At 48.3% G+C, this 288,358-nt stretch overlaps 1 protein-coding gene across 1 annotated transcript; it reads right to left on the bottom strand.

Annotated features, from left to right (window-relative positions):
• Window positions 1–76,862: 76,862 nt before the first annotated feature.
• On the bottom strand, window positions 76,863–278,608 carry LOC147105498 (dynein axonemal heavy chain 3-like). Its single transcript, XM_086009911.1, has 39 exons — window positions 278,363–278,608; window positions 271,258–271,407; window positions 266,267–266,486; window positions 265,477–265,590; window positions 265,203–265,352; window positions 264,526–264,708; window positions 264,286–264,424; window positions 255,509–255,699; window positions 254,761–254,856; window positions 250,257–250,448; window positions 240,383–240,516; window positions 236,607–236,769; window positions 234,468–234,650; window positions 217,076–217,234; window positions 196,141–196,248; window positions 192,616–192,780; window positions 191,312–191,496; window positions 190,358–190,529; window positions 188,314–188,447; window positions 188,058–188,229; window positions 184,288–184,491; window positions 171,729–171,859; window positions 149,745–149,937; window positions 144,027–144,205; window positions 141,556–141,814; window positions 135,952–136,077; window positions 129,366–129,543; window positions 123,486–123,562; window positions 122,288–122,581; window positions 119,814–119,951; window positions 117,484–117,744; window positions 115,242–115,334; window positions 114,504–114,602; window positions 107,066–107,248; window positions 98,345–98,437; window positions 97,971–98,144; window positions 86,501–86,611; window positions 81,895–81,955; window positions 76,863–77,675 (listed from the first exon to the last, which is right to left on the bottom strand). The coding sequence occupies exons 1-39, from the start codon at window positions 278,563–278,565 to the stop codon at window positions 77,530–77,532; spliced, it is 6,213 nt and encodes a 2,070-aa protein (XP_085866037.1). The 5' UTR covers window positions 278,566–278,608; the 3' UTR covers window positions 76,863–77,529.
• Between the last annotated feature and the right edge of the window lie 9,750 nt (window positions 278,609–288,358).

Below are 288,358 nucleotides of genomic sequence, written 5' to 3'. Positions count from 1 at the left end.
TGTGGGTACTGATTTCCCCTCAGTTCCCGCCTGCTGGTATTAAGTAAAGACCTACGTTGAATCTTCCAAGCTGTCTCTTCATTATTGGATTAAGTATAGACACATACTTTATACTCAGTACCCAAAACTCCTTCACACAGCGTTGAATCTCTCCAGAAGTCTCTCTCTCTCTCTCAGAATGCGTGGTGCAAAAATGTCACCAACAAAAAAAGGCAGGAAGCGGTCGCCTTTAAATAGCGCTCCCCCAGTCCCTTCCTGACTGCAAAACGCTCCCCTCAACCTGTCGTTGCTAACGGCAGGCGGTAAGGCAGGGGGCGCCACTCAATATTCGGCCCGGGGCGCTACTGGGGCGTTGCGCACTCGACTGACGTCATGATCTGCCGGCGCAGGAGATTGCAGCGGTAGTGTTTAGCGCCACCGCAAAATGTCTAGTTAATTTCGTGAGCGGCGCACACATCGCCGCGCCCGGGCACTAGTTGCTTTGCGCCCCAATTGGCGCCCTCTTAAGGCGCTAACGGGAGGCGCAAACCAACTGAATTTTTCCCCCTATATATTTAAAAACAGGGAGTGAGCTCAAGGGCTGAGTAAAGAATAAAAGTGAGGGAGCTGAGAGTGGGGCCCAGTAACCATCAGTAACCAGGCTCCAGGCCCCAGACTACCTAAGAGCAATGCCATGGAAGATCTACTAATGACATTAAATTGAACTATTCCACCCGACTGTGCATCAATATTACTGGGTCTGTTAAACTGCTCATATTGCTCATTATGACTTTCACAAATTATGAATCACGATGAACAGGTTGAGACAAACCTTTCAATGTCCTCAACCTTCTGTCTAATCTGCTGGCTGATGATATTTCCATTGTTCATGCTCCTTTCACAAAGTAAACCTGTTCCGATCTTCTACCCGACCACATTCACTCCTAGATAGATCAGCCAGTTAGTCAGAGCCAGTGCAGCTCCCTTTCCTTCACTTAAACTGGTTGTACAGCCTCCTGCCTCAAATTTACCCAGTTTACAAACCTATTGTGATGTCTGTTCTCACTGTGATGCGCAGGGTGAGGGTGAGGTTTGCCCTGTGATGTCACGCTTTGGCCCGTCCAGTTAAATGACACAACGTTTGATGAAACAGTGTTGGGGAAACCCTTGGGCTTCATTTAGGTTGCGATGACTTGATGCGCTAGAATGCAACAACAGGTTTCCATGTGGTTATGACCCAGAGAACAGGGTGTGTGGGTGAGGGGCAGTGATGGGATTGACTGCCTCCCACCAATGAATTTAATTCATTGTATACATTTACAGCAACAGGTGGAGGTCATTCAGCCCCTGAAGTCCATTCCGTCATTTAATTAGATCAGGCTGATCTGTAGCTCCGCTCCATTTACCTACCGTGGTTCCATATCCCTGTGTGGGTGAAGGGTAGTGATGGGATTGTTTGCCTCCTAGAGGCACAGCAGGGTCGAGTGCTTCACCTGTTGTCACTGCCAGATCTCCTGTGACTTTACCCACAGGTAGGCCGAGGCCTGGAGTGCGGTTATTGATATTTACTGGGCCCCCAAATGGACCCAGGCGGCTGACAGTAATCCCACTGGTGCCGTGTTGACCGAGCGTGGTACCTGCCCACACGGCTCCTGACAGCAACCCAGGCGTTAACTTTCAAAAGGGAATTGAATATATACTTGTTAAAGAGACATTGTCCAGGCTGTGGGGAAAGAGTATAGGAATGGGATTAATTGGATAGCTATTTCAGAGCCGGCACAGGCACGATGGGCTGAATGGCCTTTTTCTGTGCTGTGTGATTCCATGACTCTAGTGGTATACAGCAACAGATGGATGGCATTCCGTCATTCAATTAGATGGTGGCTGATCTGCACCTTAACTCCAGTTACCCACCTTGGCTCCATAGCCCTTGATAAACATAAGAACATAGCAACAGGAGTAGGCCATTCAGCCGCTTGAGTCTTTTCCGACATTCAGTTAGATCATATGTGATCTGCATATTAACTTTCCTGCCTTGGTTCCATTCATACCCTTAACTAACTCAAATCTATCAATCAGTTTTGACATTTTCAGTTGACCCTCAGCCTCAACAGCTTTTTGGGGGGAGAGAGTTCCAGATTTCCACCAGCCTTTGTGTGAAGAAGTGCTTCCTGACCTCACCCCTGAACGGCCTGGCTCTGATTTTAAGGTTATGCCCCCTTGTTCTGGACTCCCCCCACCAGAGGAATTGGTTTCTCTCTATCAACCCTATCTTCCTGCTTCTTTGATCATCTGAAACTCCTCAATTAGTTCACCCCTTAATCTTCCATACCTCCATCTTCTGTACCATAGCTTAGTCTATGCAACCTGTCCCCATAATTTAACTCTCTAATATGAATTTGTGCTGCACTCCCTCCAAGGCCATTATTTCCTTCCTGAGGTGCTGGGCCCAGAGCTGAACGCTGTGCTCCAGGTGGGGTCTGACCGGAGCTGGGGCTGTGATGATTGATCTCCAACCACCAAAACCATTTTCCAGCCAGTGGAGAGTTTTCCCCCTGATTCCCATTGACTTCAATTTTACTAGGGCTCCTTGATGCCAGACTCGGTCAAATGCTGCCTTGATGTCAAGGGCAGTCACTCTCACCTCACCTCTGGAATTCAGCTCCTTTGTCCATGCTTGGACCGAGGCTGTAATGAGGTCGGAAGGCAAGTGGTCTTGGAGGAACCCAAACTGAGCATCGATGAGCAGGTTATTCGTGAGTAAGTGCCACTTGATAGCACTGTCAATGACACATTCTATCACTTTGCTGATGATTGAGAGTAGACTGATGGGACGGTAATTGGCCGGATTGTATTTGTCCTGTTTTTTGTGGACAGGACATACCTGGGCAGTTTTCCACATTGTCGGATAGATGCCAGTGTTGTAGCTGTACTGGAACAGCTTGGCTAGATGCGCGGCTAGTTCTGGAGCACAGGTCTTCAGCACGATAGCTGGGATGTTGTCGGGGCCCATAGCCTTTGCTGTATCCAGTGCGCATAGCCATTTCTTGATATCACGTGGAGTGAATCGAATTGGCTGAAGACTGGTTTCTGTGGTGGTGGGGACCTCGGGAGTAGGCCAATTTGGATCATCCACTCGGCACTTCTGGCTGAAGATGGTTGCAAATGCTTCAGCCTTGTCTTTTGCACTCACGTGCTGGGCTCCACCATCATTGAGGATGGGGATATTCATGGAGCCTCCTCCTTCCGTTAGTTGTTTAATGGTCCACCACCATTCACGACTGGATGTGGCGGGACTGCAGTGCCCCCCCCCCCCCGAGTGTTTTAAAAGGAAGTCAGGGATTTCCCCAAACCCAAGCACTCCAGTGTAAGCTGAATCTCTCCCCATTTGCCTATTTGGTACCTGGGTGATTTTCTAGCTGAGTGTAGGTGCTGTCAGACAGGTGGTAGGGACACTGGGTTGTGTATTTGCCAGTGCAAATGTCTTCCTTGTTTCCAACGTTCCTCATTGCACAAGTGGCATCTTCTGTAATGAGATCGCTGAGCTTCCCTGTTACTGTAATGAGGGAGATAAGATGTTTGATGTGAAAATAAAGTCACAGAACATAGGCTTAGCACATTGCAACAACAACAGCAACAACTTGCATTTATATAGCACCTTTAACATAGTAAAACGTCCCAAGGTGCAATTTCCCAATGTAAAGATATTTTGGAGCATTACCTTTGTGTTCTTGAGGGAAGGGTTAAAGGTCACTCTTGGACAGCTGTCGATTCGTTCTGCCATGGTAGTCCAGAGGCTGCGGGATTTGAGTTTTCACATTCATTTTCAAACGAGCACCTTTAAAAGATGGACCCTTTTTACAAATAGTATTGAGTGGAGTTATATACTGATACCGTTCTTAGCTTAAAGTCTTACTGTAATGTCTAAAACAAAATCAAAGAGGAATATTGGGTAAATTCTTAAATTGTCTACTTTTTTGTATATTAACATTTCTGTCGAGAAGCTGTTGTACATTGTTTGTATTTTAACATGTGGCACATCGCAGGTGGGTTTACTCCTCCAGATATAACTGAGCTTTGGAGGTCAACACCAAGGTTACTCTCCGAGTTTGACATCTGTGTGTCACCTCAGACTTTGTGTTTGCAATGTGCTGTAAAACTGCCCTTAGAGCTGGTTTATTGGGCAGTGAGAGTCCAATGTTTTGGAACACAGCCAAAGTGGACAATGGGAGCCCACGAGGAAGAAGAAAATGTTTAAAGCATTGGCCTAGAAATTAGTCTGTGCCCGTTTACAGGCCCGGGCTCGGCGCTGTGCGACCAGTGCATGCCTGAACCGAGAGGCTGGAGGATCAATAGAAATTGGTCGTCGGGCCTTATCAATGTACTCAGCTCGAGCTGTCGTCGCTGATCGCACTCCACAGGCAGCTGGCCCGAGGTATGACCCGGGAGAGGGTGTTGGAGCGGACTATGACAAGTGGCGATCACTCCTGTAGAGTCGGACGAGCACACCTGCTCCTCCTGGCTCCACAGGCAGCTGGCCCGAGGTATGACCCGGGAGAGGGTGTTGGAGCGGACTATGACAAGAGGCGATCACTCCTGTAGAGTCGGACGAGCACACCTGCTCCTCCTGGCTCCACAGGCAGCTGGCCCGAGGTATGACCCGGGAGAGGGTGTTGGAGCAGACTATGACAAGAGGCGATCACTCCTGTAGAGTCGGACGAGCACGCCTGCTCCTCCTGGCTCCACAGGAAGGGTTAAAATAAAAATTATTGTTGTAAAAACCCAACTGGGTCACAAATGTCCTTCAAGGAAAGGAACCTGCCATTCTTACCCAGTCTGGCCTATTACATTGTAAGAGTCGGACAGTTTGATTGGTAACCAGCTATGTTGCATAAACAGGCCTTTTCTCGAGAGTGCACCAACCACAGTACAGATCCTGTGTGGACAAGCAACTGGTGCACGAACTGTATTGGGCACAGGACACCACCTTCACCCTTCTCACCTACAGACACAAGAACAAGAAGACTTTAGGATACACCTCACTCACACAGAGATTCCATTCACCTGCACGTGTCACATAATTCAGCCATGTTGTAACAGAGGAAATGTTGTAGCAGGATAGAAAGTTGGTTGACGGACAGGGTAATGGGCGTTTCTTGGATTGGAGAAGGGTTGGAAGTGGTGTTGCCCATGAGTCAATCCTGGATCTGTTTTTGCCCTTGGTGTATAGATGATTGGGTTGACAAAGGATTGGGGTTAATGGACGTTGCTTAGATTGGAGAAGGGTTGGGAGTGGGGTAACCCAGGGGTCAGTGCTGGATCTTGCTGTGTACCAAGATCATGGCAATAAATAAGGAATGGGAAGATACAATAAATGGAAAGACACTGAAAGTTTCTAAAAACATCATTCTTGGGCTGTGGGCATCACTGGCAAGGTTGGCATTCTTTGCCCATCCTTAGTTGCCCTTGAGAAGGTGGTGGTGGGCTGTCTCCTTGAAAAACAGTTCATGTGGATAAAGTGCTCCCACATTGCTGTTAGGTAGGGATTTCCAGGATATTGACCCCTCAGTCATGAAGGAATGGCGATATGTGTCCAAGTCAGGATGGTGCGTGACCTGGAGGGTAACTCGGAGGTGGTGGTGTTCCCGCAACTTTGATACTTAAAAAAAAACTCTTTTTGAACTGAAATAAATGAATACACAGACTGCTGTAGGCAATTAATAAATCCACTGGGGGTGAAATTGGTTTTGGGCGATAGGCCAAAACGGAGTGATAGTAAATCGAGAGCATGTTCTACAAAATAATAGAATTCCAAGTCAATGTTAATGAAAATCGGGCTGAGTGTAAAATGGACTGCTGATTCCCTATCACCCGTTTTGCCCAACATATATACGGCTGAAACCCTGTCTCACCAAACACAAGGCCCTCTTACACCATCAAGGTAAAAAGTTCCCTAACCATGGTGGAGTCAAGACAAGCTTCCGATACGGCAGCCAACAGATGGACAATCTGTTTGGTGAATCACGGAACAGTTCTTGAAGCTTCTTTAAATTAAATTTTCACCCGCCAAAACTCTCAAAGAAATTGGATCCAAACAAGGAATCATAGGGCTAGATTTTCAGTTGCTTGCGCCAGCAGTTAGCGCCTTAAGAGAAGTGATTTTCGGGCGCTATGCGTGTAGCGCCTGGGCGCAGCGCAGTTTGCGCCCCGCCCCAAATTAAGTTGCCCGTTAGCGCCGGCGCAAAGTTTAGCGGTCGCCCGGATGCGCGCGCAGAAAATGACGTCACATCCTCGTGCAACGCCCTTTGGCCGCCCCGATTGCAAACTTCAGTCGGACCGCCCCATTGTGCGCCTGGCGTCCAGAGCGTTTGTAAAATGGAACGCAACACACCCTGGGGAGCGCAGATTAAAGGGCACTCGTACAAAAGGCACTCTGCATGTGTTGTGTGGAAGTAAGCTGTGTGTTGTTCTGAACGGTCTATTTATGTTTCCGGGCACCAATCATCATCATTATTATTATTATTATTATTATTCTTCTTCTTCTTCTTCTTCTTCTTCTTCTTCTTCTTCTTCTTCTTCTTCTTCTTCTTCTTCTTCTTCTTCTTCTTCTTCTTCTTCTTCTTCTTCTTCTTCTTCTTCTTCTTCTTCTTCTTCTTCTTCTTCTTCTTCTTCTTCTTCTTCTTCTTCTTCTTCTTCTTCTTCTTCTTCTTCTTCTTCTTCTTCTTCTTCTTCCTCCTCCTCCTCCTCCTCCTCCTCCTCCTCCTCCTCCTCCTCCTCCTCCTCCTCCTCCTCCTCCTCCTCCTCCTCCTCCCCCCAGACACATGCACCCTTCCCCTTTAAGAGCTCACTGGCACCAGAGTGTCTGCCGTGTGCTGCGCCCGAGCTCGGGTGTTGCGCTCTCCACCGCCGGCTTAGCGCCTAAAGATACTAGTGGAACGCCTCTTTTAGCGCTCCACCAACCTCTTAGGGCGAAGCCACTGAATTTCCGGCAACGGGGCGCTACTTTGGGGCGGGCGATAACTTCGGGCGGGCGCTAAGCTTAGCGCCCCAAAACTGTCTATACTGAAAATCTAGCCCATAGAGTTTAGGACTGAGTCAATGGATGGGGAAGATCTGTAACTAACCACACAATTCACCAGTCCTGCACTGAAAGCAGTCAAAGTGACTCCTGTGAGAAGGAGTTCGTTAAAAAAGAAACTGCAATGCTCCTCTCCTCCCAAGAAATTATATAAAAAAATAATACCCTTTGAAGAATTGAATATGGATAATCAAGCCAAATATATTTATTCTATGAAAGGTCACCGACCTGAAATGTTGAAAGGTTTGCGTCACTGCAGCCTGGTCCTCCTGACCACATCCCTGCTTGTGCCCTCCTCTGCAATGTGCAACAAGGCTGTGTTGGTGTCCTGTGGAGGTCTCCTCCGGCCATGGGAAGGGAAGTGAACCTCCCTGCGTGCTGTGACTCCCTCCATAAGCATATGGAGGGAGTTATGGGAGAGCCTGGGTGCAACCGTGCTCCTCTGTGCAGTGCTTGTCAGTGTTTGCAGCACCTCAATGCTGTAGAACACTGACAGCAGAACCGTCAAACTAAATTTGCACATGGTCCCTTTAAGGAAACCAGCTAATGACGCATCATCGAATGACATCACCAGACCCGCTTCCTTCAATTGGCCTGGGAAACGTGCTGGGCGGACTTAACAAGCCCCATCAATGTAAAATCATTTTGGACTGGAGCCAGCAGCGGGGTCAGGATTTGCCACCGACTTCGCCCGCCGAGGTAGGGGAAACCGCGGCCGTTAACTCTGTTTCTCTCTCCCAGATGCTGCCTGACCTGCCGACTGTTTCCAGCATTTGCTGTTTTTGTTTCAGATTTCCAGCACCCGCAGTATTTTGCTTATCTATTTACTCTAATGCTGACTTTGATCTGAGCTTGGGTATGTGAGACTGTGCGAGACTGTGCCAGATTGTATCTGATGTGCCTCAATGAATCCGAGACCCAACGTTAACGGAGCAAAGCAAGGCTTTTATTAACTCAGAAAGTAATACACAGTGGAGAAGTGTCTCTCATCCAGAGATCTGCTGTACTGCCTGTGAGACACGCTGGGGCCTGCTTAAGTAGGGGCCAGGTATGGGCGGAGCCCTACACACAATACAAGTAAGGAAATGGAACTGAAACTAAACTCCCCTGCTTGTCACAGTCACAGGCACAATCAAACACAGAGAATACAGCGTGCCTGATGAATGGCATATTTCATCACATTCACCCCTTCTACAGATTTAGTCTGTTCGGGGGTTTGGTAGTCCTCTGTGACTGACGTAGCTGTTGTGGTGCCGCGGGTGTCGGCTGGGTGTCCCCGGTGGCCTCCTGGGTCTCTGCCGGGGGCGCCGCCAGGGTTGTTGAAGGGGTAGTTGGTGGGGGCACCGTTGGTCTATGTTCTTCCGGGGGTGATGAAAGAATAGTGGGTGGGTAAGAGTTGCTGTGATCGCTGTTGCTGTTGTTGTCATGGTTGTTGTCGTTACCGGCTGGGGCGACGTCTTTTATGAACACGGTGTCCTCCCTTCCGTCGGCGTGCCGGACATACGCGTATTGGGGGTTGGCGTGGAGTAGGTGCACTGACTCCACGAGAGGGTCCGTCTTGTGGCCCCTCACATGCCTTCGTACAAATACCGGACCTGGGGTGGAGAGCCATGACGGCATGGATACGCCTGAGGTGGATTTCCGGTAAGTAGGGTGAAGCGTTTGCCGGCTAGGTAGTGGCGCCAGTGGCGCACTGCCTCCACAATGGCTTGGGCCTCCTTTTCCATGGAGGAGTGTCTGATCTCGGGCCCTTGGAGGGTCCTCGAGAAGAAAGCTATGGGCCGCCCCGCCTGGTTGAGGGTGGCCACCAAGGCAAAGTCAGATGCATCACTTTCCACTTGAAAGGGAGTGTTCTCGTCCACTGCCTGTAGCGTGGCCCGCTCAATATCCCGCTTAATGCTTTTGAAGGCGGCGTGGGCCTCAGCAGAGAGTGGAAAAGAGGATGCTTTCAAGAGGGGGCGGGCTTTGTCGGAGTAGTTGGGGACCCATTGGGCATAATAAGAAAATAACCCCAGGCACCTTTTCAGGGCTTTGGGAGTGTTGGGCAGGGGCAGCTCCCGTAGGGGGCGCAATCGGTCGGGGTCTGGTCCGATTTCCCCATTCTCCACCACGCTGCCTAGTATGCAGAGGCGCGTGGTGTTGAAAACGCACTTGTCCTCGTTGTAAGTGAGGTTGAGTTTTTGTGCGGTTTTCAGGAACCTCTCGAGGTTCGAGTCGTGATCCTGCTGGTTGTGACCGCAGATGGTGACGTTGTCGAGGCAGGGGAAGGTTGCCTGCAAGTGGTGGTCATCGACCATGCGGTCCATCTCCCTCTGGAAGACCGAGACCCCATCCGTCACCCCAAAGGGGACTCTGGGGAATTGGTAGAGGCGTCCGTTCACCTTGAAGGCGGTGTACGGGCGGTCCTCTGGTCTGATAGGGAGCTGGTGGTACGTTGACTTGAGGTCGATGGTGGAGAACACCCGGTATTGGGCAATTTGGTTCACCATTTCTGATATGCGGGGTAGCGGGTAGGCATCTAGTTGGGTGTACATGTTGATCGTTTGGCTATAGTCGATCACCATCCGTTTCTTCTCGCTACCCCTCACCACCACCACTTGGGCGCGCCACGGGCTGTTGCTGCGTTCAATAACGCGCTCCCTCAGCAGCCTGTCCACCTCGGTCGCGATCAACCGCCTGTCCTCCCAGCTGTACCTCCTGCTTTTGGTCACTATTGGCCAGCAGTTGGGAGTAAGGTTCGCGAATAGCGAAGGCGGCTTTACCTTCAGGGTAGCCAGACCGCACACTGTGAGGGGCGGCTGGGACCCACCGTAATTGAGTGTGATGCTTTGGTGGTGGCACTGGAAGTCCAGGCCCAAGATCACGCTCGCACATAGACTCTTCATGATTAGTAATTTAAAATTATCGTACACAGTTCCGTTAACGGACAATTGTACCGCGCAGTAACCCATAATGGTCGATGTCTGGGTTTTATCAGCCATAGAGATGGTGCCCCGAGCAGGGACCACCGTTAGAGAGAGTTGTTGTACTAGTCCAGGGTGAATAAAACTCTCCATGCTTCCACTGTCAATTAAACATTTAACCCCGCACCCGTTTACCTCGATGTCCACCATTGATTTGGATAGTGGGTGCGATCTGGTCTGGTCCACTGAGACCGATGCCACTGTAGGGCCCTGATCGAGACAAGATGGCGTCCACGCTGTCTGCTCACAAGATGGCAGACCCCACGAGGTCGGGCAAGATGGCGTCCAAGATGGCCGCTCCCACGGCGCACACGCGGCGGTGGCGGGTTTTCCAGCGGGGTTCCCTCTGCACACCTTCCCGAAGTGCCCCTTCTTACCGCACTTAAAGCAGGTGGTGCCTTTCGCCGGGCACAGGTTTCTGGTGTGCTTCGGCTGCCCGCAGAAGTAGCAGTTGGGGCCCCGACGCGTCGCGGCTGTCGTAGTGCTTCTGGGGGGAGAGCGGGGCCCCGATGGTGTCGGGCTGCCGGGCGGGGAAGATGCCTTCCAAGATGGCACAGCCTGTTTCAGGTCCAATCCCGTTTTTTCCAGTAGTCTCTGCCGGATGTAAGTGGAGCTGAGGCCTGTGATAAAGGCATCATGAACAAGCTCGTCAGTGTACACTGCGGCTTTTACATCTTGGCACTTGCAGTCTTTGCCAAGCGTTTTCAGGGTGACTAGGAACTCATCCAGCGATTCCCCAGGTCGCTGTGTGCGAGTAGCGAGCAGATGCCTAGTGTACACCTCGTTCGTAGGCTGCTGGTAATGTGCCTTTAGGATGTCGCAGGCGGCCGGGTACGTGTCGGCATCTTGGATGAGGGGGTAAACCCGGTGGCTTACCCAATTCCGCAGGATTCTGAGTTTCATACTTTCAGCGTCCGTAGTGTCTGTGATGGCTGTGGAATTGTCCAGGAAGAATTCCATACACTTAAACCAGTGTCCGAATCGTGCCGATGCGTCCGAAGCATGCGGGTCCAAATCCAAACGTTCGGGTTTCAAGAGTTGATCCATTGCGTTGAAAATTGAGTTAATAAAATTGATGTGCCTCAATGAATCCGAGGCCCAACGTTAACGGAGCAAAGCAAGGCTTTTATTAACTCAGAAAGTAATACACAGTGGAGAAGTGTCTCTCATCCAGAGATCTGCTGTACTGCCTGTGAGACATGCTGGGGCCTGCTTAAGTAGGGGCCAGGTATGGGTGGAGCCCTACACACAATACAATACAGGTAAGGAAATGGAACTGAAACTAAACTCCCCTGCTTGTCACAGTCACAGGCACAATCAAACACAGAGAATACAGCGTGCCTGATGAATGGCATATTTCATCACAGTATCAACGATATTTCTACGGTCAGACGACAAGAGCACAAGAGAAACAATGGATGAGGAAGGCCGTCCATAGAAACCCCTCGCTGCCACACTGTGGAGACACAAATAATATTCTTGCAATTCCATTGTTCTTCCAACGTCCTTCAATCCCTAGATCGAAAGGATTTATCTTTGCTCATCGACACTGAGCACTGGTGGCTCCTGCCTGCACAGTGTGTCTTTGCTACACACATTGGGCTGCTCATTCTATTCTTTATGTTCCACCTCATCAACACCAGGATCTTCCCAGTCACAGCTGCCTCTCAACTCACTGAACGACCTGCATCATCTAAATCTCTAAATCTGCGGAAACAATATTCAGTGAGCGAGTGGCCAATCTATGGACAGGCACCTGAAGGAGGTGGTGGAAGCTGATAGTATTGATTCATTCAAATGCAAACAAGATAGATTTATTTCAGAAAATACCATTTTAGGATACAGTATATGAGTAATTGAGACATGACATGAGGTAAGTTGCTTGGGACATCCGAGCAAGACAAGCTTGGGAGAAACATGTGACCTTGGACCTATGGGGCTAGAAATTGATTATAGCTCAGGAATGGGCAGTGTTCATTACAAAAGTTGGAGAATTAGCACCAGGCGCTAATGCTTTAGACTGCACGCAAAATTCGTACTCACTGTTCAAATAAATGATTGGAGTCCTAATTCAAGTCTTAAAGCCTAAGCTCATTGGCGCTGCACTCAAAGGGTGGACCAATATTGGGTGCAGTCTAATCGCAAGTCATGATTGCCACAGGTTTTTTTCACTACTTAAAGGGGAGGTTCATTGATGCTGCAGAACCTCATTCTCAGCATTGCTGGCTGTGCAGCTGCCTCAGCAAGCAGCAGCAGCAGGTCAAGGAGAAGGAGCCAGAGGACTGAAGCAGCTGTACTCATGGCAGATCCACGCCAGAGGGAGAGAGCCCACAGATTCTGCGATGAAGCATTGGAAGCGTTGGTGTTCACTGTGGAGAGACGTAGGGCGGTGCTCTACCCAAGTGGCAGGAGGCCCTCACCACAAGTGTTTCACACCATGTGGAGGGAGGTAGCGCAGTATGTCTCTGGCAGCACTGTGGTCCCCATGAACACACACAGTGCAGGAAGAAATTTAACAACCTCACTCGGGTGGTCAGGGTAAGTGAATGCTTCAACAAATGCTACATAACACCATCTGAACCACAATCTTCACACACTCTTCACACACCACACCCCCAGCACTCACCCACCAACAATCTCTACCTACCAACACTCACACCACATCTCACACCTTGCTCACAATGACAGCTATTCAACTATGGCAGGCACATCACCCAAACACATTGCTCCACACTCACTCACGCACAACAGGAGGGAGCAGGAGCGCACAGGCGGGGGACAAGCCGACATCCAACCACTGTCTGCTCTGGAGAATCGAGTGCTGCAGATTTTTGGTGCCAGGTGGTGGGCGCTGTGGCCACCGATGATGTTGACCCCTTGGGGACAACACGGTATGTTCATCCCTACTCCTTCTCATATCCCACTTCCCCCTTTCCCCACAAGCCTTTCCAACTTTCCAGCTAATCATGCTGTATGCATGCCTTTCTCCCTTCCTGTTCCCCTCCCCTCACCTTAACCTGACTCTTGTGCCTTTTATGCTTTCAGATAATCAGCAAGCACCGGAGCAGCCTGTCCCTGAGGGCACAGTAGAGAGCGAGGTGGGAGAAGAGGAGGAGGAAGAAAACACCACGTCACTGCATCTTTCACCCGCAGACACCAGCTCAGATACTGGCACTACGCATTCTTTAGAGGCTGGTATAGTAGCGGGATCTGCACTGGGTGATGCACTAGGGACGAGTGGGCTGCAGCAAGGCCAGGGGGAAAGGGTAGCTCGGGGCCAGCTCCCCAGAGGGCGAGTTCGCGCACGAGTTCTGCTGCACAGGACTCAGATGAGGACCTCGATGGGGTGGCCTTTAGAAGAAGGGTGATGGGCATGCACACTGAAATGATAGGTGCAATGGCAAGGGTGCCTGAGAGCCTCTCGGCAATGGTAAGGAACCTGGAGACGTCCGCCTCCAACATTGCACAAAGCTCTGCGCACACCATGGATCCCATAATTTCCAGTCTGCAAAGGATGGTAGACTCCCAGAGAGACCGTGGCAACCCAGGCCTGATGCCCCGTGTGATGGGCGATCTGGCAGCTTCCATTGCAGCACAGGCGGAAGCGACACAACGTCTTAGTGCTGTAATGCAGTCTATGCTTGGTTGCATCCAATCTCAGACTGCTCTCATGCAGTCTCAGCTTGATGCCATGCAAGCTCTGACTGCTGCCATCGTGGCTGGGTCTACCACCATCAACCGGGGCTTTCACGGTATCACAGCAGGCCAGCAATCTGTGCTCCGACAGATTGCTAGTGATGCTGAGGTACTGCCCCGGGGGAGTGGCAGTGGGTCAGTGGAGCAGGAACCTGCTACCTGTAGTGTATGTACCTTTAAGAGAGAACTACTTTTACAGCTCCTGTATACTGTAGTACCGGCAGTGACCACACCAGTATATAAACCCTGAGCATGCCTCTGTACCCCCAGTCTTGAGACTACCCTACTCCAGTAAACACCTGTTGATTGTTAAGTTACAGCATCCGTGTAGTTATTTGGAAACATCATACTCTCAGAATCACGGATCTAACAGTGGCGACGAGTGTCAATTCAAATCTACCTGCAACTCTGCATTTCCCTTCAAGGATTCGTTCCGGGAGGGCGGTGGAAGAAAGTCGAGGCCAGAAGCACGGGCGTCGAACACGAGCAACCGCCCAGTCGTCTGGCAGAGAGTGAACATCGCAGGGGAGGCTGTTGAGAGCTGGGCTTGGTTCCCCAGCCACGACGATCCAGCAACAGACTGACAACAGGTACAGTGCAGACCCTTCCCGGACAGCGGCGGCTGGAGCCGACCGACGGCAGAGAAAAAGCGGAGCAGCGTCGACGGGGTAAGAGAGAGGGTGAAGCGCACAGGGCGCAGCCGGGGGTTGAAAACCGAGCGGCGTCGAGGAAAAACAAAACAGAGAGAGGGTAAAGCAGCAGCCGGGTTCAGGACCGAGCGGCGGAAACGGGAAAGGCGCACAGAAAACAAAACACGCAGAGCACAGCCAGGGCTCAAGGGCTGAACAGTGTCCACAGGGAGAAGGAGGGAGAGCGCGGGAGACGCCATTGAGCCACGGAGAAGAAGGAAGAGCGCGGGAGATGCCATTTTTAGAAGCCGCAGCGGAGAAGAAGGGCGAGCGCGGGAAGAAAGGAAAGCGCGGGAGACGCCATTTTGTGCCAGCGGAGAAGAAGGGAGAGCGCGGGAGACGCCATTTTTGACAGTTAAATCACACCCAGGGATGCCGAAGAGTGGCAGTACCTCTACGTTCGACAATGAAGTCGAAGATTGGGCGACATATGTGGAACGTATTGAGGTGTACTGCAGGGCGAATGAAGTGCCAGATGCTAGGAAAGCACTGGTTTTGTTAAATTCCATGGGTGCAAAAACTTATGGATTATTGCGAAATCTAATAACCCCAGAGAAGCCTGTGGATAAGAATTTCGAAAGCATAGTAGGAATCCTACAGGACCACTTAAACCCCACACCGCTGCTGATAGCAGAAAGATGTAAGTTCCACAAAAGGAACCAGCATAAAGATGAAAGTAATGCTGAGTACTTAACGGAACTGCGCAAGCTATTGAAACACTGCCAGTTTGGAGTGGGACTAGCAGATACGTTACGGGACAAATTTACGTGTGGGCTTCAAAGTGAGGGAACCCAGAAACGGCTTCTATCAGAAAAGGATCTTACGCTGGACAAGGCTTTCAGCATGGCAGTATCACACGAAGCAGCTGCAAGGGGCGCTGCAGAGATACAACGGAGACCACAAGAATATGGCACCAATGAAATGTCATATGGAACAGGGAAGTGTTATCGCTGCGGCAGAACAACACACGACCAGAAGGATTGTTGGTTCAAGGACCAAGTGTGCAGACAGTGTGGAAAAGCAGGACACATAGCAAGAGTCTGCAGGTCAGGGAAGAAAACCAACAGCAAGAAATCTCCACAGGAGAAGTACAAAAAGGTACATAAGGTGATGGACAGTAGTTCATGTGGTGTATGTAACCTGTTCCACCTTAAGAGAACTACCTTAAGAGATGTACTACTTTCTCTTGGCTGCTGTATACTGTAATGCCGGTGGTGACCACACCGGTATATAAACGTTGTGTAGGGATTTGCTAGGCCGTTTAGCCCTGACCTCCGAATAGTAAAGACCTGTTAAAGTTATTCTTGTGGTCTGTGTCCAGTGATTTATAATAAGCATAACTGGGACACACAGACTTAACTGTGGCGACGAGTCCGATCTTACCCTGCGGCAGTTTTACATCCAAGGCAGCTTCGTCCTCAGAACGGGCGTCGAGAAGAGGCATCCGCCCTCATCATCCTGCTGAGCACCATCGCACGGGAGGCATCGAGAACCCGGGTTAAAAAGAAAAATTCTGACCACGAAGCCCTCCATCAGCGACAGGCAGTGATCATCCCTTCTACCACGGTGGTGGGTAAGCCGATCAGCGACACGAGCAGAAAGTCGGCCGCGTTGACTGTGGAGTGGGGGAGGGAAAACGGAGGAAAAAGGGCGGAGAACTCGACCACGGCCGGTGAAAAGGGCCGGGCTGCAATCGAGGCCGAGAGGCGCAGCGACTGGGGCAGCTTAAGGCACGAGAGCCGCGGAGAACTCAAACGCAGCCGGTGTAAAGGACCGGGCTGCATGCGGGGCTGAGAGGCGCAACAGCAGGGGAAGCGTGAATGCCCACGGGAACCGCGGGGGAGTAAAAGCAGCGTCGGGGAATTGAGAACCGCTGGGGAGGCGAGAACGGCAGCAGCACGGCAATCGCCATTGCAGCCAGTGGGGGAAGAAGACAAGCGCGGGAAGCCGCCATTTTGAGAAAAAGAAAAATTTAAAAATTTGCAAGGATGCCTAAACATGGGAACATTAATACCTTTGATAGCGATATCGAAGATTGGACCACGTATGTAGAACGCATGGAAGTTTATTGTAAAGCAAATAAGGTACCAGATGATGAGAAAGCACTAACCTTATTAAGCTCAATGGGTGCGAAGACATACGGGCTATTGAAGCACCTTCTATCACCAGATAAACCGGTGGATCAGACTTTCGCGAATATTGTTACTGTCCTGAAAAATCATTTAAACCCCACGCCGCTGATGATAGCGGAACGATTTAAATTTTACAGAAGAACGCAGCTGAAAGACGAAAGCAACGCTGAATTTTTAATTGAACTGCGTAAGCTATCAAAGTACTGTCAGTTTGGAACAGGACTAGCAGATGCGCTGAGAGATAAATTTGTGTGTGGATTATTAAAAGAAGGAACACAAAAGCGACTGCTTGAGGAGAATGATCTTATGCTTGATAAAGCTGTCACTATTGCAGCATCGCACGAAGCCGCAGCGAGAGGCACTGCAGAAATGCAGCTACGGTCACCGGAACTCAGCACCAATCAAATGGTCTTGGGTACAGTAAAATGTTATCGTTGTGGAAAGACAACGCACAATCAGAACCAGTGCTGGTTCAAAAATCAGGAATGCAGAAAATGTGGCAGGCTTGGTCACATAGCTAAAGTATGCCGGTCAGGAAAGAAGACCAGCAACAAAAAGTCACCGCAGGAAAAGTACAGAAAGGTACACAAGGTGACAGAGAACAGTTCGAACGAACAGAAGTCAAATTCAAACTCCAGCAGTAATGAACTGGGTAGTCTAAGAGTACACAATGTTGGTAATGAAGCAGACCTCCAAACAATCTGGGTCACACTTCAGATAGCAGGAGTCCAAGTGAAGATGGAATTGGACACTGGATCGGCATTGACGGTCATGAATAAGCAAGATTACAAAAGGTTATTCCCACATATTCCCCTACGGGATACGGAGATTGTATTGAAAACATACACGGGGCAAAGAGTATACCCCATCGGGAAGATAGAGGTAAAGGTGGTCCACAAGGGCAAAGAAAGCCGAGAAATGGACTTATATGTGCTACCTGAGGGAGGTCCACCACTACTGGGACGGGAGTGGATTAGGAAAATAAATATGGACTGGCATTCCTTAAAAGCACTAACGGTAGATTCCGGTAAAAAAGATGTCAAACCTAAACGATTGTCCAGAATATTGGACGATGCTAAAGAGGTGTTCCAACAGGGACTGGGAACACTGAGAGGAATTACGGCAAACATCAAGGTTGAAGAACATGCAAACCTGAAATTTTTCAAAGCCAGACCGGTACCTTATGCGATACGACCTGCTGTGGAAGCTGAGCTGGAAGGGCTAGAACGTTCAGGAGTACTGTCTAAGGTAGACTGGAGTGAGTGGGCCACGCCCATTGTCCCCATCATGAAGCGTTCATCGAGCAACAAGCCGGGGGAACCGGGGAAGGTTCGCATCCGTGGAGATTTCAAGATCACTGTTAATCCGGTGCTTCACACGGTGCAGTATCCGCTTCAGCGGATTGAGGATATCTTCGCTTCGTTGTCTGGCGGGAAACACTTCACCAAGATAGACCTGGCGCAGGCGTACTTACAGATGGAAGTTGAGGAGGAGTCACGCCAGTATCTCACGATCAACACGCATAGAGGCTTGTACCGGTATAATAGACTGGTTTTTGGAGTGGCATCGGCTCCAGCAATTTGGCAGAGGGCCATGGAGCAGGTATTACAGGGAATTCCAGGCACACAATGTTACCTGGACGATATTCTGATTACAGGAGATGATAGAAACATAGAAACATAGAAGATAGGAGCAGGAGTAGGCCATTCGGCCCTTCGAGCCTGCTCCGCCATTCAACGAGATCATGGCTGATCATCCAAACCCTAGCACCCGGTCCCTACACCAACAGCCATCCCACCCAATCCCTATCCCAGTAACCCCATAACCCCGACGAGGAACACCTTGCAAATTTGGAACTGGTGCTCACCAGATTGAAAGAATATGGACTTCGAGTTAATCGCCAGAAATGTGAGTTCTTTCAGAAGCGGATCTCGTACTGTGGTCATGTCATTGACCAGGAGGGGCTTCATAAGTCTCCTGACAAGATCGAAGCTGTCGTGAAGGCTCCCGCTCCGGATAATGTATCCCAGTTGAGGTCGTTCCTAGGGTTGATTAACTATTACCATAAGTTTCTGCCAAATTTATCCACGGTGCTGCACCCGCTGAACGCTCTTTTGCAGAAGGGAGTACCATGGAAGTGGAGCGAGGACTGTAAGAGGGCCTTTCGCAAAAGCAAGGCATTGATCACCTCAGAGGAAGTGTTGGCTCACTTCAACCCAACGCTGCCTATTCGTTTGGCTTGTGATGCTTCTCCATACGGTATTGGGGCAGTACTCTCACACAAGTTGCCAAATGGCCTGGAGAGGCCAGTTGCGTTCGCATCCAGATCATTGACCTCTGCTGAGCGCAACTATGCTCAGATAGATAGGGAGGCTCTCAGCCTTGTGTGGGGAGTAAAGAAGTTTAATCATTACCTGCAGGGCCAAAAGTTTACGCTTCTGACAGACCACCAGCCGTTGGTATCCATTTTTAACCCTAAGAAGGGTGTTTCGGTGATGACAGCACAGAGACTCCAGAGATGGTCCCTTTTCCTAGGGGCACATCAATATCAGATTGAATTCAAAGGTACAAAGCAGCATGGTAATGCTGATGGGCTGTCGCGCCTGCCACTACCTACAGAGGAGGAGGCACCGACGGTTGACCCTGTTGAGTTATTTCACTCGACCATCATCGAATGTTTACCAGTCACCAATGCAAGTATTGAAAGAGAAACCAGGAACGACCCGACACTGTCCCGGGTCTACGAAGTGACAGTGAAGGGATGACCAGCACATGGTGATCCACTGTTACCGGCATTCTCAGCAAGACGAGAACAGCTGTCCGTCTGTCAAGGAACATTGATGTATGGAACAAGGGTGATTATTCCTCCTAAGTTAAGAGAGAGAGTTCTAAAGGAACTGCATGAAGGTCATCTGGGGGGAGTCAAGATGAAAAGCCTTGCTAGGGCTTATGTGTGGTGGCCGGGTATTGACCAACAGATAGAGGATCTGACGAAAAGCTGCTCAGGGTGCCAAAAAGTGCAAAATGCACCTCCGATTGCACCGCTGCATCCATGGGAATGGCCTTCAACCCCATGGCAATGTGTACATATTGACTTTGCTGGTCCATTCATGGACTCCATGTTTTTAATTGCAGTGGACGCACATTCTAAATGGCCAGAAGTGATTAAGATGACTACCACTACCTCGGAAAAGACGATCGCGGTGCTAAGAACGATATTTGCAAGAAATGGATTGCCAGAACAAATATGTTCAGACAACGGACCGCAGTTCGTGTCAGAAGAATTCCAGAAATTCATGAAGAAGAATGAGGTGAAACATTATACCTCTGCCCCATATCATCCGGCTACAAACGGGTTGGCCGAGAGATTTGTACAAACGTTCAAAAAAGCAATAAAGGCCATGAGCGAAGATCAGATTCCACTACAACACAAGGTGGACAAATTCCTACTGGCATATCGAAACGCCACTCATGCAGTGACAAACCAAAGTCATAGAGTCATAGAGTCATAGAGTTTTACAGCACAGAAAGAGGCCCTTCGGCCCATCGTGTCTGCGCCGCCCATCCATCCCTGTCCAGTCTAATCCCATTTTCCAGCATTTGGTCCATAGCCTTGTATGCAATGGCATTTCAAGTGCTCATCCAAATGCTTCTTGAATGTTGTGAGGGTTCCTGCCTCTACCACCCTTTCAGGCATTGAGTTCCACATTCCAACCACCCTCTGGGTGAAAAAGTTCCTCCTCAAATCCCCTCTAAATCTCCTGCCCCTTACCCTGAATCTATGCCCCCTTGTTATTGACCCCCCTACTAAGGGGAAAAGTTCCTTTCTATCTACCCTATCTATGCCCCTCATCATTTTGTACACCTCAATCAGGTCCCCCCTCAGCCTTCTTTGCTCCAAGGAAAACAACCCCAGCCTGTCCAGCCTCTCTTCATAGCTGAGGCGCTCCATCCCAGGTAACATCCTGGTGAATCTTCTCTGCACCCTCTCCAAAGCAATCACATCCTTCCTATAGTGAGGCGACCAGAACTGCACACAGTACTCCAGCTGTGGCCTCACCAGCGTTTTGTACAGCTCCATCATAACCTCCCTGCTCTTATATTCTATGCCTCGGCTAATGAAGGCAAGTATCCCATATGCCTTTTTAACCACCTTATCTACCTGTTCCGCTGCCTTCAGGGATCTAAGTACATGTACACCAAGGTCCCTCTGACCCTCTGTACTTCCTAGGGTCCTACCACTCATTGTGTATTCCCTTGCCTTATTTGTCCGTCCAAAATGCATCACCTCGCACTTTTCAGGGTTAAATTCCATTTGCCACTTTTCCGCCCATCTGACCAACCCGTTTATATCGTCCTGTAGCCTGAGGCTTTCCTCCTCACAATTTACCACCCCACCAATTTTCGTGTCATCTGCGAACTTACTGATCATACCTTTTACATTCTCATCCAAATCATTTATGTAGATCACAAACAACAAGGGACCCAGCACCGATCCCTGAGGTACCCCACTGGACACAGGCTTCCAGTCACAAAAGCAACCTTCGACCATCACCCTCTGCCTCCTGCCACTCAGCCAGTTTAGGATCCAACGCGCCAAGGCACCCTGGATCCCATGGGCTCTTACCTTCTTGACCAGTCTCCTGTGCGGGACTTTGTCAAAAGCTTTACTGAAGTCCATGTAAACCACATCCACAGCATTTCCCTCATCCACCCCCCTAGTCACCCCCTCGAAAAATTCAATCAGATTTGTCAGACATGATTTACCCTTGACAAAGCCATGCTGACTATCCCCGATTAATCCTTGCCTCTCCAAGTGGAGACTAATTTTGTCCCTCAGAATTTTTTCCAATAATTTCCCTACCACAGATGTTAGGCTCACTGGCCTGTAATTCCCTGGTTTATCCCTGCTACCCTTCTTGAATAATGGTACTACGTTAGCTGTTCTCCAGTCCTCTGGTACATCCCCTGTGGCCAGAGAGGTTCTGAAAATTTGTGTCAGAGCCCCTGCAATCTCCTCCTTTGCCTCCCACAGCAGCCTGGGATACATCTCGTCCGGGCCTGGGGATTTATCCACTTTTTGGCCTGCTAAAACCGCTTGCACCTCCTCCCTCTCAATGCTAATATGTTCAAGTATGTCACAGCCCCCTTGCCCGATTTCTATGTCTGCATCGTCTTTCTCCATAGTGAACACAGATGCAAAAAATTCATTTAAAACCCCGCCTACATCATCTGGCTCTACACACAGATTGCCACTTTGGTCCCTAATGGGCCCTACCCTTTCCCTGGTTATCCTCTTGCCCTTAATATACTTATAAAACATCTTAGGATTTTCCTTTATTTTGCTCGCCAGTGTTATTTCATGGCCCCTCCTCGCCCTCCTAATTTCTTTTTTAAGTATGCCCCTGCATTTTTTATACTCCTCTAGGGCTTCTTCCGTCTTTAGTCTTTTGTAACTGCCAAAAGCCCCCCTTTTATTTCTAATGCATTTTTGTATATCCCTTGTCATCCAAGGTTCCCTTTGCTTGTTGGTCCCACCCTTGACCTTTACAGGAACATGTTGGCGTTGTACTCTCTCTATTTCCCTTCTGAAAGTCTCCCACTGTTTTGATGCGGATTTTCCTATAAGTAGCTGCTCCCAGTCCAATTTGGCCAGATCCTGCCTTATCATATTAAAATCGGCCTTCCCCCAATTTAGAACCCTTATTTCCGGGCCGTCTTTGTCTTTTTCCATGACCACCTTAAATCTCACCGAATTGTGGTCACTGTCGCCAAAATGCTCTCCTACTGACACTTCCACCACTTGCCCGGCTACATTCCCCAGAATTAGGTCCAGTACCGCCCCCTCTCTTGTAGGACTTTCTACATGTTGGCTCAAAAAGCTCTCCTGGATGCACTTTAAGAATTCTGCACCCTCTAAGCCTTGAGTCCTGCCATGATGTTCTATAACAGGAGGTTGCGGTCCAGGTTGGACTTGTTAAAACCAAATGTGCGGAGGGAAGTTGAAAACAAACAGTTCCAGCATATAAATAACAAGACCACTCGGAGTTTCGAAATAGGACAACCAGTGTTAGCCCGGGACTATAAAAATGAGAAATGGCAATCTGGAACAATTCGGGCCAGACAAGGACCCCTGATGTACACGGTAGATATTGGTGAAAATGTAATACGGCGTCATGCTGACCAACTGGTAGAATCGAGAACAAGGGTCGAACCCAGGGTTACGGCAGAGACAACCGTGGAAGAAGTTAGTGAACCTGAAGCATCTACCTCAGAAGTGAATGTACCTGAGGATGATGTCCAATCCATAAGAGATCAACTAGATGAGTCACCCCAGCAACGAGAATCAGAGACCCCTGAAAGGCGTTATCCAACTCGGATCAGGAGGCCTCCTCAGAGATTGAATCTTTGAACTGTTTTGCATGAAGTTGTATATATATATATCTATATGTTATTATGTTATGTTAAATGGGGATATAACTGTTAAGCTAAAAAGGGAGGATTGTGGTGTATGTAACCTGTTCCACCTTAAGAGAACTACCTTAAGAGATGTACTACTTTCTCTTGGCTGCTGTATACTGTAATACCGGTGGTGACCACACCGGTATATAAACGTTGTGTAGGGATTTGCTGGGCAGTTCAGCCCTGACCTCCGAATAGTAAAGACCTGTTAAAGTTATTCTTGTGGTCTGTGTCCAGTGATTTATAATAAGCATAACTGGGACACACAGACTTAACAGTTCAGACAAACAGGAAAGTGATACAGACTCTGGAAGCAAGGAGCTGGGTTGTCTGAAACTACATAAGGTAACCAAAATGGAGGATCACCAGACTATCTGGGTCACACTCAAGATAGACGGAGTCCAAGTGAAAATGGAATTGGACACAGGATCAGCCCTAACAGTCATAAACCAAAGGGACAACAAGCGGCTATTTTCACACATACCCTTGAAAGCTACAGAGATTGTCTTGAAGACGTACACGGGGCAAAAAGTCTACCCCAAAGGAAAAATAAGGGTGGAAGTGATATACAAAGGCCAGGAAATACCTAAAATGGACTTTTATGTATTGCCAGATGGAGGACCACCACTACTAGGACGTGAATGGATCCGGAAGATACAATTAGATTGGCATTCCATACAGGTACTGAAGGTTGAGGCCAAAAAGGATGATGATGTCACACCTGGACGACTGTCAAAAATGCTAACTGACGCAAAAGAAGTGTTCCAGGAGGGACTCGGAACACTAAAAGGCATAACAGCAACGATTAAAATAGAGGAAAATGCAAGTCCAAAGTTTCTTAAGGCCAGACCAGTGCCTTATGCGATCAGACCAGCCGTCGAAGCAGAACTGAAAGGGTTGGAACGTTCAGGAGTACTGTCCAAAGTAGAATGGAACGAGTGGGCTACACCCATCGTTCCTGTAATGAAGAGGTCGTTGAGTAATACGCCTGGGGAACCAAAGAAGGTCCGCATCTGTGGGGATTTTAAGGTGACAGTGAACCCAGTCCTTCACACGGTACAATATCAGCTTCCACGAATTGAGGATATTTTCGCCTCGCTATCTGGAGGTAAACGCTTCACCAAAATTGATCGAGCCCAGGCGTACTTGCAAATGGAGGTAGAAGAAGCCTCGAAACAATACCTCACAATCAACACTCATAAAGGTCTCTACCAATACAAACAGCTGGTGTTCGGGGTAGCATCGGCTCCGGCAAAGGGCGATGGATCAAGTCCTGCAAGGGATTCCAGGGACCCAGTGTTATTTGGACGACATCCTGGTCACGGGCGAAAATGACAGTGATCACCTTGCCAACCTGGAGAAGGTGCTCACTAGATTAAAGGAATATGGGCTACGAGCTAATCGCCACAAGTGCGAGTTTTTCCAGAAGCAGATCTCGTATTGTGGCCACGTTATCGATGAAGAGGGGTTACATAAGTCCCCTGAAAAGATTGAGGCAGTAGTCAAGGCTCCAGCACCGGAAAATGTGTCACAACTGAGGTCGTTCCTCGGGCTGGTAAACTACTACCATAAGTTCTTACCAAATTTGTCTACGGTATTACACCCACTGAACACCCTACTGCAAACAGGGGTACCATGGAAGTGGAATGACGAACGTAAATGAGCTTTCCAGAAGTGCAAAGAATTGATCACATCAAAAGAGGTGTTGGCCCATTTCAACTAAGCACTACCAATTCGTTTGGAATGTGATGCATCACCCTATGGTATTGGAGCGGTGCTGTCACACAAATTCCCAGACGGGTTGGAGAGGCCAGTAGCCTTTGCGTCTCGGTCACTAACCTCAGCCGAGCGCAACTACACCCAGATTGACAGGCAGGCCCTCAGCCTAGAATGGGGAGTAAAAAAATTCAACCACTATCTGCATGGGCAGAAGTTCACCTTGCTGACTGACCACCAACCACTTGTCTCCATCTTTAATCCAAAGAAGGGCGTTCCAGTGATGACTGCACAACGGTTACAAAGATGGTCCCTTTTTCTAGGGGCGAACCAATATGAAATAGAACATAAAGGCACGAAACAGCATAGAAACGCTGATGGGCTATCACGCCTGCCACTGCCTACTGTGGAGGAAGCACCAGCAGGGAACCCTATCGAGAAATTTTATTCGTCAATAATTGAATGATTGCCAGTAACTAACGCGGATATAGAGAAGGAGACCCGCAATGATCCGACACTGTCTCGGGTATATGATTTGACGGTGAGGGGATGGCCAACACATGGCGACTCACTGTTGCCAGCATTCTCATCCAGAAGAGAACAGCTGTCAGTATGCCACGGGACAGTGATGTGTGGATCCCGAGTGGTGATTCCACCCAAGTTAAGGGAGAGAGTGCTAAGTGAGCTTCACGAAGGTCATCTGGGAGGGGTGAAAATGAAAAGCCTTGCTAGGGCTTATGTGTGGTGGCCGGGGATCGATCAACAAATCGAGGACCTAACCAAGAGCTGCTCAGGATGCCAGAAGGTCCAAAATGCACCACCACATGCCCCTCTACACCCATGGGAGTGGCACTCCTCTCCATGGCAATGGGTGCATATTGATTTTGCTGGGCCATTCATGGACTCAATTTTCTTAATAGCAGTGGATGCTCACTCGAAATGGCCTGAGGTGATAAAAATGTCCTCAACCACTACTGAGAAAACGATTGCAGTCCTATGGACCATATTTGCCAGGAACGGCTTGCCAGCGCAGATTTGCTCTGATAATGGACCACAGTTTGTGTCCGAAGAGTTTCGGAAATTTATGAGAAGGAATGGGGTAAGGCATTACACATCCGCCCCGTATCATCCAGCCACAAATGGATTGGCTGAGAGGTTCGTACAAACCTTTAAAAAGGCGATAAAGGCCATGTGCGACGATGAAATTCCACTACAGCATAAGGTGGACAATTTCCTATTAGCCTACAGAAATGCGACACATGCAGCTACCAACCAGACCCCGACCATGATGTTCTTTAACCGAAGGTTGAGATCTCGTCTGGATTTGCTCAGACCAAATGTGCGAAGAAATGTTGAGGATAAACAATTCCAGCACATCAATGAGAAGCCGACAAGGAGCTTCAATGTAGGACAACCAGTCTTGGCCCGTGACTACCGAACAGAGAAATGGCAACCAGGAACGATATGCACAAGGCAGGGGCCATTAATGTACACAGTGGATGTCGGGGAGAACCTTGTGAGACGCCACGTCGATCAGATCTTAGCGTCACAGGAACGAGTCAACCCCATGTCTTGAGTACCTGGGGATGAACCCGACATACCGGTAGCATCTAACTCAGAACCAGTAGCAGTGGAAACTGATGAACTAACCGACGAAAAGGGACCAGAATCGCCTCCGCACCAAGAACAAGAACCTCAGGAAAGGCGCTATCCAGAAAGGGTCAGGAAGCCGCCCCAAGGACTGAATCTATAAATGGACTATTTTTGTTTAATGTGCATGTTAAAGTGTTAATTGTTATTTGAATATTATGGGTACTGCTAATCTAAAAGGGGAGGAATTGTAGTGTATGTACCTTTAAGAGAGAACTACTTTTACAGCTCCTGTATACTGTAGTACCGGCAGTGACCACACCTGTATATAAGCCTTGAGCATGCCTCTGTACCCCCAGTCTTGAGACTACCCTACTCCAGTAAACACCTGTTGATTGTTAAGTTACAGCATCCGTGTAGTTATTTGGAAACATCATACTCTCAGAATCACGGATCTAACACTACCCTCTCTCAGGACGACAGCATTCCTGCTCCCACCACTGCCACTCCGCCATTGCCCTTGTTGCTGCCTGTCATCCAGCCAGCCCAGACTGCTGCCGCCCATGCTGAGGTGGTGCAGTCTACAGCCAGGCCTTCCAGGCCCAGAGCTGGTCGAGGGCATCCTGCAAGACCATCTGAAGTCTCCCGCACGGACACTCAGCAGCCTTCCACCAGCCCTGCTGCAGCCACTGGGCCAACACTTCGTAGGAGCACTAGAGTAGGCAAAGGCGCAGTAACGAGAGGCACTAAGGGATTGCACAAAGGTGAATCGTTAATATCTTTGTTGTAAATATGTGTTTCCTGATTTTTGATAAATTTATTAATTCACTTACCATTCCTTTGTGATCAATTTCCAGAGACGGTTACCCGTAACACCGAGGGTCGTTGTAAAATATCAGATTGCGGGATTCAAATTGTGTCAAGCACCAAATCGTAATTTGCAGCATCTTCTGATTAACTGACTGTTGCTCTGTTGCCCACTGAGCCCAGTTACATAAGATTACTGGCATCAATTAACAGCCAATAGTAAAACGGGCTTCTCGCACATGACATCTGTTCAACCAATCGCATGTGGCGTTTCAACTGAGGCCTGTTTTCTGGAGGATCTGTCATGTTTTAGAGAGAGGGGGGGCCAGCGAGAGATAGGGGACATATTTATATGGTGCTTTTCACATCACGAAGTGCTCCACAGCAAAGGAACTGTAGTTTTTGAAGTGTTGCTACTGTGACAAGTGTGGTAGCCAATTTGCACACAGCAAGATCCCACAAGCAGCAATGAGATAAATGACCACATAATCTGTTTCAGTGATGTGGTTGGGGGATAAGTATTGGCCAGGAAATGGGGGAGAACTCCCCTGCTCTTCTCCTGAGAGGGCAGACGGGGGCCTCGGTTTAAAGTCTCTTCCGAAAGGCGGCACCGCCAACAGTGCAGCACTCCCTCAGCACTGCACTGGAGTGTCAGCCTAGATTTTTGAGCTCAAGTTGTTGGAGTGGGACTTGAACCCACGACCTTCTGACTCAGAGGTGATCACTGTCACTGTACGGGTGATCCTACGATGTTGGATCTGAAGCCCGCAGCCTGTGATTTTCCATCTGTTAAAATTATTGTCAGAATGTAACAGGCCATGTGCCTGCGATTGCCTGAGAGGCACTCCACAAGGATCCACAAGGGCCATTCCCTGTGAGGAATGCTGGGTCAAAGAATCCACCCTCCTTTCAATTTCTTTGGCTTTACTGGTTGGGAGAATCACAAATATTATCCAACAAAACACATCTACTCCACACAGGTGGCCATCCTTTCCATGGAAGAGCCTACAGTCACCATCGCCTGCAACACGGTAGTGCTCATGTTGGAAATGGACTCCTCCATTCTCTGCACATTTGCAGACATCGTGGTCGCAAAACCTGTCAAAGCCTCCTGTACTTCTTCCTGCACCTCCAGGATTGCCCTCTTTCCCAATGGCCCCTGAGGCTCAGCGTCTGCATGCAGCTGAGCAGAGCTGGGAGCGTCCTATGCCCTCCAGTGAGGAGTCTCCACTGCTGTCCCTGTCTCCACTATCTGCTCTTCCTCACTTGTGACTTGTGAGACACCAGATGACAACACTACTCTATCTAGCATGGGACCCACTGAGGTGTGCGTATGTTTATTGGTGCTGGGTGCGCTTATGACTGGTGATGGTGCACCCTCAGAGGCTGGAGGCTCCTCTGAGGAGTTGTCTTCTTCTTCCTCCTGGACAGTGGTGAGAGTGGGGGGGGGGGTCTCTTGATGGACCTGTGGGAAAGTAAAGAGATGATGTAGTAATGTCATATCAAGAATGGGTAATGATACCAGTATGCATATGATGAACATTCACTGGCTGCTGACATCAGCCCCCATATGAGTGACTGATGTATGCCATGTGGCTGTATGAGATGTAATTCTGTCACCAGGTTGCTGAGAGGTCCCCCTTTCTCCGTCTATCACCGCCAGCTGCTCTCCGACTCCTAATACTTCCAGGGTGACCTCCTCTGCTGCAGTTAAGGTGGCCAATGATGGAAGGTCACCTCCGGTTCTCTCCCTCTCCCTCTTATTGTGGGCTCTCTTCTCCTGCAAGGAGGGAAAGAAGAGAAGGTTGAGTGAGAATGATGGAATGAGTGCAAGGAATGGATGGGTAACATCTGTAGAGGGAGATTATGAGGGAATGGGGTGGCAGTGCCAAATGGCCTCCTTTTGTGTTGTTAGTTGGTGTGATTGCATTAGGATGAGGGTGAGTGTGAGGGGTGGCTAGTGAGATGGGGATATGATAATGTAGATAGAGAGAGAGGGATGGGTGGAGGTGCAAGGTAAGTTGGTGTGAGTAATGATGTGCAGGAGCAGGCTTGGGAAGGCAGAGTGATGGGGATGTGATGAGAGGCACAGCAGGATGAGGTTGAGTGTGGCTTTGCACTCACCTTTCCTGATCTAATGAGGCCATTGAAACATTTCCTGCACTGCACGCAGGTCCTCCGGACCACATCCCTGATGTTCACCTCCTCTGCACTCTGCAGCCAGGTTCCTTTGCTCTGCTGGGGAGGACTCTTCCGCCCATTGGAAGGGAAGAGAACCTCCCTGCGTGCTCTCACCCCCTCCACAAGCATATGGAGGGAGCCAGCTGCGAACCTGGGTCCAGCCCTCGGCCTCTGTGCAGTTATGTTTCCAAAGGGGAAAAATTCGTGTTCGCCAGCAAAGTTGCTGTTGTCACCGGCAACTGCAGTTAATGGCCACTGGACATGGCTGCAATGCTAACTGAGTGAAAATGGTCCGGGAGTCATGGAGATAGGTAGCGCAGCGCTCACCTTCCGTGCAACGCTGTCCTGGTGGGGTTGCTGGAGGGATCCGGGATGAAGTTCCTGTCCAGGTGCAGCGATGCAGCATCCCACAGCCAATGGGAGCGAAGCTGTGGAGCTCGCAGGGAATTGTGGCCGATGATTTAAAGGGGCCACGCACACTGAGGCAATACAATATAAAATGCAGTGAATCAATACACTTTTCAGCCCTTTCTGTCTTTTAAGAAATATTCAATATTTAAAAGAGATTGCAAATGTGAATTAATGTTAAAGCTGAATTACCTTCCTAACCTCAACAAATGGGAAATCTGCCTCAGCACTAACGCAAATGCTCAGCAAGCCAGGGAAGGGGCACCGACGGTCTCACACACAGCACTCCAGCTTTGTGCAGGCGGTCAACACTGCAAGAGCGGCCCTCTACCCACAGAGGGACCAGGAGGCCCTCCAGAAAGAACGATTTTGGAGTACATCACTAAGGCTGTCACTGCCAGCAGTGTCGTCCCCACCACTTGGCTCCAGTGCCCAAAGAAGCTTCATGACCTCAGACCACTGGTCAAGGTCAGTAAATGCATCTTCAAAAGCCGTCTCCTACCAACTGCACCACTAGCCTCACACATTACTCAATGCAGGACCCCCAGTCACTCACCTACCAACAATCTGCACCAATCACGAGGCACATCTTCCTTTCCTAGCCTCACCTCACCCCCTTGGAGGAGATGGTGCAGGGCATTCTTGGCAGGGGCATGGTTGAGCCCTTGACCAGCGGCGGGGCTGAAAGGATACAAGATGTTGGTATCCTTGTACGTTATCCTCCTTCTCGCATGCATTTCTTGCTTTCCCACCCTCCCGTCAGTACAACTCCATCCTTGTGCCTTCCTCATTTCACACACCCAAGAAGTGCAGCCTGCCCAGCCAGTCGGTCAACAAGAAGAGGCAGCCTGCCCAGCCAGTGGGACTGCAGGCGGATGATTCTATCCCGGTCACAAAGGGGCTGTCTGGGATGTATCCTTCCATCCGAGTCCTCCTCAGGCAAATGGAATGTTGGCCTTTATTGCAAGGGATTGGAGTATAAAAGCAGGGAAGTTCTGCTACAATTGTACAGGGCACTGGTGAGACCACACCTGGAGTACCGTGTACAGTTTTGGTCTCCTTATTTAAGGAAGGATATACTTGCATTGGAGGCAGTTCAGAGATGATTCACTAGGTTAATTCCAGAGATGAGGGGGTTGACGAAAGTTTGAGCAGGTTGGGCCTATACTCATTGAAATTTAGAAGAATGAGAGGGGATCTTATTGAAACATATGATATTGAGGGGGCTCGACAAGGTAGATGCAGAGAGGATGTTTCCCCTCCTGGGGGAATCTAGAACTTGGGGGCATAGTTTCAGAATAAAGGGTCGCCCTTTTAGAACTGAGATGAGGAGGAATTTCTTCTCTCAGAGGGTCGTAAATCTGTGGAATTCTCTGCCCCAGAGAGCCGTGGAGGCTGGGTCATTAAATACATTTAAGGTGGAGATAGATAAATTTTTGCAAAATAAGGAAGTGAAGGATAATGGGGAGTGGGCGGGGAAGTGGATTTGAGCCCACAATCAGCCATGATCTTATTGAATGGTGGAGCAGGCTCGAGGGGCCAAGTGGCCTATTCCTGCTCCTATTTCTTATGTTCTTATGTTCTTCAGTTTCCTCCTTTTCTGCATCTTCCTTTTCCCTCTGCAAGTGGTTGCTGTAAATGTGAAATGACAGCATAAAATGCTGGAAATACTAAGTTGGTCAGCCAGCATGTTGAACTGAGATGTGAACTCTGTTTTTCTCTCCACGGATGTTGCCTGACCTGCTGAGTAATCGCAGCATGTTCTGTCTTCTCAAAAGCCTTCATTTACCATCTGAGCCCTTGCAAGCATCCAGCAGCACTCCCTACACACTGAAAAAACTTTTCACACCTGTTGCAGCAAGCCACCACTTCAATAAAGTAAAAAAAAAAGTCCAAACCCTTAAATTCAAACTTACCTGAATGATGTGTGTGTCCCTTTAAGAGTTGCAGACATCGCCACTGTCAGCCTGCTTGCACACCAGGTGCTGAATTCAGCGCAAGGGTCGAAGTTAGCATTGGTGACGTTAAGACGGCATTGCACAATGCCGCCATTTTTTTTGCAGGGCGCTGCCAGTTACCGGCAGCGTAAAGGAGAAAAAAAATATGGTGGCCGCTGCGGGAACCGCCACCAGCTAGCGAAAGAGCGGTGGCTTCCATTTTATCGCCACTTCATGGCGCTACCAAGTGGTGGTAAGTACAGGAATTTCTAGCCCCAAGTCTTTGCAACACTTTAATGCTCCAGCACAGTGCCTGCACATTCCTAGATGAACCTTCAAATGCAATGTGGCCATGGTTCCTTTAAATATCCCGGCTGAAAATGCATCATCGATGACGCCATCAGACCAACACCATTTAATAGGGCCGGGCATCACGCAGGGTGACCTTAATAGGCGCCATTAAGGGAAAGTCGATCTCAGGAGCGGAATGAAATGAGGAACGGAGTCGCGACCCGCCATGGCGATCACCTGCACCCGACCCGCCCAGGCACAGAAAATGATAGCCTGGGTGTCTGGGATGGGAAAGAAATGTGGCAGAAGGGAGAGACTGGGTTTAAACTGTCTCCAGTCATTGGCTGCGTGTTTAGATGGGTCTGTGGGGGGTTGATTGTTGGTGTCAATAAAAACAAATGGAAAGATGTCGAGCTGGCACTGACAAATGAACGAGACACAGAGGGACGCTGCGAGGAGAGTTTCAGTTGCTCACCTCCCTCCTTTGCGTAACTTTACTGGCATTGATTGGATTTCGGTCGGGACGCGCTCTCGCTTGTATTAGATCCACTTGTTCTTTGTGATTTTGCTGCTCATAACTTTAGCCTGTGGGTAGTTTGATAAAAAGCCCCATTTCCGCTCGCCCATTCTGATACCAACCGAGTACCTGTGGCAGAAGAAGAAATTATACACAAAAATATTGGATTGCAACAAGGACAACAACAGGCATTAATAGCTCCTCTGATAGAGTAAATCATTTAACAACGGGGAGAGGAGGACACCGAGTGAAGACAGGAAAGACTAAGGGGAGGGGGAATACCAAGAACACAGGTTGGATGTGTAATGATCAATAACATGTCATTCTAAAGTGGTACACTAGATGGAGCCGTAGAGCTGTATAGAGCTGTATATTTAGTTGTATGTGTTTAAGGCTACACTATCCATGATGCACTAGGCTACCCACAAGGCAATTGTCAAAATGGCTGCCTGCACACAGAAGTACACATGCTGAATCTCTACAGGTGCTGTACCTAGAGAATGTGTACTGAATAAATGACTAGCTAGAAGCTAGCTGTTCATAGTAAGAATGTCCAGTTATTAATGAACATAACATGGTACCAGGAGTTGTGAAAATCTGTTAAACATTGTGAAACGCGACATGGAGTCTTTGAAGCCACCAGTAGGTTTAAATCTCACGGGAAATGTCGACTACAATTGGCGGGCTTTCAAACACCAATTCAAACTCTACATTGCTGCCATCGGGTTCGGTACAAAGCCAGACGCAAGGAAAGTAGCATTGCTGCTTACGGTTGCAGGCCCACAGGCGATAGAGGTATTTAATACATTTGTATTTAATCCAGAGGAGAACAGAGAAAATTTAGACGATGTGCTAAAGAAATTTGATACACATTGTTCTCCCAAAAAGAATGAGACCTATGAAAGATATGTGTTCTGTTCAAGGACACAGCAGCAAAATGAAACTTTTGATAGCTTTGTGACTGATCTGAAACTGAAAGCACAGACATGTAATTTCTATGAGCTGAAAGCATCCATGATTCGTGACCAAATTGTGTTTGGTATTCATAATAAAAAGGTCAGGGAACGTCTGTTGAGAGAAACCGAACTAACATTGGAAATGCTGTGAAAATATGCCAAGCCAGCGAGCTAGCTCAAAAGCATACGAAGACTTTCAGTGAAATCAATAATGATGCGATTGTAGTCAGTGCTGCTGTCGGTGCTGTGTCCTACAAAGGAAAGAAACGTGGGCAGAACAGAAATGAAAAGCAATCGGAGGATGAAATTTTTAATTGTAAACGCTGTGGTTACAAACACCAGTTAAGACAATGCCCAGCGTTTGGAAAAATGTGCACAAAATGTCATGGAAAGAATCACTTTGCCAAACAATGCTTTTCAAAAGTAAAAACAAAGAAAGGGCAACAAGTCCAAGTTAATGTGATTGAGGACACTGATTTAAGTGAGACATTTTTTGTAGGAATGGTGTCATGTGACAATATCAAAAAGGATACAGAAAATGTGCAGCCCTCAGAAATGGACAATGCTGAACATAAAGTTAATGCAGTAAAAGAGGACAAATGGATGATCCCACAGCAGGTAAATGGAGCATTAGTTACCTTGAAACTAGACACTGGGGCAAAAGCAAACTTAATCAGTATGAGTGACATTAACAATATGAAAGAAAAGCCCAAAATACGGAAAAAGTCAGTACTACTGAAGGACTATAATGGACAGAAAATAGATGACTTAGGTGCATGCAGACTTAAAGTGACAGTCAAAGACAAAGTGCATCATCTCATGTTTTCTGTTGTGGCTGAAAGGCTTGATTCACTACTGGGTGACAAAGCTTGTGAGGACTTAGAACTGGTCAAAAGAGTCTACCGTATAAACTGTGCCATAAGCAGACCAGATGACTCGGTGGATTCTGTAGTGAATAATTTCCAGGATGTGTTCAAAGGACTTGGAGTTCTACCATTCACTTACAAGATCCAGCTAAAGCAGGATGCTCAGCCAGTGGTACATGCTCCACGAAGAGTTCCAGCACCCCTGCGTGACCGACTCAAGAATGAACTGGACAGAATGACCACAATAGGAGTCATCAGGAAAGTCGAAGAGCCAACAGACTGGGTTAACTCCATGGTATGTGTAAAGAAAAAGAACAATGATCTAAGAATATGCATGGATCCAAAGGACTTAAATGCAAACATAAAACGTGAACACTACCAGATTCCCAAGCGAGAAGAAATCACCAGTGAAATGTCAGGTGCCAGATACTTTACAAAGCTCGATGCCTCACAAGGATTTTGGCAACTAAAACTGGATGAAGAGAGCACCAAATACTGTACCTTCAACACACCATTTGGCAGGTATTGTTTCCTCAGAATGCCTTTCGGGATAATATCTGCATCTGAAATCTTTCATAGAGCGATGGAACACATAATTGAAGGTCTGGAAGGAGTCTGGGACATCATCACCTGGGGCTCCACACTGAAAGAACACAATGAGCGACTGACTAAAGTGCTACAGAGCATACGCCGGAATGGACTGAAGCTCAACAAAGCCAAGTGTCAGTTTGATGTCCAGGAAGTCCCTTTCCTAGGAGATATTTTATCTGGTAAAGGAATAGAACCAGATATGGAAAAAGTAAACGCCATACTCAAAATGCCCGACCCACTGACAAAAAAGGAGTACTACGCATCATGGGGATGATAAACTTCATTGGAAAGTTCATTCCTAACTTGTCAGCCAAGACAACCTGTCTGCGAGACCTGCTACATAAAACAAATGAGTTCACATGGACAGAAAGACATGAACAAGAGTGGATGAACCTCAAAACAGTGCTGACAACCACACCTGTACTCACTTTCTTTGACCCAACTAAGAGAATCAAAGTGTCAACGGATGCATCAAAAGATGGCCTAGGCGCGGTCTTGCTACAAGCAGAGGGTGAAGATTGGAAGCCTGTTGCCTATGCCTCCAGGTCTATGACTGATTCTGAGTGTCGATACGCCCAGATTGAAAAGGAATGTCTAGGCTTGGTAGTTGGATTAGAAAAGTTCCATGGCTACATATATGGACTTCCCACCTTCACAGTTGAGACAGACCACAGCCCACTGGTTGCCATCATAAAAAAGAACCTGAATGAGATGTCTCCAAGGATTCAATGACTCATGATGAAGCTGCAAAGATATGACTTTGAACTGATCTACACACCAGGCAAATACATATTGTTAGCAGATGCACTATCCCGAGCACCCACAATGAGTCATGTGAGCTCTACTGAAGAAGACGTGGATGTTCATGTGAGTATGGTCACTGCTGCGCTGCCCGTGTCAGACACAAAATCAAAGCAAATAGCAGAAGAAACAGTAAAAGATACAGTGTTACAAACAGTAATAGAGAACATTCATCAAGGTTGGCCAAAAGGTTCCTGTCCAAAATACTTCCACGGCGGCACGGTGGCATAGTGGTTAGCACTGTTGCCTCACAGCGCCAGGGACCCGGGTTCGAATCCGGCCTCGGGTGACTGTCTGTGTGGAGTTTGCACATTCTCCCCGTGTTTGCGTGGGTTTTCTCCGGGTGCTCCGGTTTCCTCCCACAGTCCAAAGATGTGCAGGTTAGGTTGATTGGCTATGATAAATTGACCCTTAGTGTTAGGGGGATTAAATACGGGGGGGGTTACAGGGATCGGGTGGGATATGTGTCGGTGCAGGCTCGATGGGCCGAAATGGCCTCTATCTGCACTGTGGGGTTTCTGTGATTCTGTGATAAGGTCAGAATTGAGTGTCGCAAGTGGACTATTACTAAAGCAGAACAGAATAGTCATTCCACAGGCTCTACGTCAAGACATGCTCAAAAGGATTCATGAGGGACACCTCGGAATTGAAAAATGCAAAAGGAGAGCAAGAGACACTGTTTATTGGCCTGGCATAAATAAGGACATTGAGAACATGATAGGCAAATGTGAGACTTGTCATTCACCACCAGAACAATCTCATGAAAACACATCAGACTTACCCGTGCTGAGAAGATCCACACGTGTAGTAAAAAAGCCTGATAGACTTAATCTTTGAGTACAAAGAAAAACTATATTGAAAATGTATTGACTGTTGTGAAAATGTTTATGTTTATAGAGCACTAACAAAAGTGTTACTGATATCATCTTTATCGTTTTTCTTGAAAGTTGATTGATATTGATTTTGTTAAACCTCAAAGAAAGGGGGATGTAATGATCAATAACATGTCATTCTAGAGTGGTACACTAGATGGAGCCGTAGAGCTGTATAGAGCTGTATATTTAGTTGTATGTGTTTAAGACTACACTACCCACGATGCACTAGGCTACCCAGAAGGCAGTAGTCAAGATGGCTGCCTGCACACAGAAGTACACATGCTGAATCTCTACAGATGCTGTACCTAGAGAACGTGTACTGAATAAATGACTAGCTAGAAGCTAGCTGTTCATAGTAAGAATGTTTAGTTATTAATGAACATAACAGGATGAGAGGTTTTTGAAGGAAGGGGGAGAGGGGGAACAAGGCTCCATGTTTCTGGGGTGTATTCCAATGAGCTGTGGTTTAGTCACTGAAAGACTGACCTCTGGTGGTGGGGCTGGAGGAGGGCGGTGGATGGGGGGGGGTGAGGGGGTGAGCAGTAAATGCAGAGTCAGGAGAGCAGAGGCTGCACACCAGGGACAAGTGTCCAGAGATGTTGATTCAGCTGGGGTGGAGCAAGACTGTGGGGGGATCTAGATTCCCAGAGCAGGAGCTTGAAGTCAATTTTCTGGAGGACAGGTAGCCAGTGAAACTAGACAAGGACAGGGTGAGGAAATGGCTCTCTGATAGTTACTGATCTGATCCAGTTATTCCCTCAGACATTGCACTGTGACACGAGGTTCCATCAGTATTTTGTACACTGCTCAGGCCCACACTTGCAGCAACATTGGCAAACCCTCAGCTCCACCTGACAACCCAACAGCACTTTCCCAACAGTCGAACATTTCAAACTTGTCCCTGTGGTTTTCTCTCTATCCTTTTTCATTAGTAGTGTCCTTCCTCAGTTAGTATTGTGGAATACTGTTGGTTGTGATATAGATGGAGCTTTATCCTACCGTTAAACCCCCTACAACCTCAACTTAACCTGTAAATGCTTAATGCAGATTCCAGGCAAAACATTTCAATGTGTTTCTTTTCTTGTGACCTTACTGGCCACAGATTCTGATGCCACCTGAATATTAAAGGCAGAAGATTCCACTGAGTTGGACAACTGACACTTTCTTCAGAATCAGAGAGCAGGTCCAGAATGGCTGCAATACCATCAGGTGAACCAGGATCACTGGCACAAGAGGAGCTGTCTGACACTATCGCAGTGCTTTAGATGGCTGTACCTGAGCCAGCTGACCTGGGAGATCCTTGGCAAGGACCCGGGGGTTGGCAAGGCCAGACGACAGCAGTAACGGTAGAATAGTGGTTATATTACTGGACTAGAAATCCAGGGGCCTGGACTAATGATCCAGAGACGTGAGTTCAAATCCCACCACGGCAGCTGGGGAATTTAAATTCAGTTAATTAAATAAATCTGGAACAAAAAGCTAATATCAGTAATGGTGGCCATGAAACTACTGGATTGTCGTAAAAACCCATCTGGTTCACTAATGTCCTTTAGGGAAGGAAATCTGCTGTCCTTACCCGGTCTGGGATATTTGTGACTCCAGACCCTCAGCAATATGGTTGACTCTTAACTGCCCTCTGAAATGTCCCAGCAAGTCACTGAATGGCAGTTAGGGATGGGCAATAAATGCTGGACTTGCCAGCGATGCCCACATCCCGTGAACAAATAAAAATAAAAGCTGTCAAATGACCTAGCAAGCCACTCAGTTGTAAAAAACCGCTACGAAAAACAATAAGACTAAAACCGGATGGACCACCCGGCATCGACCTCGGTACCAGCTACAGACACGGCAATGGCACACCCAGTCCAGTCGACCCTGCAAAGTCCTCCTCACCAACATCTGGGGACTTGTGCCAAAATTGGGAGAGCTGTCCCACAGACTAGTCGAGCAACAGCCTGACATAGTCATACCCACAGAATCATACCTTTCAGCCAATGTCCCAAACTCCTCCAGCACCATCCCTGGGTATGTCCTGTCCCACCGGCAGGACAGACCCACCAGGGGTGGTGGCACAGTGGTATACATCAGGAAGGAGTGGCCCTGGGAGTCCTCAACATTGACTCTGGGCCCCATGAAGTCTCATGGCTTCAGGTCAAGCATGGGCAAGGAAACCTCCTGCTGATTACCACCTACCGCCCTCCCTCAGCTGATGAATCGGTACTCCTCCATGTTGAACACCACTTGGAAGAAGCACTGAGAGTAGCAAAGGCACAGAATGTACTCTGGGTGGGGGACTTCAATGTCTATCACCAAGAGTGGCTCGGTAGCACCACTACTGACCAAGCTGGCCGAGTCCTGAAGGATGTATCTGCCAGTTTTGGCCTACGACAGGTGGTGAGAGAACCAACACGAGGGAAAAACCTACTTGACCTCATCCTCACCAATCTACCTGTCGCAGATGCATCTGTCCATGACAGTATTGGTAGCAGTGACCACCGCACAGTCCTTGCGGAGACGAAGTCCCGTCTTCACACTGAGGACATCCTCCATCATGTTGTGTGACACTACCACCGTGCTAAATGGGATAGATTCAGGACAGATCTAGCAGCTCAAAAATGGGCATCCATGAGGTGTTGTGGGTCATCAGCAGCAGCAGAATTGTATTCCACCACAATCTGTAACCTCATGGCCCGGCATATCCCTCACCCTACCATTACCATCAAGCCAGGGGACCAACCCTGGTTCAATAAGGAGTGTAGAAGAGCATGCCAGGAGTACAATTAAGAATATACAGACACCACAGCTCAAAAGAATGGAACAAAATGGCACTGTACCTACTTGCTGCAATAGCTGCCTCCGAGAGTCTCCGTCTTGTGAGGGATTTCCCACCTCCCTCTCTGAGCTCTCTTCATATTCTCCGTGTCTGTCTCTTTTCTCTTTCTCTGTATCTACTCCCTCTGGAAATGTCTTGTCTCCCTCTCCAGGACTTCTGCTCTCTCCCACTCTGCTGCCTCAGCCTGCTCGATTTACAATACTTGGAATTGGTTTCACAATGAGGAAAATGAATCTGGAGTTTGTAGCTCAGAAAATTGGTTGAGGCTGCCATGTGGCCAGGCTGGGATTGAGTAGCTGTGGAATTGTGATTTCCATTCCCAGTGTCTTTTCCTGCTTGAGTTACAAAGTCCAGTACTGGTCCCACTGTCGCTGAGACCCTGACCTTTACTTCTGTCATCTCAAGCCATCATTTCTCCAACACTCTCGCCACCTCACATATTTAAATTAGCCGAGTGACGAAATCCCACCTGGAATCATAGGCCTAGAAATTCGGTGGGCTGCGTCACCAGTTAGCACCCAAAGAGGGCACTTAGTGGGTTTAGCGCCACTGGCCACGCCTCCCACGAAATTTAGCGGGGCGCCAATGGCGGCGTTAGCCGGTAGCGCTGCGCCGCAACCGATGACGTCATCGGTGTGCACAGCGCCCTGCTACCGCCCCGATCACCAAATCTGGTAGCACCCCCCGCTGTAACGCAGGTTGCAATTTGCGACCGGTTCAGGGGGGCCTACCTGCGGCGGTAGAGGCGCTGAGGTGCGGGGCGGCCATTTATTTTGCTGGCCGCCTGCCAGCACCTCTTCGTGCAGCTGTCCCCGGCCTCCTGAGCTCCCCCCCCCCCAACGGAGTGCCGGCTTTGTCCCAAGAGCCCGGCACTTCTCCTCGGTGCCGGGCTCTTTTGCCGGCACTCACGATCTCAGATCGTGCTGCAGCAGGCCCCTCCCCTTTAAGAAGGGGAGGAAGGCCTGCAGTACCGCAGCGTGCCATGCTGCAGCGTGTGGCGCTGCGGCACGTTGCGCTGCGATTTTCAGTTGCAGTGCCCCAAGACGGATGCGGGGCGCCTCGAGTAGCGCCGCGCTTCTGTTTGGGGCGCTGAAACTGAATTTCCGGCGGGCGTTCGCGACTCCTTCCGGGGTAATACTTCCGGTGCCCTGGTGAGACTGGCACCCCAAACGGGGCACCAGTGAATCTTACAGCACAGAAGGAGGCCATTCGGCCCATCGTGTCTGTGCCAGCTCGTTGTAAGAGCTGACAATTAATCCCATTCCCCTGCTTTTTCCCTATATTTCTCTTTTTCAAGTATATATCCAATTCCCTTTTGAAAGTTAACACCTGGGTCACTGTCAGGAGCCGTGTGGGCAGGTACCAAGCTCAGTCAAAGCAGCTTCAGTGGGATTACTGCAGAGGAGGAACATCCAGTAAATATCTATAACCGCACTCCAGGCCTCGGCCTACCTGTGGGTAAAGTCACAGGAGATCTGGCAGTGACAAGTGAAGCACTCGACCCTACTGTGCCTCAGTGTTACTGGATCTCTTCAAATGTTCACACGGTAGAATCTGCTCGATCTTCCCGCTGAACAAATGCTGCCTGTAGCCCGCTGACCATTCCAACCCATTCCCCATCTACTGCTGCTCAATTACAGCTCTGAACGGCACTATTTGGATTGTCCACCTGTGTCTGTTCATTCCATCTCATAACTGCACTCTGATTTTGACACTGCTCAACACCAATCAGAGGTTTACATAGGGAGACTCTCAACAGTTTATACTGTGGGTCCGAACTGACTCTCCTCACGGTTTAACTTGTGAGTTTGGGCTTACTCTCCCAACTGTTTAAATTGTTGCTTCTGCTGAGCTGTCCCACATACTATCGCAGGGTCCAGGATTTGAGTCTTTACATCTGCACGGTCACTGCAGTGGATTTTACTGTTAGTCACTCTGACTGCGCAGGGAATGATACAAGCTGGAACTACAGGTGTAAACAAACCTTCTACAACAACAAGCTCTCAAGTGTCAACTGGCTAGTGATATTTCCATTGTTCATGCTCCTTTCACAAAGTAAACCTGTTCCGATCTTCTACCCGACCACATTCACCCTTTGATAGATCAGCCAGTTAGTCAGTCAGTGCAGCTCCCTTTCCTTCACTTAAACTGTCCTGCCTCAAGCTTACCCAGTTTACAAACCTATTGTGATGTCTGATCTCACTGTGATGCGCAGTGTTAGGGTGAGGCTTTCTCTATGATGTCATGCTTTGGCCCATCCAGTTAAAGTGGCCTCAGCTTGATCAATGTTTGGCAAACCCTTGGGCTTCATTTAGGTTACAATAACTTGATGCGCGAGAATGCAATAGCAGGTTTCCATGTGGTTATGATCCAGAGAACAGAGTGCGCCGACGATGGACAGCACTGGGATGGTTTACCTCCTAGCAATGACGTTAAGTAGTTGTATACATTTACAGCAACAGGTGGAGGCTGTAATGCGCCTCAAGTCAATCCATCATTTAATTAGATGATGGCTGATCTGTAGCTCAACTCCATTTCCCGTATTTGATTCATATACCTTGATAAACTTAAGAACAAAGGAAGAGGAGGAGGCCATTCAGCCACTCGAGCCTGTACCACCCTTCAATGAGATCATGGCTGATCTGTATCTTAATTCCATCGATCCGCCTTGGATCCCTGCCACTTAATACCCTTGTCTAACAAAAATCTATCAATCTCAGTTTTGAAATTTTCAATTAACCTAGCCACAACAGCTTTTTGGGGGTTAGAGTTGCAGATTTGCACTAATCTTTGAAGAACTGTTCCTGACATCACCACTGAACGGCCTGGCTCTAGTTTTAAGGTTATGCCTGTTGGGTTTGGACTCCCTCACCAGGGGAAATAGTTTCACTCTATCTACCCTATCAACTCCTATGATCATCTTGAACACCTCAATTAGGTCGCCCCTTAATCTTCTAGACACGAGAGAAAACAAGCCTAGTCTTTGCAACCTGTCCTCATAATTTATCAATCTAAACCCTGGTATCATTCTGGTGAATCTGTGCTGCTCCCCCTCCAAGGCCAGAGGTGCGGTGCCTGGAACTGAACACCAAAGTCCCGGTGTAGTCTAACCGGAGCTCTGTAACTGTAACATAACTTCCACCCCTTTCTATTCCAGCCCCTTTGAACTAAAGGCCAACATTCCAGTAGCCTTTTTCATTATTTTTTGTGCCTGTCCACCAGCTTTTAGTGATTTCTGTTCTTGGACCCCTGAATCTCTGCTCCTCCACAGTTCCAAGAAAATACTCTGATTGATCTTTCTCCAGTCCAAAGTGGATGACCTCACACTTCCCCACATTGAACTCCATCTGCCCCAGTTTTGCCCACTCACTTCATCTGTCAATGTCCCTTTGCAATTTTCTGCTCCCATCTACACTGTGTACTGTGCCACCTAACTCAGTGTCATCAGAAAACTTGGATATGTGGCTCTCTATTGCTTCATCTAAGTCACTGATCAATATAATGAAAAGCTGAGGCCCCAGTACAGATCCCTGAGGGACACCACTAGTCACATCTTGCCAATTTGAGTACAGACCCATTGTCCCTACTCTCTCTCTCCTAACTCTTAATTAATTCCCTAGCAAAGCCGATATGTTGCCTCCAATTCCACGCACTCTCATTTTTGTTATCAGTCTCTGATGTGGAACTTTGTCGAATGCCTTCTGAAAGTCCATATAAATAACATCCATAGACATTCCCTTATCTACCACGTTAATTATCTGCTCAAAAAGTTCAACTAGGTTCGTTAGACATGACTTGCCCTTTACAAATCCACGCTGGCTCTCTCTGATCAGCTCATATTTGTCCAAATGCTCAGTCACTCTGTCCCTAATAACAGATTCTAGTAACTTCCCCACAACTGACGTTAGACTAATAGGCCAGTAATTACCCAGCTTATTTCTCCTACCATTCTTAAATAATGACGTGACATTGGCAGGTTTCCAATCCAATGGGACAATTCCTGAATCCAGAGAGTTTTGGAAGATCATGATGAAAGCACCAACAATTTCCTCACCTATTTCCTTTAATCCCTTGGAATGGAACCCATCGGGTCCTGGAGACTTTTCTATCTTTAATCTCATTAGTTTCCCCATCACCATTTAAAAAAATTTATATTGACTTCAGTTAGTTCCTCCCCTTGATATATTTTTAGTTTTCCTTGTATCTCTGCTATTTTATCCTCATCCACTACAGTGAAGACTGATAAAGCTAGAAATTTGTCTCTTTCACGCCTGCCGTTAGCTCCTCCGGTGGGGGGGTGGGCGCTAATGGGGCGCAAAGGGATTATCACCGGGGGGACGCAAGAAAAGCGGCTCCCAAGAAATTCGGCGGGGCGATGCTGAGGCGCTACCCGATAGCGCCGCGCCCCCGCCATTAACACCCCAGGCAGCTGCGCCGCCGGCAATGACATCATCACCATGCATGGCGCCCCCATAGCGCCCTGCCACGGATTCTTACCACCCCGCGGCAGAAACTTGGCTGTGTCCCATGAGGCTGCCGCAGGCGGTGTCAGCGCCAGCCTCACAGGTCGCGAGCTGGGTGACCTCCGCTCACAGGGCGGTAGTTAAAACGGAGGTGCGCCCCGTGCCCCGCGCCACCATTTTCTTTTTTTGGCCGAATTACAGGTCGGCCCTCTGTGGTGGGCCATGGCATGGTCCTGGCCGGCATCGCGCAGCCGGCACTGCGTCTCGGTACCAGCTGCGGCCACGGCACCATGCCGCCGGTTGGCTTAGTGTGGGCCATCGGAGGCCCTGTAGGATGCATAACGGCCCTCCCCTTTGACTGAAGGGGAGGGGCATTGAAAAGAGACAGTGCTCCGTGGAGCGCTGCCACTCGCGCCCCGACATCGCCTCGGTTACCACCTCACCAGAAAGTGGAGCGACCGACATTGCGCTCCAATTCCTGGGTGGGGCGGTAAGCCGAATTTAGCGGCCGGGGCGGCACTTCCGCACCGGGAGCTAAATGTCTGGCCTTAACTCGGTTACCGGCCCCAAACGGGGTATATCCGGATTTTGTGCCCATCCAAAGCAGCTATTTAGTAAACCTGCCATTTCCTGATTCCCAATTACAATATCACCTGCGTCTGTCTTTAAGGGGCCCACATTACTCTTGGCCGCCATCTTTCTGTTAATATATTATTAAAACCCTTTAGTGCTGTCCTTGATATCCCCCGCAAGTTTTTTCTCATTCCTTTTTTGCATCTCTTACCACTTTCCTATCCCTTTGCTGTTATTTGTATCTCTCCCAGTCCAAGGGATCTCTACTGTTCTTTGCCTTCGTATAAGCCTTGTCTCTAGTTTTATACTATCTCTCACATCCCTTGTTGACAAGTAGGGTTCTTTCCATTCAGGTTTTGTATTCTACCAAGTACTTTTTTAAACACGTTCCACTGTTTATTGGTAGTTTTATCCGTTAATAGTTTATCCCAGTCGATTGTGGTCAATTTCTGCCACATCCCTCCCAGTCTGCAATCCCCCATCAGAGAATTCATCTCTTCCCCTTTCTGCTCCTTCCTATGATCCGTGCACAAATCAGAAAACACAGTTAATTCGTTCCCCTTGCAAAAAACCAGGTGAAAACTCAGGCCAATCTGGTTTGGTTGTCCAGGGTGCCAACTCCTGTGTTATTACAGTTTGAACAAAAACTGTCCCCATTTTTTATAAAGTGCCAACTGCAGCATCCTTTAATTCACTGGGATCTGATCCCATTCCTTTAATTCACTGGGATCTGATCCCATTCCTTTAATTCACTGGGATCTGATCCCATTCCTTTAATTCACTGGGATCTGATCCCATTCCTTTAATTCACTGGGATCTGATCCCATTCCTTTAATTCACTGGGATCTGATCTCGTTCCTTTAATTCACTGGGATCTGATCTTGTTCCTTTAATTCACTGGGATCTGATCACATTCCTTTAATTCACTGGGATCTGATCCCATTCCTTTAATTCACTGGGATCTGATCCCATTCCTTTAATTCACTGGGATCAGATCCCGTTCCTTTAATTCACTGGGATCTGGTCCCATTCCTTTAATTCACTGGGATCTGATCTCATTCCTTTAATTCACTGGGATCTGATCACATTCCTTTAATTCACTGGGATCTGATCCCATTCCTTTAATTCACTGGGATCTGATCCCATTCCTTTAATTCACTGGCATCTGATCCCATTCCTTTAATTCACTGGGATCTGATCTCGTTCCTTTAATTCACTGGCATCTGATCCCATTCCTTTAATTCACTGGGATCTGATCTCGTTCCTTTAATTCACTGGGATCTGATCCCATTCCTTTAATTCACTGGGATCAGATCCCGTTCCTTTAATTCACTGGGATCTGGTCCCATTCCTTTAATTCACTGGGATCTGATCTCGTTCCTTTAATTCACTGGGATCTGATCCCATTCCTTTAATTCACTGGGATCTGATCCCATTCCTTTAATTCACTGGGATCTGATCACATTCCTTTAATTCACTGGGATCTGATCCCATTCCTTTAATTCACTGGGATCTGATCCCATTCCTTTAATTCACTGGGATCTGATCCCATTCCTTTAATTCACTGGGATCTGATCCCATTCCTTTAATTCACTGGGATCTGATCCCATTCCTTTAATTCACTGGGATCTGGTCCCATTCCTTTAATTCACTGGGATCTGATCCCATTCCTTTAGGCTGTGCTGTGATCAGTGGATTGGAATTCAGTTACTGGGCCAGCAGTGATTGGATGAAACATCAGCTCCAGTATATTGACGAGCAGGATGGGTCGGAATGTGTATCTAATCAAGGCATCAGCACAAGTTGCCTAGGGGAAATCTCATGAACTCTTCTTAAGACATTGGAACTCCTAACTTCGGACGGCCAATCACATGTTTTCCTCTCCCTCCCCAGCTTTTGGCACAACACAGAAATCAGTTTGTTGACACGCAAAGGCAACCCAGAATGTGAAAAAGAAACATACCAAACAAACCCCTTAAAGCCCAAGAGACATAGAAACATATAAACATAGAAGATAGGAGCAGGAGTAGGCCATTCGGCCCCTCGAGCCCGCTCCGCCATTCAATGAGATCATGGCTGATCATCCAAATTCAGTACCCTGTCCCTGCCTTCTCCCCATATCCCTTGATCCCTTTAGCCTTAAGAAATATATCCAACTCTTTCTTGAATACATTTAACGAACTGGCCTCCACCGCCCTCTGCGGCAGAGAACTCCACAGGTTCACCACTCTCTGGGTGAAGAAATTCCTCCTCATCTCAGTCCCAAATGGCCCACCCCCCATCCCCAGACCATGACCCCTTTCTCTGGACTCCCCGGCCATCAGAAACATCCCTTCTGCATCTAGTCTGTCCAGACCCGACAGAATTTTATAGGTTTCGATGAGATCCCCTCCCAATCCCCTAAACTCCAGTGAGTATAAGCCCAATCGACACAATCTCTCCTCGCACGTCACTCCCGCCACCCCAGGCATCAGCCCGGCGAATCCTCGCCGCACTCCCTCCACGGCAAGAACGTCCCCCCTCAGGCAAGGCGACCAAAACTGCACACAACACTCAAGGTGCGGTCTCACCAAGGCCCTGCACAACTGCAGCAAGACATTCCCGCTCTTGTACTCAAATCCTCTTGCTACAAAGGCCAACATACCATTTGCCTTCTTAACCGCCTGCTGCACCTGCATGCCCACCCCCAGCGACTGGTGCACAAGGACACCCAGGTCTCTCTGCACCTCCCCCCCCCCAATCCACCGCCACTCAAATAACAACCAGGTGGGTAGAAAATGCTGCGTGACTTGGAGAATAAAGAGGAGCTGACAAGGCAGCATCTTACAAGGGAGCATCTTACAAGTGAGTAGGTTACAAAGGAGCCAATCTTCATTCAGGCATTCAAACACACTGCTGGCAACTAACCAAGTAGTACTGAGGACAAGGAGGTTGGAAGGATTGTATGGGAACGGAGACTACGTGACCAGGACAGACTTGATAAAGTCACATGCAAATCAGAGACCATGCCCGTTATCCCAACTCGCTCTCTCCTTTCTCTCAAACAGTTTCCAACTCATGTCACAAGGTTAACTCCAATTCCACGCCCTCTTATTTTCACCATTAATCTCCTGTGTGTAACCTGACCAAATGTCTTCTGGAAGTCCATATAGACAACATCCATAGACATTCCCTGGCCACCGTGTTAGTGACCTCATCAAACATTTACTAGATTAGTCAGACATGACCGGCCCTTCACAAATTCCTGCTGAATCTCTTGGACACCCTATGAGCAATTCCATGTGAGATCTACCAATGTTGTTCAGTGTTTTTATACGTTTAAGAACAGGGAGTGAGCACTAAACTCAAGGGCTGGGTGGGGACAACAGTGCGGGAGCTGAGAGTGGGGCCCAGTAACCATCAGTAACCAGGCTCCAGGCCCCAGACTGCCCATATCAAGGTCATGGAAGATCTATTAATGATATTAAATTGAACTATTCCACCCGACTGTGCATCAATATTACTGGGTCTGTTAAACTGCTCATATTGCTCATTTTGACTTTTACAAATTATGACACAAGATAAACAGGTTGAGACAAACCTTTCAATGTCCACAACCTTCTGTCTAACCTGCTGGGTGATGATATTTCCATTGTTCACGCTCCCCTCACAAAGTAAACCTGTTCCGATCTTCTACCCGACCACATTCACTCCTAGATAGATCAGCCAGTTAGTCAGAGTCAGTGTAGCTCCCTTTCCTTCACTTAAACTGGTTGTTCAGCCTCCTGTCTCAAATTTACCCAGTTTACAAACCTATTGTGATGTCTGATCTCATTGTGATGCGCAGTGTGAGGGTGAGGCTTGCCCTGTGATGTCACGCTTTGGCCCGTCCAGTTAAAGGGGCCTCACCTTGATGACACAGTGTTTGGCAAACCCTTGGGCTTCATTTAGGTTACAATGACTTGATGCGTGAGAATGCAATAACAGGTTTCCACGTGGTTATGACCCAGAGAACAGCGTGTGCTCTTTTGGTGACAACAAAAAACAAATAAACTCTAACATAACAAAAACATAAAAGTAAACTTAACAACTTAAATTAAAATTTTGTTGGCTGGGCTGATAATGCACTCCAGTCCCTGTGGTGCCCACCGGTCTCGGAAGGCCTCGAGCGTGCCGGTGGACACCGCGTGCTCCATCTCCAGGGCCAACCGGGCGCGAATGTGGCTGCGGAAGAGAGGCAGACAGTCGGGCCGAACAACCCCCTCGACCACCCGCAGCCTGGACCAGTTGATGGCCACTTTGGCCAGGCCCAGGAGCAGTCCAACGAGGAGGTCCTCCAATCTGCCCTCTCCCCTCCGCACCGGGAGAGAACAGGGTACGTGGGCGATGGGCAGTGATGAGATTGTTTGACTCCGACCAATGATGTTAATTAGTTGTATACATTTACAGCAGCAGTTGGAGGCCATTCAGCCCCTCAAGTCAATTAGGTTATTTAATTAGATGATGGCTGATCTGTAGCTCAACTCCATTTACCTGCCTTTGATGCATATCCCTTAGGAACATAGGAACAGGAGTACGTCATTCAACCCCTCAAGGCTGTACCACCATTCAAATAGATCATGGCTGATCTGTACGTTAATTCCATCTACACGCATTGTTTCTGTGCCCCTTAATAACCTTGGCCAACAAAAATCTATCAGTCTAATGTTATACCAGTATTGACAAAATAAATTTTCATTTGGAAAGGCATGGGTTAATCAAGGAGAACCAGCATGGATTTGTTAAAGGCAAACCGTGCCTGACTAACTTGATTGAATTCTTTGATGAAGTAACAGGGAAGGAGTGCAGCTCGGAACAGAGTGTAAAGCTGCGAGTTTGGTGAGTGAGGGAGTTCGGGGAGGGAGGTGTTCCTTTCTTTTTCTATCTTTGTCAGCTTCCAGGAGAGCAGGAGTTAAAAAGCTGCACAAGAGGGGACAGAGAATCAATGCGAGTTCGGCTCTGTGACACCCCCCAACCGCATTTGGAGAAAAATAAAAGGGGACATCACAGGGAAAAGGGTAAGTGAGTATTTTGCTCACTTCCCTTATCTTTAAAAGCCCAGAAAATTTATTAGTAATTGTAAGGTTTCATTAGTACTAGTTTACTAGCAGTAATAAATCTTATTAGTTGTAGTAGGGTTTATTAATAAAAATTAATTAATTAAGACTCAATAAAGATGTCAAGGCAGGTGATGTGTTGTGACTGCAGTATGTGGGAGCTCCTGGACGCCAGTGTGAGCCAGGACGAACACGTCTGCGGTAAGTGTCTGCGGCTTGAGGAGCTTCGGCTCAGAGTTGATGATCTGGAGGCCGAGCTGCGAACTCTGCGATGCATCAGGGAGGGGGAAAGTTACCTGGACACTTTATTCCAGGAGGCAGTCACACTCCTTAGGATAGGGTCTTCTGATTTGGTCAGTGGTCAGGGACAGGAGGAGGATGTGACTGCGAGTGAGGCAGGTATGGGGACCCAGGAGGTGGAGGAGCCTCAGCCTTTACAATTGTCCAACATGTTTGAGGTTCTTGCGGCCTGTATGGATGAAAGCGGTGGCTGCAGGGTGGATGAGCAAACTGACCATGGCACCGAGGTACAGGAAGCCATTCAAGCAGGGGGAGTTAATAGGAATGTAGTGGTAATTGGGGACAGCATAGTCAGGGGGATAGATACAGTTCTCTGCGGCCAAGAGCGAGAGTCCAGACAGCTGTGTTGCCTGCCTGGTGCCAGGGTTCGGGACATCTGCTCTGGGCTGGATAGGAATTTGCAGTGGGAGGGGGAGGAGCCATTGGTCATGGTCCATGTAGGTACCAATGACATAGGTAGAACTAGGAAAGAGGTTCTGCTGAGAGAGTATGAGCAGCTAGGGGCTAAATTAAAAAGCAGAACCTCAAGGGTAATAATGTCTGCATTATTACCTGAGCCACGAGCAAATTGGCATAGGGTAAATAAAATTAGAGAGATGAATGCGTGGCTCAAAGACTGGTGTGGGAGAAATGGGTTTCAATTCCTGGGGCACTGGCACTAGTACTGGGGAAAGTGGGATCTGTATCGTTGGGACGGTCTTCACCTGAACTGTGCTGGGACCAGTGTTCTGGTGAGTCATATAACTAGGTCAATAGTGGGGGCAAGGGATCAAATTTGGGAAGATGTGGTAATTCAAAGGTTAGAGACAAGGCAATAGAGAAAGGTATTAATATGGGAAATGATAAACAGACCATGACAGGAAGGGATAGAGAGTACAAATCTAAGAGTAAATCAACAGATAAGGCTAGAGGTTACAAAAATAATAAAAGTACAAAACTAAAGGCTCCGCATCTGAATGCACGTAGCATTCGAAACAAAACAGATGAACAGATAGCGCAAATAAAAATAAATAAATATGATCTGATAGCCATTACAGAAACATGGCTGCAGGGTGACATAGATTGGGACCTGAATATTGAAGAGTACATGACATTTAGGAAGGACAGGAAGGTGGGAAAATGTAGAGGGGTGGCTCTGTTAATTAATGATGGTATTAGCACAATAGAGAGGGATGACCTAAGTTCAGGAAACCAGGATGTAGAAGCGGTTTGGGTAGAGATGAGAAATAATAAATGCAAGAAGTCACTTGTGGGAGTGGTGTACAGGCCCCCTAACAGTAACCACATAGGCGGATGGAGTATAAAGGAAGAAATAATGGGAGCTTGTCAGAGGGGTACGGCAATAATCATGGGGGATTTTAATCTGCATATAGGCTGGAAAAATCAGATGGGCAGAGGTAGCATAGATGAGGAGTTCATGGAATGTTTTTGGGATAGTTTCTTACAACAGCACGTTCTGGAGCCAACCAGAGAGCAGGCTATACTAGACCTGGTATTGTGCAACGAGATAGGATTAATTAATGACCTCATAGTGAAGGCGCCCCTAGATAGCAGCGATCATAAAATGATTGAATTTTACATTCAGTTTGAGAGAGAGAAGAATGGGTCCAAGACTAGTATTTTAAACTTAAATAACATAGAAACATAGAAGATAGGAGCAGGAGTAGGCCATTCGGCCCCTCGAGCCTGCTCCGCCATTCAATGCGATCATGGCTGATCATCCAAGTTCAGTACCCTGTCCCTGCCTTCTCCCCATACCCCTTGATCCCTTTAGTCTTAAGAAATATATCCAACTCCTTCTTGAATATATTTAATGTATTGGCCTCTACTGCCTTCTGTGGTAGAGAATTCCACAGGTTCACCACTCTCTGGGTGAAGAAATTCCTCCTCATTTCTGTCCTAAAAGGCCTACCCCTTATCCTTAGACTGTGACCCCTGGTTCTGGACTTCCCGACCATCGGGAACATCCTCCCTGCATCTAGTCTGTCCAGGCCTGCCAGAATTTTATAAGTTTCAATGAGATCCCCTCTCATTCTTCTAAACTCCAGCGAGTACAAGCCCAATCGACCCAATCTCTCCTCATACGTCATTCCTGCCATCCCAGGTATCAGCCTGGTGAATCTTCGCTGAACTCCTTCCATGGCAAGAATATCCTTCCTCAGATAAGGCGACCAAAACTGCACACAATACTCAAGATGTGGTCTCACCAAGGCCCTGTACAACTGCAGCAAGACATCCTTGTTCCTGTACTCAAACCCTCTCGCTATGAAAGCCAACATGCCATTTGCCTTCTTAACCGCCTGCTGCACCTGCATGCTTACCTTCAGTGACTGGTGCACAAGGACACCCAGGTCTCATTGCACTTCCCCTTCTCCCAATCTATTGCCATTCAAATAATAATCTGCCTTCCTGTTTTTACCACCAAAGTGGATAACCTCACATTTATCCACGTTATATTGCATCTGCCATGCTTCTGCCCAATCACCCAACCTGTCCAAATCATCCTGTAGTTTCTCGGCATCCTCCTCACAGCACACATGCCCACCCAGCTTTGTGTCATCTGCAAATTTGGAGATATTACATCTAGTTCCCTTGTCTAGATCAATATGTATTGTGAATAGCTGGGGTCCAAGGACCGATCCCTGTGGTACCCCACTAGTCACTGCCTGCCACTCGGAAAAAGACCCGTTTATTCCAACTCTTTGCTTTCTATCTGCCAACCAGTTCTCTATCCAAGTCAATACCTTGCCCCCAATCCTATGTGCCTTAACTTTACATGCTAATAAGGGCAATTATGAGGGCATGAAAGCAGAGCTAGCTAAAGTGAACAGGCAAATTAGGTTAAGGGATAGGTCAATAGAGTTGCAGTGGCAGACATTTAAGGAGATATTTCAAAATACACAGAATATATACATTCCAACAAGAAAGAAAAATCCCAAGGAGAGGACCCACCATCCGTGGTTAACTAAAAAAGTTAAAGATAGTATTAAACTTAAAGAAAAAGCATATAATTGCGCAAAGATAGGTGGCAGGTCAGAAGATTGGGCAGAATATAAAAAACAGCAAAGAATGACTAAAAGATTAATAAGGAGAGAAAAAGGAGAGTATGAGAGAAAGCTAGCTAGAAATATAAAAACAGGTAGTAAGAGTTTCTATCGATATTTAAAAAGAAAAGAGTTAAAGTGAGCATTGGTCCTATAAAAAGTGAGTTTGGGGAATTAGTAATGGAAAATAAGGAGATGGCAGTTGAATTGAACAGGTATTTTGCATCGGTCTTCACTATAGAGGATACAAGTAACATCCCAGAAATAGCTGTAAATCAGGAAATGGAGGAACTCAAGAAAATTATAATCACCAGGGAAGTGGTACTGAGCAAATTGTTGGAGCTGCGGGCTGACAAGTCCCTGGGTCCTGATGGACTTCATCCTAGGGTCTTAAAAGAAGTGGCTAGTGAGATAGTTGATGCGTTGGTCTGAGATGCAGAGGGATCTGGGTGTCCTAGTGCATGAATCGCAAAAGGTTACTATGCAGGTACAGCAAGTAATTAGGAAAGCTAATAACCTCCCAGAGATGCCGAGGAACATAGGGCCTGATGAAAGGGTGGAACTGAAAGAAATCAGTATTTGTAGGGAAATGGTGTTAGGAAAATTGATGGGACTGAAGGCCGATAAATCCCCAGGGCCTGATAATCTACATCCCAGGGTACTTAAGGAAGTGGCCCTAGAAATAGTAGATGCATTGCTGGTCATCTTCCAGAACTTGATAGACTCTGGAACAGTACCCATAGATTGGAGGGTAGCTAATGTTACCCCACTATTCAAAAAAGGTGGTAGAGAAAAAGCAGGGAATTATAAGCCTGACATCAGTAGTGGGGAAAATGCTAGAATCTATTATAAAAGATGTAATAGCAGAGCACTTGGTAAGCAGTGACAGGATCGGACAAAGTCAACATGGATTTACAAAAGGTAAATCGTGCTTGACTAATCTACTGGAATTTTTTGAGGATGTAACTGGTAAAATAGATAAGGGAGAACCAGTGGATGTGGTGTATTTGGACTTTCAGAAGGCTTTCGATAAGGTCCCACATAAGAGATTACCGTGCAAAATTAAGGGCACATCAGATTGGGGGCAAGGTATTGACTTGGATAGAGAACTGGTTGGCGGACAGAAGGCAGAGAGTTGGAATAAACGGGTCATTTTCCGAGTGGCAGGCAGTGACTAGTGAGGTACCGCAAGGATCGGTCCTAGGACCCCAGCTGTTCACAATATATATTAATGATCTGGACGAGGGAATTGGATGTAATATCTCCAAATTTACAGACGACACAAAGCTGGGTGGGAGGGTAAGCTGTGAGGAGGATGTCGAGAAACTCCAGTACGATTTGGACAGATTCGGTGATTGGGCAGAAACATGGCAAATGCACTATAATGTGGATAAATGTGAGGTTATCCACTTTGGTGGCTAAAACAGGAAGGCAGATTATTATTTGAATGGCAATAGATTGGGAGAAGGGGAAGTGCAAAGAGACCTGGGTGTTCTTGTGCACCAGTCGCTGAAGGTAAGCATGCAGGTGCAGCAGGCGGTTAAGAAGGCAAATGGTATGTTGGCCTTCATAGCAAGAGGGTTCGAGTACAGGAACAAGGATGTCTTGCTACAGTTGTACAGGGCCTTGGTGAGACCGCACCTTGAGTATTGTGTGCAGTTTTGGTCGCCTTACCTGAGGAAGGACGTTCTTGCCATGGAAGGAGTGCAGCGAAGATTCACCAGGCTGATACCTGGGATGGCAGGAATGACGTATGAGGAGAGATTGTGTCGATTGTGCTTATACTCACTGGAGTTTAGAAGATTGAGAGGGGATCTCATCGAAACCTATAAAATTCTGTCAGGCCTGGACAGACTAGATGCAGGAAGGATGTTTATGATGGCCGGGGAGTCCAGAACCAGGGGTCATAGTCTAAGGATAAGGGGTAAGCCATTTAGGACTGAAATAAGGAGGAATTTCTTCACCCAGAGAGTGGTGAACCTGTGGAATTCTCTGCCACAGAGGGCGGTGGAGGCCAGTTCATTAAATATATTCAAAAAGGAGTTGGATATATTTCTTAAGGCTAAAGGGATCAAGGGATATGGGAGAAGGCAGGGACAGGGTACTGAATTTGGATGATCAGCCATGATCTCATTGAATGGCGGAGCAGGCTCGAAGGGCCGAATGGCCTACTCCTACTCCTATCTTCTATATTTCTATGTATGTTTCTATGTTATCGCTTATTGCGAGGGGAATTGAATACAAAAGTAGGGAGGTTATGCTTCAGTTATACAGGGCATTGGTGAGATCACATCTGGAGTACTTTGTACAGTATTGGTCTCCTTACTTAAGTGTAATACCCACTGGAAATGTTATGTAAGCTAAGTATGGTTATCAATCTTTAACTTAGACACTGTATTATCATTGTTATAAATCCCTGGGTTAAAGTTGCCCATGTGAAGGTACGGCAAGAACTTTTAAGGACACAATGTGACTAAGAGCAGACTTTCCATAATTCTGCACCAGTATCAACTGTTGCAGACAGTGAGGCTGCGCAGTCTCCAGGCAGAAACCCCAGGAGGAAGGGGTGGAGTCGGGTTTTTCGAGCGGGAAACGGGAGCGACTGGAAGAAAAGAGGGCAGGAGCTCTGAAAAGAGGGCTCAGGAGGCAAATGGCTGCCGCATCCCGTCCCGGGCTTCCAAACTCGGCCGCCACCCTTCGTATTAGTAGCTCTGCATCCAGAACTCAAAGTGGGATTCAGTGATCGTGAAGAGAATTCAACGAAGGGGTTCGGAGTCGTAAGTCTTGCAGACATTATACATACCATGAGCTCCAACTTAAGCGCGCCAACGAAAGAGTGCACTCGAATTTGGACACAGGGACTGATTCTCCTTTGAATCCATATGAATGGAGAATGTATGTTTATTATGTCTAGATTCATTCCAATGTATGCAAATGTCTAATTTAGGTCATTGACCCATAATATTCTTACACTGTCTGATGTTAAAACTATAAAGTAAGATAATTAGAATTAAGCCATTGTAGTAGTGATCTCCTTACTGGACTATAGAATACTGTCTACAGCAGAGACCACAGCTCACATATATCTAGAGAACCGTGAAGGGGTTACATTTTGGGGGCTCGTCCGGGATTGTGGTTTATTTATGTCAGTAAACTAACAGTATTGAATGCTCATTGCTAAGAGAGTGGTTTGTGGATTCTACTGGGCTGTTTGAGCATAAAAGATGGATGTTATTGAGGTTGAAGCTTGGTGCAAACGGAAGCAGATAGCTACTACCCATGCCATTGTGCTGAATGGTGTTGCTAACGATGACCCTGATGATGTCTTGCTAAGGGCTCTGAATTGTGTCAAAGCCTTTGGAAAGGTTAGGATAGTTGAGCGCTGCTTGGATACAGCTACCAAGAAGCAATTTGTGTTGATCCAAACATCAGAGAACTTGAGAGGTCATGGTTTACCTGAGGCAGTTGGGCTTTCTGAAGAGGCTGGTCCCTGGCCAGTTCAGTTTGCCCCTATTACTACTAAGGAAGAAGAAGGGTTTCAGACCAAGTTGTTGTCATTCTTGAGACAAGAAGGAAAGACTGTTGCTGATGTCAAAGGTCTGATAGGTCCTTCGGCCCTGGATATGAACACTCAGTTGGTCAGTGCCATTAGTTCTCTGGTGGATAAATGCACCAATCTGCCCTTCGAGGCTCAGGGATACCGTAAGCTCCGTATGTTCTCAGGAGTGAGACCAACTCCCAGTGGGGAAGAGGAGTACGACGCCTGGGCTGAGCAGACCCTGCTTCTGCTAGAGGAATGGCAGTGCAGTGACAATGTGAAGAGGCAGAGAATAGTAGAAAGCCTTAAGGGTCCTGCTGCTGACATTGTAAGATTCTTAAAGGCGCAGAACACCTCTGCTACTTCCTTTGACTACATGCAGGCTCTAGAAACTGCCTTTGGAACTACTGAAACCATTTCAGATTTGATGGTCAGATTCAGAAGCACATTCCAGTGTGAGGGAGAGAAGCTGTCCAGTTATCTGCTGAGAATAGACAAACTGCTGCATTGTATGTTACGGAAAAGAGGGATTGAGTTGCCTGAAATGAATCGGTTCCGCATTGAACAGGTTGTGCGAGGTGCATTGCTCGAAGACGTGACTGCTCTTCGCATACGCATGACCCATAAGTTGCGAGATCCACCTACCTTCACTGAGCTGCTAAGGGAAGTCAGAGAGGAGGAGGATATGCTTCAGGCCCGGAATGTAGCAAAGAGTGCTGTGATGTCCAAGCTTGTGACGCCTGTTACAGTTCCTACTCCTAAGGGTGATGTCAACCCTGAGATGGAACAGCTGAAGAAGGAAATAAATGTCCTGAGAGCCGAGATGGCATATTTTCGGTCTAAGCCCAACACAGAAAGGGATGACGCACGGGTGCAAAAGGTTGAACACCCTGCGAAGTCCAACAGCAAAATGAATTATTCCTCTAAAGGATATCCCCATGAAGGAGATAGACCTGGAGTCTTTTGTTATAACTGTGGAAAGGATGGACATTTCAAGCGAGAATGTAGAGGTGAGGAAAATCTAAAAAAAGTAAATGACCGTCTCATAAAACTTACCAAGAAGTCGGGAAACTACAAAGGGGCACAGTAACGGAACGGCCTGCTGTCCCTGTAGTTAAGACACGTTCTGCTAAATGCAATAATAGACGAGGGGAGAGGAAAGTCATCGCAACAAAGGTTCTTGGAACAGTAAAGTGGTTCAACGTACGAAATGGCTATGGATTCATCAACAGGAATGATACAAAGGAAGATGTATTTGTACATCAGACTGCCATAAAGAAGAATAACCCACGGAAGTATCTACGCAGTGTTGGTGACGATGAAACTGTGGAGTTTGACGTAGTGGAAGGTGAAAAGGGTGCAGAGGCGGCAAACGTCACTGGTCCAGGTGGAGTTCCAGTTCAAGGAAGCCGATATGCCGGGGACCGAAATCGTTACCGTCGCTACAACTCTCGCCGCCGAGGGCCACCACGTAATTACCAACAGAACATTGAAGGTGGAGAGAAAGGAGATGGAGCAGAGACAGCAACAGATGGGGAAAACCAGGAAAACTTTGTTCCAGAAGACAGAAAACCCATGACACAGTGTGTGGATCATGAGGAACCTGATGAGTCGGAAGATGAAGAATGGGATCTATGGTACGACCTCCCAGAAAGACGCATAAGACAGAATCTGGATGAATTGTCTGAACCATTTAGCTCAGACTTGGACATGGTCTGGGAAGAACCAGATGCTTCCGAGCAGGAGATAAAAGAGACTGAAAGGCATGATAACAAAGGAACCAACGCCTCCAACGTAGTTGAAGGAACTGAAGACCGGGTATCCGAAATAAGGAGCTCACAGCGAGTTAAGAAGGTTCCTGAAAGATTGACATACAGTACACTAGGAGTGCCAAGTGTAATGATAGCCCCTACGGTTCGATATGTTACCTCCCTTTATACATGGTTGGGAAGCATGCAACCCCTTATGTGTAAAGTCCATTAGTCATGGGGACATGCCTATATTTGGTAGGGGGGGAGTGTAATACCCACTGGAAATGTTATGTACGCTAAGTATGGTTATCAATCTTTAACTTAGACACTGTATTATCATTGTTATAAATCCCTGGGTTAAAGTTGCCCATGTGAAGGTACGGCAAGAACTTTTAAGGACACAATGTGACTAAGAGCATACTTTCCATAATTCTGCACCAGTACCAACTGTTGCAGACAGTGAGGCTGCGCAGTCTCCAGGCAGAAACCCCAGGAGGAAGGGGTGGAGTCGGGTTTTTCGAGCGGGAAACGGGAGCGACTGGAAGAAAAGAGGGCAGGAGCTCTGAAAAGAGGGCTCAGGAGGCAAATGGCTGCCGCATCCCGTCCCGGGCTTCCAAACTCGGCCGCCACCCTTCGTATTAGTAGCTCTGCATCCAGAACTCAAAGTGGGATTCAGTGATCATGAAGAGAATTCAATGAAGGGGTTCGGAGTCGTAAGTCTTGCAGACATTATACATACCATGAGCTCCAACTTAAGCGCGCCAACGAAAGAGTGCACTCGAATTTGGACACAGGGACAGATTCTCCTTTGAATCCATATGAATGGAGAATGTATGTTTATTATGTCTAGATTCATTCCAATGTATGCAAATGTCTAATTTAGGTCATTGACCCATAATATTCTTACACTGTCTGATGTTAAAACTATAAAGTAAGATAATTAGAATTAAGCCATTGTAGCAGTGATCTCCTTACTGGGCTATAGAATACTGTCTACAACAGAGACCACATCTCACATATATCTAGAGAACCATGAAGGGGTTACATAAGGAAGGATGTAAGTGCGTTGGAAGCAGTTCAGAGAAGGATTACTAGACTAATACCTGGAATGGGCAGGTTGTCTTATGAGGAAAGGTTGGACAGGCTAGGCTTGTATCCGCTGGAGTTTAGAAGAGTAAGAGGTGACTTGATTGAAACATATAAGATCCTGAGGGGTCTGGACAGGGTGGATGTGGAGAGGATGTTTCCTCTTGTGGGAGAATCTAGAACTAGGGGCCACTGTTTAAAAATAAGGGGTCGCCCATTTAAGATAGAGATGAGGAGAATTTTTTTCTCAGAGTGTTGAGTCTTTGGAACTCTCTTCCTCAGAGGGCGGTGGAAGCAGAGTCTTGGAATATTTTTAAGGCAGAGGTAGATAGATTCTTGGCAAGCAAGGGGGTGAAAAGTTATCGGGGGTAGGCGGGAATGTGGAGTAATCGGATCAGCCAAGATCTTATTGAATGGCGGAGCAGGCTTGAAGGGCCGAGTGGCCTACTCCTGCTCCTAATTCGTATGTTCGTATGTTGATCAAGGTAGAGCAGTAGATGTTGTATATGTGGACTTACGGAAGGCAGTCTACAAAGTGCCACACAGGAGGCTTATTAAGAAGATGGAAGCCCATGGAATTAAGGGGAAAGTGGTGGTATGGATATGGAATTGGCTCAGTGACAGGAAGCAGAGGGTGGTGGTGGATGGATGTTTTTCAGACTGGGAGGTGGTTTGCAGTGGTGTTCCCCAAAGGGTCAGTTTTGGGTCCATTACTCTTTGCTATTTTTATGAACGACTTAGACTCAGGTGCAGGGAGCAGCATTATAAAGTTTGCAGATGGTACAAAACTTGGCAAAGCAGTAGATAGAGGATAGTTATAAGCTTCAGGATGACACAGGCAGGCTGGTGAAATGGGCAGAAGCACGGCAGATGGAGTTCAATGTGGAGAAGTGTGAAGTGATGCACTTTGGGAGAACTAATATGGAAAGACAGTGAACTATAAATAGCACGATTCTGAAAAGTGTAGATGAGCAGAGAGACCTTGGTGTCCATGTACACAAATCCTTAAAGGTGGCAGGACACGTTGATAAGGTGGTTAAAAAAGCCTGTGGGTTACTTGGGTTTATAAAGAGGAATAGAATATAAAAACAAAGTGATCAGGCTGGAACTTTACAATTCACGGGTTAGGCCTCAGCTGGAGTATTGTGGACATTCTGGGCCCCACACTTCACAAAGATGTCAAGGCCTTAGAGAGGGTAGAGAGGAGGTTTACCAGGATGTTACCAGGGATCAGGGACTTCAGTTATGAGGAGAGGTTGGAAAAGTTCAGACTGTTCTCCTTGGAACAGAGAAGGTTAAGAGGTGACCTCATAGAGGTTTACAAGATGATGAGAGGTTTTGATGGAGTAGATCGAGAAAAACTATTCCCTCTGGTGAGTGGGTCAATAACCAGAGGTCACAGATTTAAAATCACTGGTGAAAGATCTAGAGGGGAGATGAGGAGAATTTTTTTCACTCAGTGTTGTTGGGATCGGGATCGCTCGTTCTGAACAGGTGGTGGAAGCTGATTCCATCAATAATTTTAAAAGGGAGTTGGACGGTTCTGGAGGACGAGGAACTCACAGGGTTACGGACAAAAAGCGGGGGGTGGGACTGAGCACGATGGCTCTTTCAAAGAGCCAGCACAGGCACGACGGGCCGAACGGCCTCCTTCTGTGCTGTAAGGTTCTATGATTCTATGATATTAGTTTTGAAATTTTCAATTGGCCCCCAGCCTCAGCAGCTTTTTGATTGAGAGTTCAACATTTCCACAACCCTTTGTGTGTAGAAGTACTTTCTGACATCACCCCTGAACAGCCTAACTCTCATTTTAAGGCTATTCCCCCTTGTTCTGGACTCCCCTACCAGAGGAAACAGTTTCTCTATCTATCCTTTGATCATCTTAAACACCTTAATTAGATCACCCTTTAATCTTCTATACTCGAGGGAATACAAGCCTAGTCTAGGCAACCTGTCCCCATAATTTAACCCTCTAAGCCCCGGTATCATTCTGCATATTTTCGCTGCACCCCCTCCAAGATCAATATATTGTTCCTGAGGCGCGGTGCCCAGAACTGAACGCAGTGCTCGAGGTGGGGTCTAACCAGAGCTCCACACAACTGGAGCACAACTTCCACACATTTGTATTCCAGCCCTCTTGAGATGAAAGTTAACATTTCATTAGAGTCACCAAGACCATAAACTTCCACCTCAGTGACAACGCCCAACTCCGCCCCTGCCTCAGCTCATCTGCTGCTGAAACCCTCATCCATGCCTTTGTTACCTCGAGACCTGACTACTCCAACGCTCTCCGGGCCGGCCTACCATCTTCCACCCTCCATAAACTTGAGCTCATGCAATGCTCGGCTGCCCGTGTCCTAACTCGCACCAAGTCCCATTCACCCATCACCCCAGTGCTCGCTGAACTACACTGGCTCCCGGTCTGGCAACATCTCTATTTTAAAATTCTCATCCTTGTATTCAAATCCCTCCATGGCCACACCCTTCCCTATCTCTGTAACCTCCTGCAATCCTACAACTCTCCGAGATCTCCACCCCTCCTCCAATTCTGGCCTCTTGCGCATCCCCGATTTCAATCGCTCAACCATTGGCGGCCGTGCCTTCAGCAGCCTAGGCCTAAGCTCTGGAACACCCTCTATAAACCTCCCCGCCTCTCCACCTCTCTCTCCCTTTTCAAGACGCTTCTTGAAACCTACCTCTTTGACCAAGCATTTGGTTGCCTGTTCTAATATCTCTTTGTGACTCAGTCTCAAATTTTGTTTTATAACCCTCCTGCAAAGCGTCTTGGGACGTTTTACTACTTTGAAGGTGCTATATAAATGCAAGATGTTATTGTTGTAGTAGCTTATTAAATTATTATTTGGATGTGTCCATTAGCTCCTAGTTTCTCACGACTTAGAAAATTATGTTGAGCTAACTTTCTTAGGTCTAAAGTGGATGACATTGCACATCCCTACACCAAACACCACAGTTTTGCCCACTAACTTTATTTATCAATGTCACTTTGCAACTTTCCGCTCCCATCTACACTACTCACTGTGCCACCTAACTCAGTGCCATCAGCAAACTTAAGTATACGACTCTATTGCTTCATCAAGTCATTGATAAATGTAGTGAAAAGCTGAGGCCCCAGTACCGATCTGTGGAGAACACTGCTTCTCACATCCTGTCAATCAGAGAGCTTTCCCTTTATCCCTACTCTTTCTCTCAAGGGTAATACAGTAATCATAGGGGACTTTAATCTTCATATAGATTGGGCAAACCAAATTTGTAGTAATAGTGTGGAGGACAAGTTCTTGGAATGCATTCAAGATAGTTTTCTAGACCAGTATGTCAAGGAACCAACTTGGGAACAGACTATTTTGGATCTAGTATTGTACAATGAGAGAGGGTTAATTGTTAATCTTGTAGTAAAGTAGCCTCTGGGGAAGAGTGATCATAATATAATAGAATTCTATATTGAGTTTGAGAGCTTTTTAAAATTAATTCCTGGGATGTGGACGTTGCTGGCAAGGCCAACATTTATTACTCCTCCCTAATTGCCCTTGAAAAGGTGGTGGTGAGCCACCTTCCTGAACCGTTGCAGTCCGCATGGTGAAAGTACTCCCATAGTGCTGTTAGGGAGGGAGTTCCAACATTTTGACCCAGCGACGATGAAGGAATGGTGATATATTTCCAAGTCAGGATGGTGTGTAACTTGGAGGGGAACTTGCAGGTGATGGCGTTCCCATGCGCCTGCTGCCCTTGTCCTTCTAGGTGGTAGAGGTTGTGGGTTTGGGAGGTGCTGTCAAAGAAGCCTTGGCGAGTTGCTGCAGTGCATTTGTAGATGGTACACACTGCAGCCATGGTGTGCCGGTGGTGGAGGGAGTGAATGTTTAAGGTGGTGGATGGGGAGCCAATCAAGCAGGCTGCTTTGTCCTGGATGGTGTCCTTTGTGCTAGGTATGACTCCAGCCAGTGGAGAGTTTTTCCCCTGATTCGCTTTGACTTCAATTTTAAAAGGGCTCCTTGATGCCACACTCACTCAAATGCTGCCTAGATGCCAAGATCAGTCACTCTCACCTCACCTCTGAAATTCAGCTCTTTTGTCCATGTTTGGACCAAGGCTGTAATGAAATCTGGAGCTGAGTGGTCTTGGCGGAACCCAAACTGGGTATCAGTGAGCAGGTTATTGGTGAGTAAGTGCCACTTGATAGCACTGTCAACAACACCTTCCATCACATTGCTGATGATTGAGACTAGACTGATGGGGCGGTAATTGGCCAGATTGGATTTGTCCTGTTTTTTGTGGACTGGACATACCTGGGCAGTTTTCCACATTATTGGGTAGATGCCAGTGTTGTAGTTTTACTGGAACAGCTTGGCTAGAGGTGCAGCTAGTTCTGGAGCACAAGACTTCAGCACGACAGCTGGGATGTTGTTGGGGCCCATAGTCTTTGCTGTATCCAATGCGCTCAGCCGTTTCTTGATATCACGTGGAGTGAATCGAATTGGCTGAAGACTGGCTTCTGTGGTGGTGGGGATCTCAGGAGGAGGCCGAGATGGATCATCCACTTGCCACTTCTGGCTGAAGAAGGTTGCAAATGTTTCAGCCTAGAATGAGGAACTTAAAGAAATTAGTATTAGTAAAGAAATAGTACTGGAGAAAATAATGGGACTTAAAGCCAACAAATGCCCTGGACCTGATTGCCTACATCCTAGGGTTTTAAAAAGAGGTGGCTGCAGACACAGTGGATGCATTGGTATAAACCTTCCAAAATTCCTTAGATTTTAGAACGGTCCCCGTAGATTGGAAGGTTGCAAACGTAATCGCTATTCAAGAAAGGAGGGAGAGAGAAAACAGGGAACTGCAGGCCAGTTAGCCTGACATCAGTAGTAGGGAAAATGCTAGAATCTATTATTAGGAACACGATAACAGGGCATTTAGAAATCATAATATGATTGGGCAGAGTCAACACAGATTTATGAAAAGGAAATCGTGTTTGACAAATCTGTTAGAGTTTTGTGAGGTTGTAACTAGCATGGTAGATAAGGGGGAGCCAGTGGTGGAATGTATTTTTATTTTCAAAAAGCGTTCGATAAGGTGCCACACAAGAGGTTATTACACAAAATTAGGGCTCATGGGATTGGGGCTAATATATTAGCATGGATTGAGGATTGGTTAATGGACAGAAAACAGAGAGTAGGAATAAATGGGTCATTTTTGGGTTGGCAGGCTGTAACTAATGGGGTATTGCAAGGATCAGTGCTTGGGCCTCACTATTTACAATCTATATCAATGATTTACATGCGGGGACCGAGTGTAACATATCTAAGTTTGCTGATGATACAAAGCTAGGTGGGAAAGTAAGCTGTGTGGTGGATGCAAATAGGCTGCAAAGGGATATAAACAGGTTAAGTGAGTGGGCAAGAACGTGGCAGATGGAATAAAATGTAGAGAAATGTGAATTTATCCACTTTAGTAGGAAAAATAGAAAAGCAGAATATTTTTAAATGGTGAGAGACTGAGAAATGTTGGTATTCAGAGGTACCTAGAATCATAGAATTATTACAGCACAGAAGGAGGCCATTCGGCCCGTCGAGCCCGTGCCGGCTCTCTGCAAGAGCACCTCAGCTAGTCCCACTCCACCGCCCTTTCTCCGTAGCCCTGCAATCTTTTTTTCCTTCAGGTTCTTATCCAATTCCCTTTTGAAAGCCACGATTGAATCTGCCTCCACCACCCTTTCAGGCCGTGCATTCCAGATCATAACCACTCGCTGCGTAAAATGTTTTTCCTCATGTCGTCTTTGGTTCTTTTGCCAATCACCTTAAATCTGTGTCCTCTGGTTCTCGACCCTTCCGCCAATGGGAACAGTTTCTCTCTATCTACTCTGTCCAGACCCCTCATGATTTGGAACACCTCTATCAAATCTCCTCTCCATCTTCTCTGCTCCAAAGAGAACAACCCCAGCTTCCCCAGTCTATCCACATAACTCAAGTCTCTCATCCCTGGAATCATTCTTGTAAATCTTTTCTGCGCCCTCTCTAAGGCCTTCACATCTTTTCTAAAGTGCGGTGCCCAGAATTGGACACAATACTCCAGTTGAGGCCGAACCAGTGTTTTATAAAGGTTCATTTTAACTTCCTTGCTTTTGTATTCTATGCCTCTATTTATGAAGCCCAGGATCCCGTATACATTTTTAACCACTTTCTCAACCTGCCCTGCCACCTTCAACGATTTGTGCACATAGACCCCCAGGTCTCTCTGTTCCTGCACCCCCTTTACACTTGTACCCTTTAGTTTATATTGCCTCTCCTCGCTCTTCCTACCAAAATGTATCACTTTGCACTTTACTGCGCCACCACCAGCCTGTCTATGTCTTCCTGAAGTCTATCACTATCCTCCTCACTGTTCACTATACTTACAAGTTTTGTGTCATCTGCAAATTTTGAAATTGTGCCCTGTACACCCAAGTCTAAGTCATTAATTAATATATATAAAGAAAAGCAGTGGTCCTAGTAATGCCCCCTGGGGAACAGCACTGTGTCCCTTCCTCCAGTCTGAAAAACAACCGTTCACCACTACTCTCTGTTTCCTGTCACTTAGCCAATTTTGTATCCATGCTGCCACTGTCCCTTTTATTCCATGGCCTTCAACTTTGCTGGCAAGTCTATTATGTAACACTTCATCAAACCCCTTTTGGAAGTCCATGTCCACCACATCAACCACATTGCCCTCATCAATCCTCCCTGTTACCTCATCAGAAAACTCAATCAAGTTAGTTAAGCACGAAATAAAAACAGAAAATGCAGGAAATACTCAGCAGTTCAGGCAGCATCTGTAGCGAGAGAAACAGAGTTAACGTTTCAGGTCGATGACCCTTCATCAGAACTGGAAAAAGTTGGAGATGGAAGAGGTTTTTAAGCAAGTGTAGGGGCAGAGAGTGGGGGGAGGGGAGGAAAGAACAAAAGGGAAGGTCTGTGATAGGATGGAAGGCAGAAGAGATTAAGAGACAAAAGGGATGATGGTGCAAGGCAAAAGGGAATGGTAATGAGACAAGTTAAGAAACAAAAGATGGCTCTAGATGAAGTGTGAATGGCGAAGGCAGAATGATCGACAGCTGCCAGGTGAGAGAGAGAAAAAAATGATACTGGCCGAGGTTATAGTCTGAAATTGTTGAACTCGATGTTGAGTCCAGGAGGCTGTAAAGTGCCTAATCAAAAGTATTTTGCTTTTGTTTTAGTTAAACACGCTTTGATTTTACCAAATCTGTGCAGGCTTTCCTTAATTAATCCACACTTGTCCAAGTGACTGTTAATTTTGTCCTTGATTATCATTTCTAAAAGCTTCCCCAATATCTGGGTGTCCTTGTGCACTAATCACAAACAGTTAACATGCAGGTACAGCAGCAATTAGGAAAGCAAATGGTATGTTGGCCTTTATTATAAGAGGATTTGAGTATAAGAGTAAAGACGTCTTACTGCAATTATATAGGGCCCTGGTGAGACCACACCTGGAGTACTGTATACAATTTTGGTTTCCTTACCTAAGGAAGGATATACTTGACATAGAGGGAGTGCAATGTAGGTTCACCAGACTGGTTCCTGGGATGAGGGGATTGTCCGATGAGGACAGATTGAGTAGACTAGGCCTATATTCCTTACAGTTTAGGAGAATGAGCGATGAACGCATTGAAACATATAAAATTCTTAATGGGCTTTACAGGGTAGATGCAGGGAGGAGGATGGTTGGGGAGTCTAGAACCAGTCACAGTCTCAGAATAAGGGGTCGGTGACTTAGAACATAAGAGCATAAGAAATAGGAGCAGGAGTAGGCCATTCGGCCCTTTGAGCCTGCTCCACCATTCAATGAGATCATGGCTGATCTTCTGCCTCAACACCATTCACCGGCTCTATCGCCATATCCTTTGATGCCCTTACTAGTCAGAAATCTATCGACTTCTGTTTTAAATATACCCAATGACTGAGCCTCCACAGCCCTCTGGGGTAGAGAATTCCAAAGATTCACCACCCTCTGTGTGAAGAAATTTCTTCTCATCTCAGTCGTGAATGGCCTACCCTTTATCCTGAGGCTGTGGCCCCTGGTTCTAGACGCCCCAGCCACGGGAAATATTCTCCCAGCATCCACCCTATCAAGCCCTGTAATAATTTTGTATACTTCAATGAGATTTCCTCTCATTCTTCTGAATTCAAGAGAATACAGGCCTAGTTTACTCAATCTCTTCTCATACGACAGTCCTGCCATCCCAGGAATCAATCTCGTGAACCTTCGTTGCACTCCCTCTATGGCAAGTGCCAGAGATCAATAGATTTTTGGCTACTAAGGGAATCAAGGGATATGGGGATAGTTAGATATTGACATTTGATTTTTTTTGCTACTACCATACTAAAGAAGAAGAGAGGATAGAGCGGGAAGGTGGAGTTGAAGTCAATGATCAGCCATGATCTTATTGAATGGTGGAACAGGCTCGAGGGGCCGAATGGCCGACTCCTGCTCCTAATTCTTATGTTCTTATGTTCTCTCCTGTCTCCCAACCAATTACCAACCCATTTCACAGGGTTGCCTCCAATTCCACGCCCTCTCATTTTTACCATTAATCTCCTGTGCGGAACCTTATCAAATGCCTTCTGGAAGTCCATATAGACAACATCCATTGACACTCCCTGTCCACCATGTTAGTGACCTCGTCAAATGTTTGTGAAAGTATTCATATTAGTTGTTATGACAAATTATGATATAAGATAAACCTGTTGAGACAAACCTTTGAATGTGCACAACCTTCTGTCTAATCTGTTGGTTGAGGATTTACTTCATAGGGTGTAAAGCGCTTTTTAATGTCTTGAGATCGTGAAAGATGCTATATAAATGTAAGTTTAATTTTATTTACTCCAAGACTGATTTTAGCCTTTCAGTGCCATTCATGAGAGCCCCACAGATGTGGGCCTGTCCCACACTGCTGTCAGGTGTTTAAAGCTCCTGGGCAAGTCGGCCAATGACACCAACAATCTCTCGCACTTTGCTTGCTTCTTCCAATCTCTTGTACTCCGGCTCACTTCTGTTCTACTAATCCCCCACTCTGCTGCTTCAAACTAACCGGCTAAATCCCCTCCACCACCCCCACAGCCCCCCCACAGCCCCCCCCCCCCACTCCTCACACACCCTCCACCCCCCACACCCTCCACACACACCCCCACTCCTCCACCAGCCCCACAGCCCCCTACCGCCCCCCCACTCCCCACAGCCCCCACCCCCCCACTCCTCACACACCCTCCACCCCCACACCCTCCACACACACCCCCACTCCTCCACAGCCCACACACCCTCCACCCCCCACACCCTCCACACACACCCCCACCCCTCCACCACCCCCACAGCCCCCTCACCCCCCCCCACTCCCCACACACCCTCCACCCCCCACACCCTCCACACACACCCCCACTCCTCCACCAGCCCCACAGCCCCCTACTGCCCCCTCCACCCCCCACTCCCCACACCCTCCCACCCCCAACCCCACACAATCCCCACCCACCCGTCACAGTTCCACAATCTCACCATTCACTGAGTAAAAAAGTTTCTTCTGAATCCCATATTTGATTTCATAGTGACTGTCTTATATTCATGGGTGCTAATTTTGGACTCCCCACAAGTGGAAAAATCTACTTCACGTCTACCCTATCAAACCCCATTATAATTTAAAATTACTTAATGTGGACAAGTTCCATGTACATTTATTTTTTTATTCGTTCATGGGATGTGGGCATCGCTGGCAAGGCCAGCATTTATTGCCCATCCCTAATTGCCCTTGAGAAGGAAGTCTGTGTGGTGAAGGTGCTCCCACAGTGCTGTTAGGGAGGGAGTTCCAGGATTTTGATCCACTGACGATGAAGGAACGGCCAATATATTTCCAAATCAGAATGGTGTGTAACTTGGAGGTGATGGTGTTCCCATGCACCTGCTGCCCTTGTCCTTCTAGGTGGAAGAGGTCACGGGTTTGCGAGGTGCTGTCGATGAAGCCTTGGCGAGTTGCTGCAGTGCATCTTGTAGATGGTACATACTGCAGCCACGGTGCACTGGTGGTGGAGGGAGTGAATGTTTAAGGTGGTGGATGGGGTGCCAATCAAGTGGGCTGCTTTGTCCTGGATGGTCTCGAAATGCTTGAGTGTTGTTGGAGCTGCACTCATCTAGGCCAGTGGAGAATATTCCATCACACTCCTGACTTGTGCCTTGTAGATGGTGGAAAGGCTTTGGGATTCAGGATGTGAGTCATTCGCTACAGATTACCTAGCCTCTGACCTGCTCTTGTTGCCACAGTATTTATGTGGCTGGTCCAGTTAAGTTTCTGGTCAATGTTGACTCCCAGGACGTTGATGGTGGGGGATTTCGACAATGATAATGCCGTTGAATGTCAAGGGGAGGTGGATAGACTTTTGCTTATTGGAGATGGTTATTGCCTGGCACTTGTGTGGCATGAATGTTACCTGCCACTTATCAGCCCAAGCCTGAACGTTGCCCAGGTCTTGCTGCATGCGGGCATGGACTGCTTCATTATCTGGGGAGTTGTGAATGGCGCTGAACACTGTGCAGTCATCAGCGAACATCCCCACTTCTGATCTTATGAAGGAGGGAAGGTCCTTGATGAAGCAGCTGTAGATGGTTGGGCCTAGGACACTGCCCTGAGGAACTCCTGCTGCGATGTCCTGGGGCTGTAATGATTGACCTTCAACCACCACAACCATCTTCCTTTGTGCTAGGTATGACTCCTGCCAGTGGAGAGTTTTCCCCCCGATTCCCATTGACTTCAGTTTTACTAGGGCTCCTTGATGCCACACTCGGTCAAATGCTGCCTCGATTTCAAGGGCAGTTACTCTCACCTCATCTTTGGAATTCAGCTCCTTTGTCCACGTTTGGACCAAGGCTGTAATGAGGTCGGGAGCCGAGTGGAACCCAAGCTAAGCATTGATGAGCAAGTTATTGGTGAGTAAGTGCCGCTTGACAGCACTGTTGATGACCCCTTCCATCACTTAGCTGATGATTGAGATTAGGCTGATGGGGCAGTAATTGGCCGTATTGGATTTGTCCTGCTTTTTGTGGACAGGATATACCTGGGCAGTTTTCCACTTTGTCGGGTAGATGCCAGTGTTGTAGTTGTACTGGAACAACTTGGCTAGAGGCGCGGCCAGTTCTGGAGCACAAGTCTTCAGCACTACAGCCGGGATGTTGTCAGGGCCCATAGCCTTTGCTGTATCCAGTGCGCTCAGCCATTTCTTGTTATCACGTGGAGTGAGTTGAATTGGCTGAAGACTTGATTCTGTGATGGTGAAGACCTCAGGAGGAGGCCGAGATGGATTATCTACTCGGCACCTCTGGCTGAAGATGGTTGCAAATGCTTCAGCCTTACCTTATGCACTCACGTGCTGGGCTCCACCATCATTAAGGATCACCATTCACGACTGGATGTGGCAGGGCTTTGATCTGATCCAATGGTTGTGGGATCGCTTAGCTCTGTCTACTGCGTGCTGCTTCCGCTTTTTAGCATGCATGTAATCCAGATTGGCACCGCCTTTTTGGTACTGCTCCTGGAATGCTCTTCTACACTCCTCATTGAACCAGGGTTCGTCCCCTGGCTTGGTGGTAATGGTAGAGTGAGGGATATGCCGAGCCATGAGGTTACAGATTGTGGTGGAATACAATTCTGCTGCTGCTGATGGCCCACAGCGCCTCATGGATGCCCAGTTTTGAGCTGCTAGATTTGTTCTGAATCTATCCCATTTAGCACGGTGGTAGTGCCACACAACACGATGGAGGGTGTCCTCATTGTGAAGACAGGACTTCGTCTACACAAGGACTGTGCAGTGGTCACTCCTACCAATACTGTCATGGACAGATGCACCTGCGACAGGTAGATTGGTGAGGACGAGGTCAAGTAGGTTTTTCCCTCGTGTTGTTTCTCTCACCGCTTGCCGCAGGCCCAGTTTGGCAGCTGTGCCCTTCAGGACTCGGCCAGGTTGGTCATATCAAAGCACTCTTGATGAGAATTGAAGTCCCCCACCCAGCGTACATTCTGTGCACTTGCTGCCCTCAGTGCTTTGTCAACACAGTGGTTCTGTTCTGCCGGCAGGTCAGGCCACACCCAGGGATGGCGATGGAGGAATCTGGGACGTTAGCTGTAAAGTATGATTCTGTGCGTATGACTTTGTCAGGCTGTTGCTTGACTAGTCTGTGGGACAGCTCTCCCAATTTTGGCACAAGTCCCCCGGTGTTGGTGAGGAGGACTTTGCAAGGTTGACTGGACGTGCCGTTGCCGTGTCCGTATAAAGTGGTCTGTCCAGTTTTAGTCTTATTGTTTTTTCACAACTTGCTAGGCCATTTCAGAGAGCAGTTAAGAGTCAACCACATTGCTGTGGGATCTGGAATCACATCTCGGCCAGACCGGGTAAGGATGGTAGATTTCCTTCCATTAAAGGACATTGGTGAACCAGATGGGTTTTTATGACAATCTGATAGTTTCATGGTCACCATTACTGATACTAGCTTTTTGTTCCAGATTTATTTAATTAACTGAATTTAAATTCCCCAGCTGTCATAGGATTTGAACAGAGGCATCTGGATTACTAGTCAGGTAACATAACCACTATGCTAGCATTACTGCTGTCATCTGGCCTTGCCAATCCCTGGGTCCTTGCCAAGGATCTCCCAGGTCAGCTGGCTCAGGTACTGCCATCTAAAGCACTGCGATAGTGTCAGACAGCTCCTCTTGTGCCAGTGATCCTGATTCACCTGATGGTATTGCAGCCATTCTGGACCTGCTCTCTGATTCTGAAGAAAGTGTCAGCTGTCCAACTCAGTGGAATCTTCTGCCTTTAATATTCAGGTGGCATCAGAATCTGTGGCCAGTAACGTCACAAGAAAAGAAACACATTGAAATGTTTTGCCTGGAATCTGCATTAAGCATTTACAGGTTAAATGTTGCGAGGGTTAGACGGTAGGATAAAGCTCCATCTATATCACAACCAACAGTATTCCACAATACTAACTGAGGAAGGACACTACTAATGAGAAAGGATACAGAGAAAACAACAGAGACAAGTTTGAAATGTTCGACTATTGGGAAAGTGCTGTTGGGTTGTCAGGTGGAGCTGAGGCTTTGTTAATGTTGCTGCAAGTGTGGGCCTGAGCAGTGTACAAAATACTGATGGAACCTCGTGTCACAGTGCAATGTCTGAGGGAATAACTGGATCAGATCAGTAACTATCAGAGAGTCATTTCCTCACCCTGTCCTTGTCTAGTTTCACTGGCTACCTGTCCTCCAGAAAATTGACTTCAAGGTCCTGCTCTGGGAATCTGGATCCCCCCCCAGTCTTGCTCCACCCCACCTGAATCAACATCTCTGGACACTTGTCCCTGATCTGCAGCCTCTGCTCTCCTGACTCTGCATTTACTGTTCACCCCCTCACCCCCCCATCCACCACCCTCCTCCAGCCCCACCACCAGAGGTCAGTCTTTTAGTAACCAAACCACAGCTCATTGGACCACCTAGAAACACGGAGCCTTGTTCCCCCTCTCCCCCTTCCTTCAAAAACCTCTCATCCAACCTGTGTTCTTGGTATTCCCCCTCCCCTTAGTCTTTCCCGTCTTCACTCAGTGTCCTCCTCTCCCCATTGTTAAATGGTTTACTCTATCAGAGGAGCTGTTGTTGTCCTTGTTGCAATCCAATATTTTTGTGTGTAATTTCTTCTTCTGCCACAGGTACACGGTTGGTATCAGGATGAGCGAGAGGAAATGGAGCTTTTTATCAAACTACCCACAGACTAAAGTTATGAGCAGCAAAACCACAAAGAACAAGTGGATCTAATACAAGAGAGAGTGCATCCCGACCGAAATCCAATCAACGCCAGTAAAGGTACGCAAAGGAGGAAGGTGAGCAACTGAAACTCTCCTCGCAGCGTCCCTCTGTGTCTCGTTCATTTGTCAGCGCCAGCTCGACATCTTTCCATTTGTTTTTATTGACACCAACAACCAACCCCCCACAGACCCATCTAAACACGCAGCCAATGACTGGAGACGGTTTAAACCCAGTCTCTCCCTTCTGCCACATTTCTTTCCCATCCCAGACACCCAGGTGTAGTGATCAATAACATGTCATTCTGTGGTGGACACTAGGTGGAGCAGTAGAGCTGTATATAGCTGTATGTATAAGACTACACTACCCAGCTATATATTATATTAAGACTACATTACCCATGAGGCTAGACTACCCACAAAGCAGAAGTCAAGATGGAAGCCTCTACAAGATGCTGTACAAGTCCACATGTGCTCAATAAAAGTAACTAGCAAAAGCTAGCTGTGTTCATAATAAGAATGTCTAGTTATTAATGAACATAACATGGTACCAGGGTGGTGAAGATCTGCTGAAAATTGTGAAAAGCGACATGGAGAATTTGAAGCCACCAGAGCGTTTGAATCTCACAGAAAAAATCGACTACAACTGGCAGACTTTTAAACAGCAATGCGAACTCTACATTGCAGCCATCGGATTCGGTACGAAGCCAGACGCAAGGAAGATAGCGTTGCTGCTTATGGCTGCAGGCCCACAGGCGATAGAGGCATTTAATACATTTGTATTTAATCCAGCGGAGAACAGAAAAAAATTAGAAGATGTGCTAAAAAAATTTGATGCACATTGCTCTCCCAAAAAGAATGAGACCTATGAAAGATATATCTTCTGTTCTCGGACACAGCAGCAAAATGAGACTTTTGATAGCTTTATAACTGATCTGAAACTGAAAGCACAGACATGTAATTTCTCTGAGCTCAAAGCACCCATGATTCGTGACCAGATTGTGTTTGGTATTCATGATAAAAAAGTCAGGGAACGTCTGTTGAGAGAAACCGAACTAAATTTGGAAAATGCGGTGAAAATATGCCAAGCCAGTGAGCTAGCTCGAAAGCACGCGAAGACTTTCAGTGAAATCAATAATGATGCGATTGTAATGAGTGATAATGCTGCTGTCGGTGCTGTGTCCTATAAGGGGAAGAAACATGGGCAGAACAGAAATAAAAAGCAATCGGAGGATGAAATTTTTAATTGTAAACGCTGTGGTTACAGACACCAGTTAAGACAATGCCCAGCGTTTGGAAAAATGTGCACAAAGTGTAATGGAAAGAATCACTTTGCCAAACAATGCTTTTCAAAAGTAAAAACGACAAAAGGGCAACGAGTTAATGTGATTGAGGACACTGATTTAAGTGAGACATTTTTTGTAGGAATGGTGTCATGTGACGATATCAAAAAAGATACAGAAAATGTGCAGCCCTCAGAAATGGACAATGCTGAACATAAAGTTAATGCAGTAAAAGAGGACAAATGGATGATCCCACTGCAGATAAATGGAGCATTAGTTACATTGAAACTGGACACTGGGGCAAAAGCAAACTTAATCAGCACGAGTGACATAAAAAATATGAAAGAAAAGCCCAAAATACAGAAAAAGTCAGTACTACTGAAGAGCTATAATGGACAGAAAATAGATAGCTTAGGTGTATGCAGACTTAAAGTGACAGTCAAAGACAAAGTGCATCATTTCATGTTTTCTGTTGTGGCTGAAAGACTTGATTTGATACTAGGTGACAAAGCTTGTGAAGACTTAGAACTGGTCAAGAGAGTCTACTGTATAAACTGTGCCATAAGCAGACCAGATGACTCAGGTGATGAAGCAGAGAGCCCATCAAGGATGAAAAGGCCAAAGGGTATCCATGTCTTCAAAAAGCCTAGTTTCTTCAAGAAGAAAGAAAAAGACTTTAAGGTCAAAGAGAAGCACAAAGAGAAAAAACACAAGGAGAAAAAGTCCAAAGATATAACCGCAGCAGATGTTGTTAAGCAGTGGAAAGAGAAAAAGAAAAAGAAGAAGCCTGCACCAGAGCAGGAAGCAGTTCCGGTGGATACTCCTTCTTCCCTCAGGCCAATCTTTGGTGTTCCATTAGCCGAGGCTGCTGAGAGGACTATGCTGTATGATGGGATCCAGCTGCCAGCAGTTTTTCGAGAGTGCATTGACTACATTGAGAGTTATGGCATGAAGAGTGAAGGAAACACTGAAACCCTCTCCAAGCAAAGATCACAAGGAGACCTCGATCTATACAAGAGCAGATTGATGACAATGCCGCAACTGCATCTTGTCATTCACCGCCAGAACAATCTCATGAAGACACATCAGACTTACCCATGTTGTGAAGTAAAAGAGCCTGATAGACTTAATCTTTGAGTACAATGTAAAGCTTTGAAAATGTGTTGACTGTTTTGAAAATGTTTATGTTTATAGAGCACTAACAAAAGTGTTACTGATATTATCTTTATTGTTTTCTTGAAAGTTGATTGATATTGATTTTGTTAAACCTCAAAGAAAGGAGGATGTAGTGATCAATAACATGTCATTCTGTGGTGGACACTAGGTGGAGCAGTAGAGCTGTATATAGCTGTATGTATAAGACTACACTACCCAGCTATATATTATATTAAGACTACATTACCCATGAGGCTAGGCTACCCACAAGGCAGCAGTCAAGATGGAAGCCTCTACAAGATGCTGTACAAGTCCACACGTGCTCAATAAAAGTAACTAGCAAAAGCTAGCTGTGTTCATAATAAGAATGTCTAGTTATTAATGAACTTAACACCAGGCTGTCATTTTCTGTGCCTGGGCGGGTTGGGTGCGGGACAGCTCTCCCAATTTTGGCCCCAGTCCCCATATGTTAGTGAGGAGGATTTTGCAGGGTGTACCTTTGTCGAGTCTGAATCCGGTGCCTCGGTCCATGCTGGGTGGTCTGTCTGGTTTTTTTCTTATGTGTGAGGTCATCAAAAAAGGCTAGATCCAAGTATTATTTAAATGGTGAAAAGCTAGGAACAGTGGTGATCCAAAGAGATTTCGGGGTCCATGTGCACAGATTATTAAAATTTAGCAGTCAGGTACAAAAAATAATCAAGAAAGACAAATGGAATGTTAGCGTTTATATCCAGAGGGCTGGAATATAGAGGATGAAGTTTTGATACAGCTGTGCAAAGCCCTGGTTAGACCACATCTGGCGTACTGTGTGCAGTTCTGGGCATCACACCATAGAAAGGATATATTGGCCTTAGGAAGGAGTGCAGCGCAGATTCACCAGAATGTTACCAGGGCTCCAAGGGTTAGATTATGAGGAGAGATTACACAAGATAGTTTTGTATTCCATGGAATATAGAAGGTTACGGGGGGATTTGATTGAGGTTTTTAGGATTTTGAAAGGAATTGATTGGGTGGGTAGAGAGAAACTTTTTCCGCAGGTGGGGGGAGTCCAGGACAAGGGGACATAACCTTAAAATCAGAGCCAGGCCATTCGGGAGAGAAGTTAGGAAACACTTCTTCACACAAAGGGTGGTCGAAGTGTGGAACTCTGTCCCACAGGAAGCAGTAGATGCTAGCTCAATTCATAATTTTATATCTAAGGTTGATAGATTTTTGCTAGACAAGGGTATTGAGGGTCATGGAGCCAAGGCAGGTAGATGGTGTTCAGATAAAGATCAGCCGTGATCTCATTGAATGGCGAACCAGGCTCGAGGGGATGAATGGCCTGCTCCTGTTCCTCTGCTTGTGCACCCAGGGTTAATGTTAGAAAACAGAATAAAGACAGGACCACAAAGTATATAACTGTAGTTTTACTGACACATATAAAAATGTATGAAACAATGTAACTTCACTCTGAGCATCAGTTGTCTCGCACACTGCCAGCTGAAATATACAGATTTTACAATAGCAAAATACTGCGGATGCACGTTTTAGGCAGATTTCCTTCAGTCACGTTTCCCTGCTGATGAGAATGGAGAGAACATTGCTGAGTCCAACAGGACGAATCCTCTCCCATCATCATTGTTACACTGTTCAGTGATACATCTCGGGGCTGACACAACCCACAGTAAGCTCCTGTAACTGTGGAGACTTGTGTATTCATACAGGAGGTGAATGTACGGTTAGTATCACACTCAGACATAGAAATACACCAGAAAGTAGTGAAAGATTTCATTTAGAAAGTATGGAGATTCCAATCGGTTCATTTCAAGCTGCTCCTTTGCACTGGAATAGAAATAAGCAATATACGTACTGAAAATTACATAAACCTGTATATAAAAAGCACACACGGATCTGCTATACAAATAATTGTTCTAAACCTGGTAACTATGGATTAGAGTACAGAGTCCTGCTCCCACAGTAGGAGGGAGCTATCCTTTGACTGCCCGGTGTAGCTACACAGAGTAAATGCCCGTGTGCTTTGTGGTCGGGGCTTGGCTCAATCTTCGCAGCAATCAGTAATCGAGCTGACACAAGCAGGCAACGCCCCTGTTGACCCAGTGATTCTGAGGCTGGTCTGATGGTAACTCGATTGTCAGGACGTAGTTGGTGGAGTGACCGGTGGTGGAGAGAATCCCTCTCCGAACACTCGTCTTGTAAACTGTGGAGCAAAGAATCGGAAACAAAAATCAGTCAACGTAGCTCACACCTTCACCCAGAATAACCACTTTGACACTAACTGATTAATTAATGTGACAGCAACGGTCCTTTTGGATGTTTATTTCATAATTATGCTGCAAATTATCAAGAGTTTTCATAAAGTGACTACGGAAAGACAATTTCCTCTGTTTGGGTATTCAGTGATGAGGGATCATTTAAATTGCATCTTTTAAGGTAAAATTGGATTGATACAGGGCTATTTGGAGAGTGGGGCAGTGGGATTAGTTTTGGATTAACACAAGGTTATGGCGATCGAGTGGGACAGTGGGATTAGTTTGGGATTGATACAGAGCTATGGGGAGAAATTGGGGCAGTGGGATTAGTTTTGGATTGATACAGGGCCAAGGGGACAGACCAGGACAGTGGTATTAGTATTGGATTGATACAAGGCTGTAGGGAGGGAGCGGAGCAGTGAGATTATTTTGGGATTGATACAGGGCTATGGAGAGAGAGCGCAGCAGAGGGATTAGTTCATTTTTGCTGCCAGTACGGGCATGTTAGGCAGAATGGCCTGCTCATGTGCTGTAAACTGCAGTATTTCTCTGGTTCTGTTGTACAGGTATCACCACAGCAATATATCAATTTAATCACAGGGTCAGGAGGCCTGCATCTGTCCTGCAATTATCTGAAAATTTTGTGGGAATTGTGATACCAGTAGGAATTGTGAGGTCAGTGGGAGTCGGGAGGTCAGTGGGGGTCGGGAGGTCAGTGGGAGTCGGGAGGTCAGTAGACTAGATTCAGACTCAAGTGTACCAGAGAATATTCTAGATCAGTATGATTCCAGCCCAACGAGGAAGGACGCAGCGCTGGATCTAGTTCTGGGAATGAAGTGGGGCAAGTGGAGCATGTTTCAGTGGGAGAGCATTTGGGAAACAGTGATTATAATAGCCTTAGATTTAAAGTAGTTATGGAAAAGACAAGGAAAAACCAAACGTAAAAATACTCAACTGGAAGAGGGCTAATTTCAGTGAGTTGAAAGGAGATCTGGCCCGGGTGGATTGGAAACACAGATTGGCAGGTGAAACAGTGAATGAGCAATGGCAGGCCTACAGAGAGGAGATAGCTCAGGTACAGATTCGACACATTCCCACGAGGGGGAAAGAAAGGGCATCCAAAGCTAGAGCTCCCTGGATGACTGAAGATGTAGAGATTAAAATGAACAGAAAAAGGAGGCTTATGATAAATGTCAGGTTTATAATACAGTAGAGAATCAAGCTGAATATAGAAAGTGCAGGGGAGGACTGAAGAAGGAAATAAGAGGGGCAAAGAGAGTGTTTGAGAATAGATTTTATAAACACAGAAATATTAAAAGTATAGTCAAAAGAAGGGTGGAGCCAATTAATGACCAAAAAGGTAATTGTTCTGTGGAGGCAGAGGGCATGGCTGAGGTACTAAATGAATACTTTGCATCTGTCTTCACGAAAGAAGAGGAATCTATCAATGTCACAGTAAAGGCTGAGGTAGTAGAGAAATTGCATAGGATAAAAATAGATAAGAAGGATGTACTTAAAAGGTTGGCAGCAACACAGTAGAAAAGTCACTCGGTCCGAATGGGATGCATCCGAGGTTGCTGAGGGAAGTAAGGGTGGAGATAGCGGGCTCTGGCCACAACCCGGTAAGTACAGGCCAGTCAGCCGAACGTCGGTGGTGGGGAAACTTTTAGAGACAATAATTCGAGACAAAAATTAATTGTCACTTGGAAAATATAGATTAATAAATGACAGCCAGCACTGATTTGTTGAAGGCAAATCTTGTCTGACTAACTTGATCGAGTTCTTTGATGAAGTAATGGAGAGTGTTGATGAGGGTAGTGCGGTTGATGTTGTGCATCTGGACTTTCAGAAGATGTTTGATAAAGTATCACATAATAGACCTGTTCGTAAAATTGAAGCCCATGGATTAAAGGGGCAGTGGCAGCGTGGGTACAAACTTGGCCAAGAGACGGAAAGCAGAGAGTAGCGGTGAAGGGTTGTTTTTCAGACTGGAGGGAAGTACACAGTGGTGTTCCCCGGGGGTCGGTGTTGGGACCACTGCTCTTTTTGATACATATTAATGGCCTGGACTTGGGTACACAGGACATAATTTTAAAGTTTGCAGATGTCACAAAGCTTGGAAATGTAGTAAAACAGTGAGGATAGTAGCAGATTCAAGAAGACATGTGAAATGGGCAGACACATGGCAGATGAAATTTAATGCAGAGAAGTGAGAAGTGATTCATTTTGAGGGAAGAATGAGGAGAGAAAATATTAGTTAAATACAAGTTAAAGGTGGTGCAGGGACAGACAGACCCGGGGTGTGTGTTTACAAGAACGTGGCCGAACAAGTTGATAAAACTGTTGAAATAATTGTGTCCAATTCTGGCCACCACACTTGAGGAAGGATGTCATGGCCTTGGAGAGGGTGCCGAGGAGATTTACGAGAATGGCACCAGGAGTGAGGGACTTCAGTGATGTGGAGAGATGCAGCGAGTTGTTGTGATCTGGAGCGCGCTGCCTGGAAGGGCGGTGGAAGCAGAGTCAATAGTAACTTTCAAAAGGGAATTTGATGAATACTTGAAGGCAACGTTCCCTTTAGCTGGGCGGCCGCACAACGCTCTGCAGGTCCCGCGCAGCTGGTGAGCTGGCTTTCAAATAGAAAAACTGCGCATGCGCCGAATTTTGAATGGCCCGCCCAGCCTGTTAAAGGGGCCACGCATGAAGGGTAAAATTATACAGGGCTTTGGGGAAAGAGCGGGGGGAGTGAGACTAATTGGAGAGCTCTTTCAAAGAGCCAGCACTGGCGATGGGCTGAATGGCCTCCTTCTGTGCTGTCTGATTCTTCGATAAACATTGAAAAGACCAAAGTCATCCTCTCCATGAGCCTCCTTCCCTCTGTTCCCAAGGTGCAACTTCTCCGTTGCTTGATTCCAGTCACTAGGATCTCTGCTGAGTCACTGACTGTGGGGGCTCTGTGGCCTGAAGAACTCGCCAAGTATCAACGTTTCATGTCGACAGTCAGTGCTCGGGGGTCACTGTTTGCTGCACGAATCAGTGTGACCTGGCTCCCCTCTGCTACCTCCCGTCTCCAGTAAGCAGAGGTAGCAATCCCGGCCAATATTACTGAAGGAGGGTGGTGGAGGAGAGGGGCCTGTTCAGTGCAGTAGTCACCAGACTTGGGTGGGTGAGAATGCAAGGGGGACGGCAATGGGAGGAGATTCAAAGGGTGAGCAAGGGGGAAGGGAATGCTAGGTGAGGGCCTCCAGTTAGCCATTGTGATGACCGAAGCCATCGTCTCGGCCCTCGTCCCAAACTCCGTACCCCTGCCTCTGCTTCCATCCCCTTCCTCGGTCACTGTCTCAGGCTGAACCGGACTGTTTCCAACCTCACCGTCCTATTCGACCCGGAGCTGAGCTTCTGATCCCACATCTTCGCCATCATTAAGACCACCTCCTTCCACCTCCATAACATCACCCATCTCCGCCCCTGCCTCAGCTCACCCGGTGAAACCTTCATCCACGTCTGTGTTGCCTCTAGACTCATCTATTCCAATGCTCTGCTACCTACCATGGCCTCCTATCTACCACGCTCCATAAAGCTGAGCTAATCCAAAACTCTGCTGCCCATATTCTAACTCGCACCTAGTCCCATTCACCCATCACCCCTGTGCTCGCTGACCTACATTGACTCCTAGCACCTCAACGCCTCAAATTTTAAATTCTCACCTTCATGTTTAAATCCCTCCATGACCTCGCCCCTCCCGATCTCTGTAACTTCCTCCAATCCAACAGCTCCCCCTGAACTCTCTGCTCCTCCGACTGAGGCCCTTGCCCCACCATTGGTGGTTATGCCTTCAGCCCACTAGGCCCCACAGTCTGCAGCTCCCTAAACCCTCCACCTCTCTCCACCTCCCTCACCACTCATAAGACCCTCCTTAAAACCCGCCTCCGTGACCAGGCCTTTGGTCTCCCTCCTATCATCTCCTTCCTTGGCTCAGAGTCCATTTTATTGATTACGCCACTGTGAAGTGTCTGGCCATTTTTTCTATGCGAAAGACTCTCTATATATAAAACCAAGTTGTTCTCAATTAGCCGAGTGTTAGTATTGTACAATGTTAGAGTGAGAGGGTTGGACTAGAAATAAGAATATAACAGCAGTGCTTAATATATGGAAACATCTTTCTACCTGGACATCCATAAACAGATTCTTCCTTAAATGTTGATGTTTCTCCAGGTTTGAGCCAAATCTGATTGAATTGGTTAAGGGTGTGTACCAACAGAGAGAGGAGAGAAAGAAGCTCCCTCTGGCAATGCTCACAGCCCATAGTGAGCCACACTGTGTACTCCTAACGTTACTCTCGACACCTCCACTTCCAGTGACCACCTCCGGCTCCCCCCCACACCTTTCTCTGCCCGGAATGTCCGGCCCCAGCCGCTCTCACTCCTCTACTGATCCCCAATTCCACAGCAGCTGCTTTGAAATGTGCAAAAATCCATCCGGTTAATCTCACTTTCCAAAGTCTTGTCATTCCCCTGTTGGACAGTAAGATCTATTTTTGACTTTGGGCGACCATTCCTGGGGTGAACAGACCCCACTCCATCGTGAGTTTGAGGTTCCGGCCTCATTTAAATTTGGCAGCTGAGCCGTGGGGAGCCAAACAGGCGTTCCCGGTGCGACTCTCCGGATTCAGGCTTCAGGATTGGGCCGGGGGCTCTGACCAGCGAGGTAAGTTGTGGTGGGGTCACGGAGGGTGGTGGTCCTGATTATTTCTGTGGGCCTGGAGGGTCACTCCTGCTCGCTCAGGGCCCACAAATCTAACTGAAACACTTCCCTTTGGCCGGGCCTCTTTGGTTCCATTGCCCGTGGGGCTGATCAGGGCAGGCATTTCTGTCATAGGACCCCGATTTCCATATAAAAAGAGGCCGATCGAGCTACATCGAGTTATGTGGACTCCACAGCACAGGAAGAGGTCATTCGGACCAACTGGTCCGTGCCGGTGTTTACGCTCCACAGGAGCCTCTCCCCACTCTACTCCATCTCACCCTATCAACAGATCCTTCTAGTCCTTTCTCCTTCAAGTGTTTATCAAAGCATCAATGCTTCAACCACTCCCTGTGGTAGCAAGTTTCACATTCTCACCACTCTGTGGGTAAGGAAGTTTCTCCTGAATTCCTTACTGGATTTATTAGTGACTATCTTATATTTAAGTTCAACAATTTCAGATCATAACCTCGGCCCCCATTACATTTTTACTTATATTTTTTGTCCACACCTTTGTTTTGGCCCTCCCCCCTTTTTCTCTCTCCCACATGGCAGCTGTCTCCCATTCTGCAGGCACATTTCACACCTAATCTAGAGCTGTCTTTTGTCTCCACTAGTCCTATCACCATCTCGTCTTGTTTTGAATACCTCTTAATGTCTCTTCACTTCTCTTTTGTTCTTTCATCCCCATTTCCCAGCCCCCAAACTGGCCTTTTAATCTGTTTCATTTCCTGTGTTTTTTCAGTCCTGACGAAGGGTTTTGACCTGAAACGTTGACTCTATTTCTCTCTCCACGGATGTTGCCTGGCCTGCTGAGTTTTCCCAGCATTTTCTGTTGTTATTTTTATATTTAAGGCCTCTTGTTTTGGACTCCCTACAAGTGGAGAAACACCTTCACTATGTCTACCTTATCAAACGCCTTCATAATCTTAAAGACCTCGATCAGGTCACCCCTTGACCTTTTTCTAGCGAAAAGAGCCCCAGCCTGTTCAATCTTTCCAGATAAGTATATTCTCTCAGTTCCAGTATCATTCTTGTGAATCTTTCTTGCACCTTCACCAGTGCCTCTATATCCTTTTTATAAAATGGAGACCAGAATTCTGCACAGTACTCCAAATGTGGTCGAACCAAGGTTCGATACAGGATTAATATAACTTTTCGCCTGAAAGAGGCGGGTGCTTTGGACACCCTGCGCTAGGCCCCGTGCGGTGGCGGTATTATTGGGGTGGCAAGGACACTGACCCCATTCTGGGGCCATTACTATCCCGTTAACACCAGGCGAAGGAGTGAGATTCGACCCCAGTGACGACTTCTTCCATCAGCCTCACACCCAACCACGATTAGCAAATTCTCACATTACAAATTGTAGATATAGACCCAGAATCACACACGCATGTCTGTCCAGCGAGATCAAATACAGTTGTACAAATGTATGGACCCAGAGAATGTTGTATCATTGACAGGATTCTCGGAAATTGGAAATTCGCCATCAAACATTTTATTTGGTGCAAACATATCAATATCCCGCGTCGAATGGCCGACTCCTGCTCTTATTTCTTATGTTCTTATGAAGTAAATGGTGGGAAGTGACAGCTGCAGCTTTCAGTAATGAGTCAGCAGAAACAGTAACCTGATCTTAACGGATTGTGTCAAACCTGCCACTTCAAGGGTATTACAGCGAGAACACACTCACCCACTCTGCTGAATATGTGACTGTTAGACTGTGAAGCAGTGTCAGCTTTTGTTACTTGTAATTATCAGCCAGTGTCCCAGATTCCTCCATCACCATCCCAGGGTATGTCCTGTCTCACTGGCAGCACAGACCCACCAGAGGTGGGGGCATGTGGTATACAGTCAGGTGGGAGTGGCCCTGGGAGTCCTCCATGTTGACTCTTGACCCCATGAAGTCTCATGGCTTCAGGTCAAACATGGGCAAGGAAACCTCCTGCTGTTTACCACTTCCCACACTCCCTCAGATGATGAATCAATACCCCTCTATGTTGATCACCACTTGGAGGAAACACTGAGAGTAGCAAGGGCACAGATTATACTCTGGGTGGAGAACTTCAATGTCCATCACCAAGAGTGACTCGGTAGCACCACTACTGACCAAGCTGGCCAAGTCCTGAAGGATATAACTGCCAGTCTGGGCCTGCGGCAGGTGATGAGAAAACCAACACAAGGGAAAAACCTACTTGACCTTGTCCTCATCGATCTACCTGTCGCAGATGCATCTATCCATGACAGTATTGGTAGCAGTGACCACCGCACAGTCCTTGTGGAGACCAAGTCCCATCTTCACGCTGAAGACACACTGAATTGTGTTGTGTGGGACTACCACCATTCTAAATTGGATGAATTAAGAACAGACCTAGCAGCTCAAAACTGGGCATCCATGATGTTGCCATCAGCAGCAGCAGAATTGTATTCCACCACAATCTGTAACCTCATGGCCCGGCATCTCCCTCACTCTACCATTACCATCAAGCCAAGGGACCAACCCTGGTTCAATAAGGAGTGTAGAAGAGCATGCCAGGAGCAGCACCAGGCGTACCTAAAAATGAGGTGCCATCCCCATGAATCCAATCATGAATGGTGGTGGACGACTAAACAACTAACGGGAGGAGGAGGCTCCATGAATATCCCCATCTGCAATGATGGTGGAGCCCAGCACGTGAGTGAAAAAGACAAGGCTGAAGCGTTTGCAACCATCTTCAGCCAGAAGTGCCGAGTAGATGATCCATCTCGCCCTCTTCATGAGGTCCCCACCATCACAGATGCCAGTCTTCAGCCAATTCAATTCACTCCACTTGATATCAAGAAATGTCTGAGCGCACTGGATGCAGCAAATGTTTCAGGTCCTGACAACATCCTGGTTGTAGTGCTGAAGATTTGTGCTCTAGAACGAGCTGCGCCTCTAGTCAAACTGTTCCAGTACAGCTACAACACTGGCATCTATCCAACAATATGGAGAATAGCCCAGGTATGTCTTGAGCACAAAAAACAGGGCAAATCTAATCTGGCCAATTACCGTCCTATCAGCCTACTCTCAATCAGCAGCAAAGTGATGGAAGGAGTCCTTAGCAGTGCTATCAAGTGGCACTTCTTCACCAATAACCTGCTCATCGATGCTCAGTTTGGGTTCCGCCAGGACCACTTGGCTCCAGACCTCAATACAGCCTTGGTACAGACATGGAAAGAAGAGCTGAATTCCAGAGGTGAGGTGAGAGTGCCTGCCTTTGACATCAAGGCAGCATTCAACAGAGTGCCAGGCAATGACCATTTTCAACAGAGATTCTAACCACCTCCACATTCAATGGCATCACCATCACCCAATCCCCACCATCAACATTCGGGGGTCACCATTGACCAGAAACTTAACTGGACCAGCCACATAAATGCCGTGGCTACTAGAGCAGGTCAGAGGCCGGGTATTCTGCAGTGAATGTCTCACCTCCTGACTCCCCAAAGCCTTTCCACCACCTACAAGGCACAAGTCAGGAGTGTGATGGACTACTCTCCACTTGTCTGAATGGCTTCAGCTCCAACAACACTCAAAAAACTCAATAGCATCCAGGACAAAACAGTTTACTTGACTGTTACCCCATCCACTGGCTTAAATATCCACACCTTGGAAGGCTTCTTCGACAGCATCTCCCAAACCAGTAACCTCCACCACCTAGAAGGACAAGGGCAGCAGGTGCCTAGGAACACCATCACTTCCAAGTTCTCCTCCAAGTCACACACCATCCCGACTTGGACATATATCGCTGATCCTTCATCGTCACTGGGTCAAAATCCTAGAACTCCCTCCCTAACAGTACTGTGGGAGTACCTTCACCACACGGACTGCAGCGGTTCAAGAAGAAGGCTCACCACCACTATCTCAAGGGCAATTAGGAATGAGCAATAAATGCCCAGCGATGCCCACATCCCGAGAATGAAAAACAATACTGGTACATTTATTTGTCTTAACTGAACTCTGCTATGCATCTACAAACGTGGTTCAAACAATCACAGGCCAGGATACGATTGGTAAATTGTCGTAGAGCACTTTGGGAAGGGATTCTCCAATCACGTGCCTCTTCCGATCCCATTTTGCTCCTTCCATGTAAAGACCTTTAATGTAAACTCCATCTACCTAAAGTTAAAAATAAAACAATGATATATAGTCACAAACTGTCACAAGACTTTTTTTTGGATAATGCATGTATCACTCCATGTTTAAATATATGTCTGACTTTAAGTTCTAGCACCAAATCCAGACGCACATGAACTGGACTAGATCATTGAGCAGATGCAACTTTAATCATCTGTGTTGCTGTCTGTTCCTCCCCAGATTCACTGACAGTACGTGCTGTCCTCCCAATGTTCCAGCGAGAACGTCCTTTCCAGTGTGAATTTCACAGGCCGAAACCCGTGCACCTGGACTGCACAAACCCGGGCACCTGGACTGCAGAAACCCGTGCATCTGGACTGTAGAAACCTGTACACCTGGACTGCAGAAACCCGTGCACCTGGACTGCAGAAACTAATGCACCTGGACTGCAGAAACCCATGCACCTGGACTGCAGAAACTAATGCACCTGGACTGCAGAAACCCATGCACCTGGACTGCAGAAACCCGTGCACCTAGACTATAGGAACCTGTGCACCTGGACTGTAGAAATCCGTGCACCTGGACTATAGGAACCTGTGCACCTGGACTGTACAAACCCGTGCACCTGGACTGCAGAAACCTGTGCACCTGGACTGCAGAAACCTGTGCACCTGGACTGCAGAAACCTGTACACCTGGACTGTAGAAACACGTAAACCTGGACTGCAGAAACCTGCACACCTGGACTGCAGAAACATGTACATCTGGACTGCAGAAACCTGCGCACCTGGACTGCAGAAACCCGTACACTTGGACTGTAGAAACCTGTGCACCTGGACTGCAGAAACCCGTGCACCTGGACTGTAGAAACCCGTACACCTGGACTGTAGAAACCCGTACACCTGGACTGCAGAAACCCGTACACCTGGACTGTAGAAACCCGTACACCTGGACTGTAGAAACCCGTGCAGCTGGACTGCAGAAACCTGCGCACCTGGACTGCAGGAACCTGTACACCTGGACTGCAGGAACCCGTGCAACTGGACTGTAGAAACCCGTGCATCTGGACTGCAGAAACCTTTGCACCTGGACTGTAGAAACCCCTGTACCTGGACTGCAGAAACCTGTGCACCTGGACTGCAGAAACCCGTGCACCTGGACTGTAGAAACCCGTACACCTGGACTGTAGAAACCCATACACCTGGACTGTAGAAACCTGTGCACCTGGACTATAGGAACCTGTGCACCTGGACTGCAGAAACCCGTACACCTGGACTGTAGAAACCCGTACACCTGGACTGCAGAAACCCGTGGACATGGACTGTAGAAACCCGTGCACCTGGGCTGCAGAAACCCGTACACCTGGACTGCAGGAACCCGTACACCTGGACTGCAGGAACCCGTGGACATGGACTGTAGAAACCCGTGCACCTGGACTGCAGAAACCCGTACACCTGGACTGCAGGAACCCGTACATCTGGACTGTAGAAACCAGGGCACCTGGACTGCAGGAACCCGTGCACCTGGACTGCAGGAACCCGTACACCTGGACTGCAGGAACCCGTGCACCTGGACTATAGAAACCCGTGCACTTGGACTGTAGAAACCTGTGCACCTGGACTGCAGAAACCCAGACACCTGGACTGCAGGAACCCGTGCACCTGGACTGCAGAAACCCGGGCACCTGGACTGCAGAAACCCGGGCACCTGGACTGCAGAAGCCTGGGCACCTGGACTGCAGAAACCCGGGCACCTGGACTGCAGAAACCCGTACACCTGGACTGTAGAAACCTGTTCACCTGGACTGCAGAAACCTGCACACCTGGACTGCAGAAACCTGTGCACCTGGACTCTAGAAACCCGTGCACCTGGACTGTAGAAACCTGTGCACCTGGACAGTAGAAACCTATGCACCTGGACTGTAGAAACCCGTGCACCGGGACTGTAGAAACCTGTGCACCTGGACTGTAGAAACCTGTGCACCTGGACTGTAGAAACCTGTGCACCTGGACTGTAGAAACCCGTGCACCTGGACTGCAGAAACCCATGCACCTGGACTGTAGAAACCTGTTCACCTGGACTGTAGAAACCTGTTCACCTGGACTGCAGAAACCTGCGCACCTGGACTATAGAAACCCGTGCACTTGGACTGTAGAAACCTGTGCACCTGGACTGCAGAAACCTGTGCACCTGGACTGTAGAAACCTGTGCACCTGGACTGTAGAAACCCGTGCACTTGGACTGTAGAAACCCGTACACCTAGACTGTAGAAACCCATGCACCTGGACTGTAGAAACCCGTACACTTGGACTGTAGAAACCCATACACCTGGACTGTAGAAACCTGTGCACCTGGACTGTAGAAACCCGTGCACCTGGACTGCAGAAACCCGTGCACCTGGACTGCAGAAACCTGTGCACCCGGACTGTAGAAACCCCTGCACCTGGACTGCAGAAACCCGTACACCTGGACTGCAGAAACCCGTACACCTGGACTGCAGAAACCCATGCACCCGGACTGTAGAAACCCGTACACCTGGACTGTAGAAACCCGTGCACCTGGACTGTAGAAACCCCTGCACCTGGACTGCAGAAACCTGCACACCGGGACTGCAGAAACCTGGGCACCTGGACTGTAGAAACCCGTGCACCTGGTGTGCAGAAACCTGGGGAGCTTTAGGGGTGAAACAGCCCCGTAACAGATTACAACAACAACTTGCATTTCTATAGCACCTTTAACCTAATAAAACGTCCCAAGATGCTTCACAGAAGCTTTATCCAAAATAATTTGACACCGAGCCACATGAGGAGATATTGGCCAAAGATCGCTGTCGTCAGTGTAATTATGGAGTACGCCACAGACATTCGAAAAGTATACAAACTTACCTTGTGCGAGACCCAGAATGGAGACTTGCAGAGTTCTGCGCAGGATATGACATCAGGGAGGCCAGGAGTGCAGCGTACAGCCTATGTGTAAGGGAAGACACGCCCACAAAACGGTATATAGGGAACGGTAGCATAGTGGTAATGTTACTAGACTAGTAATCCAGAGGCCTAGACTAATAATCCGGTGACAAGTGTTCAAATCCCATCACGGCAGCTGGGAAATTTAAATTCAGTTAGCTAATAAATCTGGAATAAAAAGCTAGTGTCAGTAATGGTGATCATGAAACTATCGGATTGTCGTAAAAACCCATCTGGTTCACTAGTGTCCTTTAGGGAAGGAAATCTGCCGTCCTTACCTGGTCTGGCCTATATGTGACTCCAGACCAACAGCAATGTGCTTAACTCTTAACTGCCCTCTGAAATGGCTCAGCAAGACACTCGAAGGCAGTTAGGGATGGGCAATAAATGCTGGCCTTGCCAGCGACGCCCACATCCTGTGAGCAAATAAAAATAAAAGCTGTCAAAACTAAGCCACAGAAACCTCTCTCAGTCTCTTCCACTGAAATTACATTTTAAAAACTTTTAATTAAACTGGTACTTGGACTTATTTCATAAATCAGCATTTTGGTTTTCTTTCATCCAAACTCATAATTTATTAGTCCCTATGTGTACAACTTCCTGTTTTGTGATTCAGTAAAGGTCTAACACTCCTGGTTTTGAAGATTGAGCGCCAGTACTGTACCATGTCACACACTACGTATGCTTTAATGTTGTTGAACTTCAGAAAGAGATGCCCAGCCATATACTCAATGTTAATTTTCAGGATTAAAATATATTATTCAGACCTGATTTAGACTGGCAATAGATAAATCCTTGTTGTAGATGCTTTATATTGTTTGTTATGTTGTTCATTTTTGAGTTGAAAGGACAGAATTGGTCACTAAAATCTGATAGATGTTCACTTTATTTAACTTTCTTATTCAACTTCCCAAGTAATTATAACGAATATTTTCCATCTGCCTGGCCTTCTGTGTTTCTAAAGGTTATTTTTTCATGAGCAATCAATTTAACTTTCAGAATTCAACAGAAAGCAAAAGGGCATTCTAAATCGTGTCTTCACATAAAACTTGCAAAAATAACTAAAAAAATATTTAACTACTATTAGATTGTACGGTTTGGATGTGTGATCTCCGTTTAATGATATAAAACTAAATTACGCGAATGATGAATGATAACATCTCCTCACTACACACTGTTGAAACCAAACTAAACATTTTCCATGAAATCTTGATACAAAAGCAAAATACTGCAGATGCTGGAAATCTGAAATAAAAACAGAAAATGCTGGAAATACTCAGCAGGTCAGGCAGCATCTGTGGAGAGAGAAACAGAGTTAACGTTTCAGGTCGATGACCCTTCGTCAGAACATTCTGATTTCTGTTTAAAAATCTGTGCAAAGTCAAATATTCTGAAGGCCGGCACTGCGCTGTGAGAAGTGTGTTTTGACTTTAGGAGATGTTTTTATGCAGGCTATTTGAACATGGGTGCTCCCTGTGATAACTATGTTCTTAGCAATACAATGCTACAAATATTTACTTGTGTACGTCTCTCTCACATACAAAAAGCACCAATTTATATTGAACGTCAAGCTGGAAAAATTGAAACCTTTTTTGTTCTAGTTTGCCATGTTTCCTGGTTTTGAAGATTGGTTGTCCGTACTAACATAGAAACATAGAAGATAGGAGCAGGAGTAGGCCATTCGGCCCCTCGAGCCTGCTCCGCCATTCAATGAGATCATGGCTGATCATCCAAATTCAGTACCCAGTCCCTGCCTTCTCCCCATATCCCTTGATCCCTTTAGCCTCAAGAAATATATCTAACTCCTTCTTGAATATATTTAATGAATTGGCCTCTACTGTCATAGAGTCATAGAGTTATGTCACACTACATATGCTTCAGATTGAAAGGCACGGCCATTTGAAACAGATATACAGACATAGATCTTCTTTTAAGATGTGAAACAAGCTCCTGGCCCTGCTTTCACTAACTGTAAAATTTTCGGACATAATTGCTGGACAGTTGGTGGGCAAATAGCCCAACTCTGTGCCAGCAATTGTGATTTCCAAGGTGGAGCGGTTGATCTGTCAAGGCGTACCGGGAAATCCTGAACTTGTTGTATATTTCAAAGACGGTATGACAGCGTACTCGGATTGCGCTGTCATACCCACCGCCAAATCCGGGCCATTAGCAGGTGACCAAAAGCTTGGTCAAAGAGGTAGGTTTTAAGGTGCGTCTTAAAGGAGGAAAGTGAGGTGGAGACGCGGGGAGGTTTAGGGAGTGAATTCCAGAGCTTAGGGCCGAGGCAACTGAAGGCACGGCCGCCAATGGTGGAGCGATTAAAATTGGGGATGCGCAAGAGACCAGAATTGGAGAAGTGCAGATATCTCGGAGGGTTGTAGGGCTGGAGGAGGTTACAGCGATAGGGAGGGCCGAGGACATGGAGGGATTTGAACACAAGGCTAAGAATTTTTAAATCAAGGCATTGCTGGACCGGGAGCCAATGTAGGTCAGCGAGCACAGGGGGTGATGGGTGAACGGGACTTGGTGCGAGTTAGGACACGGGCAGCTGAGCTTTGGATGAGCTCAAGTTTACAGAGGATGGAAAGTTGGAGGCCAGCCAGGAGTGCATTGGAATAGTCAAGTCTGGAAGTAACAAAGTCATGGATGAGGGTTTCAGCAGCAGATGAGCTGAGGCAGGGGTGGAGTTGGATGATATTACCAAGGTGGAAGTTGGTGGTCTTGGTGATGGAGCAGATACGTGGTCGGAAGCTCAGCTCAGGGTCAAATAGGGCACCAAGGCTGCAAACAGTCTGGTTCAGCCTGAGACTGTGGCCAGGAAGAGGTTGCTTGGGAACAGAATTGATGGCGGGGACTGAAGACAATGGCTTTGGTCTTCCCAATATTTAATTAGAGAAAATTTTGTAATGATCAGTAACCTGTCATTCTGGAATGGTACACTAGATGGTGCTGTATGTATATAAGAGTGGGCTACCCACGATGCACTAGGCTACCCACAAGGCAGCAGTCAAGATGGAGGCCTCTACAGATACTGTACCTAGTCCACATGTGCTCAATAAAATGTCTAGCAAAAGCTAGCTGTTCTTAATAAAAATGACTAGTTATTAATGAACATAACATGGTACCTGGATTGGTAAGATCTGCTGAATATTGTGCAACGCGACATGGAGAATTTGAAGCCACCAGAGCGTTCGAAACTCACAGGAAATGTCGACTACAATTGGCAGACTTTTAAACAACAATTCGAACTCTACATTGCTGCCATCGGGTACGGAGGAAGCCAGACGCAAGGAAAATAGCATTGCTGCTCATGGTTGCAGGCCCACAGGCGATAGAGGTATTTACTACATTTGTATTTAATCCAGAGGAGAACAGAGAAAAATTAGACGATGTGCTAAAGAAGTTTGATACACATTGTTCTCCCAAAAAGAATGAAACCTATGAGAGGCACATCTTCCGTTCTCGGACACAGCAGCAAAATGAGACTTTTGATAGCTTTCTGACTGATCTGAAACTGAAAGCACAGACATGTAATTTCTCTGAGCTGAAAGCATCCATGATTCGTGACCAGATTGTGTTTGGTATTCATGATAAAAAATAAAAAAGTCAGGGAACGTCTGTTGAGAGAAACCGAACTAACATTGGAAATTGCTGTGAAAATATGCCAAGCTAGCGAGCTAGCTCAAAAGCATGCCAAGACTTTCAGTGAAATCAATGATGATGTGATTGCAGTAAGTGCTGCTGTCGGTGCTGTGTACTACAAGGGGAAGAAACATGGGCAGAACAGAAGTGAAAAGCAATCGGAGGAAGGAATTTTTAATTGTAAACGCTGTGGTTACAAACACCAGTTAAAACAATGTCCAGCGTTTGGAAAAATGTGCACAAAATGTCATGGAAAGAATCACTTTGCCAAACAATGTTTTTCAAAAGTAAAAACTAAGAAAGGGCAACGAGTTAATGTAATTGAGGACACTGATTTAAGTGAGACATGTTTTGTAGGAATGGTGTCATGTGACAATATCAAAAAGGATACAGAAAATGTGCAGCCCTCAGGAATTAACAATGCTGAACATAAAGTTAATGCAGTAAAAGAGGACAAATGGATGATCCCACTGCAGGTAAATGGAGCATTAGTTACATTGAAACTAGACACTGGGGCAAAAGCAAACTTAATCAGTATGACATTAACAATATAAAAGAAAAGCCCAAAATACAGAAAAAGTCAGTACTACTGAAGGACTATAATGGACAGAAAATAGATAGCTTAGGTGTATGCAGACTTAAAGTGACAGTCAAAGACAAAGTGCATCATCTCATGTTTTCTGTTGTGGCTGAAGGACTTGATTCACTACTGGGTGACAAAGCTTGTGAGGACTTAGAACTGGTCAAGAGAGTCTACCGTATAAACTGTGCCATAAACAGACCAGATGACTCGGTGGATTCTGTAATGAATAATTTCCAGGATGTGTTCAAAGGATTTGGAGTTCTACCATTCACTTACAAGATCCAGCTAAAGGAGGATGCTCAGCCAGTGGCACATGCTCCACGAAGAGTTCCAGCACCCCTGCGTGACCGGCTCAAGAATGAACTGGACAGAATGACCACACTAGGAGTCATCAGGAAAGTCGAAGAGCCAACAGACTGGGTTAACTCCATGGTATGTGTAAAGAAAAAGAACAATGATCTAAGAATATGCATGGATCCAAAGGACTTAAATGCAAACATAAAACGTGAACACTACCAGATTCCCAAGCAAGAAGAAATTACCAGTGAAATGTCAGGTGCCAAATACTTTACAAAGTTCGATGCCTCACAAGGATTTTGGCAACTAAAACTGGATGAAGAGAGCACCAAATACTGTACCTTCAACACACCATTTGGCAGGTATTGTTTCCTCAGAATGCCTTTCAGGATAATATCTGCATCTGAAATCTTTCATAGAGCGATGGAACACATAATTGAAGGTCTGGAAGGAGTTCGGGTCTATGTTGATGACATCATCATCTGGGGCTCCACACCGAAAGAACACAATGAGAGACTGACTAAAGTGCTACAGAGCATACGCCGGAATGGACTGAAGCTCAACAAAGCCAAGTGTCAGTTTGGCGTCCAGGAAGTCACTTTCCTAGGAGATAATCTATCTGGTAAAGGAATAGAGCCAGATATGGAAAAAGTAAACGCCATACTCAACCCCGACCCACTGACAAAAAAGGAGTGCTACGCATCATGGGGATGATAAACTTCATTGGAAAGTTCATTCCTAACTTGTCAGCCAAGACAGCCTGTCTGCAAGACCTGCTACGTAAAACAAATGAGTTCGCATGGACAGAAAGACATGAGCAAGAGTGGATAAACCTCAAAACAGTGCTGGCAACCACACCTGTACTCACCTTCTTTGACCCAACAAAAAGAATCAAAGTGTCAACGGATGCATCAAAAGATGGCCTTGGTGCGGTCTTGCTACAAGCAGAGGGTGAAGATTGGAAGCCTGTTGCCTATGCCTCCAGGTCTATGACTGATACTGAGTGTCGATACGCCCAGATTGAAAAGGAATGTCTAGGCTTGGTAGTTGGACTAGAAAAGTTTATTGGCTACATATATGGACTTCCCACCTTCACAGTTGAGACAGACCACAGCCCACTGGTTGCCATCATAAAAAAGAACCTGAATGAGATGTCTCCAAGGATTCAACGACTCATGATGAAGCTGCAAAGGTATGACTTTGAACTGATCTACACACCAGGCAAATACATAGTGTTAGCAGAAGCACTATCCCGAGCACCCACAATGAGCCATGTGAGTTCTACTGAAGAAGACGTGGATGTTCATGTGAGTATGGTCACTGCTGAGCTGCCCGTGTCAGACACAAAATCAAAGCAAATAGCAGAAGAAACAGTAAAAGATACAGTATTACAAACAGTAATAGAGATCATTCATCATGGTTGGCCAAAAGGTTCCTGTCCAAAATATTTTCACATAAGGTCAGAATTGAGTGTCGCAAGTGGACTATTACTAAAACAGAACAGAATAGTCATTCGACATGCTCAAAAGGATTCATGAGGGACACCTCAGAATTGAAAAATGCAAAAGGAGAGCAAGAGACACTGTTTATTGGCCTGGCATAAATAAGGACATTGAGAACATGATAGGCAAATGTGAGACACGTCAGAAACACCAAAACAAACAAGCAAAGGAACCAATGATAGTAGCTGACATACCAACAGCACCATGGCAAAAGGTTGGTATGGACCTTTTTCATTTAAATGGTAAAGACTATCTAATAGTGATTGACTACTATTCTAACTATCCTTAGATGGCGCTGCTCTCAAGCACCACAGCAAGCAGTGTCACAATGCATGTTAAATCCATCTTCGCCAGACATGGAATTCCCAGGATTGCCATTAGCGACAATGGTCCGTGCTTCAACTGTAAGGAGTGGCAACAGTTTGCAGCACATTATGACTTTCAACACATCACATCCAGTCCTTTGTATGCTCAGTCGAATGGTAAGGCAGAGAAAGGTGTTCAAGTTCTCAAGCAGCTACTGAAGAAAGCGACAGAAAGCAAGTCTGATCCTTATCTCGCCCTGCTGAGCTACTGAGCCTCACCTTTAGACTCTGGTTCTTCACCTGCTGAACTCCTAATGGGTCGCAAGTTGCATACCACGCTACCCTGCTGTGCAAAAGAAAAGCAGAGTAAGGAACTGAGACAGAGACTTCAACTGTTAAAGCTGAAACAGAAATCATACTATGACAAGTCATCCAAAACTCTGAAACCATTGACAAGGGATGGGATGATGTTGTCAGGATTGAGGATCCAGATGCATGGAACAGGAAAGCTACAGTTCTTGAGGAAGTAGGACCAAGGTCATACACTGTTAGAACTGAGGAAGGACAGGTTCTCAGGAGGAACCGCCGTTCCCTCCTGAAAACACAAGAGACAATCGAAGAGCAAATCGATGACAATGCCGCAACTGAATCTTGTCACTCACCACCAGAACAATCTAACACAAATACACATACAGGCTCTCATGAAAACACATCAGACTTACCTGTGCTGAGAAGATCCACACGTGAAGTAAAAAAGCCTGATAGACTTAATCTTTGAGTACAAAGAAAACTACATTGAAAATTTATTGACTGTTGAAGATGTTTATGTTGTTATTGATTGATATTGATTGATACTGATTTTGTTATTTCTGCTCATCTAATATGCAGCAGGTCAGTCAGCCTCTGTGGAGAGAGCAGACAGGTTAATGGTTAACAGCTGTGGGCCCATTGTCACAACTCAGAACTAAACTTTAATGGCATTAATTCCCGCCGGGTCTCCATATTATCTGCCGTTTCTCCGGGGATTCCCCCGATCTTTCAGTGAAGTTGCGACACACACTCGGGGAATTCAGCTCCTGAGAATCTGGATAATGTGACAGATGGACTACGTTGTTTGTCTAACAGGCTGAGCTGCAGAGTGTGGCAGAGCTGTCAACCCTGGGGAGGTGGTAAAGAAATGAGATTCATGATCAGAAAGTGTGAGAGGGATCAGCGACCCACTTCATTCAATGGAGCAATGGTTATTTTTCACAACGAGATGCATCAAAATCGGTTACACTTTTAAACCAAATTAGCAGATCTCATTCCAAATGGTCATAGTAAACCCTGTCTAGACAGTGGCCACATGGTTAATCCCAGAATTTAAGGGAATGACGTGTGGGGAAAGATCGACAACCCTGGGTCTTTTCTCTGTTGAGAGGGGATAAGATAGAAGAGTTTAAAATGATAACGGTTTCGATGACTTGGATCCAAGTGAGCTTTCATGCTGTGTACGGAATTTAAGCACAAGGGGTCATATTTACAAATTAAAGACAACTACAGATAATGGGAAATGCAGGGGGGGCTTTATTATTAAACAGGTGGTGAGTTTGTGGAACAGATAAGCAGCATGGGTGGTGGAACAAGATAACTTGATGGGTTTCAAGAAGAAACTAGGCAGAGTCTTGTTTTATTTAATTTCTTCACGGGATGTGGGCATCGCTGGCAAGGCCAGCATTTATTGCCCATCCCCAATTGTCAACAAATGGGATTCAGGGTTATTAGAAATACACCAAGAGGATGTTGAGGATAGGTGGGCTAGATGGGCCGATGGTCTCCTCCTGCTGAAACTCTCACTATGTGGAGTGATGTGCGATTAGTGGGTTGGTGCCCAGCAGAGACTTTGTCATACTTGTGGAATGTGAGTAAGTGAGCTCAATGCTGACTGTGTGTCAGGCTGGTCACTGGAAGATTTAATGGACAAAGGAAGCCCCAGATGGCTTCATCAGTGACCATGGAATAAATAAATATTCTAAGTGAAGCTGAATGCATGTGAACAGTTCCTGGGCAAGAGTGGCAGGATGGAGAGAGATGTTTGTGCCAAAATGTGTCATTAGAAAATGTCCCTTACTGCTGGCGCTGGCATGTCACGATCCTGGTCAGTCACATCGAACTGGAACCCCAGGTGATCTATTGGGATTCGGTACTTCCTTGCGTAGTTCTGGAGAGCACCTGTCAGGAAGCTCTGCGTGAAGTAAAACCCAGAGATCCAGAATACTACTGGGGTTCCTTTATTAATCCAGTCCTGAAATACATTGGAACATAAGCGAGATTTAAAAAAAAGTAAATTTACAACAACATCGAGCCAAAGGAGACATTAGGACAGGTGAGGGTCAAAGAGGTAGGTTTAAAGAGGGTCTTAAAGGAGGAGAGAGAGGTGAAGAGGTTTAGGAAGGGAATCTGAGAGCTTGATCCAATTATAAATAACGCTTAATTTGTCTGTACCTTAAAGAACTGAAGTCTAGACAGGAGGTCAGTGATGTAACTGCCCAAAGGTTTCAGCGAGAGGTATGACTTTGCTGACCACATGGTGGGTACCTGTGAAATCAAACAATGGAGGAAATTCAGAAGGAGCATTTGGCACACTTGACACTGTCGCCATTATCCATTGCTGACACTGTGGACCCCATACTGTCTCCATTATCCATTGCTGATGCTGTGAAGCCCACACTGTCTCTATTATCCATTGCTGACACTATGGAGCTCACACTGTCTCCATTATTCATTACTGAGTCTGTGCACTTGACACTGTCTCCATTATCCATTGCTGGTGCTATGGACCCCATACTGTCCCAATTATCCATTGCTGGCACTGTGGAGCCCACACTGTTCCCATTATTCACTGCTGGTGCTATGGAGCCCACACTGTCCCAATTATCCATTGCTGGCGCTGTGGAGCCCACACTGTCCCAATTATCCATTGCTGGCACTGTGGAGCCCATGTGATGGAATAAGCCATATTCCAAGAGATACACCATCATATGAATAGATTTCTGATATTTATTAATACATGATATACTGGGTTTAAAAATCTAAAGCCTCGGAGACACAGGCTGCAAACAGAAAACAGGCTTCTGAGATGGGCTGGTTTGTTGACAAAGTTGTAAACACCACAAGCTTTTGAAATAGGAATTGGTTAAATATGCTAAAACAATGGCCCTATTGAAATAGCAGTTTGGCACTTCCAAAAGGTCTGGAGTTTGGGAGAAACACAATGGAATGACCCAAGTAAAGTGTTAAGAACTAACATGTGAAACAGAAACACAGATTATTAAAAGAGGCATGTGCCTTTGAAAAGATGACATCAAGTAAAAGAAACACCTGCTGGTCAAATAGTTTTTATGTTAAGTTTGAAATATGGAGCCCCGAAGTCTGATATGCAACTAATTGAGATAGCTAGAAATGCATGAAACACCTTGGTTAAAGTGGTTTTAATTTACATATTGTAAATATGATACCAATAGAACACTTTGAAGATATGACTTCAATAGATGACACCAAGCAATCACATGGTTTTTGTATTGAACTTGGAACACCACAGAGTCACAATGTCTGTGGTTAAAACCAATTAACCAATATTAAGAATTGAATGACAGCTCTTCGATAAAAATGGCATCAAATAAAGACTACCGTCATAGTGTTTTATGATAAGTTTTTGGAACACCTAAAGGTAGAGATATAATTATGCATGCAGCAGCTAAATTGACAATAAGATCAGTAAGAATTCAAAAGAGAGAATGAATAAGATAATTAGCTTACATCAGCAGAAAACTTCAAAGAATAAACCACTAAAAAAAGAGTATAAAAGACAGGATTTTCAAATGGGAAAACAGAAGTCGCTGGAAACGGGCAAGTGATTCTCAGCTTCAGAACCACACTGTAAGCCTACAACTCTGAGTCTCAGGTAATCAAGGTATTTGATTTTGGTGGATATTCTGGATTAAGAATAAGTAGAAGTGTGGAAATGTAATGAAGTTAAGATTTGAGAATAAGGATCTCTGAGAATAAGATAATGTAAACTATTTGTATTTTGAATTGTTAATGTTATGACTGACTCAACAACTGTTAAATGAATGTTGGCTCTTAAATAAATCTATATATTTTTAGAATTGTCTCACAAAGTATTTCTGTATCAATCTTGTGAACCCAATTTCTGTACACGCATTTGTAAGGAGTTGCAGAGTTCTGGGGGGTATTCCTGGCCCTCTTAATATCCAGAAGGTTACAGGCTAGTTAAACTTATTAAAAGTGCTATTCGGAGGACGGTAACATCTTCAGTCGTTCCTTTCCTTTAGGGAGAGATGGCTTGAATCTTTAGACCCATTTAAGCATCTTATAGGATTCGGCTATCTCTAACTTTAGTTGAAGGTGAACATTTGGGGAATACGCCTGATCTGGGGTAGCCCGAAATGGGCTAGGACTTGTAATTATCCTTTCACCTACACTGTCCCAATTATCCATTGCTGGCGCTGTGGAGCCCGCACTGTCCCCATTATTCATTGCTGGTGCAGTGCACCCCACACTGTCTCAATTATTCACTGCTGATGCTGTGGAGCCCACACTGTCTCCATTATCCATTGCTGGCGCTGTGGAGCCCACACTGCCCCAATTATCTATTGCTGGCGTTGTGGAAACCACACTGTCTCCATTATTCACTGCTGGTGCTATGGAGCCCACACTGTCCCCATTATCCATTGCTGATGCTGTGGACCCCACCCTGTCCCCATTATCCATTGTGTTCACCTTTTGCTCTTTCCTCCGCCACATCCCCATCCCCCTTTTCCCTGCCTTTGTACTTGCTTAAAGTCTGTTACATCTCTAACCTTTGCCAGTCTGATGACAAGTCATTGACCTGAAATGATAATGAGGGGAATTTTAACCTGCAGGAGCGCGTGGGTTTGGGGGCGGGAGACAAACCAGGGGCAATGACAGCACTTCTGGAAGCCAGCACCAACCCGCCGACTACAGCGTTTAACTGGAGCGCGTTAGGCTGCGCGCGCACAACCCCCTCGGGAGAGACGGGTTGCCTATTAACGTACGTTAATCGCTCAATTAGAGTGATATTCCAACTCACTTTTGAGATTAACGTTGAGTCCACAGGTCTCCCGGGCTTCCTGAAACATGCCAGTGACAGCAAAGCGAAAGCACAGCAGCAATTGAGGGGGCTGATTCAAACTCACTGAAATACTGCAATAACTACACTTACCTGCTAGTGAGAAAGGGTTTGTTCACAGTACTTTGGCTGAGAGTTTACTTTCTACACTTTGGAGGTTTTCTGAATCACATCAGGATGGGTGGTGCTTTGGCTGCCTTAGATTGGACCTCAGACAAGGACCAATATGACCAGCAGCAGCAGCAACAGCAAACTGTAGCTGGGCAGCAGAGAGGGGAGTGGCAGAGAGGGGAGTGGCAGAGGGGAGGGGCAGAGAGGGGAGCGGCAGAGAGGGGAGCGGCACAGAGGGGAGCGGCAGAGAGGGGAGCGGCAGAGAGGGGAGGGGCAGAGAGGGGAGGGGCAGAGAGGGGAGGGAGAGAGGGGGGCAGATAGGGGAGGGGCAGAGAGGGGAGGGGCAGAGAGGGGAGCGGCAGAGAGGGGAGGGGCAGAGAGGGGAGGGGCAGAGAGGGGAGGGAGAGAGGGGGGCAGATAGGGGAGGGGCAGAGAGGGGAGGGGCAGAGAGGGGAGCGGCAGAGAGGGGAGCGGCAGAGAGGGGAGGGGCAGAGAGGGGAGCGGCAGAGAGGGGAGGGGCAGAGAGGGGAGCAGCAGAGGGGGGGGCAGAGAGGGGAGGGGCAGAGAGGGGAGCGGCAGAGGGGGGAGGGGCAGAGAGGGAGCGGCAGAGAGGGGAGGGGCAGAGAGGGGAGGGCAGAGGGGGAGGGACAGAGGGGGAGGGACAGAGGGGGAGGGACAGAGGGGGAGGGACAGAGAGGGGAGCGGCAGAGAGGGGAGCGGCAGACAGGGGAGGGGCAGACAGGGGTGGGGCAGACAGGGGTGGGGCAGACAGGGGTGGGGCAGACAGGGGTGGGGCAGACAGGGGTGGGGCAGACAGGGGTGGGGCAGACAGGGGAGGGACAGAGAGGGGAGGGGCAGACAGGGGTGGGGCAGACAGGGGTGGGGCAGACAGGGGTGGGGCAGACAGGGGAGGGACAGAGAGGGGAGCGGCAGAGAGGGGAGGGACAGAGAGGGGAGGGACAGAGAGGGGAGGGGCAGAGAGGGGAGGGACAGAGAGGGGAGCGGCAGAGGGGGGAGCGGCAGAGAGGGGAGCGGCAGAGAGGGGAGCGGCAGAGAGGGGAGCGGCAGAGAGGGGAGGGACAGAGAGGGGAGGGACAGAGAGGGGAGGGACAGAGAGGGGAGCGGCAGAGAGGGGAGCGGCAGAGAGGGGAGCGGCAGAGGGGGGAGCGGCAGAGAGGGGAGGGACAGAGAGGGGAGGGACAGAGAGGGGAGCGGCAGAGAGGGGAGCAGCAGAGAGGGGAGCAGCAGAGAGGGGAGGGACAGAGAGGGGAGCAGCAGAGAGGGGAGCGGCAGAGGGGTGCAGCTCGCTGGAGGAACCACCCACAACACAGAATGTACAGGCAGAGGCTGAGTCCGAACAGCAGTGTTTCAGAAGGCTGAGGTTATCGCTTCAGGTGGTGACAGACATCTGCAGCCTCCTAGAAGAAGACCTGCTGCCTGCTGGACCTGGTGGCCATGCTGTCAAAATCACCACCGCCCTCAACGTTTTTGTCTCTAGATCCTTCCTGGGCTCTGCCGGAGACATATCCAGGATCTCCCAGTCGGCGGCCCACAAATGTGTAAGACAGGTGACTGATGGCTTATTTACCAATTATGTGAACTTCACCTGCGATGACGCCAGTCAGAATGAGCGGGCGGGCGGCTTTGCGTCTCTGGCTGGCTTCCCACAGGGTGTCAGTGATTGCACACGTGGCAATCCGGGCACCCCCAGATCAACCAGGAGTATTCGTCAACCGCAAGGGTTTCCATTCCATCATTGTGCAGCTGGTGTGCAATCACAAAGATATTTCTGCAGGTATGCGCAAGATTCCCAGGGAGCTGCCATAGGCTTTCGTCCTGCAGCAGTCCAAGCTCCCTGACCTCTTTGGGCCTGCAAGCAAGCTTAAGGGGTGGCTGCTAGGAGACAAGAGATACCCACTTCAAACTTGACTGATGACACCCGTCAGAAACCCGACCAATGAAACCCAACAGCGCTGCAGTGAATGCCATATGATCACGAGATGTGTGATCGAACAAACCATCGGCATGCTGAAGATGTGCTTCAGGTCCCGAGACAGATCTGGAGGTGTCCTTCAGTACACACCAGCCAGGGTCTCCAGAATGGTCATGGTGTGCTGCGCTCTGCACAACATTGTGCAATAGTGAGGTTTGGACCTGCAGGAGGAACAAGGCACAGAGCTCAGATCGTCTTTGGATGAGAAGGAGAAGGTGATGAGGGCAATGCACCACCAGCTGCCCACATTGCTGCCCGGGATGCCAGGGATGCCCTTATTAATGCAAGGTTCACTTAGGTTGCACTAGTGTCCATGTCAGAAGTACATGCAATGGCCACTCTCCCACCCCCACTCCCTCCACCAATTCCACTGACACACAGCAGTCCTGCAAACAACCAACCACCCCTTGCACATCCCCACATTGGTCCCCGTCAATTCATGTCTTCCCATTCATCATCAAATGAGTTAAAAGGCCACTTACCACCCAGCAACCAAAAATGGACAAGATGGGAAAATGGTGCAAAAGAATAAAATTTACATGCTTCTTTCTACTGAAGAACGGAAACTTCACAACAATTGCATTTTCTCATACACCCATGTCAATACCCTTGTGCAACTACAAAGCTTTCCTCTTCTTTTTCCTTCCGTTCCTGCCTGGTGTAACCCCTGTGGACGCAGCAGAGGTAGAGGCAGGCTGCTCAGATTCCTGCTCTGACTGCTGAGATGCTCTTGGCCGACAACCTCTGGGTTCTGGAGCCCGTGAGGTCCCCACCAAAGACTGCTCCATCCGTACCTGTGCAGGGGCAGACTCGGCCATCGGGACATGAGGCAACATGTCGAGTACTGACTGAGAGGGGGTGGCGGCAACGGGTGAGAAGTGGGGGCGCTTTGAGTGAAGTCACCAATTCCATGTCCCCTTTCGCCATCATCCCTCTCATGGGCCAGCCGCACTTCACTGCTAACACTCTGCGGGGAAGCAGCTTGCTGCCGATCAGTGCGGCACTGGGAGGCCAAGACTAAGATATCTGCCATCCTATTTAAGGCGGTAGATATGGTGTCATCCAGAGTCTGCATGGCTGTGATCAAAGCGTGCATGGACTCATTTGATTGGAGCGTTTGATGTTCCACGGCGCTGGCCACTCTATCCATGGAAGAAGACATCATCGCAGTGCCCTGTGACATCAACACACTCATGCTTGAGGCGGACTCCTCCGTTCTCTCCGGGCTCCTCCGTTCTCTCCGGGCTCCTCCGTTCTCTCCGGGCTCCTCCGTTCTCTCCGGGCTCCTCCGTTCTCCTCCGTTCTCTCTGGAATGGTGGTCAGAGTGCTTGGAAGGCCTGTCAGTACATCGCACATTCTCTGCTGCTGCTCAATGATTCTCCTCTTTATCGACGGCCCCCGAGGTACAGCATCTGTGTGCAGCTGAGCAGAGCTTGGAGAGGGCTGTGCCCTCCGACGAGGACTCTCCACTGCTGTCCCCGCCACCACCATCTGCTCTTGCTCACCTGTGATATGTGAGTCACCAGGTGAAAACCCAACTATCTGTCTAAGTGGTCCCATCAAAGTGTGAGTATCTGAGCTGGTGCATGGTAAGCACGAGTCCTGTGATGGTTCACTCTCAGAACGATTCAGCTCCTCTGAGGAATCGTCGTCCGCAACCTCCACCGGATTCTGCTGCACGCGTGAAGGCCCTTTCGGTGCTAAAAGATATGAAGTAGTACTGGCGAGGTAAGAATGTTGCAACTTATCATTATCAAGATGATCATATTTCGCTCGCTGTTGAAATCAAGTTAACATGACTGAGTGCCGTCATCATGTGGGTCACTGACATTTAATTGTGTCACCATGTATCTGGGAGCTCTCTGTTTCCCCATCTTCAACGGCCAGGGACACCAAAACTCCACTCAGCTCCAGCGCCTCTTCCTCTGTACTGGAAAATCTGTGGAGGCCCACCTCCGGTTCTCTCCCTCTCCCTTGTGTTCTGTGGTCTTTTCCCCTGCAGCGGGGGAAAGAGCAGACCTATGAGTGAGTGTAATTGCATGTACTCACCCGATGGAGGCCGTGCATTTGGTGAGGGTGACTATCAGGGAGAGGCTTGAAATTGCATAAGGATGAGGGTGAGTGGGAGTGATGGACGGATAGATGGGGATGTGAGGAAGTGCATAGAAAGAGAAGGATGGGTGCATGGGTGTGAGGAGGGATGTGATGAAGTAGGCTTGAGAAGTCAGAGTGAGCGGGTGGGGTGATGCGCACAGCAGGATGTAGGTGACTGAGCAACTGTACTCACCTTTCCTGAACTGGTTAGATTATTAAAGCGCTTCCTGCACTGAATCTATGAGTGTGGCACTCGGCTCCTGCTACTCACCTCATGCAGCAGGTTTCTTCCTCCCATTGGAGGCTACATCATTAAATGAATTTAAAATAGAAATAGACAGTTTCCTAGAAGTAAAGGGAATTAATGGTTACGGGAAGCGGGCAGGAAATTGGACATGAGTTTAGGTTCGGATCGGTCATGGCCCTGTGGGTGGCGGAGCGGGCCCAGGGGCCGTGTAGCCTGGTCCTGCTCCTACTTCTTGTGTTCTAATTCTGTGTTAGATTTCAGGAGATGGTTCTATTCACAGGGATTAGTGGAGACCTCGGAAACAGGCTGCCAGCTAGGAGTCCTTCAAGAGTAAATTGGGCCTGTTCCTGGCTGGGGTGGAGATCATCTTTTACAGAAGGTAAGTACTGCAGGAAATATAGGGACAGAGTGATCTCCTGGACGAGTTTCGATCGCCTAGATGGGTCGGAGAGGAATTTCCCAGGTTTTTTCTCCCAAATTGGCCATTGGGTTTTTATCTGGTTTTTCGCCTCTCCCGGGAGATCACATGGGTTCGGGTGGGATGGAGAGTGGAAGTAGATTTGAGGTTAGGATCAGATCAGCCATGATCTTATTGAATGGCGGAGCAGGCTCGAGGGGTCGATTGGCCTACTCCTGTTCCTATTTCTTATGTTCTTATGGCTGGGGATGAGTATCTCTTTCTTGCTCCTCACTGCCCGCAACAGCACATCAATGAAATGGGGTGCAGCCCTGAATCCATCCTGACAATTCGTCTTCTCTTGCTTCCAACTCCAATTCCCCCAAATTCCAGCTTTGGAATGGCCCTTTAAATACTGGAGTTGAGATCGCGTCATGCGGGTCCTCGTCACGCCTGCTGCCGCGCAATCAACGCCAAAACCGGAAGTAAAATGATAATGAGGTGGCTGCATTAAAATGCCACTGGCAGACGAGCTGATCTTACTACTGGAATTCCCACATGATACTGGACCTCCCCCCGGTCCCACTCCCAACGCACCTCCGAGTTAATATCGGGGCCATTAGCTTTGTTTCTCTCTCCACATATGCTGCCTGACCTGCTCAGTATTTCCAGCATTTTCTGATTTTAGAACATATCCTCTATCCCTTTCTCCCTCGTGTGTTTATCTAGCTTCCCCTTAAATGCATCGATACTATTCGCCTCAACCACTCCCTGTGGTAGCGAGTTCCACATTCTCACCACACTCTGGGTAAAGAAGTTTCTCCTGAATTCCTTATTGGATTTATTAGTGACTATTATATTTATGGCCCTTAGTATTAGACTCCCTCACAAGTGGAAACATCTTCTCTACATCTACCCTATCGAACCCCGTCATAATTTTAAAGACCTCGATCAGGTCACCCCTCAGCCTTCTCTTTTCTAGAGAAAAGAGCCCCAGCCTGTTCAGTCTTTCCCCATAGGTATAACCTCTCAGACCTGGTTTCATCCTTGTAAATCTTTCTGCAGTGCCTCTATTTCCACTGACTCCAGCAGAAATGAAAATGGGGAGGGATGTATAATGGCAGCTGATCCGATATCGCCCATTTTACTCTGTCTCCCAAAATCAAAATCAAAATGACCCCCAATAGATTATGATGCTCAAAATGACTTACTTTGCCTACAATCATACTATTGAACATATCTTCCAGCTCACTGGACATGAGAATGAGACCTCGAATGGCTTTGTTGATGTCTCGCAGGCTGGTTCTGATGGTGGATATCAGACGGTTAAAGCGGAGAAGCTCCTGTATCAGCACTGTGTTCATTGACTCGCTGTATTTAGTGGGGTATTTATTCTGTGGATTAAGCAGAAGTGTTAGTACATTACAACCAAAAGAGCAATGAGAAAAGTAGAGAGGGGGGAAACGATACTAATAACCCCCGGCCTCAGGAGGACATTCCCAGCCCCGCCATCTCTCATTGGTTGAAATTCTAATCTGTGCTAATTTTAGTGAAACTGTAGGCAATAGCAGGAATTGATTCTCCTGACAATTACTGCTGAGTTCGGGAAAGTTTTGGGCCGTGGGATAAAGCCCAACTCATGTACTGCCAGCAGAGGAGGCACTTGTTCCATCAACTGAAGCAAGATCTGAAGCCAGAGCGGGAGCTCACTGTAATCTCCAGCCACAAAGCTCCTCCATACACCTTTTTCACAAACCACTTGCATGTGGCGATGGTCAGTGATGGTCAGTGATGGTCAGTGATGTTCACCAATGGTCAGCGATGGTCACCAATGGTCAGCGATGGTCAGTGATGGTCACAGATGGTCAGTAATGGTTAGTGATGGTCAGTAATGGTCAGCGATGGTCAGCAATGGTCAGTGATTGTCAGTGATGTTCACCAATGGTCAGTGATGGTCATCAATGGTCAGTGATGGTCGGCAATGGTCAGCAATGTCACCAATTGTCAGTGATGGTCATCAATGGTCAGTAATGGTCAGCGATGGTCATCAATGGTCAGTGATGGTCACCAATGGACAGCAATGGTCAGCGATGGTCAGCGATGGTCAGCGATGGTCAGCGATGGTCACCAATGGTCACCAATGGTCAGCAATGGTTAGTTATGATCAGTGATGGTCACCAATGGTCAGTAATAATCACCAATGGTCAGCAATGGTCAGTGATGGTCAGCGATGGTCAGCGATGGTCACCAATGGTCAGCAATGGTTAGCGATGATCAGTGATGGTCACCAATGGTCAGTAATAATCACCAATGGTCAGCAATGGTCAGTGATGGTCACCAATGGTCAGTGATAGTCAGTAATGGTCAGCAATGGTCGGTGATGATCAGTGATGGTCAGTGATGGTCACCAATGGTCAGTGATGATCAGTGATGATCACCAATCTTCAGCAATGGTCAGTGATGGTCACCAATGGTCAGCAATGGTTGGTGATGATCAGTGATGGTCAGTGATGGTCACCAATGGTCAGTGATGATCAGTGGTCACCAATGGTCAGTAATGGTCACCAATAGTCAGCGATGGTAACCAATGGTCAGCAATGGTCAGCGATGGTCAGCAATGGTCAGCAATGGTCGGTGATGGTCACCAATGGTCAGCAATGGCCAGAGATGGTCAGCAATGGCCAGAGATGGTCAGCCATACTCAGCAATGGTCAGAGATGGTCACCAATGGTTAGTGATTGTCAGTGATGGTCACTGATGATCAGTGATGGTCAGTGAGGATCACCAATGGTCAGCAATGGTCGGTGATGGTCACCAATGGTCAGTGATGGTCACCAATGGTCAGCAATTGTCAGTAATGGTCACCAATAGTCAGCGATGGTAACCAATGGTCAGCAATGGTCACCAATGGTCAGCAATGGCCAGAGATGGTCAGCAATGATCAGCAATGATCAGAGATGGTCACCAATGGTTAGTGATTGTCAGTGATGGTCAGCAATGGTCAGTGATGTTCAGCAATGGTCAGTGATGTTCAGCAATGGTCAGTGATGATCACTAATCGTCAGCAATGGTCAGTGATGGTCAGTGATTGTCACCAATGGTCAGTGATGGTCACCAATGGTCAGTGATGATCATTAATAGTCAGCAATGGTCTAAGATAGTCAGTGATGGTCACCAATGGTCACCAATGATCAGCGATGGTCACCAATGGTCAGCGGTGGTCACCAATGGTTAGCAATGGTCTGAAATAGTCAGTGATGGTCAGTAATGATCAGTGATGGTCAGCGATGGTCACCAATGGTCACCAATGGTCAGCAATGGTCAGCAATGGTCAGCAATGGTCAGCAATGGTCAGCAATGGTCAGCGATGGTCAGCGATGGTCAGTAATGATCAGTGATAGTCACCAATGATCAATGATGGTCACCAATGGTCAGCAGTGGTCACCAATGGTCAGTGATGGTCACCATTGGTCAGTAATGGTCAGTGATGATCAGTGATGGTCACCAATGGTCAGTGATGGTCACAGATGATCAGTGATGGCCAGTAATGGTCAGCAATGGTCAGTGATAGTCAATGATGTTCACCAATGGTCAGTGATGGTCAGCAATGGTCAGTGATGCTCAGCAATGGTCAGTGATGCTCAGCAATGGTCAGCAGTGGTCACCAATGGTCAGTGATGGTCACCATTGGTCAGTAATGGTCAGTGATGACCAGTGATGGTCAGTAATGATCAGTGATGGTCACCAATGATTAGTGATGGTCACCAATGGTCAGTGATGGTCACCAATGGTCAGTAATGGTCACCAATGATCAGTGATGGTCACCAATGGTCAGCAGTGGTCACCAATGGTCAGTGATGGTCACAGATGGTCAGTGATGGTCAGTAATGGTCAGCGATGGTCAGCGATGGTCAGCAATGGTCAGTGATAGTCAATGATGTTCACCAATGGTCAGTGATGGTCAGCAATGGTCAGTGATGGTCACCAATGGTCAGTGATGCTCAGCAATGGTCAGTGATGCTCAGCAATGGTCAGCAATGTCACCAATGGTCACCAATGGTCAGTGATGGTCATCAATGATCAGTAATGGTCAACAATGGTCACCAATGGCCAGTGATGGTCAGTGATGGTCACCAATGGTCAGTGATGGTTACCAATGGACAGCAATGGTCAGCAATGGTCAGTGATGTTCACCAATGGTCAGTAATAGTCAGTGATGGTCAGTGATGATCAGTGATGGTCACCGATGGTCAGCAATGGTCAGAGATTGTCAGAGATGGTCAGTGATGGTCAGTGATGGTCAGTAATGGCCAGTGATGGTCAGTGATGGTCTCCAATGGTCAGCGATGGTCAGCAATGGTCAGCAATGGTCAGCAGTGTTCAGTGATGGTCACCAATGGTCAGCAATGGTCAGAGATCATCAGTGATGGCCAGTGATGGTCACCAATGGTCAGTGATGGTCACCAATGGTTAGTGATGATCAGCAATGGTCAGCGATGGTCAGCAATGGTCGGTGATGGTCACCGATGGTCAGCAATGGTCAGAGATGGTCAGTGATGCTCAGTGATAGGCAGTGATGGTCACCAATGGTCAGTGATGGGCAACAAAGGTCACCAATGGTAAGTGATGGTCAACAATGGTCAGTGATGGGCAGCAATAGTCAGTGATGGGTAGTGATGGTCACCAATGGTCAGCAATGGTCAGCAATGTTCAGTGATGGTCAGTGATGGTCACCAATGGTCAGTGAGGGTCACCAATGATCAGTGATGGTCACTAATGGTCAGTGATGGTCAGCAAAGGTCAGTGATGGTCAGCAAAAGTCAGTAATGGACACCAATGGTCAGGAATGCTCAGTGATGGTCACCAATGGTCAGTGATGGTCATGAATGGTCAGTAATGGTCACCAAAGGTCAGTGATTGTCATCAATGGTCAGCGATGGTCAGTGATGGTCAGCAATGGTCAGTAATGGTCACCAATTGTCACCAATGGTCAGTGATGATCAGTGATGGTCAGTGATGGTCAGCAATGGTCAGTAATGGTCACCAATGGTCAGCAATGGTCACCAATGGTTAGCAATGGTCAGCAATGTTCAGTGATGGCAACCAATGGTCAGTGATGGTCACCAATGGTCAGTAACAGTCAGCAATGGTCACCAATGGTCAGCAATGTTCAGTGATGGTAACCAATGGTCAGTGATGGTCACCAATGGTCAGTAATGGTCACCAATAATCAGTGATTGTAACCAATGGTCAGCAATGGTCAGAGATAGTCAACAACAGTCAGCGATGGTTAGCAATGGTCAGTGAGGATCACCAATGGTCAGTGATGATCGGTGATGATCACCAATGGTCAGTGATGATCAGTGATAATCACTAATGGTCAGCGATGGTCAGTGATGATCAGTGATAATCACCAATCATCAGTAATGGTCAGTGATGGTCACCAATGGTCAGTGATGATCACCAATGGTCAGCAATGGTCAGTGATGATCAGTGATAATCACCAATCGTCAGCAAAGGCCAGTGATGGTCACCAAAGGTCAGAAATGGTTGGTGATGGTCACCAATGGTCAGCGATGGTCAGGGATGGTCACCAATGGTCAGTGATGATCAGTGATGATCACCAATGGTCAGTGATGATCAGTGATAATCACTAATGGTCAGCGATGGTCAGTGATGATCAGTGATAATCACCAATCATCAGTAATGGTCAGCGATGGTCAGTGATGATCACCAATGATCAGCAATGTTCAGCAATGGTCAGTGATGATCAGTGATAATCACCAATCGTCAGCAAATGCCAGTGATGGTCACCAAAGGTCAGAAATGGTTAGTGATGGTCACCAATGGTCAGGGATGGTCACCAATGGTCAGTGATGGTCAGCAAAGATCAGCGATGATCAGTGATGGTCAGTGAAGATCACTAATGGTCAGTGATGGTCAGTGATAGTCGCCAATGGTCAGTAATGGTCAGTGATGGTCAGAGATCATCACCAATGGTCAGTGATGGTCACCAAATGGCCAGTAATGGTCAGTGATGGTCATAGATCATCACCAATGGTCAGCGATGGTCACCAATGGTCAGGGATGGTCAGTGATGGTCACCAATGGTCAGTGATGATCACCAATGGTCAACAATGGTCTGAGATAGTCAGTGATGACCACCAATGGTTAGCAATGGTCTGACATAGTCAGTGATCATCAGTAATGATCAGTGATGGTCAGCAATGGTCAGTAATGGTCAGCGATGGTCAGTGATGGTCAGTAATGATCAGTGATGGTCACCAATGGTCAGAGATGGTCAGAGATAGTCACCAATGGTCAGTGATGGTCAGTAATGATCAGTGATAGTCACCAATGATCAGTGATGGTCAGCGGTGGTCACCAATGGTCAATGATGGTCAGTAATGATCAGTGATTGTCAGTGATGGCCAGTAATGGTCACCAATGATCAGTGATGGTCACCAATGGTCAGTGATGGTCACCAATGGTCAGTGATGGTCAATGATGGCCAGTAATGATCAGTGATGGTCACCAATGGTTAGTGATGGTCACCAATGGTCAGTGATGGTCACCAATGGTCAGTAATGGTCACCAATGATCAGTGATGGTCACCAATGGTCAGCAGTGGTCACCAATGGTCAGTGATGGTCACCAATGGTCAGTGATGGTCAGTAATGATCAGTGATGGTCACCAATGGTCAGCGATGGTCACCAATGGTCAGCGATGGTCACCAATGGTCAGTGATGAGGTGTTTAAGATAATTAAATGATTTGATAGGGTAGATAGTGGAGAAACGATTTCCTCTGGTGGGGGAGCCCAGAATGAGGGGGCATAACCTTAAAATTAGAGCTATGTCGTTGAGGGGTGAAATTAGGAAGCACTTCTTCACACAAGGAGTAGTGGAAATTTGGAACTCTCTCCCCAAATAGCTGTTGAGGCTGGGGGTCCATTGAAAACTTCAAAACTGAGATTGATAGATTTTTGTTAGACAAGGGTATTAAGGGTTACGGAACCAAGGCGGGTAGATGGAGTTAAAATACAGATCAGCTGTGATCTAATTGAGTGGTGGTACAGGCTCGCGGGGCTGAATGGCCTCCTCCTGTTCCTATGACACTTGGGAGAGCATTAGAAGAGAATGAGACTCCAGTCACGATCAGAAAACGGGAGGATGGGAGATAGTTGACAGAAATTAGTGAGAAAAAATAAACAACTAAAGATGAAGGCCTAGAAATTCGGTGGGCTACGCCACCAGTTAGCACCTAAAGAGGGCACTCAGTGGCTTTAGCGCCACTGGCCACACCTCCCGCGATATTTAGCGGGGCGCTAATGGCGGCGTTAGCCTGTAGCGCTGCGCCGCCACCGATGATGTCATCGGTGTGCGCAGCACCCCGCTACCACCCCGATCGCAATATTTGGTCACACCCGCCTCTAACGCCGGTCGCAAATCGCGCCCGGTTCACGGGGCCTACCTGTGGTGGTAGTGGCGCAAATTAAGGTGGAGGTGCGGGGCAGCCATTTTTTTCGGTGGCCGCCTGCCAGCACCTCCGTCCCCGGCCTCCTGATCGCCCCCCGTGGCATTGCCGACTGTGTCCCGATAGCCCGGCACTTCTCCTCGGTGCCGGGCTCTTTTGCCGGCACTCGCGATCGGTCATCGCGCTGGTGCAGGCCCCTCCCCCTTAAGAAGGGAAGGCCTGCAGTACCGCAGCGCGCCGTTCCGCAGCGTGTGGCGCTGCGGCACGTTGCGCTGCGATATTCAGTTTCAGCGCCCCAAGAGGGACGCGGGGCACCTCGAGCAGCGCCCCGCGTCCCTCTTGGGGCGCTCAAACTGAATTTCTGGCGGGTGCAACGGCTCCGATCACAGCGGTAATTCCGGCGCCCAGGCGAGCTTGGCGCCCCGTTTGGGGCACCACCGAATTTCTAGGCCGAAGTGTTTATTTTATAACAGTTTCAAAATAAACACTCTGGGTGAGGAAGTTGTGACCCTGTGATCGCTCAACAAGTTACCAGGCTCATCCCGTGAGTGATGTCCCAACTCATTCACAGCATGAAAAGGGAACAATCACAGGGTAATTAATGTCTGCTTTCCACTACACAGCAAGGTGACGGTGACAGAGGCTGTGGGCAGCTCATCTTAGCCGTGGAATGATGCAGGGCGCACAGGAGTGGCAGAGAAGGGGAAACGGCACATCTAAAACTACATTAAAAAGGAAACCCCGTGAAATATTAAGGTTTCTCTTTGGGTTCGGTACCGAGTTCAATCCATCAAGTAATGGGCCTGAATCTGAGGTTCCGTCGCTCAGATTCACCGCTCGATTTGGAACTGACCTTTGGAAACAGGGGGCAGGTCACCGAAGGGGCTTACTGATCAGATTATTCCCGCCCTTTGTCCGTACACATGGCTGGAAGCTGCAAGGAGTGAGTGTCATATCGGGAATTAAGAGGAGGCCTGGTCTCGCTGACTCCCTCAGTAATTAAACATCACTATTCTCCCACACAAAGTCACCGCAGACATACAATCTCATTTCCTTCACACCCTCCGGTCTTTTCTGCATGACAACAGAATTCAGACCAGGCCGCCAGTTTGTTATAAAAGCAAAATCACAAAGCAAGAAAGCCCAGCTTCAATGAGGCGGGATATTACTCACCATTACATCCTCTGGAACAAAGTCAGGGGGTATTTTGGACAGAATGTCTGTTGCCAGTTCCTGCACAATCTCAGATGATGATCTAGCTCCTCCATGTACCTAGAGGGGAGAAACAGTTTGTAATTTGGAAATTATTGATAGAGCCCAGCACACAGTTCAACTGCTCCTGTTGTCTGGAACAGTCTGACACTCAGACTAGCTCCGCCATTCCCAAACAACACACCAAATGTGAAATGTGGCGATGTTTAATCCCTGCAAGCTGACGGTTTGACTTGTGTATTCCTGGACTGGGTACGCTCTGAGCATTACACTAACAATGTGCGCATTGTGTACCGATCATGTGGAGTGACTTATGGAGCTGTAATTCAATCGAGTGGTTCAGATGACTATTCAGTCAAAAAGCCTGTTGCTTGAGTGGTTTTGCAAATGCCCTATGACCTCAGAGACTGATTCACAATGTTTAACCAGCCCCATCTCTTTGTTATTTTACATAGGTTTCCTTTCAAAAAATTTAAATGAGCATTTTGGTCCCACTTTCAAGCGAGCACCCTTCAGGTATTGTGTATCCCGCAGGCTGGCAGTCTCGTACTGAGTGAGGTCTTCAGTCAAAGGAAGAGAATCATTTGTAGCGAACAGGCTCCTTATAATTGGAGGCATTACCAGACAGCACCTCATCACACGCTGCGAGAGGGAGCTAACCTGCGTTAGAGCAAGGCGGGAATGCCACGTACTGCTCACCTCTCTGGGGAGTGTGGTCAGGATCCCATCAAAAACTTCTTGAGTTTCCTTTTGTTCCTTCGTGATATTTGCATTTTCATGCAATCCAAAGACCTGAAGAAGAGGCGGGCAGGAGAAACTGACCGTTACTTTCTAGTTTAAAAACATTCCACTTCAAGGAATACTTATAAGAACATAAGAAATAGGAGCAGGAGTAGGCCATTCGGCCCTTCGAGCCTGCTCCGCCATTCAATGAGATCATGGCTGATCTTCTACCCCATCTCCACTTTCCTGCACTATCCCCATATCCCTTGATTCCCTTAATATCCAAAAATCTACCGATCTCTGTCTTGAATATACTCAACGACTGAGCCTCCACAGCCCTCTGGGGTAGAGAATTCCAAAGATTCACCACCCTCTGAGTGAAGAAATTTCTCCTCATCTCAGTCCTAAATGACTGACCCCTTACCCTGAGGCTGTGACCCCTAGTTCTAGACTCTCCAGCCAGGGGAAACACCCTCCCAGCATCTACCCTATTAAGCCCTCTCAGAATCTTAAATGTTTCAATGAGATCGCCTCTCATTCGTCTAAACTACAGCGAGTATCGGCCCATTCTACTCAATCTCTCCTCATATGACAGCCCTCTCATCCCAGGAGTCAGTCTGGTGAACCTTTGTTGCACCACCTCTAAGGCAAGTAAATCCTTCCTTAGGTAAGAAGACCAAAACAGTACACAGCGCTCCAGGTGTGGGCTCACCAAGGCCCTATATAATTGTAGCAAGACTTCCTTACTCTTCCTTATTCCAACTTCCTTGCAATAAAGGCCAACATACCATTTGCCTTCCTAATTGCTTGCTGTACCTGCATGTTAACTTTCAGTGTTTCCTGTACAAGGACCCCCGAATCCCATAATCCAAATTATGCTCATAATTGTAAAAATCTAAAAAACATTCACGTCATTCACTATTTGATTATATTCCGGGCATCACACTTTAAATATCAAGGCCTTAGAGAGAGTGCAGAAGAGATTTACTAGAATGGTACCGAGGATAAGGGACTTCAGTTAGGTGGAGAGACGGGGGAAACTGGGATTGTTCACTTTAGAGGAGAGAATGTTAAGGGCGATGGGGAAAGAGCAGGGAGTGGGACTAATTGGAGAGCTCTTTCAAAGAGTTGGGCCAAATGGCCTCCTTCTGCGCTGTAAGATTTTATTGGGGGAATTTTAACCCTCCAGGATGGGCAGGAGGGGGGCGGGGGTTAAATTCTGTAAAAACCTGAAACCTGACCCCAACCCGCTGGGAACGCGACCACTTCCGGTTTAACCGGGGTGAATTTGGGGTCAGGGAGTAACCCGCTCTCGAGAGGCGGGACAGTAATTTAAATATGTTAATGAGGCTGCGTGCCTCAGATTTTAACAAACTTGTACATTTAATGTCTGCGGGCTGGGTTTCCCAGGGCTCGGAAAACCTGGCAGCTGGAGGGAGGTGAGAACTGTTGTGTCCGTGTATAATAAGACACAGACTGCAGGAGAACGGTACAACAGGTGTTTACTCAACGTGGCTGACACTGGAACTGATCTGTACAGATTACTACTCAGTGCTGTATAGAGGTGTGGTCACTGCCGGTACTGCAGTATACATGAGCTGTAAAAGATAGTTCCCCCCTTAAAGGTATATACATTACAAGAACGGCTGGACCAAACAGGTAAATGTTTTGCAGCACAGCTCATGGACCAGGAGGAGCAGGAGTGCTTCCCCTCCGGCCCCACCAGCTAACCGGCCGTGATCGCCCCCCCCCACCGCGATACGACGCCACCACCATCGCCAGGCCAACCTGCGATCTTCCCACTGACATGTGACCCGAATCCCTCCCCTGCTACCTCCCCCCCCACCCCCGCGATCTCTCCCTCCCTCTTCTCCGCTCTCCGGCTGTGGACCTTCTCGCCCGACAGCCAGCCGGCCTCACAATCCATCTGGCAGCCGGCCGGGAAACGGAGAAAAAAATTCAAATGATGTCCCGATGTTAAATAAGTCAGGATCTCAGCGGTACCCGCAATTTGAGGGTTTCTTCACTGCTATAACCCCCTCTCCCCCCCCGCCCCCCCCCCCCCCGAAATATTGGGGCCTGTTATTCTATGGTTGGTCTCTGATAATATTTGGAAAGAAGATGAAGGTTTTCATGCTGTAGTGCGGGTTCGTACTGACTATTGAAAAGTACTCAGGCCCTGCCCCGCACCCCACCCCCGCTGATCCCCTTACTGCACCTCTGGGTCTGCATTGAGGGGTAACTGCTTCATGTATTCCAAATAACTTTCGTAGCTGCTGTTTTGGGGGGAAAAGTAGATGCCGCTGGGAGAGAATTTGTAGCAGTCGTCCTTGATGACACTTTCAGAGTAGAAGTTCTCCAGGAGGCTGAGAAGGAGTCGTCGGTCATGGTCATCTGTGACACGGCCGCCATAGTTACACTCTCCCGTAAGGTATATCAGAGCCTCGAAAGGAACCTGACTGTATTCATTCAAGAATATCTGTGGACACACCGCAATGGACAAGTCACTTCAACCGTTTTCCAATCTCGATCAGAAATTAAATGTCTGTCTTATGTTGAAGAAAGACTTGCATTTATATAACACATGCTCAGGACAACTCAACGTGCTTCACAGCCAAAGCAGCACTCCCTCAGTACTGCATTGGAACATCAGCCTCGATGATATGCACATGGATTTGGGGCTTCAAGCCATAACCCCAGTTGTCAGCCATGGCTCAGTTTTCTCACAGCAGAAGGTCGTGGGTTCAAGTCCCACTCCAGAGATTTGAGCACATAATCCAAGATGACATGCTGAGGGAGTGCTGCACTGTCAAAAGTGCTGTCTTTCGGACGAGACGTTAAACCGAGGCCTCGTCTGCCCTCTCAGATGGACGTGGAAGATCCCATGGCACTTTTTGAAGAAGAGCAGGGGAGTTCTCCCAGTATCCTGGCCAACGTTTGTCCCTCAACCGGCATCACCAAAACAGATTACCTGGTCTTTATCACATTGCTATTTGTGGGATCCTGCTGTGCACAAATTGGCTGTTGCATTTCCTAAAATACAACAGTGACTACACTTCAAAAGTACTTCATTGGTTGTAAATTGCCTCTCCCTGTTTCGTCTGCCAAAATGCATCACCTGACACTTCTCTGTATTAACTTCCATCTGCCACTTGTCTGCCCATTCTGCTCGCCTTTCTATGTCCTGTTGCAATCGATTGGTATCATCCTCACTGTTTGCCACACCCCCAAGTTTGGAGTCATCAGCAAATTTAGAAATTCTATGCTGTATTCCAATATCCAGGTCATTTATATATATCTATATATCAAAAAAAGCAGTGGCCCTAGCAATGACCCTTGGGGAACACCATTGTCTACCATCCTCCAGTCTGAAAAACAGCCATTTACCACAACTCGCTGTTTTCTGTCCTTAAGCCAATTCCTTATCCAAGCTGCTACTGACCCACCTATTCCATGAGCCTCAATTTTGTTAACCAGCCTTCTATGTGGTACTTTGTAAAACGCCTTCCGAAAATCCATGTAAACAACATCCATTGCATTCTCTTCATCAATCCTCTCTGTTACTTCATCAAAAAATTCAATTAGATTAGTCAAACACGATCTTCTTTTAACAAACCCGTGTTGGCTCTCCTTAATTAGCTTAAACCTCTCCAAATGCCCGTTAATTTTTCCTTGATTATTGTTTCTCAAACTTTACCCACCACTTATGTTAAACGGACCGGCCTGTAGTTACTAGGATTGTCCTTACACCCTTTCTTGAACAATGGTGTCACATTTGTTACTTTTCAATCCTCAAACACCTCCCCTGCATCTAGGGAAGATTGGAAGATTATGGCAAGCCCTTCCGCTATCTCCTCCCCAATTCCCTTAGCAGCCTGGGATGCAAGCCATCTGGACCAGGCGACTTATCCACTCTAAGCATAACCAGCCTTTCTAGTACATCCTGTCTATCAATTTTCACCCCTTCCATTGCTTCTACCTTTTCCACTTTTACCGATATTTTGTCAGCATCCACCTCCTTAGTAAACACCGATACAAAGTACTCATTGAGTATTCTAGCCTTGCCCTGCGCCTCTAAGCATATATCACCTTCTTTGTCTCTAATAGGCCCACCCCACCTCTTACTACCCGCTTACTGTTTACATGCCGGTAGAAGCTTTTTGGGTTCCCTTTTATGTTAACTGCCATTCTACTCTCATATTCTCTCTTTGCCAATCTTATTTTCATCTTCACATCCCCTCTCAACTTATTGTATTTGGTCCGGTTCTCCATTGAAGAATTCACCTGACATGTATCATACACCCTCTTTTTTTGTTTTATCATCTTCCCTATCTCCCTCGTCATCCAAGGAGCCCTTGCTTTGGTTCCTTCACCCTCCCTTCTTGTTGGAATGTACCTAGCCTGTACTTGCAACATCTCCTCCTTAAAGATCACCCATTGTTCCATTACGGTTTTTCCTGTCAGTCTTAGCAAGTTATCAGTTAACTTAGTTAATTACCATTTAAGGACCCTTTCAAAAGGTTTTCTCACTTTATCACTGTGACATACCTGAATCTGCCTTGCACTGATCCTGAGATCGGATTCATTGAACTCGTAGGGGACATTCCAGCCAAGTGAGCCAAACATGCGGCGTTCCTGAATGAGAGCGTGGAAAAAGCACAAGGCAAAGAGCAGCTTCTCCCACACCTGTTAATGAAAGGGACTGTCAAGCACAAACTCCAGCATCTCTTCAAAAATTAAAACAATCTCATTAACGTGGCTGTTACGACAGCAAACAGAGTACAGGAAACTTTCGATTTACCGGCACCTAAATAACTGGAAATCTCGGTTAACCGGCAAAATTCAGGAGTAGGCTTTACTTCATATTGTATTTGCCTTCCTCCGTCTGTTGCTGTGCAAGGGTGTGGCTGCAGCTGTTGCTAAGCTACAGAGACGCTTGGAACTTGTGGCCATTGTTCTACACTTGTTGCTAAGCAACAGGGTTTGTTGCTTTATACGGAGCTGTCAGCTCTCCCTATCTTTTACTATAGCGTTCGGTTATCCGGAATTTTTGATGAACCGGCACCACGTCGGTCCCGTCCGTGCCAGATAAAAAAAAGTTTCCTGTATTGCTCTTTCTGCTTCAGGGCTAAGTGTAAAAGTCGAGAGTATTGGAACCTGGAATGATCCAGAATCAACAATCGGTCGACACAGCTCACTTTCTCAGGAGGAAAGAATCTCCGAGCTCCTGTTCAGACCCACACCCCGAGACTCCAAAATCAGACCCTGACTGTCACTGCTAGACTGAGACAGCATTTCACACTTGTTCACGTCCAGCACTAACACTGATCAGTGGCTTCAGATAAGCCAATGTCCCACCTCCTCTCAAACTCTAATCACCACTTCACTCCGCTGTTTAATACAAGAACAATCAATCAATTCTGGAATATTGGACATTTCCCAGTCCAGTTACTCTGAACTGCGGACATTCACTATTTCTCAACTTACAAATACTTTAAAATCTTTCATCATTTTTGTGAGTTTTACACTTGCCTGAATAAAGTTATAGTTAACTTAGTGGTTTTAAATCAAGGTGGACGATGTTATTTCTGTTCAAGAAAGCAACACCCTCTAATATCTGCCTCATGAGCCGTTTGATCTCTTTTTCTTTGAAGGCCTCTTCCCTCTCAGAAGAACATAAGAAATAGGAGCAGGACTCGGCCATTCGGCCCTCGAGTCTGCTCCGTCATTCAATAAGATCATGGCTGATCATCTACCTCATCTCCACTTTCCTGCACTATCCCCATATCCCTTGATTCCCTTAATATTCAAAAATCTATCGATCTCTGTCTTGAATATACTCAACGACTGAGCCTCCACAGCCCTCTGGGGTAGAGAATTACAAAGATTCAGCACCCTCTGAGTGAAGAAATTTCTCCTCATCTCAGTCCTAAATGGCTGACCCCTTATTCTAAGACTGTGACCCCTGGTTCTAGACTCCCCAGCCAGGGGAAATATCCTCCCAGCATCTACCCTGTCAAGCCCTGTAAGAATTTTGTATGTTTCAATGAGATCACCTCTCACTCTTCTAAACTCTAGAGAATATAGGCCTAGTCTACTCAATCTCTCCTCATAGGACAATCCCGCCATCCCAGGAACCAGTCAGCTACATATTGGTTGAAAATCTCACCACCAGCAGCATATTTCAAAACTAAGATCATTTCGGATACCATCCCATACACTTCATACAGGCTGATGATCCAAGGATTGGATTTACCAATTCTAATCCTGCAATCTCATGGATAATTTCCATTCGGCAGTCTTGACCCTTCCTTCTTTTCCTCATGAATTTGGCAGCACACTCCTTCCCCGTTCCCTTTATATTCTGACTTTTTTTTTTACAGTACACATTGAGTTTTCTTTCTGTAGCTATGCTGCAGTAACAGTTTACATTATTAGTCACTGTGTAAGAAGATTCAGTCTCTTCAGCTGTCTACTGAATTCCCTTCCGGGATACCAGTGCCAGCTGTTAGTCGGTGAAATCTGTCTGGGATTCTAAACTCTAAATTGGAAACGATGGCTCAACCTCAGCATAAACCTGTGTCGCTGAGCGTTACGCGAGGTGTCCACCTCCCCTCTGGACGTGTCCATCCGGGGCAATGGCTGTAGATTCCTGGAGAGGTTTTGGGGGTGAAATTCATCCTGGGTGACAGTGCAAAGTGGGCGATAGTAGATCGGCCATTTACACCTGGCCCAATACTTGGTAGACCCTATTGTGCTACCGCCCACGATGAATTTCACCTCATTGTCTTCAAACCATTGCAAGAATCTGCTGAGATGAGGCCTCCCTCCATGGAACGGGTCTGTCAGATTGTTAGTTCCTCCCTTCCATCTGCAGCGTTCCTGATGCTCCATTGATAGCTACAAACCTCACCGGTCCTGCACTGACCTTCTATTGCTGTGTGTCTGACCCGGTTACACATACCCAGTTTACCAGGGGAAACAAAGCTACCAATAAGCAGAAAAATGTTACCAGCCCATACCCCTGGCTTACTGCAGCCACTGAAGAAGTGTGGGTCAGAGATTGGATCATTCAGGTAGGACCTCAGCAGGTTTGCGCGCAGTCCCTTTGGTGGCTCGTTGGTCATTTTGATTCCGTTCTGCAGCATGGAGACGGGAAAGTCTCGGGATGGATAGCTGGTGAGCCACAGGCGGAACTCGGGCTTGGTCCTGTCACTGTCGGTGATCATCTCTTCGCAGATCCGCTCTAGCTCTGGCAGCCAGCTGCTGGCCAGGTGACAGTTCTGAAGAACCACCCACGTCCCCTCCTCAGCTGCCTGGAAAAACGAAACCATATCAGAAACCGGGCTCGGCAGCTCGCTATACAGACTACTGATTCACACATCAAAGCAGCAATCAGCGATAAATGGCCAATTCCCCAGGAAATTAAGGTTCGCAATTAGCGTGACCTTCAGTCAATTGTCACATTGTTGTGACTGACCAACTAAAATAAATGTACACTTTGTTTAGTAAGCTCGGTTTGTTTTCACATGGGCTGTGACTTGGAATGATAAAACAGCACTGGCAGAGGTTTGGCAATCAGTGAGAGCACCATTCTGTTATTGGAAAACGTTTATCTGACAAAATCATCTGGAGACTTCACAAGTTATCTACATTGCCTCCAGTAAAAGTACAACAGATGCTCAATCAAGCTTAAACGCAAATGGTGTGAGGAACTCAACATAAGGTCCACTGATGATTTCAAAATAAGTAATGAAGACAGTGGGGCTGATATCTTAATCGACTGTACCTCCACTGCTGCTAGGTAAGGTAATCGTGCATTAGAGTGCCTGGGGTCCCTTGTTCTCACACAGAGTGCATTCCCCACCCAGTCCCGTCCACCCAGGCTCTCTTGTTGACTCCTGTCATCTCTGGGTGCCTGAAGCTAGGAGTCTCTTCAGATGTTGTTAAGTTGCTTTTGGGGATTGCTTAAGCAGACACCAGCAAGCTGCTTTCCCCTTTTTTACTGTATGATTGTGAACAATTCCTCTTTAGGCTTGTTGGAAGGTCAATAGGAAGAAAGTTGTTCTAGGTACCTAGAAAAGTTAGGTCGTAGACACCGTCACAAGTGGGAATGTCTGAATATCTGTTCCATTCTTATCTCTCAGAAACTATTAAATAACCAGGACCAACTTCAGGTAAAATAAAATATTCTTACCAAATAACTATTCAAAAACTTACTTTTTCAATCATTTTTCCAGCAATTGGGCCTTGTCCCTGGCCAAGGGAGATTGTTTGGAGATTCGCCGCTCCCATTCCTAAAACAGACAGCGCCCATTTTAACTGCTGCATTCATAAGATACCTTCCTAATGAACATAAATACATATCTACTGTACGTATATTAAACATCTTGCTGCGCACTTCTAGTCCAAAATACTTACTTCCTGTAACACTTTTGACGTCAAAACTTACAATGGAAACGGCCTACATAAACTGCTTTTGATGGGATTCTGTATGTAAACATTTTATAATGGGGAATTCAAACGTAAACTGTTGCCTGTCACACTTTGTTGATGAATCAATCATAATCACTCAAAATGGTTTTTGAAATTCTTTTGTCCACCATTTTTATCTGAAATCACTTATGTATAAGATAAGGTTTTAAATAAAACAAAAGATTCAAAAAAATACATATTTCACAATAACAAGATTACATTTACCCAGTAAGAAGACTTTTCGGCAGCACCTCCCAAACCAGCGACCTCTACCACCTAGAAGGACAAGGGCAGCAGACGCATGGGAACACCACCACCTCCAAGTTCCCCTCCAAGTAACACACCATCCTGACTTGGAAGTATATCGCTGATCCTTCATTGTCGCTGGGTCAAAATCCTGGAACTCACTCCCTAACAGCACTGTGGGAGTACCTTCACCACACAGACTGCAGCGGTTCAAGAAGGCGGCTCACCACCACCTTCTCAAGGGCAATTAGGGGATGGGCAATAAATGCTGGGCCTTGCTAGCGACGCCCACATCCCGAGAATGAATTTAAAGGACTGACATTCCATGCCACACTGGGATTGAAGGATCTTTTCTCTAAAATTGTAAGGGTCTCAGTGAAATGTATTAAAAAGTCTTAGTCCAGTTCATGTTGGGTGTGAATCCATCGCACGAAACTGCTCGCAACTCAGCACTCATTAGTATTAAATTGGTTGACTGGTGGGGAGCTTGGCAACGTTATCATGGTAGAATCATAGAATCATCGAAAAATTATGACACAGGAGTCCATTCAGCCCATCGTATCTGTGCTGGTCGGAAAAGAGCTATTCAGCCTAATCCCACTTTCCAGCACTTGGTCCGTAGCCCTGTAGGTTACGGCACTTCAACTGCACACCCAAGTACTTTTTAAATGTGATGAGGGTTTCTGCCTCCACCTTTCAGGCAGTGAGTTCCAGACCCCCACCACCCTCTGGGTGAAACATTTTTTCCTCATCTTCCCTCTAATCCTTCTACCAACTACTTTAAATCTGTGCCCCCTGGTTCTTGACCTCCCTGCTAAGTAAAATAGATCCTTCCTATCCACTTTATCTAGGCCCCTCATAATTTTATACACCTCAATCACGTCTCCCCTCAGCCTCCTCTGTTCCAAGGAAAACAACCCCAGCCTATCTAATCTTTCCTCATAGCTAAAGTTTTCTAGTCCTGATGGGAAAGTGGTTCCTTTCATGATATTGCATGCCGGCTGAAGATGATAAATGTGGATAAAATGTTCCCCCAGCGAACAGTGAACTTTAAAATTGCAAACTTTGAGGAATGAAAGTTTTTTTTTTACAGCTCTGTGGAACAGATTTATCTGACATCATGGGGCAGATTTTGCGGTGGGCGTGATGCCGTACTCTGAGAGTACGCCGTCATACCGCCTTTGAAATTGACCGCACGCTCAGGATTTCCGCACGTGCTTGCGCGAAATCCCGAACTTGCGACTTGACAGATGACCCGCACTGATGGGGAAATACTCATTGCTGGCGCAGAGTTGGGCTAATTGCCCACCAACTGCCCGGCATTTAAGGACAGAAATGTTACGGTTAGTAAAAGCAGGCGCAGGAGCCTGTTTCACTGTGAAAGGAACCACCTTTCCGTTCTTTTGCAGGTTATTTGTGATGATTAATGAAGCTGCGTTAATGGTGAAAATAATAAGTTTGCATCCAGCCAGAATCACACCTTCTCTTTAAAAGTTGGCAACGGTGGTTGAAGAATATTGGCTGTAAATCCCCTTTAGATGTGGTTCAGCAATAGCTAAAATGCTTTAAGGAGTGTACTTTTTTAATTTATCAAAAGTTTAGACAGGCAGTAATACAATTTGATATCATGAATAAATATGGTACAATGTACTAAAATACAGTTTAATTAATGAAAAGAAAAAATCTAATATCAATTTGCGCCCTCCCCCGCCATTATGTGTAAAAGCCCCCTCCTTTCTCCTCTGTCGCCTTATTCTGTAACTTTATTCCCCTGGGTGCCAGTTATCATATCCCATTGAACAATTAACTGTTAAACCCTGAGGCTGGTTCCCACACATCTGTCAAGAGGAAACTCGGGGCTTTCACTGATTGGAGCACTAGGCCTACGTGATCCCAGGCGCGCTTCCGCACTCGCTGCAGTCCTGGGAACCCTGGGCCATTACGCTGCCCTCTGTCATGCAGCGTCAAACAGTAAGTTCGCGAAGGAGGGCCCCCCCATCTCCGTAGGTACGCCGCCAATCGCAAAATCTGTCCCTTACACAGCTCACCATCAAATGGGAATCCATAATGCTACAGATCACAAGTTAAAGCAACAAAATACATGCGTTTGAATAGTGCATAACCCCAAAAGCAGGACCTTTTTACATTACTTGGGGCTTTACACAAACTGACTGAAACTTCTCATTTCAACCGGTGAATAAATTCTACCAAGACATGGGTGGGGGGGGTAGAGTTTCCACTGGGTCACCTGAAATTGGCCAAACCGGCGCAAAAGATCGCGGAATTTCAAGAGCAAATTACGCCCAGCGCAAATCGAGATTCCGTGATCTTTAACGCCAGTTTAAAAAACATCGCGTTGGAATCAGGCCCCGCCCACAAAACTGACCCCGCCCCAGACCGAATTAATCACCATGGCGAATTTCCAATAATTGCGGCCCTTTGAGGAGGCTCTTAAAATTAAGGCAGATTTTTAGGCGCCAGGATATCTTTTAAATATCAAAAAATATTTAATCTATTAAGAAACTGACTACTGCATACTGATAAAAACAGAAAATGCTGGGAATACTCAGCAGGTTTCCAGCATCCGCAGTATTTTGCTTTTGTACTGTATACCAATGTTCCCCCTACTTTTGGTGGGGGGGGGTGGTGTTTAAGGGGCTGTGCGTGTGTGCAAAATTTAACATTAGAAAAACCAGAGCTTAGCTACAAGGACAGGTTGGAGAAGCTGGATTTGTTTTCATTAGAGCAAAGGAGGTTGAGGGGTTGATTTGATAGAGGTGTACAAGATTATGATGGGTTTGGATAGGCTAGACGGGGAAAGGCTGTTCCCACTAGTTAATGGTAGAAGGACTAGGGGACACAGGTTTAAGGTTTTGGGCAAAAGATACAGAGGGGATGTGAGGAAAACCTTTTTTATGCAGCGAGTGGTGAGAACCGGGAACTCGCTGCCGACGGAAGTGGTGGAAGTGGAGACTCTCAATGTTTCCAAGGGGAGACTGGATAGGCATTTGAGGGAAATAAACTTGCAGGGCTACAGGGATAGAGCGGGGGAATGGGACTGACTGGATTGCTTTACAGAGAGCCGGCATGGACTCGATGGGCCGAATGACATCCTTCTGTGCCGTTATGACTCTATGACCCGGGCTGCGCGGGACCGGCAGAGAGCTGTGCGGCCGCGCGGACTAGAGAAAATGTTGCTGTACACCAAGGTGACTAGCGAATGGTTCTGTATCGTTTTTTTAAAGTTATTTTCAGTGATTTAAAATCAGGTTACTCACAGGTGGTAGACACTCTGATTACAAATGCTGATTTGTGATAAGCCCATTTTCAGCTGTATTAATAAAACCGCATTTGATTCTTAAATATATCAAGGAATATTTTTAATGCAAGAAAATAAGAAACAATTATGTTGTAAAACGCTGCCCGATTGCGTTGGTTCATGGAAGGGTTTACGTTTATCATTATACAAATGAGCTCGAGTGGAAACTTGAACCATAGAATCTATTCGGAACGCCAACGCCATTTTGAGCACAATTTGCGCCCGGGTCGCTGATCGTGCCCAACGCGGAAACTCCACTTCAAAATCTCCAGAAAAAAATGCTTTTCTAAATTTGCTATTAAGTGTTTCAGTTCGTGTGCAATGCCCAAAGGGAGCCTGATCTCTCTCAAGTGTCAAAATGGAACAGACACCAACTAACGTCAATAAAATAATTGTTAAAATAAATCCCGCTAGGGGTCTGTCTGGAGAAACCACAACAGGAGGAATGAAGGGGAAGTGAGTGAGTGAGAAGTGACGAAACCCATTCACGTTACAGGTTGGTAGATTGGACTGACTGACCACAACACTGCCGCTTTTAATAACAGTTATGTGTAACATATAAAAATACAGAAATCTCTACGAGAGCTTTGGTCGTGAGTATTTTGAGCATTTTGTGCCTGTGATATGACAGTGTTGCGAGGTGCTTCGTGCTACAGTATGTGTTATGGGTCGATCTCATCAATGGCTAGTTCACAGCATGTGGGATTAATTAAGACTTAATTAGTTAATGGCATTCATTAATTACGACTTGAATTTAAAATTCTCATCCTTGTGTTCAAATCCCTCTTCTGAATGAGCAGAGATTTTCTCCAATTAGTTATTGGGAAGACCGAAGCCATCGTTTCCGGTCCCCGCCACAAACTCCGTTCCCTGGCCACTGACTCCATCCCTCTCCCTAACATCTGTCTGAGGCTGACCCACACTGTTCGCAACCGTGGTGTCATATTTGACCCTGAAATGAGCTTCCGACCACATAACTAAGACTACCTATTTCCATCTCCGTAACATCTCCCGTCTCCACCCTTGCCTCAGCTAATCTGCTGCTGAAACCCTCATCCATGCCTTTGTTACCTCTAGAATTGACTATTCCAATGCACTCCTGGCTGGCCTCCCACATTCTACCCTAGGTAAACTTGAGGTCATCCAAAACTCGGCTGCCTGTGTTCTAACTCGCACCAAGTCCCGCTTGCCCATCACCCCTGTGCTCACTGACCTTCACTGGCTCCCGGTTATGTAACGCTTTGATTTCAAAATTTTCATCCTTGTTTTCAACTCCCTCCATGGCCTCGCCCCTTCCTATCTCTATAATCTCATTCAGCCCCACAATCCCCCGAGATATCTGCGCTCCTCTAATTCTGCCCTCTTGAGCATCCCTGATTATAATCGCTCAACCATTGATGGCCGTGCCTTCTGTTGCCTGGGCCCTAAGCTCTGGAATTCCCTGCCTAAACCTCTCCACCTCGCTGCCTCTCTTTCCTCCCTTAAGACGCTCCTTAAAACCTACTTCTTTGACCAAGCTTTTGGTCACCTGCTCTAATTTCTCCTTATGTGTCAAATTTTTGTCTGATAATACTCCTGTGAAGCATCTTGGGACATTTTACTACATTAAAGGCGCTATATAAATACAAGTTGTTGCTGTTGTTGTTGGTCGGCCCCTCCCTATCTCTGTAACCTCCTCCAGCCCTACAACCCCCGAGATAGCTGCGCTTCTCCAATTCTGCCCTTTTGTGCATCCCCGATTTTCTTCGCTCCACCATTGGAGGCCGTGCCTTCAGCTGCCAAAGCCCTGAGCTTTGGAATTCCTTCCTAAACCTCTTTGCCTCTCTACCTCTTTCCTCCTTTTAGACGCTCCTTAAAACCTCTTTGACCCAGCTTTTGGTCGGTGGCCCTAATGTCTCCTTATGTGGCTCGGTGTCAAATTTGGTTTGATTACGCTCCTGTGAAGCGCCTTGGGACGTTTTACTTAAAGGCGCTATATAAATACAAGCTGTTGTTGTTGAGACACATCTGTATCCGTTACTCTAAGAAAGTAAATGAAAATACCCGTTGGTTAGCAATACCTTGCTCCTCAGCGAATCTCATAAGTAGGGCCATGGGATCGGCTCCAGCAGAAAGGACAAAGATCAGTGGCGTAAAGTGACTGGAGCCCTTATAGCTGTGCTGAAGATCAAACGTTGGAGGCTCGATATAAGCAGCACCCATTCTCTCAGTGATGAATTGCTGGATAGCTGGAATTACCTGCAGGAAAAGAAACAGGCAAACAGCTGTCGGAGCGCTGATATCACTTATTGCTTCTGTCAAATCCCAGCAACTCAGCAAATTAAATCCCATAGCGAGTTGGCCAAAATATTCCTGCTTTTAATACAGGGAAAGATTAATTACTGTCGATTAAAGAAACAGGCAGTTCTGTGGTGAGTGCGATGTGTGGTGTGTGGTGTGTTTAGTGTGTGAGGTGTAGTGTGTGGTGCGGTGTGTGAATGTTGCAGAGTGTTGGCGCTGTGCATTATCTGAACTCACGAGTGTTGGCCTTGTGCATTATCTGAACTCACGAGTGTTGGTGCTGTGCACTATTTGAACTCACGAGTGTTGGCACTGTGCATTATTTGAACTCACGAGTGTTGGCGTTGTGCTTTATTTGAAGTCCACATCACGGAAGACCTCTCCTGGTCCCTCAACACCTCCTCTCTGGTGAAGAAGGTCCAGCAGCGCCTATATTTCCTAAGGAGGCTGAAGGGATGTAACCTGTCACCCCTGATCCTCTCTAACTTTTACCGCTGCACAATAGAGAGCATCCTGACGAACTGTATCACAGTATGGTATGGCAGCTGTAGCTACTATGACCAGAAAGCCCTGCAGTGGGTAGTCAAAACTGCCCAACGCATTACCGGCACCCGGCTACCGACCATAGAACACATATACCAGAAACGCTGTTTACGGAGGTCACGGACCATCATCAAAGACCCTACCCACCCCAGCCACAGTCTGTTCGCCCTCCTGCCATCTGGGAGACGCTACAGATGCATTCGCACCCAAACAACCAGATTTAGGAACAGCTTCTTTCCCAGGGCTGTCATCCTACTGAACTCCACAAATAAACTCTAAAGCCTGCACATCTGCCAATGCACTTTAGTCATAGAGTCATAGAGTAATACAGCACAGATAGAGGCCCTTCGGCCCATCGTGTCCGTGCCGGCCATCAAGCCCTGTCTAATCTAATCCCATATTCCAGCATTTGGTCCGTAGCCTTGTATGCTATGGCATTTCAAGTGCTCATCCAAATGCTTCTTAAATGTTGTGAGGGTTTCTGCCTCCACAACCCTTTCAGGCAGTGAGTTCCAGACTCCAACCGCCCTCTGGGTGAAAAAGTTCTTTCTCAAATCCCCTCTAAACCTCCCGCCCTTTACCTTGAATCTATGCCCCCTAGTTATTGACCCCTCTACTAAGGGAAAAAGCTCCTCAGCATCCATCCTATCTATGCCCCTCATAATTTTGTACACCTCAATCATGTCCCCCCTCAGCCTCCTCTGCTCCAAGGAAAACAAACCCAATCTGCCCAGTCTCTCTTCATAGCTGAAGCGCTCCAGCCCTGGTAACATCCTGGTGAACCTCCTCTGCACCCTCTCTAACGCGATCACATCCTTCCTGTAGTGTGGCGACCAGAACTGCACACAGTATTCCAGCTGTGGCCTAACCAGTGTTTTATACAGCTCCATCATAACCTCCTTGCTCTTATATTCTATGCCTCGGCTAATGAAGGCAAGTATCCCATATGCCTTTTTTACCACCTTATCCACCTGTTCCGCCGCCTTCAGGGATCTGTGTACTTGCACACCCAGATCCCTCTGACCCTCCGTCTTGCCTAGGGTCTTTCCATTCATTTTGTATTCCCTTGCCTTGTTAGTCCCCCCAAAGTGCATCACCTCGCACTTTTCCGGGTTAAATTCCATTTGCCACTGTTCTGCCCATCTGACCAACCCATCTATATCGTCCTGCAGACTGAGGCTACCCTCCTCGCTATTTACCACCCTACCAATTTTTGTATCATCCGCGAACTTACTGATCATACCTTTTACATTCATATCCAAGTCATTAATGTAGACCACAAACAGCAAGGGACCCAGCACCGATCCCTGTGGTACCCCACTGGCCACAGGCTTCCAGTCACAAAAACAACCTTCGACCATCACCCTCTGCCTTCTGCCACTAAGCCAGTTTTGTATCCAATGTGCCAAGGCACCCTGGATTCCATGGGCTCTTACCTTCTTGACCAGTCTCCTGTGCGGGACTTTATCGAAGGCCTTACTGAAATCCATGTATACCACATCCACTGTGTTACCCTCATCCACACACCTAGTCACCCCCTCAAAAAATTCAATCAAATTAGTCAGACATGATCTTCCCTTGACAAAGCCATGTTGACTATCCCTGATTAATCCTTGCCTCTCCAAGTGGAGACAAATTTTGTCCCTCAGAATTTTTTCCAATAATTTTCCTACCACTGATGTTAGGCTCACTGGCCTGTAGTTCCCCGGTTTTTCCCTACTACCCTTCTTGAATAATGGTACTACATTAGCGGTTCTCCAGTCCTCTGGCACATCCCCTGTGGCCAGAGAGGTCCTGAATATATGTGTTAGAGCCCCCGCAATCTCTTCCTTTGCCTCACACAGCAGCCTGGGATACATTTCATCCGGGCCTGGGGATTTATCCATTTTTAGGCCAGCTAAAACCACCAATACCTCCTCCCTCTCGATGTTAATATGTTCGAGCATATCACAGTCCCCCCGCCCTATTTCTATGTCTACATCGTCCTTCTCCATAGTGAAAACAGATGCAAAAAATTCATTTAGAACCCCTCCTACATCTTCCGGCTCCACACACAGATTGCCACTTTTGTCCCTAATGGGCCCTATTTTTTCCCTAGTTATCCTCTTACCCTTAATATACTTATAAAACATCTTAGGATTTTCCTTTATTTTGCTCGCCAGTGTTATTTCATGGCCCCTCCTTGATCTCCTAATTTCTTTTTTAAGTATCCCCCTGCACTTTTTGTACTCCTCTAGGGCTTCCTCCGTCTTTAGCCTTTTGTATCTACCAAAAGCCCTCCTTTTTTTCCTAATCCATTCTCGTATATCCCCTGACATCCAAGGATCCCTGTGGTTTTTGGAACCACTCTTGACCTTTACGGGAACATGTTGCCATTGTATGATCTCAATCTCCCTTCTGAAAGCCTCCCATTGCTCCGATGCGGATTTTCCTACAAGTAGCTGATCCCAGTCCATTTTGGCCAGATCCTGCCTTATCCTATTAAAATCGGCCTTCCCCCAATTTAGAACCTTTATTTCCGGCCCATCCCTGTCCTTTTCCATGACCACCTTAAATCTTACCATATTATGGTCACTATCACCAAAGTGCTCACCTACTAGCACTTTTTCCACTTGGCCGGCCACATTCCCTAGAATTAGGTCCAGTACCGCCCCCTCTCTTGTAGGACTTTCTACATGCTGGCTCAAAAAGCTCTCCTGGATGCACTTTAAGAATTCTACACCCTCTGAGCCTTTCACACTCTGACTATCCCAGTTAATATTGGGGAAGTTGAAATCCCCCATTATTATTACCCTATTATTTGCACATTTCTCTGAGATTTGCCTACATATCTGTTCCTCTATCTCCCCCTGACTGTTTGGAGGCCTATAGTACACTCCCAGCAAAGTGCTTGCCCCCTTTTTGTTTTTAAGCTCCACCCATATGGCCTCATTAGAGGAACCTGCTAATATATCATCCCTCCTTACTGCAGTAATTGACTCCTTAATTAATATTGCGACACCCCCTCCTCTTATACCTCCCCCTCTGTCTCGCCTGAAGATTCTGTACCCCGGAATATTGAGCTGCCAGTCTTGCCCCTCCCTCAACCATGTCTCCGTGATAGCAACAATATCATACTCCCATGTGTTTATCAACACCTTCAGTTCATCCACCTTATTTGCAAGACTCCTTGCATTAAAATAGATGCCATCCAGCCTTGCCCTTATATATTTGCCCTGTCTACCAAGCTGACTTGTTTTTTTCTCTATAATTGGCAGCACATCACCCCCTATTTCAGCTCCCCTCTGTATCCCATAACCATTTATTATGGTTATGTTTATGTTAATGTATTACAAGCCAAATGAATGTTGAATGTTTAAATGTCTTAATCTAAATGTACACTCTCGGGAGCCGCAAGCCTACATTTCGTTGTACTGCACTTGTGCACTAACAATGACAATAAAGTTGATTATTATTATTATTTGAACTCACGAGTGTTGGCGCTGTGCATTATCTGAACTCACGCGTGTTGGCCCTGTGCATTATCTGAACTCACGAGTGTTGGCGCTGTGCACTATTTGAACTCACGAGTGTTGGTGCTGTGCATTATCTGAACTCACGAGTGTTGGCGCTGTGCATTGTCTGAACTCACGAGTGTTGGCGCTGTGCATTGTCTGAACTCACGAGTGTTGGCGCTATGCATTATCTGAACTCACGAGTGTTGGTGCTGTGCATTATCTGAACTCACGAGTGTTGGCATTGTGCATTATCTGAACTCGCGAGTGTTGGCGCTGTGCATTATCTGAACTCACGAGTGTTGGCGCTGTGCATTATCTGAACTCACGAGTGTTCGCGCTGTGCATTATTTGAACTCACGAGTGTTGGCGCTGTGCATTATCTGAACTCACGGGTGTTGGTGCTGTGCATTATCTGAACTCACGGGTGTTGGTGCTGTGCATTATCTGAACTCACGAGTGTTGGCGCTGTGCATTATCTGAACTCACGAGTGTTGGCCGTGTGCACTATTTGAACTCACGAGTGTTGGCGCTGTGCATTATCTTAACTCACGAGTGTTGGCCCTGTGCATTGTCTGAACTCACGAGTGTTGACCCTGTGCATTGTCTGAACTCACGAGTGTTGGCGCTGTGCATTATCTGAACTCATGATTGTTGACACTGTGCGTTATCTGAACTCATGAGTGTTGGCACTGTGCATTGTTTGAACTCACGAGTGTTGGCGCTCTGCATTGTCTGAACTCAACAATGTAAAGTGCTTCAATACAACACAGTCACTCTAAAGCCTGCCTGCCACTGACTGGATCAAATTCCCACATTGCAGGCAGTGTGCCGACCAAAATTATACCTCTCACGGCCTGGCGTTATCACTACACTACTTCACTAGTTGGAACATTGTGGTGAGGAAACTCACCATTTAAACTAGACAAAAGGAAAAAGTGGGGAGATGGAAAGGCGTTTAATGTGTGCAAAGGTAAGGTCATGCGATTGAGAAAGGAAATAATCAGTATGAATGTAACAGTGACAGGATACAGGGTGCAACAGGACGGGGTTTGGGGGATTGGGGGAGAGGTTGTTGGAAGCATTAGCACATTGTGCAGCAATGGTAAAGAAGATGACCGAGACCTTAGGGTAAATGGGCAGAGCAGCAGCGGATAAGCCCCAAGTGGTAATAGTCAGATTGCATCAGTCACTGGCTTAGCCCCACCTGGAATGTGTGGGGATCGGGTCACTGGGCTACACTGGGGACACCCTGGCTCTAGAAAGGCTACCGAGGCAGGCAGCTACACCGATCCCCTGCACTTAACTCCAGAGCTGCAGGGACAGACAAAGGTTTACACTGGGGGAAAGTAAGTTCCAGAGACTGTACCAAAGGTTTCTGGACTCTCAGGGGTGCGGCTAACCTGAGAATAAATCGTTTGATGTCATGGCAGCCTCTGTGTTTAAGACGCACGGCCTGCAGCTCCTGAGGGAGATGGCGAGTGGACAGTTTGTGCACCATTGCTTCAGACATAGACTGTGAGCGACAGAAAGTGCTGGTGGAGCGAGTCGGCAAATGGAGGCGAGTTTAAAGGGGAACCTGCCACAAGAAGCTGTGTTACGGAAGAGTGTCCGGTGCTGCCTGGGGGCAGCCCGTATGTAACACAGGCAGTACAGAGAAGGTTCACGAGGTTGATTCCTGGGATGAAGGGGTTGACGTATGACGAAAGGTTGAGCAGGTTGGGCCTATACTCATTGGAGTTTAGAAGAATGAGAGGGGATCTTATTGAAACATATAAGATTCTGAGGGGGATTGACAGGGTGGATGCTGAGAGGATGTTTCCCCTCGTGGGGGAATCTAGAACTAGGGGGCATAGTTTCAGAATAAGGGGTCGCCCATTTAAGACGGAGATGAGAAGGAATTTCTTCTCTCGGAGGGTCGTGAATCTTTGTAATTCTCTACCCCAGAGAGCTGTGGAGGTGGAGTCATTGAATATATTCAAGGCAGAGATTGACAGACATTTGCACTACAAGGGAGTCGAGGGGTATGGGGAGAGAGCGGGAAAGTGGAGTTGAGGCCAAGATTGGATCAGCCATGATCTTATTGAATGGCGGAGCAGGCTAGAAGGGCCGAATGGCCGACTCCTGTTTCTATTTCTTATGTTCTTATCTGTTCCAGTACATTACATTCCTGTGTGTAGATTTAATACCTGAACCTGCAATAATGGTCTAATACAATTCAGAAACAGGAGTGAAATAGTATAAGAGAATACAAAACTAGGAAGCCCACTGTCGAAAGAAGGAATTTTGATTGTGTATCTAAAATATACACAAACTCCGCAGAACTAACCTTGTCTGGCCGGATGCAGCGAAGTACAAGAAGGGACTGGAAATTACTCAGAACATCTTCCCAGGGATCAGGTAAAGGCATTTTCTCAGGCTGAGAGGAATCATAGATTTTCTTCCATTCAGAAAGCTAAAGACATTAAACAGAGATCTGTCACCACACATTCACATAGAACAAGTTATCATTTAACAGTCAAACAAGTGCGAGAGTTCAGGTACATGAACAAAGCTCATCGACTATCTGGATTCGGATGTTTTTATAGTGCAGGTGGGATTGGTACCTGCCCAGAGCAGTGTGGGGGATGGTAACCTGAGTTATACTGCTGGCTCTGTTTTGCCATCTTGCCAGTGAAAATATGGCTGTAAGAATGTGTGCAAACATTAGGGTGGTGTTTAAATATTGAAATAAAAACAGAAAATGCTGGAAATACTCAGCAGGTCAGACAGCATCTGTGGAGAGAGAAACAGAGTTAACGTTTCAGGTCGATGACCTTTCGTCAGAACTGGAAAAAGTTGGAGATGGAACAGGTTTATAAGCAGGTGTAGGGGCAGGGAGAGGGGGGAGGGGAGGAAAGAACAAAAGGGAAGGTCTGTGATAGGATGGAAGGCAGGAGAGATTAAAGACTAAAGGGATGATGGTGCGAGGCAAAAGGAGATGGTAATGGGACAAGTTAAGAAAAAAAGATGACTCTAGATGAAGTGTGAATGGCGAAGGCAGAATGATCGACAGCTGCCATGTGGGAGAGAGAAAAAAAAGGATAGGGGCAGAGGTTATAGTCTGAAATTGTTGAACTCGATGTTGAGTCCAGAAGGCGGTAAAGTGCCTAATCGAAAGATGAGGTGCTGTTCCTCGAGCTTACGTTGAGCTTCGTTGGAACAGTGTAACAGGCCGAGGACGGAGAGGTCAGAGTGGGAGTGGAGCGGAGAATTAAAGTGACAGGCAACCGGAAGCTCGGGGTCACCCTTACGGACTGAACGGAGGTGTTCCGCAAAGCGGTAAATATTGATGTCAGTACGGAGGTCATGCTAGCATTAGAAAGATTCGGGATGCCACAAGGCAATGACCAGCATTCATATCCCCTCAGATCCTCACCCCGTCTGCTAGACCTGTCCCCAGGGTGGTAGATCCAGCAGAGTCACACAGACCGGAACAACTCTCCCTGTTAGCGGCAAGAAGCCATCGCCCTCACGATGGTAAACCCTGACCCTGTCACCACAACAGGTGGGCTGGGCATCGGTGGGGCACACATCCAGTCAGAGCACGCAGCCTACGGACTGGGAGAATATCAAGCAGCCAATCAGCAGGTCCCTGCTCACAAACCCCATAACACACTCCCGTAGAGCGAGGGGCAGTGGGTGAATGTCACACACCACCCCCGATCCCGAACAGCGTAGAAAAACCCACCACGGCAGGCTGTGGGCTAACTCTTCCAGCACTGAGCTGTGGGCTCAGCTGCCGCCGTTTGTGCTAGAAAATTCTACATTATACTGGAACTCAAATCAAATTTGGGAGTCGACATGCAAACACTTCATTTGAAAGAAGATGTATTTTAACACAGCATCCCGAGAAATCCTGCCTCGCACAGGACCTGATAAGAACATAAGAAATAGGAGCAGGAGTCGGCCATTTGGCCCCTCGAGCCTGCTCCGCCATTCAATAAGATCATGGCTGATCTGATCTTGGCCTTAACTCCACTTTCCCGCCCGATCCCCATAACCCTTGACTCCCCTGTAGCTCAAATATCTGTCTGTCTCCACCTTGAATATATTCAATGACTCCGCCTCCACAGCTCTCTGGGGCAGAGAATTCCAAAGATTCACGACCCTCCGAGAAGAAATTCCTCCTCATCTCCGTCTTAAATGGGCGACCCTTTATTCTGAAACTATGCCCCCTAGTTCTAGATTCCCCCACGAGGGGAAACATCCTCCCTGCCTCTACCCTGTCAAGCCCCCTCAGAATCTTATATGTTTCAATAAGATCACCTCTCATTCTCCTAAACTCCAATGAGTATAGGCCCAACCCGCTCAACCTTTCCTCATAAGACAACCCTTTCATCTCCAGAATCAACCTCATGAACCTTCTCTGAACTGCCTCCAATGCAGGTATATCCCTCCTTAAATAAGGAGACCAAAACTGTACGCAGTACTCCAGGTGTGGTCTCACCAGCGCCCTGTACAGTTGTAGCAAGACTTCCTTACTTTTATACTCCACCCCCTTGCAATAAGGGCCAACATTCCATTTGTCTTCTTAATTACTTGCTGTACCTGCATGGCAACTTTTTGTGTTTCATGTACGAGGACCCCCAGACCCCTCTGTACCTCAGCATGATGTAGTCTCTCTCCTTTTAAATAATAATTTGCTTTTTTATTCTTCCTACCAAAGTGGATAACCTCGCATTTTTCCTCATTATACTCCATCTGCCAAATTTTTGCCCACTCACTTAACCTATCTATATCCCTTTGCCGACTCGTGTTATCCTCACAACTTGTTTTCCCACCTATCTTTGTAGCATCAGCTAATTTGGCTACAGTACAATGTGTTAATTTACTGAACAACTGTGCAGAATTACAGGCAGGATTCATTTTTTTATTTATCTATCTCATATGTTTTATCAAAAATTTTGCGTACGCATTGTTGCACTCTCTGTCCAATTTTCTGTTACCGAGATTCTTGTCCTGTTTTAATGAAACATTTTACCTTGAAACTGCTGTTGTGAACACTTAGGTGTAGAAATTTGATGGCACGTGCTCGTTTCTTGGGCGCTAATCGGGCACATAAGTCTCCAATATGGGGGTCAGGGAGCATGCACTCATTACAAGTCGGAGTGTGCTGCCCGCCATATTGGTATAGGCCAAAAAACTAGCATCCGGAGCCCGTGCCTGAAACAGGTCCTTTACATATGCAAATAAGCAGGCAGGTGCAAACAAATTTCTAGGCTGTAGAATGGAAATCCTGTACGTAAACCGTTTCCTGTAACAATGTAGTTGCAGGCTGTACCAGTAGGTGCTGCTGTGGAGTGTGTTTCTGAAGTATCTCTCCCAACTCAGTCACCATCTTGAACAGAAAATCACGACCTCAGGACGCCCCAAAATGTTTTACAGCCAATGAATTACTTTTGAAGTGTAGTCACTGTTGTAACGTAGAAAACGTGACAACCAATTTGTGCACAGCAAGATCCCACAAACAGTAATGTGATAATGATGATCTGTTATAGTGATGCTGGTCGAGGGATAAATATTGGCCAGGATTGAGGACTCCCCTGCTCTTCTTCGAATAATGCCATGGGATCTTTTACGTCCACCTGAGAGGGCAGGTGGGGCCTTGGTTTAACGTCTCATCTGAAAGACACCACCTCTGACAGTGCAGCACTCCCTCAGCACTGCACTGAAGTGTCAGCCTACGTTATGGACTCAAGTCTCTTGAGTGGGATTTGAACCCACGATCTTCTGCCTCAGAGGCAAAAGTGCTACCACTGAGCCATGGAAAGCTATGGCCAGATTCGAGTTGTTTCTTCAACATTTTGAAGGTTCTGATGATTGGTTTGACTCATTCTGGACTACAATCTGCTATAGTCTGCATGCTTGTATGAACACTCAAGAAGCTCAACACCATCCAGGACAAAGCAGCCCACTTGATTGGCACCCTATCCACCACCTTAAACATTCACTCCCTCCACCACTGGCATACTGTGGCTGCAGTGTGTACCATTTACAAGATGCACTGCAGCAAATCGCCAAGGCTTCTTCGACAGCACCTCCCAAACCTGCCTCTACCACCTAGAAGGACAAGGGCAGCAGGTGCATGGGAACACCACCACCTGCAAGTTCCCCTCCAAGTCACACACCATCCTGACTTGGAAATATATTGCAGTTCCTTCATCGTCGCTGGATCAAAATACTGGAACTTCCTCCCTAACAGCACTGTGGGAGTACCTTCACCACACGGACTGCAGCGGTTCAAGAAGGTGGCTCACCACCATCTTCTCAAGGGCAGCTAGGGATGGGCAATAAATGCTCGGAGTGATTATTTGCACGGCATTTTTTCAAGAAGGAGTTAGATATATTTCTTAAAGCTAAAGGGATCAAGGGATATGGGGAGAAAGCAGGGACAGGGTACTGAGTTTGGATGATCAGCCATGATCTCATTAAATGGCAGAACAGGCTCGAGGGGCCGGCTGGCCTACTCCTGCTCCTATCTTCTATGTTTCTATGTTTTGACTCCCTCTTATGCACGCCTGTTTGGCACTGTGCATGTGCACTCGATCTGGTCGCACATATACAGTATATGATGATATATGAGGAAGCCAGGAGTGGGGCCGAACCACGTTGCCCAGCCTGGAGCTGCTGCCTGCCTTGTCTGCTCCAGCCTGAGCCTGCTACTGGGACTGGGGTTATCTTTCGAAAATCAATGACTATACTAAAGGAGCCTCCAGGACTATCACTGTTATTATTTACATGAACATTTTAGCAGCCTTCAGAGAGAGTGAGGCAATTGGAGGGGGGAGAGAGAGAGAGAGAGAGAGAGAGAGAGAGAGAGAGGGGAGAGCGAGGGGAGGGGGAGAGAGAGGAGGAGGAGAAAGGGAGGATCGGCGGGGAAGAGAGGGGATCGGAGGGGTGAGGGGGAGAGAGAGAGAGAGAGAGAGAGGGAGAGAGGGGAGGGGGAGAGACAGAGAGGGGAGGGGGAGAGAGAGGGGAGGGGGAGAGAGAGAGGAGGAGGAGAAAGAGAGGATCGGCGGGAGAGAAAGGGGATCGGAGGGGTGAGGGGAGAGGGGGAGAGAGAGCGGATCGGAGGGGGGAGAGAGAGAGGGGATCGGGGGGAGAGAAAGGAGGGGGGAAGAGAGGGGGAGGGAAGAGGAGGTCAGGAACTCGGGGGAGGGGGGGTGAAGAGCACGGAGGGCACAGTGGGGATGGGGAAGAAAGTGATCCAGATCTAAAGGGAGGGGGGATGAAAGTGAGAGCTAGTAAGACGGATCACGTTCTTCCAACCCCACCCCCTTATACATGGACCGCGTTCTCCCTCTCCTCCCCCTAGACCTGGTTGATTTCTCGGAAAGCTGTCGCTATTCACTTCATACTTGGGGCGGGGGGAGGTCAGGAACTTGGGCGGTGGGGGCGTGAACTTGTTTGGGGGGGTGGGAGAAGATCTTAACCCGTGAGGGTGAGCCCTGTCTGTTCTATGTGAGCTCTGCTCTGTCTGGAGTAGGCAGTCAGAATGGGTCGAATTGCACTTTGCAAAGTAACTGATTACGTAGGCAGGGAGGATCTAATTACACATTCCAGCTGGGTGTGTCGTGTCCTCCAAGGGGACCAATCAGCAATCAGGACTTGTCATCCAAGGGCACCCATCAGAATGTTGGTGTTGTGAATAGACATGTCCACAAATGCTGGCCTTGCCAATGACGCCCACATCCCAGGAACGAATAATGAAAAAATTGTTCAATGGTGTGTTGTCCTGATGCCCATACTACAGACCAGATTGCCCCATCTCAGCAGGCCAGCCTTGGAATTATTGGTGTGAACAGTCCTTTGAATCACAATAATAACTCGTTTATATTTACCGTTGAGAGGTTCTTATAAGCTCCGTATACTTACACATTCCAGCACTTACCTTTGAGCAGAAATGATTCTTTAGCTCGGAGAAAGCGGGAAGAGTGGAGAGGCGGACAATTTCACCCCAGGACTTGGCCTTCACCCAGGTGGGGGCAGGATTCACAAATGGAATCTCTAACGCCACTCCTCCCGTCAGGAGAAAGCGCCATTCATCATCGTTCACAAGGTTCCGACTCCTCTGAATGCCAACACAAAGCAGGAACGAAAACAGCATCTTGTCCTGCTCGAACAGGGACCGACAGACATTCTGGTAGATACTGGAAAAGGAAACATGGCCATTTCTTACTGAGGTACGTCAGCATTCTTGGATTGTGGACGTCGCTGCCAATGCCGGCATTTATTGCCCGTCCCTAGCTGACCTGAGAAGGTGGTGGTGGGCCTTTATCTTTGTAACAGTTTGATACAACTGAGTGTCTTGCTGGGCCACCTCAGAGGGCAGCTGAGAGTGAACCACTTTGGTGTGGGACTGGAGTCACATATAGGCCCAGACCGGGTAAGGATGACAGGCTTCCTTCCCTAAAGGAGATGGTTAAACAGAGGCATTGCGGATTTCATAAAAGCTCTTTCTGGTGTTTTCCTCCAGTCCCTCACTCTGACCATTGACTGGACATCCCTCTGCCTCCCTTTGTTTAAATATTAAAACGTTGCGCTTACCTCGAGCAATACCAGCAACTGAATTGTTAACACTAAGAAGCCCCCACTTATATGAAAATCCTAGATGTATTTCTTAAACCAATCACAATCAACAAGCCGCCATGTTAAATCAGCAGACTGGACAGATGATCAGGAGCTTGACTCATCTCCTACTTTCTTGCTGTAATATTCAGGAGAGAGTTCCCATTCTTCGTACTTTGGCTGAGATGGTCGCAGTATTGTGATGTCTGGGCTTTTGCTGTGATTTCACATAGCTGATTCAACAATGGCTATATTTTCAGTTCAATAACAGACATTAATTCTCACTTACAGTAGCAATGAACTGGGGAACCAACTTAAACTAATTTTGTTTATTCCCTTGAATACTTGGATTTAGAAGCTAAGTAAAATGTGGAGGTTTCTGGAGACATTACAAGAGCTTCCAGCCAGCGATTCACATTCTATGTGGTACAAACCACCTCCGCTCAGGCCACGGGCCTATTTCCCTGCAGTCCCCTTGCATGGGTGGAGTAGAGGTCAGGCACACCGGAAGTATGTGCCACAAGGCCTCTGTGCACCTGAATTGTTGATCAAGTCATTATATAGGATTACATAGGATATACAGCACAGAAACAGGCCATTCGGCCCAACCAGTCCATGCCGGCGTTTATGCTCCTCTCCAGCCTCCTCCCGTCTTTCCTCATCTAACTCTATCAGCAAAACCCTCTATTCCCTTCTCCCTCGTATGCTTGTCCAGCCTCCCCTTAAATGCATCTATAATATTCGCTTCAACCACTCCCTGTGGTAGCGAGTTCCACATTCTCACCACTCTCTGGGTAAAGAGGTTTCTTCTGATTTCCCTATTGGGTTCTTGGTGACTATCTCTTTTTAGTTTTGCTCTTCCCCGCAAGTGGAAACACTCTCTCTGTGTCTACCCTTTCAAAATCTTTCATAATTTTGAAGGCCTCTATTAGGGCACCCCTCAGCCTTCTCTTTTCAAGAGAAGAGAGACCCAGCCTGTTCATCCTATCCTGGTAACATTAATGTGGCAAGACCCACCGCCAGGGTCTTCAGGTACCCCTGCATGTGGGCACCCTTCCCAGGCAACAATAGGAAATTGAGAAGGGAGGGCCTGAAACACCCTTTCCTGCCCCGTTTCTATGACAACACTTGGTGTGCGCCGATCGTAGGCCCAGGCCCTGCTCCATCCCTCAAACGAAGCCTCAGGAATCCCAGGCAACCTAAAGCGGGCGGGGCCTAGAGTAACAAGTCCCCTTTTTCCTGACCTTTGCACCAAGTGATGAAGTGACACCCTAGCACTGAACCCAGGAAGATCGCCCCACCCCCACTCTTATTTTTCATCTAACATTGAATATAATTTTCCCTAACGATGGCCCCTCCCACGGCCTTTGCTGCAGGGGTTGACTCTCGCTGGGGTACGGGCCTATGGGCACCAGCAGCTCGCCACGACCTCACACTCCTGGTCTTTCTTCAGACATTAGCCAAGGGATGAGTGTTGCTGGGAGCTTCCATTATGGAGGGCAGCAACACCGGGTCTGATCCTGGCATCGGCTGATCTCCACACGTCACATACTGTCCGCCAGGTGTGAGTGACTACAGAAGAACCAGGAGTGGGACCCTGGCTGCTCATTTCCCTCTTGCTGCCCCGTGGAGGCAGCTCTCCATGTACTGCCCGTGTCGAGGCCAATCACCGCAGCACAGGTGACCAAGCGAGCCAGCGAGCTGTAGTCTTGGTGGAACAGAGCACAAAGTGTAAAGAGACCGGGCCACCCGGGAAATATAAATCCCACTTCAATGACAAACTCCAATAATTACCTGTAGGTAAAGTGGTCATTCAGATTGCTTATCCTTTGGTGGAGCAGGCTGGAGGGAGTGCTTTTGTCAATAGAGATGGTATAAAGATTTAGAAACCAGCCGAGGGAATATTGATACATGGGATCGATGTAAGCCAGGTTAGAAATGACAAAAAACAGCACACTGGAGTGAGTAGCTACCTGGTAAAGAACACAAAGAAAGCATTAGTACGATAGCAAAATACTGCAGATGCTGGAAATCCGAAATAACAACAGAAAATGCTGAAAAAACTCAGCAGGCCAGGCAACATCCATGGAGAGAAATTAGAGTCGACGTTTCGGGTCGAAACCCTTTTTCAAAACTGGAAAGGAAATGAAATAGATCGAAGGCAGGGCTGCGATAGAACAAAAGAAGTAAAGAGTCATTAAGAGGTATTCAAAACCAGACGAGACAGATTGGGTGACCGCTTTGCGGAACACCTCCGTTCAGTCCGTAAGGGTGACCCCGAGCTTCCGGTCGCCTGTCATTTTAATTCACCGCTCCATTCCCACTCGGACCTCACCGTCCTTGGCCTCTTGCATTGTTCCATGGAAGCTCAACGTAAACTCGAGGAACAGCACCTCATCTTCCGATTAGGCACTTTGCAGCCTTCCGGACTCAATATCGAGTTCAACAATTTCAGATCATAACCTCGGTCCCTATTACATTTTTACTTATATTTTTTTCCCACCCCTTTGTTTTGGGTTTTCCCTCCCCCCCCCATTTCCTTTTTTTTCTCTCTCCCACATGGCAGCTATCTCTCATTCTGCCAGTACACTTCACACCTAATCTGAGCCGTCTTTTGTCTCCTCTGGTCTGGTTTTGAATACCTCTTAATGTCTCTTTACTTCTTTTGTTCTCTACCAGCCCTGCCTTTCGATCTATTTCATTTATTTTCCAGTTTTGAAAAAGGGTTCACCCGAAACGTCGACTCTAATTTCTCTCCACGGATGTTGCCTGGCCTGCTGAGTTTTTCCAGCATTTTCTGTTGTTATTACAAAGAAAGCATTGTTACACCAGGTTTGTTAAACTCTGCTGACCAGACTCAAACAGTGGGGAGGGGTAGTGGCTCTGCAACGACCTCTGATAGAATGATTTGTTCATTAAGTTAATGGCTACAGCGTCGATGTGAGTTCAGTAAGATGCTTCTCCGGTATTTAATTTAATAGGTTAGCTCATTAAACCATCGAACCTCTTCCCAGTGGAAACCGTTTACAATAATGGATGACCCGGGCAGGAGATCGGTTAAAATGTTTCCTTGTGCAGGGGCTGCAGCACCCTGAGATCAGTGACTGAGCGCAGAGTAAGGACACGTGCCTGCACAATTCATTATCAAAGACAGCCATTGCAACCTTTTGTAAAAAAGAAAAAGATTAGTGAAGACAAATATGGTCCCTTACAGTCAGAAACAGGAGAATTTATAATAGGGAACAAGGAAATGGCAGAGCAATTAAACAAATACTTTAGTTCTGTCATAGAAACATAGAAGATAGGAGCAGGAGTAGGCCATTCAGCCCCTCGAGCCTGCTCTGCCATTCAATGTGATCATGGCTGATCATCCAAATTCAGTACCTGCTTTCTCCCCATACCCCTTGATCCCTTTAGCCTTGAGAAATATATCCAACTCCTTCTTGAATATATTTAATGAATTGGCCTCTACTGCCTTGTGTGGTAGAGAATTCCACAGGTTCACCACTCTCTGGGTGAAGAAATTCCTCCTCATCTCTGTCCTAAATGGCTTACCCCTTATCCTTAGACTGTGACCCCTGGTTCTGGACTCCCCGCCATCGGGAACATCCTTCCTGCATCTAGTCTGTCTAGGCCTGTTAGAATTTTAATTAATCCCTTTGTCCTCCTTTGTTGAATCCTAAACTGCTCCCAATCCTCAGGTTTACTGCTTTTTCTGGCCAATTTATATGACCTCTCCTTGGATCTTATGCTATCCCTAATTTCCCTTGTTAGCCATGGTTGAGTCACCTTTTTTGTTTTATTTTTATGCCAAACTGGGATGAACAAATTCTGTAGTTCATCCATGTGATCTTTGAATGTTTGCCATTGCCTATCCACCGTCAACCCTTTGAGTGACATTCCCCAATCAATCCTACCCAACTTGCGCCTCAGACCATCGTAGTTTCCTTTGTTTAAATTCAGGACACTAGTCTCTGAGTCAACAACTTCATTCTCCATCTTAATGAAGAATTCTATCATATTATGATCGCTCCGACCCAAGGGGCCTCGCACAACAAGATTGTTAATTAATCCTTTCTCGTTACATAATACCCAGTCTAAGATGGCCTGATCTCTGGTTGGTTCCTCGACATATTGGTCCAGAAAACCATCCCGTAAACACTCCAGGAATTCCTCCTCCACAGTATTGTTACTAATTTGGTTAGCCCAATTTATATGTAGATTAAAGTCACGCATGATGACTGCTGTGCCCTTATTGCACGCTTCTCTAATTTCCCTTTTAATGCCATCCCCAACCTCCGCATTACTGTTTGGAGGTCTATATACCACTGCCACTAACGTTTTCTGCCCCTTGGTATTTCTCAGTTCTACCCATACAGATTCCACATCATCAGAGCTAATATCCTTCCTTACAATTGTGTTAATCCCTTCTTTAACCAGCAATGCTACCCCACCTCCCTTTCCTTTTTGCCTATCTTTCCTATCTTTCACGGAAGAGGACACAAATAACTTCCCAGGGAACCGAGGTTCTAGTGAGAAGGCGGAATTAAAGGAAATTAGTATTAATAAAAAAATAGTACTGGAGAAATTAATGGGACTGAAAGCTGATAAATCCCCAGTGCCTGATAATCTGCATCCCAGAGTACTAAAAGAGGTGGCCATGGAAATAGTGGATGCATTGATTGTCACCTTCCAAAATTCTAAAGATTATGGAACAGTTCCTGCAAATTGGAGGGTGGCAAATGTAACCCCACTATTTAAAAAAGGAGGGAGAGAGAAAACAGGGAACTACAGACCGGTTAGCCTAACATCAATAGTAGGGAAAATGCTAGAGTCTATTATTAAGGATGTGATAACAGGACATTTAGAAAATATCAACGGGATTAGACAAAGTCAACATGGATTTATGAAAGGGAAATCATGTTTGACAAACCTACTGGAGTTTTTTGAGGATATAACTGGTAGACCAGTGGATGTGGTGTATTTGGATTTTCAGAAGGCCTTTGATAAAGTGCCACATAAGAGGTTAGTGTGCAAAATTAAAGCACATGGGATTGGGGGTAATATACTGGCATGGATTGAAAATTGGTTAACAGAGAGTAGGAATAAATGGGTCTTTTTCGGGGTGGCAGGCAGTGACTAGTGGGCGATTTAGACAAGTTGAGTGAGTGGGCAAATACATGGCAGATGCAGTATAACGTGGATAAATGTGAAGTTATCCACTTTGGTAGGAAAACCAGAAAGGCAGAGTATTATTTAAATGGTGATAGATTGGGAAATGTTGAAGTACAAATGGACCTGGGTGTCCTTGTACACCAGTAACTGAAAGCAAACATGCAGGTGCAGCAAGCAGTTAGGAAGGCAAATGGTATGTTGGCCTTCATTGCAAGAGGATTTGAATAGAGGAGCAAGGATGTCTTACTACAGTTATACAGGGCCTTGGTGAGACCACACCTGGAGTACTGTGTGCAGTTTTGGTCTCCTTACCTAAGAAAGGATATACTTGCCATAGAGGGAGTGCAGCGAAGGTTCACCAGACTGATTCCTGGGATGGCAAAACTGTCGTATGAGGAGAGATTGTGTCGACTAGGCTTGTGTTCACTAGAGTTTAGAAGAATGAGAGGGGATCTCATTGAATCGTATAAAATTCTGACAGGGCTAGACAGACTGGATGCAGGGAGGATGTTTCCCCTGGCTGGGGGGTCTAGAACCAGGGGTCACAGTCTCAGGATACGGGGTAGGACATTTAGGACTGAGATGAGGAGAAATTTCTTCACTCAGAGGGTGGTGAACCTGTGGAATTCTCTATCACAGAAGGCTGTGGAGGCCAAGTCACTGAATATATTTAAGAAGGCGATAGATAGATTTCTAGAAACAAAAGGCATCAAGGGGTATGGGGGCGAGAGCGGGAATATGGAGTGGGGGGAGAGTGGGGGAGTCGGGGGGAGTGGGGGAGTCGGGGGGGGAGAGTGGGTGAGTCGGGGGGCGAGTGGGAGAGTCGGGGGGGGAGTTGGGGAGTCGGTGGGGGAGTCGGGGGAGAGTGGCTGAGTCGGTGGGAGAGTGTGGGTGTCGGGGGGAGAGTGGGGAAGTCGGGGGGAGACTGCGGGAGTCGGGGTGAGAGTGGGGGAGTCGGGGCGGGAGTCAGGGTGAGAGTGGGGGAGTCGGGGGGGAGTTGGGGGGAAAGTGGGGGAGTCGGGGGGGAGTCGGGGAGTCGGGGGGAGAGTGGGGGAGTCGGGGGGAGAGTGGGGGAGTCGGGGGGAGAGTGGGGGAGTCGGGGGGAGAGTGGGGGAGTCGGGGGGAGAGTGGGGGAGTAGGGGGGGAGTCGGGGGGAGAGTGGGGGAGTCGGCGGGAGAGTGGGGGAGTCGGTGGGGAGAGTGGGGGAGTCGGGGGAGAGTGCGGGAGTCGGGGGGAGAGTGCGGGAGTCGGGGGGGGAGAGGGGGAGTCGGAGGGGAGAGTGGGGGGACTCGGGCGGAGAGTGGGGGAGTCGGGGGGGGAGAGTGGGGGAGTCAGGGGAGAGTGGGGGAGTCGGAGGGGAGAGTGGGGGAGTCGGGGGGAGTGGGGGAGTCGGGGGGAGAGTGGGGGAGTCGGGGGGGGAGAGAGGGGGAGTCGGAGGGGAGAGTGGGGGAGTCGGGGTGAGTGGTGGAGTCGGGGGGAGAGTGGGGGAGTCGGGGGGGAGAGAGGTGGAGTCAGGGGGAGTGGGGGAGTCGGGGGGGGAGTTGGGGGGAGAGTGGGGGAGTCGGGTGAGAGTGGGGGAGTCGTAGGGGTGTGGGAGAGTCGGAGGGGAGAGTGGGGGAGTCGGGGGGGGAGAGTGGGGGAGTCGGGGGGGGAGTGGGGGGAATCGGGGGGAGAGTGGGGCAGTCGGAGGGGAGAGTGGGGGAGTCGGGGTGAGAGTGAGGGAGTCGGGGGGAGAGTGGGGGAGTCGGGGGGAGAGAGGGGGAGTCGGGGGAGGAGTGGGGGAGTCGGGGGGAGAGTGGGGGGAGAGTGGGGGGAGTCGGGGGGAGAGTGGGGGAGTCGGGGGAGAGTGGGGGGAGTCGGGGGGAGTCGGGGGGAGAGTGGGGGAGTCGGGGGGAGAGTGGGGGAGTCGGGGGGGGTCGGGGAGTTCACTTTCAAACAGGTGTGTCTTATTTAGTGCCTGTTTTTACCCTTTCATCAAAATAACCCCCATAATTTTTAGTCCATGGAATTTTTACCAGAAGTGAAATAAATATTTACTTAAAAACATGTTGAGAATGAACCAAACTCCTACACAGATATTGTATCAGTATGAACTCTTACCAAATGACTAGCAGTGATGTTCTGTAACATAATGTTCATATAACTGGGCCAAGGATTGTCTTGCTAGTAAACAGATTAATTTATATACAGACAAAACTCTAAGCAGAATTTAACTTTACTTTTACAACAGCTTCAGGGAGAATCCAACTGATTAAACATCAGTCATCGGAGAATCTCATTCTCTAAAAATGGAAATGCACGGAATCCTTGAGAATTCCAAATGAGCAATGGACTCACAGGCCTGTACCCATCCCTGGTTTCGTCAATTTGCATCTCGGTCCGAGTAGTCATTTCCTGTTTCTCGAGGATGTCCTGTGAGAGCTGCTTGCTGGAGGAGAGGATGTGAATAGCCCGCTCATCCTCCAGGATGTTTCCCTGTGACTTGGACAGCACTTCCAAGATCTGATCCTCTGTTTCTTTTAAAAGTTTCCTGAGTAGAACAAAGCACTGAAATTACAATCGGTAATCAGTGTCACCTTGGGCTGACACGGGGTTTAAAGAATAGTGTGAAACCTTGTTATGCGTATGGGAGCCTTGTGCCTATGGTACCGGACCATCAGACCAGGGTTCACAGTCCCACCACGGCAAACTGTGGCATCAGAAAAATGGTCAATTCCAGATTGCCATAATAGCCCAACTAGGTCACTAACATCCTCCAGGGAGGGGAATCTTCCACCCCTACCTGGTCTGGCCTGCACGTGACTCCAGTCCCACATTATGGATTGGTGGAAAGCTGGCAGTAGTGGATTGGCTGCCCGTTACTTAGAATTACTAAGTATTTACAGCACAGAAAGAGGCCATTCAGCCCAACTGGTCTGTGCCGGTGTTTATGCTCCACACGAGCCTCCTCCCACTCTTCCTCATCTCACCCTATCAACATATCCTTCTATTCCTTTCTCCCTCATGTACTTATCTAGCTTCCCCTTAAATCCCCTTGGTGATTTCAACCTCCATCTCAATTCATCATGCTCTCTCTCCTCTGAGTTCACTAGCCTCCTATCCTCCCTTAATCCCTCCCTCCATATAAACTCCCCAACCCATCTTCACGGCCACCCCCTCGACCTTGCCATCTCTCGTGGCCTCGCTGCTCCCATCGTGTCAATCGCAGATAAGGCCATCTCTGACCACTTCCTCGTATCGCTCTCCACCCACATCCCCCTTCCACTTCCCCCACCAACCCTACTTCCTTCTGTGTCCGCCCCTGGAAAAAACTCTCTCCCAACTCTCTTACAACTGCTCTTACGAAATCGCAACTGTCCAGCCTCTGGCCCTCCATTCACCATATTTCTGCAGCTACTGATCTGCTCAACCACACCCTCACCACCACCTTTGATGCCCTAGTCCCTACTAAAACAATCACTCTCTCTCACCCTGGCCGTTCCCCCAGGTACAGCCCTCATCTTCGCTCCCTTAAGTTCAAGGGACGCAGACTCGAACGGATATGGCGGACAACTGGTTTGGCCATTCACCGCCAGACCTGGCTGGACCACATAAAGCACTATCGGGCCCTGCTCTCGTCTGCCAAAATTGCTCGCTATTCCAGAATTATTCTGGAATGCAAAGATAAGCCCCAGCTCCTATTCTCTACTGCTAACCGTCTTCTTAAACCCCTCTCCTCTGCCTCCTCCACCCTCACCTCTGGTAACAAGTGTGAGGAGCTCATGGACTTCTTTGTCTCCAAGATTGAGACTGTTGTGTATGTAATATGTGTGCTACTTTGAACCTATGGACAGGACTGCACTACTTGTAGGGCGTAGTGATACGCAGTACCACTCCTGGCCATAGGGGTATAAATAGTACTGTGGGTACTGATCTCCCCTCAGTTCCCGCCTGTGGGCATGAAGTAAAGACCTACGTATAGTCCCTACTTCCAACCAGTAAAGACCTGTTTGAGTTATACGTTTAAGTCTTTGTGTTAATTGTTCAATACAATACACATACTTAACAGAGACCATCCGTTCAGCTGCCTCTGCCACTTCCCTTCCTGCCCCTAGCCCATTGGGCCAAACTTCCTCTAAGGTTCCCCCCTGCCCTAGCCCTGAACTCACATCTTTCTCCAGTTTCTCTCCGATCTCCCCTCATGACCTCTCTGCGCTCATCTTGTCCACGAGACCCACTTCCTGCTCCCTCGACCCTATTCCCACTGAACTGCTGATTACCCAACTTCCTTTTCTGGCTCCCATGTTAGCTGACATTGTTAACAGTTCTCTCTCCTCAGGTACTGTCCCCCTCTCCTTCAAATCCACCATCATCACCCCTCTCCTCAAAAAAAACCATGACCCCTCCGTCCTTGCAAACTACCGCCCCATCTCCAACCTCCCTTTCCTCTCCAAAGTCCTTGAACGTGTTGTCGCCTCCCAAATCCGTGCCCATCTTTCCCACAAATCCATGTTTGAATCCCTCCAATCAGGTTTCCACCCTTGCCACAGTACCGCAATGGCTCTCATCAAAGTCACAAATGACATCCTTTGTGACTGTGACAAAGGTAAACTATCCCTCCTCGTCCTTCTCGACCCGTCTGCAGCCTTTGGCATGGCTGACCACTCCATCCTTCTCCAACGCCTCTCCACTGTCATCCAGCTGGGTGGGACTGCACTCACCTGGTTCCATTCTTATCTATCTAATTGTAGCCAGAGAATCACCTGCAATGGCTTCTCTTCCTGCTCCCGCACTGTTACCTCTGGTGTTCCCCAAGGATCTATCCTTGGCCCCCTCCTATTTCTCATCTACATGTGGCCCCTTGGCGACACCATCTGAAAACACAGTGTCAGTTTCCACATGTACGCTGATGACACCCAGCTGTACCTCACTACCACTTCTCTCGACCCCTTCACGGTCTCTAAATTGTCAGACTGCTTGTCCGACATCCAGTTCTGGATGAGCAGAAATTTTCTCCAATTAAATATTGGGAAGACTGAAGTCATTGTTTTCGGTCCCCGCCACTGACTCCATCCCTCTCCCTAACATCTGTCTGAGGCTGAACCACACTGTTCGCAACCTTGGGGTCATATTTGACCCTGAAATGAGCTTCCGACCACACATCCGCAGCATAACAAAGACCGCCTACTTCCACCTCCATAACATCGCCCGTCTCCGCCCTCGCCTCAGCTCATCTGCTGCTGAAACCCTCATCCATGCCTTTGTTACCTCTAGACTTGACTATTCCAACGCACTCCTGGCTGGCCTCCCACATTCTACCCTACGTAAACTTGAGGGCATCCAAAACTCGGCTACCCGTGTCCTAACTCGCACCAAGTACCGCTGACCCATCACCCCTGTGCTCGCTGACCTACATTGGCTCCTGGTTAAGCAACGCCTTGATTTCAAAATTCTCATCCTTGTTTTCAAATCCCTCCATGGCCTTGCCCCTCCCTATCTCTGTAATCTCCTTCAGCCCCACAACTGCACCCCCCCGAGATATCTGCGCTCCTCCAATTCTGCCCTCTTGAGCATCCCTGATTATAATATCTCAACCATTGGTGGCTGTGCCTTCTGTTGCCTGGGCCCTAAGCTCTGGAATTCCCTCCCTTTCCGCCTCTCTGCCTCTTTCCTCCTTTAAGACGCTGCTTAAAACCTATCTCTTTCACAAACTTTTGGTCATCTGCCCTAATTTCTCCTTATATGGTTCAGGTGTCAAATTTTTTGTCTTTTAATACTCCTGTGAAGCACCTTGGGACATTTTACTACGTTAAAGGTGCTATATAAATACAAGTTGTTGTTGTTAAATGGTAAACCAGAACCCTGCAGGATTCGCACTCAAGCGCTGTTTAGAAGCAATTTTCATGGAGCGATATACGTGGGCTCCTCGCACCCACTTCCACTGAAGGTGCAGGATGCGCTGGTTGACACACAGCGGCATGTTTCAGGATGGCTCAGGGACTGAGGGAGAGGGGGCACAGGTTCTCGGACGCGGTACTCAAAGATCTTGGTGGAGGAGGTCCAGAGGAGGAGGGATGTCCCGTACCTGCAGGGGGGAAGGACGCCATCTTGCCCTCCTCGCCCTCCTGTCCCTCTGTCCTGCAGCAGCTGGTGCTGCTCTGCCTGGCCTCATGTCCTCCTCCCATTCCTCATCCAGACCAAGGGGGACCCCTAGCAAGATGCCGGTGACCAAGCACTCCCTTTCCTCTGGTGACTCCTATATGGTGTCAGATAAGGTGCAGTAGCTCAGCACTCACTCATTTTAGGTGAAGTTCTCAGGGAATTTTCAGAATAAATGTTGCTAGCGTGTTGGTGAAGTTTTGACAAAATGTCCCAGAAAGTCTCCCGATGTGTCAATAAAATCCTCTACCAAACTTTAAATGTAATTGAACAGAGAAAGCTGAGCACAGCCTTAAGTAGCGCTCGAATTCCTCATCAGCGCCGAGCGGGTGTATAACGGGTGGGGTGTATAACGGGCGGGTGTATAACGGGCGGGGAGTATAACCGGCGGGTGTATAACGGGCGGGGTGTATAACGGGCGGGGTGTATAACGGGCGGGTGTATAACGGGCGGGTGTATAACGGGCGGGTGTATAACGGGCGGGGTGTATAACGGGCGGGGTGTATAACGGGCGGGTGTATAACGGGCGGGTGTATAACGGGCGGGGTGTATAACGGGCGGGTGTATAACGGGCGGGGTGTATAACGGGCGGGGTGTATAACGGGCGGGTGTATAACGGGCGGTGAGTATAACGGGCGGGTGTATAACGGGCGGGTGTATAACGGGCGGGGTGTATAACGGGCGGGGTGTATAACGGGCGGGGTGTATAACGGGCGGGGTGTATAACGGGCGGGTGTATAACGAGCGGGTGTATAACGGGCGGGGTGTATAACGGGCGGGTGTATAACGGGCGGGGTGTATAACGGGCGGGATGTATAACGGGCGGGATGTATAACGGGCGGGGTGTATAACGGGCGGGTGTATAACGGGCAGGATGTATAACGGGCGGGTGTATAACGAGCGGGTGGATAACGGGCGGGGTGGATAACGGGCGGGTGTATAACGGGCGGGTGTATAACGGGCGGGTGTATAACGGGCGGGTGTATAACGGGTGGGTGTATAACGGGCGGGGTGTATAACGGGTGGGTGTATAACGGGCGGGGTGTATAACGGGCGGGTGTATAACGGGCGGGGTGTATAACGGGCGGGGTGTATAACGGGCGGGGTGTATAACGGGCGGGTGTATAACGGGCGGGTGTATAACGGGCGGGGTGTATAACGGGAGGGTGTATAACAGGCGGGGTGTATAACGGGCGGGGTGTATAACGGGCGGGGTGTATAACGGGCGGGTGTATAACGGGCGGGTGTATAACGGGAGGGTGTATAACGGGAGGGTGTATAACGGGAGGGTGTATAACGGGAGGGTGTATAACGGGCGGGTGTATAACGGGCGGGTGTATAACGGGAGGGTGTATAACGGGAGGGTGTATAACGGGCGGCGTGTATAACGGGCGGCGTGTATAACGGGAGGGTGTATAACGGGCGGGTGTATAACGGGCGGGTGTATAACGGGAGGGTGTATAACGGGCGGGTGTATAACGGGCGGGTGTATAACGGGCGGGTGTATAATGGGCGGGGTGTATAACGGGCGGGGTGTATAACGGGCGGGTGTATAACGGGCGGGTGTATAACGGGCGGGTGTATAACGGGCGGGGTGTATAACGGGCGGGGTGTATAACGGGCGGGGTGTATAACGGGCGGGTGTATAACGGGCGGGTGTATAATGGTGGGTTGTATAACGGGCGGGTGTATAACGGGCGGGGTGTATAACGGGCGCGGTGTATAACGGGCGCGTGTATAACGGGCGGGTGTATAACGGGCGGGTGTATAACGGGCGGGGTGTATAACGGGCGGGTGTATAATGGGCGGGTGTATAACAGGCGGGTGTATAACGGGCGGGTGTATAACGGGCAGGTGTATAACGGGCAGGTGTATAACGGGTGGGGTCTGTAATGGGCGGGGTGTATAATGGTCGGGAATATTAGGGGACGGGTGTATAACGGGCGGGTGTATAATGGGCGGGTGTATAACGGGCGGGTGTATAACGGGCGGGTGTATTACGGGCGGGGCGTGCAACGGACGGGTGTATAACGGACGGGTGTATAACGGGAGGGTGTGTAACGGGTGAGGTGTGTATCAGGCGGGTGTATAACGAGCGGGTGTATAACGGGCGGGTGTATAATGGGCGGGAGTATAAGGGGCGGGTATATAACGGGCGGGTGTATAAAGGGCGGGGTGGATAACGGGCGGGTGGATAACGGGCGGGTGCATAATGGGCGGGTTTATAACGGGAGGGTGTATAATGGTCGGGTCTGTAATGGGTGAGGCGTGTAACAGGCGGGTGTATAACGAGCGGGTGTATAACGAGCGGGTGTATAACGGGCGGGTGTATAACGGCGGGGTGTATAACGGGCGGGTGTATAACGGGCGGGTGTATAACGGACGGGTGTATAACGGACGGGTGTATAACGGACGGGTGTATAACGGACGGGTGTATAACGGACGGGTGTATAACGGACGGGTGTATAACGGGCGGGTGTATAACGGGCGGGGTGTATAACGGACGGGTGTATAACGGACGGGTGTATAACGGGCGGGTGTATAACGGGTGGGTGTATAACGGGCGGGGTGCATAACGAGTGGGTGTATAACGGGCGGGTGTATAAAGGGCGGGGTGGATAACGGGCGGGTGGATAACGGGTGGGTGTATAACGGGCGGGTGTATAAAGGGCGGGGTGGATAACGGGCGGGTGGATAACGGGCGGGTGTATAACGGGCGGGTGTATAACGGGCGGGTTTATAACGGGAGGGTGTATAATGGACGGGTGTGTAATGGGTGAGGTGTGTAACAGGCGGGTGTATAACGAGCGGGTTTATAACAGGTGGGTGTATAATGGGCGGGAGTATAACGGGCGGGTGTATAACGGGAGGGTGTATAACGGGCGGGGTGTATAACGGGCGGGTGTATAACGGGTGGGTGTATAACGGGCGGGGTGTATAACGAGCGGGTGTATAACGGGCGGGTGTATAAAGGGCGGGGTGGATAACGGGCGGGTGGATAACGGGCGGGTGTATAACGGGCGGGTGTATAACGGGCGGGTTTATAACGGGAGGGTGTATAATGGACGGGTGTGTAATGGGTGAGGTGTGTAACAGGCGGGTGTATAACGGGCGGGTGTATAACAGGCGGGTGTATAACGGGCGGGTGTATAACGGGCGGGAGTATAACGGGAGGGTGTATAACGGGAGGGTGTATAACGGACGGGTGTATAACGGGCGGGTGTATAACGGGCGGGTGTATAACGGGCGGGTGTATAACGGGCGGGAGTATAACGGGCGGGAGTATAACGGGCGGGTGTATAACGGGAGGGTGTATAATGGGCGGGTGTATAACGGGAGGGTGTATAACGGGCGGGGTGCATTACGGGCGGGGTGTATAACGGGCGGGTGTATAACGGGCGGGTGTATAACGGGAGGGTGTATAACGGGCGGGTGTATAACGGGCGGGTGTATAACGGGCGGGTGTATAACGGGCGGGTGTATAACGGGCGGGTGTATAATGGCGGGTTGTATAACGGGCGGGTGTATAACGGGCGGGTGTATAAAGGGCGGGGTGTATAACGGGCGGGTGGATAACGGGCAGGTGTATAACGGGCGGGTGTATAACGGGCAGGTGTATAACGGGCGGGGTGTATAACGGGTGGGGTCTGTAATGGGCGGGGTGTATAATGTTCGGGAATATTAGGGGGCGGGAGTATAACGGGCGGGTGTATAACGGGCGGGTGCATAACGGGCGGGTGCATAACGGGCGGGTGCATAACGGGCGGTTGTATAACGGGCGGGTGAATAACTGGCGGGTGTATAACGGGCGGGTGTATAACGGGTGGGATGTATAACGGGCGGGTGTATAACGGACGGGGTGTATAACGGACGGGTGTATAACAGGCGGGTGTATAACGGGGGGGGTGTATAACGGGCGGGTGTATAACGGGCGGGGTGTATAGCGGGCGGGGTGTATAACGGGCGGGGTGTATAACGGGCGGGTGTATAACGGGCGGGTGTATAACGGGCGGGTGTATAACGGGCGGGGTGTATAACAGACGGGGTGTATAACGGGCGGGTGTCTAACGGGCGGGGTGTATAGCGGGCGGGTGTATAACGGGCGGGGTGTACACGGGCGGGTGTACAACGGGAGGGGTGTATAACGGGCGGGAGTATAACGGGCGGGTGTATAACGGGCGGGTGTATAACGGGCGGGGTGTATAACGGACGGGGTGTATAACGGGCGATTTATAAAGGGCGGGTGTATAACGGGCGGGTGTATAACGGGCGGGGGTATAACGGGCGGGGTGTATAAAGGGTGGGTGTATAACGGGCGTGTGTATAACGGGTGGGGTGTATAACGGGCGGGGTGTATAACAGGCCGGGTGTATAACGGGCGGGTGTATATCGGGCGGGGTGCGTAACGGGCGGGTGCGTAACGGGCGGGGTGCGTAACGGGCGGGGTGCGTAACGGGCGGGTGCGTAACGGGCGGGATGCTTAACGGGCGGGTGCGTAACGGGCGGGTGCGTAACGGGCGGGTGCGTAACGGGCGGGTGCGTAACGGGCGGGTGTATAACGGGCGGGTGTATAACGGGCGGGGTGTATAACGGGCGGGTGTATAACGGGCGGGGTTTATAACAGGCCGGGTGTATAACGGGCGGGTGTATATCGGGCGGGGTGTATAACGGGCGGGTGTGTAACGGGCGGGTGTGTAACGGGCGGGTGTATAATGGCGGGTTGTATAACGGGCGGGTGTATAACGGGCGGGTGTATAAAGGGCGGAGTGTATAACGGGCGGGTGGATAACGGGCGGGTGTATAACGGGCGGGGTGTATAACGGGCGGGTGTATAACGGGTGGGGTCTGTAATGGGCGGGGTGTATAACGGGCGGGTGGATAACGGGCAGGTGTATAACGGGCGGGTGTATAACGGGCGGGTGTATAACGGGGGGGGTGTATAACGGGCGGGGTGTATAACGGGCGGGTGTATAACGGGTGGGTGTATAACGGGCGGGTGTATAACGGGCGGGTGTATAACGGGCTGGGTGTATAACGGGCTGGGTGTATAACGGGCTGGGTGTATAACGGGCGGGGTGTATAACAGATGGGGTGTTTAACGGGCGGGTGTGTAACGGGCGGGGTGTATAGCGGGCGGGTGTATAACGGGCGGGGTGTACACGGGCGGGTGTATAACGGGCGGGAGTATAACGGGCGGGTGTATAACGGGCGGGTGTATAACGGGCGGGTGTATAACGGGCGGGGTGTATAACGGGCGGGTGTATAACGGGCGGGTGTATAACGGGCGGGAGTATAACGGGCGGGAGTGTAACGGGCGGGTGTGTAACGGGCGGGTGTGTAACGGGCGGGTGTATAACGGACGGGGTGTATAACGGGCGGGTGTATAACGGGCGGGGGTATAACGGGCGGGGGTATAACGGGCGGGGGTATAACGGGCGGGGGTATAACGGGCGGGGTGTATAAAGGGTGGGTGTATAACGGGCGTGTGTATAATGGGCGGGGTGTATAACGGGCGGGGTATATAACAGGCCGGGTGTATAACGGGCGGGTGTATAACGGGCGGGGTGTATAACGGGCGGGGGTATAACGGGCGGGGTATATAACAGGCCGGGTGTATAACGGGCGGGGTGTATAACGGGCGGGGTGTATAACGGGCGGGGTGTATAACGGGCGGGGGTATAACGGGCGGGGGTATAACGGGCGGGGGTATAACGGGCGGGGGTATAACGGGCGGGGGTAAAGCGGGCGGGGTGTATAACGGGCGGGGTGTATAACGGGCGGCTGTATAACGGGCGGGGTGCAAACGGGCAGGGTGGATAACAGGCGGGGTGGATAACAGGCGGGGTGGATAACAGGCGGGGTGGATAACGGGCGCATATATAACGGGCGGGTATATAACGGGCGTGTGCATAATGGGTGGGGTAGATAACGGGCGGGTGTATAACGGGCGGGTTGTATAACGGGCGGGTGTGTAACGGGCGGGTGCGTAACGGGCGGGTGCGTAACGGGCGGGGTGCGTAACGGGCGGGGTGCATAACGGGCGGGATGCATAACGGGCGGGGTGCATAACGGGCGGGGTGCATAACGGGCGGCTGTATAACGGGCGGCTGTGTAACGGGCGGGTGTGTAACGGGCGGGGGTGTAACGGGCGGGTGTATAACGGGCGGGTGTATAACGGGCGGGGTGTATAACGGGCGGGGTGTATAACGGGCGGGGTGTATAACGGGCGGGGTGTATAACGGGCGGGTGTATAACGGGCGGGGTGGAAACGGGCGGATATATAACGGGCGGGTATATAACGGGCGTGTGCATAACGGGTGGGGTAGATAACGGGCAGGTGTATAAGAGCGGGTGTATAATGGCGGGGTGTATAACGGGCGTGTTGTATGACGGGCGGGTTGTATGACGGGCGGGTTGTATGACGGGCGGGTGTGTGACGGGCGGGTGCGTGACGGGCGGGTGCTTGACGGGCGGGTGCGTGACGGGCGGGTGCGTGACGGGCGGGTGCGTGACGGGCGGGTGCGTGACGGGCGGGTGCGTGACGGGCGGGTGCGTGACGGGCGGGTGCGTGACGGGCTGGTGCGTGACGGGCGGGTGCGTGACGGGCGGGGTGCGTAACGGGCGGGGTGCGTAACGGGCGGGGTGCGTAACGGGCGGGGTGCGTAACGGGCGGGGTGCGTAACGGGCGGGGTGCGTAACGGGCGGGGTGCGTAACGGGCGGGTGTATAACGGGCGTGTGTATAACGGGTGGGGTGTATAACGGGCGGGGTGTATAACGGGCGGGGTGTATAACGGGCGGGGTGTATAATGGGCGGGGGTATAACGGGCGGGGGTATAACGGGCTGGGGTATAACGGGCGGGGTGTATAACGGGCGGGGTGTATAATGGGTGGCTGTATAATGGGCGGTGTGCAAACGGGCAGGGTGGATAACAGGCGGGGTGGATAACGGGCGCATATATAACGGGCGGGTATATAACGGGTGTGTGCAGAACGGGTGGGGTAGATAACGGGCGGGTGTGTAACGGGCGGGGTGCGTAACGGGCGGGGTGCGTAACGGGCGGGGTGTATAACAGGCGGGGTGTATAACGGGCGGGTGTATAACGGGCGGGTGTATAACGGGCGGGTGTATAACGGGCGGGGTGTATAACGGGCGGGTGTATAACGGGCGGGTGTATAACCGGCGGGTGTATAACGGGCGGGTGTATAACGGGCGGGTGTATAACGGGCGGGTGTATAACGGGCGGGGTGTATAACGGGCGGGTGTATAATGGGCGGGTGTATAACGGGCGGGGTGTATAACGGGCCGGTGTATAACGGGCGGGGTGTATAACGGGCGGGGTGTATAACGGGCCGGTGTATAACGGGCGGGGTGTTTAACGGGCGGGGTGTTTAACGGGCGAGTGTATAACGGGCGAGTGTATAACGGGCATGTGTCTATAACGGGCGGGGTGCAAACGGGCGAGGTGGATAACAGGCGGGGTGGATAACAGGCGGGGTGTATAACGGGCGCATATATAACGGGCGGGTATATAACGGGCGGGTGCATAACGGGTGGGGTGGATAACAGGCGGGTGTATAAGAGCGGGTGTATAATGGCGGGGTGTATAACGGGCGGGTGTATAACGGGTGGGTGTATAACGGGCGGGGTGTATAATGGGCAGGTGTGTATAACGGGCGAGGTGTATAACTGGTGGGTGTATAACGGGTGGAGTGTATAACGGGCGGGGTGTATAACGGGCGGGGTGTATAACGGGCGGGGTGTATAACGGGCGGGGTGTATAACGGGCGGGGTGTATAACGGGCGGGGTGTATAACGGGCGGGGTATATAACGAGCAGGTGTATAACGGGCGGGGTGTATAACGGGCGGGTGTATAACGGGCGGGTGTATAACGGGCGGGTGTATAACGGGCGGGTGTATAACGGGCGGGTGTATAACGGGCGGGGTGTATAACGGGCGGGGTGTATAACGGGCGGGTGTATAACGGGAGGGTGTATAACGGGAGGGTGTATAACGGGAGGGTGTATAACGGGAGGGTGTATAACGGGCGGGTGTATAAAGGGCGGGATATATAACGGGCAGCTGTATAATGGGCGGGGTGTATAATGGGGGGAGTATAACGGGTGGGGTGTATAACGGACGGGCGTATAATGGGCGGGGCGTATAACACGCGGGGCGTATAACGGGCGGAGTGTATAACGGGTGGGTGTATAATGGGCAGGTGCATAACGGGCAGGTGTATAACGGGCAGGTGTATAATGGATGGGTGTATAACGGACGGGCGTATAACGGACGGGGCGTATAACGCGCGGGGCGTACAACGGGCGGGGTGCATAATGGGCAGGTGTATAATGGGCGCGTGTATAACGAGCGGTTGTATAACGGGCGGGTGTATAACGGGCGGGAGTAAAACGGGCGGGTGTAAAACGGGCGGGGTGCGTAACGGGCGGGTGTGTAACGGGCGGGTGCGTAACGGGCGGGGGTGTAACGGGCGGGGGTGTAACGGGCGGGGGTGTAACGGGCGGGTGTATAACGGGCGGGGTGTCTAACGGGTGGGGTGTATAACGGGCGGGGTGGAAACGGGCGGGGTGGATAACAGGCAGGGTGGATAACGGGCGCATATATAACGGGCGGGTATATAACGGGCGTGTGCATAACGGGTGGGGTAGATAACGGGCGGGTGTATAAGAGCGGGTGTATAATGGCGGGGTGTATAACGGGCGTGTTGTATAACGGGCGGGTGTATGACGGGCGGGTTGTATGACGGGCGGGTGTGTGACGGGCGGGTGCGTGACGGGCGGGGTGCGTGACGGGCGGGTGCGTGACGGGCGGGTGCGTGACGGGCGGGTGCGTGACGGGCGGGTGCGTGACGGGCGGGTGCGTGACGGGCGGGTGCGTGACGGGCGGGGTGCGTGACGGGCGGGGTGCGTGACGGGCGGGTGCGTGACGGGCGGGTGCGTGACGGGCGGGTGCGTGACGGGCGGGTGCATGACGGGCGGGTGCATGACGGGCGGGTGCATAACGGGCGGGGTGTATAACGGGCGGGGTGTATAACGGGCAGGTGTATAACGGGCGGGGTGTATAAAGGGCGGGGTGTATAAAGGGCGGGGTGTATAAAGGGGCGTGTATAACAGGCGGGTGTATAACGGGCGGGTTTATAACGGGCGGGTTTATAACCGGCGGGGTGTATAACGGGCGGGGTGTAGAACAGGCGGGTGTAGAACGGGCGAGGTGCATAACGGGCGGGGTGCATAACGGGCGGGTTGTATAACGGGCGGGTGTATAACGGGCGGGTGTATAACGGGCGGGGTGTATAACGGGCGGGTGTATAACGGGCGGGTGTATAACGGGCGGGTGTATAACGGGCGGGTGTATAACCGGCGGGTGTATAACCGGCGGGTGTATAACGGGCGGGTGTATAACGGGCGGGTGTATAACGGGCGGGTGTATAACGGGCGGGTGTATAACGGGCAGGGTGTATAACGGGCGGGTGTATAACGGGCGGGTGTATAACGGGCGGGTGTATAACGGGCAGGTGTATAACGGGCGGGGTGTATAACGGGCGGGTGTATAACGGGCGGGTGTATAACGGGCGGGTGTATAACGGGCGGGTGTATAACGGGCGGGTGTATAACGGGCGGGTGTATAACGGGCGGGTGTATAACGGGCGGGGTGTATAACGGGCGGGGTGTTTAACGGGCGAGTGTATAACGGGCGAGTGTATAACGGGCATGTTTCTATAACGGGCATGTGTCTATAACGGGCGGGGTGCAAACGGGCGAGGTGGATAACAGGCGGGGTGGATAACAGGCGGGGTGTATAACGGGCGCATATATAACGGGTGGGTATATAACGGGCGGGTGCATAACGGGTGGGGTGGATAACAGGCGGGTGTATAAGAGCGGGTGTATAATGGCGGGGTGTGTAACGGGCGGGTGTGTAACGGGCGGGTGTATAACGGGCGGGGTGTATAATGGGCGGGGTGTATAACGGGCGGGGTGTATAACGGGCAGGTGTGTATAACGGGCGAGGTGTATAACGGGTGGAGTGTATAACGGGCGGAGTGTATAACGGGCGGTGTGTATAACGGGCGGGGTGTATAACGGGCGGGGTGTATAACGGGCGAGGTGTATAACGGGCGGGGTGTATAACGGCGGGGTGTATTACGGGCGGGGTATATAACGAGCAGGTGTATAACGGGCGTGTGTATAACGGGCGGGTGTATAATGGGCGGGGTGTATAATGGGCGTGAGCATAACGGGCGGGTGTATAACGGGCGGCTGTATAACGGGCGGGATGTGCAATGGACGGGGTGTATGATGGGCGGGTGTATAACGGGCAGGTGTATAACGGGCGGGTGTATAACGGGCGGGTGTATAACGGGCGGGTGTATAATGGGCGTGAGCATAATGGGCGGGTGTATAACGGGCGGCTGTAGAACGGGCGGATGTATAACGGGCGGGTGTATAACGGGCGGGTGTATAACGGGCGGGTGTATAACGGGCGGGTGTATAACGGGCGGGGTGTATAACGGGCGGGTGTATAACGGGCGGGTGTATAACGGGAGGGTGTATAACGGGAGGGTGTATAAAGGGCGGGATATATAACGGGCAGCTGTATAATGGGCGGGGTGTATAATGGGGGGAGTATAACGGGTGGGGTGTATAACGGACGGGCGTATAACGGGCGGGGCGTATAACACGCGGGGCGTATAACGGGCGGAGTGTATAATGGGCAGGTGTATAACGGGCAGGTGTATAACGGGCAGGTGTATAATGGATGGGTGTATAATGGGCGGGGTGTATAACGCACGGGGTGTATAATGCGCGGGGTGTACAATGGGCGGGGTGTATATCGGGCAGGTGCATAATGGGCAGGTGTATAACGGGCGCGTGTATAACGGGCGGTTGTATAACGGGCGGGTGTATAACGGGCGGGTGTATAACGGGCGGGTGTATAACGGGCGGGGTGTATAACGGGCGGGGTGTATAACGGGCGGGTGTATAACGGGCGGGTGTATAACGGGAGGGTGTATAACGGGAGGGTGTATAACGGGAGGGTGTATAAAGGGCGGGATATATAACGGGCAGCTGTATAATGGGCGGGGTGTATAATGGGGGGAGTATAACGGGTGGGGTGTATAACGGACGGGCGTATAACGGGCGGGGCGTATAACACGCGGGGCGTATAACGGGCGGAGTGTATAATGGGCAGGTGTATAACGGGCAGGTGTATAATGGGCAGGTGTATAATGGATGGGTGTATAATGGGCGGGGTGTATAACGCACGGGGTGTATAATGCGCGGGGTGTACAATGGGCGGGGTGTATATCGGGCAGGTGCATAATGGGCAGGTGTATAATGGGCGCGTGTATAACGGGCGGTTGTATAATGGGCGGGTGTATAACGGGCGGGTGTAAAACGGGCGGGTGTAAAACGGGCGGGTGTAAAACGGGCGGGTGTAAAACGGGCGGGTGTAAAACGGGCGGGTGTAAAACGGGCGGGTGTAAAACGGGCGGGTGTAAAACGGGCGGGTGTAAAACGGGCGGTGTGTATAACGGGCTAGTGTATAACGGGTGTGGTGTATGACGGGCAGGGTGTGTGACGGGCGCGGTGTATAACGGGTGGGGTGTATAACGGGTGGGGTGTATAACGAGCGGGTGTATAATGGGCGCGGTGTATAACGGGCGCGGTGTATAATGGGCTGGTGTATAACGGGCGCGGTGTATGATGGGCAGGTGCATAACAGGCCGTTGTATAATCGGCTGGGAGTATAAGGGGCTGGTGTATAACGGGAGCGTGTATAACGGGCTGGGTGTTTAACGGGCTGGTGTATAACGGGCGCGGTGTATAACGGTCGGTTGTATAACAGGCGGGGTGTGTGACGGGCGCGGTGTGTAACGGGTGTATCGATTTGTATGTGGGTTCAATGACGACACATTCATGAAAGAGATGTCTTTTTATCTAAAGTATGTTCAACTCAGTTAACAGCATTACAGGAGACACCATCTTAGAGATCCATCTAAAACGTAAGTAAAACTAAACTGCTTGTCTCTCACATGCCCTCTGCTGGTCAGGCATAAGTAATCAATCAGGCAAACATGCTGGTAAGGCATCATAATCAAACAGGCAAATACCATCACTATTTGCTGATATCATTACATCTCCCTTTCTTAAAACAAAAGTATTTTACTTTTATCTAACAACATGTTTTCTTTGTATTACTCTTCATTTTAACTGTAACACTTAATGAACTTACATTATCATTATCAAGGTTTTTTAACCTTGCTTTGTGTGTTCACATGAAATATGTAAATACACTAGAACTTGAAGAAAGAATAAGATAACATTACTTCCTTCTATAACAAGAGTCCTTAAATTTGCTCAATGAGTCTCTCAGGAGGCTTCACGTGTCTTGAGGATTTTCTGATTGATTGTCCTTGAATCTGAGTTGTTGCCTCAGGTGATGGTTTCTCAGCTGTGTGATCAGGTTGTTCAACAGTATCAGTCTTTTGACCTGCTGTGTGATCAGGTTGTTCAACAGTATCAGTCTTTTGACCTGCTGTGGCTGGTCCCCTGAGAAGATCTCGACGATTTCTTCGCAGAACAGCACCCTCATCTGTCTGAATGGTGTATGATCTTGGTTGAACTTCACTCAGGACAGTTCCCTTCTGAGTCCATATGTTTGTTTTGTCTTTGAACCTTACTTGGTCACCAGTGTGGAGTTCAGGTAGGTTTTGTGTTCCTCTGTCATAGTAGTGCTTTTGCTTTTCTTTCTGTTGTTCTTTGAACTTCCTCACTTTCTCCCCCTCTTTTGTTTTCAGGAGGTTCTCCGGGATGGGTAGGTTTGACCTTAGCCGACGTCCCATAAGGAGTTGGGCTGGTGACATACCACACTCGAGCGGCGTTGTGCGGTATACAAGCATGCTTTGGTAGAAGTCAGTTCCACTGTCTTTTGCCTTGTACATCAGTCTTTTCACTGTCTGGACCGATTTTTCCACTAGTCCATTGGACTGTGGAAAGTGAGGACTTGACGTTGTGTGGACAAAGTCCCACTCTTTGGCAAAGTGTCGGAAACTTGCATTGTAAAACTGGGGTCCGTTGTCTGTGAAGACATGGGCAGCACGGTGGCATAGTGGTTAGCACTGTTGCCTCACAGCGCCAGAGACCCGGGTTCGAATCCGGCATCGGGTGACTGTCTGTGTGGAGTTTGCACATTCTCCCCGTGTTTGCGTGGGTTTCCTCCGGGTGCTCCGGTTTCCTCCCACAGTCCAAAGATGTGCGGGTTAGGTTGATTGGCTATGATAAATTGACCCTTAGTGTTAGGGGGATTAAATACGTGGGGTTACGGGGATAGGGTGGGATATGTGTTGGTGTAGGGGTTACAGGGATCGGGTGGGATATGTGTCGGTGCAGGCTCGATGGGCCGAAATGGCCTCTATCTGCACTGTGGGGTTTCTGTGATTCTGTGAAGACCTCGCTTGCCATGCCATGTCTGGAGAATATGGCTTTCATACATGTTATCACAGCATCTGCAGTGGTGGTGTGCAGTCTACAAACTTCTGGATACAGGGAGTAATAGTCTGTGACGACAAGATAGTCCTTCCCTTGACATACGAATAGGTCAGCGCCTACCTTCTGGTAAGGTCTGGGTGTGGCTTTAGTGGTTCTACCGGATTGCTTGCTCGATATTTCAGGCATATTGTGCCGTTTGACACCTCATTTGTCACATCTTGGTTGATTCGTGGCCAGTACATCACCTCTCGTGCTCTTTTCTTACACTTTTCGATCCCCAGATGTCCTCCATGGATCCTTTTTAGCATCTCTCTTCTCAGACTCTTTGGGATAACTATTTTACTTCCTTTGTAGATTATGTCTTCGACCACTGATAGTTCCGCCCTGCAGTTCCAGTACTCTGCCATGTCAGGTGAGCAGTCTTGCTTCATGTTGGGCCATCCATCCAAGATGCTTTTCCTCAGTCGTCTCATTGTTTCATCTTTGTTTGTCTCAGTCTTTATGAGCTCCATTTTTGCATCTGCTATGGGCAGTGCACTTGTGATCATGTCCACGTAGGCGTTCACTTTTTCATCCATTTTGGTGTTTGCGGGCTCACTTGGGTCAACAGCTCTGGACAACGTGTCTGCTGTATACATCAGCTTACCCGGTGTGTACGCAACATTCAGCGTATAGCGTTGCAGCCTGATCATCATTCTTTGTATTCTAAGCGGACAGCTATTTAGTGGCTTTTGGAACAATGCAATCAAGGGCTTATGGTCAGTCTCTACACTGATTGCTTGTCCTGCCACAAACTGGTGAAATCTTTCACAGGCGTATGTGATGCTGAGCAGCTCCTTTTCTATTTGAGCACATCGCGTCTCTGCATCTGTCATTGAGCGCGATGCATATGCAATAGGTTGCCAGTAGTCATATTTTTGCAGAAGAACGGCACCGAGCCCACTCTGTGATGCATCTGATGATATCTTGATGGGTCTCGCTGGGTCATAAAACCTCAGAACTGGTTCCTCTGTGAGCAGTTTCTTTAGATCGCTCCATGACTTCTCATGCTCATGATTCCATTCCCATTCTATGTTCTTTTCAGTTAGTCTTCTCAGTGGCGCCATCTTTTCTGAGAGGTTGGATATGAATTTACCCATGTAGTTGATCATTCCATTAAACCTCTGCACATCCTTTTTGCATTGTGGCTTTGGCATATTCTCAATGGCGGACCCCTTTCTGGGATCTGGTCTGATGCCCTCACTGCTAAGGATATCTCCCACGAATGTCAGTTCTGTCACCCCGAGCTGGCATTTCTCTCTATTCAGCTTCAGGTTTGTTTTCCTTGTTGCTTCCAGCACTTTTTTCAGTCTCTCATCATGCTCAGTTCTCATGGTTCCCCATACTATGATGTCATCCATTGATGTATCAACTCCCTCCAGGTGCTCATAGATCATATGGATAGTTTTGTGATACACTTCAGGAGCTGAGGCAATGCCAAATGGTAACCTTAGGAATCTGTATCTGCCAAATGGACTGTTGAACGTGCACAGTCTTGAACTTGCTTCGTCCAATTTCATCTGCCAAAATCCTGATGATGCATCTAACTTGCTGAAATACTTTGCATTTGCAAACTGTGACATGATTTCCTCACGTGTAGGAAGCTTGAAGTGCTCTCTCTTTATTGCTCTGTTTAGATCTCTTGCATCCAGGCAAATTCTGAGCTTTCCATTCTTTTTGTCCACAGCGACGAGGGAACTCACCCACTCAGTCAGCTCATCTATCTTCTGAATCACGTTCAGGCTTTCCATCCTGTCTAACTCTGCCTTCAGTTGCTTTTGAAGAGCAAACGGAACTTTTCTGCATGGATGTATAACCGGTGTCATACTTTTATCTACTCTGATCGTGTGTTCTCCTGGAATGCAGCCTAGACCCTGAAATAGGTCTTTGTACTCTTTCATGAGTTCATCATAGACTGTCTTTCCTTCGCTTTCCACAACGAGGACTCTCTTTACCAGGTTCAGTCTCTCACAGGCTTTTAAACCTAGTATGGCTTGCACATCCTTTGGCACCACGATTAATGCTAGCGTGTGCTCTCTGTCCTTGTGTGTTACTTTGACAATGCATCTTCCTTTCACTGGTATATCAGTACCTGAGTATCCTGTCGCTTTCACTTTTATTCCATGTATCTTTGGTCTGGGTCTAATTTTCTTAAAATCAGTCTCTGATATCACATTAACTTCTGCTCCAGTATCCAATTTAAATGGAATATGTATGTCATTCACTTTTAGTGTCAACATCCAGTCTCTTTTTTCTATTTTGTTTTCAGACACAACATCTACATTGAACTCCTCTATCTCGCTTTCATCTACTGCATGGACCTTGCTTTGTTGCGCTTGGTTCTTACAGCAACGGGCATAATGGTTGTTTTTGTTGCAACTATTGCATTTTTTACCATATGCTGGACACTTTTTTGGTGTATGCTGTGTACCGCATCGACCACATGACTTTCGATTGCCCCTTTCATTTTTGTTCGCTGGCCACGCCTCTTTTTTCACATTGGCGCTCTTTTTGTTAAACGGTTTGTGTCCGTTCTTACTCACTGCATCCACGTTGCAGCTACTGTCACTGAACAGCTCCTTTGCCTGCGACTTCACAGTCTCTGTAGCCCTACACAGTGCTATGGCTTTTCCCAGGTCTAGATCTTGCTCTCTTAGCAGTCTTTCCCTTAGACCATTATCTGGAATACCACACACCAGTCTGTCTTTTATCAGCGAGTCTGTCAGTCCCCCAAATTCACATGTTTTGCTTCGGTTTCTCAGTTCAGTCACATACTGATCAATAGTCTCACCCGTTTTCTGTACACGTGAAAAATCTGTGCCTCTCAAACGTCACGTTACGTTTAGGTATGCAGTAGGCCTGAAACTGTTCCATTATTTTATCTAGCTTCATTTTGTCTCCATCAGCAGCGAATGTGAAGTTATTATACACCTCCAGCACTTCATCACCCACGACATGTAAGAACACTGACGCTTTCATTTTATCGCTTTTCTCGTCAGCTCCTATTGCCGCTAAATACAATTCCAAACGTTGATTGAACCTTCTCCAATTTTCAGCCACATTACCTGTCAACTGAAGCTTCGCCGGTGGGTGTAAACCTTCCATTTTTTCACTTCATTAGCTATTCTCCAATGGTAAGTAACGATGTTCTCTTTTGGCTTGCTAATATGTGGAGAGCTGATTTAACTTCAGATTTTTCCTCTTCATCTCTTTCAATCACTTCTGACACCATGTATCGATTTGTATGTGGGTTCAATGACGACACATTCATGAAAGAGATGTCTTTTTATCTAAAGTATGTTCAACTCAGTTAACAGCAGGAGACACCATCTTAGAGATCCATCTAAAACGAAAGTAAAACTAAACTGCTTGTCTCTCACATGCCCTCTGCTGGTCAGGCATAAGTAATCAATCAGGCAAACATGCTGGTAAGGCATCATAATCAAACAGGCAAATACCATCACTATTTGCTGATATAGAGTCATAGAGTCATAGAGTTTTACAGCACAGAAAGAGGCCCTTCGGCCCATCGTGTCTGCGCCGCCCATACAACGGGCGGGGTGTGTAACGGGTGGGGCATGTGGTGGGTGGGTCATTTAACAGGCAGGGTGTATAACTGGTTAGTCATCCTCTCCTGCCTGTTTAACCACACAGCCTTGAGTGGAAGTCTGTCCTGATGTGATTAACCATAATGTGATCAGTTCAACCATTTCATGGACAACTTACACTGGCTCACCACAGTCACCCACAGCTCAAGACCAAATTCAAACCGTGCTAATCCAGTCATCAGTTTTAAAGGAGTAGGCCATTCGCCATTCAATTAGTTCACAGTTGATCTGTGCCCTCAACTCCATTTACCCACCTTTGTTACGTAAACCTAATACCCTTACCCACTAGCGATCTGTCTCGAAAGCTCCAATTGTCCACCAGCATCCACAGCCTTTTGGGGAGATAGTTCCAGATTTCTACTAAGTTAAGGAGTGACCAGAAAAATCAAAGCCGTCGCTTTGAGGCTGGCGGTATTCCTGGTTATAGCAGCTGTGAAAGCTTAACTTTCGATTTGTGCGATAAAGTGTTTCCTGATTGCGCTCCTAAACGGCTTGGCTCGAATTATAAAACTAAGCCCCCTTTGTTCTGGTCTCCCACAGCAGAAGAAATAGTTTCTCTTTATCTACCCTATTAAATCCCTTTATCATCTTAAACACCTCAATTTGATCACCCCTCAGCCTTAAGCCCCGGTATCATTCTGGTGAATCTGCACTGTACCCACTCCAAGGCCAATCTATCCTTTCTGAGGTGTCCTGAACTGAACACAGTGCTCCCGATGGGGTCTAACCAGAGCTCTGTACAGCTGAAGTTACTCATCACTAAATCCTGTATGGCCTGTTCCCTTGTCAATTCCAAAACATACAGAAAACAGACCTGAATACATTGTAGAAATTGCCTTTACCATTGTTTCAGAATTAGAAGCTTTAAGACTTGTCAAAATCAGCCTTTTTTCTGGCTGAAACAGTGCAGAAATACAGCTTAATTTCGGTATCTGATGATGTTACCGGGGCACTGCGCTGATTCCTTTGCCATGAACTCTGACCTGATGCTGCTGATCAGAGGACATTGTTTTCACCGGTACCTGTTTTGTGCCCTATCCAGATAAAGAACTTTCTTCTTTTCTTCCAGTTGTGGCTTTTCCTTTGCTGCGACGATGCTCAGTAGCTGGTCCTCCAGCCCTATCGATGTGATCATGAAGTTAAGGAGAGTGACCTGAAAAATCAAAGAGGTCACTTTGAGGCTGGCACTATCCCTGGTTATAGCAGGTGTGAAAGCTTCACTTTCAATAGCAAATACTGCAACAAGATCACGTAATAATCTGTTTTAGAGGTGTTCTTCAAAATGATAATACAAGAAGACATTTCAGTTATTGAAGAATATCACAGCAGAATATTTTTTTTAAATTGGATCTTTTGAGTATCTTTCAGGTTATTTTAACAGCCCCTTTCTTGTATGATTTATTCTGAATACTGGGTCAGGGAAATCTCCCCAATACTGGGTCAGTGAAATCTCCCCAATACTGGGTCAGTGGAATCTCCCCACTACTGGGTCAGTGAAATCTCCCCAATACTGGGTCAGTGAAATCTCCCCACTACTGGGTCAGTGAAATCTCCCCAATACTGGGTCAGGGAAATCTCCCCAATACTGGGTCAGTGAAATCTCCCCAATACTGGGTCAGTGAAACCTCCCCAATACTGGGCCAGTGAAATCTCCCCAATACTGGGTCAGTGAAATCTCCCCAATACTGGGCCAGTGAAATCTCCCCAATACTGGGTCAGTGAAATCTCCCCAATACTGGGCCAGTGAAATCTCCCCAATACTGGGCCAGTGAAATCTCCCCAATACTGGGTCAGTGAAATCTCCCCAATACTGGGCCAGTGAAATCTCCCCAATACTGGGTCAGTGAAATCCCCCCAATACTGGGCCAGTGAAATCTCCCCAATACTGGGTCAGTGAAATCTCCCCAATACTGGGCCAGTGAAATCTCCCCAATACTGGGCCAGTGAAATCTCCCCAATACTGGGCCAGTGAAATCTCCCCACTACTGGGTCAGTGAAATCTCCCCAATACTGGGCCAGTGAAATCCCCCCAATACTGGGCCAGTGAAATCTCCCCAATACTGGGTCAGTGAAATCTCCCCAATACTGGGCCAGTGAAATCTCCCCAATACTGGGTCAGTGAAATCTCCCCACTACTGGGTCAGGGAAATCTCCCCAATCCTGGGTCAGTGAAATCTCCCCAATACTGGGTCAGTGACATCTCCCCAATCCTGGGTCAGTGAAATCTCCCCAATACTGGGTCAGTGAAATCTCCCCAAGACTGGGTCAGTGAAATCTCCCCAATACTGGGTCAGTGAAATCTCCCCAATACTGGGTCAGTGAAATCTCCCCAATACTGGGTCAGTGAAATCCCCCCAATACTGGGTCAGTGAAATCTCCCCAATACTGGGCCAGTGAAATCTCCCCAATACTGGGTCAGTGAAATCTCCCCAATACTGGGTCAGTGAAATCTCCCCAATCCTGGGTCAGTGAAATCTCCCCAATACTGGGTCAGTGAAATCTCCCCACTACTGGGTCAGTGAAATCTCCCCAATACTGGGTCAGTGAAATCTCCCCAATACTGGGTCAGTGAAATCTCCCCAATACTGGGCCAGTGAAATCTCCCCACTACTGGGTCAGTGAAATCTCCCCAATACTGGGTCAGTGAAATCTCCCCAATCCTGGGTCAGTGAAATCTCCCCAATACTGGGTCAGTGAAATCTCCCCACTACTGGGTCAGTGAAATCTCCCCAATACTGGGTCAGTGAAATCTCCCCAATACTGGGTCAGTGAAATCCCCCCAATACTGGGTCAGTGAAATCTCCCCAATACTGGGTCAGTGAAATCTCCCCAATACTGGGTCAGTGAAATCTCCCCAATACTGGGTCAGTGAAATCCCCCCAATACTGGGTCAGTGAAATCTCCCCAATACTGGGCCAGTGAAATCTCCCCAATACTGGGTCAGTGAAATCTCCCCAATACTGGGTCAGTGAAATCTCCCCAATACTGGGCCAGTGAAATCTCCCCAATACTGGGCCAGTGACATCTCCCCACTACTGGGTCAGTGAAATCTCCCCAATACTGGGCCAGTGAAATCTCCCCACTACTGGGTCAGTGAAATCTCCCCAATACTGGGTCAGTGAAATCTCCCCAATACTGGGTCAGTGAAATCCCCCCAATACTGGGTCAGTGAAATCTCCCCAATACTGGGCCAGTGAAATCTCCCCACTACTGGGTCAGTGAAATCTCCCCACTACTGGGTCAGTGAAATCCCCCCAATACTGGGTCAGTGAAATCTCCCCAATACTGGGCCAGTGAAATCTCCCCAATACTGGGCCAGTGAAATCTCCCCAATACTGGGTCAGTGAAATCTCCCCAATACTGGGCCAGTGAAATCTCCCCAATACTGGGTCAGTGAAATCTCCCCAATACTGGGTCAGTGAAATCTCCCCAATACTGGGTCAGTGAAATCTCCCCAATACTGGGCCAGTGAAATCTCCCCACTACTGGGTCAGTGAAATCTCCCCAATACTGGGTCAGTGAAATCTCCCCACTACTGGGTCAGTGAAATCTCCCCAATACTGGGTCAGTGAAATCTCCCCAATACTGGGCCAGTGAAATCTCCCCAATACTGGGCCAGTGACATCTCCCCACTACTGGGTCAGTGAAATCTCCCCAATACTGGGTCAGTGAAATCTCCCCACTACTGGGTCAGTGAAATCTCCCCACTACTGGGTCAGTGAAATCTCCCCAATACTGGGTCAGTGAAATCTCCCCAATACTGGGTCAGTGAAATCTCCCCAATACTGGGTCAGTGAAATCTCCCCAATACTGGGTCAGTGAAATCTCCCCAATACTGGGTCAGTGAAATCCCCCCAATACTGGGTCAGTGAAATCTCCCCAATACTGGGTCAGTGAAATCTCCCCAATACTGGGCCAGTGAAATCTCCCCAATACTGGGTCAGTGAAATCTCCCCAATACTGGGCCAGTGAAATCTCCCCAATACTGGGCCAGTGAAATCTCCCCAATACTGGGTCAGTGAAATCTCCCCAATCCTGGGTCAGTGAAATGTCCCCAATACTGGGCCAGTGAAATCTCCCCAATCCTGGGTCAGTGAAATCTCCCCAATACTGGGTCAGTGAAATCTCCCCAATACTGGGTCAGTGAAATCTCCCCAATACTGGGTCAGTGAAATCTCCCCAATCCTGGGTCAGGGAAATCTCCCCAATCCTGGGTCAGTGAAATCTCCCCAATACTGGGTCAGTGAAATCCCCCCAATACTGGGTCAGTGAAATCTCCCCAATCCTGGGTCAGTGAAATCTCCCCAATCCTGGGTCAGGGAAATCTCCCCAATACTGGGCCAGTGAAATCTCCCCAATACTGGGTCAGTGAAATTTCCCCAATACTGGGTCAGTGAAATCTCCCCACTACTGGGTCAGTGAAATCTCCCCAATACTGGGTCAGTGAAATCTCCCCAATACTGGGTCAGTGAAATCTCCCCAATACTGGGTCAGTGAAATCTCCCCAATACTGGGTCAGTGAAATCTCCCCAATACTGGGTCAGTGAAATCTCCCCACTACTGGGTCAGTGAAATCTCCCCAATACTGGGTCAGGGAAATCTCCCCAATACTGGGTCAGTGAAATCTCCCCAATACTGGGTCAGTGAAATCTCCCCAATACTGGGTCAGTGAAATCCCCCCAATACTGGGTCAGTGAAATCTCCCCAATACTGGGTCAGTGAAATCCCCCCAATACTGGGTCAGGGAAATCTCCCCAATACTGGGCCAGTGAAATCTCCCCAATACTGGGTCAGTGAAATCTCCCCAATACTGGGTCAGTGAAATCTCCCCAATACTGGGTCAGTGAAATCTCCCCAATACTGGGTCAGTGAAATTTCCCCAATACTGGGTCAGTGAAATCTCCCCAATACTGGGTCAGTGAAATCTCCCCAATACTGGGTCAGGGAAATCTCCCCAATACTGGGTCAGTGAAATCTCCCCAATACTGGGTCAGTGAAATCTCCCCAATACTGGGTCAGTGAAATCTCCCCAATACTGGGTCAGGGAAATCTCCCCAATCCTGGGTCAGTGAAATCTCCCCAATACTGGGTCAGTGAAATCCCCCCAATACTGGGTCAGTGAAATCTCCCCAATCCTGGGTCAGTGAAATCTCCCCAATCCTGGGTCAGGGAAATCTCCCCAATACTGGGCCAGTGAAATCTCCCCAATACTGGGTCAGTGAAATTTCCCCAATACTGGGTCAGTGAAATCTCCCCACTACTGGGTCAGTGAAATCTCCCCAATACTGGGTCAGTGAAATCTCCCCAATACTGGGTCAGTGAAATCTCCCCAATACTGGGTCAGTGAAATCTCCCCACTACTGGGTCAGTGAAATCTCCCCAATACTGGGTCAGTGAAATCTCCCCAATACTGGGTCAGGGAAATCTCCCCAATACTGGGCCAGTGAAATCTCCCCAATACTGGGTCAGTGAAATCTCCCCAATACTGGGTCAGGGAAATCTCCCCAATACTGGGTCAGTGAAATCTCCCCAATACTGGGTCAGTGAAATTTCCCCAATACTGGGTCAGTGAAATCTCCCCAATACTGGGTCAGTGAAATCTCCCCAATACTGGGTCAGGGAAATCTCCCCAATACTGGGTCAGTGAAATCTCCCCAATACTGGGTCAGTGAAATCTCCCCAATACTGGGTCAGTGAAATCTCCCCAATACTGGGTCAGTGAAATTTCCCCAATACTGGGTCAGTGAAATCTCCCCAATACTGGGTCAGTGAAATCTCCCCAATACTGGGTCAGTGAAATCTCCCCAATACTGGGTCAGTGAAATCCCCCCAATACTGGGTCAGTGAAATCTCCCCAATACTGGGTCAGTGAAATCTCCCCAATACTGGGTCAGTGAAATCTCCCCAATACTGGGTCAGTGAAATCCCCCCAATACTGACCACGGCACTGCACCCCCTTCAAGACCAATCTATCTTTCCTGAGCTGTGGTACCCAGAACTGAATGCAGTGCTCAAGATGGGGTCTTTACATAGGATTACACAGGATATACATCACAGAAACAGGCCATTCGGCCCAAGCAGTCCATGCCAGGTTTAAACTCCACTCGCGCCTCCTCATCTAAATCTATCAGCATAACCCTCTATTCCCTTCTCCCTCATATGCTTGTCTAGCCTCCCCTTAAATGCATCTATACTATTCGCTTCAACCACTCCCTGGTGTTGTGTATGTAACCTGTTCCACCTTAAGAGAGCTTAAGCCTGTTCCACCTTAAGAGATGTACTACTTTCTCAGGCTGCTGTAGACGTAATACCGGGGGTGAACACAACGGTATATAAGTACTGTGCAGTAATCTTGTATTCAGTGTAGTCCCTACCTCCAACCAGTAAAGACCTGTTTTATTGTTACTGATTAAGTCTGAGTATTAATTACTTGAACAACTCACAGACTTAACACTGGCGACGAGTCAGGTTCTTACCCTGCGGCAGTTATTCCACGGCGGCTTCGTCCACAGACAGGACGTTGAAGAGAGGTTTCAAATCTCACCACCCCACTGGAAGCGACAGGCATTAGGAGCCTGAAGCCTCCATCAGCTTGTGAACCGGAGTAGAAGACAGGACTGGGGAAGAGAGAGGTACAGGGCGATAGCGATCGGCAGATAAGGGCCGGGCCGCTTTGAAGTGAGGGGCGCAGCCGGGCCATCGATCGCAACCACCGATAAGGGCCGCACTTGGGCTGAAAGGCGCAGCGTCGGCAGAAACTGAAGGCGCGAGAGCCGCGGTGAAAAGCGCGGGCCATCGATCGCGGCGGAGATAAGGGCCGCACTCGGGGCTGAAGGGAGACGGCGTCGGGGGACGGGTGAAGACCGCCAAGTGCGGGAAAACCGCCATTTTGTGGGCGGAGGACGACGGCAAGAGCGGGAAGCCGCCATCTTTGATAACAAGTAAAGAAAATAAAATCTGAGAAATTGCAAATCTACAATGCCTAAACACGGGAATACTAGCACCTTTGATAGTGACCTCGAAGATTGGGCCATATATGTTGAAAGAGTAAAAAATTATTGTAAGGCCAATAAAATTCGTGACCAAGATAAAGCTCTAACATTATTAAATTTAATGGGTGCGAAGACATACGGGCAATTGAAACACCTGTTATCACCAGATGAACCGGCGGATAAAACGTTCGATGAGATTGTTACTGTCCTGAAAGATCATCTAAACCCCACGCCGCTGATGCTAGCGGAACGATTTAAATTTTACAACAGAAGGCAGCTACAGCATGAAAGCAATGCTGAATATTTGCTGGAATTGCGTAAATTAGCGGAATATTGCCAGTTTGGAACGGGACTGACAGATGCACTACGAGACAAATTTGTGTGTGGTTTATTTAAACAGGATACACAAAAGCGACTGCTCGAGGAGAATGAGCTGACGCTTGAGAAGGCGGTCACTATGGCAGCAGCACACGAAGCCGCAGCGAGAGGCACGGCAGTAATGCAGCTACGGTCACCGGAGCTCAGTGCACACAAATTGGGTGTGAGTTCTGGCAAATGTTATCATTGTGGAAAGACAACGCATGATCAGAACCAGTGTTGGCTTAAAAACCAAGAATGTAGAACTTGTGGTAGGCTTGGACACATAGCTAGAGTATGCAGGTCAGGGAAGAAGACCAGCAACAAGAAGTCACCGCAAGGAAAATACGCAAAAGTACACAAGGTGGCCGAACAGGAGTCCGATTCAGACGCCAGCAGTAATGAACTGGCTGGCTTAAGCAGTATTGAACTGGCTAGCTTAAGGGTACTCAACGTTGGTAAGGGTGCAGACTTCCAGACAATTTGGGTTACTCTTCAGATAGAAGGAGTCCAAGTAAAAATGGAATTGGACACTGGATCGGCATTGTCGGTCATGAATAAGAAAGATTACAGAAGGTTATTCCAACATATTCCCCTACAGGATACGGAGATTATATTGACAACCTACACGGGGCAGAGAGTGTACCCCATCGGGACAATAAAGGTTGCAGTGGCCAACAAGGGCGAAGGAAGTCAAATAATGGACTTATATGTGCTACCGGAGGGAGGTCCACCACTACTAGGCCGGGAGTGGTTTAGAAACATAAATATGGACTGGCATTCGCTAAAAGCCATAAAGAGTGAGAACTCGGTGCAGATAATCAGCCCAGACTCTAGAACTGATGATGGTAAGACCAACCCATGTGCAAAAGACAAAGTTTCAGCACAGAATTCCACTGAGCAACAACAACATAGTTTAACAGAGAATTCTGAGTCTGTCAAGTCTACTGATATGCACATTTTTGAGGGACACTGGGCTCAAACTCAACTCCATTTCAAACTACAACAGCAATTAGAACAAATGATTCGCCGTTTTGAGCAAGAGATGAATGAAATAAAAAAGTTCTTTGTTACAGAGTGGGAGAATCTGGAAAGGCAACAGAAGCAACTGATGGAGAAAATGGAGCAGGAGCACACCAACCATCTGCGCGAGGAGGCCGAACGAATCAAAGCTGATTCAGGTTCTGAAGGTGCGTACCATAATCTGGTGTCAGAAGAGTTAACGGTCAGCCAACTCCTTCATATGCTGAGGGACAAGACTCTGAAATGGGAAAAACTTGAACACGAGCTGCGATCTTCAAAGGAAAAGGGTTCGGAGCTCTCAAAAGTCATTGAGATGGCTGATGTGACGACACAGACTGAAACGACTGCAACAGAGCAGCCATTGGATGCCAAAAGTACGCTGACTCACGTCAATGTAGAACAACAGACCGCTGAAACAGCTGCTCCGGTAGAGGGATTGCATAGTCCGATCAATCAATCTCCAAAGGAAGTTGAAGTATTAAAATCACAAATGAGGTCACTAGTAAACGACTTGCTGAAAGCCCAGAAAAAGCTGGATGCAGAGGTACACATGAAGAAGTCTCTTCAGGAAAGATGTCTGGATTTGGAACAAGAGCTGGCTAACGTCCAGCTGGGTATGGAGGAAATAGACGACCCTCTCACTGGTCTAGCTCAGGACGACACCGAATATTACCATGACCTGGTGGACGACACCGAATATTACGATGTCCTGTCCTGCCCAGCTTGTAACTTCGACTCCCAAAGTGCAGAAATCATGGAGGAGCACCAAAAGTCTACGGAACATCGGGAGAAGCTGGCTCTATGACGGAAACAGGAGGAAGAGAAGGAGGAACTGCGCATGCAGCTGGCAGCTGTGGCAGCTGACAATGGAGCCCAGAGAGTCTCCAAGAAGCAGAAAAGGAAAAGTAAAAACAGAAGATGACCCATCTGAACCATTATCACCTCTACCAGATCACACACGTGGTCCCTCCGAACGGAGCCAAATCAGTTCGGAAGTTCAAGCTGTTAAATCCATGAAAGGACTATTGAATGAGTAACGTGAACCGACTACACCACAGAGATTGAATCTGTGAACTGTTTTCCGCAGAGACTGAATCTGTGATATGTTACGTTAAACATGAAGTTATATATGTATATATGTTATTACGTTATGTTAAATGGGGGGATGACTATAAAGCTAAGAAGGGAGGAGTGTTGTGTATGTAACCTGTTCCACCTTAAGAGAGCTTAAGCCTGTTCCACCTTAAGAGATGTACTACTTTCTCAGGCTGCTGTAGATGTAATACCGGGGGTGAACACACCGGTATATAAGCACTGTGCAGTAATCTTGTATTCAGTGTAGTCCCTACCTCCAACCAGTAAAGACCTGTTTTATTGTTACTGATTAAGTCTGAGTATTAATTACTTGAACAACTCACAGACTTAACACCTGTGGTAGTGAGTTCCACATTCTCACCACTCTTTGGGGAAAGAAGTTTCTGCTGAATTCCCTATTTGATTTCTTGGTGACTATCTTCTATTGATGGCCTCTAGTTTTGCTCTTCCCCACAAGTGGAAACACTCTCTCTGTATCCACTCTATCAAAACCTTTCATAATTTTAAAGATCTCTATTAGGTCACCCCTCAGCCTTCTCTTTTCAAGAGAAGTGACCCAGCCTGTTCACCCTTTCCTGATAGATATACCCTCACATTTCTGGTATCAAGCTTGTAAATCTTCTCTGCACCCTCTCCAGTGCCTCTATATCCTTTTTATAATATGACGACCGGAACTGTACACAGTACTCCAAGTGTGATCTAACCAAGGTTCGATACAGGTTTAGCATAACTTCACTACTTTTCAATGCTAGACCTCCAGAAATAAACCCTGGTTTGCTTTACTTATGGCCTTGTTAAACTGTGTCGCTACTTTCAGTGATTTGTGTGTTTGTACTCAGAGATCCCTTTACTCTTCTACCCCATTTAGATTCGTATTTTCCATGTAATGTGTGACCTCCCTATTTTTCTTACCAAAATGTAATACCTCACATTTATCTGTGTTGAATTTCATTTGCCAATTATATGCCCATTCTGCAAGTTTATTAATGTCTTGTTGTCGCCTCAGTATTGACAATTTTGTGTCATCTGCAAATTTAGAAATTGTGTTTTTGATTCTAAAGTCTAAATCATTTATATAAATTATGAACAACAGTGGTCCCAGCACTAATCCTTGTGGAACACCACTTCCCAACTTCTGCCTCTCTGAATAGCTACCCTTTATCCCTACTTTCTGTCTTGAAGCCAGCTAGCTATCCATTCTGCTTCTTGTCCCCTGATTCCGCATGCTCTGACCTTATTCATTAGTCTATTATGGGGTACCTCATCAAAGGCCTTTTGAAAATCTAGATAAATTACATCTACTGCATTACCCTTGTCTACTCTCTCTGTTACCTCTTCAAACAATTCAGTGAGATTAGTCAAGCAAGATTTTCCCTTTTGAAATCCATGCTGATTATTCATTATTATATTTTTGGGTCTGACCAAGGTTCTATACAACTGAAGCATCACTTCCTCCCCTTGGTATTGCAGCCCCCTCCAGATAAAGGCCAACATCCCATTAGCCTTTCTGATTGGTTTTTGTACACAGTGGGCTCACCGATGGGTGTGACCCCGGCTTAATTGCCAAGATTGTGGCCCAAGGATTGGATGCACTGGATTTTGTAACTTGTAATATTTCTGTACTGCTAGTTTCAGCATATAAGGGGTTAGCATCACAGAACATCTTTTTTTAAACAGTAAACCAGCAGCCTGAAACCAGTTCATTAGACTTTCAACACCCTAATTTCGTTGGGCTCACACAATAGCGATTTGAAGAGTTAATCAGTTAGACATGCCAGCATTATCTTTGCAACTTACTGAAGCTGTCAGCAATGGAAATCCTCCAGTGTTCAGTTGGCTCAAATGATCACATTCATTGACAAGCATTTTAGGCCTTCTATAAAGATTGTTTTCATACAATATAGGTGAATAGCTATTCTGGATTAGTTAAATCATGAGAGGTATATTGTTCACCCACAATTCTAAAGGCAGGATCCAGTTTGGAGCCCTCTGTGAATAATAATAATTCAACTTTATTGTCATTGCACAAGTACATGAACAACGAAATGTGATCTTGCAAGCTCCCATGAGTCCAGTACAAATAACATTAACATTAAACGTAAATAGCACCGTCCTGGGAGAAGCAAAGCCGCTGCGTCTGTGCGCGCCGCTATTCCATTTCCACCATTCCGACAATCTTCAGCCCAACGCCCGGGCCTGCTCACCAGCCGCCCCTCCTTCCATGACCTTCTCACCAACCGCCCCTCCTCGGGGCTCCTTCCGTGACCTTCTGCACCTGGTCTTCCCTGATGGTCACCCCCTCCAGGTACTAACCAGGCCTGGCTCGGCTTAGCTTCCAAGCCTTGCCAGTGACCCTGTCCCTAGTCCCTAATCCCAGGAACAGGACAGAATCAATGGGCGGAGACCTCAACTCATTGTCTTAAGGGAGCAGTGCTCTGATACAGGGGTCTGTCTCTCTCTCAGTCACGGAGTTCTTTCATTTTGCAGCCAACAGAAAAAATCTGCCCATTTTATAGCCCGAGTCAGCTTAGCTTTGGAAGGCCTCAATCGGGCGAAGTGGCCTTCCGTCTTAAACCCACGTTTAGGAAGAGACCATGTTGCGTGTTTATTGTTTTCATAAACCAAGGGGTGTCGGGGGATACAGGTTCTCATCGTGTCAAACTATACGTTGTGGAAATTATGTATTTTGTGAAAATAAACCTGTTATTGGTTCATAGCCTGTGCCTTATTGTAGAAGTTACATGGCGGAAGGTGTCATGGTCCAGTAGCGATGTACAGAGTAAGGGTTTTCTGGTACAATCCGTAGGTCAAGCTATCGGTTATCTAGGTATTGGGCCAAAGGTGGTGCACTCTGGATCATAGGGGACATGAGGCCCGCTTATGGGAGTGACCAATGATACTGGAACCAAGAGGAGATCTAGTCTAAAAACCCAGAAACTACAACACTGATACAGAGGCACTGAAATTGATTTAACCTCAGATGTCACGGCCAAGAGGCCTTAATGCAAGTCAGTCTTTCTTTCTTTTAAAAGAAACACATTCAGTTATTATTTTAATATGAAATTAAGTGAGTAATCAAAGACTAAAACCCTTCTCTTGAAGAACATTGGTGAAGAACTAAGTGCGTGACAGAGTCACTCTTGGGCCAGTTATACCTTCTAACTTGTGTCAACTCAGAGTGGCTTCAACTTCACATTGATGCAAAACGTGCTTTGTAATTTGGATGCCAAGTTGCCTGAATCAAATAAATTCGAGGGGTGTGAGATCACCTTAGGGATGTAGTCTCACACTGCTTTGGCTTTGTGTCGACTGCAGTATCACTGTAATCGCGGCAAACTGCAAAGTTTCTAAACTTCATTTCATCTTTATATTAATGTTACCAACTAGCTAACTGTCCCATTGGTTGTCTGCGAATATTAAAATCTAGCCAACATTTGATAAGCACGGCTGTGAACACAAGCCGCAGTCTGGCTCGGCGCCATCAGCTGTTTTGGTCTCTGAACAAGGTACCAGAGCCGAACCAGTACCTGTAGTATAATGACACCCTGTAGGTACGGGCCGCACACCATGCTTATATAAACTCTATGTGGACTCTAGGGGAATCAAGGGATATGGGGATCGGGTGGGAAGGTGCAGTTGAGGTCAAAGATCAGCCATGATCTTATTAAATGGCGGAGCAGGCTCGAAGGGCCATTTGGCCTACTCCTGCTCCTAATTCTTATGTTCTTAAAGTGAGTGAATATATCCCAGTGTTTTAGCAGACATTCTTCCTGTGGAAATTACCAGGGCAACACACTGTTCCTGTCCTTTGGATCCTGCTATGTCACATACTATCACGGAGCTAAGGAAACGGGAAGGCGTTGTGCCCCCAGGCCTCTGCCAATCCTCTGCCAGCGACCCAGGAAGACTCACTCTCCATTTTCTCACTCCTGCTGTCTTTGGTGTCTTCTAATAGCCAACAGGGCTGATATGAGGATGTTGCCCTCTTGGGGTAGTTTGGGGGAGAGCACACCCGCTCCCTCCAATGGTGAAGTTCATTAGCAAACCCATTTGTTTTTGGCACTAAACCAGCTACCACAGTTCCTGTTTGATGTTGACAGATTAGTAGGACTACCTTGACTGAAACCTCTGGCAGGTAATGAGGGTTTCGAAGGCGGGTGGTCATGTAGAGCTTGAAATCTCTCGAATACTGGATGATGGTCTCTCCGAGGCGAATGTAATCCATTCCACGTTGTTTGAAAGTTTGCTTCAGCAGCAATGGCTCCAGAATGGGATCAAGTTCTTCAGAAAGATTTTCAATTAAAACTGGATTTCCAAACTAGAAGATAGGAGTGCACAATTTAGACACTGAAGTAAGATAAGGGGTATTATTAAAGTGAAGACTGGCTGGGACATTGTGCTTGCATTCTTCTGATCTGGGCTTGAGTCCAGTCTTGTCTGACAGGATGAACATCTCCTGTCTCTGATGGCCCTAAAGGTAGCACAAATTCGATTTCCATGGTTTCAACTCAGTTCTTAGTGTGTGCACATCTAATCAAAACATACAAGTATGGCATCAATTGACCACATTTTGAACAAGCTACAAAGAGAGCTGGTGGGGAAAGAAAAATGGCACATTTCACACTGGTATGATGGTGGAAGCTGTTTTAACTTTAGGGTCAAGGGTCGGAGTTAGAGTTGGTGTTGCTGGTACAGAGTAGAGGGAGCTCTACACTGTATCTCATAACCAGGAAATGCTTGGTGTTAACAGGAGTTGAGCCTTCTCATCACGCAAGGACCATGTGAAATTTCCAACCATTAGAATTGAAGCAGAATCCAAGTCCCAGGCCTTGGAGAGAAAGATAGGCCTGTGTAGGAAAGCTTCTTGCAGGCATTTCTAACAGGGAAATGCCTAATTTAATGGGTATGTTTGTGTCATTTGTAATGTGTTTATTATATTTACGAGTGTTATTTTTAGCGAGACGTACCTACCTAAGTGAAGGGAGCAAAATGGCAGCCAGAAGCAGTCTGAAAGTTGTTTGAGTGATTTGATTGTTTGGGTCTATGCTAATTGTTGTTTCCAGATATCTGGGTTTGAAACAAAGAGTGAGTTAATGCCTGACGTTGTTGAGCTTGTTTATTGCTGATTGGTAAAATTTCTTACCTGTTTAGTGAATGTAAGTCTTCATACCTAGTCAATGGGAAATTTGGTAAAATCAGTTTCATTAACTTGATAGTGTTTCACTACCTCTGCTCTACACAGACTTTTAGGTGTGGTGTTCACTTTGAGGTTTAACACCCTTGAGGTGTGGCAGACACATTGGGCGTTAACTTTTGAAAAGTTTGAGATTTAGCGCCAGGCGCTAATGCTTCAGACTGCATGCAAAATTAAGTCTCATTGCACAAAGGAAGATTGGAGCGTTAATCAAGTGCCAATGGCCTAGCTCAGTGGCGTTAAACTCGAAGCGCTGACCAATATCAGGTGCAGTCTAATCACAAGTCATCATTGCCACAGGCTCTTTCCAGTTCTTAAAGGGGAGGTTCATTGATGCTGCAGAACCTCATTCTCATCATTGCTGGCTGTGCGGCCATCTCAGCCAGCAGCAACAGGTCAAGGAGAAGGAGCCGTATGACTCAAGTTGCCCTCATGGCCTTCTCCTCCCTCTGGCCACATGTTCCAATCTTTCTCGCTGCCTCTGCTTCCTCCGCCATAGATCCTGGAGGGCGAGGTCAACTGCCAGTGCAGACCCCATTAATGTAACCAAGTGTAGTGCTTTGATATGTTGTGAGAATAAATGTAACTAATTGTTAGTAGCCAGCACACTCCTGATACTAAACAACCTTTAAATGACTGAATTAAACTGTTGTGCGATGTCAAACTGACAAGGAATCAGTGAAACAGCATTAACATGCTGCGACTCATTGCTCATGATCCCTTTAAGTAGTACCCTGGAGCTGGCAACCGCCTGCTTGACGCCTCCTCTCCCTGTTGCTGTCGGGGCAAGGCGTTAAGGCAGGGTAGTGACAATTAATTTTGCAGATTGGGCGCCCAGTGAGCGTTGCACGCTCACGGACGTCACAGTCTGCCTGGTGCTGCGGTCCCTGGTGGTAACTCGTAACAGCGGCGCTATGGGGTGGGGGGCCGGATTTGGCATGCGTCACTGGATTTGCCTCGCCCCGGCGCTACTGCATCAGCACTCCGTTAGCGCCCCCGCCAGGGGCTAACTGGAGGCGCTAACCAACTGAATTTTTCCCCTTTAAGCTGTAATGTCCTATGGGTACCTGTATACCCCAATAATTTTACATGTACCAGCCCATTTCCTTTGGATTTGCTTATGTGCCTTTCAGTCGGATCAATCTACATTCTATTTTTCTCAGCAAACAATTCATTAATTTAGCATGGAAATAAAAATGGGGAGGATGTAAAATGGGCTGCTGACTCGCTATCACCCACCGCACAAAGTCAAGATCTACCCCGATAATTCTTGATTTTAGTGCTTCATGTACACATATTATTTGTTGGGGAACCCTATTTTTGTTCCATTTATTGTACCCATTTCCGACATTAAAACAGTGACTACACTTCAGAAAGTACTTCATTGGCTGTAAAGCGCTTTGGGACGTCCGGTGGTCGTGAAAGGCGCTATATAAATGCAAGTCTTTCTTTTCTTTTATTAAGGCGAAGGGTGTTATGATGGGGAATGGAACTTTGTACACCCAGTGCCAGCATCAAGCATTTCCTGGTTATGAGATACAGTGTAACGCTCCCTCTACTCTTCACCTTGACCCTAAAATGAAAACAGCCTCCACCAGCGTACCAGTGTGAAATGTCACATTGTCCACCCCACACCAGCTCTCTTTGTAGCTTGCTGATCATTTGGTCAATTGATGCCATACTCTGATTAGATGTAGGAACTGAGTTGCAACCATGGAAATCCAAGTTGTGTTGCCCTTAAGACCACCAGAGACAGGAGCCTGTGATAAAAATGCATCATGGCAGTTGTAGTTTTCACCCTGCCCTCATGGAACCCAGAATGCACCATGACTGTGAGGCATAAGTGGCTAAAAAAAAATCATAAAACAAAATTATTTCATTGTTTGCCGTGTTATATACAGCTTGATCAATTAAATACTAATTCTCAGCAAGCGGTGATGAGACTTTTTGTTATTTTGGGGCTGGCAGTAGATATTATGGGGTACTTTGATGCTGGAGCTGGGGTCAGTGCAGCTGGAGCGTGGCGAATGACCACTTGCTCATCGCGGACATATCTTCCAAACGTACTGAAGAGAACTGTTAAGACTTCAAGAGCTATTCTTGTTTTGAAGCAGATACTGTAAATTAAGTGAAGTATTGTAATCGAGATAAATCTGCTGTTTTTGCTCTTGATGCTGTTTAATGTTACTGACTAAACTTGATTCATAACTTTTAGCCTGACACACATGGTGTGTCAATATGGTGTTCGCTGTCAGTTGGAGAGTGTATGGTAGGATCCCATGCTATTTAGCGTGTGTACTGAAGTGGCTTACTGTTATCAAGACCCAGTATCTCGGATACTTTGTACTTACTTTGTACTCGAGGTTAAGCTTCAGTTTATAACAAACATAAGGGGGATAAATTAAGACAGAGAAGTACTGAAAGATTTTTAAATTGGCCACCTCCCACTCCAAGATGATCTTTGGGCCTTGGAGCTCTGGTGCTGGTGACCAGGAGTACAGTTGCAAGCCCTCAAGCCTGCCGCCCCGCTTCTGCCTCTGACTGATCGCAGCGCAAGGCTGTGCCGGGGGGAGGGGGGGGCAGACAGTGTGGTGCCAGGAGGATTACTGTGGATACCCCTCTCCCCACAGGCATGGAGCTCTCCTACCCGGCTGAGCTTTAAGAGATCGACGAGTTTACAGGAATGTTACCTGAATGCAGTTCCCCAGGGTGCGGATGCAGTCAGACTCGGTAAGTTTGCAGACGTGCAGCTTGTTGGATTTCTCCATGTTTTTGACCCACTTGTTAGCCTGACCCTGGGGGTCGATCATGAGTGGCCAGCGCTGGGCCGATGTCACGATGATGGCGTTATCCACTGAGAACCTGAGTGGACAGGAATGTTGCATGAGGCTTTCGAACCACTTAGTTCTCGCTTTCCTGTCAGAATTTTTGGAAAGAAATGCTTACATGTCCCGCGGGAGTCCATGCAGCTGCCACTCCATGATGTTCACAGGGTCCCCCAAGGTGTTCGACAGGGAGAAGATGTTGGAGACTGGGATTTGTTTCTGCTTGCACATACTCAACCATTCTTTCAACACGTTCTGCAAAAAGAGGGGCAACACCGAGGCAACATATGAAACCTTTGCAAGTTGCAGTTCCTGCAGCGGAGAACAGATTTAACCAATGCTCAGTACTGACGTGTACAGCTATGTATCACACTACAGGATTCTTACTGTGTTTAATTCAACAGTTGATATCATCCCTGACCGGCAGAGCGGTTGCAGTGTCACAACTCGGGATATGAGGGTAGAAAATGGGCTATTGCCCGCATCGTCCGAACACATGGGGTTTGGTTCCACATTACCACACCCAGCTCCATCTCACCACTACCTCTCTCGACTCCTCCACTGCCTCTGTGTTGTCAGACTGCTTTGACAACATCTAGTCCTGGATGAGCTGCAATTTCTTCCAATTGGGAAGATCGAAGCCATTGTCTTCAGTCCTCCCTCTACCACAAACTGCGGTCCCTATCCACCGACTCCATCCCTCTCCCTGGTCACTGTCTCTAACTGAACAGGACTGTTCACAATCTTGGTGCCCTATTTGACCCTGAGCTGAACTTCCAATCCCCTATCCTCTCCATCACCATCAGAACATAAGAATTAGGAGCAGGAGTAGGCCATACAGCCCCTCGAGCCTGCTCTGCCATTCAATAAGATCATGGCTGATCTTCAACCTCAACTCCACTTTCCCGCCCGATCCCCATATCCTTCATTCCCTTAGAGTCCAAGTCCACCCACTTCCACCTCCGTAACATGGCCCAACTCCACCCTTGCCTCAGCTCATCTGCTGCTGAAACCCTCATCCATGCCTTTGTTACCTCTGGACTTAACTATTCCAACACACTCCTGGTCGGCCTCCCACCTTGCACCCTCTGTAAACTGGAGCTCATCCAGAACTCTGCTGCCCGTGTTCTAACTCGCCGCAGGTCCTGTTCACCCGTCACCCCTGTTGTTGGAAATGCAGGAAGTTGGCCGGTGAGCTGCCGCTGTATTCCTGCTCCGACAGGTGTCTTCCTCGCCCTGGCTCAGCTGGGGTGGCAGCTCGGTGCTCATTCCCCTCAGGAAACCCGGCCAACTCCACTGCCTTCTGCCTGTGCCACCCTCCCCGCCCCATGGGACTGCCAGGGAAAGGGGCCAGTGGCCCAGGGGCAGCCGCTCAGTGCCAGGCCCTCTGATCTTCGGGCACCTGCGCCCTTTAAGCCACCTCCAACTCTTCGAGTGCTGCGGTGGGGATCCCACTTCACCACCACTACGTGTTCCTCCCCATGACAGCGGTGGGCTTCCTCTTGGCCACACAGATCTCACCGGGAGCCTACCCTGCATATTTAATGGGGCCCAAGGAGGAGAGTAGGCCAGGGGTCCTGGCCAGGTGAGGGTAGCGGGCGAAAGTCTCATCCTGACCCTTCTGGGGCAGATTCAGGAAACTCCCGCCTTGAGTGTGCATCTCACTAATATTTACATCAGGTCATTAACTATTACCAGATCTTTTGAAGGCATCAAGCAAGCAATGGAAGACTAAGGCTGGGAACGTTTACAGATGGCTGTGCTCATGATACAGAATCAGCCACTGGACCTGGTCATCAGGAACTGACTGGTACAGTTCTCAATTGTTTCTGGATAGAGATACCAAGTGACATTTCCCTCACGCCAGTCCCCATGTAAGGGAAGGACCACAGGGCAGACAGCACTGAAAATTGGCCAACAACGATCACTTTGGTTGGACTTGCACAGGAACGACAAGCCGAATGTCTGCCCTCTGTGATGTAAGCTGCTTCATTTCTGCTGCCGGGATGATGTGATTGACTGCCCAAGCAGTAAGGATAATAAAGCAGGGTAATATTCCACAAATGTAGCAGTAAGTGGAAGTCAAACATTGTTCCTTATTCTGTTACCAGTCACACATCGAATTATATTAAAAATTTCTGCTGAAATGGAGAATCTAGCCTCACCTGTCGGAATTCAGGGGTGAAGGGGCCAAGGTAGGCCACCACACTGGCGCTTAATAATACATCGCCAATAATGTTCTGGTATGCATCTTCTAGATGTTCTGCAATATTAGTCCAACGTTCTTTCTCTCCTCCAAGGCCATTGATCAGCTTCTCAGCACGCTCCAACTTCAACCTGTAAACAACACAGGGGCTGTGAGGGGGGGAAGAGAGTTACATCAGGCAACAAGCGAAACCGAAAAATAACCGCAGTGAGACAGCAAGCTGCTGATCCTGCTCACTCGGAATCAAGACTGTCCGATACCCTTCCTGCCTCCGTCCCCCTCCTACCCCCCGTCCCCCCTCTTAACTCCGTCCCCCTCCTACCTCCATCCCCCTCCTACCCCCGTCCCCCTCCTACCCCCGTCCCCCCTCTTAACTCCGTCCCCCTCCTACCCCCGTCCCCCTCCTACCTCCGTCCCCTTCCTACCCCCGTCCCCCTCCTACCCCCGTCCCCCTCCTACCCCCGTCCCCCTCCTACCCCCGCCCCCCCTCTTAACTCCGTCCCCTTCCTACCCCCGTCCCCCCTCCTACCACTGACAGTGCAGCACTCCCTCGGGATTGCACTGGAATGTCAGCCTAAATTATTGGCTCAAGCCTCTGGAGAGGGGCTTGAACCCACGACCTTCTGACTCTAGAGGTGAGAGTGTTACTAACTGAGCCGCGGCTAACACCTAATGTGAATAATGAGCAGTCTGTTTACTGGAGGGCACAGAATGGTTTTGTGCTTTCAAATGTCAGTCTAATAATGAATCAGAGCTCTAAGCAGGATGGTGAATAGGCTCGAATGTTTGGCAACAAAACGATCCTCCCAGGAGAAGCCGAGTTGGTTTGATTTATTTTCCAGTCTTTGCACACACCAGTCGATATGACTGTGCAATCTGCAGTGTGAGGTGTTCAGGGATTAACGGGACTCACTGTGTCGTCCCAATGCTCTCTTCCAGCTGCTTCTTCTGGGTGAGTTTCTGTGCGAGCTGGTTCTGGAGGACCTCCAGCTTACTCCTGATCTCCAGCAGCTCAGACCGCTTCTTGTTCAGTTTCTCCATTTGGATTTTCAGCTCTTCTTCTGCTTCCACCAGCTTCTGGCGCTTGGGGGCAACGATCTGAAAGAGAGACGCACATTGATACCAGACAGCCCCCCCCACCAGACGCCCCCCCCACCAGACAGCCCCCCCACCAGACAGCCCCCCACCAGACAGCCCCCCCACCAGACAGCCCCCCCACCAGACAGCCCCCCGACCAGATGCCCCCCCACCAGACAACCCCCCCACCAGACAACCCCCCCACCAGACAGCCCCCCCACCAGACAGCCCCCCCCACCAGACAGCACCCCCCACCAGACAGCCCCCCCACCAGACAGCACCCCCCACCAGACAGCCCCCCCACCAGACGGACCCCCCACCAGACAGCACCCCCACCAGACAGCCCCCCCACCAGACGGACCCCCCACCAGACGGTCCCCCCACCAGACAGCTCCCCCCACCAGACGGCCCCCCCACCAGACGGCCCCCCCACCAGACAACTCCCACCACCAGACGGCCCCCACCATCAGATAACTCCCACCACCAGACGACCCCCCCACCAGACAGCCCCCACCACCAGACAGCCCCCACCACCAGATGGCCCCCACCACCAGACGACCCCCACCGCCCCGGGGCTGGACATGTTGCAGTGCCCCTGTCAGTGTAGCTCTGGAAGGGTGGTGAGGGACCTGATAGGGGCAGAAGAGCCCAGAGATGTAGAAACCTCTCAGCTTTGTAGAACACAGCAGAGTTAGTGAGGCTGACAGAGAAAAGTGTAGGGGCTGATATGGAGGCAGAGGTGGCCTCTACTTGCCCTCTCCCTCCATTTGTTGAAATGGTGGCCATTATCACCACTACCCTGGGACAACTGCTGACAGTACAGGCTGAGAGTACTGTTGGTTTATGATGTTGATAAGGTGCATGGACACTGAATCCTTTTAAATAGTTCATGGAACTGCCATAATCCTCTTAACATGAGCTGCCTCCCAAGTGTGTACAGCAGCACCAATGAACTCCAATTACCGATGTATGAAATTTGTGCAATGCATAAACTCCATGTGAACACAATGTACATGAACTCACGTTGATATGTCAACGGTTGATGGGCTGTAAATGCTACATTTTCTTCACTGTGTTCTTTTCCTCTCACCTTACTGACTCTTAGAACACAATATGAAACTAACAATCTCTAACGTTTACCTTTGCAACTTTATCATAGATTTCAATGGCTCGGACCCAACTGCAGAGGCCCTCACAGGCTGAGGAAACATTCTTAATGACGGACGGCTGGAATTCAGGGCTGCTGATAAAATCTCTTCGAATGTGGGCTGTCGCTTTAGCTGGGATATTGTCTTTATCAAAATCCTGTGGGGAGTACAACACAACACTGATGGGTGGAAAGAAAACCGTGAGTAGAGAGAAAGGCTTCACACACAGCCCGTTCAGCTCTGGGGCCTTGGTTTGAATGTAGCTCAGATTGATGGGGTGCTGGCTGCAAGGGCCCTAAAATGAAATGCGTTAACGCAGTCTCAATCAGGTTCCAAGTGGGAACAAGTTAACGGCACACACACACAAAAAAAATGCCCAGCCTAAATTAGCCGTTAATTGAAGCTGAGAGAAGAACAGTACTGGAAATGGAAATGTGATAGCAAAATACTGCGGATGCTGGAAATCCGAAATAACAACAGAAAACGCTGGAAAAACTCAGCAGGCCAGGGCAGCATCCGTGGAGAGAGAAACCGAGTCAACGTTTCAGGTCGAAGACCCTTCGTCAGGTCAGAACTAGAAAAAAACCAGGAAAGGGGATAGATTTTAAAGCAAGTAGGGGCTGGGAAAAGGGGGAGGGGATGAAAGAACAAAAGGGAAGGTCAGTGATAGGATAGAAAGCAGGAGAGATTAAGAGACATTGGGGGAGAAATTCAGTATAGCCCCGTTTGGGGCGCGAATTTCACCAGGGCGCTAAAAGTAGCGCCCCGGAAAAATTAGTGCCCCCGCACCGGAAATTGGTCGGTTGCGCCCCAAAGGGAAGCAGGGCGCTACTGGAGGCGCCCCGCCTCCCTTTTGGGGCGCTGCAAGTGATTATCGTGGCACTACGTGCCGCAGCGCCACACGCTGCGGAACGTCGTGCCGCGGTATTGCAGGCCTTCCTCCCCTTCTTAAAGGGGAGGGGCTTTGTGCAGCGTGATCTGGGGTCCAGCTGGGCCCCCGGCGATCGGGAGTGCAGGCAAAAGAGCCCAGCACCCAGGAGAAGTGCCGGGCTCTTGGAACGCAGCCGGCACTCCGCGGGGGGGGGGGGGGGGGGCGGTTCCGGAGGCCGGGGACGAGAGCGCAGGCAGGTGCTGGCAGGCGGCCAACAACAAAAATGGCCGCCCCGCACCTCACCTTTAATTTGCACCTCCCCGGCCGCAGGTACGCCACACTGACCCTGTTGGACATAGCATCCGGTGGTAAATCAGGGGGCGCTCCCGAAGATCGTGGCTGGGGCGTGAGCGGGCCGCTGCGCACACCGATGACGTCATCGCCAGCGGCGCATGCTAACGGTTAGCGCCACCACTAATCTCCCGCTGAATTTTGCGCCCCACTTAGCGCCCTCTTAAGGCGCTAACGGGTGGCGCAACCAACTGAATTTTTCCCCCATTAGAGATATTCAAGGAACAAAGGATGGCCCTGGATGAAGTGTGAATGGCCCTGGCAGAATGAAGGACAGCTGCCATCCCCTCCCCCTTTTCCCAGCCCCTACTTGCTTTAAAATCTATCCCCTTTCCTGTTTTTTTCCAGTTCTGACAAAAGGTCTTCGACCTGAAACATTAACTCTGTTTCTCTCTCCACGGATGCTGCTTGGCCTGCTGAGTATTTCCAGCATTTTCTGTTATATTTCACGTCTGCTTTGTGTACTTTCAATGGCAATAGATTTCAATGTTTCCCTGTGCCAAGCAGCCTCCTAACCACTCTCCTACATTCCAAGATAGGCAGACACAGTCAACCCAAGGTGCCGATGCCATGATCCATAACATAAGATAACCTCAGTAGACAAAATGTATTCTGACGGAGGTGTACAAGGACAGTTACACAAACTGCTGACAGTAACAACTTTCACCTGAAAAGGCCTATTCTACTGAAAGGCCTGCGATACATACTTTTCTCACATGCACCAAGCTCCATCACCTCTCCCCATCATAGTACTGTTACTGGAACTGCATGGTCCCCACAAGCAGTGTCTCAGAACCCAGCCTGTGCGTGGGGGGGGGGGCTTTACTTTCTATCTGGTTCACATTGTGCCTGATACGGGAGTGCCTCAGCCAGCTTGGCTGCAAAAACATAGCACATAGAAGCATAGAAACATAGAAGATAGGAGCAGGAGTAGGCCATTCGGCCCCTCGAGCCTGCTCCGCCATTCAATGAGATCATGGCTGATCATCCAAACTCAGTACCCTGTCCCTGCCTTCTCCCCATATCCCTTGATCCCTTTAGCCTTAAGAAATATATCCAACTCCTTCTTGAATATATTTAATGAATTGGACTCCACTGCCTTCTGTGGTAGAGAATTCCACAGGTTCACCACTCTCTGGGTGAAGAAATTCCTCCTCATCTCTGTCCTAAATGGCTTACCCCTTATCCTTAGAATGTGACCCCTGGTTCTGGACTCCCCAGCCATCAGGAACATCCTTCCTGCATCCAGTCTGTCTAGTCCTGTTAGAATTTTATAAGTTTTAATGAGATCCCCTCTCATTCTTCTAAACTCCAGCGAGTAGAAGCCCAATCGACCCAATCTCTCCTCATACGTCATTCCTGCCATCACAGGTATCAGTCTGGTGAATCTTCACTGCACTCCCTCCATGGCAAGAACATCCTTCCTCAGATAAGGCGACCAAAACTGCACACAATACTCAAGGTGTGGTCTCACCAAGGCCCTATACAACTGCAGCAAGACATCCTTGTTCTTGTACTCGAACTCTTTCGCTACGAAGGCCAACATACATACCATTTGCCTTCTTGACCGCCTGCTGCGCCTGCATGCTTACCTTCAGCGACTGGTGCACAAGGACACCCAGGTCTCGTTGCCCTTCCCCTTCTCCCAATCTATTGCCATTCAGATAATAATCTGCCTTCCTGTTTTTGCCACCAAAGTGGATAACCTCACATTTATCCACATTATACTGCATCTGCCATGCTTCTGCCCAACCTGTCCAAATCATACTGGAGTTTCTCGGCATCCTCCTCACAGCACACACGCCCACCCAGCTTTGTGTCGTCTGCAAACTTGGAGATATTACATCTAGTTCCCTCGTCTAGATCATTTATATATATTGTGAATAGCTGGAGTCCTAGGACCGATCCCTGCGGTACCCCACTAGTCACTGCCTGCCACTCAGAAAAGAGCCATTTATTCCAACTCTTTGCTTCCTGTCTGCCAACCAGTTCTTTATCAAAGTCAGTACCTTGCCCCCAATCCCATGTGCCTTAACTTTACACGCTAATCTCTTATGCGGGACCTTATCGAAAGCCTTCTGAAAGTCCAAATACACCACATCCACTGGTTCTCCCTTATCTATTTTACCAGTTACATCCTCAAAAAATCCAGTCGATTAGTCAAGCACTCCCTAGCACTGTCAGTTCTCAGCTTGGTGAGCAGAGCTCGGTAAGGGGGAAAAGGTCTTGTATTCTGTACAATCTCTGGAACTCCAACAAAGGCGCACTTCCTGCCGAAACCAAATGTCTGTTTACCTTTAGTGACTCCAGGAATTTCATATCACTGAGCATCTTCTTCGCAGAGGGCCAGTAATCGTCTGTACTTTTCCCATTTCCATCCACTTTTTTTTCAGGTTTAATTCCCTTAAAGAGGGGGATAAAAGTTGGACAGATAACTCTGTGTTTAACGTTTCTAAACCCAGCTGCAGATCTCGCGTGACGCTGTCTGTGCTCATTCGGCACGTGCTCTGATGGGAGGATTATACCCTGTCACACACCGTGTACATATTATCCTCCTGCTCAAGTGCAGCCACATGTAGCTGAATACCCAATTTCCCTTAAAGGCCAGAGGTTTAATTTATGTGCGTTACTGACCTCAACTTGAAGTTAGCTAATCTTAGACAGACCCTGAAGTCAATTAGAGGTCAGAAGAAACCAGCAGGAAATGACTGGTTTTCTTTCTTTCTTAAAATAATGTTGACACTCTGAAGTGTGACGATATGAAACCTGATGCACATACACACCAATGTTCCCTCTAACATTATTTCCATTCAAAATTTTGCGCATGTGCGGTTTCTCCGGTGAGCCAGCTGCGTGGGACCTCCAGAGCATTGTGCGGTGACGCAGCTTAAGTGGACCATTGATACTATATTTTGGTGAAGTGGGGTTAGACGCTGAGAGAGAGTTAGACCATGGTGCACAGACATAATTCAGTCCCCATATGAAAGCCACACATTTTGTTCTTATTTTTATATTTACATGTTTAAATTTTTTTTTAATTTATTCATTCATGGGATGTGTGCGTCACTGGCAGCACCAGCATTTATTGGCCTTGAGAAGGTGGTGGTGAGCCCCCTTCTTGAACTGCTGCAGTCCGTGTGGCGAAGGTACTCCCAAGGTGCTGTTAGAGAGGGAGTTCCAGGATTTGACCCAGCGATGATGGAGGAACGACAATATATTTCCAAGTCAGGATGGTGTGCGACTTGGAGGTGATGGTGTGCTCATGTATCTACTTCCCTTGTCCTTCTAGGTGGTAGAGGTTGCAGGTGTGGGAGGTGCTGCGGAAGAAACCTTGGCGAGTTGCTGCAGTGCATCTTGTAGAGGGTACACACTGCAGCCACGGTACGTCGGTGGTGGAGAGAGTGAATGTTTAAGGTGGTGGATGGGGTGCAATCAAGCGGGCTGCTTTGTCCTGGATGGTGTCGAGCTTCTTGAGTGTTGTTGGAGCTGCACTCATCCAGGCAAGTGGAGAGTATTCCGTCACACTCCTGAATTGTGCCTGAATTGAGTCAGGAGGTGAGACCCAGCCTCTGATCAGCTCTTGTAGCCACAGTATTTATGTCCAGTTAAGTTTCCGGTAATCGGTGACCTCCCAGGATGTTGATGGTGGGGATGCGATGATGGTAATGCCATTGAGGAAATGGCAGAGAAATTAAACAAATACTTTGGCCCCAATTTTCGGCTTGTGTGGGAAATGGTCAGATTTCCCCGAATGTGGGGTTTCTGACACACATAAAAAAGTGTCAGCCAGCCCCACGCAATTTTCCCTCAATTGGCCAATTAATTCCCAGCATGTGGGAAGCCTTGCTAATTGTCTAAATCGAGTCAGAAATCTCCACAGTATGATGTCATCATTCGTGGTGCCTTCAAGGTCCATGGCAAGCATTGCATCCTCTGAAGGCTTCCAAATGAACCATACAGGATGGCAGAGGAGCCTGCAGCAGCTGTGGCCAGTGCCAGACCCTGAGCTGCCTTCAAAGTCAACGAGGCTTCACTGCAGGCATTATTGGATGGGGTTAGGGCCCACAGGGAGGTCCTCTTCCCTAGGTCAGGGAGGAAGAGGCCTCCCACTGAGACCAATGCTGCATGGATGCAGGTGTCAGCAGATGCCAACTCGCTGGGAGTCACCAGAAGAACCTTGGCATTACATCTCTCACTCCTTCCTTTACTCCCCCACAGTACCATCCAGAGCTCCCGTCCTCACTGTGGAGGAAGAAGAGGCTGTGCAGCCAGACTCCTCAGAGGAAGCTCCAACCTCTGAGGGTGCAGCGTCAGCAGAAGTAAGCGCACCCAGCACCAGCGCAGACACTCACACCTCGGGGGGACCTTTGGGACATAGAGTAGTGTTGTCACCTGGTGTTTCACAGCTGACAAGTGAGCCTCAGCAGATTCTGGAGACAGGGACAGCAGTGGAGAGTCCTTGTCGGATGGCGCAGGGCTCTGCCAGCTCAGCTCAGCTGCGCTGCATCTCGACCCTCTGCCTCTGGGTCCATCCGCAAGAGAAGAGGTGATGGATCTCCATGCACAGATGCAGGAGTCTCTGGCAGGTTTTGTCTCCAGGGTCGCTGCGAGTGTGGAGCGAACGGAGGAGTCCATAGCGACCATGAGCAGAGCCTTTGTGGAGTCATTGGTGCATGAACGCAGCACCATGGAAAGGTTGGCAACCTCCATGGAGGAGATAACTCGCCAGCATACAGAAAACATGGTGAGTGCTCATAAGAGAATGACATCTCTTGAGGAGCGTTGGCCATCTGTTGAACAGAGAAACCAGATCTTCATGGAAGTCCTTCTGAGTAGGACTGCCAGTGCAGAAACGGGTCCCACTGGCCCCCTAAAGCGCAGCAAGGTGCTCTCAAGCCACTTCCAAGCGCTGGCCCCTTCTGGCTTATGCAGCTTCAGGTGAGTGAGCAGCAGCCTGGTGCTCCTGGTAATCATCCTGCTGTTCCTGGTTCTGCTGCTGCCACCTCTGCTGTTGGAGATCCTCTAATGCCAGGAAGGGAAGGTGCCAAAGGCCTCCCATGCTTCTAGCAGATGCCTTGGTTGAGGAGGTCCTGAGTTAGGGTGGTGAGAGGGGCTTCCCAGGAGCTCACACTGAAGAAGTGTGTGAGGCTCCAACTTTCTGCAGCTGCTCCTAAGGCTTCAAATAGTTCCCCCAAGCCTTGATCAACAAGGTCCTGTAGCCTGCAAATGCTGCCTCTTTAAATATCTTCAGCCCTCAGCGACCTGCTGCTGCAAGCAAGCAAGCCAGCTGTTTTCACGCCAGCTCTCATCGGCGGGGTTCCCCGCAGGCGGGTTTCAGGTGGGGAAAGCCCCAAAGTCGCAACGGCACGGGAAAATCGTCCTTAACAAGGAGATCATTGGTGATTAGTGCTCCGACGAGCAGTCCCGCCAGCGGCGGGCGGGACTGAAGCGGGGCGCATGGAAATGGCGGTCCGAAAGTCGGGCGGGGCGGGGAATCAGGCGGGGGGGTCCCGACCCGCTTTTTCCGCGATTTTTGGACCACGGCCGCATGAAAAGCCGCCCAACGGCTGCCCGAAAATCGGGGCCAATATCTGTCTTCACGGAAGACGCAAAAAACTTCCCAGAAATAGTGGAGAACCAAGGCTTTAGCAAGAATGAGGAACTGAAAGAAATTAGTACAGAAATAGTACTGATGAAATTAATGGGACTGAAAGCAGATAAGTCCCCTGGACCTGATGGCCTACATCCTAGGGTTTTGAGAGAGGTGGTTATAGAGATAGTGGATGCATTGGTTTTCATTTTCCAAAATTCCATAGATTCTGGAACGGTTCTGTGGATTGGAAGGTAGCAAATGTAACCCCACTATTTAAGAAAGGAGGGAAGAGATAAAACGGGGAACTACAGACCAGTTAGCCTGACATCGGTAGCAGGGAAAATGCTACAATCTATTAAGAACTTGGTAACAGGGCACTTAGAAAATAATAATAGGATTGGGCAGAGTCAACATGGATTTATAAAAGGGAAATCATGTTTGACAAATCTGTTAGAGTTTTTTGAGGTTGTAACTAGGGGAGCCAGTGGATGCGTTGTATTTGGATTTTCAGAAGGCATTCGATAAGGTGCCACACAAGAGGTTATTAAACAAAATTAGGGCTCGTGGGATTGGGAGAAATATACTAGCACGGATTGAGGATTGGTTAACGGACAGAAAGCAGAGAGTAGGAATAAATGGGTCATTTTCGGGTTGGCAGGCTGTAACTAGTGGGGTACCTCTAGGTGTTTCAGCGGCAGAGCGGAGCTATAAAAGGCTCCCGAGACCCAGGTAAGGCCTCAGAGCGTCAGCGGGTGTTTCAGCGGCAGAGCGGGGCTATAAAAGGCTCCCGAGACTAGTCTCCGAACTTGGAACACAGAGGGAAGGAGAGAGGTAAAAAGAAATCGAAGTGTGACGTCACCAGAAAGCAGGTAAGTGATTGGTTGGTGAGTATTTCTTTCTCTTTAAGCTTAAACTCTGGTTTATAGTTTCTAAGGTGCGATATTCATCATCTAGAATTGGGGCAGAGGGTATTTAAAAATAATATTAATAAATTTAATTAATTGCATAGAATGGGAGAACAGGTGATGTGTTACTGCTGCAATATGTTGGAGCTGGTGGAGACCATTGATGCTCACGGTGATCACATTTGCAGTAAGTGTTGGCTGCTCGAGGAATTCCGGCTCTGTGTTGAAGAGCTGGAGTCCGAGGTTCAAACACTGAGACACATCAGGGAGGGGGAGAGTTACCTGAACTCTGTGTTTCAGGAGGTAGTCACACCAATTAGATTAATTAATTCAGATGTAGTCCGTGGCCAGGGTCAGGATGGTGTGACTAGAAGTGAGGCAGGTACGGGGATCCAGGAGGTAGTGTTGGAGGAGCCGCAGCCCTTGCTCTTGACCAACAGGTTTGAGGCTCTTACTCCGTGAGGATGGGAACAGGGACTGCAGGGAGGATGAGCAACCTGGCCACAGCACCGTGGAGCGGGGGGCCATTCAAGTGGGGGGAGATAAAAGAAATGTTGTAGTGGTAGGGGATAGTATCGTTAGGGGGATAGATAGGGTTCTTTGCAGCTGAGAGCGAGAGTCCCGAAGGCTGTGTTGCCTGCCCGGTGCCAGGGTTAAGGACATCTCCCCTGGGCTGGAGAGAAACTTGGAGTGGGAGGGGGAGGATCCAGTTGTCGTGGTCCATGTTGATACCAACTGTAGTGTATGTACTTTGCAGAAGGAACTATATTCTGCAGCCCCTGTATACTGCAGTACCAGTAGTGACCACCCCTGTATATAAGCCTGTGTAGTAACTTTGCATAGTTAGTTCCAGTTTGTCTCCACTCAGTAAAGACCTGTTATAACCAACTCCTGCAGTCCGTGTCTCAATTACACACGGACATAATACCAACGACATAGATAGGACAAGGAAAGAGGTTCTGCTGAGGGAGTTTGAGCAGCTAGGGGCCAAATTAAAAAGCAGAACCACAAGGGTAATAATCTCTGGATTACTACCCGAGCCACGTGCAAATTTGGCTAGGGTAAATAAAATTAGAGAGTTAAATGCGTGGCTCAAAGACTGGTGTGGGAGAAATGGGTTTTGCTTCTTGGGACACTGGCATCAGTACTGGGACAAGAGCGAGCTGTTCCATTGGGACGGGCTTCACTTGGCCAGTGCTGGGACTAGAGTCCTGGCGAATCGAATAACTAGGACTATAGAGAGGGCTTTAAACTAATAAGTGGAGGGGAGGTTTTAAGAGAGCAAAAAATAAAAATGACAGCAGAGAAGGCAATAGAGCAAGGTAGCAGTGGGGGAATTAAAAACCAGAGCATGTCAGGAAGGGACAGAATGTATAATGGTAAAGTAGTAAAGGGGGTAAAAGCAGGAATAAATTGTCAGAAAACATATTTGAAAGTTCTTTATCTGAATGCACGCAGCATTCGTAACAAAATAAACGAGTTGACGGTACAAATAACTACACATGGGTATGATCTGGTGGCCATTACGGAAACATGGCTGCAAGATGATCATGACTGGGAACTAAATATACAAGGGTATTTGACAATTAGGAAGGACAGACAGGAAGGAAAGGGAGGTGGGGTTGCTATGTTAATCAAGGATGGAATCACTGCAATAGTCAGAAATGATATTGGGTCAAAGGATCAGGATAGTGAAACAGTTTGGGTGGAGATAAGGAATAATAAGGGGAAAAAGTCACTAGTGGGCGTAGTTTATAGGCCTCCTAACAGTTGCAACTCTGTTGGTCGGTGTATAAATCAGGAAATAGTTGGGGCTTGTAATAAGGGAACAGCTATAACCATGGGGGTTTTTAACTTTCATATTGACTGGACTAATCAAATTGGGCATGGCAGCCTTGAGGAAGAGTTCATAGAGTGTATTAAGGATGGGTTCCTTGAGCAGTATGTAACTGAACCAACCAGGGGGCAGGCAATCTTAGATCTGGTCCTGTGTAATGAGACAGGATTAAAGAAAATGTCCTAGTAAAGGATCCCCTTGGAATGAGTGACCATAATATGGTTGAATTCCAAATTCAGTTTGAGGGTGAGAGAGTTGGATCTCAAACCAGCGTACTGAGCTTAAATAAAGGAGACTATGAAGGTATGAGAGTAGAATTGACTAAAGTGGACTGGGAAAACAGATTAAAGTGTAAGAAGGTACAAGAGCAGTGGTCTACATTCAAGGAGATATTTCACATCTTTCAAGATAAATATATTCCACTGAGGAAAAAGGGGAGTAAAAGAAAAGACAGCCATCCATGGCTTAGTAAAGTAATAAAGGATAGTATCCGACTGAAAACAAGGGCATATAAAGTAGCCAAATCTAGTGGGAGGATAGAAGATTGGGAAGCATTTAAAAGCCAGCAAACAATAACTAAAAGATTAATTAAGAAAGGGAAGATAGATTATGAAAGTAAACTAGCAAAAAATATAAAAACAGATAGCAAGAGTTTCTACAGCTATATAAAAAGAAAAAGGGTGGCTAAAGTGAACGTTGGTCCCTTAGAGGATGGGACCGGGAAACTAGTGGTGGGGAACATGGGGATGGCAAAGACGCTGAACAAATATTTTGTATCAGTCTTTACAGTAGAGGACACTAAAAATACCCCAACACTGGACAAACAGGGGGCAATTGGGGGGGGGGGGGGAGGAGCTAAACATGATTAAAATCACCAAGGAGATGGTACTCAGTAAAATAATGGGACTTAAGGCGGATAAATCCCCCGGACCTGATGGCCTACATCCTAGGGTCTTGAGAGAAGTAGCGGTAGGGATTGTGGATGCATTGGTGATTATTTTCCAAAACTCCCTGGACTCAGGAAAGGTCCCGGCAGATTGGAAAACTGCTAATGTAACACCCTTATTTAAGAAGGGAAGTAGACAAAAAGCCGGAAACTATAGACCAGTTAGCCTAACATCTGTGGTTGGCAAAATGTTGGAGCCCATCATTAAGGAAACAGTAACAGAGCATTTGGATAAACATAATTTAATAGGACAGAGTCAGCATGGTTTTATGAAGGGGAAGTCATGTTTGACAAATTTGCTCGAATTCTTTGAGGACGTAACATACAGGGTGGATAAAGGGGAACCAGTGGATGTAGTGTATTTGGACTTCCAAAAGGCATTTGACAAGGTTCCACACAAAAGATCACTGATCAAGATAAAAAATCACAGGATTGGGGGTAATATACTGGCATGGGTGGAAGATTGGCTATCTAACAGAAAACAAAGAGTTGGGATAAATGGTTCGTTCTCGGGCTGGCAATCAGTAACCAGTGGTGTTCCGCAGGGGTCAGTGCTGGGACCCCAACTCTTTACAATCTATATTAATGATTTGGAGGAAGGGACCGAGTGCAACATATCCAAGTTTGCCGACGATACAAAGATGGGAGGGAAAGCAGTGAGTGAGGAGGACATAAAAAACCTGCAAAAGGACATAGACAGGCTAAGTGAGTGGGCAGAGATTTGGCAGATGCAATATAATGTTGGAAAGTGTGAGGTTATGCACTTTGGCAGAAAAAATCAAAGAGCAAGTTATTATCTAAATGGAGAGAAACTGCAAAGTGCTACAGTACAAAGGGATCTGGGGGTCCTGGTGCATGAAACACAAAAAGTTAGTATGCAGGTGATCAGGAAGGCCAATGGAATCTTGGCTTTTATTGCAAGGGGGATGGAGTATGAAAACAGGGATGTCTTGCTGCAGTTATACAGGGTATTGGTGAGGCCACACTTGGAATACTGCGTGCAGTTTTGGTTTCCATATTTAAGAAAATATATACTTACTCTCGAGGCAGTTCAGAGAAGGTTCACTCAGTTGATTCCGGAGATGAGGGGGTTGACGTATGGGGAAAGGTTGAGTAGGTTGGGACTCTACTCATTGGAGTTCAGAAGAATGAGAGGCGATCTTATCGAAACATATAAGATTGTGAGGGGGCTTGATCGGGTGGATGCGGTGAGGATGTTTCCACTGATGGGTGAGACTAGAACTAGGGGGCATAATCTTAGAATAAGGGGCTGCCCTTTCAAAACTGAGATGAAGAGAAACTTCTTCACTCAGAGGATAGTAAATCTATGGAATTTGCTACCCCAGAGAGCTGTGGAAGCTGCAACATTAAATAAATTTAAAATGGAGATAGACATTTTCCTAGCAGATAAGGGAATTAGGGGTTACGGGGAGAGGGCAGGGAAGTGGACGTGAGTCTAGATTCGGATCAGCCATGATCCTATTTAATGGCGGAGCAGGCCCAAGGGGCTGTATGGCCTACTCCTGTTCCTACTTCTTATGTTCTTATGATCAGTGCTTGGGCCTCAGCTATTCACAATCTACATCAATGATTTGGATGAGGGGACCAAATGTAATATAACTAAGTTTGCTGATACAAAGCTGAGTGGGAATGTAAGTTGTGAGGAGGATGCAAGGAGGCTTCAAGGGGATATAGACAAGCTAAGTGAGTGGGCAAGAACATGTCAAATGGAATATAATGTGGAGAAATGTGAAGTTATCCACTTTGGTAGGAAAAATAGAAAAGCAGAGTATTTTTTTAAATGGTGAGAGATTGGGAAATATTGGTGTCCAGAATGTCCTGGTACATGAATCACTGAAAGTTAACATGCAGGTACAGCAAGCAATTAGGAAAGCAAATGGTATGTTGGCCTTTATTACAAGAGGATTTGAGTATAAGAGTAAAGACGTCTTACTGCAATTGTAAGAGCCATGAAAGCTTAAGAAAATACTTTAAAATAGTGGTTAAATGGCATAATAGTTAATTTACCTGACCGACTTATTGTATTAAGAAACCCCCTATTTTCTTGCTCCAGTAGTATAGTCCGAGACACCCCCTTCATTCTTGCCACAATGGTACAGTCCCTAAGCCACACATGGTGTGCAGCCATTTTACAGTTTAAACTGCACGTGGCTGAAGGAGGCAGAAGTTGTGAGGTTTGGAGCAATACAGTTTTTGACCGTGTTCGTTTATACGTGTTTGCTTTGTAATTCCGTTTGTTAAGTGTTATAGTAAACAGTTTAAAAGACAAAGCTACGTTTGGGAACGTTTTATTTCGACACGCGTCTACTCGTTGTTAAAAGCCCCACAGCTCAGTGGCAGCCTGTTTGGAAACTAAGAAGCGCCACTACAGCAATTATACAGGGCCCTGGTGAGTCCACACCTGGAGTATTGTGTACAGTTTTGGTCTCCTTATCGAAGTAAGGATATATTTGCCATAGAGAGAGTGCAATGAAGGTTCACCAGACTGGTTCCTGGGATGGGGGGGATTGTCCTATGAGGAGACTAGGCCTATATTCTCTAGAGTTTTAGAAGAATGAGAGGTAATCTCATTGAAACATACAAAATTTGTATACAAGGCCTTGACAGGGTAGATGCAGGGAGGATGTTTCCCCTGGCTGGGGAGTCTAGAATCAGGGGTCACAGTCTCAGAATAAGGGGTCGGCCATTTAGGACTGAGATGAGAAGTTTCTTCACACAGAGTGTGGTGAATCTTTGGAATGCTCTACCCCAGAGGGCTGTGGAGGCTCAGTCATTGAGTATATTCAAAACAGAGATCGATAGATTTTTGAATATTAAGGGAATCAAGGGATATGGGGATAGTTCAGGAAAGTGGAGAGGAGGTAGAAGATCAGCCATGATCTTATTGAATGGCAGAGCAGGCTTGAAGAGCCAAATGGCTGACTCCTGCTCCTATTTCTTATGTTCTTATGTTGAATGTTAAGGGGAGGTGGTTAGACTCTCACTTGTTGGAGATGGTCATTACCTGGCACTTGTGTGGCACAAATGATACTTGCCACTTATCAGTCCAAGCCTGGATATTGTCCAAGTCTTGCTGCATGTGGGCATGGACTGCTTAATTATCTGAGGAGTTGCGAATGGAACTGAACACTGTGCAATCATTAGTGAACAGCCCCACTTCTGACCTTATGATGGAGGGAAGGTCATTGATGAAGCAGCTGAAGATGGTTGGGCCTGAGTAACTCCTGCAGCGATGTCCTGGGGCTGAGACGTCCACAATTTTAATGGAAACTGCCTTTGTAAACTTGTCATGCTGCAATTGCATCCTCACACCAGTAGTAGTGCTATGGTGCCTCAGTTTTGCATCTCTCAGCTCCTCAGTCAGTACTGCAAAGAAACTCCCACCCTCCAACCAACTCTACTACTCTGCATCCCAAATTTCCCAAAGTTTTATCAAAATGTTATCTAAATAAATATATATACAGGTAGACTATCCTTTATCCGAAAACCTCGGGACCAGCCGTGTTTCGGTTTTAGGAAAATTTCGGATTTCGGAAGGTGCGCGAAAACTTATCCGAAAACCTCGGGACCAGTCGTGTTTCGGTTTTAGGAAAATTTCGGATTTCGGAAGGTGCGCGAAAACACTTCGGTTTTCAGAGGTAATTCGGTTTTCGGGAGTGTGGATAAAGGATACACTATCCCTTATCCGAAAATAACGACTATAAATACTGTAGTTACAGGGATAAATACTGTAGTACAGTTTATTTGTAAGGAAAACATTCAGTAAAACTTCAAACATGTACAGGTACAAACTAAGCTAAATACCTGTACATAAACATGCAATAAAGGTACATTACAGCTGGCTTGAGGATCTTGGAGAAGATGGTACATCAGTGTTGTCATCATTGTCATCAGGTTGGAGTTGGACATCTGAAGATGGGCCAGGAACAGGATTCTCAAGTGATGAAGCAGCATTACATCTGGCTTGAGGATCTTGGAGAAGAGGGTACATCAGTGTTGGCATCATTGTCATCAGGTTGGAGTTGGACATCTGAAGATGGGCCAGGAACAGGATTCTCAAGTGATGAAGCATGACTACGACAGACGGCCTTTTTAAAGACTTCTTCCAGTGTCATCTGTCTCATTAACATTGGTTTCTGTCTAAGCAGTCTCTCTTTAATTGAGTAAACTTGCATAATCTCTTGCTCACTGATAAATGCACGTTTTTCAAGGCCAGCAATTAACTGATCACACATTGTCACCATATCGTCTATGGGGATTTTTTCACCTGTGTTCACAATGTCATCATCATCATCACTACTGTCCTCATGCTTGTCTTTATTTAACACCATTTCAGCAATTTCCCCATCACTCAATGAATTCACAACAGGTGCATCATTGTCAATGTTCAGCACTTCTTCGATGTCAGCTTCCTCTAACGTATTTACACTTTCGGATGATAAACCTTTGGCGTAAGTGAGGAGGTTTGATATCATCATCTTCTCCTGACTGACAGGAAATCCTTCAAACTCGTCATCTGCAGGTCCATCTTCATGAAACATCGTTGAAGGCCAAAGTCTGTGCCAAGCATTTGTTAATGTTGGTTTGTCAACATCGTTCCAAGCATTAGCAACTGCATAAATGGCATCCTTAACATTGAATTCTTTCAGGAAGCTTTGGATTCCTTCGCCTCTGTTGATTGCATCAAGCATAGAGTTCAAAAAAACGTCTTTATACTTGCTCTTCATGGAGCGTAAAATTCCTTGGTCACAAGGCTGTATTAAAGATGTCACATTAGGGGGAAAGTTAATGCCGAAAACATAACTTTTCACAAGAAGTTCAGGAGGGGGATGTGCGGAGCAGTTGTCCAGGAACAATAAAATTTTGCAGTTTTCTTCCAGTCCAACTTGCCTGCAATGAGCTCGTGTCGCTGGTACGAAGTGGTTATTGAACCAGTGAGAAAATATTCCTCTGGTTACCCATGCTTTCCTGCTCGCATAATAATGCACAGGTAAATTGCATACACCTTTCAAACATCTCGGATGTTGGCGTTTTCCAATCACTACCAACTTTAACTTGTGTGTGCCTGCAGCATTGGCACACCCAAGAACAGTCAACCTGTCCTTAGCATCCTTAAAACCTGCTGGTGCACTCTCATCAGCCGTTGCTAATGTTTTTCTAGGAACGTAGCGCCAGAACAGAGCTGTTTCATCAGCATTGTAAATTTGTTCAGGACCGAGGTTTTCATCCGATATTATTTTTGCAAACTCATCTATGTAATTTTCAGCTGCTTCATGATCAGCAGAAGCTTTTTCACCACAGATTTTCAGATATCTTATACCATGACGCTTCTTAAATTTATGCAGCCAACCTTCTGAATATTCACACTCAACTTCAATGTTCAGTTCTTCATGGTATATTCTAGCTTGCTTCATGACCATCAAACCAGTCAGTGGCACACGTTCACCTCTGTGTTGTCGAATCCACTCAATCAGCACACGGTCAAGATCTTCATTTTTTGCCCTATGCAATGTTTTCCTAATTTTCATTAGTTTATGGTCATCACTGTCAGTGTAAAATTTCAACAACTTGTCTTTCTGTTTCTTTAAGTCATATACGGTGGTACTTCCCACACCATATTCTTCAGTAAGATGTCGCACAGACACACCACGATCAAGCTTCTGCAATAACTCCACTTTCTGCGATATCGATAATGAGCGATGCTTCTTTCTCTGCTTCTCACTGTTACCCATTGGGGTATCTGCAGCTCTTTTTAGCATTTTCACAAATTGTTAAAAGCCAGCAAATATCTAAGAGAGCAGCAAATATCTAAGAGAGCTGCAAATATCTAAGAGAGCAGCAAATATCAGCAAATATCTAAGAGAGCAGCAAATAGCAGCAAATATCTAAGAGAGCAGCAAATATCACACAGAGCAGCATAACACCTGCGTGGGTCAAGCATCGGCAGCGTTGGGTCATGCTTTGCGCCACTTTCGGCTTTCAGAGGTTTTCTGGTTTCGGATGTGCGGATAAAGGATGGTACACTATCTCTTATCCGAAATTGGGTGGGGTTCGGCGGGGGGGTCGGGGGTCGGTGGGGGTCGGGGGTCGAGTTCGGCCGGGGGGTCGGGGGTGGGGGTCGGCGGGGGTCGTGGTCGTGCGCATTTCGGTTTTCAGAAGTCATGCTTTGCTCCACTTTCGGCTTTCAGAGGTTTTCTGGTTTCGGATGTGCGGATAAAGGCTGGTACACTTACGCTGAGCGATTTCGGTTTTCAGAAGTGCGGAAAAATGCTACACTATCCCTTATCCGGCTAGGCCTGTAAGTCGTGCGCCACTCTGGTCATGTCGTGCGCACGACTTACGCTGACCGAAAAAACCTTCAGTTTTTAGAGGGTTTCGGTTTTCGGAAGTCCGGATAAAGGGTAGTCTACCTGTATATATATATTTAAAAATATAAAAAACAACAGAAATAAATTTGTTCTTATGTAACAGCATATTATCTAAGAGTGTATAATTATCTGATTTATCTAAGCATACACTTTTGGAATATACGCTTTATTTTTCTCTTATTTTTCATGGATTCTTGTTTTAATTCAAGTGTCATTTTGATAAATATTTTACACTTGCTAGCTCAAAAAAGGAATAGCAATCTCCTTAAAGCAGTTTTGCAGAAAATGAAGTCCAAGTGCTAAATCTGGACCACCGTATCATTCCAGGTGATGTGAGCGGGGCAGCAGAGGCCCCAGAGGACTATCCAGAGAAATAATCGGCTACAAAACTGATATTGGAGCAGAGTTCAAATTCCTCATGAAATTGAATTCTGGCTAGAAAAATAACCATGTAAGCTGGATTGTCTTCAATGTCCAGCACCAAGAGTTGTTTGATAATACCGCCACTGTGGTGGCTGAGTCCTTAAGTTCATAGCTGCCAGACCGCACCTGAGGGGCTGAATGGCCTACTCCTGTTCCTATGTTCCTTCACTGTTGCTGGGTCAGAATCCTGGAATTTTTTTTTTATTCGTTCATGGGATGTGGGCGTCGATGGCAAGGCCAGCATTTATTGCCCATTCCTAATTGCCCTTGAGAAGGTGGTGGTGAGCCGCCTTCTTGAACTGCTGCAGTCCGTGTGGTGAAGGTGCTCCCACAGTGCTGTTAGGGAGGGAGTTCCAGGATTTTGACCCAGCGACAATGAAGGAACGGCAATATACCTCCAAGTCAGGATGGTGTGTGACTTGATGGGAAACTTGGAGGTGATGGTGTTCCCATGCACCTGCTACCCTTGTCTTTCTAGGTGGTAGAGGTTGCGGGTTTGGGAGGTGCTGCCGAAGAAGCCTTGGCGAATTGCTGCAGTGCATCTTGTAGATGGTACACACTGCAGCCATGGTACGCCAGTGGTGGAGGGAGTGAATGGTTAAGGTGGTGGATGGGATGCCAATCAAGCGGGCTGCTTTTTACTGGATGGTGTTGAGCTTCTTGAGTGTTGTTGCAGCTGCACTGATCCAGGCAAGTGCAGAGTATTCCATCACACTCCTTACTTGTGCCTTGTAGATGGTGGAAAGGCTTTGGGGAGTCAGGAGGTGCGACACTCTCCACAGAATAACAGTGGCGGCGGTGGCGGACCTGTGTGGAGCGAGGCGGTGGCGGTGATATAAAGAGGCGAGGAGCAGGTAGGCCCCACAGCGGCAGCGGCGGACCTGTGTGGAGCGAGGTGGCAGCGGTGATATAAAGAGGCGAGGAGTAGGTAGGCCCCACAGCGGCGGCAGCGGCGGACCTGTGTGGAGCGAGGCAGCGGCGGTGATATAAAGAGACGAGGAACAGGTAGGCTTACCAATCTCCGAGCTCAGAGGGAGGGAGAGAGAGAAGTAAAAAGTAATCGAAGTGTGGTGTCACCAGAAAGCAGGTAAATGATTGGTTGGTGAGTATTTCTCTCTTTCTCCTTTTTTCCAAACTTAAATTTTGTGGTTTATAGTTTATAGGGAGTCTGTGGTGTAGCGGGGACTGCTGGTAAACAAGGGCCCTTCAGTATATCATTTAATTGTAGAGTAATTGGTGGGATTGATTTGATTTAATTTAATTTGAATTAATTAAAGGGTAAGTCGTGACAGGAGAGCTCTGTGCCGTGGTATGCTCCTCCTACACTATGTGGGAAATCAGGGACACTTCCTGTGTCCCTGACGACCATGTGTGCGGGAAGTGTATCCAGCTGAAGCTACTGACAGACCGCATTGTGGCGCTGGAGCTGCGAGTGGATACATACTGGAGCATTCGCGATGCTGAGGACGTCGTGGATAACACGGTTAGGGAGTTGGTCACATGGCAGGTAAAGGTGGCACAGGCAGAAAGGGAACGGGTGACCACCAGGCAGAGTAGTAGGCGCAGGCAGGTAGTGCAGGGGTCCCCTGTGGCCATCCCCCTCTCAAACAGATATATCGCTTTGGATATTGTTGGGGAGGATGGCTTATCAGAGGAAGGCAGCAGCAGCCAACTTCTTGGCACCATGGGTGGTTCTGCTGCACAGGACGGGAGGAAAAAGAGTGGGATAGCTATAGTAATAGGGGATTCTATTGTAAGGGGAATAGATAGGCGTTTCTGCAGCCGCAAACATGACTCCAGGATGGTATGTTGCCTCCCTGGTGCAAGGGTCAAGGATGTCTCAGAACGGCTGCAGAACATTTTGGAAGGGGAGGGTGAACAGCCAGTTGTCGTGGTGCATATAGGTACCAACGATATAGGTAAAAAACGGGATGAGGTCCTAAAAGCTGAATATAGGGAGTTAGGAGGTAAATTAAAAAATAGGACCTCAAAAGGTAGTAATCTCAGGATTTCTACCAGTGCCACGTGCTAGTCAGGGTAGAAATAGAAGGATATTTCAGATGAATACGTGGCTAGAGGAATGGTGCAAGGGGGAAGGATTCAAATTCCTGGCACATTGGAACCGGTTCTGGGGGAGGTGGGACCAGTACAAACCGGATGGTTTGCACCTGGGCAGGACCGGGACCGATGTCCTAGGGGGAGTGTTTGCTAGTGCTGTGGGGGAGGGTTTAAACTAAAATGGCAGGGGTTTGGGAACCTGAGCAGGGAGACAGAGGAAAGGGAAACAAGGATAGGAGCAAAAGACAGGAAGGAGAAAAACAAAGGTGGCAGTCAGAGAAATCAAGGGTTTAAATCAAACATGGCCACAGTAAATAATAATTCTAAAAGGTTTAAAAGTGTTAAAAAAACAAGCCTGAAGGCCTTGTGTCTTAATGCGAGGAGCATTCGAAATAAGGTGGATGAATTAGCTGCGCAAATAGAGGTATACGGATATGATATGATTGGGATTACTGAAACATGGCTCCAGGGTGACCAAGGCTGGGAACTCAACATCCAGGGGTATTCAATATTCAGGAAAGATAGGCAAAAGGGAAAAGGAGGTGGGGTAGCATTGCTGGTTAAAGAGGGGATTAACATAATTGAAAGGAAGGATATTAGCTCTGATGATGTGGAATCTGTATGGGTAGAACTGAGAAATACCAAGGGGCAGAAAACGTTAGTGGGAGTGGTATACAGACCTCCAAACAGTAATGCAGAGGTTGGGAATGGCATTAAACGGGAAATTAGAGACGCATGCAATAAGGGCACAGCAGTTATCATGGGTGACTTTAATCTACATATAGATTGGGCTAACCAAATTAGTAACAATACTGTGGAGGAGGAATTCCTGGAGCGTATACGGGATGGTTTCCTGGACCAATATGTTGAGGAACCAACTAGAGATCAGGCCATCTTAGACTGGGTATTATGTAATGAGAAAGGATTAATTAGCAATCTTGTTGTGCGAGGCCCCTTGGGTCGGAACGATCATAATATGATAGAATTCTTCATTAAGATGGAGTGAAGTAGTTGACTCAGAGACTAGGGTCCTGAATTTAAATAAAGGAAACTACAATGGTATGAGGCGCGAGTTGGGTAGGATTGATTGGGGAATGTTACTCAAAGGGTTGACGGTGGATAGGCAATGGCAAACATTCAAAGATCGCATGGATGAACTACAGAATTTGTTCATCCCTGTTTGGCATAAAAAATAAAACAAAACAGGTGACCCAACCATGGCTAACAAAGGGAAATTAGGGATAGCATAAGATCCAAGGAGAGGACATATAAATTGGACAGAAAAAGCAGTAAACCTGAGGATCGGGAGCAGTTTAGGATTCAGCAAAGGAGGACAAAGGGATTAATTAAGAGGGGGAAAATAGAGTATGAGAGTAAGCTTGCAGGGAACATAAAAACTGACTGTAAAAGCTTTTATAGATATGTGAAGAGAAAAAGATTTCTGAAGTCAAGCGTAAGTCCCTTGCAGTCAGAATCAGGGGAAATTATAATGAGGAACAAAGAAATGGCAGACCAATTAAATACATACTTTGGTTCTGTCTTCACAAAGGAGGACACAAATAACCTCCCAGAGATGTCAGGGAACATAGGGTCTAATGAGAGAGAGGAACTGAAAGAAATCAGTATTTGTAGGGAAATGGTGTTAGGGAAATTGACGGGATTGAAGGCCGATAAATCCCCAGGGCCTGATAATCTACATCCTAGGATACTTAAGGAAGTGGCCCTAGAAATAGTAGATGCATTGCTGGTCATCGTCCAAAATTCGATAGACCCTGGAACAGTTTCCATGGATTGGAGGGTAGCTAATGTTACCCCACTATTCAAAAAAGGTGGTAGAGAGAAAATGGGGAATTATAGACCGGTAAACCTGACATCGGTAGTGGAGAAAATGCTAGAGTCCATTATAAAAGATGTAATAGCAGAGCACTTGGAAAACAGTGACAGGATCGGACAAAGTCAACATGGATTTACAAAAGGTAAATCGTGCTTGACTGATCTACTGGAATTTTTTGAGGATGTAACTGGTAGAATAGATAAGGGAGAACCAGTGGATGTGATGTATTTGGACTTTCAGAAGGCTTTCGATAAGGTCCCGCATAAGAGATTAGCGTGTAAAGTTAAGGCACATGGGATTGGGGGCAAGGTACTGACTTGGATAAAGAACTGGTTGGCAGACAGGAAGCAAAGAGTTGGACTAAACAGGTCTTTTTCCGAGTGGCAGGCAGTGACTAGTGGGGTACCGCAGGGATCGGTCCTGGGACCCCAGCTATTCACAATATATATTAATGATCTAGACGAGGGAACTAGATGTAATATCTCCAAGTTTGCAGACGACACAAAGCTGGGTGGGCGTGTGTGCTGTGAGGAGGATGCCGAGAAACTCCAGTATGATTTGGACAGGTTGGGTGATTATACAGCATCTGCCATGCTTCTGCCCAATGTGGATAAATGCGAGGTTATCCACTTTGGTGGCAAAAACAGGAAGGCAGATTATTATCTGAACGGCAATAGATTGGGAGAAGGGGAAGTGCAACGAGACCTGGGTGTCCTTGTGCACCAATCGCTGAAGGTAAGCATGCAGGTGCAGCAGGTGGTTAAGAAGGCAAATGGTATGTTGGCCTTCGTAACGAGAGTGTTCGAGTACAGGAACAAGGATGTCTTGCTGCAGTTCTACAGGGCCTTGGTGAGACCGCACCTTGAGTATTGTGTGCAGTTTTGGTCGCCTTATCTGAGGAAGGATGTTCTTGCCATGGAGGGAGTGCAGCGTAGATTCACCAGGCTGATACCTGTGATGGCAGGAATGACGTATGAGGAGAGATTGGGTCGATTGGGCTTATACTCGCTGGAGTTTAGAAGAATGAGAGGGGAATCTCATTGAAACTTATAAAATTCTAACAGGACTAGACAGACTAGATGCAGGAAGGATGTTCCCGATGGCCGGGGAGTCCAGAACCAGGGGTCACAGTCTAAGGATAAGGGGTAAGCCATTTAAGACAGAGATGAGGAGGAATTTCTTCACCCAGAGAGTGGTGAGCCTGTGGAATTCTCGACCACAGAAGGCAGTGGAGGCCAATTCATTAAATATATTCAAGAAGGAGTTAGATATATTTCTTAAGGCTAAAGGGATCAAGGGATATGGGGAGAAGGCAGGGACAGGGTACTGAATTTGAATGATCAGCCATGATCTCATTGAATGGCGGAGCAGGCTCGAGGGGCTGAATGGCCTACTCCTCCTCCTATCTTCTATGTTTCTATGTAGAATACCCAGCCTCTGACCTGCCCTTGTTGCCACAGTATTTATGTGGCTGGTCCAGTTAAGTTTCTGGTCATTGGTGACCCCCAGGATGTTGATGGTGGGGGATTCGACGATGGTAATGCCATTGAATGTTAAGGGGAGGTGGTTAGACTCTCACTTGTTGGAGCTAGTCATTGCCTGGCACTTCTGTGGCGTGAATGTTACCTGCCACTTATCAGCCCAAGCCTTAACATCGTCCAGGTCTTGTTGCATGCGGGCATGGACTGCTTCATTATCTGTGGAGTGTTGAATGGCGCTGAACACTGTGCAGTCATCAGCGAACATCCCCATTTCTGACCTTATGTTGGAGGGAAGGTCATTGATGAAGCAGCTGAAAATGGTTGGGCCTAGGACACTGCCCTGAGGAACTCCTGCAGCAATGTCCTGGGGCTGTGATGATTGACCTACAACCAGGAATCAGGAATTCCCTACTGAATAGCTTCATTGGAGCACCTTCATCGGGAGGATTGCAGGACAACTTGGAATGGCCAATAAATGTAGTTTTGCCCACATCACCCACATCCCAAGAATAAATCAAAAGAATGATAGATCAACAAGTTATCTCCTTTCAATGTGGCTCTCCCCTCAAAAATGGACGGCAGGGTAAAGGAGGCCCAGGAAGCAAGGTAAGAAAATAAATTCAGCCGATATCGGGTCCATGTAGATGTATGCATGTAGACGACAATACAAAGACGCATTTCCCACACTGGAAATGCTGTGCAAATTTCTTTTGTTTTGATCTGTGCAACATTTTGGAACTTTTACCTATCTGGCCTCGAAGCTATCTTGGTTTAATCTATTTAATGTGATTCAGGTCAGGTTCAGTTTACATGAGGTAAATGACCGAGATACTCCCAGAGATACACAGGCCATTTAGAATGCTGACTAAGATGAATAGCTAGAAACCCATATGGAACAGCCATCAGGTTGTGTATGTTTTTATGTTACATCAGCTTTCTGAGACAATGGGAAGTCATTGGACACATTCCATAGGCCGGTTGAACCCTGATGATAGAATGTCTTCCATTCAATATGCCCCAGCAGGGGGCTTAACTGAACAGATAATAGAGATGTTATGAGCTTCTTTCTCGGGGAAGGGAAGGGTGGCATTTCATTCATGGCTGTAACTTTGATTGGCAGCAAGGTGAGCCAATCCTTGGCACACAGAATGTCGGGAGGGATCGGGGACGGGCTTTGTTCTCTTGCTCTTCTACGGGAGATGTGCAAACATTCCCCAACGTGACGAGTGCAAAACATTCCCCAGCGTGACGAGTGCAAAACATTCCCCAATGTGACGAGTGCAAAACATTCCCCAATGTGACGAGTGCAAAACATTCCCCAATGTGCCGAGTGTAAACATTCCCCAATGTGACAAGTGCAAAACATTCCCCAATGTGACAAGTGCAAAACATTCCCCAATGTAATGAGTGCAAAACATTCCCCAATGTAATGAGTGTAAAACATTCCCCAATGTGACGAGTGCAAAACATTCCCCAATATGATGAGTGCAAAACATTCCCCAACGTGACGAGTGTAAACATTCCCCAATGTGATGAATGCAAACATTCCCCAACGTGACGAATGCAAACATTCCCCAACGTGACGAGTGCAAACATTCCCCAACGTGACGAGTGTAAACATTCCCCAACGTGATGAGTGTAAACATTTCCCAATGTGATGAGTGCAAAGCTGCCACACCAGTTGGACTGCAGGAGCTGTAGTTTGTGAAAATCGGCTACGCTGCCTTTCTCAGTTAACAAACAACTTTGTCCTTTGTGCGATACCTTCAAGATGCAAATGGCAGCGAGTGTTAGCCGGACTCCGGATGGAGGACTCTGCATTGTCTTCACCAGAGTGATATCACTGGCCTTCAGCGTGTCGAGAGCTGCTATGGCATCGTTGAGAGCTGGCATGGCCACACTCAGCTCCTGCTCACACTCAACCTACAGAGGAATCGCACCGTTACCCACTGACTGGAAGAGGACTTCAGGCTAAACCAAACACAATTATGTCAAGCTGCGTGTTTGCACCATTTTTATTACAACAATCAAAACCTCCATTTTGTTTTTCAGATAGTCAAACGGGACCTTTGTGAACTGAAGTTGAGGTGATCGCTTTTCCTTCCTGCGCCGCTTACACCACCATGTGTTAAACACATCCTGATTGGTGGGGGAGGGGTGATGTTGGCGGATTATGGAATAGACAGTATTCAAGACTCTCCCAGTCACTCTGTGTGTCAACAGAACCTGTGGTACTGAGACAATCAAAGCAGAGAGCTGATTGGAGGGACAGTCCAGCAGAAGGCATCCCATCATCAGGAGATAAGCGGACTACAGGAAACTTTTTTTTATCCGGCACGGACGGGACCGACGTGGTGCCGGTTCATCAAAAATTCCGGATAACCGAACGCTATAGTCAAAGATACAGAGCTGAGAGCTCTGTATAAAGCAACAAACCCTGTTGCTTCAGAACAATGGGCACAAGTTGCAAGCGTCTCTGTAGCTTAGCAACAGCTGCAGCCACACCCTTGCACAGCAACAAATGGAGTAAAAAAAGTAATAAAAGTTACCTGGACCTACTCCTGAATTTTGCCGGTTAACTGAGATTTCCGGTTATTTAGGTGCCGGTAAATCGAAAGTTTCCTGTACATAGAAATAAAGGACATCCACATTGCATTCAGGTGAAGTAAAGCCCTGCGATCACCGACACCTGCAGTCAGTGTCAGCAGGGTTTTACTTATAGTGGAGATAAAGATGTTGCTGCAGGTTTCGGAGGGTGGTGTTATTGGGAATAATTAACTGGGGATCTCAGTTATTAACATCTCTTTGCAAAGTTTAATAATGCTTTTAATAAAATATTGTGGCCCTTGTTTACCTTATTGTTTCAGGAACATTAGAAAATAAACCATTCCATTAATTTATTCAGGTTTGTATATTCAGCCGAGTTGCGTTATTTAGGTAAAACTCTGTCATAAATAGGGAATATAAAACTCACCGGGTTTTAAAATTTTTAAATCAATTTGCGGTTTTACATTTCAGCATAAAATACAGGAACAAATGCAGGCAGCAAACCAAGGACCTGGAGACTTTGATTAACCTTACAGGTGCAGTCAACGAAATAATCACCTTCTATAACATAGCTCTGCTCAGCAAAGACTATTCCTTCAATACCAGGTAAAGAGCTGCCGCCACCAAGAGACCAGCACGGGCACTGCTTACAGCTCACACTAGTCTGTCCCTGTCAATGGCTGCAAACATCAGGGCCTGCAACCTCCTCCTGGGACACAACCCGCAATTGGGACCCGGAAATTGTGCCCAATTTCGCACCCACTTTGCCGATGTCAAGTTACTCCCAACTAGCCTCCTGATCTCATTAGAATACTCCCAAACTTAAAATGGGCGTAACCAATGTTCCCGTTAAGCTGCACGGCCACGCAGCTCTCTGGACCTCCCGCACGGCCAGCTCGCCGCCTCTTCAATGGCAAAAACTGCACGTGCGCGGTATTTAGAACGGGCCGTGCAGCCCCTTAAAGGGGGCCGCGCACCCAAAAAATAATTAACGGGAGCATTGGGCTTAAATCAGCATAAACAATCAGGGCCCAAACAACATCAAACCCTAGCCGTATATTTCTTCTTGGACTCTTAAAATTTAAGTTTCAACTCATTTAACTATCATTCATGTACACCAAGCACAACGTGTTTAAGATCCTGCAATCAGGGAAACTTTTCAATGAGATTTATGCCATAAAAATCCAGCCTAAGAAGCAGATAATACAGAGCCTGTCTCAGTGAGGATACATTTTTTTAAAAAGGGACACAAAATTTGTGCAATTGCAAAGATCAGAAAAATGACCGTGTTTCCTGCTGTGCCTGAACATCCGGTGGCAAAGTTGAGAGAGCCTCGAACTAGCACAGTTGGAGGATCCTCGCAGCGAGAGTCGGGGCGTGGCCAATTTGGTGGGTGGAGATTTGCTCGGACGCAGGTTTTAATAGACACCTCCGTAACATTTGTATTTATATAGTGCCTTTAACATAGTAAAACATCCCAAGGTGCTGCACAGGAGCGTAATCAAACAAAATTGACTCTGAGTCACATAAGGAGATATTAGGACAGAAGAGGTAGGTTTTTAGGAGCGTCTTAAAGGAGGAAAGAGGCAGAGAGGTTTGGGGAGGGAATTCCAGAGCTCAGGGCCTCGACAGCTGAAGCCAATGGCCACCAATGGTGGAGTGATGAAAATCGGGGATGCGCAAGAGGCCAGAATTAGAGGAGCGCAGAGATCTTGGATGATTGGTGAGGCCATGGAGGGAGTTGAAAACAAGGATGAAGGATGAGAATTTTAAAATCGAGGCGTTGCTTAACCGGGAGCCAATGTAGGTCAGCGAGCACAGGGGTGATGGGCGAACAGGACTTGGTGCGAGTTAGGACACGGGTAGCAGAGTTTTGGATGACCTCAAGTTTACGGAGGGTGGAATGTGGGAGGCCAGCCAGGAGTGCGTTGGAAGAGTCAAGTCTAGAGGTAATGAAGGTATGGATGAGGGTTTCAGCAGCAGATGAGCTGAGGCAGGGGTGGAGACGGTGATGTTACGGAGGTGGAAATAGGTGGTCTTAGTGATGGGGCAGCTATGTGGTCGGAAGCTCATCTCGGGGTCAAATATGACACCAAGGCTGCGAGCGGTCTGGTTCAGACTCAGACAGTTGCCAGGGAGAGGGATAGTGTCGGTGGCTAGGGAACGGAGTTTGTGGTGGGGACCAAAGACAATGGCTTCGGTCTTCCCAATATTTAGCTGGAGGAAATTTCTGCTCATCCAGTACTTTGGACGGATGTAAAAGATCAGTCGACTGCTTATCTGTCAATGTGTTTGTTAACTTTTTATGCCCAGTTAATTTGGACTCGACCCCTTTGTATCTTGCTGAACTTTGTCTTTTTGTAGTCCAGCGCCCTTATCTTTAGCTCTTCATAATTCTTTTCTATTCTGTTTTCCAACTGTTCTCCCACTCTCGCATCAATTATTTTCTCCACTTCATTTCCCAGAACTAAACAAAATAATTTCTGGATTGGACTTGAACCGCACGGAGGTGTTGTCCTCTTTGACCAAGTGCATTACCTTTATTCCAGTCGATCTGGCATATTTAAAATCACCCAATATTATGATTGCTCTGTTGTTTTGCGTATCTCTCTGAACTGTCCACAGTTCTCCATCTCCACTCTTAGGTGGCCTGTAATGCACATCAAGAAGTGCACCATTTCCTTTCCTATTTCTTACCTTCTCCATCTTAGCACAACCACCAGGACATCCTTATGTTCCAGCAATGTGATAGAATCATTTACTAACACTGCCAGCCCACCCACATCTTTCTTCCCCTCCCTATCTCTCCTGAAAATGCTATAACAAGTAATCTAAGCCACATTTGTCAATAGTTATTAATGGTAGTAACTCCCCAGTATTATTTTGAATGCTTTATGCAACAACAGCACTCATGTCCAAGCTTCTCAATCCTGACTCCAATTTTTGGTAACATTAACCCTTATTCTATTTCTTGTTTTTAATGTTTAATTGTTTTGATATCGCTTGCCCCTCCCACAGTGTTTTTATCTCTCACTGCCTCATAGTTCTTCCTCCTCTGATAATATTTTCTCACTATTTATTTCCGTTAAGCCTGCTGCTTCTAGTCCAACAGATTTATTAATCCTATCCTTACACTGAATTACATAGAATTTACAACACAAAACCGGGCCATTTGGTCTAGATTGGTGCTGATGCTCCACACGAGCCTCCTCCCACCCTACATCATCTAACCCTAGGTTCAAGGAGCTAGGTAGCAGATTAAAAAGCAGGACCTCAAAGTTTGTAATCTCTAGATTGCTCCTGGTGCCACGTGCTAGTGAGTATAGGAATAGGAAGATAGAACAGATGAATGCGTGGCTAAAGAGTTGGTGCAGGAGGGAGGGCTTTAGTTTCCTGGATCACTGGGTCTGCTTCTGGGGAAGGTGGGACCTGTACAAGTCGAACGGGTTGCACCTGAACCGGAACGGGACCAACATCCTTGCAGGGAGGTTTGCTAGTACTGTTGGGGGGGGGGGGGTTTAAACTAACTTGGCAGGGGGATGGGATACGGAGTGGAGCTATAGTAGGGTGTGATGCACAGCCAAATATAGAGGAAAAAACAAGTCAGCCTGGAAGGCAGAGCAAATATGTAACGGCATAAGGGAGTATGGCAAGGCTGGATGGCATTTATTTTAATGCAAGCAGTCTTGCGAGTAAGGCAGATTAATTGAAGGTGTTGATGAACACATGGGAATATATTATTGCTATCACAGAGACATGGTTGAGGGAGGGGTAGGACTGGCAGCTCAATATTCCTGGGTATAGAATCTTCAGGTGAGACAGAGGCGGGTGTAAAAGAGGAGGGGGTGTCGCAATATTAATCAAGGAGTCAATTACTGCAGTAAGGAGGGATGATATCTTTGCAGGTTCCTCTAATGAGCCCATATGTGTAGAACTTAAAAACAAAAAGGGGGCAAGCACTTTGCTGGGAGTGCACTATAGGCCCCCAAACAGTCAGGGGGAGATAGAGGAACAGATATGTAGGCAAATCTCAGAAGTGTAGAAATAATAGGGTAATAATAGTAGGGGATTTCAACTTCCCCAATATTAACTGGGATAGTCAGAGTGTGAAAGGCTTAGAGGGTGCGGAATTCTTAAAGTGCATCCAGGAGAGCTTTTTGAGCCAGCATGTAGAAAGTCCTACAAGAGAGGGGGCGGTACTGGACCTAATTCTAGGGAATGTAGCCGGGCAAGTGGTAGAAGTGTCAGTAGGAGAGCATTTTGGTGACAGTGACCATAATTCGGTGAGATTTAAGGTAGTCATGGAAAAGGACAAAGATGGACCGGAAATAAAAGTTCTAAATTAGGGGAAGGCCGAATGTAGGTGAGGTTTTAAATGAATATTTTGCATCTGTGTTCACTATGGAGAAGGACGATGTAGGCATAGAAATCAGGCAAGGGGATTGTGATATACTTGAACAAATTAGTATTGAGAAGGAGGAGGTACTAGCGGTTTTAGCGGGCTTAAAAGTGGATAAATCCCCAGGCCCAGACGAGATGTATCCCAGTCTGCTGTGTGAGGTAAGGGAGGAGATTGCAGAGGCTCTGACACAAATTTTCAGAACCTCTCTGGCCACAGGGGAGGTGCCAGAGGACTGGAGGACAGCTAACGTAGTACCATTATTCAAGAAGGGTAGTAGGGATAAACCAGGGAATTACAGGCCAGTGAGCCTAACATCAGTGGTAGGGAAAGTATTGGAAAAAATTCTGAGGGACAGAATTAGTCTCCGCTTGGAGAGGCAAGGATTAATCAAGGATAGTCAGCATGGCTTTGTCAGGGGGAGATCATGTCTAACCGATTTGATTGAATTTTTCAAGGGGGTGACTAGGTGTGTGGAAGAGGGTAGTGCAGTTGATGTAGTCTACATGGACTTCAGTAAAACTTTTGACAAAGTCCTGCATGGGAGACTGGTCAAGAAGGTAAGAGCCCATGGGATCCAGGGCAATTTGGCACATTGGATCCAAAATTGGCTTAGTGGCAGGAGGCAGAGGGTGGTGGTCGAAGGTTGTTTTTGTGACTGGAAGCCTGTGTCCAGTGGTGTACCACAGGGATTGGTGCTGGGCCCTTTGTTGTTTGTAGTGTACATTAATGATTTAGATATGAATGTAGGAGGTATGATCAGTAAGTTCGCAGATGACATGAAAATTGGTGGACTGATAAATAGCGAGGAGGGAAGCCTCAGGCTACAGGACGATATAGACGGGTTGGTCAGATGAGCAGAACAGTGGCAAATGGAATTTAACCCTGAAAAGTGTGAGGTGATGCATTTTGAGGGGACTAACAAGGCAAGGGAATACACAATGAATGGTAGGACCCCAGGGAGGACAGAGGATCAGAGGGACCTTGGTGTGCATGTACATAGATCCCTGAAGGCAGCAGGACAGTTAGATAAGGTAGTTAAAAAGGCATCATTAGCCGAGACATAGAATATAAGAGCAGGGAGGTTATGATGGAGCTGTACAAAATGCTAGTTAGGCCTCAGCTGGAATACTGTGTGCAGTTCTGGTTGCCACACTATAGGAAGGATGTGATTGCATTGGAGGGGTGCAGAGGAGATTCACCAGGATGTTACCTGGGCTGGAGCACTTCAGCTATGAAGAGAGACTGGACAGGCTGGGGTTGTTTTCCTCAGAGCAGAGAAGGCTGAGGGGGGACCTGATTGAGGTGTACAAAATTATGAGGGGCATAGATAGGGTAGATGGAAAGGAACTTTTCCCCTTAGTAGAGGGGTCAATAACCAGGGGGCATAGTTTCAAGGTAAGGGGCAGGAGGTTTAGAGGGGATTTGAGAAAAAGCTTTTTCACCCAGAGGGTGGTTGGAATCTGGAACTCACTGCCTGAAAGGGTGGTAGAGGCAGGAACCCTCAACATTCAAGAAGCATTTAGATGAGCACTTGAAACGCCAAAGCATACAAGGCTACGGACCAAGTGCTGGAAAATGGGATTAGAATAGACAGAGCTTGATGGCCGGCGCAGACACGATGGGCCGAAGGGCCTCTTTCTGTGCTGTATAACTCTATGGGCAGGATTTTAACTCGAGTGCGGGATGGTGTCGTGTTATCCGCATTTCGTGTTATCCACCCGAATCTAAATGGATGTGGGAGATTGATGCAATTTTAACTTAATTGTCCAATTGATTTTCAAAGTGTGGGGACCCTTGGCAAATGGGGTTTTCATGACTGAAAGTCGCCTCCGATGACGTCATCATTACTGCTGCATTTAAGGTCCACAGCAAGCCTTGCTTCTTCTGCAGGCTTCCAAGCTTTCTCCATTTGGTGTGAGAGGAACCTGCAGGAAACATGACAAGCGGGAGGCCCAGATCAGCTCCTCGTTTCGATGAGGTGGCCCTGCAGGCATTGGTGGATGGGGCTAGGGCCAACAGGAAGGTGCTCTTCCCTTCCTCAGGGATGAAGAGGCCTCCCAAGCAGACTAAGGCAGTGTGGCTGCGGAGGTCAACTCCTTGGGAGTCACACGGCGAACCTGGATTCAGTGCCGGAAAAGATTTCATGACCTTCAGCGCACTGGAAAAGTGAGTATGTATTTCCCATCACCCTCAATCTGACCCCCATTGCCTTTCCTCACCAGCACTCAGCTTCAGCAATCTCTTCCTCCACATCCCACTTGACACTGACATCCATGCACCCTTACCCATTCCCTCTCTCTCTATGCTCACATTCACATAACTATTCGACTATGCAGCCTTCACACTCCCTATCACTCTGATGCTCTGAAAGCAACTGACAACACATAGGGAGGGGGCCCTTGGTCTTGCCACCTCACTCCATCTTTGTCTCCTTCTAAGTATCAATGCTATGCAATCTCAACACTCACTCCTTCATTCTCACTCAACCTCCACTTGTCTCCCTCATTGCAGGAAAAGAGAGCTCACAACAAAAGAGAGCGAGTGAGGACAGGAGGAGGGCCACCCTCAATAGCCCACCTGACCCCCTGGGAGGAGGCAGTACTCGGAATAGTGGGACTGGAGGATGATGCGCATGTGGGGGATGAACAGACAGATGCAACACAGCAAGCTGGTGACAGAAAAGTTTCCCATCTCTCTCTTTGACATTGCATGATCGCTGATAATGACTGTGAAGCTCTAACAGATGGACTTATGAGCATCTGCAAAAAGCAATGTGCATGTAGCCTTGGCATCACATCTCTGACTCTTTCCTTTACTCCCCCACAGGACTGTTAAGTCTGTGAGTTGTTCAAGTAATTAATACTCAGACTTAATCAGTAACAATAAAACAGGTCTTTACTGGTTGGAGGTAGGGACTACACTGAATACAAGATTACTGCACAGTGCTTATATACCGGTGTGTTCACCCCCGGTATTACGTCTACAGCAGCCTGAGAAAGTAGTACATCTCTTAAGGTGGAACAGGCTTAAGCTCTCTTAAGGTGGAACAGGTTACATACACAACACTCCTCCCTTCTTAGCTTTATAGTCATCCCCCCCATTTAACATAACGTAATAACATATATACATATATAACTTCATGTTTAACGTAACATATCACAGATTCAGTCTCTGTGGAAAACAGTTCACAGATTCAATCTCTGTGGTGTAGTCGGTTCACGTTACTCATTCAATAGTCCTTTCATGGATTTAACAGCTTGAACTTCCGAACTGATTTGGCTCCGTTCAGAGGGACCACGTGTGTGATCTGGTAGAGGTGATAATGGTTCAGATGGGTCATCTTCTGTTTTTACTTTTCCTTTTCTGCTTCTTGGAGACTCTCTGGGCTCCATTGTCAGCTGCCACAGCTGCCAGCTGCATGCGCAGTTCCTCCTTCTCTTCCTCCTGTTTCCGTCGTAGAGCCAGCTTCTCCCGATGTTCCGTAGACTTTTGGTGCTCCTCCATGATTTCTGCACTTTGGGAGTCGAAGTTACAAGCTGGGCAGGACAGGACATCGTAATATTCGGTGTCGTCCACCAGGTCATGGTAATATTCGGTGTCGTCCTGAGCTAGACCAGTGAGAGGGTCGTCTATTTCCTCCATAGCCAGCTGGACGTTAGCCAGCTCTTGTTCCAAATCCAGACATCTTTCCTGAAGAGACTTCTTCATGTGTACCTCTGCATCCAGCTTTTTCTGGGCTTTCAGCAAGTCGTTTACTAGTGACCTCATTTGTGATTTTAATACTTCAACTTCCTTTGGAGATTGATTGATCGGACTATGCAATCCCTCTACCGGAGCAGCTGTTTCAGCGGTCTGTTGTTCTACATTGACGTGAGTCAGCGTACTTTTGGCATCCAATGGCTGCTCTGTTGCAGTCGTTTCAGTCTGTGTCGTCACATCAGCCATCTCAATGACTTTTGAGAGCTCCGAACCCTTTTCCTTTGAAGATCGCAGCTCGTGTTCAAGTTTTTCCCATTTCAGAGTCTTGTCCCTCAGCATATGAAGGAGTTGGCTGACCGTTAACTCTTCTGACACCAGATTATGGCACGCACCTTCAGAACCTGAATCAGCTTTGATTCGTTCGGCCTCCTCGCGCAGATGGTTGGTGTGCTCCTGCTCCATTTTCTCCATCAGTTGCTTCTGTTGCCTTTCCAGATTCTCCCACTCTGTAACAAAGAACTTTTTTATTTCATTCATCTCTTGCTCAAAACGGCGAATCATTTGTTCTAATTGCTGTTGTAGTTTGAAATGGAGTTGAGTTCGAGCCCGGTGTCCCTCAGAAATGTGCATGTCAGTAGACTGGACAGACTCAGAATTCTCTATCTCAGTGGAATTCTGTGCTGAAACTTTGTCTTTTGCACACGGGTTGGTCTTACCATCATCAGTTTCAGTGTCTGGGTTGATTATGTTCACCGAGTTCTCACTCGTTATTGTTTGTAGGAAATGCCAGTCCATATTCATTTTCCTAATCCACTCCCGTCCTAGTAGTGGAGGACCTCCTTCAGATATCACATATAAGTCCATTATTTGACTGTCTTCGCCCTTGTGGACCACTGCAACCTCTATTTTCCCGATGGGGTACACTCTTTGCCCCGTGTATGTTTTCAATATAATCCCCGTATCCTGTAGGGGAATATGTTGGAATAACTTTCCGTAATCTTTCTTATTTATGACCGTCAATGCCGATCCAGTGTCCAATTCCAGTTTTACTTGGACTCCTTCTATCTGAAGAGTGACCCAAATTGTCTGGAGGTCTGCACCCTTACCAGCGTTGAGTACTCTTAAGCTAGCCAGTTCATTACTGCTAGCGTCTGAATCGGACTCCTGTTCGGTCACCTTGTGTACCTTTGCGTATTTTCCTTGCGGTGACTTCTTGTTGCTGGTCTTCTTCCCTGACCTGCATACTCTAGCTATATGTCCAAGCCTACCACAAGTTCTACATTCTTGGTTTTTAAACCAACACTGGTTCTGATCATGCGTTGTCTTTCCACAACGATAACATTTGCCAGAACTCACACCCAATTTGTGTGCACTGAGCTCCGGTGACCGTAGCTGCATTACTGCCGTGCCTCTCGCTGCGGCTTCGTGTGCTGCTGCCATAGTGACCGCCTTCTCAAGCGTCAGCTCATTCTCCTCGAGCAGTCGCTTTTGTGTATCCTGTTTAAATAAACCACACACAAATTTGTCTCGTAGTGCATCTGTCAGTCCCGTTCCAAACTGGCAATATTTCGCTAATTTACGCAATTCCAGCAAATATTCAGCATTGCTTTCATGCTGTAGCTGCCTTCTGTCGTAAAATTTAAATCGTTCCGCTAGCATCAGCGGCGTGGGGTTTAGATGATCTTTCAGGACAGTAACAATCTCATCGAACGTCTTATCCGCCGGTTCATCTGGTGATAACAGGTGTTTCAATTGCCCGTATGTCTTCGCACCCATTAAATTTAATAATGTTAGAGCTTTATCTTGGTCACGAATTTTATTGGCCTTACAATAATTTTTAACTCGTTCAACATATATGGCCCAATCTTCGATGTCACTATCAAAGTTGCTAATATTCCCGTGTTTAGGCATTGTAGTACTTTATCAGATTTGCAATTCCTCAGATTTTTTTTTTTTTTTTTTTTACTGCTATCCAAGATGGCGGCTTCCCGCTCTTGCCGTCGTCCTCCGCCCACAAAATGGCGGTTTTCCCACGCTTGGCGGTCTTCACCCATCCCCCGACGCCATCTCCCTTCAGCCCCGAGTGCGGCCCTTATCTCCGCCGCGATCGATGGCCCGCGCTTTTCACCGCGGCTCTCGCGCCTTCAGTGTCTGCCGACGCTGCGCCTTTCAGCCCGAGTGCGGCCCTTATCAGGGATTGCGATCGATGGCCCTTCTACCTCCGACTTCCCCCAGCCCTGTCTTTGCAGCCAACGCTGCTCGGCTTACCCACCACCGAGGTTGAAAAAGCTGCAGGATGTCTTCTGTCCTCCAGTTTTCAGTCGCTGATGGAGGCTTCAGGGTCCTAATGCCTGTCGCTTCCAGTGGGGTGGTGAGATTTGAAACCTCTCTTCAACGTCCTGTCTGTGGACGAAGCCGCCGTGGAATAACTGCCGCAGGGTAAGAACCTGACTCGTCGCCAGTGTTAAGTCTGTGAGTTGTTCAAGTAATTAATACTCAGACTTAATCAGTAACAATAAAACAGGTCTTTACTGGTTGGAGGTAGGGACTACACTGAATACAAGATTACTGCACAGTGCTTATATACCGGTGTGTTCACCCCCGGTATTACATCTACAGCAGCCTGAGAAAGTAGTACATCTCTTAAGGTGGAACAGGCTTAAGCTCTCTTAAGGTGGAACAGGTTACATACACAACAAGGACCATCACAAGCATCCGTTCCCCCCTAGCCAGGACGAAGAGGCTGAGCAGCCAGACTCCTCAGAGGAAGCTGCAACCTCTGAGGGCACAGCGTCACCAGAAATCTGCGCACCCAGCACCGACACTCGCACCTCAGTGGGACCTTCGGGACATAGAGTACTGTTGTCACCTGATGTATCACAGCTCACAAGTGAGCATCAGCAGATTGTGGAGACAGGGACAGCAGTGGAGTGTCCTAGTCAGAGGGTGCAGGACTCTGCCAGCTCGGCTCAGCAGCATGTTGACCCTCTGCCTCTGGGTCCATCCATGAGATCAGCTGTAATGGAACTCCAGGCACAGATGCAGGAGTCTCTGGCAGGTTTTGTCCCTAGGGTCGCTGTGAGTGTGGAGCGAATGGAGGAGTCCATAGTGAACATGACCAGAGCCTTTGTGGAGTCATTGGCGCATGAACGCATCACCACGGAAGGGTTGGCAACCTCCGTGGAAAGGATGGCTACCGTAGAGGACGATGGCTACGGTAGAGGAGAGGATGGCTACGGCCATGGAGGAGCTTAGTCACCAGGGTATGGAAAACATGGTCATTGTTCAGAATAGAATGTCATCTCTTGAGGAGCGATGGGCATCTATTGAACAGAGAAACCAGACCTTACATAAGAACATAAGAAATAGGAGCATGAGTAGGCCAATCGGCCCCTCGAGCCTGCTCCACCATTCAATAAGATCATGGCTGATCTGATCCTAACCTCAAATCTTCTATCACTCTCCATCCACCCGAACCCATGCGATCTCCCGGGAGAGGCGAAAAACCAGATAAAAAACCCAATGGCCAATTTGGGAGAAAAAATCTGGGAAATTCCTCTCCGACCCTAGGCGATCGAAACTCGTCCAGGAGATCACTCTGACCCTATATTTTCTACAGTACTTACCTTCTGTAAAGGCGATCTCCACCCCAGCCAGGAACAGGAATAAAACCATCTCCTGAAATCTAACACAGAATTAGAACACAAGAAGTAGGAGCAGAACCAGGCTACACGGCCCCTGGGCCCGCTCCACTACCCACAGGGCCATGACCATTCCGAACCTAGACTCATGTCCAATTTCCTGCCCGCTCCCCGTAACCCTTAATTCCCTTTACTTCTAGGAAACTATCTATTTCTGTTTTAAATTTATTTAACGATGTAGCTTCCACAGCTTTCTGGGGCAGCAAATTCCACAAACCTACCACCCTCTGAGTGAAGAAGTTTCTCCTCATCTCAGTTTTGAAAGAGCAGCCCCTTATTCTAAGATTATGCCCCCTAGTTCTAGTTGCACCCATCATTGGGAACATCCTCACCGCATCCACCCGATCAAGCCCCTTCACAATCTTATATGTTTCCATAAGATCGCCTCTCATTCTTCTGAACTCCAATGAGTAGAGTCCCAATCTACTCAACCTCTCCTCATATGACCACCCCCTCATCCCCGGGATTAACCGAGTGAACCTTCTTTGTACTGACTCGAGAGCAAGTATGTCTTTTCTTAAGTATGGACACCAAAACTGTATGCAGTATTCCAGGTGCGGTCTCACTAATACCTTGTACAACTGCAGCAGTACCTCCCTGTTTTTATACTCTATCCCCCTAGCAATAAAAGCCAACATTCCATTGGCCTTCTTGATCACTTGCTGCACCTGCATACTAACTTTTTGAGTTTCGTGCACCAGGACCCCCAGATCCCTTTGTACTGAGTAGGACTGCCATTGCAGATACGGGTCCCCATGGCCCCCCTGATGTGCAGCAAGGTGCTCTCCAGCCACTTGCAGGTGCTGAGGGGGACTTGACCCATGAGAGGGAGGTTGGTGGCAGACCTCAAGGAAGTGGGGGCTCCTCTCCAAGCGCGCACACTTCCATGCCACTGCAGAGCCCTCAGTTAGAGTACCACCGGAGTCCACACCCAAGTGAGATAGGCATCTCAACCCTTGCACAGCCGCAGGAGCAGCAGACTGTGACGAGCCCTCAGAGGCTCGCCACCCCAGAAGACGCCCGCCAAAGGTGTCGAGACAGGAGCAGCAGCAAAGTGAGCAAGGGGCCTCCACATCTGCTGAAGCCACAGGGTAAGCACCATGTAGGGGCACACATAAGAGGAAAATTCTGCACAAGTAGTCACAAGGGTAGTCACTTGGGTGGAATCACTTCATTATTGTACATAAAATTTCTGATGGCAAATGTTGCAGTTTTATCGTCTGTCATTTCGCTATTGGGACTTCCACATTGAGGGCTTAGGCATACTTGCAACTGTCAGTATGGTGGTCAGAGTGCTAGGAATCCTCTGGTTCTTAGCTATTGTCAATGCTCTAGTAAGAAGCTGCGAGGCAATAGTGTTTGTTTGACTAGGCTAAGCAAATCTGTCCAGGATGCGTACCTACCTTGCATCCCGGGCAGCAATGTTCTCGCGTAATGCTGCCGCTGGTTGATGGGCCTCTGCAGGATGTTCGTTTTCGCCCTCTTCCTCCTCCTCCTCCTCATCTAAGGAGGATATGTGAGGAGCCACTTGGTCCTCAGGAATCTGCAAGCCATGACGCTGTGCCATGTTGTGAATTGCACAGCAAACCATGACGATCCTGGAGACCCTGGCTGCCGAGTACTGCAGGGCTCCACCTGATCTATCCAGGCATCTGAAGCGCATCTTCAGCAAACCGATGGTTTGCTTGATTATGGCTCTGGTGAACATGTGGCTGGAGTTGTAGCTCTCCTCAGCTTCGTTGGATGGTCTCCTCAACGGCATCATTAGCCACGTCCTCAGGGGATAGCCCTTGTCTCCAAGTAGCCATCCGTTAAGTTGGTTTGGCAGACTGAATAGCAGAGGCACACTAGACTGGCGCAGTATAAAGGATACTTGGCACAAACATGCAAAATTTCCTTCTTGTGGTCACACATCAGCTGAACGTTAAGGGAGTGGAAGCCCTTGCGGTTGACAAAAATACCTGGATTGCGATGGGGTGCCTTAAGGGCCCCATGTGTGCAGTCAACAATGCCCTGCACCCTTGGAAAGCCTGCCAGATGAGCTAATCCAACCGCTCGCGCTGTGACACTTGCTCGATCCTTGGTGAAATGGATGTGATTGTGCGCGAGGGCAAAGAGTGCATCGGTTACCTGCGTGATGCAAGTGTGTGCGGCCGCCTGGGAGATGCCGCTGATGTCTGCTGCTGATCCCTGGAATGAGCCTGAGGCAAAAAAGTTGAATGCGGTGGTGACTTTGAAGGCCACTGGTAATGTGTGCCCATTTGGTCCTCTGGGCAGCAGGTCTTGTTGCAGCATTGCGCAGATGTCACTCACTACCTCTCATGAAAGTCGGAGCCGCCTTTGGCACTGCTGCTCAGACATGTTGAGATAGTTGACCCTGCGTCTGTAGACCCTGTTTGGGGGATATCTCCTGCGCCAACGGGCTTCCAGGTGCTGGCCCCTTCTGGCCTGTGCAGCCTCAGGTGGGTGAGCAGCAGCCTGGCGCTCCTGCTGCTGCTGCTGTTGTTCCTGGTTCTGCTGGTGCCGCGGCTGGTGCCCGAGCTCCTCTAATGCCCAGATGGGAAGGAAATAAATGGCTCCCATGCTTCTGGTATATGCCACCGTTGAGGAAGCGCTGAGGGAAGGTGGCAAGAGGGGTTTCCCAGGAGGTCACACTGGAGATGGGTGTCAGGCTCCAACCTTCCACAGGTGTGGTTAAGCCTTCTGAAAGTTGCCCCAGACCTGAGACCACTAAGTCCTGCCACCTGCAAATGATGGCTGATCAAATCTCCTCTTTAATGGTTGACCTGCAGTTGATAGTCAGCAATCCAATAGTGCTCCCGCCAGGTTTCACATTCGTGTTTCCCACCAGGCGTGTTTCACATGGGAAAAGGGTTAAAATCGCAAGGGCCTTTTAAAATAGGATTATAGAGGCCATTTAGTGCTTGTTAAGGGCCTTAAAGACCAGTCCCACCTGCTGGAGGCAGGACGGAGTCGGGACCACCAGACACGCCCGAGTTAAAATTGCTCGGAGCCGGGAACCAGGCGGCGGGAGGGTGGGGGGGTCCCACACGCCAGTTTTTGCGATTTTAACCCCCCGCACGCCTCCAATCCCGGCTCAACGGCTGAGTTAAAATCCTGCCCTCTGACTCTATGGGCTGGATTTTGTCAATGGAGGGACATTGGCACGACAAGCAGCAGTCCCACCTCCATCCTCGCCTGACCATTCAAAGGGATTTTCCCCTGATTGAGCTTGTAAGCCCGCCCTGCGGGCTCAGCAAGCCAATTAGGGAAGAAGTCACTGACAGATCATGTCAACGTCAGGTGTGCTATCTGTCAAGACTTCTTGAAAGAAGAAATGACAGCGTTTGACAGCTCTGTGAAGTTCCGTGAAGCTGTCAAACACTGACATTCTCTGTAGTTTGATTCGTTTTTGGGTGAGGACTGAAAAAACATTGTAAAAAAGTAAATTTCAGATATCTGATGGATCGGAGGGTCCATCAGCCATTACCTGAAATTGACAAGGTGGATGTCCGCTCTTCTGATCCAGCACAGCTAAAGGCTATAGAAGTAAAAAAAGGTAAGTGAACACCTTTTTAAACTTATCACTCACCTTGCATACTTACCACTCCACACTTGCACCCATCACTCAGCTCTACACCCTTACTTCCAGGTGCCTCCGACCGCCGCAGACCTCCTCCACGTCTCCTCCAACCTGGCGGGGTTCTCCGAGGTCGGGAAGCCTTCACCTGTGAAGGTAAAATGGCACTCATTCCTTTTTCTGCCTGTTAACTACCTGTTAACAGGCAGTTAAAAGGATTAAAAGCCTTTCCCGCCTCCAGGAGACGGGACCCGAAGCTGCACATCTTCCCACCTCCTGGCAAAAGGGCACGGAGGCGGGATGGGGGTGGGTTTGCCACCTGCCCCCAATTTCTCCGATTTTACCGGCTGTCCCGCCTCCTCGGGGCTTGGAAAATCCAGCCCTATGAATCTAATCTTAGATTTCCCCCTTTCCTTTCCCTCTAATTTAAATTCTCTCCCACTGCTCTATTTGCCCTCTCCGTAAGGACATTGGTGCCGTTCCGGTTCCGGTGAAGGCCGTCCCTTTAGATCAGCTTTCCCTTGTTCCAGAACTCATTCCAATGGTCCAAGAACGTGAGCCCCTCCATCCTGCACCAGCCCTGCAGCCACACATTGACCTTCCTAACTTCCTCTCTCTAACCTGTGCAGCGTGCAGCACGGGAAGCAACCAGGAGATTACCAACCTGGAGAATTGTTTTCAATCTAGTGCCTGACTCCATTAAACCCCCTCTGCGAGACCTCAAAGGTATTTCTATCCATGGTCGTTGCTTCCAACATGACTGTTTTCCCTCCCTTTCCAGATGTTTTTCACCTATTCCATGTTGTCCTTCATTCCAACACCAGGAAGGCAGCGCATCCTTCGGGTCTCCAGGTCATAACTGCAAAAAATGCCATCCGTACCCTGATTGTAGAATCCCCCACCATTACCACGCTTCTATTCCTGTTGTCTACAAGCAAACATCAAGGATTATAGGAATCTAAAAATGTATTTCGCAGGATCTAACTGGTGTTAATTTTTAATAATTTAATACGCATTCATGTTGAGCAAATATCTACAATAAAACACTATCATGTGTCAAATTACCCAAAGCAGCTGTAATTTGGACCCTCGACCCTTGTAATTCCCTGGTCTGAATGCTCCAGGTCATGCCAGCTGATGGGTTATGTTTGAAGAGTGGCCTTGTATTGGCCGCAGGGCCTTGCCTTTGAGATAAGGTAGGCGGCTGCAGCGTTTAAATCCACTCACCTTAATCGCCTGAGCTTCCTGTGCAGCATTGTCTGCTATCGCCTCCTCTGCTTCCACGACCCTCTTCACAACTTCCACCTCCAGCGTCTCATCGGCGATGATGTTCAGCAGCTCCTCCGTCTCCCGGTCTCGCTCCATTAACAAAGGCTTCAGCCCAGTCAGTTCCTGCTGCATTACTGCAATCTGATTGAATACAGCAAAGGAATGTTCAGACACCTGGGCAGCAATACAGCGCTGCTCTATTTACTTGTGTCTTGACCCCATGGACGGTAATCTGACCAAACAGATCCCCCCCACCCCCGGTTATGGAACCTGCCGTTCAACTCAACGGGGTGGAAATCAGGCAGGTTCTCTAACGGCAGGCTGCTGCTCTCTTAGGTTAGTGTTCAGGTGGTGAAGACGGAAACTCACTCCATTGTATTTTCATTGGAGGTTATAAAGTTGAGACAGGACTTTTACTTAAAACACCAAGGAAATTTAAAAGTACTATTGAAAGAACGGGGGGCTGATATATACATCCGCCATTGCTCCATGTGTAGCAGGCTGACCAAGGAATTTTAACACTAGTTATAATCCAACACTTTCGGTAATTAGCACTACTCTGCCTTCTCCACTTAGTTTGTGACTGAGCAGCACTGAAAAACTGAGCAGCACTGAAATACAACAAGTTGTTTAAAATACCAATTAAGATACTTATCAGCCCGAGCACAAAAATAAACAAACACATTATTGTGCTCAAAAAGTAACCTCAAATCTGCCCGTCTGGTGTTTCTCACAATTGCGATCGGATTAATGTCTGCTCCCCAATCAATAACCCCCGTCCCTTTCGCGAGTTTATGTTAGGGGAGTGTTTGTTCTGATTGCTGATGATATCACAGACAAGGAAGAGGAAGGACAAGGCGAGCATGGAAGAGGAGCGTGATTATTTCTCTACAAAGGAAGCACCCATGAAGAATGAATTCCTTGAATTTGATAAGGTAGCCCGTGTGCTTTGGTTTTAGCAAACCAGAGGTGTCCAAAGCAATGTTCTCTTTAAGCTGCATGGCCACGCTGCTGTTTGGAGCTCCCGCGCAGGCTGCTTGCTGGCTTTACAATAGGAAAAACCACACATGTGTGGGAATTTAAATGGGCCTGCAGCCCATTAAAGGGGCCGTGCATGCAAAAAAATAAATTAAAGGGAACATTGGTCGAGAGGTGCTCTCAATACCATCCGTCACACGCTCGATGGGAGTCTGAATTTCTAACGCTAACTGTAGCGGCATTGCCCGTTACAGTCCAAGTGATTGCTTTGTGGGACGTCTGTGCCACCGGCTCATTCCAGGAACCAGAGAAGAATTTTGTGGACCTCTGGAATCTGCAGTGTCTAACTGTGCAGAGATGGTTAGTCAATCTCTCAGGACTGAACCAAGGAAGAAAGAACTTGCACTAAGACAGAGCCTTTCACATCAGACTGATGTGTCAGAGAGCAGCGTCTATGGAAGTCAGGAGCCAGTGAGAGGAGGAAATGCCCCCAACAGTGATGGGAGAAATCCCAGCCACCCTAATACAGGAGCATTCCAAAATACATCAACCTTGGGTTCATTGATAAGCTTACATTCAAAACAACTTCAACATAAAGTACAAAACAACAGCAGCAACTCTCCTGATAATTAAAAGGCAAACTTATTTCTTACTGTCAAGTTACAAACTCTAACCAGCAACGAAGGCTGATCTGTTATCAGCCAATGCAGGTGCAGCAAGCAATTGGGAAGGTAAATGATGAGGAGGGCTGGGAAATCACGAGTGCAAACCAGTCAGGTCCACACTCCTTCACACCTAAATTGCACACCTGGAATTCCCTCAGGAGTTCTCCCGATCAACCCCCCTCCAATACGTTGGATACGCCCGTAAACGGGGTTACCGCAACTGTCCCGGTGGCCGATCGGGAGAACCCACCAGGAAATTCCCAGCAAGCATGCGGATTAGTGCAGAAATTATCCATGGGGGATAAAGGAGCCGCCTTTTCATGTGCACATCATCTGTATGGCTGCCACTCAGGCCTACAGATCACGGGGAATGACGGAGAACTGAATAGGAGGGTCAAATTACGAATGGTCCTGGAGCCAGTGGAACATCGAAACACATTTCACTTAAACTTACCTGAGACGCTGCCAAGTCCAGCTTTTCCAGGCCAACCGCATATCTGTTCTTGTTGGTCAACAACTCGAGTCTTTTCCTTTCTAACAGGTTCTTAAATATCTTAATCAGTTCGAGGTAGGACGTAGGTGTGACGTAAGTTCTCCTTTGAAGAGATTCGTAGAATCTGGAGAGGACAAAATACTTAGCAAGTTAACAAAAAGCAGAACACTGCCGATGCTGGAAATAAAAAGAGCAAGTGTTGGAAATACTCAGCAGGTCAGGTGGCCTCTGTGGAGAGAGGACCAGAGTTAACGGAGGGGCGGGTTACGTAGGCGGGGGTTGGGGGTGGAGTTTCCAACAGCTGGATTTACCTGCATGCGTCTCTGCTCCTTGACAGGTTCCACTGGGGAAGTATTTGCTGGGCTGTGGGGAAAGAGCAGGGGAATGGGATTTAATGGGAGAGCTCCTTCAAGGAGCCGGCACAGGCACGATGGGCTGAGTGGCCTCCTTCTGTGCTGTAAGATTCTATGAATTAGAGTGAGAATCATCAGCTCCACATTTCACCAAATCTGAATTGCTACAGGAAACTTTGGTTTATCCGAAGGTTATATGTCAGGAATACTCGATCTAACAGCAAAAATCAGGAGCCGTTTTCTATAAGTTTTTTTTAGTTCTCGTTGCTCTTTTTTTCCCAGTCAGGCACTGCAAGGTCTGTAGCTATAGCAACAGCTTCAGCTAGAGACGCTTGCAGCTGCAGCCGACTGTTTTGAAGCTGTTGCTAAGCAACAGGGTTTGTTGATTCACACGGAGCTTTTCAGTTCCGTATGTTTCAACATTAACGCTGGTATGACCGGCACTTTTGATGGTACGGCACCAGCTCGGTCCCGTCAGTGCCGGATATCAGAAAGTTTCCTGTACTGGGTTACATTTAGTGTTAGAAGTGTGATGCAACAAAAGTGTTAGCAGCCAAGTTTTTCAAACAGCTGGAGGCTGCTCACAGTGTGAGTGAATCCCAGCTCAGCGCGGTAAATGCAGAGATGCCTACAACAAAGGGGAGGGGGTTTCTCTGTAGCTCATGTAAACAGCAACCGTTTAGGACCTCTGTGATCTGCACCGAACAAGGCTGTCAAAAGGCAAAATACTGAGGATGCTGGAAAGCTGAAATACTCAGCAGGTGCATTTTCAGCATTTTCTGTTTATATTTCTGTCAAATCAGCACCCGCTTCAATAAAGAACATTGCGATTCTTCCTCTGCTTTGACCTTTCTTCTAACGAAGTTACAGTGCTGACACTGAGACGCTGCACTCCTGAGGGGGAGCTGTGTAACAAAAAAACTAACTGTCAATGTTTTCTTTAGCAAATCAGTTAAACATGCAAAATAATGTCCCGTGTCTGTCCCTAGTCTCGGTGTTTGGGTGATAATGAAATGTCCCAGCCTAGCAATTGGAATAGGCCTGAAAACGAGCAGGGACATCTCCCAGCGCTATTTGCCCACACCCATTTAAAGTGGTGCAGGCAGCATGCAGAATTCATGTTACCTGCTCATTTACTTGATTGGAGCACAGATCGCAGTGGTAAACGAGCTGCTGATTGGCTTAGCCAACAACCGGAGGCTGATAAAGCGCTCACAGGCATCCCATCCGGAATGGGGATGTGCTACCTTCTTCCTCCCCTCCTCCCCCTCCTCCTCCTCCCCATCCTCCCCTCCCCTCCTCCCCTCCTCCCCCTCCTCCTCCTCCTCTCCTCTTCCTCCCCCTCCTCCTCCCCCTCCTCTTCCTCCCCCTCCTCCTCCTCCCCCTCCTCCTCCCCCTCCTCTTCCTCCCCCTCCTCCTCCTCCTCCCCTCCTCCTCCCCTCCTCCTCCTCCCCTCCTCCTCCCCTCCTCCTCCTCCCCCTCCTCCTCCTCCCCCTCCTCCCCTCCTCTTCCTCCTCCTCCTCCCCTCCTCCTCCTCCTCCCCCTCCTCTTCCTCCCCTCCTCCTCCCCCTCCTCTTCCTCCCCTCCTCCTCCCCCTCCTCTTCTCCCCTCCTCCTCCTCTTCCTCCCCCCTCCTCTTCCTCCCCTCCCCCTCCTCCTCTTCCTCTCCTCCTCCTCCTCTCCTCCTCCTCCTCCTCTTCCTCCCCTCCTCCCACTCCTCTTCCTCCCCTCCTGCTCCTCCTCTTCCTCCTCCTCCTCCTGAGGTGGTCCCAGAACCCGTGGTGGCAAGGGCTGTGTGTTGATGATGGCCAAGTTGTGGAGCATGCAGCAGACCACCACGAAATGGGGCACCCGCTCCGGCGTGTACTGGAGGGCTCCTCCCGAGTGGTCAAGGCAGCGGAACCGTTGATTGAGCACCCCGATGGTCTGCTCGATCACATTCCTCGTGGCAGCATGGCTCTCATTATATAATTGCTGGCCATGAGTGGTGGGGTTGCGGAGGGGAATCATCATCCAGGTGCAGAGCGGATAGCTCTTGTCCCTGAGCAGCCACCCTCGGGTTTGACGTGGTGGCTGGAAGATTGCTGGCACAGTGGACAGGCGCAGGATGAAGGCATCGTGACTGCTGCCAGGATACCAGGCATTCACCATCATGATGTGGTCCACAGCAACTGCACCTTAAGTGAGTGGTAGCCTTTGTGGTTACGGAACATCTCAGGATTGGTATCTGCAATGCCACGTGTGTGCAATCGATGGCGCCCGGCACCATGGGGAAGCCCAGTGTTCTGGCAAGGCCACATACACACTCCTCTTGCTTCTCTCTGTTCAGAGAGAAGACAATGAAGTCCCCTCTCCTGGAGTACAGAGCCTCTGTGACCTCCTGGATGCAGCAATGGACGGTGAACTGCTCCAGACTGGAAGGATCCGGTGGTGACAATAGTGAGGGCCTCGGTGGCCTTGAGGGTCACTGGGAGAGCCGTTGTCACCCTGCTCTGAGGCTGCAGGTCTGGTTCCAGGAGGCAGCCTCCTTGGTGAAGCGGAGCCTCCTAATGCACTGCTCCTTGCTAAAGTGCAGGTAGGAGAAGCGCTCTCGGAGGACCCGATGTGGGTAAGGCCTCCTGCTGACAGCCCTCCTGCTCCTCCTCCTCCCTCTTCGAGCATCTTGTCCTCTTTTTCGCTGTCTCCGCCCCATCCCCCTGTCATACTCGGACTGCAAGTAGAGCCTCCATGACTGGGAGCAAGTGGTGTGAGCAGAACCCTTTAAATGAGAAGCAAGGTGTTCTCCACTTGCAGCAACACTCCCTGTCACCTCACCAACTTTAAACAACTGTAGAAAGCTCCAAACTGTTGCACAAACTTAGACAGAGCCTGTCGAAATCCTTTCAATAGCGCTGCTGGGGGGGTCCTTCCTGCTGCTGAAAGCATGGTCAGCTGGTTGTGATTAGGAGAGGGGGTTAAATGGAGCAGCGACGTCAAAAGTGGCAGGTCATGCGTCAAATCAGTGTTGCACACTCATTGATGTCACGATCTGCCTCATCTAACTAACTGGAGTGAGCACGGGCAACGGCAGCGCTGCCGACCTGCCCAAAATGGCGGCCGCCATGGGACCCGCTGGAAGCGGGCGGAAGAGAGGCGGCCGCTATTTTTTTAGCAACACCAGCATTAACGACTGGTGCTAAACCTCCCAATTTCGGTGTCTGTCCCTAGTCTCAGCATTTGGTGGGATATTAACTGGATCAGAATTTTCTAGCCCCTTCAATTAATTCCATCACAAAACATAATCCAAATTAATTTGTTCTTTTAGTGAAACGCCATTAACAGAGAATTTATCGGTAATAATACCGGATTCAATTCGGAGGAATACATTCGAATCACTAACAGGCACCTTTCAGAGAGAGCAACGACACTCTGATGGAAATGTTTACACATGAGCACAGCTTCATTACGGATTTCCTGCGACATTTCCACATCATCTAGAAAATGATTCGCCACTTTCTCCAAGGCATCTTCAGGCCAAGCCTACAACACACAGATAAGAAAAAGTGCATTTTTGCATTAGAATACGTCCATAGCACAGTTCATCAGTGAGACATTAATAGACACAAGATCAGTGTGAGACACGGGCTCAGGGACACGGGCTCAGAGTGGGACACAGGCTCATTGTGGGACACGGGCTCAGGGACACGGGCTCAGTGTGAGACACAGGCTCAGGGACACGGGCTCAGTGTGGGACACAGGCTCATTGTGGGACACGGGCTCATTGTGGGACACGGGCTCAGGGACACGGGCTCAGTGTGGGACACAGGCTCATTGTGGGACACGGGCTCAGTGTGGGACACGGGCTCAGTGACACGGGCTCAGTGTGGGACACGGGCTCAGTGACACGGGCTCAGTGTGGGACACGGGCTCAGTGTGGGACACGGGCTCAGTGACACGGGCTCAGTGTGGGACACGGGCTCAGTGACACGGGCTCAGTGTGGGACACGGGCTCATTGTGGGACACGGGCTCAGTGTGGGACACGGGCTCAGTGTGGGACACAGGCTCAGTGTGAGACACAGGCTCAGGGACACGGGCTCAGTGTGGGACACAGGCTCAGGGACACGGGCTCAGTGTGGGACACGGGCTCATTGTGGGACACGGGCTCAGTGTGGGACACGGGCTCATTGTGGGACACGGGCTCATTGTGGGACACGGGCTCAGTGTGGGACACGGGCTCAGTGTGAGACACAGGCTCAGGGACACGGGCTCAGAGACACGGGCTCATTGTGGGACACGGGCTCATTGTGGGACACGGGCTCAGTGTGGGACACGGGCTCAGTGTGGGACACGGGCTCAGTGACACAGGCTCAGGGACACGGGCTCATTGTGGGACACGGGCTCAGTGTGGGACACGGGCTCAGTGTGGGACACAGGCTCATTGTGGGACACGGGCTCAGTGTGGGACACGGGCTCAGTGACACGGGCTCAGGGACATGGGCTCAGAGACACGGGCTCAGTGTGGGACACGGGCTCATTGTGGGACACGGGCTCAGTGTGAGACACGGGCTCAGTGTGGGACACGGGCTCAGTGTGAGACACGGGCTCAGTGTGGGACACGGGCTCAGTGTGGGACACGGGCTCAGTGTGAGACACAGGCTCATTGTGGGACACGGGCTCATTGTGGGACACGGGCTCATTGTGGGACACGGGCTCAGTGTGGGACACGGGCTCAGTGTGGGACACGGGCTCAGTGTGGGACACGGGCTCAGGGACACGGGCTCAGGGACATGGGCTCAGAGACACGGGCTCAGTGTGGGACACGGGCTCAGTGTGGGACACGGGCTCAGTGTGGGACACGGGCTCATTGTGGGACACGGGCTCAGTGTGGGACACGGGCTCAGTGTGGGACACGGGCTCAGGGACACGGGCTCAGGGACATGGGCTCAGAGACACGGGCTCAGTGTGGGACACGGGCTCATTGTGGGACACGGGCTCAGTGTGGGACACGGGCTCAGGGACACGGGCTCAGGGACATGGGCTCAGAGACACGGGCTCAGTGTGGGACACGGGCTCATTGTGGGACACGGGCTCAGTGTGAGACACAGGCTCATTGTGGGACACGGGCTCAGTGTGGGACACGGGCTCATTGTGGGACACGGGCTCAGTGTGGGACACGGGCTCATTGTGGGACACGGGCTCAGTGTGGGACACGGGCTCAGGGACACGGGCTCAGTGTGGGACACGGGCTCAGTGTGGGACACGGGCTCAGGGACACGGGCTCAGTGTGGGACACGGGCTCAGTGTGGGACACGGGCTCAGTGTGGGACACGGGCTCATTGTGGGACACGGGCTCAGTGTGGGACACGGGCTCATTGTGGGACACGGGCTCAGTGTGGGACACGGGCTCAGTGTGGGACACGGGCTCAGTGTGGGACACGGGCTCAGTGACACGGGCTCAGGGACATGGGCTCAGGGACACGGGCTCAGTGTGGGACACGGGCTCAGTGTGGGACACGGGCTCAGTGTGGGACACGGGCTCAGTGTGAGACACAGGCTCATTGTGGGACACGGGCTCAGGGACACGGGCTCAGTGTGGGACACGGGCTCAGTGTGGGACACGGGCTCAGTGTGGGACACGGGCTCAGTGACACGGGCTCAGGGACACGGGCTCAGTGTGGGACACGGGCTCAGTGTGGGACACGGGCTCAGTGTGGGACACGGGCTCAGTGTGGGACACGGGCTCAGTGTGGGACACGGGCTCATTGTGGGACACGAGCTCAGTGTGGGACACGGGCTCAGTGTGGGACACGGGCTCAGTGTGGGACACGGGCTCAGTGACACGGGCTCAGGGACATGGGCTCAGTGTGAGACAGTACATTCCAGATTTTTCTCCTTGTACTGAAGTGGGTCATTGAGGGACTTCTTCCAGCCAGCTTTAACCTGAACCCCTTCTTTTGGGTCAGAGTTAATCGCATACATAGTGTAGTGTATGTACCTTTAAGAGAGAACTACTTTTACAGCTCCTGTACACTGTAGTACCGGCAGTGACCACACCTGTATATAAGCCTTGAGCATGCCTCTGTACTGTTAGTCTTTAGACTACCCTCCTCCAGTAAACACCTGTTGATTGTTAATTTACAGCCTCCGTCTAGTTATTGGAAAACACCATACTTTAAGAATCACGGATTCAACAGTGGCGACGAGGTCGATTCGAATCTACCTGCAACTCACAGAGAATCACACAGAAACCCCACAGTGCAGATAGAGGCCATTTCGGCCCATCGAGCCTGCACCGACACATATCCCACCCGATCCCCGTAACCCCTACGCCAACACATATCCCACTCTATCCCCTGCATTTCCTTTCAAGGATTCGCTCCGGGAGGACGGTGGAAGAAAGTTGAGGCCAGAAGCACGGGCGTCGACCACGAGCAACCGCCCAGTCATCCGGCAGAGAGTGAACATCGCAGGGGAGGCTGTTGAGAGCTGGGCTTGGTTCTCCAGCCACGACGATCCAGCAACAGACTGGCAACAGGTACAGCGCAGACCCTTCCCGGACAGCGGCGGCTGGAGCCGACCGACGGCACAGAAAAGGCCGAGCAGCGTCGATGGGGTAAGAGAGAGGGTGAAGCGCACAGGGCGCAGCCGGGGGTTGAAGACCGAGCGGCGTCGACGGAAAACAAAAAGAGAGAGAGGGTAAAGCACAGCCGGGGTTCAGGACCGAGCGGCGGCAACGAGAGAGGCGCGCAGGAGAACGCGCACAGTGCAGCCAGGGCTCAAGGGCTGAACAGCGTCCGCAGGGAAAGAAAGGAAGCGCGGGAGACGCCATTGAGCCGTGGAGAAGAAGGGAGAGCGCGGGAGACGCCATTTTACAAGCCGCAGCGGAGAAGAAGGGCGAGCGCGGGAAGAAAGGAAAGCGCGGGAGATGCCATTTTGTGCCAGCGGAGAAGAAGGGAGCGCGCGGGAGACGCCATTTTAGACAGTTTAACCACACCCAGGGATGCCGAAGAGTGGCAGTGTCACTGCGTTCGACAATGAAGTCGAAGATTGGGCGACATATGTGGAACGTATTGAGGTGTACTGCAAGGCGAATGAAGTGCCAGATGCTAGGAAAGCACCGGTTTTGTTGAATTCCATGGGTGCAAAAACTTATGGCTTACTGCAAAACCTAATAACCCCAGAGAAGCCAGTGGATAAGAATTTCAAAAGCATAGTGGAAATCCTACAGGACCACTTAAACCCCACACCGCTGCTGATAGCAGAAAGATTTAAGTTCCACAAAAGGAACCAGCATAAAGACGAAAGTAATGCCGAGTACTTAACGGAACTGCGCAAGCTATCGAAACACTGCCAGTTTGGATTGGGACTAGTAGATACGTTAAGGGACAAGTTTGTGTGTGGGCTTCAAAGTGAAGGAACCCAGAAACGGCTTCTATCAGAAAAGGATCTTACGCTGGACAAGGCTTTCAGCATGGCAGTATCACACGAAGCAGCCGCACGGGGCGCTGCAGAGATACAACGGAGACCGCAAGAATATGGCACCAATGAAATGTCATATGGAGCAGGGAAGTGTTATCGCTGCGGCAGAACAATACACGACCAGAAGGATTGTTGGTTCAAGGACCAAGTGTGCAGACAGTGTGGAAAAGCAGGACACATAGCAAGAGTCTGCAGGTCAGGGAAGAAAACCAGCAGCAAGAAATCTCCACAGGAGAAGTACAAAAAGGTACATAAGGTGATGGACAATAGTTCAGACGAACAGAAAAGTGATACAGACTCCGGAAGCAAGGAGCTGGGTTGTCTGAAACTACATAAGGTAATCAAAATGGAGGATCACCAGACTATCTGGGTCATGCTCAAGATAGATGGAGTCCAATTGAAAATGGAATTGGACACAGGATCAGCCCTAACAGTCATAAACCGAAGGGACGACAAGCGGCTATTCTCACATATACCCGTGAAAGCTACAGAGATTGTCTTGAAGACGTACACGGGGCAAAAAGTCTACCCCAAAGGAAAAATAAGGGTGAACGTGATATACAAAGGCCAGGAAATACCCAAAATGGACCTATATGTATTGCCAGATGGAAGACCACCACTACTTGGACGTGAATGGATCCGGAAGATACAATTAGATTGGCATTCCATACAGGCACTGAAGGTTGAGGCAAAAAGGATGACGACTGTCAAAAATGCTAACTGACGCACAAGAAGTATTCCAGGAGGGACTCGGAACACTAAAAGGCATAACAGCGATGATTAAAATAGAGGAAAATGCAAGCCCAAAGTTTTTTAAGGCCTTATGCGATCCGACCAGCCGTTGAATCAGAGCTGGAAGGGTTGGAACGTTCAGGAGTACTGTCCAAAGTGGACTGGAGCGAGTGGGCTACACCCATCGTTCCTGTAATGAAGAGGTCGTTGAGTAATACACCTGGGGAACCAAAGAAGGTCCGCATCTGTGGGGATTTTAGGGTGACAGTGAACCCAGTCCTTCACACGGTACAATATCCACTTCCACGGATTGAGGATATTTTCGCCTCGCTATCTGGAGGTAAACGCTTCACCAAGATTGATCTGGCCCAGGCGTACCTGCAAATGGAGGTAGAAGAAGCCTCGAAACAATACCTCACGATCAACACTCATAAAGGTCTCTACCAATACAACCGGCTGGTGTTCGGGGTAGCATCGGCTCCGGCTATTTGGCAAAGGGCAATGGATCAAGTCCTGCAAGGGATTCCAGGGACCCAGTGTTATTTGGACGACATCCTGGTCACGGGCGAAAATGACAGTGATCACCTCGCCAACCTGGAGAAGGTGCTCACTAGATTAAAGGAATATGGGCTACGAGCTAATCGCCACAAGTGCGAGTTTTTCCAGAAGCAGATCTCGTATTGTGGCCACGTTATTGATGAAGAGGGGTTACATAAGTCACCTGAAAAGATTGAGGCAGTAGTCAAGGCTCCAGCACCGGAAAATGTGTCACAACTGAGGTCGTTCCTCGGGCTGGTGAACAACTACCATAAGTTCTTACCAAATTTGTCTACAGTATTACACCCACTGAACACCCTACTGCAAACGGGGGTACCATGGAAGTGGAATGACGAATGTAAACGAGCTTTCCAGAAGTGCAAAGAATTGATCACATCAAAAGAGGTGTTGGCCCATTTCAACCCAGCACTACCAATTCGGTTGGCGTGTGATGCATCACCCTATGGTATTGGAGCGGTGCTGTCGCACAAATTCCCAGACGGGTTGGAGAGGCCAGTAGCCTTTGCATCTCGGTCACTAACCTCAGCCGAGCGCAACTATGCCCAGATTGACAGAGAGGCCCTCAGCCTAGTATGGGGAGTAAAAAAATTCAACCACTATCTGCATGGGCAGAAGTTCACCTTGCTGACTGACCACCAACCACTTGTCTCCGTCTTTAATCCAAAGAAGGGCGTTCCGGTGATGACTGCACAACGGCTACAAAGATGGTCCCTTTTTCTAGGGGCGAACCAATATGAAATAGAATATAAGGGCACGAAACAGCATGGAAACGCTGATGGGCTATCACGCCTGCCACTGCCTACTGTGGAGGAAGCACCAGCAGTGGACCCTATCGAAATATTTTATTCGTCGATAATTGAACGATTGCCAGTAACTAACGCGGATATAGAGAAGGAGACCCACAATGATCCGACACTGTCTCGGGTATATGATTTGACGGTGAAGGGATGGCCAACACATGGCGACTCACTGTTGCCAGCATTCTCATCCAGAAGAGAACAGCTGTCAGTATGCCAGGGGACAGTGGTGTGTGGATCCCGAGTGGTAATTCCACCCAAGTTAAAGGAGAGAGTGCTCAATGAGCTTCACGAAGGCCATCTGGGAGGGGTGAAAATGAAAAGCCTTGCTAGGGCTTATGTGTGGTGGCCGGGGATCGATCAACAAATCGAGGACCTAACAAAGAGCTGCTCAGGATGCCAGAAGGTCCAAAATGCACCACCACATGCCCCTCTACACCCATGGGAGTGGCCCTCCTCTCCATGGCAATGGGTGCATATTGATTTTGCTGGTCCATTCATGGACTCAATGTTCTTAATAGCAGTGGATGCGCACTCGAAATGGCCTGAGGTGATCAAAATGTCCTCCACCACTACAGAGAAAACGATTGCAGTCCTACGGACCATATTTGCCAGGAACGGCTTGCCAGAGCAGATTTGCTCTGATAACGGACCACAGTTTGTGTCCGAAGAATTTCGGAAATTTATGAGAAGGAATGGGGTAAGGCATTACACATCCACCCCGTATCATCCAGCACAAATGGATTGGCTGAGAGGTTCGTACAAACCTTTAAAAAGGCGATAAAGGCCATGTGCGACGATGAAATTCCACTACAGCATAAGGTGGACAATTTCCTGTTAGCCTACAGAAATGCGACACATGCAGTTACCAACCAGACCCCGGCCATGATGTTCTTTAACCGAAGGTTGAGATCTCGTCTGGATTTGCTCAGACCAAATGTGCGAAGAAATGTTGATGATAAGCAATTCCAGCACATTAATGAGAAGCCGACAAGGAGCTTCAATGTAGGATAACCAGTCTTGGCCCGCGGCTACCGAACAGAGAAATGGCAACCCGGAACGATATGCACACAGCAGGGGCCACTAATGTACACAGTGGATGTCGGGGAGAACATTGTGAGATGCCACGTCGACCGGATCCTAGCGTCACAGGAACGAGTCAACCCCATGTCTCGCGTACCTGGGGATGAACCCGACATACCGGTAGCATCTACCCCAGAAACAGTAGCAGCGGAAACTGATGAACTAACCGACGAAAGGGGGCCAGAATCGCCTCCGCTCCAAGAACAAGAACCTCAGGAAAGGCGCTATCCAGAAAGGATCAGGAAGCCGCCCCAAAGACTGAATCTATAAATGGACTATTTCAGTTTAATGTGCATGTTAAAGTGTTAACTGTTATTTGAATGTTATGGGTACTGTTAATCTAAAAGGGGAGGAATTGTAGTGTATGTACCTTTAAGAGAGAACTACTTTTGCAGCTCCTGTATTCTGTAGTACCGGCAGTGACCACACCTGTATATAAGCCTTGAGCATGCCTCTGTACTGTTAGTCTTTAGACTACCCTCCTCCAGTAAACACCTGTTGATTGTTAATTTACAGCCTCCGTCTAGTTATTGGAAAACACCATACTTTAAGAATCACGGATTCAACACATAGTGCGGGCATACATTGGCACCTCTGCTCAGCAAAGGCAGCTCATCTCTGCTGGGGGGTGAAGAAGATCAAAGGATGCTTGGTGCATCACCTCAACTGGGCAGGGGCAACATTAAAGAGGGCAGAAGCCCCCTAAATAAACCTGAATGAAATGTGGAAGGGGCTTTGAATGAGCCCTGCATGAATGGTTAAGCCATTTTCAAGGTCAGAGAGATGGCCATTTCTGACCTCTCAGACAATCCTCCTGCCACAGTCTCCCCAGCACCATCCTTCCTTTCTATAGTTTAGGGAAGACAAGGAAAGAGGATTGGCCGGAGTGCTGAGTCTGACCTCCCTGTTACACGCGATGGAGCAGGCAATGGGCAGGCAGCTGACACCCATGTCAGTATGGGAGGCGGGAGGGGAAGGAACACGTACAGTTTTAGCGGAGGGGATTTGGAGTCAAGCCTGCCCATTCTAGTTCCCTCTGTACTCTGCTCCAGGCCTGCCTGAAAGGGGCGAATTCCGAGAGGGAAATCCAGGCCAGCACTTTCTTTCAAGTAAAGAGACCAAATTCATTAACATCAGTTTACAAAGCAATTGTCTCGTTAGAACACTCTAATTAATCACACATCCTACCGACAAAAAAATGTCATTATACAATTTGCAGCTGACTAGTTGTAATACTTTAATGGCTAACCTCTCACTTTCTGTGCTGTGATGGCACAGATCAGTTTGTTCAGAAATTCTCTTCTAAACTTGTTTCTTCAGCCTACACAAGTCAGCAGGGTGCTGAAGCAAAGCGACTGACTGAGCAATATATTATTAATTCTGTTTTGAGGCTTCAGGTAATGACAACATCTCACATCCTGTTTCCAGGGAATTATTCACTCCTTGATGTTGGAAGCGTCACACTAACTCAAGATGAATTGGCACCTGTGGGCAAATTTATCAACTCAACTTTCAGTTGATAAACTTGTTGATTAATGAACATAGACATATGTTGACTACTGCACTGCAGTTGACAACCTAATCCTCTTTAATACCTTAGGAAGGAACATAGGACCAGGAGGAGGCCATTCAGCCCCTCGTTACTGCTCCGCCATTCAATAAGATCATGGCTGATCTGTATCTCAACTCCATTTACCCGCCTTAGCTCCATATCCCCTGATACCCTTACCCAACAACAATCTAACCAAGGGCAAAATACTGCGGATGCTGGAAATCTGAAATAACAACATGAAAATGCTGGAAACACTCAGCAGGTCAGGCAGCATTGAGGAGAGAGAAACAGTGTCAACGTTTCGGATCGAGGACTCTTCGTCAGAACTGGAAAAGTTTGGAGAAGAGCGATTTTTAAGCAGGGGCAGGGAGGAGGGGAGGAAAGAACAAAGGGGAAGGTCGGTGACAGGCTGGAAGGCAGGAGAGATTGACTGACAAGAGGGATGATGGTGCAAGGCAAACAGACAGGTAATGGGACAAGTTAAGAAACAAAAGATGACTCTCGATGAGGTGTGAATGGCGATGGCAGAATCATCAACAGTTACCATGTGAGAAAACAAGAGAAAAAAAATAAAATAAATATAAAAATCTAACCATCTCAGTTTTAAAAGCTCCAATACACAAAACTGCTGTAGACATGCTAAATATTGTGGTTAGATATAAGAAGAATGTTAGCCATTTATTCAGCTACTACAGCTCAGTTAAACACTCTAAATCCTTTAGTGGCGAACAGTAAAAATATAGGCAGACTCGACATCAACAGGAAGCTTGCAGATAATCGATGTTGCCTAAAATAGAAACAGAAAACGCTGGAGAAACTCAGCAGGTCAGGCAGCATCGGTGAAGAGAGAAACAGAGTTAACGTTTCAGGTCGATGACCCTTTGTCAGAACGTTCTGACGAAAGGTCATCGACCTGAAACGTTAACTCTGTTTCTCTCTTCACCGATGCTGCCTGACCTGCTGAGTTTCTCCAGCATTTTCTGTTTTTATTTCAGATTTCCAGCATCTGCAGTATTTTCTTTTTGTATAGATGTTGCCTGCTGTTCATTCCTGCTTGAGCCTATTTGGGCCGAGTTACCTGAAACCAGTCAATGGTGCAGCAGTTAATCAGAGCTGGGAACTGGCGCAGACGGGTGCGAAATGCCTCTCCTATGGGGCTAAACGCCAGCATCAAATGCAGGTTCTGCTGAACTCTTTCGGTAAATTTGTTGTACGCGTTGAAGGGGGTAACGTCGAGCTTTGTTTTCCCCACAGGCGCAAGCTGACCCATCTGGCAGTGAAAAAAAAAACCATTGTCAAAATAACACAAGGGATACTAACGTACGGAATGTTGGCAGTGAGATCCAAGGTCATAGTCCAACCACAAGGACATCCTAAAAACTATCCGAATGATTTGCTCCTGGTTTGCGAATTTGAGAGAGAAAAAAAGAGCTTGCATTTTTATAGCGCCTTTCACAACCTCAAGATGTCCCAAAGCCAATTACATATTTTTTGAAGTGTAGTCATTGCTGTAATGTAGGAAATGCAGCAACCAATTTGTGCACAGCAAGGTCCCACAAACAATGATAAATGACCAGATAATCTTTTTAGTGATAGTGGTTGAGGGATAAACATTGGCCAGTCACTGAGGAGGACTCCCCTGCCCTCCTTTGACTAGTGCCATGGGATCTTTTACACCCAGCTGAGAGACCCAGCGTCTCATCCGAAAGACGGCACCTTCGGCAGTGTGGCACTCCCTCAGCACTGCACTGGAGTGTCAGTCTGGATCATGTGCACAAATCTCTCTGATTATCCTCAACTTTGCTACTTTATATATCTACTAGCTGAAGTGCCCGGCGGTGCCGAGGCTTTTTCGAGGGAATGTTGTTGTTGGAAGAGAGAGAGAGAGCGACTGGGGGGAAGAGAGAGAGCGACTGGGGGGAAGAGAGAGAGCGACTGGGGGGAAGAGAGAGAGCGACTGGGGGGAAGAGAGAGAGCGACGGGGGGAAGAGAGAGAGCGACTGGGGGGAAGAGAGAGAGCGACTGGGGGGAAGAGAGGGGGGGAGGGAGGGGAGGGGAGGGAGGGGGAGGGGAGGGAGGGAGGGGAGGGAGGGGGAGGGGAGGGAGGGGGAGGGCGGGGAAGGGAGGGCGGGGAAGGGAGGGGGAGGGGAGGGGGAGGAAGGGGGGGAGGGAGGGGGAGGGCGGGGAAGGGAGGGAGGGGGGAGGGGGAGGGCGGGGAAGGGAGGGCAGGGGGGGGAGGAAGGGAGGGGGGGAAGGGAGGGCAGGGGGGAAGGGAGGGGGAGGGTGGGGGGGAAAAGGGGGGGGAGAGGGAGGGGAGGGAGGGGGGCGCCCCCCCCGAGGGTCGCCCCCCGAGGTGAAGACCGCCGATTGCGCGCGCCCCCCGCCCCCCGAGGGTCGCCCCCCCCCCCCGAGGTGAAGACCGCCGATTGCGCGCGCAGCAGGAGCTGAGACGCGGCGTCTCTCTCGGCCGGCGGGCCCAGTTGCCAGGGTAACCGTGACGCTGACCAAGCCAGAGAGAGAGACGCCGCGTCTCAGCTGCTCCTGCTGCGCGCGCGGCCCCCCACCCCCCGCCCGAGGGTCGCGGCCCCCCCCACCCCCCCGAGGGTCGCGGCCCCCCCCCCCCCCGAGGTGAAGACCGCCGCTTGCGGCTGTGGGAGACGTGGGCCCGGTTGCCAGGGTAACGCTGGACGCTCAGCAAGCCCCGCCTCCTGGCCAGCCAGAGAGAGACAGCGCGTCTCAGCTCCTGCTGCGCGCGCACCCTAGCGGCGCTGGGCTGAGGCTCGGCCCTCCAGCCTTCGAGTGGGGCCGGGAGGTGCCTAGCTCGGGCGTGGGTGCGGAGGAGACGCCGAGGCTTCTAGGCCTACCTGGAAAAACGGGGAAAGGTAGGAAAATTAACGAGATTAGATAAGTTAATTACTTTCTAAATAATTTTTTTTTAAAACAATATGTGTTTTAAAAGCAACGTTTTTTTTTAAGACGCAGAAAGCGGGAAAAAGAAAGGAAAAGTTTGGAATCAAGATGGCGGCGACTCACCTCGGTTCAGAACGATAAAGCCCGGCCACACACGCACCGATTGGCCCGGCGGCACACGCCAGCAACCCGGCGTACGATTGGTCGAGCTCGAGGTCACTCTGTCGCTAATGAGCGGATAATGAGATGCTAATGAGCGGAATGTTGAAGGTTTTTGGGATACCGCGGGCGCAATTTTAGCCCGGCCGAAACGTAAATACGCTTAAAACCGTCTCGGAAGCGTAAGCTTTCTTTGGAGGTAACGCGCGCGTAGGTACGCCCTGTAACTTTCGAGTGCATACCCATAAGCACACGCGATGACAGACAGATAGACAGATAGACAGATAGACAGACAGAATGACAGAAGTACCGATTTATATATATAGATAGAATTACAACGCTTGTGACTAGGACATCCCTGTCGGTTATGGGAAAGCTGCTGCGAGTGTCAATCAGTCAAAGAATCCTGATTGGCTAAGCTACCTTGTTCATACAGAGATCGCATGCTAATTGCCTGCATCCAATATAACTACAGAGGTAAACAAGGACAGAAGGACAATCGGGATGCAGCAAATAGTTTATCAATAAATAACCAGCAAGGAAGAAAAGTAGGAAAAATAAAAGGTACATAGGAACATTGGAATTGCTAGACTAAAAAAAGGACCAAGATCTATCTAGATCGCCTGCTACCATCCTAGTAGTCGCTTGAAAAGGTAATATCCATTTCCCTGGATGAGTTCTTTGTTGTGAGACCTATTGCACTGGGTTTCTGTCCCTTTGACACTGTCTGGGATTCCTGTGTCTCCCGTAGGGGGTGGAGCTGAGCCGGACTGTATTCCGGAGATGCCCTGGAGGTGGGAGGGGCTGGTCCTGATGTCCCGCCACATTTTCCCGGGGCACCGCTGGCTGGGCGTCCCAGCGCAAGCGCACCCAGTGAGACCTGACCCCAGGCCCCAGTCAACCGGAGGAGTCTAGCGGAGATCCCGGGGGGCGGGGGGGCAGACTGAAGGTGGGTGGACTTTTTAAAATTTTGATCCCTTTCCCGCATTCCCAGGATGTTTTCAGGCAATCGGAGCCTTCTGTCTGCTGAGTTCCCAATTTCAGAGGCCAGACACGTAGCTGAGCTCAAACTTCCCAGCCCTTCTCCACACTGGGCCTGACCAGGGGTGCTGGGCTGGGCTGGGAACCCTCGTGCTATGTTAATGGGCGGGACCAAGAAATGCCAACTCTCCTGGGCTGGCCAATGAGTTCAGTGCTCCGAGTCAGCACTGGGGCAACAGGGACCCAGAAAATCCAACAAATAGATACAAAAAAATGAAGTCTTTCATTTGTTCGCAAGGCTGCCATTTCTGCATCATAAAATAATAAAATTCTAACAGGACTAGACAGACTAGATGCAGGAAGGATGTTCCCGATGGTCGGGGAGTCCAGAGCCAGGGGTCACAGTCTAAGGATAAGGGGTAAGCCATTTAGGACTGAGATGAGGAGGAATTTCTTCACCCAGAGAGTGGTGAACCTATGGAATTCTCTACCACAGAAGGCAGTTGAGGCCAATTCATTAAATATATTCAAGATGGAGTTAGATATATTTCTTAAGGCTAAAGAGATCAAGGGATATGGAGAGAAGGCAGGGACAGGGTACTGAGTTTGGATGATCAGCCATGATCTCATTGAATGGCGGAGCAGGCTCGAGGGGCCGAATGGCCTACTCCTGCTCCTATCTTCTATGTTTCTATGTTTCTGTCATTGTCCATCACTAGTTTGGTCCTGTCTTTCAGGAGCCTGGGGCTCCACTTTTAAAGGTAAGTTTTATGCTCCCCCTCCCCCTATAATGTCGGACACAATCGCCATTGCGCCACCGATCCACACTCCTCTGGTGTTTCCACACAGGGAGCTCACTGTAGGACACCAGGCAATGCTACGCACTGTGGGCCCAGTGTGAGGGGCTCGGCACAACTTTCAGCAGCACCACACCAAGTCACACACTGCAGAACAGGTGATCAAAATGAGTAACAACCCGGTGAGAGATCACTCCAGGCGAGTCGGACAATCCCACTCCCCTGAAACAGTTCAGATTCCGGCAGTGACACTCCAGGGGGTGAATGCTTGCACCCTGCTGCTAGCACTGATTGGATGATGGGGGTGGTGGGGGGGTCGGAGAATCCTGACACTCTCCATTTCACAGCCGCTGATATCACAAACACACAAAATTGAGGGGCAGGAATAGACCAGCTGGTCCATGAAACCTGCCACACACCACGATGGCTGAAGCACGTTGGCTAAACACTCCTTCCCTCCCCCGAGCCCCCCGCCCCCGCTCCTCACACCCACCCCCGCAGCCATGTGAGCTCCTGGGAGAGGCAACAAACAGAAAAAATCCCAGGGACAATAAGGAAGAAAAATACTCTGGAAAATTCTTCACTGGCCCCCTCAGGCCACCGAAACCAGTGCAGGAGTTCACACCGACCGTGTGTTCTCTGTATTAATTCTGCCAGGTCTACACCATGCCGAGCAAGACTCCGGTCACGAGTGGAGTCTCGGGAAATGTATCTGGCGGAGAGACTAAATCTTACCTTTTCGATTATTGCTCGCTTTTCCTTATTATCGAATAGGTTGGGGATATCCCCGGCGTTCAGAATCATATTGATGTCTTCCAGAAAGGCTTCATCCTGATATAAAATAGTGATGAGGAGAATTTATCACTTAGACATATTATATATTTTATTATTACTCATTCTCGGGATGTGGGCGTCACTGGCAAGGCTGGCATTTACTGCCCATCCCTAGTGACCCTGAGGTGGTGATGCTGGGCCTTCTCCTTAAACCACTGTAGTGGTTTAATACGACTGAGTGTCTTGTTAGGCCACTTCAGAGGGCAGTTAAGAGCCAACCACGTTGGTGTGGGACTGGAGTCACATATAGGCCAGACCGGGTAAGGACAGAAGATGTCCTTCCCTAAAGGACATGAGTGAACCAGTTGGGTTTTTATGGCAATCTGACAGCTTCATGGTTACTTTTACTGACACCAGATTGTTATTTCCGGTTTTTAAAACTCATTTACAGGATTGGAACTCACGTTCTCTAGATTACTAGTCCAGTAACGTAACCACTACACTATCGTACCCATCATCATACGATGGATGTGTGCTTTATATAGGAGGGTGCCCATTTTAAATCTTGATTATAAGGAAATGCATTTAAGATTCGCAAAGTAACAGCCACAGGCCACACTGAGCAAATCAAGGATCAAAACAGGACAACCTGCAGGAATGGACAGTGAGCGCGAAGGATTCTGCTCTGGACAACCATCCCAGTAGTTACCTTGATCTGATGGTCTGCAAACAGGAAGACAGTCGGAGTGCCGTTCTGTCCAGCCCCTCGTAACACCTTCTTCAGGTCATCCTTCCACTCGGCCAGCGTGTACATTTTCTGAATACTGACCTGGAAGATCTCGATGTCAGCCATGAAGGCGGTGAGCCTTGTCGCTGACTGCCTCCCGCTCCCTCCAATCCCTGCCATTTACAACACAACAACAGTCATCGGACCTCCAACACCATCAATACATCCTGCTTTCATTTTTTAAAATTTGTTTATGGGATGTGGGCGTCGATGGCAAGGCCAGCATTTATTGCCCATCCCTAATTGCCCTTAAGAAGGTGGTGGTGAGCCGCCTTCTTGAACCGCTGCAGTCCTTGTGGTGAAGGTCCTCCCACAGTGCTGTTAGGGAGGGAGTTCCAGGATTTTGACCCAGCGACAATGAAGGATCGGCGATATATTTCCAAGTCAGGATGGTGTGTGACTTGGAGGGGGACTTGGAGGTGGTGGTGTTCCCCTGCACCTGCTGCCCTTGTTCTTCTAGGTGGAAGAGGTCGTGGGTTTGGGAGGTGCAGCCGAAGAAGCCTTGGCGAGTTGCTGCAGTGCATCTTGTAGATGGTACACACTGTAGCCACGGTACGCCGGTGGTGGAGGGAGCGAATGTTTAAGGTGGTGGATGGGGTGCCAATCAAGCGGGCTGCTTTGTCCTGGACGGTGTCGAGCTTCTTGAGTGTTGTTGGAGCTGCACTGATCCAGGCAAGTGGAGAGTATTCCATCACACTCCTTACTTGTGCCTTGTAGGTGGTGGAAAGGCTTTGGGGAGTCAGGAGGTGAGATACTCGCCGCAGAATACCCAGCCTCTGACCTGCTCTTGTGGCCACAGTATTTATGTGGCTGGTCCAGTTAAGTTTCTGGTTAATGGTGACCCCCAGGATGTTGATGGTGGGGGATTTGGCGATGGCAATGCCATTGAATGTCAAGGGGCGGTGGTTAGTCTCTCGCTTGTTGGAGATAGTCATTGCCTGGCACTTGTGTGGCGTGAATGTTACCTGCCATTTATCAGCCCAAGCCTGAACGTCGTCCAGGGCTTGTTGAGGTGGCACGTCTCGCCAGAAGCGATTACTCTCCCATATTTCTATAGAAGTAACGAAATTCAGGGTATAAAATTGCACTTCTATTTTACGGCTGTGTTTGAGCAAAGCCTCTACACGTCAGAATAGGCATTGCCCTCTGCCGTTCAGAGAACATGGAAGCACGGAGGGAGGAATGATTCACACAATAAAACCTTTACTTGTAAAATCATCAGGCCTGCTTCACATACCATTAAGAAAAAATCACGACTTCTCATATTCAAAACTGAGATGAGGAGGAACTACTTCACTCAGAGGGTGGTAGGTCCATGGAATATGCTGCCCCAAAAAGCTGTAGAAGCTACATCATTACATAAATTTAAAACAGAAATAGACAGTTTCCTAGAAGTAAAGGGAATTAAGGGTTACGGGGAGCGGGCAGGAATTTGGACATGAGTCTAGGTTCGGATCGGTCATGGTCCTGTGGGTAGCGGAGCGGGCCCAGGGGCCGTGTAGCCTGATCCTGCTCCTATTTCGTGTGTCTAATTCTGTTAGATTCAGGAGATGGTTCTGTGATAGTGGATTGGCGGTTAGGATCAGATCAGCCATGATCTTATTGAATGGCGGAGCAGGCTCGAGGGGCCGATTGGCCTACTCCTGCTCCTATTTCTTATGTTCTTATGTTCTTAAGTGTTAGCAGCAAAAATGGGGTAGAAATTGGTTTGCGTTGTCTGTTTTTCGGGGGTAAATTGGGTGCAAAACAGACCAATTTAGCAGTGGGTCAGCCTACACCCAAATGCGCAGGAGTGAGTCCCACCGTGGGACCCATTTTTAGTCGTCTAATGGCGGTAGGACCATTGAATATGTTAATGAGGGGCTAAAGCCTGTTTAAGGACCCGTTGGAGAACATTGCCAGCGCTGAGTGGAGCAGGCACCGGCCTCGCTCACTCAATGTTTCAGCAGTTTACTGCGGCCTAATCAGCAGCTCCCAACAAACAAGCTCCCTTTCCTTAGGCTTACTTAATGTGGAGCCAGGGGCAGGAGTGATGCTCCCGGCTCCCCGTTACCCCTGACAACCACTGCCCATCGCCATGGGCCCACTTCCGCTGTCCGCCCCGCCATCCCACTCCAGGATTGATGGAAACCTCCTCCCACTGTCACCCCCCAACCCTCCGCCACCCGGGACTAATCAGTCCCCCACTGATCAGCCCCACTCTGGCTGTCCTACCCCCCACCCCCCAACAGGGACAGGATTGATCAGCCCCCCTCCCACTGTCCTAACACTCCCGGGACCGATCACCCTCCCTCCCGCTGTCCCCCAGCCCCTGCTCCCCACACAGGATTGATCGGCCCCTTCTCACTGTCTCCCCTCCCCTCCACAGAACATGATTGGCCTCCCTTTCACCGTTTCCCCTCTACACGGGACCAATCACCACCCCCTCCCGCTGTCCTCCACCACCTGCCCTCTGACCCCCCCCCCAGGATTGATCAACCCCCCACTCCCAATGTCTCCCCTCCCCCACTGCAACCTGATCAGCCCCCTTCCCACCCACGCCCCCACGGCCTAGTTTACCCCGACTCCTCCGGGACTGACCTCAGGGCTGCTGCCATCAGCAAGCGGCCCAGAATCTGATCCTGGAGCAGGGAGCACGCCCGGTGGAGGAGTGTCTGAATCTGATCCTGGAGCAGGGAGCACTCCCGGTGGAGGAGTGTCTGAATCTGATCCTGGAGCAGGGAGCGCTCCCGGTGGAGGAGTGTCTGAATCTGATTCTGGAGCAGGGAGCACTCCCGGTGGAGGAGTCAGAATCTGATCCTGGAGCAGGGAGCACTCCCGGTGGAGGAGTCAGAATCTGATCCTGGAGCAGGGAGCACTCCCGGTGGAGGAGTGTCTGAATCTGATCCTGGAGCAGGGAGCACTCCCGGTGGAGGAGTGTCTGAATCTGATCCTGGAGCAGGGAGCGCTCCCGGTGGAGGTGCAACAGTTGCCCGCAATATTTACATCCCACCCAAGGCCTAATTGCGGACCAGCCTGGGGCCTTCTGGTTCAGTGCCGAGTCCGTGCCCAAAAATGGGTCTTAAAGATTGCAAGAAACCTTCATTGCTGGAATAATTACTGCAGGAGTGCCCCAATCAAGTTGGATTTCTATCTATTCCTTCTGGTGAAGTTTGTGGGGGCGAGGGGGAGCGGGGGGGAATTCCCACTTTGCTGGGCTGGAACCCCTGTTTATGAGCGTAGTGTGTTAGACAGAAGGTAAGAGGAGGGCAAAGTATCCCTTCAGTTAGTAAAGCAGTATATTTTAAGTCTGCTATGGAGACGCATTCTCTCTGTGGGAGGGGTTCACTGGGAGTTGTAATGTGAATTGGAGTTACAAAGGTAGTGGTGGGTTCAGAAACAGTGGGATCTGTTAGCACTGGCTCAGTGGTGGCACTCTCCCCTGAGTCATGAAGGTTGCAGGTTCAGGTCCCACTCCAGAGACTTGAGAACCCGCTCTAGGCTGACACTCCAGTGCAGTGCTGAGGGAGTGCTGCACTGTCGGAGGTGCCGTCTCGTGGATGGGACGTTAAACCGAGGCCCCGTCTGCTCTCTCAGGAGAATGTAAGAGATCCCATGGCACTATTTGAAGAAGAGCAGGGGAGTTAACCCCGGCGTCCTGGCCAATATTTATCCCTCAACCAACATCACTAAACAGATTATCTGGCCATTTATCTCATTTCTGTTTGTGGGATCTTGCTGTGCACAAATTGGCTGCTACGTTTCCCACATTACAACACTGACTCCACTTCAAAAGTACTTCATTGGCTGTGAAGCGCTTTGGGACGCCCTGAGGTGGTGAAAGGTGCTATATAAATACAAGCCTTTCTTTTATGCCTGGGCAGAAATGTAACTTTTCTTCTGCAAACTGGGATCTTCCTGACTTGTGCCTGTAGCAGGGGTTGATGTTTGGAGGTTACAAGCACTGGGGGGTGAGGACTCTGGGTTGTTGTGAGTGAGACTGCATTTGTCGCCTTCTCCCTGGTTCTCCACAGCTATGTCCCCTTACGAGTGCTTCAGTCTTGGTCACTCTGAGCGATCATGGCCACCAGTGCCCACGCTAATATTAACTGGAGTATGGGACATGTTGCACAACACATGTACTGAACTTTTTAATGCTGGTACAGGTAGACTATCTTTTATCCGAAAACCTCGGGACCAGCCGTGTTTCGGTTTTCGGGAAATTTCAGATTTCAGAAGGTATTTTATAAGACTGGGAAATTTGTCGGGGGTGGGGGTCGGCGGGGGGGTCAGGGGTCGGTGGGGGTCGGGGGTCGGTGGGGGGGTCGGGGGTCGGCGGGGGGTCGGCGGGGTCGGCGGGGGGTCGGCGGGGGGTCGGGGTCGGGGGGGTCGGTGGGGGGTCGGGGGTGGGGGTCGGCGGGGGTCGGGGTCGTGCGCACGACTTACGCTGAACGAAACCTTTCGGTTTTCAGAGGATTTCGGTTTTCGGAAGTGCGGATAAAGGATACACTATCCCTTATCCAAAAGGGTGGGGGGTCGGCGGGGGGTCGGTGGGGGTTGGGGTCGTGCGCACGACTTACGCTGAATGAAAAAACCTTCGGTTTTTAGAGGGTTTCGGTTTTCGGAAGTTCGGATAAAGGGTAGTCTACCTGTATACTATTCTAAAAATATGCAGCAAAAATGGAATGGAATCAACAAGTCCTTATATTTTTACTGAGGAAATGTAACAGCGATGGACGTGGAGATTGGGATTTCGCGCTGCTAGACCACTAGAAAGTCTCTTTCCAGAGCTCTTTTTGTTGTGTATGTAATATGTGTGCTACTTTGAACCTATGGACAGGACTGCACTACTTGTAGGGCGTAGTGATATGCAGTACCACTCCTGGCCACAGGGGTATAAATAGTACTGTGGGTACTGATCTCCCCTCAGTTCCCGCCTGTGGGCATGAAGTAAAGACCTACATATAGTCCCTACCTCCAACCAGTAAAGACCTGTTTTATTGTTACTGATTAAGTCTGAGTATTAATTACTTGAACAACTCACAGATTTAACACTGGCGACGAGTCTGATTCGGACCCTGCGGCAGTCACTCCACGGCAGCTTCGTCCACAGCCAGGACGTTGCAGAGAGGTTTCCACCCTCTCCACCCCACTGGAAGACATCCTGACCTCGGAGCCTCCATCGGCGACCGTCAGCTTCTTCTCCAGCTTGGTGGTGGGTAAGCCGTTGTCTGAGCCGGGCAGCGACGCGACAGGCAGTCGACTGCGTTGGCCGCACGAACGGGGCTGGGGGAGCTGGAGGAATAGAGCGCGAGAGCCGCTTCGAGCGGGAGGCATTTCAACAGAGCGATCGCATCTCCTGATAAGAGCCGAGAGCCGCTTCGCGATCCAGCGATCGCATCCGCTGATAAGGGCCGCACTCGGGCGATCGCGGCGAAGATAAGGGCCGCACTCGGGGGCTGAAGGGAGACGGCGTTGGGGGACGGGTGAAGACCGCCAAGCGCGGGAAAACCGCCATTTTGTGGGCGGAGGACGACGGCAAGAGCGGGAAGCCGCCATCTTGGATAGCAGTAAAAAAAAAAAATCTGAGAAATTGCAAATCTACAATGCCTAAACACGGGAATATTAGTACCTTTGATAGTGACCTCGAAGATTGGGCCATATATGTTGAAAGAGTAAAAAATTATTGTAAGGCCAATAAAATTCGTGACCAAGATAAAGCTCTAACATTATTAAATTTAATGGGTGCGAAGACATACGGGCAATTGAAACACCTGTTATCACCAGATGAACCGGCGGATAAGACGTTCGATGAGATTGTTACTGTCCTGAAAGATCATCTAAACCCCACGCCGCTGATGCTAGCGGAACGATTTAAATTTTACGACAGAAGGCAGCTACAGCATGAAAGCAATGCTGAATATTTGCTGGAATTGCGTAAATTAGCGAAATATTGCCAGTTTGGAACGGGACTGACAGATGCACTACGAGACAAATTTGTGTGGTTTATTTAAACAGGATACACAAAAGCGACTGCTCGAGGAGAATGAGCTGACGCTTGAGAAGGCGGTCACTATGGCAGCAGCACACGAAGCCGCAGCGAGAGGCACGGCAGTAATGCAGCTACGGTCACCGGAGCTCAGTGCACACAAATTGGGTGAGAGTTCTGGCAAATGTTATCGTTGTGGAAAGACAACGCATGATCAGAACCAGTGTTGGTTTAAAAACCAAGAATGTAGAACTTGTGGTAGGCTTGGACATATAGCTAGAGTATGCAGGTCAGGGAAGAAGACTAGCAACAAGAAGTCACCGCAAGGAAAATACGCAAAGGTACACAAGGTGACCGAACAGGAGTCCGATTCAGACGCTAGCAGTAATGAACTGGCTAGCTTAAGCTGTAATGAACTGGCTAGCTTAAGAGTACTCAACGCTGGTAAGGGTGCAGACCTCCAGACAATTTGGGTCACTCTTCAGATGGAAGGAGTCCAAGTAAAACTGGAATTGGACACTGGATCGGCATTGACGGTCATAAATAAGAAAGATTACGGAAAGTTATTCCAACATATTCCCCTACAGGATACGGGGATTATATTGAAAACATACACGGGGCAAAGAGTGTACCCCATCGGGAAAATAGAGGTTGCAGTGGTCCACAAGGGCGAAGACAGTCAAATAATGGACTTATATGTGATATCTGAAGGAGGTCCTCCACTACTAGGACGGGAGTGGATTAGGAAAATGAATATGGACTGGCATTTCCTACAAACAATAACGAGTGAGAACTCGGTGAAGATAGTCGGCCCAGACTCTGGAACGGATGATGGTAAGCCCAACTCAGGTGCAAAAGACAAAGTTTCAGCACAGAATTCCACTGAGCAACAACAACATAGTTTAACTGTGGATTCTGAGTCTGGCAAGTCTACTGATGTGCCCATTTCTGAGGGACACCGGGCTCGAACTCAACTCCATTTCAAACTACAACAGCAATTAGAACAAATGCTTCGCCGTTTTGAGCAAGAGTTGAATGCAACGAAAGAGTTCTTTGATGTAGAGTTGGAGAATCTGGAAAGACAACAGAAGCAGCTGATGGAGAAAATGGAGCAGGAGCACACAAAACGTCTGATGTCAGAGGAGTTAACGGTCAGCCAACTCCTGCATATGCTGAAGGACAGGACTCTGAAATGGGAAAAACTTGAACACGACCTTCAATATTCAAACGAAAGGGGTTCGGAGCTCTCAAAGGTTATTGGAAGAGCTGAGGTGGCAACACAGACTGAGATGACTGCAACAGAGCAGCCCTTGGATGCCAAAAGTACGCTGACTCACGTCAACGTAGAACAACAGACCGCTGAAACAGCTGCTCCGGTAGAGGGATTGAATAGTCCGATCAATCAATCTCCAAAAGAAGTTGAAGTAGTAAAATCTCAAATGAGGTCATTAGTAAACGACTTGCTGAAAGCCCAGAAAAAGCTGGATGAAGAGGTACGCATGAAGAAGTCTCTTCAGGAAAGATGTCTGGACTTGGAACAAAAGCTGGCTAACGCCCAGCTGGGTATGGAGGAAATAGAAGACCCTCTCGCTGGCCTAGATCAGGACGACACCGAATATTACTATGTCCTGTCCTGCCCAACTTGTAACTTCGACTCCCACCATACAGAAATCATGGAGGAGCACCGAAAGTCTACGGAACATCGGGAGAAGGTGGCTCTACTACGGAAAAAGGAGGAAGAGAAGGAGGAACTGCGCATGCAGCTGGCAGCTGACAGTGGAGCCCAGAGAGTCTCCAAGAAGCAGAAAAGGAAAAGTCAAAACAGAAGATGACCCATCTGAACCATTATTACCTCTACCAGATCACACACGTGGTCCCTCCGAACGGAGCCAATTCAGTTCGGAAGTTCAAACTGTTAAATCCATGGAAGGACTATTGAATGAGTCACTCCAGCAACGTGAACCGACTACACCACAGAGATTGAATCTGTGAACTGTTTTCCGCAGAGACTGAATCTGTGATCTGTTTTGACATGAAGTTATCTATGTATCTATGTTATTCTGTTATGTAAACCTGAAGTTATATATGTATATATGTTATTACGTTATGTTAAATGGGAGATGACTGTAAAGCTAGGAAGGGAGGAATGTTGTGTATGTAATATGTGTGCTACTTTGAACCTATGGACAGGACTGCACTACTTGTAGGGCGTAGTGATACGCAGTACCACTCCTGGCCACAGGGGTATAAATAGTACTGTGGGTACTGATCTCCCCTCAGTTCCCGCCTGTGGGCATGAAGTAAAGACCTACATATAGTCCCTACCTCCAACCAGTAAAGACCTGTTTTATTGTTACTGATTAAGTCTGAGTATTAATTACTTGAACAACTCACAGATTTAACACTTTTCTTTTCTCTTTAACCAAGTGCTACATTTTTGGGTTCTCACATGAGGTATTCATAGAATGATAAACAGAAAAGGAGGAGGCCTTTCGGCCCATCGTGCCTGTGCCGGCTCTTTGAAAGAGCTAACCGATTAGGCCCACTCCCCTGCTCTTCCCCCATTACCCTGCAAAGTTTTCCTTCTCAAGTATTTATCCAATTCCCTTTTGAAAGTTACCATTGAATCTGCTTCCAGCTGGCAGAAACAGGAGCCATTTTTAACCCCGTGTGTTCCATGAAAGAATGCAATAAATAAACTGGCTTCATTTTCTGTCACACCCAGACTCACCGACCAGCAGAGCATGCCCACTCGGCTGTTTGAGGATCCTGCTGATCCGCGAGATATGCTCAATGGCGAAGTTAAACATCACCAGGTCCATGGGAGCCTTGCTGGTTCGATTGAACTCATCCAGATAGCGCTCGATGGTCTACAACAGGGAGACAAAAGCAAGAGCTGAATGTCCGCACTTGCAGGCCGCTTTACGCTATGGAGCGCGTTTATTGCGGCGATTGCTCCTCCGAGACTTACGTTCTTTAGCTCGTTCATGTCCGTTATTTCATTATACGCCCTCTTGCTCTTTTCATTGGTTTTCGGTGACATGTAATCGCCAAAGAAGAGAGTGCGGATGTCGTCGTCACTGAGATCACTCCCGATGACTATGTGGTTGAACAGGTTGTTGATTTTTTCCTTGAACTGTGTTTGCACTACATTCTGATAAAGAAGGGAGCAACTTCAATACGGCATCAGCACCAATGACTCCTACCCTTCGAAATGAAACCGCCAGCAGAGCTGTGATGGTTTAACTGCAGATATCTGGTATCTAACAATGAGGGTTATTCACGGTTTGTCAAAAGCCAGAATCCCGAGCAGTGTCTTCACTGAGAGACGGAGCATTGGTCTGTGATGTCCCACATTTTATATTTCAAATGCGCCCTCCTAGTCAGTCACTTGCCCACTGGAGTTTGGGGAGGGGGGGGGCGATGAGAGAGAAAATGATAGGAACAATAATTTTATCTAAGTGTGATACGATGCAGAACAATACCAGACTGTAGATATGGCAAGATCTCTCAGTTGGTCATGGATAAAGGTCCAACACATACCGAGCAGCCGAGGGTCAAAGGTGAAAGGCCAGCAGGCCACAAATGGCCCCCAGGCTGTACTGTGAGAATCGCCACAGTAATGATTATAAAAATACATTTACAAACCTTGACCATCTGGAAGAAGAGCCTTCTGTCTTGACTGTCAACCAGTCGATCACAGAAGACACGGTAGGCCTCATGAATCCAAAGTCTCATTACTTTATGGTCTCCTTCAATCCCTTGAGGAACACAGTCCGATTTTAACAGGAGCAAACCCTGGAGAAAAAGTGACAGGTAAATAAAAAAAAAGGCCACAACTGAGATTAATGAGATAATTCACAACGACTTGTCTGGTGTAATTAGGATCATTTCAGTACTAATTGTTTTGAGATTGCATTACCTGAATTACCCTGGAGAAATCTCTCAGATTAAATATGTAATGTGATTTGGACGGCGTTGGCAGAAAATTTTCCACAGCTTGCGTGTACACTTCCGTAGTAGCCCAGACCAAAATCTTCACAGACAAAAAGAATAACCATGAAAATATTTATAGCCATGTACAAGAGAACACTTCCAATGATAACTTTAGGGAATTATAATTAAGCAGCATCAGCTGCAGACTTTTCAGGTTCAACTGCTGTCGTCAAAAGAAAGACTCGCATTTCTATAGCGCCTTTCACCACCTCAGGACATCCCAAAGCGCTTCACAGCCAATGAAAGACTTTTGGAGTGGAGTCACTGTTGTAATGTGGGAAACGCGGCAGCGAATTTGCGCACAGCAAGCTCCCACAAACAGCAATGTGATAATGACCAGATCATCTGTTTTAGTGATGTTGGTTGAGGGATAAATATAGACCAGGACACCGGGGATACCTCCCCTGCTCTTCTTCGAAATAGTGTCGTGGGATCTTTTACATCCACCCGAGAGGGCAGACGGGGCCTCGGTTTAACGTCTCATCCGATAAGACGGAATCATACAGTTGCACACAGACGTACAGTAAAAATACAGAGTGTGCGGAATCACATGAAATTCCTGTGTTGATCTGAATTTGAAGCATTTCTAATATCGCCTGATGGCTGAAATGAAATGAAGTTCTGTTTCACAGCCTGTGACCAACAGTAATCAGTCTTTAACTTTCATTTGAGGTCTCTGAGCTTGATTAGATTATACACACACGCGCAGTTGTTACCCTGGAGTATCTTTTCAAGGAGATATCGAATCCCCTATTAAAGTGCCAGTCCACCACGGGTTGAAAGATAGTCTTCATGGTTTCTTCACTGAAAGCATCTATGGAGATAATATTGAAATGTCGAAGGCAGCGAGGAGTGACAGCTTGTCGGCCACCACCAGGGGGAGCCATTGCTGCCACTATGGACATGTTATGGACCCGTAAGATGCTGGTGTCCTTCCTGCAATCACAGAATACATTGATCAGCCCGGGCTTCGGGATCAGCATCACACTGTCAGAGCACTTTAAAATCACCACTTGCCCCTCATACATATATCCCATGAACGTACATTGAATGAAGTTTCTACTGTGTATGGAGTAGATATAAAAAAAAACAGCCTTCCATCAAATCAAGGTCTTTAAAATGTTAAAAGGATTCGACAGGGTAAATAGAGAGAAACTCTTTCCTCTGGTGGGGGAAATCCAGAACAAGGGGGCAGAACCTTAAAATTAGAGCCAGGCCGTTCAGGGGTGAGGTCAGGAAGCATTTATTCACACAAAGGGTAGTGGGAATCTGGAACTCTCTCCCCCAAAAAGCTGTTGAAGCTGGGGGTCAATTGAAAATTTCAAATCTGAGATTGATAGATTTTCATTAGGTAAGGGGATTAAGGGGCATGGAATCAAGGTGGGTAAATGGAGTTAAGATACAGATCAGTCGTGATCTAATTGAATGGCAGAACAGGCTCGAGGGACTGAATGGCCTCCTCCTGTTCCTATGTCCCTAAGTTTATCAAGGGATATGGAAGCAAGGTGCATAAATGGAGTTAAGATACAGATCAGCCATCATCTAATTAAATGACGGAATGGACTTGAGGGGCTGAATGGCCTCCACCTGTTGCTGCAAATGTATACAACGAATTAACATAATTGGTCGGAGTCAAACAATCCCATCACTGCTCATCGCCCGCGCACCCTGTTCTCTGGGTCGTAACCAGATGGAAACCTGTTATTGCATTCTAGCGCATCGAGTCATCGCAACCTAAATGAAGCCCAAGGGTTTGTCAAACATTGTTTCATCAAGGTGAGGCCCCTTTAACTGGATGGGTCAAAGCGTGACATCACAGGGCAAGCCTCACCATCACACTGCACATCACAGTGAGATCAGACATCACAGTAGGTTTGTAAACTGGGTAAATTTGAGGCACAGTTGTAAGTGAAGGAAAGGGAGCTGCACTGACTCTGATTAACTGGCTGATCTATCTAGCAGTGAATGTGGTCGGGTGGAAGATCGGAACAGGTTTACTTTTTGAAAGGAGCGTGAACAATGGAAATATTGCTGGCCAGCTGACACTTGTAAGGTTGTTGCTGTAGAATCTTAAAATTAGAGGTAGGCCTTTCAGGGGTGATGTCAGGAAGCACTTCTTCACACAAGGTAGTGGAAATCTGCAACTCTTTCCCCCAAAAAGCTGTTGGGGCTGGGGGTCAATTGAAATTTTCAAGACTGAAATCGATAGATATTTATCAGGTAAGGGTATCCCGGGATATGGAGCAAAGGTGGGCAAGTGCAAAATCAGCCATGATCTAATTGAATGGCGGAGCGGGCTGGAGGGGTTGAATGGCCTCCTCTTGAACCTATCTTAGCCAAAAATAAATCATTAAAAATGTGATGCGTTACTCCAGCTCAGTATAAAGCCAGATGGATGTAACTGGTAAAATAGATAAGGGAGAACCAGTGGACGTGGTGTATTTGGACTTTCAGAAAGCTTTCGATAAGGTCCCACACAAGAGATTAGCGTGCAAAATTAAGGCACATGGGATTGGGGGCAAGGTATTGACTTGGATAGAGAACTGGTTGGCGGGCAGAAAGCAAAGAGTTGGAATAAACGGGTCATTTTCCGAGTGGCAGGCAGTGACTAGTGGGGTACCGCAAGGATCGGCCCTAGGACCCCAGCTGTTCACAATATATATTAATGATCTGGACGAGGGAATTGGATGTAATATCTCCAAATTTGCAGACGACACAAAGCTGGGCGGGAGGGTAAGCTGCGAGGAGGATGTCGGGAAACTCCAGTACGATTTGGACAGGTTGGGTGATTGGGCAGAAACATGGCAAATGCACTATAATGTGGATAAATGTGAGGTTATCCACTTTGGTGGCAAAAACAGGAAGGCAGATTATTATTTGAATGGCAATAGATTGGGAGAAGGGGAAGTGCAACGAGACCTGGGTGTCCTTGTGCACCAGTCGCTGAAGGTAAGCATGCAGGTGCAGCAGGCGGTTAAGAAGGCAAATGGTATGTTGGCCTTCGTAGCAAGAGGGTTCGAGTACAGGAACAAGGATGTCTTGCTACAGTTGTACAGGGCCTTGGTGAGACCGCACCTTGAGTATTGTGTGCAGTTTTGGTCACCTTACCTGAGGAAGGATGTTCTTGCCATGGAGGGAGTGCAGCGAAGATTCACCAGGCTGATACCTGGGATGGCAGGAATGACGTATGAGGAGAGATTGTGTCGATTGGGCTTATACTCGCTGTAGTTTAGAAGATTGAGAGGGGATCTCATCGAAACCTATAAAATTCTGTCACGTCTGGACAGACTAGATGCAGGAAGGATGTTTCTGATGGCCGGGGAGTCCAGAACCAGGGGTCATAGTCTAAGGATAAGGGGTAAGCCATTTAGGACTGAAATGAGGAGGAATTTCTTCACCCAGAGAGTGGTGAACCTGTGGAATTCTCTGCCACAGAGGGCGGTGGAGGCCAGTTCATTAAATATATTCAAGAAAGAGTTGGATATATTTCTTGAGGCTAAAGGGATCAAGGGATATGGGGAGAAGGCAGGGACAGGGTACTGAATTTGAATGATCAGCCATGATCTCATTGAATGGCGGAACAGGCTCGAAAGGCCGAATGGCCTACTCCTGCTCCTATCTTCTATGTTTCTATGTTTCTATGGGCTGAGAATCCTCTTGCTGTGTCTGTACCAGGACTGATCTGTACAGGGACAGGAGTCAACGGAGAATGAGCTGAACTTGGTTCTTTACCACAGAGTGTGAGACAACAGCTGAAAATTATTTTAATCACCGTTTTTTATGCGAGAGAGAGCGAGACCGACTACAATGGAGAGGTAAATCGGGCGGGGTGTACAACGGGCAGCTGATCTCCGACCGCCTCGCTCCCTCTTTTTCAGCTGTTCATTTTTCACACTCTGTGGCAGAGTAAGAATCAAGTTCAGCTCAGTCTCCGTTGCCTCCTGTCTCTCTTAGGACCACCGATTGGGCAGCTCAAGACCCGGAAACACTGGTCGGAACTTAGTCACTGGCCACAAATGAGCGCAGGAGCCTCATTGCATTATTGAAATATTGTGCTTATTTCAGACGGTTACCAAGGCTGTCTAAGTTTTGCCGTGGTCGAGTGCCCATCTAGATTGGGTGTGGGTCTCTGACCTGCTCAATTGCTTATCGTTATCGGAGCAGAACTCAAGCCCAGTAACTGTTTTGTTGAAGACTTAAGATTGTTAATGAATTTGTCGTGGTATATTGAGCTGTGATATTCTTGAGCTGTGACACTCTTGATTACAATCTTGAAACTCAATCCCAGGCGCCTACAGTCCTATACTGTACACAATGACAGTTCCAATATAAGTCAATTCCTGGCACTGCTTTGGTGTCTATAAATTCATACACCCTTAACTGACTCTCACTGCTCCTTCCATGCTGGACCAAGCTTGGATTTCAGGCCTGCAATGAAACATTTCCCACACTTAATACGCTTTTATACTGGGCTTTTTACAGCATGCCGGCCCAGTGGGATTGCTTTTAAAATTCAAGCACTTATAAAGAATTAGAATTAGAAGAGAAATTGAACTTTAACATCCCTCTGTCCAGTTTGGCCTTACTACAGATTTCTTGAGTGGTTTTATTGAGTGCTGATATGATAACCAGGAGTGGGGGTTAAACCTGACGGTAAACTGATTTTAAACTGACCCCGATGGCCACACTGGGGGTAATTTTGCCAAGGGGAGCTTTTGGAGGCGGGGCTCCCACTTGTCAGGTTTCAGTCCCGCCTCCATCAACTTCTGGCCAACCCACGCTATTTTCCCTTGATTGACCTTGTTAAGCCCGCTCAGTGAGCTCAGCAGGCCAATTAAGGGAAAGCCGGTTACAGAGAATGTCAACATGTGATGTTTCATCTGTCAAAAATTGACAGATGAATTGTCATCATTTGACAGCTCTGTGAATCTGTCAAACACTGACATTCTCTGTAGTTTGATGAGTTCTTGAATTCAAGACCTCATCAAACCTCTTTCTTTTGCAGAAATGAGATGGTTGTTGCATTGGAGAATATAGCGGCCATCTGTCATCTGTACCGCGGAGGTGCGAGACTCTCCGCATACCCACCGACTGAAGCCTGCAGGAAGGAACAAAGGTAAGTACACTTTGACTAACACTTTCCACTTAACTCACATACTCACCTCTCCACACTTGCACCCATCACTCACCTCCACAGCGCACTTTTGGACCCTTCCGACCCCCACAGACCCAATACTCGCCTTGGTGACCCTGGTGGGTTTCGGAGCCTTCGGGAAGCCTGCACTTGTGTGGGCAAAATGGGGATAATCCTATTTTCTGCCTGTTAACAGGCAGTTAAGTGGCTGTAATCCCTTCCCACCTCCAAGGAGATGGGACCCAGCGTGGGACAGCTACCTGCCTCCTGGGAAGATGCATGGATGCACTCGCCGGCAGTGTTGTATTCTGAGAGCGAGCTCTCTCATGTACTGGACTGATGTGATCTACTTGAGCAAATGCAGAATTAAGACAATGAGATTTACAAATCTTCCCTTTACTTTGTTGCTTTTGCTTCCCGCACAAACTGCAGGACATATAAATAACATTTACTTCAGGATCTTTGCTTGTTTAAGACAACTGAACCTAGATTTAAGGTCAAAACAATCATTCTGCACTAGAGAGAATGCGAGTGAGCCCTTTCTCTTGGGGTATGGTATAACATTCACTGCACCTGTCAAACCAGTAGCCATGGTCTATCCATTGTCGTAGCAGTTCCACTGGAGGCTGGGCTCCGTACTTTTCCTTTGCCGGCATGTTTAGGTCATCAACAAAAATACAAACCCTTTTTTCTGGCTGTGTCCCGGAGACACTTTTCCTTCGCCTGTTAATTGGAATGAGACCAACGGTCATTACATTCAGACAATCTATCGTCTCATCTGGCATAAAACTATCGGTTAGCGACATTCACAACGAATATCTCTGTCGATGGGAAGTGACCACATTCAGGACATCTGAGATGAAGCTCTCTCTCTCTCTCTCACTCTCTCTCTCGCTCTCGCTCTCTCTTGCACTCTTGCTCTCGTTCTCTCTTGCTCTCTCTTGCTCTCTCTCACTCTCTCTTGCTCTCTCTCTTGCTCTCTCTCACTCTCTCTCACTCTCTCTTGCTCTCTCTCACTCTCTTGCTCTCTCTCTCGCTCTCTCTCACTCTCTCACCCTCTCACTCTCTCTTGCTCTTTCTCACTCTCTCTCTTGCTCTCTCTCACTCTCTCACTCTCTCTTTCTCTCTTGCTCTCTCTCTCTCACTCTCTCTTGCTCTCTCTCTCTTGCTCTCTCTTGCTCTCTTTCTTGCTCTCTCACTCACTCGCGCTGTCTCACTCTCTTGCTCTCTCTCTTTCTCTCACTCTCACTCTCTCTCGCTCTCGTTCTCTCTTGCTCTCTCACTCTCTTTCTTGCTCTCACTCTCTTGCTCTCTCGCTCTCTCTCACACTCGCGCTCTGTCTCACTCTCTCTCGCTCTCTCTCTCTCTCTCGCTCTCACTTGCTCTCTCGCTCTCGCTCTCTCTCACACTCGCGCTCTGTCTCACTCTCTCTCGCTCTCTCTCTCTCTCTCTCGCTCTCTCGCTCTCACTTGCTCTCTTGCTCTCGCTCTCTCTCACACTCGTGCTCTGTCTCACTCTCTCTCACTCTCTCACTTGCTCTCTTGCTCTCGCTCTCTCTCACACTCGCGCTCTGTCTCACTCTCGCTCTCTCACTTGCTCTCTTGCTCTCTCTCTCTCTCACACTCGCGCTCTGTCTCACTCTCTCTCGCTCTCTCACTTGCTCTCTTGCTCTCGCTCTCTCTCACACTTGTGCTCTGTCTCACTCTCTCTCACTCTCTCACTTGCTCTCTTGCTCTCGCTCTCTCTCACACTCGCGCTCTGTCTCACTCTCGCTCTCTCGCTCTCTCACTTGCTCTCTTGCTCTCTCTCTCTCTCACACTCTGTCTCACTCTCTCTCGCTCTCACTTGCTCTCTCTCTCTCTCACACTCGCGCTCTGTCTCACTCTCTCTCGCTCTCTCACTTGCTCTCTTGCTCTCGCTCTCTCTCACACTCGTGCTCTGTCTCACTCTCTCTCACTCTCTCACTCTCTCTTGCTCTCTCTCTCTCGCTCTCTTTCTCTCACTCTCACTCTCTCTTGCTCTCGTTCTCTCTTGCTCTCTCTCACTCACTTTCTTGCTCTCTCTCGCTCTCTTGCTCTCTCGCTCTCTCTCACTCTCTTTCTTGCTCTCTCTCGCTCTCTTGCTATCTCGCTCTCTCACTCTCTCTTGCTCTCTCTCTCGCTCTCTCTCACTCGCTTGCTCTCGCTCTCTCTCTTGCTCTCTCGCTCTCGCTCTCTCTCACACTCGCGCTCTGTCTCGCTCTCTCACTCTCTCTCGCTCTCTCTTGCTCGCTTGCTCTCTCGCTCTCTCTCTTGCGCTCGCTCTCTCACACTCGCGCTCTGTCTCACTCTCTCACTTTCTCACTCTCTCTTGCTCTCTCTCTCTTGCTCTCTCTCGCTCGCTCTCTTGCTCTCGCTCTGTCTCACTCTCTCGCTCTCTCTCTTGCTTTCTCTTGCTTGCTCTCTTGCTCTCTTTCGCTCTCACTCGCTCTCTCTCACTCTCTTGCTCTCTCTCGCGCTCTCTCTCTCGCTCTCTTTCTTGCTCTCTCGCTCTCTCACTCTCTCGCTCTCTCACTCTCTCTTGTTCTCTCTCTCTTGCTCTCTCTCACTCGCTTGCTCTCTCGCTCTCTGACTCTCTCTCGCACGCACTCTCTCTCGCTCTCTTGCGCTCTCTTTCTTGCTCTCTCACTCTCACTCTCTCTCGCTCTCTCACTCTCTCTCGCTCTCGTTCTCTCTCGTACTTGCACTCTCTCTCGCTCGCTTGCTCTCTCTTGCTCTCTCGCTCTCTGACTCTCTCTCGCATGCGCTCTCTCTCTCGCTCGCTTGCTGTCTCTCACTCTCTCTCGCTCGCTTGCTCTCTCTTGCTCTCTCGCTCTCTGACTCTCTCTCGCATGCGCTCTCTCTCTTGCTCGCTTGCTCTCTCGCTCTCTCTCACTCTCTCTCGCTCTCTCTTGCTCTCTCTTGCTCTCTCACTCTCTCTCGCTCTCTGGCTCTCATTGTTGTCCTGACCATTTACCAGATTTACCGGAAAGCATTCTTACAAATATACATTCATTATTTCTACATCAATGGCCAGATGATTGCTCAATTTATTCCTCGCCAGCTGAGCTCACACAGGCCATGAGTAAGATACTGTTAAAAGGCTGCAGTTATAGTTTGAATCAACTCCTCTACTGCAATCATCATTAGTGTAAAGAGCAGACTCAGCATTGCCCTCTTGGGGCAGAGTAATCAGCTCCAGGACCAGCGTGCTGCAATAACCCTGGTGTCCAGCACTGTGATGGCTGTAGTACCTGCTGTCCTTAAAAGCACCAAATCAGGACTTGGAAAAAAATGTAACATGTCCCCATAAGAAAACCACTCAACAACTACATCCCTCTTTAACAGGGTGGCCAGCCCTCCAGGATCAGCCTGGAGTCTCCAGGAACTGAAGATTAATCTCCAGGACACTGCTGTGAGCAACCAGGGAGAAATAATCATAGGGGCATTAAAACAAATGTGTTTTCTTTTCATTTTCTTTGAACACTCTCGCTTATTAGTTCTAAAAATATTGAGGCAGAATTTACGGTCCCTACGGGTGTGTACGCACTGTGTACTCACCCGTAGGGCCAACGGAAATGCCTGTTTTAGGCATGCACTGCTCATGTGCTGGAAACCGGCATTTACAATCTGTCAAGAAAGCTCTTGACAGATCCTCCGGCTCTGCTGGAGAAGGGCCTCTGCGGGCGGAGAGTTCCGCTTTCTGGAGACCCTCTGCCCACAGAAAACACTTACAATTCTTGCGCCTGGAAAAAGCAGGCGCAAGGCCTGCTTTTACCAGGATAAGAGTTGAAAAAAGTTTAAAAAAATATTTCCACTGATTTATCATTTAAAAATACTTTAAAGAAAGGTAAGTTTATTTTTAGCCCCATTAAAAACTTTAATTTTTTTTCAAAAAATAATTTTTTTGTTTAAAATTTATGTAATTTAAAGTCATTTTAAAAATGTGATTTTAGAAAAAATTTATTTAAAGTTTTACTATGTTTTGGGGGTGATCTCCATTCATATATTTGACAGGTCTTCCTCACCGAGAGGAATGGAGATTCCCTTCTCTGATTGGCTCCCCATGGCCCACATGATCCCAGGGACGCTGCGAACCGCCTGCGCCTCTGGGATACGTGGGCCCTGCGCACCGGCAGTTTGGAGAGGCCCAGCAACGGAACTGTGCGCCTCCCGGGAGCCCTCCGGTCCAGGCACAGATTTTTCCAGATCGCAGCCCTTCGCCTGCGGGAGGCCTGCGAAGGGAATTTCTGGGCCGTTGAAGATGGAGAAAAAAACAGCAGTTCGACGGAGAGTCAGGAATCATCCAATCGGATATCAAAGATTCTGTTTGTTTTCCGATTGGCTGGGAAGGCGGTGCGCCAGAAGAATGGACGTGTCGGGCGACCAATGGCGGGGCGGTTGGGGGCAGGAGGTCACGTGATGAAACCCCCAGGAATACATTGGGCCAGAAATTGCTGAACGGGGCTTGCAGCCCCGTTTTTGCACTTACCCCGCGCTCCTGCCGATCAGCTCCAGGGACGCCTGCACTTGCTGAAACAGAAAGAAGAATCCCGGGCAGCATATGACGTCACGCCGCCCAGGAGTGCAGCCAGCGCGAAGCCAGGAGCGTGCAGTGCAAGTGAGACACGCCCCTTGAGGTCTCAGTTTCACTGGACACGCCCCCAATGTTTCTGTGAAGCTGCTAAGCATTTTTACATGCAAAGCAGCAGTTTAAATAGGTTTTTGGAAGTTTTTTGAAGATTTTGGTAACTTTTATAAACTTTTTTAAATGTTTACATTATTTTGAGTAATCTGAAGTAGTTTTAAAGAGAATTAAAGCAATTTAAAGACTTTTAAAAGCCCTAAAAGAATTTTTTTAATTCCATTTATTTATTTAGCAATGTCGTCGTCATACGTGTCTTCACACTGTTCCCTTTGGGGAACTGTATGAAGTGGTGGAAGGATTTATGGCCATGATTAACGCTCATTCCGTGACCGTAACCATCTTTGAACCAGCCATTAGGGCGGTTAGTCCTATGGCGGGAGGGTTTTACGGGCTCCCACAAGCTATACAAGGAGGGGGGGCCACCCACACCCACGGACGCAAATATCCCACTGGATGTCAACCCAGAATTTAGAGCCGGAGCTCCGACTCCACTTGCCGGGACTGTCTGGAGCGGGGTTCGAAACCCTACCCTGATCTGGCCCAGCGGCGGGGATCCTACCGCTGTGACAAAGGCCCAATCCGATTAGCAACGTGAAATGGCAGCATAGGGCTCCAGTCACGGGGAGGGAAAAGGCGCAGGAAACGTATGGGTGTCACCTTTTGTGCGGAGTGGGCCTTTTGCGTAGCAGTAAGCATCCCCGCCGCTGGGCCAGAAGGAGTAGGGTTTTGAACCCCACTCCAGACAGTCCCGGCAAGTGGAGTCGGAGCTCCAACTTTAAATTCTGGGTGGATATCCAGTGGGATACTTGCGTCCGTGGGTGTTGGTGGCCCCCCCCCCCTCAGATGGGTTGTGGGAGCCCGTAAAACCCTCCCGCCATAGGACTAACCACCCTAATGGCTGGTTCAAAGATGGTTACGGTCACGGAATGAGCGTTAATCACGGCCATAAATCCTTCCACCACTTCATACAGTTCCCCAAAGGGAACAGTGTGAGGATACGTACGATGATGACCTCTTGCGCAATGCACCTCCTTGGACCCTCAGTCGCAGATGCGAGGGGGCAAGTCGTGCAATTGTTAAATTTTTCATTTTATTGACATGTAAAATGTTGGCCCAGTAATTCCCTTCCAAATGCGTGAGTACGGTTGGGGTACTTACGCATCTGGCTGGATGAAATGCCGGTTTTCAGCATGCACAGTGCATGTGGGGAAAACCGGCATTTCCTGTCCTCTGAACGAAGGGGTTCAGAGGCAGAACGCGTGCGACTGCACAGGCAGCGCGTGCGCAGTATAATTCGCCGCTTTCATTAATGCTTTCAGTGAGGTCAAGTCATTACAACTTACACATGAAAAAAGCATGGGTACAGTTGCTCCAGAGGCTGCGGAGGAAGATATTTATTATCGTGGAGCTTCTGAAAGTATGTATGTCTGTATATATTCCTTTGCGTGTTATGTATATATTCCTTTACTTATGTGTATGAATGTATTATTTAATTATGACTTTCAGAGAAAGTAACTTATTGGAAAATCATAATTAAAAACATACATTCATACACATTAGTAAAGGAATATAAAACATACATACATATACGTAAAGGAATATATGTGGACATACATACATAACTCATTCTCACATTCCATTCACACAGCCACAATTGCTCCTTCTACCTACCGTTCTGAAAACCCTTTAAAAAAAAAAAAAATTTAACTTTAAAACTTACTTAAAATTTCTTAAAATAACTTCCCTCCCTTTCCCAAACAAAAATATTGCATTTCAGAAGCTCCACGATAAAATATATCTTCCTCCGCAGCCAATGAACAACTTTACACTTGCTTTTTTCAAGTGTAACTTCTAAGGACTTACCCTCACTGAATCCATCATTGAAATCCACAAAGTTCACTGCGCAAGCGCTGCCTGTGCAGTCGCACGCGCTGTGAATAGACCTCGGGTCTGGAAATGCCGGCGTTCCCCGCATGCGCTGTTCCTGCTGAACGCCGGCATTTCCAACGGCCAGATGCGTGAGTACCCCAACCGTACTCACGCTTCTGGCCGTGAATTTCTGGCCCATACCTCACTCTAGGGGGAAAAATTTGGTAGTGCCCCGTTTTGGGGCGTTAACATTGCCAGGGTGGTCAGTTTAGCGCCTGGTGTTAATTAGTGCCCCATACTGCGATATTGGCTTTAGTGCTCTAAGAATGAAGAGAGCTAAATCAAGCGCTACCACTTCACTGAGGGCGCTAACGGGCCAGTAGCGCCAGGCCGCTAATGAGGCCTCGGAGACTTATTCCCTGGATTAAAGGAAAGGGCCCAACGCTTACTCCAGCATCAGGTAAGGCCGGGGATGGGTGGGCAATGGCACCCGTAGGCCCTGATGTGCGGCCCCAAGCACCCAATAGAAGGCAGGGCTGCCCCACTGATGGCACCAAAAGTGGCAAAAGGCCGTACCTGGGGCGTAAATTAACGGTCAGCCTACCTGACCGCCGATGCCTTTAATTAGTGCCTCCGACCCGTCGAGCAATGCTGTCAGTGCCTGCTCCAGCAGTCGCGGTTAGCGCCCAGTGAAGGTGGAGGGAGCGCTACTCAATTTCCCAGTGGGGCGCTAACGGAATGCTGCGCATCGGGTGATTTCATGATCTCTGGGGCGCGGGGCGCTAACAGGAGGCACTAAGCTACCCAACTTCTAGCCCTAGGTTTTTTAAAACTCTGTCCAATGACATCTAATCCCAAGAGCGACACTAAAGAATATTTTTCACTCAGAGAGTTGTCAGGACCTGGAACGCTCGACCTGAACAGGTGGTGGAAGCTGATTCTATTAATAATTTTAAAAGGGAATTGGACGGGGACTTGAGGACGAGGAACTCACAGGGTCACGGACAACAAGCGGGGGGTGGGACTGAGCATGACGGCTCTTTCAAAGAGCCAGCACAGGCACGACGGGCCGAATGGCCTCCTTCTGTGCTGTAAGTTTCTATGAATCTATGAAAAACGGACAATGTAATGAGGCTAAGTGTACTTCTCAAGCCGTGTGAGGATGATGTCCTGGGTTTGATTGGCTGAAGTCTGTGCGGAGAAGTTGATCTGACATATGGCGTATTTTTCGGGAGGCAGCTGTCGCAGGAAGCTGTTTGTAATAGTTGTCTTTCCAGTGCCTGTGGGTCCTACAAACAGTAATGGCTTATCTTGTAGCAACAACTTCTTTAGAAAGTACGTCTGCATTGCTGTCTCCGCGGTGTTAACAATGATGTCGTTAAGCTGCAGGGACAATACAAATGCAATGTTAAGCTCATATTGAGAAACAGCAGCAGGTTATTGTTGTGTCGGTACCTTTTTTACCTAGACACAATTAGAACTCAGAACTCAGAGATTCAAACATGAAGTGCTTTATTCGAAGGGAAAGGGAAGTTCTGGAGTGTTCCGAACAAAGAGAGCTAAACTTAACCAAGAGAACACCCAACCATTTATCTGCCATGACAGTGCCACCACAGGTGGGAGGAGAACACACAATACATAACATATTCCTCCCCTCTTAAATGGAAGGTCCACATTATTCCTCAACAGGTAAGTTACTTTCAATGCACTCAACTAACCTAGGGTAGAGGTAGACTGCCTCAACCCCTGACTTTACCCTGGGGTTTATTCTGCCCCAGTCTTGTGGGTAAGTCGCTAAGCCTACAGATCCAAGCGTCTTGGAGGCCGCCTCTCTCTGACAGGATACCGGCGGTCATTGCTGGCTTCCACAGCAGTAGGCATTGACAAAGGCCTGGATGGAGAAGGTGCCTGTGTCAGTCGAAAGTCAGGAGTTTGCACAGGTGGAACAGTCTCTTTGACTTCCTGTGTTGGAGAAGAGCACTGTGGCAAAGGATGCTGGTTTGCGGTATCATCCGGAAACAGTTCAGGCCAACCAGCCGTTGGAGCCTCTGTGGCTGTCTCTGCTCCTAGCAACAGTTGATCTGTGTGTCTTCTCCAGAACGTCCTCAGCAGTCTCAACCGTGTAAGACACAGGGCCCGTCTGCGCGATCACCGTAGCAGGAACCCATTTCGGTCCAGTGTTGTAGTTTCGAGCTAGGACGTGCTCTCCCGGATGAAACCGTCTCTCCTTGGCTCTTTTCTCTCTCTTCAACTTGAGCTTGTTGTTGATGTGATGGACAACCTGCTCTGCCCTTGGAGGTTTGAGTAAGTCAAAACTTGTCCACAACTGCCTCTTCATCATGAGCGAAGCGGGGGAAGTTTTGGTTGTGGCATGCGGCTCGTTCCTGTAGGACAACAGGAAGCTGTTCAGATGTTGGTGGATTGAGCCCTGACCTTGCGATGCCTTCAAGGCGTGCTTCAAAGTTTGCACGAACCTTTCTGCCTGGCCGTTAGTAGAGGGATGATAGGGCGCAGACCTGATGTGTTGGACACCATTCACATGCAGGAAGGTTGCAAACTCCTGTGATACAAATTGTGGACCGTTGTCACTTATGAGTTGTTCCGGTGAGCCATAACGGCTGAACATCTCACCAAGTTTCTCAATTGTTTTATCTGCCGTGGTAGACCTCATCACAGTGACCTCCGGCCACTTGCTACGAGCGTCCACAACCACCATAAACATCTTCTCTTCGAAAGGACCGGCGAAGTCCACATGTACTCGCTGCCACATTTCTGCAGGCCAATCCCAGGGGTGTAGGGTTGCCAGCTGTGGAACATTCCGGACTCTTTGACATGGGGAACATGTTTTGGCTTTCTCCTCAATAGTCCCATCAAGACCTGGCCACCAGAAGTAGCTTCTTGCCATTTCCTTCATCCGAACAATCCCACTGTGGCCTGTATGAAGTTGTTGCAGTATAGGTTCCCTCAGAGGTGGCGAAATGATGACACGGCGTCCCCAAAGAAGACAACCTGCCTGGACGGAGAGCTCATTTCTTTTTGAAACGTAAGGTTTCAAACTAGGAGGATCTCCTATAGCTCTCCCTCGAATGACATCATCCATTACCTCAGACAGGACTGGATCGTTGCGGGTGTACCTTCGCACCTGAACTGCAGTGACAGGTGCTCCCTCCACTTGTCTAAAGTAGAAGATGTCTATCTGACGAGGCTCTGGGGGAGTAACAGGCAAGGGTAGCCTCGAGAGACCATCTGCGTTGCCGTGCAAGTCTGATTTGTGATATTTGATGTCGTATGTGTGTCCTAACAACAGTAAAGCCTACCTTTGCATCCTGCTTGCAGCGAGAGACGGAATTCCGGTGTGGGGCCCGAAGACTGAAGTCAATGGACGGTGGTCCGTCAGGAGTGTGAACCTTCTCCCAAACAGGTACTGATGAAATTTTCGAATTCCAAAAACGATTCCCAAGGCCTCGTGCTCGATCTGCGCATAGTTACTCTCGGCCTTGTTCAAGGTGCGTGATGCGAAGGCGATAGGTTTCTCTTCACCTAAAGGCATGATGTGGGATATGACTGCTCCCACACCATATGGTGATGCATCACATGCTAGCTGCACGGGTAGCTTTGGGTCGAAGTGTGTCAGGACCTCCGATTTCAGCAATGGGCTTTTGCTTGGGCGAAAGCTTCGTTGCACAGTTCAGTCCATTTCCATGTTTTGCCTTGACATAGCAACTGATGTAATGGCTTCAGCAATGTTGCTAAGTCTGGAATAAACTTCCCATAGTAGTTAAGTAGCCCCAGAAATGAACGTAACTGGATCACATTCTGGGGTGCTGGGGCCTCCACGATCGTCTTGACCTTTGACGGTGCCTTATGCAGGCCAGTAGCGTCAATCACATGCCCCAGGTACTCAACTGAAGACTGAAAGAATTCACATTTGTCTTTACGAACTCTGAGTCCGTACTCTTTCAGTCGTTGTAGTGTCGCATCCAAGTTCAGAAGATGATCCTCCTCATTTGTCCCAGTGACAAGGATGTCGTCCAGGTAGCACTGGACTCCTGGCAGTCCACTCAAAATCTGATCCATTACCCTTTGGAATAGAGCAGGGGCCGACGTAATTCCAAACGGAAGGCGGCAGTACCTGTATAGCCCCTTGTGTATCACAATTGTCAGCAGCTCCTTTGATTTGTCATCAACATGCATTTGTAGATAAGCCTGGCATAAGTCTATTTTGCTGAACTTTTGCCCTCCGGCCAGGCCCGTAAAAAGATCATCAATGAGGGGAAGAGGGTACTGTTCCGCAGACAGCACCGGGTTAATAGTCACTTTAAAATCCCCGCAGATTCGAACAGATCCATCCTTTTTCAGGACAGGAACAATGGGTGTGGCCCATTTGCTCATGCTCACAGGCTCCAGGACTCCATTCTCGACTAAGGCCTCCAAGTTAGCCTCAACTTTTGGCCTAATTGCATAGGGCACAGGTTGGGCTTTGTGAAACTTCGGCTTGCTGTCAGGTTTAATGTCCAGTCTCACGCTGATCTTTTTCATGCTCCCAAGTTCCCCATTGAAGAGTTCTGCATGTTTGTTTAACACTGCAGTCAGACCTGACTCCCCTTTTGACATCATGCGGACTGCAGGCCAGTCCAGCGTGATTTTCTCTAGCCACGCAAGTCCCAGTAGCGATGGGTAATTTCCCTTTACCACATATAGTGGCAGTTTCGCAGTCTGTCCGTTCAGTTTAACTGTCACCTCAATGGCGCCTCTCATGGCCACAGGTTCGCCGGTATACGTCTTTAGCACAATGTTTGTTGGCTGAAGGGTAAGATGCTTTAGCATTTTGTTGTAGACAGTGTCTGAAACAAGGGACACAGCCACGCCTGTGTCCACTTCCATCCGCACTGATTGTCCCTCCACCAGTGGTGACACCCAGTAGCCATTTGAACCACCTGCAACCGTCAGTATGTGCACCTCTTCCTCCTCAGAGGTGTCGCTCCCCTCTGTTTTGCTTGTTCCATCATACTGCACTGAATGAACACTCTTTTTCCTCTCTTGTCCAAATACAGACATTTTGCTTCTATGCTTCCCAGCTCTGTCTGTTCTTTTTTTACCTCTACAGGCGCGTTCAATGTGACCCTTTTTGCCACAATTTCGGCATTCCAGCTTCATACACCAGCAGTCATTAGCGTGACGGCCCGTTTTCCCACAACGGTAACATGTGCCGTTCCGCGCACCTTTAGGCTCAGATGACACCTTGTGAACTCTCCCTGTTGAACGCAACTGGTGAGCCTCCTTTTCCGCCATCGCCATGGAGACACTAACTTCAATGGCCTTTTCAAGAGTAAGGTTGTCCTCAGTAAGAAGGCGCTTCTGTGTGGCTGTACTTTGCAGACCACACACAAGTCTGTCTCTAATGGTGTCATTCAGCACCTCCTTGAACTGGCAGTGTTCCGACAACCTTTTTAAAGCAGCAATAAATATCGTCACTGATTCCCCCTCCTCTTGATTCCGTTTGTGAAATCTAAATCTCTCAGCAATAACCAGAGGTTTTGGTGAAAAATGTGCTCCAAGAATTTCCACCAGTTGCTTATATGTTTTAGTTCCTGGCTTATCTGGCTGCACAAGGCTGCGAAGTAAATTGAATGTCTTCCGTCCCATTACACTCAAAAAGGTAGGCACGACCTTTTCGTTTGCCACCGCATTCGCCAAGACAAAATAGTCAAAACGTTCCGTATAAGTGCTCCATTGCTCCACATTTTCATCAAAATCACCGATGTTTCCTAATATAGTAGCCATCTCACGTTTCAAATTTAAATTTCTGTTTACTCACTGCACCCGTAACGTACGCAGATTCATCCGCTCCTCGTCGCCACTTTGTTGTGTCGATACCTTTTTTACCCAGACACAGTGGCCTAGAAATTGAGTTGACGCCGCGCCAGGGCTTTAGCGCCGGAAATTTAGCGCCGGCGCTAGTTCCCTTGCGCGCGCCAAAAATTCAGTAGCGCCGCGCCCAGACGGCTGCCGGCGCTACTGGCGGGCGTGAGCGCCTCCCAATGGGCGCTGAGTGCCGAATTGCGGCGCTAATCCGGCGCTGCGGCACCCGATGCGGTGCGGCAGGCTGGGGAAGTGCAGGCCTCCTCCTTCAGTTAAGGAGGAGCTGCCTGCACCCGCCCGCTGTCCGTTCAAATATTGAAAAAATGAGCCCGGCACCTCGGACAAGTGCCGGGCTTGCAGGCCAGACGCATCTGTTCCGCGGGGGCGGGGGTGGAGGAGTCCCGGGAGGGAGGTGCGGGCAGGCAGCCGACGGGAAAGCGGCCGGCCGCCGCGCGACCTTAATGCGCCGGCGCTAACTCGGGGAAGACTCGGTTGCCAGAGTCTTAGTTGTGGCTGCCACGGGCGAGGCGGCCGCAACTGAATTTCGGCGCTGGGGCCCGTCGTCATGGCAACCGGGACGCTGCGCACACCGATGACGTCATCGGTGCCGGCGCAGCGCTACCGGCTTAACGCCGACGGAAGGGCCCCACTCAATTTCCCAACTGGCCATAACTCCGGCGCTAGGCCCTCTAGCGCCTCAAATGCGGCGCTAAGGCTACTCAATTTCTAGGCCAGTTAGAACTCAGAACTCAGAGATTCAAACATGAAGGCCTAGAAATTCAGTTGGGCGCTGCAAGCTTTGCACCCAGTTGGCGCCTAAAGAGGGTTTCTGCGCCAGTATAAGAGGTTGCGCTGATATTCAGCGCTGCGGTAATGGCGGCGGTAGCCGGTAGCGCTGCGCCGACACCGATGACGTCATCGGTGTGCGCAGTGCCCCGGTACCGCCCCGCTTCTGGCCCAAACCCCATATTTAGTTGCGGCCGCCTCTTCTGCAGCGGCCGCAAACAACGTTCGTGAAACGGGGCCGTACTGCTGCGCTACTGGGGCGCTTTAAGGTGGAGGTGCGGCCGGCCGCTTTTTCGGCGGCCGCCTGCCCGCACCTCCCTCCCCGGCCTCCTCCACCACCCCCCCGCGGCATTGGTGGCTGATTCCCGTGAGTCCGGCACTTCTCCGTGGTGCTGGGCTCATTTGCTGGCAGAATCCAGCGGCGATCTCACGGCTGCAGGCAGCTCCTCCTTAAGAGAAGGAGGAGGCCTGCAGTACCCCAGCCTGCCGCACCGCATCGGGTGGCGCAGCGGCAGCTGGAGCGCTGAAATTCACTTTCAGCGCCCCAAGCGGAGGCGGGCACACCCTGGAACAGCGCCCGGTTCCGAATTGGGGCGCTAAAAGTGAATTTCTGGCGGTCGCAACGGGCTCCGCGCGCAGCGCTAACTTTTGGGCGTTAGCCTGCTGGCGGGCCTTAACTGAATTTCTAGGCCGAAGTGCTTTATTCGAAGGGAAAGGGAAGTTCTGGAGTGTTCTGAACAAAGAGAGCTAAACTCAACCAAGAGAACACCCAACCATTTATCTGCTGTGACAGCGCCACCACAGGTGGGAGGAGAACACACAATACATAACAGTTATGGGAAGTGTCACTTAGTATGTTTGGTCTGACTGTCATAGACTTAGCACTATCCCAGCCAAACTTCCCAACCTCTCTCTCTCTCTCTTCCAGTGGACAAAGTAGAAAGCTAAATCCAGCCTTGGGGAAAAAGTGGCTGTGTGTGTCAGCTGTGGCTCAGTTGATAGCATGGAGTCAGAAGGTTGTGGGTTCATAGTCCCGCTCCAGAGACTTGAGCACAAAAATCTAGGCTGACACTCCTGTACAGTGCTGAGGGAGTGCTGCACTGTCAGAGGTGCCGTCTTTCGGATGAGACGTTAAACCGAGGCCCCATCTGCTCTCTCAGGTGGACCTAAGATCCCATGGCACTATTTTGAAGAAGAGCAGGGGAGTTCTCCCCGGGGTCCTGGCCACTATTTATCCCTCAATCGACATCACTAAAAACAGATTATCTGGTAATTATCACATTGCTGTTTGTGGAAGCTTGCTGTGCAGAAATTGGCTGCTGTGTTTCCTGCATTACAACAGTGACTGCGCTTCAAACAAAAGTACCCGATTAGTTTTAAAGCGCTTTCGGACATCCAGTGATTGGTGCTATATAAATGCAAGTCTTTCTTTCCGTTTTTCTTTCTTTCAGACCTTTCTGTGCGTAGCCCTGATTCCACACATAGAAGCACTCAGGAGGCTGGGTTTACCTCACGCTTGCATGAATTCAGTAGAGTCAATGCTGCAATACCAGAGAGACTGAGCACGGAGTGAAAGAGAGAAACATGTGTGCGACTGGCAAAGAATTTGTTGTCTAATGAGATTAATTTAAGCTTTTTGTGCCAACGAGGGACTTTTGAAGTGTAGTCACATTTGTAATGTAGGAAACGTGGCAGCCAATTTGCGCACAGCAAGGTCCCACAAACAGCACTGAGATAAATAAGCAGATCATTTGTTTTATTAGATGTTGGTTGAGTGATAACTATTGGCCAGGACCACGAGGAGAACTCCCCTGCTCTTCTTCAAAATAGTAACATGTGATCTTTTACATCTATTTGAGAGGGCAGATGGGGCTTCGGCTTAACATATACAAAATAACCTCCGACAGTGCAGCACTCCCTCAGTACTGCACTGGAGTGTCAGTCTAGATTTTGTGCTCAAGTCTCTGGTGAGAGTGCTGCCCACTGAGCCATGGCTGACACCTGTGCAATGTGGTGCTGCTCTGTCATGTCCCCCTGTATTCCCCAGCAACCTTACTCTTGAATGCTGAATGTTTGCATGCTCGTCACTGCAGCTGTTCCAGTACAGATACAACACTAGCATCTACCCGGCAATAAGGAAAACTGCCCAGGTATGTCCTGTCCACAAAAAGCAGGACAAATCCAATCCAGCCAATTACCGCCCTGTCAGTCTACTCTCAATCATCAGTAAAGGTGTCATCGACAGTGCTATCAAGCGGCACTTACTCACCAATAACCTGCTCACTGATGCTCAGTTTGGGTTCTGCCAGGACCACTCGGCTCCAGACCTCATTACAGCCTTGGTCCAAACATGGACAAAGGAACTGAATTCCAGAGGTGAGGTGAGAGTGACTGCCCTTGACATCAAGGCAGCATTTGACTGAGTGTGGCATCAAGGAGCCCTAGTAAAACTGAAGTCAATGGGAATCAGGGGAAAACACTCCACTGGCTGGAGTCATACCTAGCACAAAGGAAGATAGTTGTGGCGGTTGGAGGCCAATCATCTCAGCCCCAGGACATCGCTGCAGGAGTTCCTCAGGGCAGTGTCCTAGGCCCAGCCATCTTCAGCTGCTTCATCAATGACCTTCCCTCCATCAAAAAGTCAGAAGTGGGGATGTTCGCTGACGATTGCACAGTGATCCATTCCATTCACATCTCCTCAGATAATGAAGCAGTCCATGCCCACATGCAGCCAGACCTGGACGACATTCAGGCTTGGGCTGATAAGTGGCAGGTAGCATCCACACCAAACAAGTGCCAGGCAATGACTATCTCCAACAAGTGAGAGTCTAACCACCTCCCTTTGACATTCAACGGCATTACCACCGCCAAATCCCCCACCATCAACATCCTGGGGGTCACCATTAACCAGAAACTTAACCGGACCAGCCTCATAAATACTGTGGCAACAAGAGTAGGTCAGAGGCTAGGTATTCTTTGGTGAGTGTCCCACCTCCTGACTCCCCAAAGCCTTTCTACCATCTACAAGGCACAGTCAGGAGTGTGATGGAATACTCTGCACTTGCCTGGATGAGTGCAGCTTCAACAACACTCAAGAAGCTCAACACCATCCAGGTCAAAGCAGCCCGCTTGATTGGCACCCCATCCACCACCTTAAACATTCACTCCCTCCACCAATGGCGTACCGTGGCTGCAGTGTATACCATCTACAAGATGCACTGCAGCAACTTGCCAAGGCTTCTTCGGCAGCACCTCCCAAACCCGCAACCTCTTCCACCTAGAAGGACAAGGGCAGCAGCGCAGGGGAACACCACCACCTCCAAGTTCCCCTCCAAGTCACACACCATCCTGACTTGGAAATATATCGGCCGTTCCTTCATCGTCGCTGGGTCAAAATCCTGGAACTCCCTCCCTAACAGCACTGTGGGAGTAACTTCACCACACAGACTGCAGCGGTTCAAGAAGGTGGCTCACCACCACCTTCTCAAGGGCAACTAGGGATGGGCAATAAATGCTGGCCTTGCCAGTGATGCCCACCTCCCATGAAAGAATTTAAAAAAGCTCTCCTGAACATATTTCTGGTCAGTCTATCTTTCCCAGACTTTCTCTCTGTTTGAGTTTTAGTCTAGATTCTGTGAAATTTTTAAACAAGTATGATGTACATGTTATCCTGAGGTCATCCCAAATAAAACACGGTTTGAACTGTGACACCTGGTCACTGACCTGCTGCACAGAATTCTACCTACACAGTAAGCCATCGACAGCCTCATGTAACTCTGCTAATCTCACTTCAGTTTCACAGCCAGCAATGGGATATGAGCCAAGGAAAGACGTTTCCACTGGGTTTCCAGCCTTTCCTGGACACTCCCATCAGTTCCAATGGGAAGGTGAGTTTCTTCCACCCACGCCTCTTGTTGTGATGTCACTTTTGGTGATGGAGAAGGTGGAAGCTGGACTCCCTGGACATCCCATCAGATCTACCCAGCATAAGACCAACAGCAAGTACACCTGCACAAAACAAATGTACTGGCCATACGTTTCCATTATAAATTCCTGTGTCCACATTTATAATGAAAACAGTGTATGTAAACATATCGGCCTAGAAATTCACTGGCCTTAGCGCCGCTTTTGAGGCGCTAGAGGGCCTAGCGCCGAAGTTATGGCCAGTTTAGAAATTGACAGGGGCCCTAAATCGGCGTTAGGCCGGTAGCGCTGCGCCGGCACCGATGACGTCATCGGTGTGCGCAGCGTCCCGGTTGCCATGGTAACCCGCCCGAACTCGGAAATTGAGTTGCGGCCGCCTCGCCCGTGGCAGCCGCAAGCAACGTTCTGGCAGAGGTGCCTTACAGAACTTTGCGCCGGCGCATTAAAGGCCCTGCGGCGGCCGGCCGCTTTCCCGCCGGCCGCCTGGCCGCAGCTCCCTCCCCGGACTTCCCCGCACCCCCCCCCGGAACAGAAGCAAGCCCGGCACTTGTCCGAGGTGCCGGGCTCA

This window comes from Somniosus microcephalus, chromosome 17 (assembly GCF_052327205.1).
Source record: "Somniosus microcephalus isolate GS21.2 chromosome 17, FLI_Smic_1.0, whole genome shotgun sequence".
Taxonomy (NCBI): Eukaryota; Metazoa; Chordata; class Chondrichthyes; order Squaliformes; family Somniosidae; genus Somniosus; species Somniosus microcephalus.
Note: the sequence above shows the minus strand (reverse complement) of the source record. Positions and strands in the feature narration are given on the sequence as shown.

Excerpts from the sequence above, each read along its gene's own strand:
- LOC147105498 (XM_086009911.1), bottom strand. The coding sequence starts at position 278,565 with ATGCAGACGTACTTTCTAAAGAAGTTGTTGCTACAAGATAAGCCATTA. Across the intron at positions 250,449-254,760 it reads AGCGAGCAATAATCGAAAAG|ATGGGTCAGCTTGCGCCTGT; the intron begins GTAAGATTTAGT and ends TTTCACTGCCAG. Across the intron at positions 123,563-129,365 it reads GAGATTCGCTGAGGAGCAAG|GAATGGGAGCGGCGAATCTC; the intron begins GTATTGCTAACC and ends TGTCTGTTTTAG.